The sequence below is a fragment of the Stenella coeruleoalba genome, assembly GCF_951394435.1.
Source record: "Stenella coeruleoalba genome assembly, chromosome: 14".
Classification (NCBI taxonomy): domain Eukaryota; kingdom Metazoa; phylum Chordata; class Mammalia; order Artiodactyla; family Delphinidae; genus Stenella; species Stenella coeruleoalba.
Genome location: NC_137160.1, coordinates 82,362,477 through 82,598,990, shown reverse-complemented (window position 1 = coordinate 82,598,990; position 236,514 = coordinate 82,362,477). Strand labels below are relative to the sequence as shown.

At 43.8% G+C, this 236,514-nt stretch overlaps 6 protein-coding genes across 9 annotated transcripts; 4 read left to right on the top strand and 2 right to left on the bottom strand.

The window, feature by feature from the left end:
- The first annotated feature begins 24,960 nt into the window (after nt 1-24,960).
- Nucleotides 24,961-149,117, top strand: CLIP1 (CAP-Gly domain containing linker protein 1). Its single transcript, XM_079943608.1, is given in 26 exon segments — nt 24,961-25,123; nt 61,085-61,279; nt 65,035-65,606; nt 80,069-80,193; nt 82,215-82,437; nt 86,194-86,391; nt 87,020-87,123; nt 89,206-89,266; nt 97,675-98,619; nt 100,172-100,288; nt 102,662-102,719; nt 103,268-103,351; nt 104,261-104,417; nt 106,286-106,451; nt 106,550-106,765; nt 109,226-110,346; nt 110,348-111,491; nt 112,653-112,769; nt 114,865-114,971; nt 119,590-119,710; nt 137,570-137,622; nt 143,516-143,633; nt 143,711-143,861; nt 144,401-144,450; nt 146,538-146,662; nt 147,446-149,117. Coding segments are annotated over 25 exon segments (6,444 nt in total). The 5' UTR covers nt 24,961-25,123; nt 61,085-61,194; the 3' UTR covers nt 147,672-149,117.
- A 1,899-nt stretch (nt 149,118-151,016) lies between these two features.
- On the top strand, nt 151,017-179,752 carry VPS33A (VPS33A core subunit of CORVET and HOPS complexes). Of its 2 annotated transcripts, none has more exons than XM_079943607.1 (13): nt 151,017-151,184; nt 153,672-153,737; nt 154,348-154,475; nt 155,357-155,543; nt 162,271-162,387; nt 163,325-163,499; nt 167,110-167,303; nt 168,726-168,852; nt 169,736-169,803; nt 171,116-171,253; nt 173,907-174,044; nt 175,918-176,086; nt 176,570-179,752. In XM_079943607.1, exons 1-13 carry the CDS (start codon nt 151,083-151,085, stop codon nt 176,608-176,610), a joined length of 1,650 nt encoding a protein of 549 aa, XP_079799733.1. In that variant the 5' UTR covers nt 151,017-151,082; the 3' UTR covers nt 176,611-179,752. The 2 variants fall into 2 exon arrangements, with proteins under 2 accessions (XP_079799733.1, XP_079799732.1); XM_079943606.1 differs by having other exon boundaries at nt 176,481-179,752.
- A 1,795-nt stretch (nt 179,753-181,547) lies between these two features.
- LOC307197318 (uncharacterized protein) lies at nt 181,548-181,682 on the top strand (the record flags this gene model as incomplete). The annotated part of the gene is made up of 1 exon (XM_079943086.1): nt 181,548-181,682. The coding sequence occupies one exon, from the start codon at nt 181,548-181,550 to the stop codon at nt 181,680-181,682; it is 135 nt and encodes a 44-aa protein (XP_079799212.1).
- Nucleotides 181,683-182,120: 438 nt separating this feature from the next.
- Nucleotides 182,121-198,142, top strand: DIABLO (diablo IAP-binding mitochondrial protein). 2 transcript variants are annotated; one of them, XM_079942939.1, is made up of 6 exons: nt 182,121-182,198; nt 183,048-183,174; nt 186,197-186,328; nt 188,100-188,210; nt 188,393-188,489; nt 197,292-198,142. In XM_079942939.1, exons 1-6 carry the CDS (start codon nt 182,149-182,151, stop codon nt 197,486-197,488), a joined length of 714 nt encoding a protein of 237 aa, XP_079799065.1. In that variant the 5' UTR covers nt 182,121-182,148; the 3' UTR covers nt 197,489-198,142. The 2 variants fall into 2 exon arrangements, with proteins under 2 accessions (XP_079799065.1, XP_079799066.1); XM_079942940.1 differs by lacking the exon at nt 197,292-198,142 and adding an exon at nt 193,379-193,776.
- Nucleotides 198,143-198,225: 83 nt separating this feature from the next.
- B3GNT4 (UDP-GlcNAc:betaGal beta-1,3-N-acetylglucosaminyltransferase 4) lies at nt 198,226-202,311 on the bottom strand. Of its 2 annotated transcripts, none has more exons than XM_079942670.1 (2): nt 202,064-202,311; nt 198,226-199,545 (listed from the first exon to the last, which is right to left on the bottom strand). In XM_079942670.1, exon 2 carries the CDS (start codon nt 199,535-199,537, stop codon nt 198,464-198,466), a length of 1,074 nt encoding a protein of 357 aa, XP_079798796.1. In that variant the 5' UTR covers nt 199,538-199,545; nt 202,064-202,311; the 3' UTR covers nt 198,226-198,463. The 2 variants fall into 2 exon arrangements, with proteins under 2 accessions (XP_079798796.1, XP_079798795.1); XM_079942669.1 differs by lacking the exon at nt 202,064-202,311 and adding an exon at nt 200,959-200,986.
- A 275-nt stretch (nt 202,312-202,586) lies between these two features.
- On the bottom strand, nt 202,587-218,348 carry LRRC43 (leucine rich repeat containing 43). Its single transcript, XM_079943226.1, has 13 exons — nt 218,250-218,348; nt 216,946-217,206; nt 216,220-216,330; nt 212,280-212,419; nt 210,005-210,243; nt 209,128-209,315; nt 208,187-208,410; nt 207,833-207,974; nt 207,500-207,667; nt 207,229-207,414; nt 206,892-206,928; nt 206,724-206,771; nt 202,587-202,722 (listed from the first exon to the last, which is right to left on the bottom strand). The coding sequence occupies exons 1-13, from the start codon at nt 218,340-218,342 to the stop codon at nt 202,619-202,621; spliced, it is 1,941 nt and encodes a 646-aa protein (XP_079799352.1). The 5' UTR covers nt 218,343-218,348; the 3' UTR covers nt 202,587-202,618.
- Between the last annotated feature and the right edge of the window lie 18,166 nt (nt 218,349-236,514).

The window sequence follows — 236,514 nt, the reverse complement described above, 5'->3', positions numbered from 1 at the left end:
AGTTGTTGTTTGGACTTGGCCATGCTGTGACAGGTCTCCAGGTGTAGAGAGGTGAGGTCATAACCAAACACTTGCACTTCAGGATGGACTGGTGGGAGCCGGGTGGGGACCTGTTTCTAATCTTTGCCTTCGTGAAAAGGAATGTGAATTGTCATACAGGCTGCTAAAACGAGGCCAACTCTTTGTCATCTCCTTGAGCATGTAAGTGGAAAGAAGTCACCGTCCTTACTAAAATACTGAAGAACTGATTTCTTTTTTCAAATGTTGCATGTCCTTACATGGTCAAAATACAGTCTACTTTGTGCCAATAAGAGGCTTCCTCCTAGTTGGTTCTGTTCTTCAGTGTCTGATGGAATCATTTTGCCCTTCTGTCTCATACTTTGTAGGTTATCATTAGCACATAAAACCAGCAAAGGTATTGTAACAATCGTGAATTTGTAAGGTAGGACTCAGTTCCCAAGAACTCGTGTCCACACAGGCTGTGTTTTTCTTTAGCATTTAAGAAAATTATTTTTTCTTCAACTTAATATATTCGTTTGATTTACTGGTATAAACTCACTTTTAAATGTTTAGGATTAAATTATTTGGTTAAAGGGTTTCTAAATAGTTCTTAATTACAGAGCCGTTTCTATAGTCTTAATAATGTGGAAGTCTCTGAACCAAGCATGTTTTGAAAATCAGAAATCTAGCTAGAATGTTTATATTGAAATATTGGAGTGGAGGGGTAAAAGTGAAAGCTGTCTTAAAGGAAATATCTTTTTTTGTCTCCTAAAGAAATAGCTGCATTGGAGAGGAACCAAGATGGCAGAGTAGAAGGACGTGCTCTCGCTCCCTCTTGCGAGAACACCAGAATCACAACTAGCTGCTGGACAATCATCGACAGGAAGACACTGGAACTTACCAAAAAAGATACCCCACATCCTAAGACAAAGGAGAAGCCACAATGAGACGGTAGGAGGGGCGCAATCACAGTAAAATCAAATCCCATAACTGGTGGGTGGGTGACTCACAGACTGGAGAACACTTATACCACAGAAGTCCACCCACTGGAGTGAAGGTTCTGAGCCCCAGGTCAGGCTTCCCAACCTGGGGGCCCGGCAATGGGAGGAGGAATTCCTAGAGAATTAGACTTTGAAGCCTAGTGGGAATTGATTGCAGGACTTCAACAGGAATAGGGGAAACAGAGGCTCCACTCTTGGAGGGCACACACAAAGTAGTGTGCGCATCGGGACCCAGGGGAAGGAGCAGTGACCCCAGGGGAGACTGAACCAGACCTACCTGCTAGTGTTTGAGTGTCTCCTGCAGAGGCGGGGTGGGGGTGGCTGTGGCTGTGGCTCAACGTGGGGACAAGGACACTGGCAGCAGAAGTTCTGGGAAGTAATCCTTGGCATGAGCCCTCCCAGAGTCTGTCATTAGCCCCACCAAAGAGCTGAGGTAGGCTCCAGTGTTGGGTTGCCTCAGGCCAAACAACCAACAGGGAGGGAACCCAGCCCCACCCATCAACAGTCAAGTGGATTAAAGTTTTCCTGAGCTCTGCCCACCAGAGCAACAGTCAGCTCTACCCACCACAGTCCCTCCCATCAAGCCTCTTAGATAGCCTCATCCACCAGAGGGCAGACAGCAGAAGCAAGAAGAACTACAATCCTGCAGCCTGTGGAACAAAAACCACATTCACAGAAAGATAGACGATGAAAAGGCAGAGGGCTATGTACCAGATGAAGGAACAAGATAAAACCCCAGAAAAACAACTAAATGAAGTGGAGATAGGCAACCTTCCAGAAAAAGAATTCAGAATGATAGTGAAGATGATCCAGGACCTCGGAAAAAGAATGGAGGCAAAGATCGAGAAGATGCGAGAAATGTTTAACAAAGACCTAGAAGAATAAAAGAACAAACAGATGAACAAACGATACAATAACTGAAATGAAAACTACACTAGAAGGAATCAATAGCAGAATAACTGAGGCAGAAGAATGGATATGTGACCTGGAAGACAGTATGGTGGAATTCACTGCTGCAGAACAGAATAAAGAAAAAAGAATGAAAAGAAATGAAGACAGCCTAAGAGACCTCTGGGACAACATTAAACGCCACAACATTCGCATTATAGGGGTCCCAGAAGGAGAAGAGAGAGAGAAAGGACCAGAGAAAATATTTGAAGAGATTATAGTTGAAAACTTCCCTAACATGGGAAAGGAAATAGCCACCCAAGTCCAGGAAGTGCAGCGAGTCCCATACAGGATAAACCCAAGGAGAAACAGGCTGACACACATAGTAATCAAATTGGCAAAAATTAAAGACAGAGAAAAAGTATTGAAAGCAGCAAGGGAAAAACGACAGATAACATACAAGGAGACTCCCATAAGGTTAACAGCTGATTTCTCAGCAGAAACTCTACAAGCCAGAAGGGAGTGGCATGATATACTTAAAGTGACGAAAGGGAAGCACCTACAACCAAGATTACTCTACCCAGCAAGGATCTCATTCAGATTCGATGGAGAACTCAAAAGCTTTACAGACAAGCAAAAGCTAAGAGAATTCAGCACCACCAAACCAGCTCTACAACAAATGCTAAAGGGACTTCTCTAAGTGGGAAACACAAGAGAAGAAAAGGACCTACAAAAACAAACCCAAAACAACTAAGAAAACGGTCATAGGAACATACATATCGATAATTACCTTAAACGTGAATGGATTAAATGCTCCAACCAAAAGACACAGGCTTGCTGAATGGATACAAAAACAAGACCCATATATATGCTGTCTACAAGCGACCCACTTCAGACCTAGGGACATATACAGACTGAAAGTGAGGGGATGGAAAAAGATATTCCATGCAAATGGAAATCTAAAGAAAGCTGGAGTAGCAATACTCACATCAGATGAAATAGACTCTAAAATAAAGAGTGTTACAAGAGACAAGGAAGGACACTACATAATGATCAAGGGATCAATCCAAGAAGAATATATAACAATTATATATGCACCCAACATAGGAGCACCTCAATACATAAGGCAACTGCTAACAGCTATAAAAGTGGAAATCGACAGTAACACAGTAATAGTGGGGGACTTTATTTTTTATCTTATTGTATTTTTAAATTTCATTTATTTATTTATTAATGACTGTGTTGGGTCTGTGTGTTGCTGCACACGGGCTTTCTCTAGTTGCGGCGAGCAGGGGCCACTCTTCATTGTGGTGCATGGGTTTCTCATTGCAGTGGCTTCTCTCATTGTGGAGCACGGGCTCTAGGCGCGCGGGCTTCAGTAGTTGCGGCACGTGGGCTCAGTAGTTGTGACTCACAGTCTCTAGAGCACAGGCTCAGTAGTTGTGGCACACGAGCTTAGTTGCTCCACGGCATGTGGGATCTTCCCGAGCCAGGGATGGAACCCATATCCCCTGCATCGGCAGGCGGATTCTCAACCACTGTGCCACCGGGGAAGCCCTACTGGGGGACTTTAACACCTTACTTACACCAATGGACAGATCATCCAAAATGAAAATAAATAAGGAAACAGAAGCTTTAAATGACACAATAGACCAGATAGATTTAACTGATATTTATAGGACATTCCATCCAAAAACAGCAGATTACACTTTCTTCTCAAGTGTGCATGGAACATTCTCCAGGATAGATCACATCTTGGGTCACAAATCAAGCCTCAGTAAATTTAAGAAAATTGAAATCATATCAAGCATCTTTTCTGACCACAACGCTATGAGATTAGAAATGAATTACAGGGAAAAAAACGTAAAAAACACAAACACATGGAGGCTAAACAATACGTTACTAAATAACCAAGAGATCACTGAAGAAATCAAAGAGGAAATCAACAAATACCTAGAGACAAATGACAATGAAAACACGACCATCCAAAACCTATGGGATGCAGCAAAAGCAGTTCTAAGAGGGTAGTTTATAGCTATACAAGCTTACCTCAAGAAACAAGAAAAATCTCAAGTAAACAATCTAACCTTACACCTAAAGGAACTAGAGAAAGAAGAACAAACAAAACCCAAAGTTAGCAGAAGGAAAGAAATCATAAAGATCAGAGCAGAAATAAATGAAATAGAAACAAACAAAACAATAACAAAGATCAAAAAAACTGAAAGCTGGTTCTTTGAGAAGATAAACAAAATTGATAAACCATTAACCAGACTCATCAAGAAAAAGAGGGAGAGGACTTAAATCAATAAAATTAGAAATGAAAAAGGAGAAGTTAACAGACACTGCAGAAATACAAAGCATCCTAAGAGACTACCTCAAGCAACTCTATGCCAATAAAATGGACAACCTGGAAGAAATGGACAAATTCTTAGAAAGGTATGACCTTCCAAGACTGAACCAGGAAGAAACAGAAAATATGAACAGACCAATCACAAGTAATGGAATTGAAACTGTGATTAAAAATCTTCCAACAAACAAAAGTCCAGGACCAGATGGCTTCACAGGTGAATTCTATCAGACATTTAGAGAAGAGCTAACACCCATCCTTCTCAAACTCTTCCAAAAAATTGCAGAGGAAGGAACACTCCCAAACTCATTCTATGTGGCCACCATCACCCTGATACCAAAACCAGAGAAAGATACTACAAAAAAAGAAAATTACAGACCAATATCACTGATGAATATAGATGCAAAAATCCTCAACAAAATACTAGCAAACAGAATCCAACAACACATTAAAAGGATCATACACCATGATCAAGTGGGATTTATCCCAGGGATGCAAGGATTCTTCAATATACACAAATCAATCCATGTGGTACATCATATTAACAAATTGAAGAATAAAAACCATATGATCATCTCAATAGATGCAGAAAAAGCTTTTGACAAAATTCAACACCCATTTATGATAAAAGCTCTCCAGAAAGTGGGCACAGAGGGAACCTACCTCAACATAATAAAGGCCATATATGACAAACCCACAGCAAACATCATTCTCAATGGTGAAAAACTGAAAGCATTTCCTCTAAGATCAGGACAAGACAAGGATGTCCACTCTCACCACTATTATTCAGCATAGTTTTGGAAGTCCTAGCCACAGCAATCAGAGAAGAAAAAGAAATAAAAGGAATACAAATTGGAAAAGAAGTAAAACTGTCACTGTTTGCAGATGACATGGTACTATACATAGAGAATCCTAAAAATGCCACCAGAAAACTACTAGAGCTAATCAGTGAATTTGGTAAAGTTGTAGGATACAAAATTAATGCACAGAAATCTCTTGCATTCCTATGCACTAATGATGAAAAATCTGAAAGAGAAATTATGGAAACACTCCCATTTACCATTGCAACAAAAAGAATAAAATACCTAGGAATAAACCTACTTAGGGAAACAAAAGACCTGTATGCAGAAAACGATAAGACACTGATGAAAGAAATTAAAGATGATACCAACAGATGGAGAGATATACCATGTTCTTGGATTGGAAGAATCAATATTGTGAAAATGACTATACTACCCAAAGCAATCTACAGATTCAATGCAATCCCATCAAATTACCAATGGCATTTTTTACAGAACTAGAGCTAATCATCTTAAAATTTGTATGGAGATACAAAAGACCCCAAATAGCCAAAGCAGTCTTGAGGGAAAAAACGGAGCTGGAGGAATCAGACTCCTTGACTTCAGACTATACTACAAAGCTACAGTAATCAAGACAATATGGTACTGGCACAAAAACAGAAATATAGATCAATGGAAAAATATAGAAAGCCCAGAGATAAACCCATGCACCTATGGTCAACTAATCTATGACAAAGGAGGCAAAGATATACAATGGAGAAAAGACAGTCTCTTCAGTAAGTGGTGCTGGGAAAACTGGACAGCTACATGTAAAAGAATGAAATTAGAACACTCTATAACACCATACACAAAAATAAACTCAAAATGGATTTGAGACCTAAATGTAAGACTGGACACTATAAAACTCTTAGAGGAAAACATAGGAAGAACACTCTTTGACATAAATCACAGCAAGATCTTTTTTGATCCACCTCCTAGAGTAATGGAAATAAAAACAAAAATAAACAAATGGGACCTAATGAAACTTAAAAGCTTTTGCACAGCAAAGGAAACCATAAACAAGACCAAAAGACAACCCTCAGAATGGGAGAAAATATTCGCAAAGGAATCAACGGACAAAGGATTAATCTCCAAAATATATAAACAGCTCATGCAGTTCAATATTAAAGAAACAAAAAACCCAATCCAAAAATGGGCAGAAGACCTAAATAGACATTTTTCCAAAGAAGACATACAGATGGCCAAGAAGCACATGAAAAGCGACTCAACATCACTCATTATTAGAGAAATGCAAATCAAAACTACAATGAGGTATCATCTCACACCAGTTAGAATGGGCATCATCAGAAAATCTACAAATGACAAATGCTGGAGAGGGTGTGGAGAAAAGGGAACCCTCTTGCACTGTTGGTGGGAATGTAAATTGATACAGCCACTATGGAGAACAGTATGGAGGTTCCTTAAAAAACTAAAAATAGAATTACCATATGATCCAGCAATCCCACTACTGGGCATATACCCAGAGAAAACCATAATTCAAAAAGACACATGCACCCCAGTGTTCATTGCAGCACTAATTACAATAGCCAGGTCATGGAAGCAACCTAAATGCCCATCGACAGACGAATGGATTAAGAAGATGTGGTACATATGTAAAATGGAATATTACTCAGCCATAAAAAGGAACGAAATTGAGTCATTTTTTGAGACATGGATGGATCTAGAGACTGTCATACAGAGTGAAGCCAGAAAGAGAAAAACAAATATCGTATATTAACGCATGTATGTGGAACCTAGAAAAATGGTACAGATGAACCAGTTTGCAGGGCAGAAGTTGAGACACAGATGTAGAGAACAAATGTATGGACACCAAGGGGGGAAAACCGTGGTGGCGTGGGGATGGTGGTGTGATGAATTGGGCGGTTGGGATTGACATGTATACAGTGATGTGTATAAAAGTGATGACTAATAAGAACCTGCAGTATAAACAAACAAACAAACAAAAAAAAAACAACTAATACTAAGGTTTCTTTGGGTTATTTGTATGGAAATATGTTAATATAAATGTTTCAGACATTACATGAAATTTCTAAAAATCTTATATGTTCTGGTGTAATGTTATAAGTCATAATTCTAGTTATTACTTTAAAATGTATATCTCAGAAATAACTAAATTTCCTTGTCAATTGCATTATTATGAACTTTCATCAAATCTTTATCTGTGGTCATTTTTAAGTCTTTTGTCATTTACAGACAGTTCTGGGTGTACTCTGATGCTTTCGCAAAAATGTTCCTATAAAAGGGTTTCATCTTCAAGGAATTCATGGAAAAGACTCTGACAAGTACAGGTTTCTGGTAACTGACTATACTGCTGAACTGAATGAATAAGCATTTTCAGAACTCGAATGGAAAACTGATGAATTCATAAAAGTGCTAACAAAAGATCAAGATGAAAAAAAATTAATTACATGGGACTGAGTGAACTGATGAAGATGATTATAATTTTTGTGACTTTCTGTTTGAATAAAAAAAAAAAATCCCACAAGGACTCAGAGGCAAAAAATATGCAAATCGGGGCTTCCCTGGTGGCACAGTGGTTGAGAGTCCACCTGCCGATGCAGGGGACACGGGTTCGTGCCCCGGTCCTGGAGGATCCCACATGCCGTGGAGCGGCTGGGCCCGTGGGCCATGGCCGCTGAACCTGCGCATCCGGAGCCTGTGCTCCACGATGGGAGAGGCCACAGCAGTGAGAGGCCCACGTACTGCCAAAAAATATGTATACACAAATCAACTTTCACTGCAGAGTAAAGGAGCTGTTACAGTGGAGGATCACTGGACTGAATGTCAATATTATGACATGTATGAGTGTGTTTCGTGTTTGGTAATTGCAATCATTATTGCTTTCGTTGTGGTCATCCATTTACAATGCTTGGTGTCAGTTTATTTATCTCTTGTAAAAATAAAATACAGTGTGTGTGAAAAAAAATTACATTTATTGTGGGAAAATACGTCACATAAAATTTACATCTTAACCATTAAAAAAAAAAAAGAAATAACTGCATTTTGTGGGAGGGAGCTGGCGGAAATGGAGTGAGGCCGTAAAATGAGATTTAGCTAAAAGTTCTCCCTCTTATTGATGAAAAAAGTAATCAATAGTCAATCTAAGAAAGAAATGGAATGTTTTATCCAAGCCAACCTGAGGACTGTAACCTGGGAGACAGTCTTTCAGAAAAGCTCTGAGGACTGTTCTAAAGAGGTAAGGGGAGAGGTCAGAATGTATGTGATTTTGGTGAAGGGGTATGTGCACACATCTTAGTAGAAGTTTCCTGCTATTCGAAAGGCACAGATACCTTAGTTAATGGTTTTAGTGCTTTTCTAAGTGTGGGAAGATGCAAGAAACTGGGTTCATAACATTTTCTCCTGAAAATCCCTATCCAAGAGCTAGTTTGGCCAGTTTTTCCAGAGCGCAAAGTGTCTCATCCTGATCTTTGCCCTGAATTCCTTTCAGGGTATATTGTAGGTCGGTGACTGCAGTGGCCAATGACTTGGTCCTTGTAGAACTGAATGGTGGGCAACATTCTTTATTTTACAATCCCCTCCCTGTTGGTCTTAATTTTGACTAAGGTTTTGGGGGGCATTTTTTGACCACTTTGTCCCATGGCACTAGGAATGCTCATTTCCAAGTCAGGTGAGGATTTCGTTGATAAGCCACTCGATGTGCTATTGCTGACCTAGGCCCCTGTTAACGGTAACCAAAGGCCTCTGGACCACCTGCCTTACTGGTCTGTTATGGTCCAAGAAATGGTTCCTTCCTGTTGCTTCTTCCTATATCTAGAGCTACACTATTACAGTCATTGATCTTATCAAACTATATATTTGATTAATCGTTTCAAGTCACCTAGTCATTATTTTTATCAGAGGCTGTCACACATTTGGTAAGGCAAGAAACAATAATCTTATAAAATCGGCAGAATATTAATAATACAGCTAATAACATTAATAAGGTCTTCAATAAGTAAAGTGATCTAAGGAGTTACATGTTTGGAGCCAGAAGAAGAAACACTGATCTTTGTAGTCGAGCAGGTATTTTTTGTCATTGTGAAGGCCTGGTTAATACACAATACGGATACACAATACACACGAGAGGGGAGGGAGGAGACCCAAACCAGCAGAGAAAAATTGTATGTTTAAATTTTTCTTGTCTTGCCTTAAAATATGAATTTTATTTCATCACTCCCTATTCATACTCTGGCTGAGCATGTCTTTGTCATCCACCCTTGGAATTAGAATTTGTAGATTTTATAATTTAGAAAACAGCCTCTCTGTAAAATTCACCTCCCATACCCTTCTATTAGCTGGCCTTCAGTGTCTGCATTAGATCCAACTTCTAAGACATTTTCACTTGCAATTAAATTAGATCCTTTCATAACCATTTAAAGAATAAAATAAAATACTTGATTTCTCTGTTTAAAATGTTTACTTTTGGAACTTCCGTGGCAGTCCAGTGGTTAAGACTCCACGCTTCCACTGCAGGGGGCATGGGTTCGATCCCTGGTCGGGGAATAAGATCCCACATGCCATGCAGCACGGCCAAAAAAACAGTTTACTTTTAGAATGGTAAGCAGAAGGAATAATAAAGCCATAAATTTGAAGGAAAATAACCCATAGAGAAAGCATACAACATTTTTTCTTCATACTGCATAGTAATGTATCTTCTCACCAGATAATTTTCTAAACCCCGCGGTTTTTTTCTTTCCCAAAATGGAAATTCTTGATTTTGTTGTGGATTATAAATATAATACATATTTGTTTTATAAATTCAAACAAAACAGGATATTATAAAGTGAAAGTCCTTTATAATCACCACTTTCAGAGAAAGCTGTGTTCAGAGTTTGGTATATCTTCTTCCTGAGCAAATACATGTAACTAAGAATTTTTTATTAATGTGTTATATATATAAATGTGTGTTTTAACAAAAGTGAGATTATACTATACTTTCCTTGTCAGTATTTAAAATCTAGATTTTTATTATTAATGGATGTGTAGTAGTATACTATATTTTATTAAATACTGTTTACAATATTAACAATGCTGCAGTGAGCACTTTTAGAGGTAAATCTTTGAATATTTATGGAAATATATGCATAGGATGCATTATTTCTGGATTATAAATCTGATTTATTCTCAGTTTTTATTTCTTCTGTGAAATGTCTATATCTTTTATTCATTGTTCTTTTTTTTTTTTTTTTTTTTTGTTAGTGTTGGGTCTTCATTGCTGCACACAGGCTTTCTCTAGTTGCGGTGTGCGGGGGCTACTCTTTGTTGCGGTGCGCGGGCTTCTCATTGCAGTGGCTTCTCTTGTTGCAGAGCACGGGCTCTAGGCACGCGGACTTCAGTAGTTGTGGCTCGCAGGCTCTAGAGCGCAGGCTCAATAGTTGTGGCGCACGGGCTTAGTTGCTCTGGCGCATGTGGGATCTTCCCAGACCAGGGATCGAACCCGTGTCCCCTGAATTGGCAGGTGGATTCTTAACCACTGCATCACCAGGGAAGTCCCGTGATTTTTTTTTTTTTTTTTTTTTTTTTGCGGTACGCGGGCCTGTCACTGCTGCGGCCGCTCCCGTCGCGGAGCACAGGCTCCGGACGCGCAGGCCCAGCGGCCAAGGCTCACGGGCCCAGCCGCTCCGCGGCACGCGGAATCCTCCCGGACCGGGGCGCGAACCCGCGTCCCCTGCATCGGCAGGCGGACTCTCAACCACTGCGCCACCAGGGAAGCCCCCGTGATTTTTATAATATAAGGAATTACTGAAAAAGCAAGGGTCTAACCCTGACTCAGGTTTCTATCACTGTGGACAGCTGAGATTGCTCCTCCAGAGTGGTGACATCATGCTAGAGTGAGTCCTTAAAGTTTTTGGTGGAGGCTAGTTCATGAGTCATAAGTGAGAATGACAAATGAAACTGGATTACGACAGGTTGTGGGATTAGACCTGGGGCAAATTTCTCACAGGCTTCTAACAAGTGTACTTTGGTTCCTACCTTGAGCCTTTTATGCCTGTCCTGATCTTTGACTTTCTGCACCAAGTACAATTCTGTTTCTTGTACTGGTTCAGTTTACTTTAATGTTTATTGTTTTGGTGGGGAGTGCACCGTGTGGCTTGCGGGATCTTAGTTCCCTGAGGAGGGATCCAGCCCATGCCCCCTGCAGTGAAAGCACAGAGTCTTTTTTTTTATTATTATTTTGAATAAACTTTACTAAGGTATAATTTACATGCAGTAAAACACAGCCATTTTGAGTATACCACTCTGTGAGTTTTGACAAATGTATACACTGGTGTAATCAAGACATGGGACATTTTCAACTCCCAAGTTTCCTCATGCCTTTCTGCAGCTGCTCCAGCCCCTGCCCCAGGCAATCGCTGACCAGCTTTCTGTCATCACAGATTAATTTTGCCTGTTCTAGAATTTCCAACATAAAGCATAGAGTCTTAACCACTGTACAGCCAGGGAAGTCCCTCTGTTGATTTTTTATTTTATTTTTTTGAAGTATAGTTGATTTACAATGTTGTGTTAATTTCTGTGGTACAACAAAGTGACTCAGTTATACATATGTATATATATATTTCATATTCTTTTCCATTATGGTTTATCACAGGATATTGAATATAGTTCCCTGTCCTATACAGTAAGACCTTGTTGTTTATCCTCCTTTAATGTTTTTATATGAGAACATACGGCACAATCCTGAGGCCCTACTATGTTAGGGTGGTTGAAACGTAATGTGCTTTCATGACTTAGAGAATCAAAGGTCAGGACAGGCACAGCAGGCACTGGTAGGAGCAGAAAGTGTTGCCAGCGTTCATCATCGAAAGAAATGTTAAGTTTCCCTGAATTCTATCCAACAGGTGTGCAGACTCACAGTTAAGAACCTCACGTTAGAGCAATCAGAGGAGAGGTATCTCAGGCCTGCCTTAGGGAATTTGTTCCGGCTGTTTCCTCTGCCTGGAGTGCTTTTCCCCTGAAATGCAATTGGCTACGTTCCTCAGCTCCTTCAAGTCTGTGCTTAAATTTCACCTTCTCAGTGAGGCCACCCTGACCACCGATTTAAAAGTCTACACCCACTCACACACACACCACCCAATTGTTCCCAATTTCCCTTGATTTACTCTCTTCTCTGTAAGCATTTTTCACTTTCTAACGTATTATACAATTACTTTGGTTATTGTTTACTTTTTATACATTTATTTATTTTATTTATTTATTTTTGGCTGCGTTGGGTCTTCATTGCTGCGCACAGGCTTTCTCTAGTTGTGGTGAGCGGGGGCTACTCTTCATTGAGGTGCGCGGGCTTCTCATTTTGGTGGCTTCTCTTGTTGTGGAGCACAGGCTCCAGGCACACAGGCTTCAGTAGTTGTGGCTCATGGGCTCTATAGCTCAGGCTCGGTAGTTGTGGCACATGGGCTTAGGGCTCGAACCTGTGTTCCCTGCATTGGCAGGCGGATTCTTAAGCACTGCGCCACCAGGGAAGCCCTTGGTTATTGTTTATTGACTTCCATCTCCTATTAGAATTTAAGTTCCACAGGCGCAGGGATCTTTTTTCCACTGATATGTCCCAAGTGCCTAGAACATTGCCTGGCACATTAGTAAATGCTCAATAAATTCTTGTTGGTTAAGTGACTAGATTTGGAAGTTGAAATATCCTACCTGTTTATTACCTTTTAGAGATTGGCTGGCATCTTGGCAGAGAAGTGGATTCATGCACAAGGTAAGAGTTTAAACTCTGATCTCTAAGGTCCCTTCCGAGTCATGAATGTCTGTGTTTTGTCCTCACTTAGGCTTCCTTCACCATGAACTGCATTTCATTTTTGAGGAACCAAAGCAATCTCCTAAGCTCATTCTTTATTTAGAGCAAAATTACCCTCATGTTTAATATGCTTTGTGTGAATGATTCACTCTCAGTTGTATGTAGGGTGTGTAGGCAAAGATAGACCTTATTGTGCTTTGAAGAAGTTGCAACCAAGTGTATTTTACAAAGGAATACGTGAAAAACTGCAGGCACAAAACAAATGATCTACTGAAAATTCATCAGTTATGGTGGGATGGGTTATGTTGATTTCCTTGTTCGTTGAATGTTTTCTCATGAAGCAGTATTGAATTTTGTCAGATACCTTTTCTGCATTGAGATTGTGTGGGGTTTTGTCCTTTATTCTATTGATACAGTGTATTCCATTAACTGATTTTCAGATGTTAAACCAACTTTGCATTCTTGGGATAAATCCCACCTGAACGTGATGTATAATCCTTTCAATGTATTGATAGATTCAATTTGCTAGTATTTTGTTGAGAATTTTACATCTATATTTATAAAAATATTGGGATGTAGCTTTCTCTTTTTGTTGTACTGATTTTTAAAGTACAGTGAAGATTAATGAGTCTGTGGGTAGTAATCCAATCGTCTAAGAACTTGCATCCTTGAATTATTATTATTATTTTTTAATGTCTGAAACATTTATATTAACATATTTCCATACAAATAACCCAAAGAAAGTTCAGTATTAGTTGTTTTTTTGGTCTGTTTGTTTGTTTTTTTATGCAGCAGATTCTTATTAGTCATCAATTTTATACACATCAGTCTATACATGTCAATCCCAATCGCCCAGTTCATCACACCACCACTCCCACCCCCCGTGGCTTTCCCCCCTTGGTGTCCATACGTTTGTTTGTTCTCTATATCTGTCTCAAATTGAATTTTTTTTTTTTTTTTTTTTTGCGGTATGCGGGCCTCTCACTGTTGTGGCCTCTTCCGTTGCGGAGCACAGGCTCCGGACGCACAGGCCCAGCGGCCATGGCTCATGGGCCCAGCTGCTCCGTGGCATGTGGGATCTTCCCGGACCGGGACACGAACCCGTGTCCCCTGCATCGGCAGGCGGACTCTCAACCACTGCGCCACCAGGGAAGCCCCCAACTTTGTTCTTTTTCAAGATTGTTTTGGCTATTCAGAGTCCTTTGCAATTCCATATGAATTTTAGGAACAGTTTTTCGATTTCTGAAAAAAATCCAGTTTGGATTTTGACAGGAACTGTGTTGAATCTGGGGAAATTTGGAGAGTTTTGCCATCTTAACAGTATTGTCTTCTGATGCATGAATATGGAATATCTTTTCACTTATTAGGTCTTCTTTAATTTCTTTTAACAATATTTTGTAGTTATTTAGTGTATAAAAGTCCCCCCTCCTTTTTTTTTTGGCCAAGTCATGTGGCATGTGGGATCTTAGTTTCCCGACCAGGGATCACCCCCTGCATTGGAAGCATGGAGTCTTAACCACTGGACCACCAAGGAAGTCCTCCCTCTTGTTTCTTTTTTTAAAATGCCATTGACTAGTTGAAAAAACTGGGCCAGTTGTCCTATAGAATGTTCCACCTTCTGAATTTGTTATTTAACTTTTCCTCTATCTCCTAGATTTCTTGGAAACTAGAAGATAGCCCTAAAGGCTGGATTAGATCCAGGTTCAATTATTTGGGCGAGACCACTTCATAGATGGTGCTGTGTGCTTTGTGTTGCATCACATTTAGATACACATAAAGGCTTGTTGTCCCATGGAAAAGTTTTAAGTAAGAGTTATATTGACTTTGCCTTAGAAAAAGACCTCTCAGGGGTCTTCCCTTGTGGTCCAGTAATTAGGACTCTGAACTTCCAATGCAGGGGGTGCGGGTTCGATCCCTGGTCGGGGAACTAAGATCCCACGTGCCGCGCAGTGTGGCAAAAAAACACAAAAAACAAAAAGCAAAAAACCTCTGTGATAACAAGGCAGGGATGGGATTGCAGAGCAGTAACACAGAGTCAGGAAGACCAATAATCATATGTTTATTTTATCCAGAGGAAAGGACATCATTTTTTGTGTTGCAACAATCCGAAATTGATGGTGGTTTAGACTAGAGTGGCAGTAAGTATAGAGAAGGCTAGATGGATTTACAACAAATTTGATAGAATTGGCAGAACTTGGTGACTAACTGCATGGAGACAGCAGATAAGGAAATAAGGAACCTAGAGGAGGAATTAGCAGTTCAATATTGAGTACATGCAGTTCGTACCCATGACACAAGCAATAAATAATTATTGAATAAATTGAAGTGGAGATGTCTAATATTCATTTGTATATGCTAATTTGAAAGTCAAGAATTCTGGGCTGGAGATGTAGATTTGGGAATTATTTGTATATAGGTAGTAACTGAAGACTAGTGAACTGGTGAGATTATCCCAAGGAAAATGATGGGTGAGAAGAAAAGAGGGAACTCAAACAGATCCCTAAGGAACATCAATATTAAGGGGTAGATAGAGAAAGTCCTGCCAACGAGATTGAGAAGCAACAGCCAGAGAGGAAGGACTGAGAAGCAACAGCCAGAGAAGAAGGAGGAGCGTAAGAAAAGTGTGATGTTATAGAAAAGAAAGGATGAGAAGGGGATATGGAAAGAGGATGTACCAGTCAGCTGTTGCTGAGTAACAAACCACCCCAAAACTTAGTGGATTAAAACTTCAGCCATTTATTTAGCTCATAATTCTGTAGACTTAGACTGTGCTTAGTTATGTAGCTCTTCTTGTCTCAACTGGCTCCCTGATGAGTCTGAAATCAGTTGCAGGTTATTTAGGTAGCTCTTCTAATCGAGTTTGGCATGAGTAATTGTAGCCACTTTTTGCAATATACCACAGAGGGAATAGACAACAGTGAAAATGCTAAAATGTTGAGTAGGTCAAATTCTTGCTTCCACTGCTCAGCTGAAATGACTGTTGCCAAAGTCATCCATGAGAGCCATTTCACTAAGTTCACTAAATGACATGGCTGTCATGGATGATGTTGGCAGTAACAGTTTCCCAGATCGAAGTGGGAAAACAGAGACCTCGGGCATAGAGAACTTGTTCAAAAGCTTGGCTGGGAAAGTGAAGATGTGTAAAGGGAGTCCTGCTGCTCTGGGTCTTCGCTGCAGCATGCAGGCTCCAGAGCACGCGGGTTCAGTAGTTGCAGCCTGCGGGTTTAGTTGCCCTGCCGCATGTGGGATCTTAGTTCCTATACCAGGGATAGAACCTGCGTCCCCTGCATTGGAAGGTGGATTCTTAACCACTGGACCACCAGGGAAGTCCCTGTTTCATTTTGTTTTTAAGAGAAGCTTGAACATATTTACATGATAATGAGGAACTGGTAGAGAGAGACAGGTTGAAGATGCTGAGGAAAAAAATGGATAATTGGTGGGGGAGGGCAATATGAGGGGAGAGTGAGAGGTACAAACTATTGGGTGTAAGATAGGCTCAAGGATGCATTGTACAACATGGGGAATATAGCCAATATTTTGTAATAACTGTAAATGGAAAGTAACCTTTAGAAATTGTATAAAAATTGGGGAATTCCCTGGCTGTCCAGTGGTTAGGACTCCGCACGTCCACTGCCAGGGACCTGGATTTGATCCCTGGTCAGATAACTAAGATCCCACAAGCTGTGTGGCATGGCCAAAAAAAACCACCGTATAAAAATTAAAAAATTGGGCTTCCCTGATGGCGCAGTGGTTGAGAGTCCACCTGCCGATGCAGGGGACACGGGTTCGTGCCCCGGTCCGGGAAGATCCCACATGCCGCGGAGCGGCTGGGCCTGTGAGCCGTGGCCGCTGAGCCTGTGCGTCCGGAGCCTGTGCTCCGCAACAGGAGAGGCCACAACAGTGAGAGGCCCGCGTACCGCAATAAATAGATAAATAAATAAATAATAAAAAATAAATTATTTTAAAATGGATAATTCATGGACTTCCCTGGTGGCGCAATGGTTAGGAATCCGCCTCCCAATGCAGGGGACACGGGTTCAATCCCTGGTCTAGAAAGATCCCACATGCCGCGGAGCAACTAAGCCTGTGTGCCACAACTACTGAGCCTGCACTCTAGAGCCTGCGAGCCACAACTACTGAGCCTGCATGCCACAACTACTGAAGCCTGTGTGCCTAGAGCCCATGCTCCACAACAGGAGAAGCCACCGCAGTGAGAAGCCCGCGCACCGCAATGAAGAGTAACTCCTGCTCACTGCAACTAGAGAAAGCCCACGCGCACAGCAGCAAAGACCCAACACAGCCATAAATAAATAAATAAAAATGGATAATTCATATACTTGGCATCAGTGTTCAACCTGAGATCTACCTAGGTATGCAGAAAGTTAAATAAAAATATGGTAAACTACCTTACCTGGCAAAGTCCAGACTAATGAGAGGATTTATATGTGCAAATACTATTTGTGCTTGTATTCATATATGGATGCTATACACATTACAGACCATGCAAGTGTCATCTGAGGACTCTGCACTGAGGAAAAACTCCTATAAGTAAATTTCGGTTTCCCCTGAACCCACGTCTACATTGGAGAACGACTCAGGACTACATGGCTTTTCCCTAAAAGCAAATTCAAACTCACAGAGACATTTTCTTAAAAAATTGGAGTAATACACAGCTACACACAACATATAGTAAGACAATAAAAATCCTCAGTAGCCATTTCTGTTTTCTTCACAAAGTTCCTTTTCAACAAGTCTGTTAGCCCTCAAGTATTTATTTTATCATTCTAAGCAGCTCTATTGTTTTTTTTTTTTTTTTTTTTTTTTTTTTTTGCGGTACACGGGCCTCTCACTGTTGTGGCCTCTCCCCTTGCGGAGCACAGGCTCCGGACGTGCAGGCTCAGTGGCCAAGGGTCACGGGCCTAGACTCTCCGTGGCATGTGGGATCTTCCCAGACCGGGGCACTAACCTGTGCTCCCTGCATCGGCAGGCGGACTTTCAACCACTGCGCCACCAGGGAAGCCCGAAACAGCTCTATTTTTGTTCTTATCAAATATTTGCCCCAGATAAACAGTTCTTTTTCTAGGAGAGGAATTCTGTTCTTTCAGTCTTTCTTCTCTGTCACCTTGGCCTGTTGGTTTTTGTCTCCATGTTCACTACCTCGGCATGACAACATAGCTGCTTTGGCTCCAGACAGTACATCTGTGTCTGTCTCCATTTATCAGAGAAGCAAAAGCTTTCCCAGAACCACCTCTAGCCGAATTTCCTAGGAAAAGCCTGAGTAAGTGAGCATAAATTGTTGGGCACATTGTCATGTCAAGTATAACTGGGGTTTGTTAAGTCAAAGGAAGGGAGAGGATCTCAGGGTGGTAATCAGCAATGTCAGACACAGCTGAGTTCTTTGAGGGCAGCCGTCCTGATTTTGTGTCTCAGTGTTTGTTTGGAGTCTGTTCCTAACATATGCTCTTTCTTGGCTCAGAGCCTCCTCCTGCTGACTCAGCCTTCCCTCCTCTTTCTGGCACAGCTGGCACCTCTGAGTCTCTGCCATGATGCTGCCACAGTGGGTCCCAGAGCAGGTGCACAAAACTCTCAACCAGCCGTTCATGTCTAAGGGAGGCTCAGAAGTGCAAACTAGATCTTACCTATGCCTGACCTTGCCACCCATCTTCCTAACAACGTTGGCATAGAACTACCACCCTGGCTAAGGGTTTTCTTCCAGACTCTCAAATGTGGAGTAGGGATAAAAAGTCTAGTTCTGGGGGCCACCCCACTTCCCTGCCCCAGATCTCAACCTGTAGATCTGCCTTCCTTATCTGCTCTCTTTTTTTTTTTTTTTTTTGCGGTACGCGGGCCTCTCACTGTTGTGGCCTCTCCCGTTGCGGAGCACAGGCTCCGGACACGCAGGCTCAGCGGCCATGGCTCACGGGCCCAGCCGCTCCACGGCATGTGGGATCTTCCCAGACTGGGGCACGAACCTGTGTCCCCTGCATCGGCAGGCGGACGCTCAACCACTGCGCCACGGGGGAAGCACCACTTACTTGCTCTCTTGATCTTTTCCCTCCATCAACTCCCAGGCCTGGAAGTACAGCATTTTCTCTTATTTCTTTGATGCCATCTTTCTTCCCATGTCCAGCCTCCTAAGTCTTAATGTTGGACAGGAGTTTCTTCTGTACCTCATAGCAGAAACTCTGGTCTTCCAGGCCCTTGGTCCGACAAATGGGAGCTAAACAAATTTTTAATAATCCTTTCTTGCTTGACAATGCTGGAATACCAAGCCATTTTTTTTTTCTCTACAAAATTCTATTTTAGGTTGCATGACATTGTGAATGCAACTAATGCCACTGAATTGTACACTTAAAAATGGTTAGAGGGCTTCCCTGGTGACGCAGTGGTTGGGAGTCCGCCTGCCGATGCAAGGGACACGGGTTCGTGCCCCGGCCCGGGAAGATCCCACATGCCGCGGAGCGGTTGGGCTCGTGAGCCATGGCCGCTGAGCCTGCGCGTCCGGAGCCTGTGCTCCGCAACGGGAGAGGCCACAACAGTGAGAAGCCCGCGTACCGCAAAAAAAAAAAAAAAATGGTTAGAGTGGCAAATTTTGTTATATATTTTTTACTACAATTTTAAAAAGTTAGTCATGTAACGTACCAAAAACCATTGATTTGTACACTTTAATGAGTATGTGAATTTTCAAGACATCTCAACAAAGCTATTAAAAAGATCTTATTTTTTAAAAAATATTTATTTATATATTTATTTATTTGGTTGCATCGGGTCTTAGTTGTGGCATGCGAGCAAAGATCCTATTTTGAACGTCAAAACCTGCATATAAACTTCTTTTCCTTTTCTCTTCTTGGGCAACAACCCAACCTCACTTTCTCTCCCGCCTCCCAGTCATGGCAAGTGGATGCCTTGCGCTGTTTAGGGTCAAGGTCAGGTGTGAGGAACATGACAAGAAATGTGCATTAATATTTTATTTAAAATGAATACTTCCAGAGACTTCTCTGGTGGGCCAGTGGTTGAGACTCTGCACTTCCAATGCAGGGGGCGTGGGTTGGATCCCTGGTCGGGGAACTAAGATCCTGCATGCCAGTGCGGCCAAAAAAAAAAAAAAAAGACAACTTCTATTAAACAAGTATGTATGTATCTCTCCCTTGCTTATTTAAGGAAAAAACATAGCATATTATGCACACTGTTTTGTACCTTTCTTTTTTTATAATGATAAAATATTAATTTATATTAATATATTTTCCACAGGAAGTCCTGAGTCTCATTGACAACCATTAAACCCAAGTGTATCCAATCGACCTCTTCACATGTAATAAATGTATACTCAGAAAGACATACACACATACCCACACAGACTGTAAGGCATGAAATCAATTAATTTAGTACTAATGAGTTAAACTAGTATTAATTTTTTATTTGTTTTTTTAAAATTAATTAGTTTATTTTTGGCTGTGCTGGGTCTTCATTGCTGCTTCTCTAGTTGCAGCGAGCGGGGGCTACTCTTCATTGCAGTGCGCGGGCTTCTCGTTGCGGTGGCTTCTCTTGTTGCAGAGCACGTGGTCTAGGCGCACGGGCTTCAGTAGTTGTGGCACGTGGGCTCAGTAGTTGTGGTGCACGGGCTTAGTTGCTCCGCAGCATGAGAGGGACCAGGGCTCGAATCCGTGTCCCCTTCATTGGCAGGCGGATTCTTCACCACTGCGCCACAAGGGAAGTCCCTTAATTTTTTATTTGAAATCAATTAAAAACTATTTATTATTTCCATGATGTAAGATTGAGGATAGTATTAAATCTGCCTATTTAGTTTGAGCCTTTCCTTCTAGAAGGTGTCTAAATGAGATGTAGTCATTTTATTTGAATACAAGCCCTGGCAGAAGCTGACAGTTCCCTGTACACATTTCCTTAATTTATAGTTCAAATTTAATTTTTATCTCTTTTGTACAGTTAGACTTTTTAGAGCTAATATGGTTGTGATTAAACACTAAGGAAGAGCTCAGTCTGTGAAATAATAGACTCTTAGAGTTGGGAAGGACTTTAGTCCAAACAGCCTCCCAATTAAAAAATCTCTTTTCCAAAATCTCCCACCTACCTGGTTATCATCCATTCTCTACTTGACTTTTTTTTTTTTTGAGTGTTTATTACTTTCATTTATTTATGTATTTATTTTTATTGAGATAATATTCACATAATATAAAATTAATCATTTTAAAGTACACAATTCAGTAGCATTTAGTATGCCACAACTGCCTCTATCTAGTTCCAAACTTTTTTTTTTTTTTTTTTCCGGTACGCGGGCCTCTCACTGTTGTGGCCTCTCCCGTTGAGGAGCACAGGCTCCAGATGCGCAGGCTCAGCGGCCATGGCTCACGGGCCCAGCTGCTCCGCGGCATGTGGGATCTTCCCGGACTGGGGCACGAACCCGTGTCCCATGCAACGGCAGGCGGACTCTCAACCACTGCGCCACCAGGGAAGCCCCAGTTCCAAACATTTTTTCACCCCAAAAGGAGACCTGTTGATTCCAACTTCCCTCTCATTAAACTGTTGATTCCAACTTCCCTCTCCCCCGTGTCACTGGCAACCACTATCTATGTTCTGTTGCTATGGCTTTAGATATCTCTGGCTATCTCATATAAATATCCTTTCTGGATATTTCGTATAAGTGGAATCAGACAATACATGACCTCTTGTGTCTGGCTTCTTTCACTCAGCATAACATTTTCGATGTTCATCCAGGTTGTAGCAGGTATCAGTACTTCATTTTTTTTTTTTTTGACTAATATTGCATTGTACGTATATACCATTATTTGTTTATCCATTCATCTATTCTTGGGAATTTGGCTTGCTTCCACCTTTTGGCTGTGAATAGTGCTGCTGTGAACATGTATATACGTGTATTTGTTTGAGTCTGCTTGATTTTTTGCTGAAGGTAGAATCCACTTTTCATGCACTCAACAAATATTTGTTGCATTAGATTAAAACTGCTGCAACAACCACTGATTTCACAAATGTTTTGCTTCACCGGATAAAAGTCACAGAATCTTAAAAATGTTTGTGGTAGGAACTTCATAAGTCATCTTGTTCAACCCCCTCATCATGAAAGTACACGCACTCAAAGCAGTAGTGTATTTAGAAGTCCTTAAATGCAGTTTACATCATGATGTGTGGTGCCCTACTGATATTGTTCTTTGTTAACTGAATGTGTACAATACGGCTTTTGTTGTCATAAGATGGTTCTCCTTGAGAAGTGATCTATGCATTTAAATTTAGTAGCTTGTCATTCTTTCATTGTTTTGCTTCTTGAAAGATTCCACAAAACCACCACCGTCAGCATTGTTTTTATAAAGTAGATATGGCAGACAGTCTTAATTGGTTTCAGTGATAAAATTAATTTTTGGTCCAAAATAGTCTGAATGCTTCATCCTGTGTTGTGGGATTTATTGTTGGGTTTCCTTTCTTTGCATTTTAAGACACTGTCTTGCTCTGGGTTAGTCACTTGTTGATTAAATGAACCAGCACTAGCTCCTTACCTTTGCAAGGAAATGTTAGTATCTCCTTAAACACCAGAGTTAACTTAAAACATTTTTCTTGTATCTGACTTTATAAATCTCTCTCTCAATTTTTAGCAGAGTTGAATGAAATTGACAAGGAGTATGGTCTGGTGCATTATATCCACCGTGGGCATAAAACCAGTGGAATTCACGGAACAGTGATTATCCCACCTTGATTTAGTAAAGCACATAGCAGTAAAAGTCAAGGTTGGAGGATAAGTACTTGATCTCCACTGCGTGCTCTCCCAATACCTGGAACAGTGCCTGGGACACAGCAGGGGGCCAGTAAATATTTGATGGATGAGTGAATGAAATTAATTTGACTCTAGTTTCTGAAACAATGCTAATAAAAGTAGATGTAATTTAAAAAATAGCATAGTGAAAATGAATTCCTATGTCTTCTTTATAAAGATTATTTTAATTATGGACTATCTCTTAGGAGTTACATTAAACATTTTTATTGAGGTATAATTGACATATAACATTATATTAGTTTCAAGTGTAAAACATGATTCAATATTTGTTTGTTTGTTTTTTGCCATATGCGGGCCTCTCACTGTTGTGGCCGCTCCCGTTGTGGAGCACAGGCTCCGGACACGCAGGCTCAGCAGCCATGGCTCATGGGCCCAGCCGCTCCGCGGCATGCGGGATCTTCCCGGCCCAGGGCACGAACCCGTGTCCCCTACAACGGCACGCGGACTCTCAACCACTGGGCCACCAGGGAAGCCCCAGTAAACCTTTTTTTTCTAGCAAAAAAAAAAAAAAGTATTTAATGACTTCCCCACTTTGTAAAATGAAGATTTGGAACCTCTACTGGCTTTCAACTTCTGCCACTTCCCTCCGTCTTCCAAAGTTTTCTCCACTGAGCTGTTCCAATACTTTTACAGCAGATATACATTTTAAAAAGCTCAGTGGCTCAGCTCTAAAAACGGAATGTGAATGCTTATTTTGAAATAGGACTGAGCAACTTCTTTAGTCCTAACACCAGCCACACCGTCGGACTGAACACAGTCAATGCCCTGGTTGTAGGACAGGGACTAGGCCTTGGTCACAAAATTTAAGTGGGCGCTAAAAACTCAGTAGTCAAGAAGAATACTATTTTAATATAATATTCTAAAAATCAAAAATAATGCAAAAAAGTCCATAAGGAACAAAATATAATTTAGAAATAAAAATAGGCTCGGCAGAATCAGTAGAAAAGAGAAAATCGGAAGTGTTTATATTTGCACCCCACGTTTAACAGTGGTCTTTGCCTCTTTCTACGGCATCTGTGATTACACAGGTTGTGTATGAGAGCTGAAAAGTGTTTCAGATGAGAGGGTGAGGTGTGCCTTTCAGATTAGGAATATCGATACTGGATATCCGGGTGCCACCACACTTTGACCTCGCAACTTGCAAGCTAAAGCGATGTTGGATTAGGAAACAGAATTTTTGTGACTTAAAAGGTGAATCGAGGGGAGGGGCCGGCAGATAAAGTTACTTATTTGTTCAGAATTCCATGCATTTTCAATGTCGTTTGCTCCCCCTGCTCTGTGCACGCCTGTTGGTCCAGGCAGCACGGTGCTTTGAATAAAGGTCAGCAAAGGGGTCACCCTCCTGATTATTCCCTTCTACCGGAGAGGAGGAGGAAGCCCCGGGCCCCTTATCCACCCCTGAGTCGCTGCAAAATCCTGGGCATCCCTGACAGCTGCAAATTCCTCCCAGGAGCTGCCAAGCTTCTGGGGTTGCCATGGTCCATGGGAGTGAAATGCTGGCCGCCCTCGCTGCACCAGCCCGGAGCAGGCTGTTGCTGCCTTCCCTTCAGTCCCTTTCAAAAGCTTTTAAAGGAGATCCCTGGGGGGAGGTGGGAGGACGGGACATCAACCAGGGCTTCCGTCCAAGCGGCTGGGGCGAATAAAAGAGGCTTTTCTCAAACTAACGGTGCAAGTGCTGGGCTTGTTTCACGGGATTTTTAACCCTCGTTCTTTCCCTGGTGGGAAAGGGAGAGCAGAGATGGTTCTTCCCAAGCTTCACTTGCTGTAGGCAGCGCCTTTCAGCGTTTCCCCCAGGGATTCCTCACTCTGGAGGGCGAGGAGGGCAGAGAGGATGCTCCCTAAACTTAACCAGCTGTGAGCAGCTCCTCCTAGCTTGTTTCAAAGGGTTTCTCACCCTGGGGATTTGGGGTCGGGGGGGCGGGAATCGGCTCCAAACTAACAGGCTGTGTGGTCAAGACTGAATGGAGCTATCGGGTGTGACTTGCAAATTTGGGGAACACTTTCAGAAAATGGGGAACTAACGGTGATGATGAGAAGCCCCTTAGTCCAGGCCTCTCGGGTTTCCCTAGCACCTTCCTCCCCATCCCGGTCCTCGTTAGGGTCTGAGGGCCGGACGGCGGGCGTGCCGGCGGTCTGGGGTTCGCCTCCCCCGAGCCGCGGCGGGTGCAGACAAAGAGGCGGCGGTGCGGGGCTCGGGCCCGACGCCGGCCGCGGGGTGCGGGCCGCGAGGTTCGGGGCGCGGGGCCGATCGGGTTGGGCGCGGCGGCCGAGCGCGCGGGGAGGAGCCGCCGCGGCGTCTTCTCCAGGCGGCGCGTGCCCGCCCGGCCCCGCGGCGGCGCGTCACGCTCTCCCCCGCCCGGAGCCGACGAGCCGGGAGGCGGGAGGCGGTGGCCGCGCGGCTGCTGTTACTGCTACTGCTGCTGCTGCTGCTGCTGCAGTGGGGCAGGTGGCGGTGACTGGCGGCGACCGAGGCGGCGGCGGCGAGCGGTGAGCGGGGCGCGGCGCGGGCCCTCTTCCCTTCCTCGTCCCCTCTTCACCTTTCCCCTCCCGCTCCGCCCGGCCAGCTCCTGCCCGCCCGGCTCGGGGCCGGGGGCCGGGCCCGGCGTCTGAGAGGGGGACCGAGTCCCGCGCGCCGGGGCGACCCCGAGGGGCCGCAGGGAGCCCCAGGGCGATGGCCGTGGAGGCCGGCGGTCCCTGGGGTGCTCCGCCCGGAGCCGGAAAAGTGGCCGGCCCTGTCAGCGCCGAGCCCGGCCTTCCCTTCCTCCGCCCGCCTCAAGATGGAGCTTGGACTCCTTGCCCCTGCGCCGCCCCAGGCGCCGCTCCCTCCCCGGCACCCTTCTCCGCTCTCCTCAGCCCCGGAAGGGGGTTGTGGGGGGCGGACGCCCGGGGGGCCGAGGCCCGGCGGGACCTGTTGCCCCGGCGGGCACCTGAGTGTGCCTCGGGCCCTTGGCCGCGGTGCCCGCGAGCCGGAATGGAGGGCAACCTGGCCGTGGCCTCCGTGGCGGGCGCCGGCCGGCGGGCTGGCCTTGCTGGCCTGGGGCCTGGGCGGCCGTGGCTTTTGTCCCCCAGCCCCACCCCCCACTCCGAGTGGGACTGTGATTCTTGGAGAAGGTGGATGACAAGAGGTGACAGGGATTTCTGAAATAACACCGCTGCCCCGTAACCCGAACCTTCTGCCTCGGCGGGGCATTGGCTCGGAAGACAGATGACACTTGTTCAGAGGTTATTTTAAAAGCAGAGCCTTCTGATTCCCCTCCTTTGGAGGTCCTGTGCTTCAGAAATCTGATTTTGATCTGGGGAGAAACCTTGAACTCGGCTGTTTCTCCACTTCATGTGGCTTTTCCATCTGGCAGGAGCCGAGCACCACTCCCTCCCTCCTCCCTTCCCAGCCCCACCTCTTTGATGTGAAGAAATTGCACGTTAAGTCTGTAATCTTCAGTTATCTGCTTTTAGCAAAACCTGGGCGCCAATTACCGTTTTTAAGAAGGAGGGTGGGGAAAATGCTGCTTTTTGTTCTTATTTTTGTTGGATTCAGCGGCCTTGCCTTCTTCCTGTTTCAGGTTAGGACAGTGCCTGGCCAGTAAGAGCTCAGCATTAGTGTTACTGCTGCTGCTCTTATGGTTCTGGTTCTGGTGGGTGTTACTGGTTTTTATTTTATTTTATTTATTTAATTACTACTGTTACCTATAGTATGCACAAGTCCGGAGACCAAATGTGTTAGAATTTTGGGTTTAATGATAATCTTTTGCAAGAATCCTCAGGTATGTGGCTCCTCAGCTTTGGGGCATTTTTCTCTGGAAATATTAACATTTATTGAGGGCTTCCTGTGCTCATGCCCTGAGCAAGTCTCTTATATGTTTTATCTCATTAATTAACCTAACCCAGTGATGGTGCTGTTATTATCCCCATTTTACAGAGGAGGCGTAGAAAGGTCAGGAACCTTGCTCAGGGTCACACAGCTGATAAGTGGTGGTGTCAGGATTTGAGCTCAGGTATTCTGACTCCAGGTGCTGAGTAATTAAATTAGTATAGTGCCTCTCTGGCAAGGAGCAAGGCTGGCCCTTTTTATAGGGTCTTTTTAAAAAAAACTTACATATTTTTGGTTGCCTTGGGTCTTCGTTGCTGCGCGGTGTGCGGGCTTCTCACTGCGGTGGCTTCTAGTTGTGGCATGCGGGCTCAGTAGTTGTGGCGCACAGGCTTAGTTGCTCCGCGGCATGTGGGATCTTCCCGGACCAGGGCTCGAACCCGTGTCTCCTATGTTGGCAGGGGGATTCTTAACCACTGTGCCACCAGGGAAGCCCAAGTCTGGCCCTTTTAATTTTTATTTATTTATTTACTTTTTTGCGGTGCACGGGCCTCTCACTGCTGTGGCCTCTCCCGTTGCGGAGCACGGGCTCCGGATGCACAGGCTCAGCGGCCATGGCTCACGGGCCCAGCCGCTCCTCGGCATGTGGGATCTTCCCGGACCGGGGCACGAACCCGTGTCCCCTGCATCGGAAGGCGGACTCTCAACCACTGCGCCACTAGGGAAGCCTGTGGCTGGCCCTTTTTAAAGCAAAGAAAGTGGGTGATTGCTTGGCCAAGAGCTTATCCTAGGTTTTTGAGGTTCAGAGAAAGTGGTAAAGTACAGCTTAGGCTTCCCACTAGGCATTGTTTAAAAGGGTAAAAAACGGAACTGGGTGGACCTTGCAAAGGTATTTTGTCTAAAGATAAAGATCGGCCCTTCCCTCTTTTTTTCAGCAATTGCTTAAACTCCTAATTGTGCTTCAGTATGACGTAGGCAGATCTGGTTTCTGTTCTTTAGGAGTTTAGAATTTGGTGCTTCTCTTACTTACTTTAAATTTTTTTTTTTTTAGCCTAGTGTCTAACGTTGAGTCTGTCGCGTGCTATGTGACTCATTAAGTCAGTCATGTTTGACTCTTGCTTTTACGTGCTGTCTCTTTTGGGATTCCAAACCCAACTCATGGGTGTGTAAGAGATGACTTGGGCCTCTTATACTCCATACAAAGGTAGGCACATTTGAATTTGTCACATATTGGCTGCCAGATGTTCTTCATTGTTTTTTACAGATGTATTTTCTGTTCTTCCCAATGTGTGTGTGTGTGTGTGTGTGTGTGTGTGTATGTGTGTATATATCTCAATGATATGTGTGTGTATATCTATCTATCTATCAAGGACCTTGTATTTCACTTTATAGCACCCTCTACAGAATTCTGCAGAGTCCCATGTGCTCAGTAAATACTTATTATTTAGTTAATTGAAAATATGAGGTCCATAAGTTTCAGGACTGGCTTTATAGAAGTTAAAGCTAAAGAAAAAAACTGAAAGTAGTGTAGTAAAGTCACAGGAAGACGGCTTAGTATTTGTTAACATTAAAAGAAAACTTCGTGCAGTGTTAACTAAAGTGAGACTTTTCACCTCATATAATTTTCCACTTTATCTGAATTATCAGCTTCTTTCCCTCTCTTCCTTGTACAAATGAGGTGAGAGGTTGAGTGTTTTTCTCTGATATAAAGAATGGACACCGTTGTTTACTAATCATTGCAAACCAGTAGTTCTTTTCAGTAATTTTGAAATCTGTGGGAGTCTTCCCAAAGGGAGCTTGTGGGGCTATGGTGTACTTATATGTGGGCAGTACTTAGGGTCTCATTTGGTATTCACTCAACAAATATTTATTGAGTACCTACTGTGTGCCGGGTGCTGGTGATACAACAGTAAATAAAACAGACAGAAATCCCTGCTCTCTTGAAACTCCCCTTCAAGTAGGGGAGGCAGACAATAACCATATTAAAAATGTTGGAGAGTGGTACATGGTAAGGAAAAATAAATCAGGAAAGGGGGAATATGAAGTTTGGGGGACAAGAGTTAGGGTAATGGAAATTTTAGATAGGGTGATAAGAAGAGACCTAGCTGAGAAAATGACTTTTAAATAAAGATCTAGAATAAGTGAGGGAATGTAGATCCCAGAGGGAAGAGCATGCTAAGAAGGGGTAACAGCAAGGACAAGGGTCCTGAGGTGGGAGCTTGGGAGGAGACAGATAATTTAAGGCCATGCAGGTTGTAGCCCTTAAAATATGTATTAAAATATTTTAAAATAGTGAAAGATGAAGAATTTTGTGCCATGTTATTAGTGATTTTGATGAAGAAAAAGTTAAAGATGGGGGAAGTAAGGCTTAAAGAATTTCACTAACTTCCCTAAAAGGCCGCACAGCCAGTGAATACAGAGCTAGAAATTGAACATAGTTTATATTATTTTAAGCAATGCACAGAATATGTTGGCAGTGGAACCTTGAGTAAGTGGCTGGCAGAAAGGCCAGACCAGTACTTGATGTTCAGACTTGCTGTTAAGTGTATACTTTCCTGTTTGTATGCAGGATTTTTGCTCAACCCTGGGAGGCCTTGTAACTGACATTTGCAAATATAGCTTTTTCCTGGAATTGTGCTCCTGGCAGTAAAGCCTTCCTTTTTAGTCTTAAAAGCTTCATGGTTCAAAATATGTGTTTAATATAAACTTTTATTTAAGTCTCTTCAATCTTAATTGGAAGGCAGTGACAGTATTACTCTGAATATGAATTTTTTAGAGAACTGTTTAGGCAGGCTTTAAACTAATATAGCATCTTATATATTTTTAATATGCATAGTATATGTTTCCCATGTAGATGGAACTCAAGGAATCCATATGCTTTAAGTCAGTATTTGAATTACAATGCACTTTTAAGGGAAAACATATTGATGGTGCTGTACAAGAATTTCAAGAGTGACTTCTTCAGATTTCAAATCAGGGGAACAGAGGAGTTGTTTTTTTTTTTTTTTTTTTTTTTGGGTGGGTTGGCAGACTGTAATTAACCAACCTTGAATTTGGCTAGGACATCTGGGTTAATATCCTGGCCCTGGCACCAAGTACCAAGGAATCTTGGCCACAATTAGTAAAGAGCTTTTTTTTTTTTTAATCTCCATCTGGCACTTCCAGAAGGACAGATTCCACTAGCACTAACTCAGTGGGTGAGTCTGTTTTTTAATTGTCTGTCTTATGGTGGTTCAGCAACAAAATCTTAAAAGTGTTCTTTGCAAAATCTTAGGAAAGAAGTACTCCTATTACAGAATCCCTGTTGGGAACCCTTTCTGCTATCTCTTTCCTCGGGGAGTTGTATTCTCATTTGCCTCTTAGGAATTCCAGTGAGACTACAGACAGACATTTTGCTGCCCTAATGTTTTATATAAGCATAAGGTCTAATATATTATTCTTCTAACTTGAGTTAAGTAGTTTGATATTTGTATTCTCCTTTGCTTACTTATGTCTAAGTATAGCTTGGGTTAGATCCCAGTTTTAACTCTGCCCATTTTTTACTCTTAAAATTGCCGAGTCCTTGATTTACTGTATCTTCTCTGAAGTTAAAGGCCTGAAGATCCGGATGTTCAGGAGGTGCAAATCATCCAACATTTGTGTTTGTTGTAAAAGGGAAGACAACTTTAATGAGATTTTTTTTTTCCTGATTCTACAGATCCCTGGTCAAGTAGTGCGCTGAAATATTTGGCATAATTTTTCCCTGTCTTCTCAGGAAAAATAAGAGATATTAGGGAAATTTCCCTAAAAATCTTTCAATCAAATCATTTTATCTCCTGCCTTCTCTCTTTATCTGGTTTCCTCCATAGAATGATTTCTTACTGGAGACATTGCCTTCTAATATCGTAAGGCAGGAAGTAACCTATTTAGACTTCTCTTTTCCACACTATAGAAAAATAAACTTTATAGGCAGGGTAATTTTTTTTTCTTTTACAGCTTAAGTGAAAGAAAACTTTTGTCACTAAGTTTCTTTCACACATGGGTGACTGGAAAAAAGTATTGCTAATTTCTGTTGTAAGGTATACGTGGCTTGCTTCGGTTGTGACACTGAGAATCTAGTATCAGAGTCAGATTCAGATTTTAGAAAATTTTTTCTAGTGAAGTTGTTACTTTTTTAGGTTCTCAGGTTTATTTTCCCCTTATGTACCAGTTTTACAAGGGCTCTTACATTTTAATAACATATTGGTTATCCTATAATATGTGGTTTCAATGCGTAAGATATAAAGCACACATATTAAAAAACATAGAAAAAAGCAAATTATCCATAATCCTACTGCTCAGAGAAGATTATTTCAGTGTTCTAGAGTATGTCCTTCTAATCTTTTCTTCTTTATACTTAAAAAATATATTTATGGCTGGATCTATATTTCTATTTTGAAGTAATTAAAAGTGTAATATTTTCACTGGAAATATTCTGGGTAAACCAACATGGGGAACCAGAACTACTGTTAAGAAGTTTGAGGGACTTCCCTGGCGGTCCAGTGGTAAAGACTCCACGATTCCAATGCAGGAGGCATGGGTTCCATCCCTGGTCCGGGAACTGAGATTCCGCATGCCACGCAGCTCGGCCAAAAAAGAAAAAAAAGAGAAGAAGTTTGAGGTCCTGGATTTGCTTCAGCCCCAACTCCATGAGTCATGTGAAGTTGGGCAAGTTGCTTGACCTCTCTCAGTCTGCTTCTCACTCTGTCAAGTGGGGTAACACCTGCCCTGTCCACCTGCTGGGGTTACTCTGTTAATGTAGGGATTCGGTGACAGTCATAGTGCTAAGGGAGTCGGCGCTTTCAAATACCAAAGAGACTGAGGAGACAGAGGAAAGACTAGTCCAGGATCACTAGTTGCCTGTGAGTCACCTGGCTTATTTTGCGAATGGTTACATTTTTAGTAAAGCTTTTCAGATGAATGTGACCAATAGAGAGTGTCCCGTGAGGTGGGCAAAAACCCCAGAAATACCGATTTATTAAACATTTGTTGAGTGCTGCAAAGACTCTGTCTCACTAGGTGAGACAGCTAACTGTGGGCCAGGTGGAGGCTAAGGCGGAGACGTGCTGGGGCCCTGGAAGAGGGTCCGTTCTCTTGGCATGGGTGTGTGTGTGTGAGAGGGGATTAAGGAAGCTTCCGAAGTGGGAATTAGCTCTTGTGTTTGGCATTGATGGAGACGGAGGGTGTCTAGGCAGGGGTGGGTTAGAGAAGACATTCTAGGCCGGATTGAGCAAAGGCATAAAGGTAGTGTGTTGAGATGATAGCAGACAGTCTACTGCTCTGAAGTTTGAGGGCAGGTAACAGGAAATAGAGCTAAGATGTCTGGGTTTATATCAGGCAAAGGCTTCCCTGTCCTGAGAAGGAGTCCCTCTTACTGGTCTCTAGCACTTTATAATCATTAAGTTTTTTGGCAAGTTTTTTTTTTTTTATGATGTTTGGTCAAAAATATCTGGTTGTAGGTGGTAAATAGGAAAACTTCTGGGTATACCAATTATCTTTTTTTCCCCCAGTTATCTTTTTTGCATAGAGTTGTGCAGCCATCACCACGCTCAGTTTTAGAATATTTTCTTCACACCAAAAAGGAGCCCTGTACCCACTAATAGTCACTCCTCATTTCCTCCTTACTCTCCCAACCCCTACTCTCTATCTCTAGAGATTTGCCTATTCGGGACATTTCATATAAATGGGATCATACAGTGTGACTGACTTCACTTAGCAAAATGTTTTCAAGCTTCATCCATGTTTTAGCATATATCAATGCTGCTTCATTCCTTTTTATGGTTGAATCACATTCCACTGTGTGGATATACCACATTTTGTTTGTTCATCAGTTGATAGACATTTGGGTTGTCTCTACTTTTTCCTGTTATGAATAATGCAGCTGTGAACATATGTGTATTACTTTTTGTGTGGACATATGTTTTCATTCATCTTAGGTACACACCTAGGAATAGAATTGCTGGATCATGTGGGAACCCTACCTTTTGAGGAACTGAAAAACTGTTTTCCAAAGTGGTTGTACTGCCAGCAATGAGCGAGATTCCAGTTTTCCCACATCGTCATCAACACTTGTTATTATCTTTTTGGTTACAGGCATCCTAGTGAGGATGAAATGTGATATCTCATTGTGATGTGATTTGCATTTACCTGATGGCTAGTGATGTTGAGTACCTTTTCATGTGCTTAGTTGTCATTGTACGGCTTCTTTGGAAAATATCCCAGTTATCATTTTTTTTCCCTTTAAAATATTAAGTATAAAAGCAAACCGCAGAAAAATAGTATGTTACCATTTAGGATAAAAAGGGCGTACAAAGGCATATCGGTTATCTTTTTTTTTTTTTTAATTTATTTATTTTTCGGCTGCGTTGGGTCTTCGTTGCTGTGCGCGAGCTTTCTTTAGTTGCAGTGAGCGGGGGCTACTCTTCGCTGTGGTGTGTGGGCTTCTCATTGTGGTGATTTCTCTTATTGTGGAGCATGGGCTCCAGGCATGCAGGCTTCAGTAGTTGTGGTCCATGGGCTTAGTTGCTCTGCGGCATGTGGGATCTTCTCGGACCAGGACTTGAACCCATGTCCCCTGCATTGGCAGGTGGATTCTTAACCACTGAGCCACCAGGGAAGTCCCCAGTTATTTTCTTTAAAATTGTTTTTATTGTGGTAAAACATACATAACATAAAATTTACCATCTTAACCATTTTTAAGTGTACCGTTCAGTGGCATTAAGGACATTCACGTTGTTGTGCAGCCATCACCACCCTCCATCTCCAGAATTCTTCTTATCTTACACAACTGAAATTCTTTACCCATTAAACAGTAACTCCTCATTCCTCCCTCCTTCAGCCCCTGGCAGCCACCATTCTACTTTCTGTCTCTATGATTTTGACTACTCTTAAATACCTGATATAAATGGAATCATATGGTATTTGTCTTTTTGTAACTGGCTTATTTCACTTAACATAATGTCCTCAAGGTTCATCCTTGTTGTAGCATGTGTCAGAATTTCCTTCCTTTTTAAGGCTGCATAATACTCCATTTGTATGGTTACACCACATCTTGCTTATCCATTCACCTCTCAGTGGACACTTGGGTTGCTTCCACATGTTAGCTATTGTGAATAGTGACGCTGTGAACATGAGTGTATAACTATTGCTTCGAGACCCTGCTTTCAGTTCTTTTGGTTATATACCCAGAAGTGGAATTACTGGATCATATGGTAATTCATAATTTTTTGAAGAACCACTAGAGTGTTTTCCACAGAGGCTGTACCATTTTATATTCCTATCAACAGTGTACAAGGGTTCCAGTTTCTCCATATCATTGCCAACACTTTTTCTTTTCTTTTTTATAGTAGCCATCTTAATGGGTGTGAGGTCTTATTTCAGTGTAGTTTTTTTTTTTTTTTTTTTTTTTTGCGGTATGCGGGCCTCTCACTGCTGTGACCTCTCCCGTTGCGGGGCACAGGCTCCGGACGCGCAGGCTCAGCGGCCACGGCTCACGGGCTCAGCCGCTCCGCGGCATGTGGGATCTTCCCGGACTGGGGCACGAACCTGTGTCCCCTGCATCGGCAGGCGGACTCTCAACCACTGTGCCACCAGGGAAGCCCTCAGTGTAGTTTTGATATGCATTTCTCTAATGATTAGTGATGTTGATCATCTTTTCATGTGTTTATTGGCCATTTTTGTATCTTTGAAGAAATGTCTATTCAAGTTCTTTGCAGAGTTTTGAGTTGAGTTTTTTTTTGTTGCTGAATTTACCAATTATCTTTTTTTTAAAAAATTTATTTATTTATTTATTTTTGGCTGTGTTGGGTCTTTGTTGCTACACGCAGGCTTTCTCTAGTTGCGGTGAGTGGGGGCTACTCTTCGTTGTGGTATGCGGGCTTCTTATTGTAGTGGCTTCCCTTGCTGCAGAGCACGGGCTCTAGGCGCGCAGGCTTCAGTAGCTGCGGCACGTGGGCTCAGTAGTTATGGCTTGAGGGCTCTAGAGTGCAGGCTCAGTAGTTGTGGCACACAGGCTTAGTTGCTCCACGGTATGTCGGATCTTCCTGGACCAGGGCTCGAACCCATGTCCCCTGCATTGGCAGGCAGATTCTTAACCACTGCACCACCAGGGGAGTCCTACCAATTATCTTTTAATTCATACATTCATCAGGCATTTTTGAGCACCTGCTGTTGCGAGGCACTAGCTCAGATGTTGGAGATACAAAGTTCAGTAAAACAGGCATGCATTCTGCTCTTGGAGAACCCAGAGCTGTTAACGGAAGTAAGGTTAAGGGCAAGACTTCAGTCCTTGCCTGACAGCAAATCCCAGCTATGTTACTTTATGGAAGATCCTGTACAAACTGCTTAACCTTCTGGAGCTTAGTTTTCTCATCTCTAAATTGGGGATAATAACTATTTCACATAGCTGTCATGACTATTAAATGAATTAATGTCTGTAAAACTAAGTGTCAGAACTCTTCTCTCCCCTTCCCTTTAATCCCTTGCGTCTTCCCGCCCTCCCATCCCTAAAGGAAGTCGGGGTTCAGCACCTCAATTTTCTTCTTTCATTTAAGTCAGAATGGGGGAAACCCCCACTTCTACTAGTCTGGGAAATGAAAACCTTTTTTCTGTCATGTTTTAGAAAGTTAATTTGAGGAGGAACGTCTTGCCACTATTGAAGAGCACATTTTTAAAAAAATTTTTATTTATTTATTTATTTTTGGCTGCGTTGGGTCTTTGTTTCTGTGCACGGGCTTTCTCTAGTTGCGGCGAGCGGGGGCCACCCTTCATCGCGGTGCGCGGGCCTCTCACTGTCGCGGCCTCTCTTGTTGCGGAGCACAGGCTCCAGACGCACAGGCTCAGTAGTTGTGGCTCACGGGCCTAGTTGCTCTGCGGTATGTGGGATCTTCCCAGACCAGGGCTCGAACCCGTGTCCCCTGCATTGGCAGGCAGATTCTCAACCACTGCGCCACCAGGGAAGCCCTGAAGGGCACATTTTTAATGAACAGCTTTCCCTGAAGAACTTGAATTTATGAGGAGCTAAATATCCAGCATGGAAAAGGAACTCTCGCTCCCCATGTCAGAACTTGTACCTTGCGAAACCTCAAGCCCTTTGGTATATTTGTCAGTTTTATTTCCCACAGTTTAATTAAAAGGGGTTTCTTTCTTTCTAAGGTCTGATAGAACTAGCTGTGTGTCTGTGTAGAAGATTACCTAAACAGGTAAAAAATAACCAACAATGAAGTTGGGTGTTAAGATCCAAATGAAACAATTCCTAGTTTCCTTTGACAGCATCTAGGGTGGTTGTATGGAAAACTGTCGTAGGGACTTATGAATAAATTCGAAGTAGCCGAGTATCCTTCAGTATTGTGAAAACAGAAATGTGGTTATTTTTTCCATTTGCTCTAAAGACCTGCAACTATTTTATTTTTCTTTTTTGGCCACACTATGTGGCTTGTAGGGTGTTAGTCCCCTGACCAGGGATTGAACTCAGGCCCTGGCATTGAGAGGGCCGAGCCCTAGTCACTGGATCGCCGGGGAATTCCCGACCTGCAACTATTAAACTTGCTCATTTGCAAAGTAAAAGCAAGAAAATTTTTATAAAGAGGCAAAAAAAACCCAGTAAGGAAGTCATTGATTCTTCTTTGTGTTGTCTTTGTGCCCTTCCCCCTCCCCCCATCAGAACAAACAGTTGTGAAGTGTTTGCTTTTGGTATGGGCAATGTGTGGCTGTTTCAGGGCAAGCGAAAATATGCTTACTTTTATTCCTTTGTGAAGACTGGAAAGGGAAACGAGTTTTAACTTGCCTTGAGATTGACTCATCTCACTGCTGTTTATAACAGATCAGAAACTTTTATTCATCAGTATTGTTTAGGGTCAGGAGTCTTTAAACTGGGGACTGGGGTTTAAGTCCTAGACTCTTAAGTAACTGTGACCTTAACAAGTGATTTCACTTTTTAGAATCAGTTTCCTCAGTGGTAAAATGAGGAAGTTGAACTAGATTGCAGGTCTCTTCTGATTCTAAAATTTTATGATGCTATATTAAGCACATTTGCTCCTTTTTGCATATTAGTATAATTGACTGCTGCTGACCTATTAAGTTCTTCTGGGAGATACTAACCAGGCCTAGTAATTTCAGTTCCTTTCAAGATCCCGTCTCTAAGCTGGTGGTATTAGAGTTACAGAGTCACAGGAATTTTGTCAAAACTTGTGTAAATGAGCAGAATAGTTCAGCTTTACATTCCCCTCCTTTTTTTTTTTTTTTTTTGCGGTACGCGGGCCTCTAACTGTTGTGGCCTCTCCCGGTGCGGAGCACAGGCTCCGGACGCGCAGGCTCAGCGGCCATGGCTCACGGGCCCGGCCGCTCCGCGGCATGTGGGATCTTCCCGGACCGGGGCACGAACCCGCATCCCCTGCATCAGCAGGCGGACTCTCAACCACTGCGCCACCACGGAAGTCCTCCCCTCCTTTTAAAAAGAACTCTTTTGCAGATGGAGGAACTTTGGGAGGCTGCTTATTACCTGCTTATCTAAGTAACAGGAACAGAAAATAAACCTTCACACAAACTGAGCTGTACAAAGACACTCATAATGGCAGGCCGATGCATCATGGCTCAGTGTTCCATCTTGAAGAACTTGCCGAATGCTCCAGCTCCTTTTGCTTTGGTTGGGTTTTGGCACCCTCCCCCTCCTTTTAAAAACTGCTGTAGACTTCGAAACTCTGGGTACGACTTGTATTCGGTACTGTGTCATATACACGTCAAGTTTTAAAAACATATAATTTTCGAGCACAGAATAATTTTTCAAGGGGTTATGTCTCTCTGTTGACATCCAATTCTGACTTTATTTGGCAAATATCCTAAACTGAGTCTTTAATCATTTAACATTCTACTTCTGACTTTGATGGAAAGATGTAAAACTTTCTGTTTACCTTCAGCACCTTATTGTGTGATATGCTCAAATGAACACTTTGAGAATATTGTGTGATATTCTCAGACGAACACTGACTTTATAAATTGCCCTGTAAGGGCTCTACCAGTTAGACATTGGAAGTGCAACTCCCTTGTAGTACCATTTGAATTGAGCCAATTCATTTTCTGACCCTTCCTGGCTGTATCGCCCTTTAGTGTCTAAATGGGCTTCTCTCTCTCTTTTTTTTTTTTTTTTTTTTTTTGCGGTATGCGGGCCTCTCACCATCGCGGCCCCTCCCGCTGCGGAGCACAGGCTCCCAACGCACAGGCTCAGCGGCCATGGCTCACGGGCCCAGCCGCTCCGCAGCATGTGGGATCTTCCCGGACCGGGGCACGAACCCATGTCCCCTGCATCGGCAGGCGGACTCTTAACCACTGCGCCACCAGGGAAGCCCTCTCACATTGATCCTTTTAAACAAACGGTGACTACATTGTTTATTTTCATCTTATGTACTTTATCCTTGCTAGAGATATGTAGTTTGTGTTTTTAATCTTTGTGTTAATTTTAAAGCTATTTGAGCCTGGCCTGTTTAAAAAGTTGTATATTGTGTGTGAAATATGTAAATACTTATGTAGATAAGTATCAGTGAAAACAGATCTTAGTGGTCCTCTAGTACAATAAGGTGACAAAAGGCTAAAGAAGACCCAGAATTATGCCTCCTGGACTCTTTCTAAACACCAGTATTTCCTCAAAGCTTTCCAACCCCTGAGTAACCCGTCAAGAGCTCTTTGACATCTTGGTTGTCCTGTTGCTGTCATCAGTCTGGGTAGCAAGGGCTACTCAGGGGACGGAAATCTTTGAGGAAATACTGGTGTTTAGCAATATTGTTGACAATGGAATTTTTTAAAAAAGGACATGGCTTTAATATTGGATAAATATTTGTTAAGGAATCTACCATATGAAAGGCACATTGATCCAATGTCAGCAAGGAATAGTTCCTTGTTGCAAGTGAAGACAGTGAGGACTATGGTTTTGAAGGATAAATGCTAGTACTCTTACTCTGACATGTGTCTCTTGGGAGTTAGTATAAGTAAATCCTGTAAACAAGGTAGTAAATTTGGTACGTGTGGGCCTGAATGGAAGTACTGACAAGTGGCACTACAGTTAAGTTGGTGTTTTTACATTTTAATTTTACTTGTGTCTCCCATGTCTCCTTTTCCCTCCCTGTAACTTACGTTATTGTTTTGCGTCATGCTTCCCCGCCCCCCGTACGCGGGCCTCTCACTGTCGTGGCTGCTCCCGTTGCGGAGCACAGGCTCCGGACGCGCAGGCTCAGCGGCCATGGCTCACGGGCCCAGCCGCTCCGCGGCATGCGGGATCCTCCTGGACCGGGGCACGAACCCGGGTCCCCTGCATTGGCAGGCAGACTCTCAACCACTGCGCCACCAGGGAAGCCCTTGTGTCATGCTTTGTAATGATTTCTGAAAAGTATAAACTTAGCACTCCACGAATATCAATTATTGCTAGCTCTGTCTTCAGCTTGTGCATTAACTGTAAATTTATCAAAAGCAGTAGTACCAAAATAACGTGAATGAGTTGTGAGAGAGATATCAGGCAACTTTCAGTCCTTAGAAGGTTCTGTTTCTTTAGCCAGGTGATTGTTGGAGAATGCTAGTAATCTTTAGGCTAGACTGAGATGCTGCTTTTTCCAGTGTATACAAGAAATTAAGTAATGAACAGTGGTTTTCTTAATTTCATTTTTCACCTCGTATAGGGCTTCTTAGTTGTCTTAGTCCTCCGCTGCTATGGATGCATTTAGATGTTTTAGACTTTGTACTGTATCTCAGTATTTCATGGTATTCTCTTAAGAACACCACTGTTTCCAGATGCCCTGGCCTCCTGAGCAAATTTGAGACACTGCCCCACCCTTTTAGGCATAGCACTCTGAAGGACAGTCACCCCTCTGGAAGATGGAGTCTCTCATTTTCTCCCTTTCACTTCTTGTGTATGTTTATTTCTGAGAGGGCTGTATGACCTTTTCCCCTGGCTAATCTTTCCGTTATTCCTGAGTATTGGAACGCTCTGCTGAAGATGGTGGAATAAAGAAACAGAGGGGCCGTCTGGATTTTCCCTCTCTGTCATCAGCCAGCCTCAGCAGACTTACCTCTCGCTTTACCCTTTAAGCCAACCACTTAGTTGTTGCTAAAACCAAATGGCTCCAATTCCCTGCTCACTCTTCACTTTAGTTTATCTCACTTGCTATCACACTAACGTGAAGCAGTGGCTCTTTGGTGGCCTGTGCCCTAAACTGTGTTTGTGACATCACACACATTTTCTGTGTTCAAGGGGCAAAGCTTCTGGGAGGCCCGGACCTTAGGCTGACCTTAGGTGGCTTCACGTCGCTCATCATCGTTCCCTCACATTGAGCCCTCGCCCTGGAGGAGATGCTCCCCTTTTCATCCCCCAAGGAGTGTTCTGTGTCTCCATTAAGTAGACTGACATGTATCCCAGATGTTCAAACTTGGGACATTGCTTTTCTTCCCTGGGTCTTATATTTTAAACTCTAGCCATTAGACTGTTTCTAAGTCAAAGCCAATTTACTGAAGTTTGGGGGAAAAAAATAACAGATTAGTAAGAAATGAATAACTGACAGTGCGGTTTCATCCTGAGCCCCTCCTTCTCTCCTATAGTTTTCCCCCCAGTCTCCAGGCCTGTCTTTCCACATGTTCTTATTTCCACCCTTCCTTGACTCTATGTTGGTTTTCTGCAATCAGAAAGCCAGAAGTAGATGCCACTGCAGTAGAACGATGCTTTCATGCCCCTCTTCGTGCTTGAAACGCTGCCTCCTGCTACATCGCCCTTAAATCTGCCAGTCACTACCTCTCAGGTTCCTTTCTTGTGTCTTGAGACACACTTATTAAATTTTTACCTGTAATTTAATCTCTGTACTTTGCTTTGAGTTTTGTGTGGGTGTGTTTTCAAACTGTTTGCATTGAGCTATCAGTTTTACTGGTCAGTGCCTTGTGCTATAAGCAGGGCTTCTTTGTACATCATGTATCCCTGTCAAATAGATATTTTAAAGGTCCTCTTACAAAAAAAAAAAAATTAAAAAAAAAACAGGTCCTCTTACTAGAAATGTTATTTTTTCTTTTTTTATCTTAAGAACAATTAAATTATTCAGGTTTACATTCAAGAGTTTACACATTTTGGGCTTCCCTGGTGGCGCAGTGGTTGAGAGTCCGCCTGCCGATGCAGGGGACACGGGCTCGTGCCCCGGTCCGGGAAGATCCCACATGCCGCGGAGCGGCTGGGCCCGTGAGCCATGGCCGCTGAGCCTGCGCGTCTGGAGCCTGTGCTCCGCAACGGGAGAGGACACAACAGTGAGAGGCCCGCGTACCGAAAAAAAAAAGAGTTTATACATTTTTTCCTTTCCCTCACATGTGTGTTGTAATGAGATAGGAAAGACGAATGTTGCATACCCACGGGGACTTGGGGTATCTGATTGGCAAGTTCATTATCGATGTCAAGAGGAGAGCTACCTTATAATCTACCTTAAGCGTATGTTCTAGAGCTGCACCGTCCAGTACAGTAGCCATAAGCCACATATGGCTATTGGCAAGTCCAAGTTGAGATCTGAGTATAAAATACACAACTGCATTTCAAAAACCGAATAGGAAAAAAAAATGTAAAAATAGCTTATTAATAATTTTATATTGATTACATTTGAAGTAACATTTTGCATATATCAATATTTGGTTAACAAAAATAGTTTATTAATTTCACCTGGTTTTAAAAAAATTTTTAAACATGGTTATTAGAAAATTCAAAATTACACATTTGCCTCGCATTGTATTTCTGTTGGACAGAGCAAGTATCTCTGTGTCAACAAAGGTAATCTAATTTTAGAGACTTACAGCTCTTACATAGCATTCACTGGAGGTGGTAATTGAACAGTTTGCCCATAGCCTCATTGGCCTACTTTTTAAAGGAGGTTCCAGGGTTGGGAAACCTTATAATATTGTCATCTTCATCAAATGCGTAGAAGATGATGCTTTAGTTTGGAAATTGCATCATTTTGGGGGTTCTTGTTTTGTTGAGTCAGTTCAGGACTTTTTTGAACTCTTGCTGAGTATCAGATACTTTTTTTACGCCCGTTGGATTCAGAGGCAAATTTCATCCCCGACCAGGAGAAACTTAGTCATAGGGTGATGTGCAAACCAAACAGGAGTGAGTATGATTCATCATTCAATTATAGCCGACTGCACGGTGGCTAGAGCAGTCCTGAGGAGGAGATAGGGCAGGAAGCGCGGTCAGAAAAGACCTCTGAGGAGGCGACGTGTCTGCTTGTATTCTTCTAGAGTCATTCATTTCCTGTGTCCCCCAGAAGCCCTTACACGTGGGGGGGGGGTGCCGCGTGGAGCAGTGGAATGTGGGCCTTGGGTGTATAAATAGGCATGACTGTGCAGTTCCCACACGAGGACTGTCAGCTCTGTTCACCTAGGAGATGAGTTATGTTTAACTTGGCCCCAGGCAAGCCTGCCAGCTTATTGATTGTGCTTTGCTATCCTGTGAAGTTGAAATACTTGACCTTCCTTGTTTTACTCAGAAATTGAAGAAAATACGAAAATGATCTTCAACTTTGTGTTTTACGTATGTACAGAAATATCAATGTGAATGAAACTTGAAAGATGGGAAAAAATGGAATAACTTGGCTTTCCTTAGTAAAAGTACAAGTCGGTTTGGAAAGCGACCAGGGTGTTGTGTAAGTGTTTTCAGTGACTGAAGCAGAGGAGCTCAGGTTACAAGGCGTCTCCTGTATTGGGGGTGGGGGACAGCAAGTGACACAGCAGGCAACAGACACTTATGTAACCATGACTTCAGGGGAGGGGATTAAGCTGTGAATGAACTTCCCAAATTCAGGAACATGATATTAGAACACAGCCTTTGAGTTTTTCTCTCTAGCTTGACTTGAAAATCAGCTTCAGAAATATCTTTCTCTCAACTAGACTTTCCATTAAACCAGAACTTCTTTCCCCCTTCCTTTCTATTATAAGGTGCGTGGACTTTTAACATTTTAGAAATAGACAGGAGCTCAGAAGTCTCAGAGTGCAGCTGTCTACAGGTAAGTCACTTAACCTGTCTGATGCCCGGTCTCCTCGCGGGCACCCAGCAGGGTCGAGCAGAAACCTGAGCATCCAGGTAGGTGCTCACTCTGCAGTCGGGGGGAAGCTTGTTTTTGGAGGCTCACTGTTAAACTCCCTCTCCTGGCAGATTACATTCATTGCAAATTCTTCAACTCTCCTTTGCCTCCAGATAGAATTTCCAGATTTAGTAAATAGAGGAGTATTTTCATTTAGCTGATGGGGCAAAATGGACTGTGAAGGGACTGAGGGGGAATGTGGAGATGTGATTTGCCTCGGAGGATGCGGTGCCGAGCTGGAGAGCAGCAGGAGACTCTGCGCTCCTTAGAGGCCGATCTTATCAGGTGTGGTTCTTCCTTCCCTCATGGCAGAGTACTCTTACTTTGGCAAAGTTTGAGCCACAAGTCCTTTCACTTGTGAATCCTTGCCCTTTCACTTAGGGAGTTTGGATTTGAAATCTGAAACAGTGGAACTACGAAAGGACGGAGTTAGAAACCGATCTTATGTAATGAGTATCCTTAGGTTATATAGATGAGAGTGCCGAGTTCCAGGAAGGGGTTAAATACTAGTTTAAGGTCATCCGGCTGAGACAGAATCCAAGTGTTTCATTTCCTAATCTAACCCTCTTCCTACTTTTTAAAAACACCACATTTTTTATAACAGTAAACAAAAACCACAAAACAACCAAAGTAAACAAAACCTTAGGAAATCAGAGAAGAATTATGAAGACTATTATTTCTTTTCATTTGGACGTAATTTATACCATGCTTGTTGTGGGGAACTGCTTATTTTGAGGAACCTCTCATTTCTGTAAACTGCTTAAGCTTTTTTTAGGTTACAAGGGGTGAGGAAGAAGGTGGAGTTTGGATTTTACTAAAATATCTTCTATAATAGAAACTTTTTATTATGGGAAATTTCAGACATTTACGTAAGTAAAGTGAGTAGTACCATCACCTAACTCTTGAACAGTTATCAACTCATCATCAGTCTTATCTTACATACAGTCAGACTTATGTGATGTTTAAACATATTTTGCTCTTGCCAGTAAAATGTCTGGGTTTTCTTTTGGCCGCACCACGCGGCAGGCAGGATCTTAGCTCCCCGACCAGAGATCGAACCCTCGCCCCCTGCAGTGGAAGCACGGAGTCTGAACTGCTGGACCTCTAGGGAAGTCCCAGTAAAATGTTTTTTTGCTTTAAAAAAAAATACAGTACATTTATTTATTTTTTTTAATAAATTTATTTATTTATTTATTTTTGGCTGTGTTGGGTCTGCATTGCTGTGTGCAGGCTTTCTCTAGTTGTGGTGAGCAGGGGCTACTCTTCCTCGCAGTGCGTGGGCTTCTCATTGTGGTGGCTTCTCTTGTTGCAGAGCACCGGCTCTAGGCGCGTAGGTTTCAGTAGTTGTGGCACACGGGCTTAGTTGCTCTGTGGCATATGGGATCTCACCAGACCAGGGCTTGAACCCGTGTCCCCTGTATTGGCAGGTGGATTCTTTTTTCTTTTTTTTTTTTTTTTGCTGTACGCGGGCCTCTCACTGTTGTGGCCTCTCCCGTTGCGGAGAACAGGCTCCAGACGCGCAGGCTCAGCGGCCATGGCTCACGGGCCCAGCCGCTCCGCGGCATGTGGGATCTTCCCGGACCGGGGCACGAACCCATCTCCCCTGCATCAGCAGGCGGACTCTCAACCACTGCGCCACCAGGGAAGCCCGGCAGGTGGATTCTTAACCACTGCGTTTATTTATCTTTCATATAATTATGCTTTTTGTGATGTGAAGCATTTCTGTCTCAGGTGCTTATCCTAAAATATTCTTTGAGTTTACTTAGCTGAGATGATTCCAAAGCTCTTAGCAAGAGTTTTTATCTCATTGCCACTGTATTAGGTAAGAAAAGCTAGCTGCTGTAGCAAACTCCATTAATTTTAATGACTTAAATGGATGAAAGTTTATTTTCAGTTATGGAAAAGTCCAGGGTAGGTATTTTCTGATGGGGGAAATGAAGAGAAGTGATACAGGGATTCAAGCTTCTTCCGAGTTGTGATCACATTGTCTTCCATCCATGCTTTTGAGGTTGCCCTGCTCATCTCCATCAAGCCACCGGAAGGGCCAAGAATGGGAAGATATTATGGGGGAGGCCTAGAAGTGCACACAGCCCAGGCACTGCTCTCATTCCATTGGCTAGGACTCAGTCACGTGGTCACCCTGAACTGCAAAGGGAGCTGGGAAACGAGGTCTGTGACTCCTGGAAGAGAAAGAAGTCGGCTTGGTGAACACCTAGCCTCTCCCCATGGGTACCCACTTCTCACTGCTGACACTGGCCTGTTGGTTTCATGTTCCTGTGCACATAGCACAGTAGAGTCTGCTTCCTCACTCCCTGGTTGCAGCCCATTTTACTTTGCCTCCAAAAAAGTCATTAAAATTTTTTTTCCTGCTTCAGAAACAAAGATTAAAAGCTGCCAGTAATCCCATCACCTAGAGATAATTACTGTTAATCCTTTATTACATTTCCTTCCAATTTAAGAATGTTTAACCTCTTAGAAGTAACAATAAAATGTCACTAATTCTTATTGTGTGCTGGCTTGAAAATTCCAGAACTCATGGGGGTGGGGGCAGGGAACCACAGCAATGACAACAATCTGGCGATTTTGACTTTCTTAGCGAAGATACACTATCGTGGAGCTGTGGTGAGGCTTTGTACTTGTGGCTTTGTACTTTGTACTTGTGAACCTCTAACTTACACATTATAATCCTTATTCCTCTTAGTCAATAAATGTTGGGATCGGTGAAGTTAGCGATGTGGTAGAGTGGCAAGACCAAGGTGATATCTTAAGTTTATGATTTACATCCTACTCAGTTTTCAGAATTCTTAAATATAGCTTAATTTTCCAGGACAGAATACTAAGGAAAGGTGTTTGAAACTGAACTGAAATAAAAACTTGCAAACTTGAAGTATATAAAAATACCTTCCTGGTGGTGAGCTGGATACTTAACTTTAGGTGGATGAGCTTTTCTCTGCTCACCTGCATTGCCTGTGCTGGTCAGTAGTGGGGAATGATGCTGCTTAATTTTACATGGGAGGATACTTTCTTGGGAGAAGGTGCATGTTTGGGGTCATCAGCTCCAGGTTCAGGATTATGGAACCTTCTGGTTTTTCTTTAACGCGGTGAGGTTGCATCCTAGAGGCGCACAGGCATCAGAATCGCTGTTTGTGATGCCGGCATTGTGACCTCACAGCCAGGATTGCTCACAGTGTTTGCCCAACTTCTGCCCGGATATGAGGTGAGGCCTGGCAGACAGTCTGCAATTCTGCAGACGCCATGAGGTACCAGTTTGTCCCATTTTGCTAGATTTGTGTCGACTTTTCTGCAACTTCACTAGATAAAAAGTAAAGATATGGACATTGGGCTCTCTGTATTTTATTGAAAAATAATGTATAATGATAAGAATATCACTGTTTTAAAGTATCCTCTGGCAGGAGATTTGAAAATAGAAAACTCAGCAGTAGGGCAGAAGTATTTTGCTATGTGAATAGGTATGTAGATAGCCAGTGGCTCAATCAGCTATGAAATTTGCTGTCAATTTTCCCGTTCCCTGCAAATAAACATAATATTTTTGCTCTGTGAAAATGTATATATAGCACTAGACAAGTAACAATTTGGAATGATTAGACTTGGTTTGTCAGTGGTATAAGTTAATCACCCAGAGGCCTAAATTCTGATATATCACAATTGAGAGGTTGTCACCATTTGGTTTTTTTTTTTTTTTTTTTTTTTTTTTTTTGCTGTACGCGGGCCTCTCACTGTTGTGGCCTCTCCCGTTGCGGAGCACAGGCTCCGGACGCGCAGGCTCAGTGGTCATGGCTCTCGGGCCTAGCCGCGGAGCGGCATGTGGGATCTTCCCAGACCGGGGCACGAACCTGTGGCCTTTGCATCGGCAGGCGGACTCTCAATCACTGCGCCACCAGGGAAGCCCACCATTTGGTTTTGAATATATTGTTTTGCTCTTTTTTTTTTTTTAACTTTTAATTTTTATTTATTTATTTATGTTTGGCTGTGTTCGGTCTTCGTTTCTGTGCGAGGGCTTTCTCTAGTTGCGGCGAGCAGGGGCCACTCTTCGTCGCGGTGCGCAGGCCTCTCACTGTCGTGGCCTCTCTTGTTGCGGAGCACAGGCTCCAGACGCGCAGGCTCAGTAGTTGTGGCTCACGGGCCTAGTTGCTCCGCGGCATATGGGATCTTCCCAGACCAGGGCTCGAACCCATGTCCCCTGCATTGGCAGGCAGATTCTCAACCACTGCGCCACCAGGGAAGCCCCTGGTTTGCTCTTTGTACTTGTTTTAGTGGAAGTTGGAAGAAGAGGTGTTGGTTCACACAGATATCCAGAAATCTAGTCTCTGAGGGTTAATACATAATATAATTTTCTTAAGGATTGTCCTCCTTTAAACAAATTTCAAGGACCTCTGTGTTCCTGTGTGCTGGGTGCAAGCACTTGATAAATTATTCCCTCTCTTTTTTTTTTTTTTGGCTGCATGGCATGTGGGAATCTTAGCTCTCCGACTAGGGATTGAACCCGTGCACCCTGCATTAGAAGCGTGGAGTCTTTAACCACTGGACCGCCAGGGAGGGCCCCCTCTTAGTTTTTTATTTAAGTAGATGTTGGACCCTTTTCCTAAGTTTGATTCCCATGAGTTGAGAGATGAAGTGGGCAAAATCTTTTTGTTGTTGTTACTGCTTTTTTCCCCGAAAAGCATGTCAGTATTCGAGAGACTCAACATCCCAGTTTCTGAAGTAGACCTCTTTTTTAAAGCATTGTCCTATGTATTCCCTATTTTTTCCCCTCTGTAACAGTCACATGTCCCTATTTTCCAAACACACATGACCTAGAGTCTTAAAACATTTACTTTCTTTGAGACTAGGAGGCTTTTTTAGATTTGCTTGGTGTGTTCCCTTCCAGATGTGTCAGATAAGTCTCTTTCAATTGGCTTTTCAGAAATGACTCGTCCTGTACACGTAGGTCACAGACACTCAAAATTGCCAATTTAAAGTCAGTTTTATCTATGGGGACAATATTTAACTGCTTTAGATCAGTTTTCAATATTGAAAGCATTTCTGTGCTTTCAGCATATTTTTTAAAAATATATTTATTTATTTTTGGCTGCATTGGGTCTTCGTTGCTGTGTGCGGCTTTCTCTAGTTGCGGTGAGCGGGGGCTACTCTTCATTGCGGCACGTGGGCTTCTCTTCGTTGCGGCACGTGGGCTTCTCATTGCGGTGGGTTCTCTTGCTGTGGAGCACGGGCTCTAGGCGTGTGGGCTTCAGTAACTGTGGCACGTGGGCTCAGTAGTTGTGGCTCGCGGGCTCTAGAGTGCAGGCTCAGTAGTTGTGGTGCACGGGCTTAGTTGCTCTGCGGCATGTGGGATCTTCCCGGACCAGGGCTCGAACCCGTGTCCCCTGCATTGGCAGGCAGATTCTTAACTGCTGTGCCACCAGGGAAGCCTTCAGCATATATTCTTATGCAGGGAGAATAGAACTGAATCTTTAACTTTTGAATTTTCATTCACTTTGCAAGACCTCTTCATGGAAGGGTTATCAGGATGGGGTCTGAATGGTGGTGGGTGTTAGCAGACGGGGAGTGATCCCAGAGGCATCTTGAAATGACACTGTGGCAGTTTCCTGAGGTGGCTGGAGCAGTACCTGCTCTCTGTGTCTTGCATAAAGTGTTAGGTGGGAGTAGCGTCACCTCCAAACTGGGGCTTCATTAGTAGGGTCTTTTCTCCCTACTAACTAACTAACATCCTAACTAACTAACATCCAGTTAAACTAACAACCAGATAAAGTAAAATTTTTCTTTATCTGGATGTTTTCAATGTTCTTACCTTTATGAGGCAGATGATAGGTGATTGCTTATTAAACTGCTTATTAAAAGGGATAACCACAGTAAGCATATATTCTGTGTTTTGAGAAGGTTATGGTCTTGAACAGTATCTTTGACCTCTGAAACTTTGTTTGTTTAGAATGGGAGAGTGATTTGTATGTAATTTCCTGTCCAGTGATGGGTCGTGAGAGAGGTTCTTTCTGAGAGGAAAGTGGGGTGCTTGGACTCTTAGAAATAGTAATAGCTAGTATCTGTGGCGTTTTCTGTGTCGCGGCATTGTTTTAATCTCACGAAACCTCCCCAGATGCCTGTATTTTCTAACACACTAGACAAATGTGTACCTGTCCTTGACTTCAAAGAGGGTAGAAGAGGTTTTTTTTGGCCACACCCCTTGTGACCTGCGGGATCTTAGTTCCCGGACTAGGGATCAAACCCGTGTCCCCTGCAGTGGAAGCTCAGAGTCCTAACCACTGGACCGCCAGGGAAGTCCCAGAAGACAATTTGTTTGTTGGGTGGAAGAATAGTCCTACTTCCTGAAATCCCAACTTTGAGTAAAGCTGACATTCTCAAGAAATACAACGCACATTTCTTTTTAAGAAATACCAAAGAGGATAGGTCTTTTAAGGTTATTTGCTTCCCTGAAATAAATATCTTGCCCTTTTATATTTGTTACTTAGATCAGATCTCGGAGTTAAATCACAAACAGAGGCTGTTAATCTAGTTCAAAATTTTTGCTTATTCCAGGCTTGGCTTTATTGTCTTCTTAAAATAAACCTTTAGGTTACACAGAAACAAACAAACAAAAAACTGTTCCTCTGGTGTTGATGTTTGGCAACAAAGCTTCCCGTTTTTAGGTGGAAATGTAACCCTTTCACTGAGAGGGGAGGGAGGCAGAAGGGACTGTGTAGCTGAGCTGCCTGTGGCCTGGGGCTCTTCTCCCTGCTACATAGTTGGCTCTTGGAAGTAGGTCTCTCTCTGTCTCCCATTTGAGAATGTACAGAGCAAAACAGTAGCTATTGTTGACTATTCAGAAATGAGTTGTTAAGTTCTAGAGATGAACATTTTACAAACGGTTTTTGGCTTGAAAAATATTAGAACTATGGCATCAGTCAGTGGTGTAAATAAAGGATTCTGGGGGTTCGTGTGTGTGGTATATGTTGCAATATTATAGTTTGGAAGGTGGGATAATAAAGTGCTGTGACTGCCTTAAAAATAGATGAAAAAAATACACCAGAACTTAGTTTTTTCATTTAGGGAGGTGTTGTTCATTAATTATAGTGATAAGCCATTCATGAATACTTTTTCGAACTGTTGGAATTGGCCCATATGCCTTGGATGAATTTTTGCTGTGTTCAGTAGCTGCACATCATTATATTTTTGAGGTTTTTGGATTCAAGTTTTGGAAACAGCTAGTAGTGTTTTAAGAGCCAAGCCCAAAGAAGAGTATTGAGATGGTCACTGTCGCCTTGGTTCACTAATAAAGTGAAACTTATAAACTGTCTCTGAAGTTATTTCTAAAAGAAGAGTTAAGGGGGCTTCCTTGGTGGTGCAGTGGTTAAGAATCCGCCTGCCAATGCAGGGGACACGGGTTCGAGCCCTGGTCTGGGAAGATCCCACGTTGCCGTGGAGCAACAAAGCCCGTGCGCCACAACTACTGAGCCTGCGCTCTAGAGCCCGCGAGCCACAACTACTGAAGCCCGCGAGCCTAGAGCCCATGCTCCGCAACGAGAGAAGCCACTGCAGTGAGAAGCCCGTGCACCACAACAGAGTAACCCCCACTCGCCGCAACTAGAGAAAGCCCGCCCGCAGGAACGAAGACCCAATGCAGCCAAAAATAAATAAAATAAATTTTTTTTTCTTTTCTTTTTTTTTAAAATAAATTTTTAAAAAATTAAAAAATAAAAAAAATAAAAGAAGAGTTAAAAATATTTTGACCAAAGCAGTATTATTCAAATAAACTTGCCATTTCCTCAGGTGGTCACTTTGAAGGACACTGTTCATTTGGCAGTAGAGGGTTCCTGGAGGTTCTACCACAGTGCTATCCATTAGAACTTTCTGTGATGGTGGAAATTATTCTATACGTTGCATTGTGGCTCTTGAGCACTTGAAGTGTGGCTGGTGTGACTGAGGAACTGAATTTTTAACTTGATTACATTTTAAAAGAGTTTAAAGTGGCTAGTGGCTACCATATTGGAGAGTGCAGACCTAGAATATTTAGCTTTCAGCCTGACTTGTAAACTGGGGTGAGCAGCTTATGCTAAGATACCAAAAGTTATCGAGGCAAAGTAGGCTGTGGAATATCTGATCCCCCTCCCCTCCCGCAGTACGAAGAGTAGTAGAGAAGTCTGCAATTTGTCATTTGTGTTCAGTGGTATCCAATCTTTACAGCCTCTCCAAGTTTGTCCTTGCTAAGGTGTTATCCGAAGGGTTTTAGATGAGAACCTTGCTTTGTATTCGCAATTTAATCATCGTCTTCTGACGCTCATGGTTCTTCCCTGAAATTTAAGACCTACCCCAGCAGCCAGCCCCCGGCTGTTACAAACAGCCATGGTTGGAGTGAATAAAGACTCGGCATGCCACTGGAAAAGGGGCTGCCAACCTTCGGTTTAAATCTTTGCTTGGTAATGGTGGTTAGGTTAAGATAACTGAAATGGACAAATGAAATACATATAGGGCCTAAAGGGAAACTGTAGACATCTTTTATCTTGTACCAGTAGAGTCTTGAAGGTTTGTTTTGTTTTTTTTTTTGGCTGCACCTCCTGGCTTGTGGGATCTTATTCCCCAACCAGGGATTGAACCCCAGCAACGGCAGTGAAATCTCAGAGTCCTAGCCAGTGGACTGCCAGGGAATTCCCTCTAAGGCTCTTTATTGATTGATTGATTTTATTGGAGTATAATTGCTTTACAACGTTGTGCGCATAGTGAAGCAACTCAGCCACATGCATACACACATCCGCTCCCTCCCCACCCCCCCAACCCACCCGACTAGACCATCACCCTCTAAGGCTCTTTAAAGTCTCCTTTTCATTTAACTTTCTAAATTGATTTCTTACAAGAATCTAATGTTAGCCATGCTGAGCGTCTCATTGTCTTATTCACATGCTTTATACCTTTCCTCTCCCTTCCTCGGTCTTTTCTGAAATTTTTCTCTCTGCCTTTTAAAAATTCCTGACTGCCAACAGCTGTTGCTTTCCTTTGACACACAAGTTGCATTGTGTTCTTAGTTATTTTTCATATACGTGGGTCTTTTCTCTCCAACTGCATCATAAATTCTTGAGCTTATGCCTATGTCATATATTTTTCTGTCACCTGTAGCAAGCACCAAGAATAACTTTTTAAAATATTGGGTATATCCCAACTGGTTTGTAAACTCATTTAAACAATTGAGACTAGTTTTCTCATTTTTTTGTAGTGAGCATAGTTTATAAAGTATCATGAGGGATATAAAGACTAAAATACAGTTTCTCCCCCCAGGGCATTTGTAACCTGTAGAATCAATAGGCCGTGTACAGCCAGCTCAGTGTGCTAGGTGATAGGAAAGAGATACAGACTCAGCTCTATGGGAAATTGAAGGACGAACACATTTTCATTGGAGAAGGTTTTGTGGGCTGGCTGTATCCCTGAATTTGCCCTTGAGTAAAGTTTCAGCAGATGAAAATAACTAGGCTTGGAAAGGGCATTCAAGGCTGAGTGAAAAACCTGAAACAAAAGCGTAGAGTGAAAGCACCAGGGCTTCTGTAGGGGTATTTGCCAAATCGATCATGTGGGTGATTCATGTGCATGTAATTGAGAAAATGAACCTCTGATCTTATCAGTTGTTCAGCAGTGTTTCTCGAACATTAGCCTCAGAATTACCAGAAGGGCTTAAAATGCAGATAGCTGGCCCCCCTCCAGAGTTCGTTTCAGTAGGTTTGGGGAGGGTCCCAAATTATTTGCATTTTTAGTAAGTTCCCAGGTGACACTGCTGCACATTTTGAAAAGTGCTGATTCAGAGCTCCGGTCCACCTGATCTCTGCCTTAGAGAAATGTCTGTCTTACGTATGCAAATACCCCAGTGTCAGTGCATCATTGTGTTCATGTTGCTTTATGTACGCACATCTGGTCTTCCTGTAGAGTGTAAGTTCAGGCTCCTTACATCACTCAGCCCCTAGCACAGTGCTGTATCAGTGGTAATACAGTAGTAAATCCTGTGCTTGCTAACTTGGCATCCAGATCTAAAATTATCTGAACAAGAAGCACATGCTTATGGGAGGCCTTATAAACTGGGAAGCCCTTTGTGACTCAAAATGTAAAGCAAAAATGCCTATAGCAGCAGTTCTCAAACTTTTTTCCTTAGGACCCCTTTATATCCTTAAAAATTATTGAGGTCTCCAAAGAGTTTTTATTTGTAGGTTTTATCTGTTGATATTTACCATACTAGGAAGTAAAACTGAAAATATTTTAAAATATTTATTAATTCATTAGACATAATAATAAACCCATACATGTTATATTTCTTTAATGAAGAATAACTATTTTCTAAAGTAAAAAATTTAATGAGAAGATGGCATTGTTTTACATTTTTGCAAATCTCTCTAAATGTCTGGCTTTAACAGAATACAAGCTTAATAGAAGTGAACTGCATTTAATCTGTAGTGATACTTTTTTTAAAAAATAAATTTATTTATTTATTTTTGGCTGTGTTGGGTCTTTGTTGCTGCACACAGGCTTTCTCTAGTTGAGGCGAGCAGGGGCTACTCTTTGTTGTGGTGGGCGGACTTCTCATTGAGTTGGCTTCTCTTGTTGTGGAGCACGGTCTCTAGTTGCGTGGGCTTCAGTAGTTGTGGCGCACGGGTTTAGTTGCTCCGCGGCATGTGGGATCTTCCCGGACCAGGGCTCGAACCCGTTTTCCTTGCATTGGTAGGCCGATTCTTAACCACTGTGCCACCAGGGAAGTCCCTATACATTGTTTTGATTGAAGTACATGAAGAAAATTGGCCTCACAGATTTATAGGAAAGGAAGAGCATTTTCAGATAATTATGGATTTTCTTCTTTAATACTACTCCAGGGCTTCCCTGGTGGCACAGTGGTTAAGAATCCGCCTGCCAATGCAGGGGACACAGGTGGGATCTTCCTGGAACAGGAAGATCCCACATGCTGCAGAGCAACTAAGCCCGTGCACCACAAGTACTGAGGCCCACATGCCACAACTACTGAAGCCAGCACACCTAGAGCCTGTTCTCTGCAACAAGAGAAGCCACCGCAATGAAGAGTAGCCCCTGCTCGCGGCAACTAGAGAAAAGCCTGTGCCCAACAACGAAGACCCAACACACCAAAAATAAATAAATGAAATAAACTTATGTATAAAAAAATACTACTCCAAAAACTTGATAGTCTGTAGTTTCTTAAAGGTGGCATCTCAAACTATATGAATGAACTTTTATTGTTACGTAAAAATCCATTGGTCTAATTTGTGCTTTGAATGAACCCTTAACCCATATGGGATTTTGTAACATTATACATTTCTGGTTGGAAAATATTGATTTACTGAGTTATGAGATCTTCCAAACATTGGCACATTAAAAATTATGTTTGTTAACACCATTGATCTCATCAGAAAAATCTGTAGTATTGCGAAGCTCTCAAGCTCACAGCAGAGGATAGGTTTTCCAAAATGCTTTCTCTTGAAAGCTTAAATTTTATCATTGTCAACAAATAGTTGTTTTCCTTGAAGTGACAGGCTCACATAGTTCATTTTCAAGAAAATGTCTGCTGGAGATACCGAGTCTGAGTAACCGCAGCTTGTCAGGGATTCTTTCAGGTGGAAATGGTGTTCCGTGAACAGAGTGGCTGGTTGAGCTTGCCCCTCAGTTGCACGTGTGCTTTTTATTGAGACGGTCATTGTGCAGGGGTGTGCAGCAGAAGTGGTTCACATGGACTTCCCATTTTGTTACTCAGAATATTAAAAAGGCACATATTCAAGGTTGAAATTTAATAAAATTATTCATTTTTATGCTTTATCAAGTGCTTTATCACATTCTTATGTGAAAGTAGTTTTTTTTTTCCTGGAAGCACTGAATACAGAAAAGAATAGTACAGCGTGCCTCTACTGCCTTGCTTATGGCATCTACACTTTTTACCCACCATTGCTTCTGTAAATGTCAACATTGCAGGAGAAGGCAAGTCACGTCTTAGCAATATTATGAAAATAGTTTTGACTCCCTGAACGGGTCGCTGGGTGCCCTAGGCATGCAGGGCTCACACTTAGAGAACTGCTGCGTTAAAGTAACAAAAATCGGGGTTGGCAGAACCGCCTGTCTCTGTGTCACTCCTGTCTTAGAGATCTTACCCTCCACTTTGTAAGCTCAGAAACTCTTTTCTTTAAATCCATATACTCAGAGATTAGACTCATACTAACAAATTCAGAGATTGAAGTTTATAAAATATAACTTTGTGTATTTATAATGAGTGAGATGCCAAAAGGCACAATTCACTTTGGTCGCTCTTAGAAACCCAACCCACATGTGAGCAGAGGACTTTGGAGCACTGTCTCAAATGTCCTTCAATGCTGATTTGCACCCAGCTTTTCCAAGTCTGCTCCATAGACGCCCTGTGTTTGTTTTCCAGAGAACCTTTTCCCAGGGTGAGTAAAATACACATTTTCTTTTTAACTCTTTCTCTAGACTTCTTGGGCTGTGCTTCTTTTTAATTTGGCAATGCGCAGTCACCTTTATTCCTCCTTCTGGTGTATTTCACGTTATGTTAAATTACTCAACATGAAATGTATGTGTATACGTATATAAGAATCTGCAGTTCAACAAGATCCCCAGGAGATCTGTGTGCACACAATGAACAATGGAGTGAATACCCATGTACACCCCACCCAGTTTAAGACATTGAACATTACCATTATGTTGACTTTCGATGTTGTTTTTATAACTGATTATTACAAAACATAGCATCATTTTTTGGTTAAATTTTAGGTTCATCATGTTTAGGTTGCTTTCTTCACAAATCCACTTTTTTTTTTTTTTTTAAGTACACTGCCTCTTAACTACAATGTAAGACATAATTTTATACTTAACTATTCATCTCTGTACTGCTGGGTTCATCTGCTAATTGAGCCCAATTCTAGACTCTTTAACTTGGCCTTCTATAGTTCATGTTTGTGATTATCAGTCTTCTCTCTCTGTCACCAGCCTCTTCTCTGAACAGTCTCTTTCGCTCCTTGCCTTGTGTAGAACTTGGCTGGTCTCTGAAGACACTGTTTCCCCTGCAGCCCTCTCAAGGGCCTACCTCAGACTTGACCGTGTTGTTTGATGCTGTAAATTGCTGCTTCTCAGGCCTTCAAAAACTGCAGCCCCTTCGAGGCTCTACCATGCTGATATCCACTGGCCTCCGCCTCTTCCCTTCACTCCTTATAGCTTCTGCCTCCTTCTTGCTATCCACATCTCCTCCTCCAGTCCCTGTATTTTAGACTCCCACAGTCCTACCAGTAATCCCTTCAGCGCTCAGGCCTCTGAGTTCCATCCCCACGGTCAGAGCCTTCAAGCTTCTCACTCTAAACACCACCTCTGATCCACTGACCCCTTGCTACTCAAAGGGGAGGGGGTGTCCTCAAAATGGCAGGATTAATATCCCCTGGGAATGTTGGAAAGCAGAATCTGAGGCCCCGTCCCAGAGTTACCAAGTCAGAATCTGCAGTTTAACAAGATCCCCAGGAATTCCCTGGTGGTGCAGTGATTCAGAATCCGCCTGCCAACGCAGGGGACATGGGTTTGAGCCCTGGTCCGGGAAGATCCCACGTGCCACAGAGCAGCTAAGCCCGTGCGCCACAACTACTGAGCCTGCACACCTGGAGCCTGTGCTCCACAACAAGAGACGCCACCGCAGTGAGAAGCCCGAGCACTGCAACGAAGAGTAGCTCCCGCTCGCCACAACTAGAGAAAGCCCTCGCGCAGCAGTGAAGACCCAACGCAGCCAAAAATAAATAAAATAAATACATTAAAAGAAAAAAAATAGATCCCCAGATTTGTATGCACATTTGAGTATCCAGTGTCTTCATTGTGACAATCCTTCATCCTCTCTCAGACCTCTGATCCAATTTTTCACTCTGACCCCACACTGCCTTCACTTCCCTTTTTACTCATCTCAGATTCCCAGTGCCATTTTAATCACTCCTATAAAACACTCCTTTAAAATCACCATCACCTCCCTTGCTTTTCCCTTCTATTTTAATTTAACTGGCAGAATTTTGGTTGTAGTTGAACTTAGCTATCTACCCTCCTCATATCTGTGCCTGAGCAGAAGCTTGTTATTAGAGAAAAAATAACGGGAGACTGGTTTCACTTTAAATTCATGACCACGAGCCTCACGTGTACTTTGGGCTGCTTGGCGTTCCTTCTACATTTCCCTAGTAAGCTCCTGTTTCTCTGCTCAAAGACAAATATTTTTGTGTGTTCAGCACTCTCTCTGAGCCTCCCAGCGGTTTCTCCTTTCCTGCTTACCCCACCGGCCAGTGAGAAAATGGAAGAGTACCTTTTACATAGTAGTTTCTCAGGAAATATTTGTTGAATGAATGGATGACCATCTTGTGGGAAGATTTCCTTCAGAGAGTGAATCTGTTCAGCAAAGTACCAGGTCCCAAAAGCGCCAGCACTAATTTGATTGACCTTGGGAAAGTCACTTACCTTCTCAGACCTTAATTCTCTTTGTCTGTGAATGGGCATAAACATATTTGTTCACCTACCTTCACAGCTATTTTGAGACACAAATAAGGCAGGGTTTTTTTTTTTTTTTTTTTGCAGTACGCGGGCCTCTTACTGCTGTGGCCTCTCCCGTTGCGGAGCACAGGCTCCGGACGCACAGGCTCAGCGGCCATGGCTCACGGGCCCAGCCGCTCTGCGGCATGTGGGATCCTCCCGCACCGGGGCACGAACCCGTGTCCCCTGCATCGGCAGGCGGACTCTCAACCACTGCGCCACCAGGGAAGCTCCAGTGAATTGATTTTTTAAAGCAAGCCTGACTTGGCATTCATTAATAATGCATGAAGAAGAAACTTAAATTGGAAGATTTAAAAACCAACATTGTTGGGTTTTAGTTTTATTTATTTTTTAAATGAAGAATTTTTATTCATCAAAAAACCATGAGGAGAAAGAAAAATAATCAGAGAAGGAGAGGATATTTACAACAGATGTAACTCAATAATGATTAGTACCAAGAATATATACAAATCAATGAGTAAAAGACAGCTGACATAAACACAACAGAGACAAGTTTTGAATGGGCACTTTTCAAAAGAAGAATTGCAGTGACCAATGAACGCAGGCACATGCTCAAATTTGTTCCTAATTAGAGAAATGCAAAATAAAACCACAATGAATGTCTCAGCATCACACTGGCCAAAGTTAAAGTCTGGCAATATCAAGTGTTGGTGAACTGGAACTCATACACAGCAGGGGAAAAGGAGAGGGATATTAGATGTTAAAGATGTGCCTACCTCATAATCCAGCAATTAAACTCCTAGGTAAATGCCCTACAGAAACGTGTTTATGTGCACAAAGATGCTCGTTGCAGCATTGCTTACAATAGCCAAAAGCTGAAATCACTATAGAAGTATCCGTCGCAGTAAAATAAAGTGGTACTGAGGAAATGGCACATCATACAGGAATGAAAATGAATAAATCACACCAACACGCAAATTGTATAAGCAACGTTGAGTGAAAGATACCAGACACAACGTACAGTGTGATTCCATTTTTATACGTCAAAAGTAGGCAGAACAAACTAATCATATTGTTGCACAGATAACCGGTAAAACTATTTTCTAAAAGGGGAGTATTGCCATAAAGTCAGAATAGTAGTTACCTCTGGGAGACAAAGGCGAGGCTGGAGGGGACACACAGGGAGATTTTGGAGTGCTGGCAGTGGCTTTTCTGCATCTGGTTTGTGATTACATAGCTGTTTCCTTCACCCATTAAACTGCATATCTGTTTTATGTACATATCTGTTTTATGTACTTTTCTGTATATTTTACAAAATTTAAAAGAATGAGAGAGAACTTGTACTATGAAATATTAACAGTGATTAGAGCCATAATTATTAAAATAGTGTGGAAAACTAGAAGGCCCAGAAATAGGTCCAAGACACAAAAAACACAGTGTTTTTTAAAATTGCTCCTAATTCTCTTATTGAGACAGACTAGATTTTTCTCCTTCATTAAATCTTGGTCACAGTCCCCTGCTTTGGGATTCAAGTAGCTCAGATGGACCAAGAGCTAGAGGCATGAAGATGAGACAACAGAAGACATAAGACTTTGGGTTTATGACCGTTCTTGGGTTCCTGATAACCACACATGCCTCTGTTTTTCAGACCGAGGCTTTAGGTTGGCCAGTGTTTTGTGAGCTTAGCATGTTGAGCTGCAAGGTTTGAAACTGGCTGAGGCTGGCCTAGTCGCTAGTGGCAGTTTTCAGAATTTCTCTTTAGGGAGGAGTGCTTGACCTGAGCCCAAGAATTCACTGTTTAGCCCGAGTGAAATATTTTAAGGAGTACTTCATCCTCTCTTCTCACCGCTATAGTAGCTTTTCCAGGACGATCGTGCCTCCTTTGTTCTGTCCTTAACTACCTGACCCTTGTCACTTTATGATATTGGACCAGGGTGAAGAGTAGCCAACACACAAGACCCCATGGTAATCTCTGCACTTAGCTTGTCCCCAGCCTCCTCAGATATTTTTGCGCGAGTAAATAGCCTAGAGGAGACTCAGCGAAACCCTCCGCCTGTCTAAGGCAGTAGCAGGAGCAGGTAGCTCTGCTTGCGGCTTACACACTGTGTATGGTGAGGGTCTGGCAGTAAGGCATGTGGTTTCAAATCCGACTCTGAGTTAGAACCACCCGGCCTGGCACACAGACTCCCAGCACACTGCCACCATCCTGGCAGTGAGGGTGATGGTGGTGACAGGAGCCCAGGAATTTTGTATTAATACCCAGGATCGGCAACCCCTGTCTTCAGGCACACAGCAGTGCTCTCTCTGTTAATCCCAGTCTTCCCCCAAGCCACACGGCTTACCTTTGACTTTGTAAAAAACACTTTGTGCCGTTTTGGACCCTCCTGAGAACATGGGGAGTCTTCAGAGTGAGCCTAATGGGGCTACTGTCTTGGTTTGATATCCGTTCAGTCTGATTATCTTTGGGTTTTTTTGTTTGTTTGTTTGTTTGAAGATATTTTGATATGGACCATTTGTAAAATCTTTATTGAGTTTGTTACAGTATTGCTTCTGTTTTTATGTTTTGGTTTTTTGGCCTCGAGGCATGTGGGAATCTTAGCTCCCCGACCAGGGATCGAACCTGTACCCCGCTATTGGAAGGCAAAGTCTTAACCACTGGACCGCCAGGGAAGTCCCAGTCTGATTATCTTTGAATAGAAAAACTTAGATGGCTATATTAGTTTCCTGGGGCCGCCATAACAAGTGACCACCACAAACCAGGTGGCTTAAGACAACAGATTTGTTCTCTTAACAGATCTGGAGGCCATAAGTCCGAGATCAAAGTATCACCAGGGTTGGTTCCTTCTGGAGGCTCTGTCTTAGCTTCTGGTGGCTGCTGGCCATCCTTGGCTTGTAGTCACATGGCTGCAATCTCTGCCTGGGTCTTCACCTGGCTGTCTCCTCTGTGATCTCCTCTTCTAATTAGGACACTTGTCATCAGATTTAGGGCCCAGGCAGGTGATCCAGGACGAGCTAGCTCATGTCAAGATACGTAACTGAATGAACGTCTGCAAAGACTCTTCTTTCAAATAAGGTCACATGCATAGGTTCCAGATGGACATATCTTTTGGGGAGGCCACCATTCACCTCACTACAGGGACCATAGCAGCTCCTCTGTTAGCCCTGGCCAGATTGTTTACTGATGCTTGGCATTGCTTGTAAGAGAGCCAGAGAGTGAGGTCTGTGCGTCATCATCCAAGCTCGACTACCAGAAAAAAATGCAAAATGCAGCCGTTTGAGAGTCAGGAAATAGCATTTTTCTCTTTGAATTTTGTTTTATTGGGTATTACGTCTAGAAATATTTTTCTGTATTCCAAAATCCCAAGGTCTTCCTCCTCTCTTAAAGAGCAAATGGCAAGGTACTGTTTTGCCTGAGCCAGAAGTTGTAGATTCATACTTGGTCTTGAGTAAATCAGAAGTTCATTGTGTTTCTGTAGATAAAACAAAGATAACTTCCTTTTAGTACTTTCCAGATACGGCTTTTTCTTACAGAGTTTGAATTTGAACCTTTCTCTTGTTTAACATATACTTGGCTTTATACTGAGTTATTGTATAATTCTGTGGATTAAACAGTATATACAGTTAATACGGCCTTGTGGTCATAAAACTTAAGCAACATAGAAGTCAGTGAAGTGAAAACTGAAAACTCCCTTCTCTTTCCCCCATTTGGTTTGGTTTTTCTGAACCCTCTTCTATGGATTGTGTGGTTTTTAGGCACTGTACTGATCTGGTATTATTAGATACTATAAAGAAAAGTGAATATATTGCCAGCCTTAGCTACTTGTCTTTAGGATAGTAAATTGCTTTTAAATCTGTTTCAGCAGCATCATCATATTTTTGATATTTGGAGTTTTCTAGGTTCCTAGGTTCATTGTGGAGATGGTTATCATAAGGAAAAGTTTAGGCTGTGAAAGCTACTTTCGTTAACTCTTTCTACTTTGTTTCTCCTATAGATTCTAAACTCTTTTCATATTTTTCTCTTTGCAGATTTAACCCAGAGACTGACTCCACTATAGAAACACCCACAGTTCTATCAATGACTGGGGAAAGATAGTGGCAACAGGCAAAGGAAAAACAGCTCTGATATACTAAGGACAATGAGTATGCTAAAACCAAGCGGGCTTAAGGCCCCTACGAAGATCCTTAAGCCTGGAAGCACAGCCTTGAAGACACCTGCTTCTGGTAATGCTTTATGTTTCTCATTAACAGCAAGTTTTTCATCATATGTGAAGACTTCTATTTGAAAAATTTAAAAAGACAATCTTATAAAACTTCATATTGTTGAAAATACTTGAAAAAGTTTCAATTAAAAGACATAGAGGGCTTCCCTGGTGGCGCAGTGGTTGAGAGTCTGCCTGCCGATGCAGGGGACGCGGGTTCGTGTCCCGGTCCGGGAGGATCCCACGTGCCGTGGAGCGGCTGGGCCCGTGGGCCGTGGCTGCTGGGCCTGCGCGTCCGGAGCCTGTGCTCCGCAATGGGAGAGGCCGCAGCAGTGAGAGGCCCGCATACTGCAAAAAAAAAAAAAAAAAACAAACTAAAAAAAGACATAGAATTTTATATTTAGTAGTCTTAATCAGTGAAGAGTCTATTTCATTGATTCAGTGTAAGGTTCTGAAATAGTTGTCAAGTTAATTTCAGTGTTTGATCCTTACAGTGTTAAAGTGTTTCTTCAGTTTTTCTGCCCATGTGTCTTCCTGAACTCATCAGGGCCTTTCTCTTGGGGTTTAGGGATATATAGAGAAAACAAAGACTAATCTGGCTTAAAAGATATGATGACAGTCACTGACCTGAAATTGGCCATCATCATCAAGGGAGCAGGTAGTACAGTAGCTCAAGTCTGGCTCATGAGGGAAAACCTTCCCCATTTTATAGATGAACTTGTGTCTTTTATTATCGTTAACAACCTGTTCCTCATCTGTTCTCCATCTCCTCCTTCAGCATTTCCATTTCCATCCCGTAACGATCACCTAAGGTCTTTAGTAAGAGAGGCAGGAGAGAAGCATCTGATGCTTGCTTTTACCATCTTTTTATGTGATTTGTATACTATTAGATCTTCTGTTTTCAGCCTTTCCAGACAGGTGCCCACCATAATCTATTAAGTACAACATTGTTTCTTCAAGTTCTTCCATAAAGACATGCATAGGTCTTCCTTGAGGGAAGGGATCTTTGTGTTTGCTTTTTTTCCCTTTTTTTTTCACTGCTGTATTCCATCCACACACCTAGAAAATTGCCTGGCACGAAACAGGAGCTCAGTAAATATGTGTTGACTCATTGGAGATCCTGAGTTATTTACATTTTATGTATCAGGATAAAACCTTTTCAGAGAGGCCATAAAACATTGTAATAGGGAAGAACCTTTTGTATTCTATTACAAGTTACTCACTAAAGGGATGTTGCCTATAAGTTTAAATTATACATAATGGCCCATCTCTTGGAACCCTGCTTCCCAGGTAATGAGCATTAAGCTAAAATACCTTTGTGTTCAGCTCACGGGAAACATCCTGACCAGGCCCACCTGTGAATGACTGCAGGGAGGAAGAAATTAACCCATGCCCTCCGGAGGCTGATGGGAACCAGGAAGTGTTTGACTTTACCCCCCTCCCCTTTTAGTATAAAAGGAGCCCTAATTCTAACTCAGGCAAGATGGTTCTTTGGGGCCCGAGCCCGTCATCTTGTCGGTCTGCTGGCTTTCCGAATAAAGTCATTATTCTTTGCCCCAACAGTTCATCTCTTGGTTACCTGCCTGTTGTGTGGTGAGTAGTACGAGCTTAGACTTGGTAACAACATCGTAGAGGAAAGCTTGACTGATAAAGCAAAGGACTGTGAAGAAATGGGTTTATTTAGCCTTGGGGAAGTCAGTCAAAATTGGCATCCCCTTCTCCTCAAAATCCTTCCTCTTTTAAGACCCCTCCAAATGCCAAGCCTTCTATAAGGCCTTCCACTGTTATATTTACCCCTGTTAGAATTGTCTTTTTCACTTTTAGTATTTTTCGTGCGTACCTTTTAGCACTTGAAGTCCTTGAGTCCAGGGATCATGAGTAATTCAACTTGGTTTCTCCAGATTACTCGGCACACGTTAGGATTTTTTAAATTAAGATTAAAGCAGCTTATTAATACTAAAACTTACACGCTTAAGAGGAAGTGATTGCCAAGGAATTCAAGACACTTTTATGAACATTGTTTTTCAGAAATTCATGCTTGCAGCACTCTGGGAAGAGTAACTGTTGATGTGCAAAGCCAGAACTGATGCTAAAAAAAAAAACTGGCCCCTGTCTTTGGCAGATTATTATCTGTTCTATCTGAGAGCATCCACTGTCTTCTAAACAAACAAACAAACAAGCAAAAAAACCCTCCACAAATGGAAACTCCACAGTCCCCCTTTCTATGTAGGGTAAAGAGATGTTCAGCACGCACTCTCGCTCCACTGAGCCACTCTGCTCCCCAGTCTGTGTGATTCACTCCTGTCAGTCAGGCCTCAGACTAGATATCACCTCGTCCAGGAGGCCTTCCCTGACTGCTCTGCCCAGAGGCACTGTCTCCTTCACAGCACTGAGACCACCTGAAGTTACCTGGTGTGTGCCTTGACTGTCTGCTTTTCCATCGCTAGACTCTGAGCTCTATGAAGGCATGGACTGTGCTGTCTTGCTTTGTCCCTGGTGAAGAACGATGCCTGGGACTAGTTCCGGAGTGGTAGGAACTCAAGAAAGATGTGTAACTTGGATAAATACATTATTTCATTTAATCCTCATTCAAAGAAAAAAATCCCTCAAGATAGATATTACTACTTTCCCCTTTTACAGATGAAAAACCTAAACTAAGAGAGGTCATGGAACATCCTGAGATCACGATATGCCCAGTAAATGGCAGACATTAAGAATTCAGGCTCTCTTTGCCAGTTCACGCTAAATATTTAATAAACGCTTGCTGGGTGAATGCGTGAGTGTATTTCCAGTGTAAATATCACATTCCTGGCAGAATTTAACTCTGTCTTTACCGTAGGGTAGAGTTTGCCAAGTCGTCTTGCCTTTACAGGGAGTCAGGCCATATGCTCTCTTTTCTTCCCTGCTGTGATTTCCATTTCTGCTAGCAAAGGAATAGTCTTGGAATAATGATGGTAGGGACTGCGGCACTGAATCCCCTCCTGCATCAAGTTAATTGCGAATGTGTATGGTTAAATGGGCCTAGTCCTGTCAGCTTTAACTGACCACTCAAATGGGGGAGTAGAGCCCGTCTCAGTGGGTCTGAATGGGCATTTGCTCATCATGTGCAGGATACAGGGTGAAGAATGAAATCGGACCTATATTATGAATTCTGGGAAAAGGACTCCTTTTTTCCCCAGTTTTGACTTCTTCCAATCTTAATTGCAGATAAGGACTAAGTCTTATCAGCTCATTGAGTTTTGACAGCATTGAAAATGGTAGTGATGCGGGACTTCCCTGGTGCTACAGTGGTTAAGGATCTGCCTGTCAATGCAGGAGACACGGGTTCGAGCCCTGGTCCAGGAAGATCCCATATGCCACGGAGCAACTAAGCCCATGCACCACAACTACTGAAGCCGGCGTGCCTAGAGTTCATACTCTGCAACAACAGAAGCCACCGCAATGAGAAGCCTGCGCACTGCAATGAAGAGTAGCCCCTGCTTGCCGCAACTAGAGAAAGCCCGCGTGCAGCAATGAAGACCCAACGCGGCCAAAATAAATAAATAAATAAGTTAATTTAAAAAAAAAAGAAAATGGTAGTGATGGGTCAAGTACTTTTTGCCGCCTTGCTAAAAAAAAAAAAAAGAAAAAGAAAAAAGATAAACAGAGTACCTCTTGAAGAGTTGTGGCTACTTCTGTTGCTTTTGGCCCTTTCTCTAGTTTATTTTCCTTTTAACTTAGGGGTTGTCTGCTTAAATATGAAATTGAATCTTTTCTGATCCTTTCTTCTGTTTTCAGTTGCAGCTCCAATAGAAAAAACAATATCCAGTGAAAAAGCATCAAGCACTCCGTCTGCTGAGACACAAGAGGAGTTTGTGGATGATTTTCGAGTTGGGGAGCGAGTTTGGGTGAATGGGAATAAGCCTGGATTTATCCAGTTCCTGGGAGAAACCCAGTTTGCACCAGGCCAATGGGCCGGGATTGTTTTAGATGAACCCATAGGCAAGAATGATGGTTCAGTGGCAGGAATTCGGTATTTCCAGTGTGAGCCTTTAAAGGGCATATTCACCCGACCTTCAAAGTTGACGAGGAAGGTGCAGGCAGAAGATGAAGCCGACGGCCTGCAGACAACTCATGCTTCCAGAACGACTTCGCCTCTGTCCGCTTCGACAGCCAGCATGGTGTCCTCTTCCCCAGCCACCCCCTCAAATATTCCCCATAAATCGCCCCAGCCAACCGCAAAGGAACCTTCAGCTACGTCTCAGATCAGCAACCTTACAAAGACCACCAGTGAATCTATTTCCAACCTTTCGGAGGCCGGCTCAGTCAAGAAAGGAGAAAGAGAGCTCAAAATTGGAGACCGAGTATTGGTGAGTCCATGAACCTTCCAAGGTCGTTACGTTGACCTGAGTGACGGGTTGAACTACACACATGCGGGCTCAGAATCTGTTCTGTAGGGATGACCATTCATTTATAGAGTAAGTAATCAGCTTTTCTGGTTCCTTTTATGTGTAAATATACAACAGATTAGAAACTGGCTACGCAGTTTGTGCGTAGTATAAGCGTAGGTTTGCAGGGATCGACTCTAGTTTTATCTTCGTTTAGTCAAAAGAATATTGAGTTTTTAGCTTGTAAATATTAAGGTAACTTTACTTGACAAAACAAGCTGAGAGGTGGACTTAGACGTTTTTAACAAAGGTTTTTTTTTCTTTCTGGTTTTTAATTTTTGCTTTAAGGATAGTGTGTGGGTAAATATGAGATCCTGTTTCTTTGAGTGTCTTGGAAAACTCAGAGATCACAGGATGTTATTTCAGAATTTCTCTGCCTTTTAAATGATCAGGTTTAGGTCTAGGAAAAGAAAGGAGGGACTTCCCTGGTGGTCCAGTGGTTAAGAATCCACCTTCCAATGCAGGAGATGCGGGTTTGATCCCTGGTCCGGGAACTGAGGTCCCACGTGCCGAGGGGCAACCAAGTCCGTGCGCTCTGGAACCTGCGCGCCACAACTAGAGAGAAGAGTGTGCGGCAGCTAAGACCCGATGCAGCCAAATAAATAAATAAATAAATAAATATTAAGAAAAAAGAAATGTACTGTGGTTTCTTTTTTTTTTGCTAATAAGCAGGAAACAATGTATAAGGTCTACATGCTGTACATTCTAGAACCCCCGAATGACACAGTGACTGATTTATTTTTTTTTTGTTTGTGTTAAACGAGAGGCAGTGTAGCAGTGCTAAAAACACAAGCTGAGTCCAGCTCTGCCTTTGTGACCGTAGCAAGTTATTTAACTTCTTAGTTTTCTCATCTATGAAAATGAGGTTGAATAATAGTGCTAACATCTAGCATTGTTGTGAGGATTAAATTAGCTGATGCATATGACATTCTTAGCAGTGCCTGGTATCCAGTTAACACTCAAGACATGGTAACTTTTTTTTTTTTTTTAAACAGCAGAACCTTATTTGTTTATTTATTGGCCACACCATGTGGCTTGTGGAATCTTAGTTCCCTGACCAGGGATTGAACCTAGGCCCTCGGTAGTGAAAGCACCGAGTCCTAACCACTGGACTGCCAGAGAATTCCCAAGAAATGGTAGCTGTTTTTCTCATTGATGAAAATTTAAAGCTATTTTCTGACTTTTTCAACACTTTAGTCAGTTCAGTTCAAGGTATGACGTTTGTCTGAAGTCTTTGACCCTGTGCTCTTCAGTTTCCTTTGTATCCGTAAAAATTCCATCAGTCTTGGAGGCTTACAGTAATATAATGGGAAAAAAAGAATGGCTGTTAGCCTTTAGAATGTCCCGTGCATCTCGTTGAACGTGTCAGCAGTATATGGAGTAGCCCCCATAGAATTGGTGAGGAAACTGAGGTCCTAAGAAGTACAATCACTTGCCCAAGGTCATACAACCTGAAGAGTGGTGCTTCTGCAATTAAAATTTAGGTATTTTTACTCCAGAACCTGTCATGGAGAGCTGATGATTGATAGTATAATTTTGAAATTGGAAGTTTTTGTGATTTTTTTTGTCCTACAGACAAGAAAACTTAAGCCCCAAAAAAGGCAGTGACTCCCTGTAGTCATATAGTACATTCACTATAGGTTTTAGATTTAGAACTTGGGACTTCTGTCTCCCAGTCCTGTAGCATCATGAATCTAGAAGGCCCCATGCACCTGTGGGAACCCTTTAATACCTGTTACCTTCAACGGGGTCCTTCTGGATCTCTTAGTTTCAAGGTCAGTAGGTTCCTTCTTCTGGTTATAATAGTCATGAGTTTTAGCAGTGGATGCTTCAGAACTCAGAGCATCATTTCAGTATGTCAGTGCTCTGCGGCTCAATCTGTAACTTGTTTGTTTAGCTCATACTCACTTGCTATACCAATTTTATTTTATTTTTATTTTATTTTTTAACCACGCTGAGCGGCTTGTGGGATTTTAGTTCCACCACCAAGGATTGAACCCGGGCCCTCGGCAGTGAGAGCATGTATCCTAACCACTGTTGCAGTGAAGGTTTTTTTTTTTTTTTTGCGGTACGCGGGCCTCTCACTGTCGTGGCCTCTCCCATTGCGGAGCATGGGCTCTGGACGTGCAGGCTCAGTGGCCATGGCTCACGGGCCCAGCCGCTCCACGGCATGTGGGATCTTCCCGGACCGGGGCACGAACCCGTGTCCCCTGCATTGGCAGGCGGACTCTCAACCACTGCGCCACCAGGGAAGCCCAACAGTGAAGGTTTTCTGATGCTTACTCTTCTTTGCATTTTTACTGATGTTTACTTCCCCTCCCCTCTCCTCCACTTTTTACTGTATAGATATTGCTGCCATGAATGCCATTTAAAATTTTTTGTGTGTATCTCTCTTACTTTCCTAGGATAAATTTATAGTGGTGGAATTACTAGGTCAAAGGACCTAAAAATATTTAAGACTTATGGTACCTATTTATCTAGTAAGCTTTGGTTAAATCAGAATCCTGTTACCTTAGCACAGGACAGCTTTGTAGGTTAGACTGCAGGTTGTATGCAATTCCATTCTAAGTGCTTAGCTATAAATGAAATGGGGTAGCGTATGGCATGCTTTCAAAACAAGTAGCTCTCCTGTTCCACCAGAGTAAGAAACAGTTGATTAAATTTCTAGTCAAGTATTGTGCTGCTTGGCTGATAAAACAGACAAAATGATAAGGTCCGGATGGTTTAGCTTACAACAGAAGGCTTCCATGAGGATGTAAGGATTAAAGTGGACCTGAAGGAGAGTAGGAATTGGCCAGGCAGAGGAATGGTAGTGGCAAGAGGGAACATTCTAGCAGAGGGATTGGCAAACTCCCCACATGGGAGGGAGTTGGCACGTTTGGGGAAGTGGCCAGTGTCATTCCGCACAGGCGGAGGAGCCCCTAGGGGTAGGAGATGAGACTCATTCACTAGGTGGTGTCTGTGGGGACTGGTGACATAGGGCCTGTAAGTTTAGGCCGTGTTAAGGATTTTGATTTTGACCTTAAGAGCAACAAGAGTGATGAGCGATGTGATTAGATTTGTAGTTCGGAAAGATCGCTCCAGCTGCTTCGTAAAGAATAGATCAGAGGTGGTTGAAAGTGGATTTGGGGTGACCGTTCTTTGAAGAAGTCGGATGTTGAAGGAGAGTAGAGTTGTCAGGCTGATGCTGGAGGAGTATTGGATCTAGGGAAGATGTTTTCTAAAGATGGCAGAGTCCGGGGTGTTTACATCCTGACTAAACTGATCTGGACTAGAGGAACAGGGTGCAGATACAGTGGTGGTGGGGGGAATCAGTGTTGGGATGAGGTTCCTGGGAAGAGGTGGCACCCTGAGCACACACGGGGATTGCTTTGCCTTCGATTGAGACGGACGGAGATTTCCTCCATTTTTATAGTAAGGAAGGAGAATCTGCAGGTGCAGGGTGGTTTGTAGAGGCTTGAATGGTGTATTTGTAGGAAAATTTTAATTACATGTTCAAACCTAGCATACTTGGAACAGAATTTGAATCTCTAAGAGTCTTAAGTCTAATGAGAGTGTTTTTAGAGGCAGTAAAATTATTTACTGTTTTGGTTAGTATTTCTAGGAGAAATTAAAGGAGTACCTTAGAATCCCAGTATTTCAGATCTGGAAAGGCTCTTTTGAGATCAACAAATGCCTCCTTTTGCTTAGAATACTGAAGCCCAGAGAAGAAATGCAGCTTGCCTCAGGCCATATGTGATGTACGTGTATATGTATCATTATGGCCTCTTGTTCCCAGTTAATATGTTTTTTCTACTTTTTTTTTTTTTTTTTTTTTTTGCGGAACGCGGGCCCCTCACTGTTGTGGCCCCTCCCATTGCAAAGCACAGGCTCCGGACGCGCAGGCTCAGCGGTCATGGTGCACGGGCCCGGCCGCTCCGCGGCATGTGGGATCCTCCCAGACCGGGGCACGAATCCGTGTCCCCTGCATCAGCAGGCAGACTCTCAACCACTGTGCCACCAGGGAAGCCCTGTTTTTTCTACTTTAATGTGCTGCCTTGTTTAATAGAAATCTTTGATTTAGGAATGTAAAACATTTTTACTTCAAAATTCATGTATAAAGGGAATTAGATTTAGAAATCTGAAATATTTGATTGGAATTCCCCTAATTAAAGAAAACTTCTGTTGGCAACCTAAATGTACATCAGTGGATGAGTGGATAAAGGTGTGGTATATATATATACAATGGAATATTACTCAGCCATAATAAAGAATGAAATCTTGCCAGTGGCAACAACATGGATGGACCTAGAGGGTATTATGCTAAGTGAAATAAGTCAGAGGAAAGACTGATATCATATGATTTTCCTTGTATATGTGGAATCTAAAAAAATGAAACAAACCAATACACATAATGAAACAGAAACAGACTCATTCATGGATACAGTGAACAAACTGGTTCTGCCAGAGGGGGATGGGGGGGGAGTGGGCGAATTAGGTGAAGGGGATTAAGAGGTACAAGCCTCCAGTCATAAAATAAGTAAATCACAGGGATGTCATGTACAGCCTAGGGAAGGTAGTCGTAATATTGTAATAACTTTGTATGGTGATAGACAGTTACTAGAATTTTCCTGGTGATCATTTCGTAACATATGAGAGTATCAGGTCCCCACGTTGCACTCCTGAACTAATGTGACATTGTAAGTCAGTTATGCTTCAGTAAAAAACTTCCAATAGAACTAAGTTCGTTAGGTCACTGTTACGTGAGGAGCGGTATAGAATATTCCCAGTCCCGCCCCCAGTGCCCTCGTGGAGCCTTCCACTTGGAACGAGCGCAGAGAGGGCAGGAGTGGAGGCTGCCTTCTCCACACAGCTCTCTCCAGTTCTTGCTCTCATCGCGGGAAGAGCAGGAAAGGGGATTTCTGCATCAGGTGTGAGGTTTAGCCCGATGACCTCTTGAAGATCCAGGTGGGAGCTCCTGAGCTATGACTGTATTGGGCACTCCCATCTTGGGGGAGGCAGTCCGGGCCTGGGGAAGCCTGTCCTTGCCCCCCTCCACGCTGGTGGGCCTCAGTGGGGTAGATGAGCTGGGTCAGTTGGAGCTGCTTGTAACAAACCCATCTGCCTCCTTCCCATCTCCCTCTGGCCCCTCTGTTTTCCCATTTGTCCTCACGAATATTCCACAGATCTCCTTAGTTGAAGATTGCTTTCATCTGTCTTGTGGCATGAGCTGCTTTGGGCTGATGCTGCGGTCCAGCTGACTCTCAGACTCACCTCTTTCCAGACTGGGAATCCCTGGGATGACCAATTACTCGGAATGTTTTGGAGATGGTCTTGCTGCATTTTCGGGTGTAGGCACTATTTCAGGGATGTGATGTCAGGTTCTCGAGAACTTGACTGACTTCCAGCCGTTCTGTTTCAGGATGGTTGTCTCCATGTCCGGTACTGTATGTTCTATGCTGAATTCTTAGCTTATGACCAAGTATGAGAAGGAGACTTTTTACGCTTTTGTTTCTAAAGTGACAAGCTTTATCTTTCTACGAGCTGCTCGCAGGGCTCTTAAACTTATATAAGAATCCTATAGTGTAAATCTGTAGGTCTTTTGGATACTGTGAAAGGGAAAAACATCTTCCTGAGATTTAAAAAAAAATCTTATTTATAAGTTATTTTGCTTGTGTTTGAGTCTAAATAACTACAGTTCATTTAGTATGTACTTTTCTGTGTGTCTTCATTTGTTCAGCATTTGTGAGACTTATTATAACATGTAAATTTAAAACACACATATAGTGGGGTCATATATACACACCATTTTACAGTATACTTTGATAGATTGGGGGCATTTCTATGCTAGTAAATAAATACAACTCTTCATTTAAAATAATAAGCTGCTGTTTGATATCACACTGTTTGGGGCACCTAATTTAATCATAGACATTTAGATTGCTCCCTAGAAATGAAATTTCTGAGTCAAAAAATACATAAATATTTTAAATCATAATAAATATTGTCAAAGTACAGTCCAAAAAGCCGTTAGCATTTTATGTTCCCGCAAAGTGTGTACCAGTGTGCCCTTTGTAATAATTTGATTTCTTCTGTTTTTCTCAGTCTTCTTACCAGTGACTTATAACCCCCAAATCTACAAGTCTCGTTGTGATATTGCACTTATATTGGGCGTTTGTTCATCATCTACCTGGGGGGGTCTTGGGCTCTTTTTGGGTGGGGCGTCTGAGCTCTAGGGAAGCTGTTCTTTACACAGTGACCTCTCCTTCCCTTGATTGCTGATACAGTAGCTGTTAGTAGAAGGATCTGTTATTTTGTATGGCCCAAGGTTGAGAAGACTCCAGATGTTCACATTATGTTAACTCTTTCTGGACACCTTGGCTGAATGTTGAGATCTTTTCCAGCACCACAGTCTTAGCCTAATTCCTTTGCAGTGAGGATTGCTGCAGATTTGAATCATTTTTTCTGATTTTAGTTTTCCTTTTTTTTTTTCCCTCCATTTTCAATTTCCATAAGCCTTAAATCTTAGTCAGCATAGCCTTGTAGGGTTGTCTGGGAAGGAGCGCAGAGAATCACACTGTTGATGAGAAGCTAGATCCGGCAGCTTCCTCCTCTCTGTGCACAGCCGGGCGCAGGAGAGCCGCTTCTTAGTTCATAGTTGATAGCGGGGCTCCTCTTCCTGCTCGTTGCTTTCAGCTGTGAGCGGGTAGGATTCGTGTGCTTTTGCCATGTTCACTTTTGAGGCTTGGGAATGCATAAACTCATCCACCTGCCCGCTGGATTTCATGTCTTTGGTTTTACTATCCGTCCTCCTCTCTGCGGCCCCATTGTCCTGCGCTGCCTTGCATTAAGCCATCATCCTCTTCACCTGGACCCCCAGACCGCTGTCCATGCTGCTAGCCCCGTCTCTCCTCGGTTCTGGTCTTCACACAATTACAGAGTGATACGCCTGACGCGTGGATCTCATCACGCTGTTCTCCTGTGCGGTGGCGCCCTGTCTGCCTACACCAGTGCTGTTTTCACAGTGCTGGGGGTTTTCTATGGGGCTCAGTACCTGGGCACTGGCTGGTCGGTGTGAAATTAGGTTCTCTTTGCAAACCTAAGCCGGTATCTTTACGCCAAACATGTCAAAGCTGGTACCTCTGCCTTGAGGACTCTGTGTAGGCTCTTGGGGCTTGGGAGTTTCTGGGTTGAGGAGGCACCTTATGCTGTCTAGCTTTGGGACTTGAAGAGAGGAAAGTTGGACCACTGCCCGGGCCAGAGTCTAATGTTGAAATGCCTGTTGCTAGATCACATCTTCTAACTTTTAATACTGCGTCTGTGAATTCTTTAAGCATACTTACAAAAATATCTGAGGCTGAGCCTCTTTGTAGCTTCTGACACACATAGATTAGAAAAGCAAACTTGGCTAATACCATTGTGGTCAAGTGGGGTACTTTTTGATCTCAGTGCCTTAAGAGAGTGTGACTCTGGCAACTAAATATTCTGCTCTTTTATCAGCCTCAGGGATAGTAGGGTTTTTTTTTTTTTTGGTTCCTATTAAATGTTTAAACAGTTACAAATGGATTTTTTTAAAGATTCATTTATTATTTATTTTTCTTTTATGGCTGTGTCAGGTCTTTTGTTTTAATAGCAACAGTTTAATTAATTAATTGTTGGCTGCGTTGGCTCTTCATTGCTGCGGTCGGGGGCTACTCTTTGTTGCGGTGCGTGGGCTTCTCATGTGGTGGCTTCTCTTGTTGCAGAGCACGGGCTCTAGGCACACAGGCTTCAGTAGATGTGGTGTACAGGCTCAGTAGTTGTGGCTCACGGGCTTAGTTGCTCCACAGCATGTGGGATCTTCCCGGACTAGGGCTCGAACCTGTGTCCAGGTTCTTAACCACTTAACATTCTTAACCACTGCACCACCAGGGAAGTCCCCCTCTATGTATTTAAAATGATCTTTTCATTTATTTATTTGTTCATTGCCCATCTCCCTCTGACCAGAATTTAGGCTCCATGAGAGTCTGGAAGCTTTCTGTCTCATTCACTGTCTTTTCCCAAGCACTTAGAACAGTGCCTGGCACACAGTAGGTGTTCATAAAATATTGTCAAAAGAATCAAAGGGTTTTAAATACTGTTGTCACATTATACCCTTAAAGGGGAGGAGTAACATTGTAAAGTATGACAAGAGATGCAATTAGGACCAGTGGATAAAAACCGGGCTAGGCGAATCTTACCTTTCTTGCAGGAGTTGCCCAGTGGAGCTGCCCTAAGCTGGATTGCTCTCTAGTTGAGGTAATACGAAATATGGACGTCATCATCTCACAGGTGATTAAGTTTTAAGTCAGGGCTAAATCTGTATGGGTAAATACCAATTAGCTATAGTTACCTTTTTAAATTAAGCTGCTTAACCTACAATATGGCAGATAAGAAGCCACCTCAGGAAATTCAGTTGCTCACGAAATCCCTGTGGAACAGTCCCTCATTACCACCCACTGGACATTTTATAGCTTTATAAATTGAGGCACGGTGAGGTTAAATGGCTTGTTTGAGATTTGATGAATAGATGGGAGAGTTGAGAGAGGATGAAAGGTTTCCTGTTTCCTGTTTGTGGACCCATTCATCAGCCCAGCAGAATGTTTTCTTTTTAAATATTTATTTATTTATCTATTTGGCTGCGCCAGGTCTTAGTTGCAGCACACAGGATCTTTTTTAGTTGTAGCACGTGGAGTCCTTAGTTGTGGCACACGGGCTCTTAGTTGTGACATGTGGGATCTAGTTCCCTGACCAAGGATGGAACCCGGGCCCCCTGCATTGGGAGCATGAAGCCTTAGCCATTGGACCACCAGGGAAGTCCCCAGGAGAATTTATCAGTGTTCTTATTTTTCAAAAGAGTTTACAAGAAGGGTGTTTGTCTCTGTTCCCACAGCATCTCTTAAAGTGCTTATCACTTTTTACTAGAAATATTTGCTTGAATTTTTCTGTCAGTGACCAACACTGTATTCTGTTTATATTTGTATCCTCAGGGCCTAAGCACTCAGGAAATATATATTGAATGAATGAATGAGAGCTGAAAAACCTGAGATTTGCTAAAGCCTGACCACAGCTAGGTTTTCCTTTAGCTGAGTTTCTAATTTAAATTAATTTGGTCTCCAGCAAGTGACTTCTAATTTTGACTTAGGTTGACCACAGTGTTATGAGTTATACGTATATATTCTGAAAGTAAAGAGAATGAATGGTAGTTACTTGTGTTTGCCGTAGGGATCCACTTTTTTGTTTTTTGTTTCAATGTTGTAAAATTTATCTTTAATAATCTTGATATCTGGGACTTCCCTGGTGGTGTAGTGGTTAAGACTCCGTGCTCCCAATGCAGGGGGCCTGGGTTCGATCCCTGGTCAGGGAACTAGATCCCATATGCATGCCGCTACTAAGAGTTCCCATGCCACAGCTAAGAAGCCAGCGAACTGCAACCAAGGAGCCCACTTGCCACAAGTAAAGAGCCCCCCTGCCACAACTAAGACCCAGTGCAACCAAATGAATAATAAATAAATAAATATTTTTTTTAAATCCTGTTATCTGCCCCTAAAACATAGATTTGAAAATTGTGGCTTATACTTAATGTAAGTGCACATGCTATAATACTCTGGGTTCTCTGGAACACGTGAGAAGTAAAACTTAACTTTATAAAACCGTGTTTAAATGCTTAGAAAAAAATTTGACTGTAAAATGATTAAGTAGAAAAGTGAGTGATTTTGGATGTGACTTTCTGTCTGTGTTAAAGATATTTTGAATAATTACTAAGGATCTTTCACAGGGGAAAGGAAAGCATATTATGTTATATGAGTCAAGAATTTCAAGTTAGGTGAGAGAAAAAGTATAAGAAACTGCCCATGCTAGGAACTAGTAGTCATCCATTTGAAACAAACTTTATGGCTTTTTTTCTTGGGGGGGGGGTAGATGTATGTTCTGTTACCTGCATTTAGAGAAAAAGTCGCTGATCTGTTTGTGGTAATTTGTTATAAAGCTTCTGATCTGAGTGAAGCCACGGTTTGTTTGGAGAATTTACTGCCCACAGCCTGTTAGACGCCTCTTGGAAAAACAGTTGTCATGACAGTAACTTAGACTCACCCCCAAAGAATTCAACAGATTATCTGGAAAGATTGCATCATCTTTAGCTAATGTGCTGTGTTCTGCTCATGTGATGCTGGTTAGTCTGCTGCTCTGAAAGGTGTGTAAGAGGACAGAGAAAACAGAGGCCAATTTTATATAGGTTACTATTCATACATTCCATGGTTACCAATAAGAGTGCTAAAAAGTCCCATTTGCCAGATCTAGAACTAGTACTTTCCTTAGCATGGACACACTGGCTGCTAACATATAGCAGACTCTCACACTATCTGTCAGACACTGACTAAACAGTTTTATGTGGATTATTTTATTTAATCTTCACAGCAATCCTGTAATTATCACCATTGTACTTATGAGGAAGCTAAGATTGATTGATTTATTTATGGCTGCATTGGATCTTAGCTGCAGCACGTAGGCTCTTTGTTGTGGCCCAAGGGCTTCTTTCTAGTTGTGGCACGCAGGCTTAGTTGCCCCGCGGCATGTGGGATCTTAATTCGCCGACCAGGGATCGAACCTGCGTCCCCTGCATTGAAAGGCAGATTCTTAACCATTGGACCACCAGGGAAGTTCCGAAACTAAGATTTAGAAACTAAGCAACTTGACTATTTCCTAGACAGAGCTGGCATTTGAATTTGTTCAACTTGGAGCCCATGCTTACTTAGTCTGTGTTAGCATATTTCTTCCTTTGCTCTCTTCTGAGCCATCAAATTCAGCCTCAGCCACTGGATATCTTTTTCCTTTTGTTGGTTTACATGGAAAAATGGCCTTTTCTGTGTAGTTCCCTACGGAGAAGGTCACCTTTCATTTCTTCAGCAAATGTTTGTTGAGTGTCTCCTGCTGTGCACTGTGGATTGCGGTGCTGGACACAACGGTTCCTGCGTGGAGTTTTCTCCAGCCTCCAACTCCATCTTTCCTCAGTGACACATGTCATGATACCAGGATGTTTCTGAACTGTCCGGGGACTGCCTGCCCTCTGTCACCCTTCACATGCTCTCCTGCCTAGAGTACCTTAAACTGTAACTGCTTTGGTTCCTTAAATCAGTTTCACAAAGAGTTTGTCTTTCAGAGAAAAAGTATATAGCTTTGAGACTTTAACATTTTCCATTTTCAACAAAGCTTAAATAGAGGGGCTTCCCTGGTGGTGCAGTGGTTGAGAGTCCGCCTGCCGATGCAGGGGACACAGGCTCGTGCCCCGGTCCAGGAAGATCCCACATGCCACGGAGTGGCTGGGCCCGTGAGCCATGGCTACTGAGCCTGCGTGTCTGGAGCCTGTGCTCCGCAACGGGAGAGGCCACAACAGTGAGAGGCCCGCGTACTGCAAAAAAAAAAAAAAAAAAAAAAAAGCTTAAATAGAGCTGGAAAAAAATGTGTATCATCCCAAACTCATAGGAAACTATATTCAGAGAAAAATTAGAACAAAATAGCTTTGGTATTAAAAAGCAAATTAGTATTGGTCTTAAGAAGTTAGGAAGGAAAGAGTAATAGACAACAAGGAAGTGGGAAAAAAGGAAATAGTGAGATAAAAAGTGAATTAAATAAAATAGAGAACATTAAAAACAAAAAGGAAAAACTTAAAAGCTGGTTCCTTGTGAAGATCGATAAAATAAGTTACCTTCCCAAGGTAAGTCTACATTTAACACAATCCCATTGGACTTTTTTTTTAATTAACCAAAATGATTTTTAAATTTATTAAATCAGTAAACCTACATAACCTAAATGTCTCCCAGTGGGGGCTGATTTAATAAACTGGAGTGAATCCGTATAGTGGAATGACGTGCGATTGTAAACACAAGGAGGACGTTCTCTGTGTCTTGATGTGGAATAAAGCGAGGTGCAGGGCAGCTCATGTAGTACAGGTGCAAGACAGCTCATTTTTTGTATGTAAAAATGAAAGGGAGGAGTAAAAACATGAATTAACATTTCCTTTTTAAAAAGAAATTATTTATTTTTGGCTGTGTTGGGTCTTCGTTGCTGCACGTGGACTTCCTCTAGTTGCGGCGAGCGGGGGCTACTCTTCATTGCAGTGCGCGGGCTTCTCATTGTGGTGGCTTCTCTTGTTGCGGAGCACGGGCTCTAGGTGTGCGGGCTCAGTAGTTGTGGCACGTGGGCTCGGTAGTTGTGGCTCATGGGCTCTAGAGTGCAGGCACAGTAGTTGTGGCACACAGGCTCAGTAGTTGTGGCTCACAGGCTCTAGAGTGCAGGCTCAGTAGTTGTGGCGCACAGGCTTAGTTGCTCCGCGGCACGTGGGATCTTCCCGGACCAGGGCTCGAACCTGTGTCCCCTGCATGGGCAGGCGGATTCTTAACCACTGCACCACCAGGGAAGCCCCAACATTTGCTTTTATATGCATAAAGAAATGCTGGGAGGAAGATACACTCTACCTCAATAGCAGTGGCTACCTGTGATGGGGAGGGTGGGATAGTTAGGGACACGAATTTAGTAAGAGAGGCTTTTCCCTGGATTCATATATTTAAAAGTTTTTGAACCATGAGAATGCATTGGCTATTCACGAATTAATTCATGGGCTTCCCTGGTGGCGCGGTGGTTGAGAGTCCGCCTGCCGATGCAGGGGACGTGGGTTTGTGCCCCGGTCCGGGAAAATCCCACATGCCGCGGAGCGGCTGGGCCTGTGAGCCATGGCCGCCGAGCCTGCGCATCCGGAGCCTGTGCTCCACAACGGGAGAGGCCACAACAGTGAGAGGCCCGCGTACCGCAAAAAAAAAAAAAAAAAAAAAGAATTCATTCGTTATAAAGAGTTACCTTTTTAATCAGTAAGAAAAAGGTGAACATCCCAAACGAAAAATGAGTAAAGTACATATTGTGATACATCTGTACTGTGGATACTAAACAGCTGCCATAAAATAGCAGGGAAAATGGACCAAAATGTCAGCAGTGAGTGTCCCTGGGTGTTGAGATTACAGGAATAACATTTATTTTTTGTTCATAATGTTCTTAATTGCCTGCGGTGACTCGCCTCTTGTATAATTGGGGAATTTTTTTTAATTAAGGAAAAAGAGGGAATTCCCTGGTGGTCCAGTGGTTAGGACTCTGTGCTTTCACCGCTGGGGCCCAGGTTCGAGCCCTGGTTGGGGAACTAAGACCCCGCGAGCCCTGAGGCTCAGCCAAAAAATTTTAAAAAAAGAAAAAAGAAGCTTAGCTAAAAGTAAGAAAATCAGTATTCTGAAGAATAATAGTAATAAGGGAAAGCCAGCCCCAGGAAATATCATGCAGGTTGTGAAGTAGCAGTAATCAAAATGCCACGGCAGTAGCACAGATACTGAACTTTTGAAACTGTAAAAAGACTCAGATCTGTTCTTATGTGCATGTGAGAGAGAATATGATAAAATGAGTATTTGAAATAGAAAAATAATGGCAAAGGGAGAAATAATAAATGCTGATGGGATAATTTTGGAAATAATTAATGTTTGCATGTTATGTCAAACAACAGCTGGGACAAAGACATTTAAAAAGATTCACAGCTTTGAGCAGCTCACGTAAAATGTGAAGAACAGTCATTTTAATAGTTGTGAAGAAATGGAGAGCCTCACAGTGGAAAATATCAATATTTAAAATATTTTAAAGAGGACTTCCCTGGTGGCGCAGTGGTTGGGAGTCCGCCTGCCGATGCAGGGGATGCGGGTTCGTGCCCCGGTCCGGGAAGATCCCACATGCCGTGGAGCGGCCGGGCCCGTGAGCCATGGCCGCTGAGCCTGTGCGTCCGGAGCCTGTGCTCCGCAGCGGGAGAGGCCACAACAGTGAGAGACCCGCGTACCGAAAAAAAAATATATATATATTTTAAAGAATTTACATTTCATGTGTGTGGATGTGTGAATATTTGTCTTTAACATGTACGTGTTATTGCTTTACCTGGATAATGATGTAAAGGACGTTTGGGAACATAAACACAGCAATTGTTACAGTGGATTGTGCATGAATTTTGTTTTTCTTTAAGGACGTAGGGGTTTTATTTTTGTAGCAAATATTTATTTTGAAGCAGAAACCTCCCTCTGGAGTAATAAGGTATTTTTTTAATTGGACTAAATGTTGATGACTGCACATCACCTAGGCGATTTCATTATTGGACTATATCAGGTATCGGATCACTCTGGCGACTGAAGTCACCCAGGTGAACTTTGCTAACCTTTGGAGAGAACTCTTTGAAGAGTTGGAGAGGAGGTTAAGAGAAGAGCTGCTTGGAGAAATGATGGAACACAGTATTGGCTGCAGCTGCAAAGGATTAAGCTGTGAAATTGTAATTACGCTCATCTCTTCCTTTTAACGTTCTCTTCTTCCAGGTTGGTGGCACGAAGGCTGGCGTCGTCCGGTTTCTTGGGGAGACAGACTTCGCCAAGGGGGAGTGGTGTGGTGTGGAGTTGGATGAGCCTCTTGGGAAGAATGATGGGGCTGTCGCTGGAACAAGGTTTGTTTGCAGTTGGAATCTCGTCTCCCTCTTGCATGTAAAGGTGCTCAAGCCGATCCCACCAACCGTGTATAATAAAATGGACGTGAGTGTTTTGAAGAGCTGCACTTTTATTTCCTAAGACTCATCTACAGGTTTTTCCCCCCGCTAGAATCAGAGTCTTTCTTTTGACTGTCTGTTTTAGTAATATGTGCAGTGCGTCTGAGTAGATTCTGAGCAAGTATTTGGTTTATTTGTCTAACTATTTATTTTATTTTAAAAATTTATTAATTTTATTTATTTTTGGCTGTGTTAGGTCTTCGTTGCTGTGCGTGGGCTGTCCTAGTGGATCCTTAGCCACTGCACCACCAGGGAAGCCCTATCTGTTTATTTTTAAGGCTTTTTTTTTTTTAGAGCAGTTTTAGGTTCACAGCAGAATTGAGAGAAAGGTACAGAGATATCCCTCCTCTACCCCCTGCCCCACACATGCACAGCCTCCCCCATTATCAACATCCTGCACCCAAGTGGTCCATTTATGACAGCTGGTGAACCTATATTGACACATCATTATCCCCCAAAGTCTGTAGTTTATATTACAGTTTATTCTTGGTATACATTCTGTGGATTTAGACAAGTGCGTAGTGACATGTTTCTACAATTATAGTATCATCTATAGTGTGTTCATTTTATTTTTCAAAATAGAAAGGAAATACTATATCATCCTTTTGGCTGCTCTCCCTTTGATAGCAGTCAACGTCTGAATGAGTTTCTGGGCGTTGGAGGGTAGGGGGAGTGAGGAGAAGGAAGCTGCTTTTGTTAGGACGAGAACGCAAAATGTGTCTTTATATCTGGTGACAAGGATTCCATCCTGTGGCAAGAGGACTGACGGCAAGCACACCTATTCCACTGTGAGGATAACCCCGCTCTCACCTCACAGGGATAGGGTGGGAGTTAAGTCATGCAGATGAATGCAAGAGGCGTTTCCCACACTTCAGATGCTTTGAAGGCCTTGGGCACAGTTGTGGTCTCTGATGCATTATTGTTAGTAGTATAAAGTGTTGTAGTTAACATTTTACTTATAAAATGTTTACAGACTGATTATAAGCATATAGGTCTTATGTACCAAATGCAATAGTAATGCCTCGAGGAGATTAAAAAAATCTCTTGGTGCTGCAACGATTATGAAGCCATATCATTGATATCCTTCATATTAAGTTGTTATAATTCGCTGGAGTCGTGAGATCTCCAAGTGTCAGTACCAGTTGATACTACTCCACCTTTACTTGAGTGAATCTGCCAGAATTAGGTGCTTGTTTGATTTCTCTTGCCCTTTGTTTGGCAAGGTTTTATTAAGTGGGATCACTCCTCTGCTGTGTGTTTATCAGATAGTAGAAATACCTTCCCTGTGCGTTAAATCTTAGTAACAGATGAGTGATTCCATCTCTGTGTATCATACTGTTATTTCCTAGTGTGTTTTCTAAAACATTATTGTGGGGCTTCCCTGGTGGTGCAGTGGTTAAGAATCCGCCTGCCAATGGGGGGGACACAGGTTCGAGCCCCGGTCTGGGAAGATCCCACATGCTGCGGAGCAACTAAGCCCGTGCGCCACAGCTACTGAGCCTGCACTCTAGAGCCTGTGAGCCACAACTACTGAGCCCGTGTGCCGCAACTACTGAAGCCCACGTGCCTAGAGCCCTTGCTCCGCAACAAGCGAAGACACCACAATGAGAAGCCCGCGCACTGCAACGAAAAGTAGCCCCTGGTCGCCGCAACTAGAGAAAGCCTGCACGCAGCAACGAAGATCCACTGCAGCCAAAAATAAATAATTTTTAAAAATAATAAATTAAAAAAAAACTATTATTATGGTTATTTATTAGCTTGCACACCAGTGAGTGCCACGGGCTGGTGCACCACCCCAGCTGGTTGGTAAAATTCACAGCAAACCAGTCACGAGTTACGAGTCAAGAGAGCTTTTTGGTTATAGTTGTATTTCTTGTAATTAACTTGCCTCTTGTTACTATTCCTGTTGTTGTCCCCTAAAGGTATTTTCAGTGTCAACCCAAATATGGCCTGTTTGCTCCTGTCCACAAAGTGACCAAGATCGGCTTCCCTTCCACCACACCAGCCAAAGCCAAGGCCGCTGCCGTGAGGCGGGTGATGGCGACCACACCCGCCAGCCTGACGCGCAGCCCTTCTGCCTCTTCTCTCAGCTCCATGAGCTCTGTGGCCTCCTCTGTAAGCAGCAAGCCCAGTCGGACAGGATTGGTAAGCCTCCTGCTGCGTGTTTCTGCGTCCCAGGCACTGTAAGTGCCCCCCAACCCCACCCCGTCAGTGTGCCTGCTTTGCTTTAGGAGATGTTAAGTCTTCTCTTGCCCTTGTACTAAATGTTCTCTGTAGCTTGTGAATGTCCTTACAAATTTTGCAACAAAACAAAAACCTCTAGCAAGAATACAAGTTTGAAATAAAGAATTTTTTTAACAGCCCTTTTCAGGTTCCTTAGACTTTAAGATATAACAGTTCTTGGTGAATCTATAGTAACTACTACTTAGTCTAACATATGGGATGATTGAGTATTCTGAAATTATTTTGGCATCAGAAGGACAGGAGAATTGGAGGGATCCTTTTCCTCAAGGACCTGGGTCTCTTTCTCTTTGACATCAAACAATTTTAGGAACTACAGTCGTTTGAGAAAAGGCATGTTCTTAGAATTTTAGTGTTATGTTCATACAGTCTAACCCGCTGAAAGCAGTTGGTGTGTGGAGCGTTCCTGACTCAGGCCAGAGGATGCAGAGGGGAACTTAGGGAACTTGAAAGGATGCTAGGAAAAGCCATGTTTTGTTTTGTCTCCATCTCCCCCTTCCCCCACTCCCTCTTACTTTCTCCCTCTCTTTCCCATTTAGATCAGCAAGAGAAAATCATCAGAATCAAAATAGGCAGCATCTCATTCTGTTTGTTAATGTCATGCTTTTTTTTTTTAGCGTCAAAGCAATGACTTTTTGGCTTTGCTCCCTCCCACCCCCCACCCTTTAGTTTATTCACTGGAAGTGAGGCAAACACTGTTTAAATTTGAAGTGGCAGTATGAGGTTGTACCCCAGACTGAATTCAGGATCTCTGCTTTATGACAATGAACGACAGACAGGAGTTAGAATGTGAAGTGTCATGATCGGGCAGTAAGGCTGCTGGCCCTTGATCTCGTTTTGCCTTCTCTCCATTGACCTTGGGCAGGGAAGGCAACGGTTGGCCCTTGATCTCATTTTGCCTTCTCTCCATTGACCTTGGGCAGGGAAGGCAACAGCGGAAGCGTCTTTCTTTAAAGTAGGGGTTATGCTTCTCTGGACTTTGTTCCTCTTATGTTCAAGTAAAATAAATACCTGCTTGGACTATGTCATTTTGCATATAAAAGTCTGCATCTTCAACAGAAAAATTACAAATGGACTTATGAGAAAAGCTTGTCAAGAACTTTTTGAATGTTTGAGTGAAATGGATGAAGAAACCCCTCTGTTTGGATGAAGCCTTGTTCAGAGTGGGTCAGCAAACTCTAAAGTGGAAATCGAGTTTACTAATCCAGGAACAATTCCGTGAAAGTATCTACCCTGGATTAGGAATTATTTCTTGTGTAATTTTTACTACGTTGTAATTAAGTGTCTGTTTCTTTGGAGATGCCCAAGCGCCCCCGCTGCTCCCGTAACCGGTCCTCTTACTTTTTAGAACAGTTCTGATTCCTTAGTTCACCTCATTTTCTTTTGAAGAAAACTAGCAAAAGAGAACTGAGTCTCCTTGCCTTGTAAAACAGCTTGTTTTTTGTACCTCTTTATATAGAGTGGCTATAGTTTCTAAACCAAAAATCACCATAAAAGAATATACCAAAAATACAGAGTAATTGAAAGCGTGACTTCTTAAAAATGCACCTCAACAACGTGATCCCTTGTGTGTATATATATATATATGTATATATAAAGTGGGGACATTCCTTAATGCACAGCGATCTTCTGAAAGAATTGAGTACAGAGGTGCCCAGCCTTTCTGGTTCCACAGAACCTTTAGTCTCAGTTATTTTTTCACAGTGCCCGTAGGCCTAAAGAAATAGGTAACAGTTCTGTTTATTAAGTAGTTAGGTCCAAACAACTTAATATTTATGTCCTAACAATTTAATAGCTCTTCAAAAAAAAAAAAGGTTCACATTAATTGAAAGGAAAAAGAATATTTTTAATTCATTCTTGAATAACCACAGTGAACTAGTATTAGGTTGCACGCTCTTCTTGGGCACTGCATATCCTGTCAGACCTTGGACTCTTCCTGGACACCGCCACCCTCACTTCCTGTGCCACATTGGTTTTTGCACAGTACTTGCTTTTGGTCTGGCAGTAGCCAAAACCCGGCTTCGGAAAGACATGACGTTATGGAAAGGAATGTAGTACAATCCAAGGTTGAAACTGAATCCCCTCCAGCTAGCAGTTTGCATGGTATCCAACGGGTGTCGCTGTTTCCTTGTGTTTCCCTGTGAGTTTGCTGCAGTACCCTGGGGTGTACCTCTGCGTGGGGTTTGGGAACCTCAGATTTAGTGTATTCCGGAAGAAACGTTAGTACGAGAAAGTATAACCACATAGTAAAATTGGAAGATCAAGGTCAGATGGTTCAAAGAGAGACTAGGAATTCCCCGCCGCCCCATATACGTAAGTAATTCAAGAAATTTCACTAAATAGAAACAGCGAAGGACAGTTTGGGTGTACTTTACTCTCATAGCTGTCAAACTGCCTAACTCTGAACTGACGGCAGGTCCTCACTGTCAGTCTGCGTCCTGGCCGGGGGCTCAGCTAGACGGAGGACGAGGAGAGCCTTCAAGCAGCAAGCGAGGCTTTGACTGCAGAGGGTGAAGTCGAGCGGCGTCGACCCGGAGCCAGTGATTGCCAAGTAAATGGCCGTGGACAGACGCTCACCAAGGGATGTGGCCTCTTCTGGACCACCTCCCAGCCCCCGGAGCCCAGCTTGGAAGAGTGTTACTCAGCTTGCCCACATTACCTATGCACATTTAATGGAAGGTTACGTCCTCTGTGTTTTTACATGACGATTAGCCATCTTGAGGAGGTATCGGGTGTGTGAAGCAGCAAAGATGAACGGGTGACAGCGCTGAAACACGTTTTCTCCACGCCTCAGCCCACCACTCTTCCCCCCTCCCCTCTTGTTCCCCCCCCCCCGTTCCCTCTCCAGTCCCCATTTTTTCTCCCTCCTTCCTTCCCCTGCTTCTCTTTCTCCACAGGTTTTTCTCCCCCCCCTTCTCTCTCCCACGCCCCTTTTCCTCCTTTCTCTTACGTGTACTTGCACTCTCATTCACCCACTCACACGTGCTTATGAAGGCACGTACAGGTTTCCTTTTAATCTTGTGTCTTTATAAGTCTTTCTGGTGACTGGGATTCAGGTCCTCATGGCTGGATTCCTGGGTGAAATCACCTCTGCCTTTCATCTTGAAAGACAGATGAAGAAAATCCTGACAGAGATCCAGCTGCGTAATCAATTGAAAGAAGGTTTGTGACTCCAAGCGTGACCTCTTGGTCACGTAATGGTATTTAGAAGCTTAAGAAGTTGAAAAACAGGTCTAATCCCAAACTCTAAGGATCAAAAGATTGGCCAGACTGTCATAACAAGAAGATAACTATTCATGAAGCTCAGGCCGAAACGGAGTCTAGAGAAGCTTGGTACCTGGGTTCTGAGGAATTTTTTAGATTCCTACCCGGCCCCGTCAGCAGAGCTCAGGGCACCTTTGCTTTTGAGCCACTTCTTCTAAACATCTTCCCGGTTGTTCCATGGCTTCTTTACATTGCTGGGTTCTTTGTGAAATTGGCAGACAGGAGGCACACGCTGTCTTGTTTCCTCGATGAAAAGCCTTTCCTAAGCCTCGGCAAGCCTGCGAGCTGGGGCAGTGCTTTTTGCTTTGCTGAGGAGACACCTGCCTGCATGCATCGCTCCCTCCTTGCATCCCTGATAGCATCATCGCCCTTCACTTCTTTAACTTTCCTTTGCAGTTGACCGAAACCTCCTCCCGTTACGCCAGGAAGATCTCCGGCACCACTGCCCTCCAGGAGGCCCTGAAGGAGAAGCAGCAGCACATTGAGCAGCTGCTGGCTGAACGGGATCTAGAGAGGGCGGAGGTGGCCAAGGCCACGAGCCACGTGGGGGAGATAGAGCAGGAGCTAGCTCTGGCCCGGGACGGACACGACCAGGTGAAGTCTGGCACTGACCTTGTTGCAGAGATGGTGACAGGTTCTAAGCTGATCTTGTTGCAGAGACTGTGATGGTTTCTAAATTGAGGGAGGAGGTTGAACAGTGTACTTGGTGCTTGGAGCCGGGGAGCTGGTCTCGAGCGCACTGGAAAGGAGCATAGATGTCTTTGCTGGGCTTGTTTGAAAGCTGTGCCCTGGGGTACCAGTTTGCATCATCATAAAGATGAAGTTCTGTTCTTCTCGAGTCTGTTGCACTCTTTTGGTCTTTACATCCAGGTCTCTTGGCCTGTCTGTGTCAGGTGAGCGTGTGTACTAGGACCTTACCAGTGGCGACGGCTCCTGTTTTGTACATTATGCTTTGTACGAGTTTCAGCTCAAAAAAGATGAGCGTTGTTTTAACATTGCCCCCTTATTTCTTTAATGGTGTGGTTTTTCATCATCTAGCTCCCAGGAGTGCTGCCGAGAATAACCTATCATAAGAGATCATAGAAAGCATTTTAATGCGAAAAGGTTTTTTGAGTAATGCCGACCCACAGTGGTACCATTTAGCCGTAGCTCTTTGGAGGCATCCCTGGGCATGCATCTGGGTCAGAAGGAGGCCACTCACCGACACCCTTGCCTTCCCCAGCATGTCCTGGAATTGGAGGCCAAGATGGACCAGCTGCGAGCAATGGTGGAAGCTGCTGACAGGGAGAAGGTGGAGCTTCTCAACCAACTTGAAGAGGAGAGAAGGTGATCCTGAACTGTTCTCCTTTTAAACAGCCTTCGGGAGAACTCCCCCATCAACAGCCTTGTTGGTGTCAAACCCTTAGAACCAAAGGACTCTCTGTGTGTTCAGTGGAGATTGAACTCCTCGTGCTGTGTGAGGAGGGTTTGCTTTGATTTGACTTTTTTGAGAAGTTTGGAACCAGCTAAATGTGCCCTGGTTAATTTAACAACTATTTATTGAGCACTTGCTGTGTGCCAAACATCCTCTAGAGGATGGCCTGAGTCAGTTAATTCAAACCCAGCTTCTACCTAGAGCCACTCCTGGAAAAAGGATCTTCTAGGCCCAGTTACCTGGTATTTATGAAACGCCTTCTGCATATCTAATGAAATCGTATTGTGTCTGGGGGGTGACAGAGGGGCCCTGACCTCAGGAAACTCATTACCTTTATAGGAAAACAAAACTCTCAATTAGAGAATTATCCAGGTCAGGATGAAATCAGGTGCTAAACTGTGTGAGACAGAGAAAGCAAGTTTGATTCTTATAAAAGGTCTTTTGAGACCATTAGCGAACAAGATCTCTGGGAAAAGTGTCTGCGTGGAAACGATTTGACTGTCTCTGGGCTATGGGACGTTGTTTGTCCTCGGTTGCACTTAATGCCATCTCCTGTCATTTCTGATCGCAGCGATGTAATGCAGGGCTCTTTAGGATGGTCACGAGCACTACTGTGCTGGGGGATACAGGGGGATAGTAACAGTGCCTCACTAGGGAAATGGCTGTCCCACTGGAGAGAGAAGCACTATACACAGAAAGTTCTCCTTGCATCCTAAAAATGGCTACGAGTGAACGAGACATAGTGACAGGCCCTTATGAAGGCCAAGGCATCTGTACCACTTGCTTCGGTTTTTTTTTTTTTTTGCGGTACGCGGGCCTCTCACTACTGTGGCCTCTCCCGTTGTGGAGCACAGGCTCCGGACGCGCAGGCTCAGCGGCCATGGCTCACGGGCCCAGCCGCTCCGCGGCATGTGGGATCTTCCCGGACCGGGGCACGAACCCACATCCCCTGCATCAGCAGGTGGACTCTCAACCGCTGCACCACCAGGGAAGCCCTGCTTCTGTTTTTAAACCGGCTGTTGCTCTGCTGACTTCTGGGCAGTAGAAATGCCCCCCAGCTCTCCAGTAAGCTTGAGGGCTTTAACCTATGATTGTATTTCTGACTTAACCAAGTAGAATTTTTTTATTCTTAATTTTGTTAGAAATGCTAGTGAATTTGAAAGATTTTTTTTTTTTTTGCATGTAGATTTGTCCTCCTTTTCTTCTCTTACATCCAATTTTGTAAAGATTCACAATGTGGGTGTTACCCAGATTTTGTAGATCTTCCTAGTATCCTATTTCATTGACTTTGTGATGGCATTAATTGAAACCCACGTGCCATATCAGAGATTTTTAAATGTGAAAAAGAAATGTGCATTTTAGAAGCAGAGAAATAGGATCCTTGATTGCCTCTCTCCCAAATTATTCACAGCCTTATTCTCCCACTCTTGGAACAGGTACTCGTGTTGTCCTGGGGATCTCTGCATGGGTAGCATCTCTGCTAACCTCACGCTAGAATGCCTGATGTGGGGTAGTATAGAGAGAGATTTGTTTTCTGTACCATTTTCCCCTATGTTGTGTTATTGGAAAGTAGAAATTATAGACTTCCATTCTCAAACCGGTTTCTGTGGTAATCAAACCTTTTCCTTTCAGGCTGATCTTGTCTTTTTTTGTTTTTTTTTTCTTTTTTCTGGGAGGAGGGGGTGGAGGAGGAGAAGAGATCTTGCCTTGATTAGATCCATTTCTGGCGGCTGTGACCTGGGGAACCAGTTGCTTTTTCTCATCTCTACCTCATCCCTTCTGGAATCCATACCTGGATAAAACTTTAGAGTTTCCCTATAAACTAGAGGCTTAAAGATGCATTTCTTTATTTTCTGTGTCTCTAAGGCATTTCTTTCCATCATCATCTGCTACATTCATTAGGACATTGATTTTATATATATATAGTTTTGGGATAAGGCAGAGGTGTTTCTTAGTTACTTTCTTACGTGTTTTGTTTTGATTTTATTCCACAGGAAGGTTGAGGACCTTCAGTTCCGGGTTGAAGAAGAATCAATTACTAAGGGCGATCTTGAGGTAAAACCCCACCAGCTCTCTAAAGCCTTTATGGGTACAGTATTCAGAAATACGGATAAAATCATTGTGGTCAGAACAGGCAGCAGAGGGGGGCGGCAGGAACCCCGGCCTCTGGCCTGTGGGCTGTGGCTGCCCTCGAGCCTGTCACTGTGCCGTCCCAACTCCAGTGGCCGAGTAAAATTCTTACTACCCTTTTCTCATGCTTCAGAATTCAAAACCTTGAATTGGAGATAATCAAGTCATAAATCTGGCAGTGTGTCCTATGTGAGACTCTACACCTTCCTCCGATGATCAGAAATGGCATTTTAAAGAACATTTTTTATTTCATCATAGTTCAGAACAATCTCAGCTTTGCTTTTCAGTTGAGCAGGATAAATCCTTTATAACCCTATAGACAATAAATGTATGTTCTAGTAATTGATTTTTTTTTTTTTTTTTTTTTATCCTGTACGCGGGCCTCTCACTGTTGTGGCCTCTCCCATTGCGGAGCGCAGGCTCAGCAGCCATGGCTCACGGGCGCAGCTGCTCCGCGGCATGTGGGATCTTCCCGGACCGGGGCACGAACCCGTGTCCCCTGCATCGGCAGGCGGACTCTCAACCACTGCGCCACCAGGGAAGCCCTGATTTTTTTTTTTCTAGTCATTACCAGAAAAAGAACAATTTTATTTCAACTTCTTTATTCCATGGCGTATTTTAAATTCACAGAGATTTTCCTTTAGCATCAAGTTTCTCTCTCTTAACAGTCATTCTTATTAGTTTTTTAATAAGACACCAGAATTAAATGGTTTTGATGCTTTTCAAACCACTGCTAGATGTATGACAAATATAAAGTTAAAATTTTTCAGATTTGCAGATTTTTGGTACTTTAAGCTGTAATATTTTAGTAGAAGTTTCACTTGTCTGTGCAGTTCTCAGAATACACATTTTTGCTACTGTTGCAATTTTAGTCTGTTGATGGCCCACACCATGCTTCAATTTCAAGAGCCCTTCCAAATAAGACTGATTTCTTTGGGAATAAATGTATCTTTACAGTCAATGAAGAATAAAGGAAACGTATTCTGAGTTCTAGCTTTATAAGGCCCAGAATTTATTGGATTATTAGTAATTTGATGGGTATCTTCCTCCCTCATTTCATGTAGAGTCGCAGTCCTTTAGCTGACTTTTGTGTTGTTCTCATCCATTTAAAAACACCCCAAAATCTCATTAGAAGTTTCATATCATCATCTAATTCATGTCAAATACAGCCTATGATGTTTTGAGGAGGGGCAGTTAAAATATTTACATCAGCACTAGGCTAGGATAGTCTGTCTGGTAAACTTGTAATTAATCAGTTATTTTGAAACCCTAACACATATTGAAACTTTAGTTGAATCTCTCTTTTGTTGTTAATTATTTTATTTTTTTACTGATAGCAAAAGAGCCAGATTTCTGAAGATCCTGAGAATGTAAGAGGGCACTTAACTGTGTGGATATTTCCCTTGTTAACACAGATTGATTACAGATTAAAATGCTTATTGATATACTCAAATACTAACTGCATAATCTGATCTTGAGACATTGTCCTTAATATTTCTGTGCATGTGGGCTTTCAAAGCAGTTACATTTGAATCCTGAAGAAATTGTATGTAATGACTAAGTTCTGTAAACCCATTTGTTTAACACATAGGCACACGTTTCTTTAAAGAGTTTCGGCAAAAAGAAAGAAAAGAATTTTGTATGGGGCCCGGCCTTCTTCCCTTAATTCATAATGCCTTCTAGTTTTAATAGAATTATTACAAAATAGAAGATACCTGACTGAAACATAAAACATATTAGATGAAGTTGTTACAGAAATTTTGGGGGAAAGTTTCCCCAAGTTTAATTTATTCCCATAAAAATAAAGGAATGGAGTCCCAGACTGATTGCCTTTTGTGTGAGCTCCCACTGCTGGCCAATGGCTGCCAGTGCAGCTGACGAGAAATTCAAACTTCAGTTTGTTGGGGCCGTGTTTTCCCTAGTTTGAGGCTAGAGGCAGGCATTCTTCAGTGAAGACGTTGTGTATTTTAAATTTATTATTCTTGAAGAGAGATTTTTCTAGTAGCAGTGCCACTAGGCACGGAGGTGTATTTTTTTTCCTTCCTCCCTCTGTTTAGGATCAAACACCCAATTCCGATCGTACCAGAGTGGCCTCAAAAGCACGGCTTCTCGGCGTACCCTGCCAGCTGAGATGCCAGTTGAAAAAAACCTAAAAACTTCTTCCTTTGAGGTACCACCACAAGAGAACAAGATTAAAACAGAATTTTTCTTCCCACCACCTCCCGGCAGCTGAACTAGACAACTCGAGACTGAACTTTTTAAAAAGCCTCCGTTCTGAAGGTCTCCTTTTTGTGAAAGCTCCTTCAGTGATCAGGGTCTCTTCTCTGCTTCCAAAACAGGCTCCTGCTACCTCCGGAGCCAGTCTGCATGGGACTCCCTCCCGCCTCTCCTGTGCGCTTCTCGCGGAGCCTTGGCTTTCTCTCTCAATCCCCTGCCCCAGGGCTCTCCTCTTGGGATACTCTGTCCTATTCTAAGAAAGGAATAATTTTAATGGGAGGGTTGTCCTGTTCAGCATAGCGTTTTTACCACATACCGTGGAAGGGAAGCGGATCACTAGCTTCCTTGCTGGTAGTTGACCAAGTACAGCTGTGGAGCCCAGATCATTCGTGTGCACTCTCACCAGTCAGGAGGCACCTGGAGGATCTCGGAATGGGGAGAAGATCACATTCAGTGGGTATTTGCTTTTTATCTGGAAGTAGTGACCTTTCACCCAGAGGACACTGAACTCAGTGTCAAGGGAAGAAAGGTTCTGTTGCCTTTGGTTTCTTCCTGTTAATTTTGGATTTCTGTTCTTGAGGCTGTGACCCCAACTGTGTAGATCTGGATTAGATTCTTTTCTTGTAAAAGCAGGTAACTTGAACAACCTCTGTCTAAGGTACATATGGACGAAGGGGACTACCCAGACAATTAGGTTTTGAATTTTATTTCATTATTTTTCTTGAATGTAAAGAGCTGAAGCAGGTGAAGAATTTTTACAAAAAAAAAATTTATTTACTTTTTAAATATTCTATGATGGTTTTTTTATACCTGGTTCACAAGCAAACTGACCTCTTGAATGCACTGAAATCCCCAGAGTACCACTGGAGTGAGCAAAGATGTTTATAATGTAAAACATTCCACCTTAAGCTTTGCACTCCTTTCTGTCACTTTAGAGTTTGTTGTCATTTCCTTGTTGCCCTTAATTGTCCAGACTGATAGATCTACGGGTTGGAACCACAAAATAACTAGAAGCTGCTGGGAGCAGCTCTGTCAACAGGTTTTATCAGTTGATTATGTTGATAACCTCTTGGATGGGAGAGGTGAGTGGGGAAAGAGGTCCGTTCAGGCTGATCTAGGTTATTTCAAATTGATTAAGATTCTGATGCACTTAAGCCTGTTAGAAAGAGGTCGCCCTCTGGCTCCTCCATCAGCTTCCATGTAAGTAAGTGATGATGGGCAGTCTGAGGTTTTGAAACATGTGAAGACCTTACCGGCTCCTTTTGCATGGAGTTGAAACTCATGCCTTTCTGTTGAGTCACTGTTTCTTACCTCTGAACTGAGAAGAATGAGTTGTCTTAGGATCAAGATTATGAGCCCCTTACCAGTTGCAGTTCAACTTTGCTCCTGCTTTGAACCTCAGGGATGGAGGCCCTCAAGCATAATTATTACTGAATTTTCTCTTTTAAATCTGATGCCCCCTCCCCCACTTTGTTTTCTGGCAACAGTCTTTGGAAAGTCCACCCTTGGAAGGAAATGAGAGCTTTAGTGACTCCTCACCTGTCATATACGGGAATGTTGCTGAGAATCTCAGACCCTTCTCACTCATCTCAGCAAAAAGGCCACTGGTGTGATTTCCTTAGCTCTAGGTCCTAGATTTCCTTCGTTAGGTTTAATACTTGACCCTTGCTCACGTCAAATTGTACGCCAAAGTGCAAAGATCTGCTCTAGGGACTAACTGAACACTTAGAGACTTATGACTTTATCTTTTCCATATTTGGGTGATAATGATCATTTTGCGGGTCAATTCACTTTTTAAGTCACCGAGTCAGTTACATACACATTAATGTCAAGTAGCTGTTGTGGGGAGGAGGGAAAATGATAGATTAGGGGAATATTAACTATTCTAATTTGTGCTGATAAACTTCACTTATCAATATAACATATTTGGCTGCATGCATCTGACACCTTTCACCTTGCCTCATGTGTTTTCCATTTTTTCTTTCTCAGTAGACTAGCCCATGTCCCCTGCCCACCTCATCCTCTTGTCCATAGTGTTCATCCTCACCCCCAGCCTCTTCATCTCGGTCCACCCTCATCCCTCCTCCATCACCCTTTCTGTTCATCCTCTGGCGGAAGGTACTGCCGGCTCAGCCTGCATGCCGCGCCCTCTCCTCCTGTGCTGGCATGTCACGGTGGCACTGTTGTGTTTCTTCCTCTTCCTTTTTACTGACAGACGCAGACCAAACTGGAGCATGCCCGCATTAAGGAGCTTGAACAGAGCCTGCTCTTTGAAAAGACCAAAGCTGACAAACTCCAGAGGGAGTTAGAAGACACTAGGGTAATGGTTTTCACTATTTAATGAAGCAGACCCATGTTTGCGAACGGTGGACACCGCGGGTGACGGGCCCTGCAGTTGGCCTAAGCCTTGACCCAGTGGTTCGACTTGAGTTTGGCCTTGGCACCGCCCAGGTGCTCGTGAGTGTAGGCTGATGGGTGGGCACAGGTGTTTTATGTGGAACCTTTGGTCCAAGGTGAAGATTCATTCCTTTGGTTGACTCAACCAAGATCAAGATCCGAAACTCAGTGACTGTGTAGACTGCGTGGACGTCCACAGATGCATTTGAGGTTCTTTGTATTAATACCGGGAAATACCTTCCTCCAGTTTGCACCAGCAGTCAGTGGTCCTCTTGTTCTCATATTCCTAGTGGGTTTTCTAAATAATTTTTTGTTGTTTCACTTTAGCTCTCTTTTCCTGCCTTCTTCCCTGGCCTCTTAGGCAAAGGGAATTGAAACGTTGGCTCTTTTTTAATGAGAGTTAGGGACTTTCACCCCAGCTATCTTTTTTTCTTCGCACCTGATCTCTTTGATTTTCTGTTACCCAGTAGGTTAGAATCTCAGTGGTCAGGAGGAAAAAGTGTGTTGGGAACAGAATGGCTTCTCACAACCCCCAGCTCACTGCGTTTGGCTCTCGGAGCCAGTGCCTTAGTCATGTTTTCACTTACTTATGTATTTAAGCACCCATATAGTGCTTACTTTATGCCAGGCACTATTCCAAGCACTTCACAAGTATTAACTTATTCAGTCTTACCACAACCCCAGGGGAGAGGTAGTAGTATTGTCCCCATTTTACAGGTGAGGAAACCGAGGCACGGAGAGGTTAAGTAATATGTCCAAGGTCACACAGCTGATAGAGATAGGGGGGCCAGGATTTCTATTCGGGCCATTTGACCCCAGAGTCTGTGCTCTTAACCACTACAGGATGGAGTCTGTCTATTATGGAAGTAGTTTTGTGGTAAAAGATTTAAGAACTAATCTGAGTCACATATAAGAAAACATGTACGTATTATATACCTCTTAAATCACGAATTTGACTGTTAATAGCTAAATCAGACAGATCCTTAATTTTAAAATTTCAGAAATGATTCTGTCTCTGATCAAATTTGGTATCCTGATTTTTTTCCTTTTGAATTATTAGTATTTGTAGAAATTTCTCTTCTTGAGAAATCATTGATCTAAAAAATCTAGAAAATCGAGTAATATTTCTTCCTCTAAGTCACGAGTTTTTATTTTTTAAGAGAAAGAAAATGTTCTCAGTCGGCCTCAAAACTAACGATATCGTCTGTGTATTTGGTAAGAAAAAAAAAATCCTGGTAGTTTGGTGCCGTTTCTTTGTTACCCGAGAGCCAAAGACTTGATCTGGGAAATACAAGGGACTCATAGTAAGACTGAGCTCCCGTGGTGTGGCTGGCTATTGAAGTAAGGATGTATTTTTTTACTTCTGAACAAATCTCTGTTACAGCTTTGTCAGCAAACAGTGTTGATTTGTTTTTGTTTTTGTTTTGTTTTCTGTGGAAAAGAAGGCATCCATTGACAGCATGGTTTATTTAAGTATTTCAGATTCAAGCAAGCTGTCATCTTCCTATAACAAGCCTTGTCTCCTGTTGATCCTCGTTCTTGGTTTGCCAAGTGTGAAACTAACCACTGACCCATCTAAGTTTCCCATCACCTACATTCCTTTTTGGGAAGTGCTTCAGAATTCCTCTAAGCCAGTAAGCCCAGTTTATAAACAGTGTGCTTGGCGCTGTAGAAACATTAGCAAGAATAAGAAATGATACCTGACTTTTATGGTGGGAAAGGCAGACATGTAGATAGTTTTGCCTGAGGGCAGATTTTGGGAAATAAATTAAAAAATGGAACTGCTGTGAAAATGCTGCATAACCACACTATTATTTTCCCTTATTTTTTACTTGGTATTTCCTCAGTTTGACGGTTTTGTTGTGACTGATTAAGAATTAGTGCCCTGTTGGATTAAATTTATTTACGTTATGGACCTTGTAGCAATGGGGTTTAATAATGCACCTTATCTGTGGACTCCCCACCTCCCCCCCAGAAAAAAAGTATGTAAATGAATTAACATCTTGGAAGCACCTATAGCCCTGAAACAACAATTATAGCCAGCTCTGAAATACTTAATGATTTGATCATGCAGTTTGGGAGCCCCAAGTGCTTTATTTTCTTGTTCTTCGTGGACACTTCAGTCCTTATCCATCTCACAGCCTGTAGGTGGACAGAGGGGCTGAAGGAAAAACATACCCATTACCTTCTGTCCCGATAAAGGCAGTGAGGGAGGAGAGCCTTCACTCCGGAGGACTTTTGATCCATGAAATTTGGGATTCACTGATGTCTTTAAATCATTCAAGTTCCCTTCTATTTCCCAGGTTAGTCCAATAATTAGTTTTTATGCCCAAAGCTACCATTTCCCACATATTTTGTGTACTAAACTTACTGCGTAACAGCAGAGGGAAATAACTTCCTAAGAACAAAAGGACGCAGGTTAGGAAAGTGTTTTTCCTCGTCCTGGGGGTATGAGTTTAAATAGCAGCGTATTCCCGGGTTCTGTCCCAGAGCTCAGGTAGAATCAGCACATGTGGGAGGAACTGGGCCTGCACTGTAGACACACGTCCCAGGCAACTCACATGCACACTAAGGTCGGAGAACCACTGGGTTAGGGGAGCGAGACATGTACGTCAAGATGGTGAAGGAATTACAAAATCTAAAAGCGGGGAGGGACTCTGTATAAGATTCTTAGGTATCATTGCAGGTAAGTAATCATTCTTTCTTTGTCCTTTTTAAAAAAGGTTAGTAAATTAGTTCTTTATCCACTTGAGGCTTTTATTCTACAGTTGTCGTGGTATTCACTGAAACATTTCATAGATATTTTTACACCTTTAACACCAGTGCTATCCAACAGAATTATGACATGAGCCACATATATATAATTAAAAATTTTCTGGTACCCACATTAACATACTTTTTTAATACGTAAAAAGGAGCAGGTGAAATTAATTTAGTCATCTATTTTATTTATTTAAACCAATATATCCAAACTATTATCACTTCATCATGTAATCAGTATAAGAAATTATGGGGAATTCCGTGGCGGTCCAGTGGTTAGGACTCTGCACTCTCACTGCTAAGGGCCCAGGTTTGATCCCTGGTCAGGAAACTAAAATCCCATAAGGCACGTGGTGTGGCCAAAAAAAAAAAAGAGAGAGAGAGAAAGAAATTATTAACAAGATGTGTTCTGTTTTTCCCGAGTCTTCATTATTTGATGTATATTTGACACTTGGAGCCACGTTTCAAGTGCCGAGTAGCCATGTGTGGTTAATGGCTGCTGTACGGGACAGCACGCTTCCGTAAAGTCACTTCCATCAGACAGACAAACGTTCATACACCTTGGTTGAAGTAGGCAACATAAGGATTCTTCTTCCAAAAGGCAGATGTAGGGGAACCTTGAAAGGTACTATTTCTATTAACTTACTACAGTTAGTGGGTACTTTCCTGATTAAGGTTCTTTAAAGGGAAAAGAAATATTTTGGGGATGAGTCAAACTCAATATCAATTTTATTTTCCTTTAGCATCTCAAAATGGTGAAAAGTTTGCCAAGGACTCTAAATTTGATTTGGGGCTCCCGGAACTGGGCTTAAGCCATTATCACAACTAGATTCACACATAGAAATTCTTGGTGGCTTGACTGCTCCCTGAGCTGGGGTAGTTACTGAAGATCTTCAAGGTTAAAGAAAATCACCAGTGATTTGTTATTTAAATGATCTCTCTCTCTCTGCTGATACTAGGTGGCCACAGTGTCAGAAAAGTCCCGCATAATGGAACTAGAAAAAGACCTAGCGTTCAGAATACAGGAAGTAGCTGAGCTGCGAAGGAGGCTGGAGTCCAGTAAGCCTACTGGGGATGTTGACATGTCACTCTCCCTTTTACAAGAGATAAGCGCTTTGCAAGAAAAGTTAGAAGCCACCCATACTGACCATCAGAAAGAAATCACTTCTCTGAAGGAGCATTTTGGAGCCCGGGAAGAAACGCATCAGAAGGAGATAAAGGCTCTTCAGGCCACCACAGAGAAGCTTTCCAAAGAGAACGAGTCATTGAAAAGCAAGCTTGATCACGCCAACAAGGAGAATTCGGACGTGATAGCTCTGTGGAAATCCAAGCTGGAGACCGCCATCGCATCCCACCAGCAGGCGATGGAGGGGCTGAAGGTGTCCTTCAGCAAGGGGGTCGGTGCGGAGACGGCAGAATTTGCCGAGCTAAAAACGCAAATAGAGAAAATGAGACTAGATTACCAGCGCGAAATAGAAAATTTGCAGAATAAACAAGACTTGGAAAGGTCTGCTCACACTAAAGAGCTCGAAGCCCTAAGGGCTAAACTGATGAAAGTCATTAAAGAGAAAGAGAACAGTCTGGAAGCCGTCAAGTCGAAGCTGGACAAAGCGGAAGACCAGCATCTGGTAGAAATGGAGGACACCTTAAACAAATTGCAGGACGCTGAGCTAAAGGTAAAGGAGCTAGAGGTACTACAAGCCAAATGCAATGAACAAACCAAGGTTATTGATAATTTTACATCACAGCTCAAGGCTGCCGAAGAAAAGCTCTTGGATCTTGATGCTCTTCAGAAAGCCAGTTCCGAAGGTAAATCGGAAATCGGGAACCTTAGACAGCAGCTTGAGGCAGCTGAGAAACAGATTAAAAATTTAGAGCTCGAAAAGAATGCTGAAAGTGGCAAGGTTTGTATCAACATCCTCCATCTTTTTCTTTTCCATTTCTTGTTCTTATTTTGCATTGTATCTCATTTTTCAGTTGAGGTAGTTCACCCTCCAGATTCTTGACTTAGTTAAAACTGGTGCTGACGAATTTCCCAGTTGAGTGTAGTATCTTCTGAGTATTTTGAGTATGGTTTCATCCGAGGAGATTAGAGAAAATAATGGCTCAACTATGTGGCTTGATCCTGGTTTCCTAGTATCTGATTACTTTAACTCTGGGCTTGCTCTGATCTCCTGTTTAAGCTTGGTTCCAGTCTGTAAACTTTTTAAAATAGAGAACTCCCCAAAAATGATGGCATTGAGGTGAATGAATTGAAAGAATAAGATAGAAACTTGTAAGATCCTCTCCTCCTTTCCCACCTACATGACTGCCTTGTCCGTAAGGTTACATGTAAAACAGAATGTGAACTCCGAGAGCACTTGACTCGTGCGAATTAACATGCTTTGATAAATGACGTTCACAGCAAAATGAAGGTGAAGAGCCTGGAGCCCTTTGCGTTGCTACTTATGTCTCATTGGAGTTTTTTCTGTGTTGCAATGAGAACGTGATCTAGTCCCTGGTTTTTTGAGGAAAGACTGGACAAGTGTGCTTTTGATCAAGGCATAGGAAATGATGTGAGACATTGGCTGGCTACCTTTCTTACTAACTAGCCTTGCTAAATGTCATCTTCATGTTTAAGGATTGTTCAAGGAAGGAGCCCTTTTTCCCAGTCCTCCTGACACTAGTGGAGGTGCTGGTATTGATGCTGAATGTTCTGAGCTTTTTGCGGGAAAGCTGCTTTATTGGCAAAGAAGGAAGGGTTGTGATGGTTAAATGGGGAGAGGTGAAGACAGACAAACGGCAAAAATTGCTAAGTAACATTAGTTGAAGATGACAGTCATAGGAGATTTTTCTCAGATCTCCTCACTTGGTTCTGAAAAACCAATCAAAACACAAAAATTAAATTAATATGGGATATGCAGCTAATGTGTTGGTCTACTTTTTTTACATTAAGATTTAATGAAAGCCAATTTCTGACGACTGTTGTGTAGTACATTTTTAAAATTTTATTTTTTATTTTAAATGTTGAAATACTTTAAGCGTGTACAAAAATACAGAAAATGAAACACAGTCCACATGAATCCACCATTCCTGTCTTAAGGTTTTCCAAAGTCCAGAAGATGAAATTGCTCAACTGTCTCATTTAGAAAGTAAGCATCTGTACTTTCTGCTTTAGAGCATGCTGACAGTCCAAATTCAGGTATAGAAAAATACTCTTTTGATTATTTAAAATTAGCCATTGGACAATCTTATCTAGAACTGATTGTATGAAAAGTCATTGGCTTCTTAGAATTAAAGACAAAAAAACAAAAAAACACCAAAACGACTTTTTACCCATGCCTTTATTCCTTTCAGTTTTGTTTGGTTATGTTTGTATCTCATACATTTTTTTATATTTGTTTTATGTTTTCTTTCTCATTCTTTTTTGTTTCCTTTTGTTCACTGATTTCTGTACCATGTAACTCTGTATGGTAGGCTAGTAACATCACCAAAGAGCTGCAGGGAAAAGAGCTAATGCTTAATAAACTTCAGGAAAACCTGAGTGAAGTCAGTCAAGTCAAAGAGGCTTTGGAAAAAGAACTTCAGATTTTGGTAAGTACCTGTTGGGAATCTGAATCTCAGGGTCTCTGGCCGTTCAAAAATTGTTCCTGTTTAAAAAACAAAAACTTCTATAAAGAAAGACGTATTGCACCTATTTCCTTTCTCTTGCAAAGTATTGATTGGTTGATGAATAACTTGAGAGGAACTGGATCAAACCCAAACTAGCAATAAAGGTAAGTATTACTTTTTTTTTTTTTTTAATCTGTCCTTTGCCTTTGGTAATGCATTGCTTTGGCACGTTATTGACTACTTAGTTTCACCAAACACAGGAACCTTCCAAGTTATATACCCAGCACATTAGGTTTCATATATAGTGAGGTCTTGCCCTATGCCTTGTCCTACCTGCCCGGTGACAGCAAGCCAGCAAGCTCTCCTGGACCATCGGCACCCTCTGTTAGCAAGGCAGGGTGCTGTGTAATTAACAAGTTCACAGAATTCCCTCTTACATCTCAGTTTATTCCTCCTCAGGAAATTACTTTTCCTTTCATATATATCCTCTTTGCTTAATCCCAGGTTGTAGGACATTTTTTGTCTTTTTCTCAACTGTTCTCCCTTCTGCCTTGCCTCCTACATCAAAAACACAAGCTTAGTCAAGGCTGATGACTACGGGCAGGTGCCGGTGATGCCCACGTGTCATGGGAAAGGAGAGGCGTAGGCTCATGGAGAAAACTTGATAAGAGAAACATCAGCTATGAAGGGTCAGTTGTCTTGGGCCTTACATGCACCTTCCTGCTCTCCACGTTTTACACTTCTCTGCTAATACCAGTGGTGAATAAAACTGTTTGATTTTTGGACTTCCCTGCTGGTCCAGTAGTTGAGACTCCGTGCTTCTAATTCGGGAACATGGGTTTGATCCCTGGTTGTGGAGCTAGGATCCCACATGACACACGGCCAAAAAAAAAAAAAAAAAATAGTGTTTGATTTTTTTTCTTATTTAAATGCCAATATTACATATTTCTACTTTTTAAAATGTTAACTATATAGCCGCACTCTTCATTATGGTAGCTACTGTCTATATATATGGTTCTATAAATTTAAATTAATTAAAATTAAATAAAAAAAATTAAATAAAATATAAAATTCAGTTCCTCAGTTGCACTAGCCGCGTTTTCAATGCTTAGAGGCCCCACGTGGCCGGTGGCTGCCAATTGAACAGCACGGTTTCATCGTAGAAAGTTTTATCAGACAGTTATGATACAGCATATTTCAGCTACATATTGAGAAAAGTTGACCTGGAAATTACCATTTTTCACTATGGTGTCCTTTAAGAAAATGTGTTTTGAGTTTCATGTCGTTTCTCTGCCCTCCTCCCCAAACTTTCAGGATGCCTTACTTTTTTTTTCTAAGTTAGAGTATTCCTCTACGTCCTCTGAAAACATGCCTCCTGAGGTCTGGCTTTGGGAGTAACACAGGTGGACAGCTTGTGGGCTTTGATGGACTTGTGGCTTGTGAGCCCATTTTTAAACTAAAATATTAATTAATTAGAAAGACTCATTTAAAAATTCACTTGGTGTATCTACCTCAAAGTTCGTCGCAGGAAAATCAGGAGAGTGGTTTTATCGTGCCCCCCTGTCATGTTTAGAAAAGATAGTGAGTGAGCGATGGACTTTTTGGTTTAAGGTAGTTGACACAGATCCGGTTTTAAGATACTAGGTTCTGACTATTCTTAGATGTAAAACATTTCAGAACTCAGACCCACAGACATAGAAAACAAACTATGGTTACCAAAGGGGAAAGGCTGGGGGGAGGGATAAATTAGGAGTTTGGGATTAACGTGTACACACTGCTATGTACAAAATAGATAACCAACAGGGGCCTACTGTGTAGCACAGGGAACTATACTCAATATTTTGTAATAACTTATTAGGGAAAAGAAGCTGAAAAAATATATATGTATGACTGAATTACTTTGCTGTACACCTGAAACTAACCCAACGTTGTAAACCAATTATGCTTCAATGAAAAAAAGAAATATTAGAAAACAAATTTCGGAACTCTGTTCACTGTCTCAGGCAGATTTCTGAAGAGAGGTTCTGCTACTTGAGGGCAGCAACATGAAAAAAAAGCATACATGTGGCACCACATGTGTATCCACACATGCATATACTGACATAAGTGTGCACATCCACACGTGTACAGACATACGTGCACACCCACGCATGCAGCACACATGCAAACCTCACTCGTGTGTACACGTGCACAGTATGCATATGGTTGTAATTGATGCCTACATGTTTTAAGCGTAAGTTAGCTTTAATGAAACAAAGCTAGCAACAAAAAATAGATAATGTTGTAGTCATAGAAACTTTTTATTTTTGTAATCTGAAATCTTTCTATTCTGAATGTCCACTTCTTTTTCTTTAGAAAGAAAATTTTGCTGATGCTTCAGAGCAGGCAGTCTCTGTTCAGAGAAGTATGCAAGGTATGTCTTAGCAGAACATGAGCAGCTCACTTGTTCTCAAGCTGGAGCTGGCCTTGGGTGCATAACAATAGATGCTGCCTGTAGCCTGATTTCACCACCCTGGAAGTTCCTGCAGCGCACAGTAATACTGGGTTCCCTTGGCTTCCTGAGGCCTCAAGCTCCCATTCTTTCTTCTTTTTGACTTAAAGCTTGTTCCGTATTAAAATGTAGGTGTACTTGGGAAAAGTATTGTCTTACTGAAGCTTCAGTCATTGATAGCTCTATTGAGTTTTTTTTTTTTTTTTTCTATTGAGTTTTAAGTGGAAGGAGGATGCCTGGAAAAGGGATGCCCGGTGCCTGCCAAATCTACAGATTTGGGGAGACAAGAAAGAGTTGCTTGCTTGTTTCTTTAGGTTCGTTATTCAGTGGTTTGATTTGTAATGGGACCCTTGAGTATTCCCGTGATCCCACATCGCAAGCTTTTGATTCGCTGCGGTTTTGAGACAGTCAGGCTTTAGATGGCTTATTAACTATGAAATGTATTAAACTTTTAACTTCATCCCAAATAGAAACTGTAAATAAATTACACCAAAAAGAGGAACAGTTTAATGTGCTGTCTTCTGAATTGGAGAAGTTGAGAGAAAATTTAACAGGTAAGAAGACGTCTCTACACGTTAAATGTAGTAGGCTTCCTAAGATTTGAGATAATTTTAGTGTGTTGTCACAGCATATCTACTATTCAGGCATAAATTCTTCACTCGTGTTATATTGTGATAAAATACTTGTTTGAGGTCTGTAAACCTTAGCGAATTCTCTCTGCCTCGTTTTCAAACGAGTCAGAATCCACCCCATCTCACTACTCCCCCTGCTATCCTTGATCCGAGTCAACCAGCATCTTTAATCGAAGCTGTAGTAACAGCTGGTCACCTGGGCTGCCTGCTTCTGCTCTTGACCCCTGCAGTCTGTTCTCAGCCCAGCAGCCAGGGGGATCCCTTCAACATCAAGTCAGATCAGGTCGCTTCTCTGCTCAGAACGGCCCAGTGGCTCGCGTCTCGCTCACATTAAAAGCTGTGGCCCTTACTGTCATCAGGTCCTCTTATCTCTGCTCTCGTCCTGTACTATTCTTCCCCTTGTTCCTTCCACTGCGACCATATTGGCCTCCTTGGTGATACTTGATTGTCAAGCATGTTCCTGCCCTGGGGCCTTTGCACTTGCTTTCCCCTCTGCCTGCATTCCTCTTCCCTCACTTCCCTCAGGGTTTTACGTAAATGTCACCATCTCAGAGAGGCTCTGTCTAAGGTTTTAACCTCCCGGACTCCTTCCTGACGCCTTTCTCCGCTTGTATTTTTTTCCCTCTTGGCACTTACCACTATCTATTGTACCATTTATTCTCTTTATTTATCTTGTTTATTGTCTGTCTTCTTTGCTAGAATGTAATTTTCATGAGGGCAGGGATCGCTCTATGCAAATATTCCCAGAGCAAGGCTTGGCATACAGGGTGTAGTTGATACATTTTTGTTGATTATAACACAACAGTGCTATTTTTTTCTATATATATTCAGATATGGAGGCAAAATTTAGAGAGAGAGACGAAAGGGAAGAGCAGTTGATAAAGGCGAAGGAAAAGCTGGAAAACGACATTGCAGTAATAATGAAAATGTCAGGAGACAGTTCTTCTCAGCTGACAAAAATGAATGGTGAATTACGTCTGAAAGAAAGGTACGTATGAGTATTAATAAGAGCGCCTGCTTTGGGTTAGGCCCTCGAGCAAGGTCTGGGTGGGAGGAGAGCCTAAATCTTCAGGACTGTTAGGTTTTAAAGTTGCCTGAATCTCATTCTTTCTCTGTTATCGCAGTGTATTTCAGACTTTCTGGTGACTTGTAAAGAAAAGGTAGTAGTTTACCAACGGCAATAACATCTTTTACAGGCAGTTAAAAATATTTTTAACCTATTTCAGTGTAATGATAGATAACACGTGTGAAGGGCTGACCACGTGTCACACACTATGCTGACAGCTTTGTGTAGAGTATATTTTCTGGTTCTCCTAATAATCCTCTCAGGTGAGTGTATTATTGTTCCTATTTTGTTTTTTTAATTTATTTTTACTTATTTATTTTTGGCTGCGTTGGATCTTCGTTGCAGTGGGCAGGCTTCTCACTGCGGTGGCCTCTCGTTGTGGAGCACGGGCTCTAGGCGTGCAGGCTTCAGTAGTTGTGGCACACAGGCTCAGTAGCTGTGGCACACAGGCTCAGTAGCTGTGGCGCATGGGCTTAGTTGCTCCGCGGCATGTGGGATCTTCCTGGACCAGGGCTGGACCCCGTGTCCCCTGCATTGACAGGAGGATTCTTAACCACTGCGTCACCAGGAAAGCCCCTATTGTTCCTATTTTAAAGAAAAGGAAATTGAGGCTTAATGAGGTTAAGGAACTTTCCTGAGGTTTCAGATCTAAGTGGTCTGGTCCCAGAGTCCTTGCTGCTCTTCATCACTACACCCTGCTTCCTCAGCGCTAAAGCTTCTGTTATCGTAATCTCTCTTCTCGTCTTTATCCTGAGGCTCTCGTTGCTTTGATTTCTTTTTTCTTTTAATGGCTGCCATATAAAAATCAAATGTTTATTTTATAAGGCAAAAACTTTTAGAAGACATATTAGCCCCGGTAGACTTCTGATTCTGAAAGCATTAATACTTGGCAGAGGGCTTCCCTGGTGGCGCAGTGGTTGAGAGTCCGCCTGCCGATGCAGGGGACACGGATTCGTGCCCCGGTCCGGGAAGATCCCACATGCCGTGGAGCGGCTGGGCCCGTGAGCCATGGCTGCTGAGCCTGCGCGTCCGGAGCCTGTGCTCCGCAACGGGAGAGGCCACAACAGTGAGAGGCCCGCGTACTGCAAAAAAAAAAAAGGAATACTTGGCAGAGTTAGTTTACGTCCAGCCGTGCACTCACGCACGGCCCAGCGTTGGTGGGTGATGGGCAGATGGGCCTTGGTTGGCCGACTGTGGCAGTCCTGCTGTGAGGTGGGCACAGCTGCCCAGGCGGTTGTGGCACAGAGCCTTGGAGAAGTTCCATTTCTATCGCTGCTTATCCAGAGGCACCGTCCAAGTTTCCTTCCTGTTCTCCGGTCCATGAGCCAGCCTTTTCTCCAGGTTGATGGCCCTCTTACATCTTTGTGGGACCACGTGGTTCTCTTTGAGCTAGAACATCACATTACTGTTATTTTCGTATCTTCTGTTCTCAAGCGACCCCAAAATGAGTCTTTGATAATCTAGTCTGCTAAAATTTGGAAACCTCGAAATACTTACCTCCTCTAATGTGCTTACTTTTCACTCATTTTTCCTTATTGATCTTCCGACAAAAAATAATAAATGTTCACAGTTAGAGGAGTAGTTACTCTAAGGTATTTGTAACCATCACAATTGTTAAAATTATTCTTCAGCACAAGTCAGTTTTTGTTTTTTGCTTATTTCAGATGTTATTAATTGCTCATAACATTTATAATCATTAAGACAATTATTATTAATATTTTAAAGTACAACTCTAGAATTTAAAGTACTCTTTTGAAAAATCTGACGCCTTGTATTGAAACTTGTTCTAGAAATGTAGAAGAATTACAGCTAAAACTCACCAAGGCTAATGAAAATGCAAGTCTTCTGCAGAAAAGTATTGGGGAAGTAACTCTCAAAGCTGAACAGAGCCAGCAAGAAGCAGCTAAAAAGCATGAGGAAGAAAAGAAAGAACTGCTGACAAAATTGTCAGACCTGGTAAGGAGAGAATCAGTGGGACTGTGGGCTGGCAGGGGAGGTTGAGGGGCAGAACGGACATGACCAAATGACTCACTCCTGACTCGGGGTGTCTGCAGGAAAAGAAGATGCAAATGAGCCACAACGAGTGTCAAGAGCTGAAAGCCAGGTATGAAGAAGCCAGTTCTGAGACGCAGGCCAAGCATGAAGAAGTTCTGCAGAACCTCCAGAAGATGCTGTTGGACGCAGGGGAGCGGCTGAAGGCCGCACAAAAGGAGAACAGCGACTTGCTGCAGGAGACGGAGGAGCTGAGAAGGCAAGCCGACAAAGCCAGAGTACGTGGTGGGGAGAATCGTGTTGTCGAATTACGGTTTGCTTGCGTTCCGCGTCAGGGCTGCCAGGGGACTTGGAAAGCAGCAGCACGTGGGATGGGTTCAGTGGCCGTTACCAGTGTCGGCCCTCAGGGTGCGTGGCAGGAGGGCGAATTACATTTCCTGTATCTTCAAGTGCTTTGTACCAGCCGCTATTCCTTCTCAGGGAGGGTGATGGCTACAGGTCTTTCCCCCGAATGTACTGTGTGGCCACCACCCCCTGCGCTGCTTGCTCCCCAGCTGTCACGAAGAGTCTGCTGTTGCCTGACCTCTGTCTGCCTGCCTGTAGTAGACTCTTTGTTGCGGGAAGGCATGTTCCTCTAATCTTGGCCATCTTGCTGCCACCTTGCACGAGGGTTAGGAGAGACATCTTGCAGAAATGCAAGAGGCAGAGGCCACACGAGGCAGGTGGGCAGGGAATGGAGCCTGCTTGGAGGAACAGAGCTCTTAGAGGATAGAGTAGAAGGGAGAGCTCTAGAGAGGGCTCTCGCATGTCCCCAGGAAGGCACTACGAGCTCATTAACAAGGAAGCTGGATTTAAGGGCTGTGAGAAAACATACTACTGCTAAGTAGAGTAGAACTTGATACACTGAATTTCATTTTATGGTGTCAGGATCGTATCAGTGTCCCAATATGTTTTTTTGACTCTGGTTAACGTAATGAAGTTCAACCCTCCTACTCCCATCTAAATTGCTCAAAGAACAGCAAATACTTGTCTTTAATTGTTTTAATGTGTCAGAGAAATGTTTTATATATATATATATATATATATATATATATATATGAGTTTAGTAGAAAGAAAATAGAAAAGAGCATACATAGGACTTGAAACAGAGCCCATTTAAAACTTATAAATTGTGTAGCATGACATGTAATATATGTCATGTATAAGATGCCTAAATTTTCTTTCTTCTACATGCTGTCCATCAAAGCTTTCTCTTTTCCCTGTGATGTGTCTCCAGGTTTATGAACCATTTAACAACTGGATATAATTTCCAGAGTTTTTGTCTTTGTGGTTCCCTTTATCTGGACAGACTCTAGTTTTTTAGTGTTTCCCTTAAAATGTTGCAGCCTGACCAAACCACAGCATTCTAGTGGTTTGTGTAAGGGCTCATTAATTTTGTTTGTTGTTGTTGTTGTTGTTTTTATAAGGATCATTTGGTTAAAATGCCGGGATCGTTCCCTCTCCCAAGTTGTCTGGATATCCGATTTCTGTGAATCTCAATGTTGTCAACAGCAGGGGCTCAACAGACTCTTTTGAGAATCTGATGAAACCTTAAGATATTTTCCCCAGGAAAGCTGATATATACACTCAACAAGTTTTAGATGAAATCTCAGGAGATTCATGGAGCCCACAATGTTCCCATGTTCCCTAGTTTAAGAGCCAATGAACTATAGCTGTGCCGTCCAGTACAGTAGCCACTAGCTACATGTGGCCATTTAAATCTAAATTAGTTCAAGTTATAAATTCATCCTCTCAGTCGCAAGCACCGCACATGTGGTTAGTGGCTACCACAATGGACAGCGCAGATAAAGTCCATTTGTATCATTGCAGAAAGTTCTGGACAGCACTGGTAGAGACATTGTGGTCAATTTACTTTATAAACCAATACACTTTTTTTTTTTTTTTTTTTTTTTTTGGTACGCGGGGCTCTCACTGTTGTGGCCTTGGAGCACAGGCTCCGGACTCGCAGGCTCAGCGGCCATGGCTCACGGGCCCAGCCGCTCCACGGCATGTGGGATCTTCCTGGACCGGGGCACGAACCCGTGTCCCCTGCATCGGCAGGCGGACTCTCAACCACTGCATCACCAGGGAAGCCCCCAATACACTTTTTTAAAGCCCATTTATTTGGTCACCAAAGACTAGCAAATTAGTCTGTATTTTTACTAAGTTATATGTAATATTGAAGCTAAATCAGTCTCAGGCCAGGTCCTTTAGTAAGTGAGGTTCTGCATTTAGTTTGAAAAGCAACAGTTTATAATACCTTGCCCTTCCTCCTCTTTTTTGGTTAAAGTATACTCACTTTTTGTAGTTCTTTGGATTGTGTTTTAAAAAATTCTATGAATCCCTTCTACAATAGAAACAATTGGATAATTGGAATGGCAGGAAAGAATTTCATGCCCTGACGTCAAAGTCAAACTACTGTTTGTATCTTCTAGGTGTCTATCAGGAATACTTCAAAAGTTTTTTCAAAGAGAAGCCAGTAGATACATCAGCACTTTGCGAAGCTAAACTTGCTTTGCATTATCCTTTTATGGGCTCTGTTCATCGAGTTTCTTCCCCCTGTTATCCAGATAGTTTCTATGACAGTTATTGTAAAATTTTTTAACTTTTATGGTTTAGGTTACATTAAGTTATTCGGGCTTGCATTTGTCTGCTTGATTTCATTTTGTTTCCATTCTTTCCGTCTTTTGTTTCTGTAGTCGCTAACTTACTTATTAACATCAGCCAAAAAAGAAATTGAATTAATGTCAGAAGAGCTGAGGGGTCTGAAATCAGAGAAGCAGCTTCTTGCACAGGAGGGAAATGCCTTAAAGTTAGAAAAAGGTTCACTTTTGTCAGAGCTTGTAGAGGTGGAGGCCAAAATAACTTTACTTCAGGAAGACCAACGGAAGCTATGGTCAGTAAACGAAACTCTTAATTTAGCAAAGGAGAAAGTCTTAGAGGAAAAGCAAGATGCTGAAAAGCTTTATCAGCAGGAACAGCTCAATAAAGCAGCTTTGGCTGTTGAGAGAGAGAAATTACTTAAAGAAATCAATAACGCACAGGAAGAACTCTTGAAGATGAATACGGAAAATGAGTCTTTGCAGGCTTCCAAAGCAAGCTTGCAGGCACTCACAGAGGAACTCCAGTTCAGCCAAGATATTCTGATGGCTGAGTCTAAGAAGAATCTGGAAGAAAAAGGTCACCTGGAGGATCATATCAAGAAGCTTGTAACTGAAAACCTTGCGTTGGCTAAAGATAAAGATGAAATTATTCAGAAGCTTCAGAACGCCTATGAGGAGCTACTGAAAGATCAGAAAAGCTTGGTGCAGGAGATGGAAAATCTCACAACTGAGAAAAAGTCAGCTTTGGAGAAACAGTCAGGTCTTGATAACATGTGCATAGCCTTAAAGGTCGAAAGAGACCATTTCCTCCAAAACAGCAAAGATCTGCAGTTTGAGAAGGACATGCTGCTTCAAGATCAGGAAAAGCTGAATGCCAGCCTGGAGGCTGCCCTCCAGGTCAAACATCTGCTCAGCACGGAAGCCAGTGGGCTCCGCGCGCAGCTGCAGGAGGCCAGCAAAGCTCTGAGGGAGGCCGAGCTGGAGACTCTGCAACTTCAGGCCACAAACACAAGCCTTACCAAGCTGCTGGAAGAAATTAAGACCAGTCGGGAGATCACAGACTCCGAGTGCATCCAGCTTCTGCATGGAAAAGAAACCTTGGCCTCGTCTGAGAGAAGGCTCTTGGCCAAAAAAGAAGAACCTGTAAATGAAAATAGGCTCATCACTGAAAAACTCAACAAATGCTCAGAAGAGGCTGCCCACATCGAGATGAACCTGAGAGAAGATCACTTACCTAACTTCTGAGAAGGAGATGGTTTGTCAGAAAATCACTAAGCTCAAAAAGCAGCAGGATCGTCTCTTGAAAGAAAAATCTGTACTGGAAACGCAAAATACAGATTTACTTGCAGAAAGAGAGAATTCCATCAAAGCCATAGAAGACCTTAAAAAGAAATACGATCGAGAGTCTGCAAACAGAAGAATCATTGTGCACGAGAAGGTGAAACTGCTCCGTAATCTTGATGCTCTGAAGAAAGAGCTTCAAGAGAGAAAAAAGGAAAACCAAGAACTCGCAGCCACCAAGTGTGATCTCGCTTTGATGCTGAAAGAGGCTCAAAATGCCAAAAAGACTCTAGAAAAAGAACACGCTAGCATACTGCAAGCAAAGGAGAGTCTGAACGCTGAACTCAAGGCTTGCTGTTCCGAAAAGAACATCTTGCTGAAGGATGGGTTGAACCTGCAAGAAGAGTGTCAGAAGTTAAATGAGAAGATCCACATGATGCAGCAGTCCCTAATCCTGGAGAAAGAAGCCAGGACCCAGGACAAAGAGTCATCCTTGTATGAAAACAACAGACTCCACGGGAGAGTGGCGCTCCTGGAGCAGGAGGTGGAGGCTCTGAGAGTGTGCACCAAGGAGCTCCAGTCCGAGAACTCTGTGCTAATCCAAGACAAGACCAACTCAGAGCAGAAAGTGGCAGAGATTGTTAAGGAGAAGGAACTCTTGAGTGCAGAGACGGCTCAACTGGCCACCAACATAGAGACTCTGAAGAGTGATTTTGCTGCCTTATCCAAATCCAAGCTGGAACTGCAGGAGCTGCACAGCTACCTCACCAAGATGCTGGATGACCTGCGGCTGAACCACGAGGTGACCCTGGCCGAGCGGGCCAGGGTGATGCAGGACAACAAGAACCTCCTGGCTGAGAAAAGAGAGATGATGCTGAAAAAGGACGAGCTCCTGAAGGAGAAGGAGAAGCTGGCCGAAAGCTACTTCATCCTTCAGAAAGAGATCAGCCAGTTGGCCAAAACCAACAGCCATATCTCAGTCAACCTCCTAGAATCTCAAAATGAAAACCGTATTTTGAGGAAAGACAAGAGCAAGCTCGCTCTTAAAATTAGAGAGCTCGAGACTCTGCAGTCCTTTACGGTAAACTGGGAGGTTCAAGTGTTGAGCACCTGGCCTAACCCTGTGCACTAACCCTGCAGTGGCTGAGGGATTTGTCTTCATTTCTGCAGAAGGAAACCCACCCCATTTAATCACTGGCTTAGATATCTCAAGCTCTTTGTCACCACCTGAAAGGGCAACTCTTTACTAAATGTCTAATTGCAGTTGTCCCTCTCCATTAGAAAAAATTCCAAACTGTGAATAAAAAGAATAGTTTTTTTTAATGTAGGGAGAACTTTTTGTGAAAAAGGCAACGGTGGTTCTTAAAGGCTTAAGAACAATAGTAAAATGGGCACATGTTAAAACAAAGTATCTTCTATGTGACTTTTAATTGTTTCATTGTGTCTATTCCTTCCGAATTGGAAGATTCCAGGGAAACCTCCACAGTTGGTAACAGGGAAGGTATAAAGGCAGAATTCCCATAAACTTTATTAGACCACATGAAATTGTAAGCAAGTGCCTAAAATATTTTAATTCACTTAGGTGATTTTCTTCAGTATCTTATCAGCTAAGGCTTTGTTTCCATATGCATGTTATCTTTTTTATTCACAGCCATGCTTCTGTTCATTACCTACAGTTTCTCATCGACTTTGTCATTCAGTGCTTCTCATTAAACACTTGAGCCTTACACTGTAATTGCCCAAATAATTTTTATTTTTGAGAAGTTCCCAACCTAAATTCCAAGTGATCTCAAAAGCCCCAAATTTGAGATAGCAAGAATAGTATTTTAAATTTTTAACAATAAATATGATGAAGAGAAAAATTCGGCCACATAAGGATGTTACTCTTTATTACTGCTAAGCATTTCTCTCCAACATGAGTCAGAATAGTGAGCACTGTTGTTAGTGGAACTTGGAACTTAGAAAATGTAGGTTTAGAGGGGTCTGAAAATACACAAATTGCATATTACAGTTGGCCTGTTGAAAACATGGCACAAAAAGGGTCTATAACTTTGTTCTGCTTCAGAGTAAAGACCTTTGATGTCTTGGTCTGTCTGCTTCGGCATGGGATCAGTGACTGGCTCACTGTCTCTGTGTGATTCCCTTCACCACACAGACCCTGAGCCCTATGGCCTGAGTGTTAGTCACCTCCCCAGGTTGGTAAGGGGTGCCCTCATTTCTCACAGTGCTTTCTCGTATTTAGGCTGCTCAAACAGCAGAAGATGCCATGCAGATAATGGAACAGATGACCAAAGAGAAGACGGAAACTCTGGCCTCCTTGGAGGATTCCAAGCAAACAAATGAAAAACTGCAGAACGAAGTAATCAGATTTAAATGGCTTTTTGTACAAAGGACAGCTTATCGACTTCATGGAGTGTTTGATCACTAACTCAGGATTGTTTATTTTTTGAAGTGTGGCCTTACACAGATTTGATCTATGTTAGTGGAGTCGAACGTACACCCGGATGATAATATTAAATACAGTGTATTACTTCATTACTTATTTAGTAGGATCAACCTTTAAAAAAGGAGGGGAAAACCCTAACAGCGTGGCTTTCTGTGATAACTGTTCAGTGATAGAACTAATGAGAGGAGGTACCGATAACATTCTCTAGCTTTTGTATTTTTTATCTTAAATCACATATGCTTTTTTCCTCAACTGTCTCCCAACTTTGAGCCACTGAATTCCATCCCGCAGCCCTGAGTTTGACATAGGCCTTTTTCTTGGCCTAATTCAGTACTGGTTCCCTCTTGTCTCATTTTGAATCAGTCACTTCTGGGTCTTGGATAGATTTGCGGCCTCAAGATAATTTTGATTCTGTCCAGAAGTAGCACTTCTTATTCTTGCACCTTCCTTTGATTCCCAGTCCCCCCACCCCCAGCTCATACCAACCCTTTCTTTCTTTGGAAAGCTGTTACATAAATCTCAAGCAGATTGCTTCGCCGAAATAGTTATGTGAAGTTCTGTAGAACTTGAAATGCTTTTTAAAGCGAGAGTCAGGTAAGAGGTTAAGAAATTAAAGCCAGGGAAAATCCGGATAGCCGCATTGAATAGCCACTGTAAAGGTCAGGCCTTCTCACGATGGAAAGTCAATGATTGAAATCCATAAAGACATGAACATTTTGAGATAATTATAGGGTAAATAAAACTTGACATAGAAAAGGGCATGTTTATAAACTTGATGACTAATAAGAACCTGCTGTATAAAAAAATAAATCTAAAAAAATTTTAAAAAAGAGTACGTTTAGGAATTGACAGTCCTAACAGAAGAGGACTTAAGCTGAAAATATAAAAGCATCAAAAATAATAGATGATAACCAAAATTAGAAGCTAAAATAAATGAGAAGATTTTAGGGAATGTCTCTAACCTTTGAAGATAGATTCAGGGAGAATTGTGTGCTTCTAAACCATACCCCTTGTTACAGCCAGAATACAGACTGGAGGAATCAGTTTTTGGACCCACTGAACATTCCGTGAATCTGGAATGTCAGGGAGCATTAAAAGGGAGATGGTGGTGTTAAAACTAGCAAGACACTTGCTAGGGCTCCTGACTGGTAGCAGGTGACAGGACAGAAGTACCTTTGGCTGTAGGAGATAACTATACAAGTCCTAGAAAGCCAGCGCGGTGCCAGAAGCACACCCTGTGTAATGGATTGCCTGTGACGAGCTCCCCATCCTTGGGGGATGCACACCTCGAACTCCAGCCACCTGCCAGAGCCTGTGGTTGGACATTCCCGCTCATTCTAGTAATGTGTCTGGCTTTCCCACCAGGGCCCAGGACCTAGGCTTGGCTGTGTCCCCCACGGGCAGGTGATAGGGCTGAATGTGAGTGAGTGGTTTTCAGTCTCACTACATGGCCTTTTCCTTTTTAGATTGAAGTTGAGATGAATAACTAAATCTTTTCCCATCTAAAAATATCCCAATAATTTTTATAATGAGGACCATAGAAGTTTGGTACTGACATTGAAAAATATCTTATCCTAAATGGCTAGTCTTTGGGGAAGAAAGGGGTTTATTTTCATTACAGAGAATTAATCCTTGCTGATGGCATGCCTTTGCAATTTCCTTTTGTTTTTTTTTAAGATGGATTATACATGAATAGCAAGTTCAATGATAAATTTTGAGAATTGTATACAAGGTGAAAGAAAACTTTTGCTTTAATTTATGTAGCAATTTAGTTTGACGTTTTGGCCAGGTGTACAGGACATGTCTGACTAACGTAAGGGGGAGGTTGCAGTTTATAATAGACTTGATGATTTATAATCTCTTCACCCAGGTGATCTTTTTGTTTGTTTGTTTTGCAAATGACTAATTTCACCTTTCTAATGCACCTTTTCATGAATGATTTGTCTGTCCAGTCATGTGATTGGAAAATGAAATAATTTCATCAAGTTTTTTTCTCTTGGTGTTTAAGTTGGATACACTTAAAGAAAACAACTTGAAAAATATGGAAGAGCTGAACAAGTCAAAAGAACTTCTGACTGTAGAGAACCAAAAAATGGAAGAATTCAAGAAAGAAATGTAAGTTCACCTCCTCTGAGGGAAATTACGGCACTTACTTAAAATTGCAAAAGGGAAAGCAATGCTAATTATTTTTAGAATACTTGACAAGTACGTAGTCAAAAGCAATAGTCTCCCTCCTGCCCCCCAAACGCTGTTGCAAACCCTAGAAGTCACCCCTGTAACGTTACACTGAGAAGTCAGAACTATAGCTAAGTTACAGGATCAAAATGAAATGTGTGCTGGCTGATGAGTTAGGGCAGCTGGAATTCAAATGTGACTTGGTAAAGCCTTATGAAAATCCAAGGGGAATCAGAACTTTTTAAAGTAGTATGCTTACATGGTAGCTAATCTCAACATTAGGAAACATCAGACCCTTTATTAATCAATACCTCAAAACTCTTTCTATAGGGAAAAAAAAAAAAAGCATGCACTTTTGAGATGATCAGTAGTCTTGATTTTAAGAGTAATCTAATCTTCTGGCGTGGAAATTAAAAGAGCAGAATTTTGGGAGACTCTTTCCAATCAAGGTTTACCCATCAGTCTGCTGCCTAGATTTCAGGCAGACAGGCTGCCCATGTTTCCTTTGTCAATACCACCTTTTGAGTTTGGTTCTTATAATCATTGCAGGTGGTTATTTATCTGGCATTGTAAGTGACAGTTACAGAGTAGATTTCATTTTGCTTATCTGTTCTGAGAACTACACTGTATCAGCCATGTGAACCTAAAATTTAAAGCCAACAATCTGGTGAACATTTGAGTATGTCCTTTGTTCTAGGTACAGTTAAGCTAGGAAGGATACAAAGGTGAATTGTTTGTGGACCCTGCCCTCCGAGGGTTTGTATTATTTATTTCCAGTTTTGATCAAACGAATAGATGAGATTCAAACACAAACAAAAGCACCAGTTCCAAACTGCTGTTCCCAAGTCACCATCCTCAGTACTATGTGTTGATTAAATCAGTATACTATGTCTAGTTCTTCTGAGAGTTCTTAAAATCCTCCTAGAAATGATCTCATCTGAGCTGCTCATCTGAGGGGATGGACAGCTCATGACGCTGGTGATGGATCCTTTTGTCAGTCTTAGTTTTAGTGATGTTTCTCTAGGTGGTGTTTAAACAGCTCCCAACAGTTCCTTTTGCACGGATGTGTACATGCACAGTTGTGGTGATTGGCCACCAGGAGAGGCTTGAATCTCCTGGTCTGCCAAAGGCAAAGAGCACAAATAGAAACGGTCACTGTGATAGGAAAAACGAATTCAAATCAGTTCAGAGAGGGTGGGTTCAGCTACAGTTCAGGGTCACCCCCCCCTACCGTGACAAAGTAGCTCTGCTCACCTGAGTGTCTGGAGCCCATCATCTGCATCACAAAGGCAGCTGTTGAGGGAGGATCTGAGCGTAGGGAGAAGATACCCTCACCACGCCCCGTCTGCCATCACCCGCCTCTGAGCTCTCTGGGCCGTGCTGGGTAGTGGAGGGGCGGGGCCAGAGGGGACCCAGCCGAGGGTGGAATTCCTGTTTCCTGCAGAGCTATCTGAGAGTCTCCCGTAAGGATCGTCGCACGGGTCTAGCGTTAAGTGTCACCCTCCTCAGTCTCTCTGTCATGTCCCCCATCCCCTCTCAGTGTGCGGTGATCTCACCTCTGCCAAGAGGGAAACTCTTTCTGCGTGCCCTTTGAACCGACCCCATTGAATAAGGAAAGCTCAGCCTTGTGCCCGCGGCCGCAAGGGAGCTGGAGCAAAAGCCTGTGGGCTGCGCTGCCATCCACGTCGCCTGCACCATCCTCCCCGGGCCCAGTTCCCGGGTCTCTGATCCCTGAGGGAGGAGTTCGGGCCAGGGGGAGCCAGACCACAGGGCAGACAGTGCCTGTGCTGGTTCTGATTGTCCTGGCCCAGCAGGGCTGCGAGAATTGTGCCTTGTGCCAGTAACTTGGCCGGTCAAGGCCGGGACTCTTAGCAGGACGGAGGGGCAGTGGGAGACACAGCAGTGACGTACGTGGGAGGCTGCTGGAGGGAGGTGTGAGGAGTGGGTTGAAAGCGCCCCCCACCCCCAGTGACTCATTGTTCCCTGCCTGAGACTTGGCCGCATTTCAAGGACCAGCTGATATAAATGTACTGTGTCATGAGAACAGTGCTTCTTAAAAAGAAAAAAGCAGTCATTTTACTGTTCCTTAGTCTGTTCCCCAGTGCTCCGAGCTAGGGAAGGAGCAGCTGTTTGTTTTTCGAGGTTTAGCACATACTTGGGGTCTTCATGGCCTCTAGAGCTTTTCAGGTGTTTCTCTTCACCTGCCAGGACACCGATGCAGACCCAGGAGTTCTAACGAGAACCACTTCCTCCAGAAACTTGCCCTCGGCCCTGGAATCCCGGCATTTGCAGCTAAATGTTCCTTTTCTTCTATGTCACTTACTCAGCTGGTTTTAGGAAAACTTGATTTTGGTGAGCCAGCTCCTATTTTTAGTTGGAGAGAGAGAATAAAATGGTTTCTCTCTGGTGTGTAATTTTTGACTCTCAGGGAAAACGATATAAGCCATCTAATTTTTGCCTTTAATTACTCACCGGGCACAGTAATAAATCTAGAATATATTTAGCATGGTAATTAATAGGTTTATGATAGATTCCTAAGTAGAATGTCTGCAAGTCAATATTAGCAATGTTTGCCTCTCAGTTTTAAAACTGTGACAGTCTCCTTTTCTGTTGCAGGATATCTATCTTATAATGTAGAAAGAAAAGCATCTTTAAAAATTGGGAGAATTATATTTGTAGGTATTTTTAGAATGATTCCTTAGAGTATGTCCAGAAGCTAGGCTGTTAGAGCCTCCTTCTTCTATGAAATGTACATATCCCCTCTGGTCTGAAGAAAACTTGAAAGAGGTGTTTCTATATTCAAATCACAACTGAGGTGTGTCTGCCAGTTTTAACTCCAGTTCTCTTGGTTCTACAGCTTACTTGATTTGGGGCAAATCTTTTCACTTACCTGAGCTTCAATTTTGTCATCTTTAAAATATAAATAATAACATTCACTTCCTTGGGCTTTGAGGATTAAATGTACATGAAATCGTTTTGCAGGTTTTAAAACATTGAACCAATATCATTTTTATAAATCTTAGGGCATCTTGATATTTCTTTGACTCCTTGTTTTAATTTTCTCTACTGTGGGCTCTTAACAGAAACCAAGGATTTAAAAAATTTTAAAGCATGAAAATCTTTAAAAGAGAACAGGATCTTGAACTTATCACTGACAGGCCACACAAATGCTGAAACCAAATAGCCCCTAATGAAGGTGGTGACCACTTGGGAATAAAAGGTTTGGCTTATGATGATTTCATCATAAGTAAAATCTTCTGATTTGTCAAGAGCTGATGGATTTTGGCCAGAAGATGAACTTTAGCTGTAGTGCGCGTGTGTTTTGATCCATAATTAAAATCAGGCCTCCCAGCTTTTGAATGACTAATTACCTGAGGCTAAAATTCCTTCTCAGTTTTTCTTCACTTGCTAAATAAACATCTCTGTAAAATGCCAAATTTAATGTGCTAAGAGGATTTTTGTGTAGACATCTTCCCCTGTATCTTCATGAGGTCAGCCCCATAGGTATGTTATAGGTACATGGAGAATTAAAAATCAAGAAAACTGAAGATGCCAAGCACTGCCACCCATTAGACAACTGAAGTTAAAAATAGATGTGTTCATGCATCAGCAGATGGATTCATACCCAGATGACTTGATTCAGAATTCAGCCACGTATGATAGCTCCCTAAATGGAATGTAGCCAGCACAGACTTAAAATTCATAATTGCATCAGAACCTTCTATGGTATAAAACTAAAATCCAACAATCAAATCAACTATTTTCAATGTCCACGTATAAAGGATAATTTGGGATGTATATTTGCAATTAAGCTTAATAATGGGAAGATGTTTAATAAATACATTTACCCTGTTCACGTTTTATATGCTGATATTCATGGTATAATATGGTTAGCAAGCTGTATTTTTATTTGCTTCTTTTAATTTCAAGTTAGCAGTATGGAAAGAATACAATCAAAACAAAACACTTGTTATGTAATTAGAAAACTGCATTTCCTTTGGGCATTTCACCTCTAATTGTCCTGAAAATATACCCAGATTCCCGCCAGCACTTGATTCTGACAGATACTGGCAAATGGAACCATCAGATGTACATTTCTACCAGAAAAAAAAAACAAAAACAGATTACAGATTTGTACAGTTGGAACAGTGCCGTGGCAGCAAAGTAAATCACTTTATCAACATGATAGGTTTAAGTATAATTTTCTAATGGAAGTAAGGGGAATAATGACCATTTCATCTGTCATTTATTTTAGAGTGACCCTGCTTTTTGTATGGGGAGTATTTAGAAGTGGGGTAAGTGTGGGTGATGAGAGAGTGGGTGTAGTGTTTATCAGGTTTGAAAAAAAATGGAATACATGTGAGCAGCAGTCCTCCTCCTGAGAGGTTAAAGCCACTTGGCCCCTCCTGCACGTAGAGAATGCTGCCTTCTGTTGTTATAGAGCCTATCAGGCACGTGACCCAGATATATTTTCCTTGGTGCTGTGAAGCTGGTCGTCTCCCACAGTTTCCTTGCCTGTCTTGTTTCTATGGTAACCCTGCACTCACTGTCCTTGCAGAGAAACCCTAAAGCAGGCAGCAGCTCAGAAGTCCCAGCAGCTTTCAGCCCTGCAAGAAGAGAACGTGAAACTTGCCGAGGAGCTGGGGAGAAGCAGGGACGAAGTCACAAGTCATCAAAAGGTCAGTGGGCGTTGGGTGGGCATTCCCAGCCCGGCCACGCTGGTGTCTGCTGCTGTGGGCAGGGCGCTCGGAGGCTCCTCAGAGAACGTGCTCCATGTGGTGGGGTGGTGCAAATGGGATTTCAAGTCACCTGTGTTCTGTGTCTCCTGGTTTTCAAGCGTGCTGCTGTAGGACTTGGGTAGGAGTGAGTTGACAGGTCCTTTAAAAACAAAACCAAAAAAAGCGCTGGGAACTTGCAGGCAAGTAGAAAATAAGATCTTTATCAGATGATCTTATGGCAAAAATGTATTTAAATGGATAGGGACAGTATCTCTTCCCTACTGCTTGGGTTTCAAAATTTTTTTTTCTCGAAGGTTTTTTTTTTCTTTCATCAAAATTGGTTTTAAGAAAAAGGTTCCAAGAAGACAGATTTGGTGTGAGGGTTGGCAGCTGTTTTTAAACAGGACTCTGCTTTCCTTTAAATTAAAAAAAATGTTTAAGCATCTCCTAATGGAACTGTGTCTACATGTGCACTCGTGTGCATTGGTGTACGGGACGTGTGTTACACCTGGAATGAACGATAAGCTAACCACAACCCACTTGTTTCCGTATTTAAATTACAAAGGCTTCTGACAAGTTTATTAAACAGTGAAGCAAAACTGATTTTAAAGAATGCTGTATTCTGCTTTTTATTCTTGAATCAAAACGCTAGACTGTTAGTCACGTCTGACCTCAGAGCAGAAGTTCCAAAAAATGACATTTTTAAGAGAATTTTACTGTGTGGTCATTATTTCTTGCTTTGCGCGTCAAGGGGACAAGAATTTTTTCTTCACAAGCATACTTTGCAAGTACTAATTCTCATTTGGATGGAGTAGGTTGAGTGTCCATTGTCCTGGTGCCATTTGTAGTGAAAGCACTCTTCAGAGAGTTGATTTCATACTTGAAAGTCTTCGTTAGAGCTTTCCACAGCTGCCTCACTTCACTGGAGAAATGGCCCGTTGCTCCAGACTCCAGGCCAACAACGATGCTCCTGGTGATGGCAGCTCACATTCAGTGGCTCTTATTTTACTGTGTGACAGGCACGAATACACGATAGCTGTCCTCTCAGTCTTCACAGTAGTTCCATGAGATGGAACTCTGTCCTTACCCCCACGTGTAAAAGAGGAAACGGAAGCCCAAAGAAGGTAGTAATGTGCTCAACCTCGTTCAGCCAATAGCATCGGGAGACGTGTGTCATTTTCTGATTTGGGTCAGGAAAAGGATCAAAGGGGGTTGACGTAAATAGGGTTGCTGCACTCTGCTTTGGTCACTGTGTGAGAAAGCGGGGTTCATGGAAAACAGAAGCCCTTTGACCAGATGAGGTTCTTTTTTTCCTGGCACAAACCAGAGCGTCTGAAACCCTGTGGGTGCCTCTGACATCAGGGTGTCTGTAAGGACTTGCAAGGGAAGGATCTCGGCCAAGTGCTGAGTCTGTTCGTCTCCTTTTATCTCATCTCACTGAACGTCTTTGACGGAGAGCGTGGAATCCACCAATGGGAAGAGAACACACAGAGGTCAGCCTCCTGTCTCACGTTTTAACCTTAACCGGACTGTTGATTACATTTCTTGTTTCTGTCACTCAGAACCGGAAAGACTAAGGGGGAAGCATCACGATTCCTTGGGCAGAGGTTTACAGGGTTCCTCTCCATCCTCCAGCCCTTTCTCTTTTGCCTTGGTATTTGAATTACCTTCTTTTTGAAAAGGTCTTAGGACTAAACATTTGAAGCTCAGTGACTCTGAAGAATGTTAGAAAACAGCACCTGCAAGAAACAACCAGGGCAGTGACTTCCCTTAAAAGCAGGGGTTGTTTGGCCCTTTGTAGGGCCCTGTGTTTACTCTGGAGAGAGAAGCAAGCGGCTGTGAACTAAACCATGATAGGCTGCGACACTAGAGATTGTGAACAGTGACGGTGGACACCAAGGAAGACTGCAGATACTACTTCCCTTGACGTGTACACGTTTCAAAAGAGTGGAGAGAATCCCCCCACTTAAAATAACTTAGAAGCAGCCTTAGGCTAAAGAAGACTGATTAATTCATCGGCTTTTATTACTCTTCCTACATAATCTCCAAGAGTCTAGGGTGCTGCTTACTTATGTAGAATCACGAATTTCCACTTTGTTACTTGCTGCAGTTGAGCCGAACTATTGATCAACTTTGTTCAGAAATATACTACAGAGTTTGGCAGAAACCCTATTTAAAAAAAAAAAAAGAATTTTAATTGTAGTACTATAGACATAGTCAGTGTTCCATTTCTAAAGTGAAGACAGTGGAGGACTGTGGTCCAGTGGGTGAGACTCCGCGCTCCCAACGCAGGGGGCCCGGGTTTGATCCCTGGTTGGAGAACTAGATCCCGCGTGCCGCAGCTGAGACTTGGCGCAGCCAAAATAAGTAAGTAAATAAATAAATATTTAAAAAAATAATAAAGTGAAGACAGTAGAGACTAGATTGACGTGGGACAGACCCGGGACCCGAGTTCCATCCCGGTCCCTTTGCTCAGCACCACATTCGCTGACCGTGTACTGAGCGGATTGCTCTGCCGTTGTTTCACAGAATCGTCACCACATACCTGAGACAGTAAGGTTATCTTGTAAGACAAAAGGAAGCTGAGGCTGAAAACTGAAGCAGTTCACCAAGGACACAGAGCTAGGCAGGGGAGGAGCTGAGATCAGAACTCGTGTCTGACTAACTCGTAAGCCTGTTTGCCTGCTCCTGTCCCTTACTGAGAATAAAACTTATTTCTATGTACTTCGTAATTATTGTTAAAATTAAAAGAAAAAAACCTTCTGAGCTAGGAGTGGGGTAGGTGGGGTCAAACAGTACTATAAAAATATACTTTCAGTTCTACTGTTACTTTTTTTCTGCCTCAAATATTTATTTTGCTTAGAAAACCCACAAGATTCCAGAATCTGTTCTGCATCTTTTTTTTTTTTTTTTTTTGGCCTCGCCGCGTGGCATGTGGGATCCTAGTTCCCCGACCAGGGATCGAACCCACGCCCCCTGCAGTGGAAGCACAGAGTCTTAACCACTAGAGTGCAAGGGACATCCTATCCTGCATCTTAAGACTCTCACTGGGAATATGGGCTAAGGATTTTGATTTCCTTGAGAAGCCATCTTCATGAAGAGGGCTATTTCATTTCCTGTTTGTCATTTGGAAGTCAGATTATTTGTTGAAATAAAAGAATCCCTGCTCCCCTGTGACAGTGGTTTTGTAGAGCATTCTCTCTATCACCTTAAAAGGTGATGAAGGAGTCCCGAAATTAAGAGGGCTAACAGTGAGCAGGACAGGTTGGTCAAAGGCGTGGAGAGTGATGATAGCTTCTGTGCTTTCTTAGAAACCCTCGTCTGCCTTGATTGGCAAGCGGGTGCCATGTCCCCCGGGAGGAAGTGTTTGAACAGTTGTGGGGCTTACCTGCTCGCTGGCAGCCCTCCAGGGTGGAGCTGGCTAAGCCAGCAGCAGAGCCCCGTGTGCACACTCCTCGTTGCCTGCCCCATCAGACCCTCTCCGTTCCTCTCTAAGTCCCCTTTACCCAGTAGGGTTTTTCATTTTAAGAGGGGAGGGGAGTGACAACCAGGGTCAGTTAGGGTTGTGAGAAGCAGAAGTGTTGGGGTTAATCTGGCATCGCCTGTGACAGAAATCTTCATAAAATGTCGCGTAGGGTGCCTCGTCTTTTGAAAGAGTCTGTATGAGATTGAACATATGAAGTAGCTGTTGTTCTGCAGTTTCATATGGCTCAACCTAATAGCTCACGTAATTTAGCCTTTCTTATGACTGATGGTTTTGAAGACTGTCATTATAATTGCTGTTGACGGTTTGCTCTCACACTGTTTCCTTCCTTATGTCCTGACTGGTTTCATGCTGCTTTGGGTTGGTTTTGGGGATGTGTGTGTGTGTGTGCGTGCGTGCGCGCGGTGTGTGTGTGTGTTCAAATACACGTAACATAAAATGTACTGTCTTACCCATTTTACAGTGTACAATTCAGTGGCACTTAGTCCATTCACAGTGTTGTGCGACCATCACCTCTGTCTAGTTGCGGAACATCTTCATCACCCCGAAAGGAAACTCCACTTAAGCAGCCACTCCCCATCCCTCCCTCCTCCCAGCCCTTGGCAACACTAATCCGTTTTTTTTGCCCCTGTGGATTTGCTCATTCTGGGTATTTCACGTACATGACATCGTACAGCACGTGTCCATCTGCATCTGGCTTCTTTCACTGAGGATAATGTTTTCGAGGCTCCTCCACGTTGCAGCCTGTGTCAGAACTTCATCTTTTCGTGGCCGAGTCGCATTTTATTGAAGGGATCGACCACGTTTCATGTATCCGTTTGCTTCAGGTGTCTCAGTCTCTTTCTCCACTCAGACTGCCCCCTGTCCCTCCTGAAGCCTCCACCCCTGCCTGGAGCCGCTGCGTCTCATCGCACCTTCGGGTCTTGGGTCTTCCGCTGGGTTGGGAGATCCTCCTCATTTCTGCATCTCGCCACACCCTTCACGCTTGCAGCCCTATCTTCTCAGCTTATCTTTACTTCCAAACTTTTTAAGTTTGTTTTCTGCCTTATTTCTCACTCCCCTTTCCTTCCCCGTCCCTTGCAGTCGGCTTCCTGCCTCCCCAGTGCACGCCGGCAAGGACTCTGGCTTGAGCGGTCGCTTCCCTGCGGCTGCGCACGCGTGGCTCCTTGCACGCTCTGTAGACGGCGCGCATCACCATCCACGTTCCGACGCTCCTCCCCTGGCTTCCTCCACACCTCCCGTGTCTCCTGCATCTCCCACCGCACCCCGTCCCTGGCCGTTTGCGTGTCTGCTTGTCCGTCTCTCCCCCTCCCCCCGTCTCGTGCCCTGTCCCTCACCGCTGGAGGCCCGTGCCGCGTCGTCACCTCTCGTCTGCAGGTGGCTGCTTCCTTCCCCGGTCTGGGTCGCAGTCTCCTCGGCTCTCTGCGCGTGACCCTCGGAGTCGGGTGTGTGGTCCACTCAGGCTCTCTCCCCGCACAGCTTGGAGACAGTGGGCCTCCTAGAGCAGGACATGCAGGTTTAACGAGTGAATGAGTGATGAAATGACTATCTCATCTTTAGCCAGGCCCTCAGGTCCCGTTTTACAGCATAAGATATGGAGACTGTGTGACTGCTCTTTCTGCTTTCTTCCAGTCCACTTACTTCCAGTTTCATGGCTCCATTGCAGAGCTGTGGTTGCCAAAAGCCAGTCACCACATGAGCAGGACATTTGCTCTATGTGTGGATGGTGGACTGTACAGTGAATTCGGGCAGGGTCACGTGGTGTCAAGATTAATGGAAACCGTGCAGAGCATTATTTTTTCTCATAGAGAATACTAAAAATAATCAGAATGATGTGAGTTCTTCTATAGAAACAGTCACCTTGGGGAGTCAGTTTTGAAATGTCTGATGTATCATTCCCAAACCTCACATGTATTCTCCTCTGTGAGGGTTGCAGATACGCTGAACTATCACTATGGGAATAGTGCTGGTTTTTCCCCTGGTTATTTGCAAAATGAGGTCATAGTTGGCTTATGGACAGATATGAGATGACTCAGTAACTGTATTTCATCAACACCTCTTCCTAACAGAGGTTATAACAGATAGAGTATACAAAAAACTGGGGTTATCATCTAAATTGATCCATGAATCACTGCCTGCCTTTTAAATAAACCTGCATTCCCAGACCTGAATGTTTAGAAAGGAAACGCTGTTTTTAGCTTGTCATGTTTTGTTTTGGAAAAGTAGTATCGTGGGCCATCAAATTTTAATCTGGAGTTGAGGTGGGGTGGCCTCTGGGCGAGTAGGGCCGAGTGAAGCTGGGTCACAGAATCTCTCTCCCGCTGCCACACCTCGTGAAATGAACACACTTCTTCACCTGTTAAAAACACCTTCAGGAAAATCCAGCAAAGCCAATCAGGTTCACGCTGTAAACGTGGAAACTGACAACCAAGAAAAGAAACAAAATTGTCGTGTGACTCTGTTTGAAACTGTTCACAGTGATGAGGGAAAGGAAAACCAATCGCAGAATCCCCAGAAATTTCCCTCTGATTCTCCCCATCCCCATGCCCAACCCAGTTTGGAGAAAATTAGGCTAAAGAAGTGAGTAGGCAGTCAGGGAAAAATTTTTGAGGCCAGCGCTGCTTCTGCCACCCAGCCCTCTACCAGAGCAGGACAAACGGCTAGTTGTCATTTTCCATAGCCCGTCTAGCCGACAGGGTGGCTTAAGTAAACAGGGGTGGGTGGGAATGGGTGGGTTTTTGCTCAAATGATGATAAGTTCACAGGTAGGTAGTCCCCGTGGGTCCAGCCACTCAAGAATGTCCTCAGGGAACCCTGCCCCCGCTCTCTGCTCTGCTGCTCTCCTCAGCAGATAGTTTTCATCCTCTCGGTCTCAGTGGCTCTTACACCCCCAGGCACTGCGAAACTTTCCGGGAGGAAGCAGGCGAAGGACAAGTGGGGAAGGGCAGAGGGCTCCTCTTCACATGGTTTATCTTTTCACTTGGAGAGGACAGTTCAGATCTCTGTAATAGTGTCACCTCCAACCACGAGTGAGGCTGGATTCCTCCAGGAAGGGAAGGAAACAGAGGAGGTGAGAGTAGACGTTGAAAGAGCCAACTTGTAATATCTGCCTGGAGCTGAAGCTGAGCACACACTCCTTCAGGAATAGAGTTGCCTCTTTTCTGATGCAGTAACTGAGATGCAGGACACTAAAGGGAAAAGCTCAGAGAGACACCTCCAGCAGATCCTATAGTCACCCGACAGCACTCTCCCCGCCCTTGCCCCAGGGCCCTCTGGCTACAGAAATATATAGACTGCAATGCCCGATTTTTCAGTTGTAGCTTGGAGGTCTCAGATAAAGTAGGAGGGGCATAAAGGAAAATTCATTTACATTACATGTGAGCAAATAGAAGGTCTAGGTAGAGCAGCCCAGGGTAAGATGAACAAGTGACTCCATACTGTACCAAAAGAGGAAAGAAGAAAAGAACCTAGGAATCCAAAGAGAGATGAGGGATTCAGGTCATGAGAAAACATTACCCAGAGTAAAATATTGCTTTGTGTTATATAAAAGCTTAAGTGATGTAAATAAAACAACTGTTCAGAGAGAAGATGGTAAAATGACACAAGCTGAACAGAGAGAGGAAAGAGTTAAGGAAACAAATTGAAGACCCAAACCACACCATATCAGAACTGGTAAATACATCAGAAACAGGGACCTAATGAACGTTTCTGAAAATATACAGAGAATTCTTCAGGTCCCCAGGCAGAAAAAGCAGATTCCTTATAAAAAGGAGAAAAAATAGCCCACTGCAGCCGCATTCAAGGCCAGAAAACAAAAAACAAAAAGAACCATAGTGCACTGTTTCCAGAGTCCTCAGGGACAGAAAATATGATCAGGAACGTCATATCCAAGCGATTATTATTCAGGTAAGAAGACAGGTGTTTCCAAACTTGAAAGAACTTAGAAGCTATAGCATCTATGAGTCCTTCTGGAAAGTAGCTGCTACTTGCTGGTAAAATTTGGCCAAGCAGGACATGACTCAATATACAGGACTTACTAGCTCAGGAGAAGCCTGGCAAAGGGACTGGAGGTGAGCACTAAATCCAGGTTAATAGACAGCTAAGCTAACAGTTTAGGGAATCACAGATGAGGAACAGAGTTGTGATTTTAACGTTTTATTTGGAAATCATTTCAAGCTTTGCAAAAAGTTGTAAAAATGAAACACAGAATGCTCATGTAGGCTAAGGATTTGTTTTTACCTAACCACAGTGCAGCTGTCAAATTCAGGAAGTTGAACACTATTATCTAATGTATGGGCCCTATTCCTGTGTAGGCAGTTGTCGGTGATATCCTTTGTATCGTTTTTGTGGGGGTTTTTTTCCCCCCAATTCAGGATCTAGTCCAGGATCATGCGTTCCATTCATTGACTCGGGTCTCTTTAGTTGTCTTTATCTGGAATGGTTCTTCTGCCTTTGTCTTTTATGACTTGACTTTTTTGAAAACAGGCCAGTTATGTTGTATAAAATCCTTCATTTTGGGTTTGTCAGGTGTTTCCTCATGATGGTATTTAGGTTATCCATCTTTAGCAGGAAGACTATATAGGTGATTACCATCTCCTGGCCAGAGGCAGGTGATGTGCTTTATCCTATTATTGGTGACGTCAATTTTGATCATTTAGTGAAGGTAAGCTTAAAGCATTTGCAAGACAAAAAGAAAACAAATCAAAGACAAAGGAGAAAAAAGAAAAATATACAGAGAGAATATAACTAACAAAATTTGAGGTGACAGAGTTAAAAGAACGTGGAAGTATGTAAGCCTTCTCATTTTTATATCAGGGTGATGTTTGATATTATTTAAAATTAACTTATACCTAAGAAAATGATATTAACATCTATGTTTTTTAAAAAATATATTCTACTTAAAAATTTTACAAAATGTATAAGCCTAGTGGGAGTTCTTAGAAAGGAATATATCTTTGTGGTAAAGAACATTTTTCTGCCCTCAGCCATTTTCTTTTATTTACTTTGATTTTTCTTTCTCCTGTTAAATTCAAGTCAAATTAAATTTGCTTCTTTCTCCCCTCTCTGTCCTTCTTGCTCTGTGTACATGGAGAAGTGTGTCTGGGTGTGCGAGGCGAGACAGCTAATGTTCGTTGTTTCTTCTCTGAAAGGGCTTGTCCACAGAATTGACCAAATCCTCCTCTCCTCTCTCCCCGTTACCTTCGCCACTTCAAAGAGCAGGAGTCTGTGTGGGAGGCGAGACTAGAAATCCGCAGACACAGGGGATGGGGATGTGTCTTGTGCTGTCAAGGTAGCGCCGCTATTTTGGACCTCAGAACACTTGCTCAGAGAAGAGGCTGAAGTCGCCCACACATGAACCACTTCCCTGGGGAAGTCGGCGAGAAAAGCAGCAGCTGAGTGCCAGCTCGCTCAGACTGGCTGAGCAGAGAGTTCCTCCTGTGAGAACCCTGGTTCCTCAGTGTCCCTGCCAACCCACACCCGAGGAGAGCACCAGCTTACCGGCTCTCTGACCCAGTCGTTTATGCGACACGTAGTTACTGAGTGCCTACTGTGTGCCTGCCCGTGCTCCAGAAATGGAGGAGACAGTGGTGAACAAGACAGAAAACTGCCCGTCCTCCCTCCGTCGAGTGGTCTGACTGTGTAATGGTTCCGAACTTCAGCACATCCTTCACTTCACACAAGCTAGTATTTTTCTTAAGTGATAGATTGAAAACAAATTACCCACCATGTTTATTGTATTATAAAACAGTTTTGTGGCTAGATCAGCTGTTTGAGATTTTCTGGTCCAGTGTTCCCCAAATCATGGTCACTTGTATACTGTCTTCACCGTAATGTTATCTTCTTAATATTTTTCTGTAAAATAACCCTCGCTTTTATTCAGCCTTTTATTACAGAAAGTTTCAAACACGCACAGAAGCAGAGTGAGCAGAACAGTGAATCCCCATGTACCCCACTCCAAAGGCAGTCAACTCTTGGTCACTCTTGTTTCTTTCTTTTTTTTTTTTTTGTTTTCTTGGCCGCGCAGCCTGTGGGATCTTAGTTCCCAGACCAGGGATTGAACCCGCACCCCCTGCAGTGGAAGCGAGGAGTCTTAACCACTGGGGTGCCAGGGAAGTCCCAGTCACTCTTGCTTCAATTCTACTCTCACTCACCCTCCACCCCATCATAGATTAATTTGAAGCAAATCCTAGAATACTGTCATTTTATCTGTAAATATCTTTGTACCTCTAAAAAATGAAATTTGCCCCCCCATTTTTTTTTTTTTTGGCCATGCTGCGTGGTTTGCGGGATCTTTGTTCCCAACAAGGGATTGAACCCGGGGCCCACGGCAGTGAAAGCGCCGAGTCCTAACCACTGGACCGCCAGGGAATTCCCTATTCCTTTTAAATTGTAATGTTATTTTATAGTGTTTATTTATTTTTACTTGTTGACAGTTTGCTTTATTTATTTATTTATGGCTGAGTTGGGTCTTTGTTTCTGTGCGAGGGCTTTCTCTAGTTGTGGCAAGCGGGGGCCACCCTTCATCGCGGTGCGCGGGCCTCTCACCATCACGGCCTCTCTTGTTGCGGAGCACAGGCTCCAGACGCGCAGGCTCAGTAATTGTGGCTCACGGGCCCAGTTGCTCCACGGCATGTGGGATCCTCCCAGACCAGGGCTCGAACCCGTGTCCCCTGCATTGGCAGGCAGATTCTCAACCACTGCGCCACCAGGGAAGCCCTGTAATGTTATTTTAAAATTAAAAATAATCATACGTGTTTGTAACATGAAACAATACAAATACATACCATTTCAAAGTTATTACTCCTCCCATTGTTGTTTCATGGAGGCAACATTATAAATGGTTGGGTGTACCTTTCCATACTTCTCTTAATGTGTGTAACAGCATATACATATAGTTTGTTTTTTACAAAAGCAATATTGTATACACTACTCAAACTCGCCTTTTCCCCCGAAGTTATATTTATTAAGGTATAATTTATGGGCCTCCCTGGTGGTGCAGTGGTTAAGGATTCGCCAGCCAATGCAGGGGACACGGGTTCGAGCCCTGGTCCGGGAAGATCCCACATGCCGTGGAGCAACTAAGCCTGTGCGCCACAACTACTGAGCCTGCACTCTAGAGCCCAGGAGCCACAACTACTGAAGCCCGCGTGCCACAGCTACTGAAGCCCGCGTGCCTAGAGCCTGTGCTCTGCAACAAGGGAAGCGACCGCAATGAGAAGCCCGCACACTGCAGCAAAGAGTAGCCCCCGCTCGCTGCAAGTAGAGAAAGCCTGTGCACAGCAACAAAGACCCAACGCTGCCAAAACATAAATAATAAATTTATAGAAAAGAAAAAGGTATTAAAAAAAGGTATAGTTTACATAAAATTCACCCTTCATAGGTATATGGTGTGATGAGTTTTGACATATATGTATATAGTCATATAATTTACCCCAAAATCAAGATTTCCTTCACCCCCAGAATTTCTCTCATGCTCCTTTTATAGTCAATCACTTCCCAATCCCTGAAAACCATTTCTCTCTTTTATGGTGCTATAGTTTTGCCTTTTCTAGTAGGTAACGTAAGTGGAATCAAAATAGTATGTAACAACAAAATATTAGCAAATTAAACCCAACAATGTTTAAAAGGAGGAATGATAGATTTAAAACAAATTGCTAGCTTGTGTGAAGAAAAATACTAGCTTGTGTGAAGTGAAGGATTTGCTGACGTTCGGAACCATTACACATACTCCTGCTTTTGTAGGCTCAGTCAGACCACTTGACTGAGGGAGGAGCAGCAGTTTTCTGTTTTGTTCACCGCTGTCTCCTCCATTTCTGGAGCACAGTATACAATTCCACGACCCAGTAGGATTTATTCCAGAGATGCAAGGCTGGGTTCAGCACTTGAAAATCAAATAATGTAATCTATCACATCAACAGACTAAGGAAGAGAAGCCACAAGATCATATCAGTAGATACAGAAGAAGCATTTGAAAAAGCTAACACCCATTGTGATAAAATCTGTCGGCCAACTAGGAATAGAGGGGAACTTCATCAACCTCATAAATAATACCTACAAAAACTACTGCTGACATTGTACTTAATGGTGAGAAGCTCAAAGCTTTCTTTCTAAGATAAGAAACAAAGCAAGGATGTCCCCTCTCACCACTGCTTTTCAACATTGTACTCCTAGTCCTTGCCAATGCAGTAAGAAAAGGAAATAAAAGGTATACATATTGGGGAGGAAAAAGTAAAACTCTTTGTTCACAGATCACGTGACATAGAAAATCCAAAAGAATGACAGACTCCTGGAACTAGTAAGTGATTATAGCAAGGCTGCAGGATACAAGGTTCAGTGTACAAGAGTCAGTCATTTTCTTATGTCAAAGCAATGAACAAGTGAAATTTGAAATTGAAAACATAATACCATTTACGTAAGCAGCCCCCAAAATGAAATACGTAGGTAAAAATCTCACAAAGTATGTACCAGGTCCATCTGAGGAAAACTACAAAACTTTAATGAACAAAAGCAAAGAGCTAAATAAATGGAGAGATATTCCATGTTCACAGATAGACTCAATATTGTCAAGATGTTTGTTCTTACCAACACGATCTGTAGATTTAACACAATCCCAATCAAAATCCCAGCAAGTTATTTTATGGATATCGACAAACTGATTCTAAAGTTTGTATGGAGAGGCAAAAAGACCCCAAATAACTCAGTATTAAAGAAGAGCGAAGTTGAAGGATTGACACTACCCAACCTCCAGACGTAGTATAAAGCTGCGATAATCAAGTACAGCAAGAGGGTAGACAAGTGGATCAGTGGAACAGAATCGAGCGCTCAGAACTAGACCCACATAAATATAGACAGTTGATCTTTGACAAAGGAGGAAGGGAAATACAGTGGAGCAAAGATCACCTTTTCAGTAAATGGTGCTGGAGCAGGTGGATACCCACATCCCAAAAGACACAGGTGTTGTGCCCTTTATAAAAATTAAGTCAAGATGGATCATAGACCTAAATGTTAAGTGAATAACTATAAAACTCTTAGAAAATAACGGGAAAACCTAGATGGCCTTGAGTATGGAGGCGACTTTTTAGATACAACCCCAAAGACATGATCGTGAAAGAAAGAATTGATAAACTGAACTTTCTTAAAATTAAAAACTTCTACTCTGTGAAAAACAACGTGAAAAGAATGAGAAGACAAGCTGCTGACCGGGAGAAAATTTTTACAAAAGACACATGTAATGAAGGACGGTCGGCCAAAATATACAAAGAACTTGTAAGACTTAAGAACAAGAAAATGAAGAGCGCAATTAAAAAATGGACAAAAGACCTCGACAGACACCTCACCAGATAAGACATGTAGATGGCAAGTAAGCATATGAAAAGGTGCTCAGTATCAGATGTCATTAGGGAATTATCAGTTAACAGTGAGATCATACTACACACCTGTTAGAATGGCCAGAATCCAAAACTCTGGTAACACCAAATGCTGATGAAGACATGGCGCAACAGAAATTCTCATCCCCGGCTGGGAATGCAAAACGGTGCAGCTGCTTTGGAAGACAGCTCAGCAGTTTCTTACAACACTAAACGTACTCTAACCATATGATCCAGTAATTGGGCTCCTTGGTATTTACCCAAATGAACTGAAAATCTATGTCCACACAAAATCCTGTGCATGGATGTTTACAGCAGAGTTAATCACAATTGCCAAAAACTTGGAAGCAACCAAGATGTCCTTCAATAGGTGAGTGGATAAATAAACTGAAGTACATCCAGATGATGGAATATTACTCAGCACCAAAATGAAATGACCTATCAAACCATGAAAATAGATGGAGGAACTTTAAATGCATATTACAGAGTGAAAGAAGCCAATTTGTAAAGGCAACATACTGTATGGTTCCAAAGATATGGCATTCTGGAAAAGACAAAACTATGGGGACAAAAATATAGTGGTTGTGAGGGGCAGAAGGGGGAGGGAGTGATGAATAGGCAGAGTACCAAGGGTCTTTAGGGCAGTGAAACTATTCTGTACAATACTACAATGGTGGATACATGTCTTTATCCATTTGTCAAAACTCGTAGGATATACAACACCAAGAGTGAACCTAATGTAAACTATGGAAATTTGGGTGGTAATGATGTGTCACTGATTGTAACATGCACCGCTGTCCTGTGAGATGTTGATAGTGGAGAAGGTTGTACATGTGTGCGGACACGAAGTTATGGGAAATCTCTGTACCTTTTGTTTGATTTTGCTGTGAACCTGAAACTTCTTTAAAAAAATAATTGAAAAAAAAAGTATGTAACCTTATGCATAATAACATTAAATGTAAGTGAGTTAAACACAGATTAAAATGCAGACATCGGCAGAATTAATTTTTAAAAAGCATCATCGGGGCTTCCCTGGTGGCGCAGTGGTTGAGAGTCCGCCTGCTGATGCAGGGGACACGGGTTCGTGTCCCGGTCTGGGAAGATCCCACATGCCACGGAGCTGCTAGGCCCGTGAGCTGTCGCCGCTGAGCCTGCGCGTCCGGAGCCTGTGCTCCGCAATGGGAGAGGCCGCAACAGTAAGAGGCCCGCATACCGAAAAAAAAAAATTGTTACTAGAAACAGAGGAAGAAATTTTATAATGGTAAAAAGATCAATCCCTCAAGAAAATACAATTACAAATATATATGCAACTAATGGCAGAGCCCTAAAATACAGAAAGCAAAACCTGACAGAATTAAAGGGTGAAATAGATAATTCAGCAATAATAGTTGGAGATTTCAGTATTCTATTTGAGTAATGGATAGAACAACTAGACAGAAGATCCACAAGGAAGTAGAAGACTTGAACATCAGCTAAGCCTAACAGTCATCTTTAGATCACTCCATTCAACAATAGTAGAAGACACATTCTCCTCAAGTGCACGTGGAAGGTTCTCCAGGGTAGACCATATGCTAGGCCATAAAACAAGTGTCATCATATCCTGCAAAGTATGTTCTCTGACCACAATGAAATGAAACTAGAAGTGATAACCCAAGTATCTCAGGTGTAGTTTTAATTTGCGTTTCCTTGATGGCTAATGATTTTGAGCTGCTTCTTTGGTCAAGTGTCTGTTCAGATCTTTTGCCCATTTTAAGGTTTGGTTTGTAGTCTGTGTATTATTAAAGTTGTAAGAGCTCTTAATATGTTCTGGATACAAGTCCTTGATCAGATTGAGTTTTGCAAGTGTTTTCTCTCAGTCTGAATTCTCATTACACTTTCTTAACAGTGTCTTTTGAAGAGCAGAAGTTTCAAATTTTGGTCAAGTCCACTGACAGGGCTTAGAAGTAATAACACTCCAATATCAATGAGCATACCTAACTACCTAGATTTTGGTTTCTAAATACTCTTCCCTCCTAAAAGGTCCTCAGAGAAATGGCTGATTCCAGGGCTGAGACAGAAAGACTACAAGATGAGCCTGGAATATCTTGTGTACCAAGAAGCAAGGAAGTGCTTAAAGAACTGGGGATTAGTCAGAAACCTATCAGAACCATGTTGGAGGGGCTTCCACTGGCCAAATCTGAGATAATTTGAGCATCAAAAGAAATAATGAATGAAAAAAAAAGAAATAATGATAGTAATGGATTATAGCCTATTGAATAAAATAAGAAACCATGATATATAAATATGCCATGGAAACAGATATAAATAAGTAAATGAGGGAAAAATGAAAGCCCTTCCTGGGACTTCTCTGGTGGTGCAGTAATTAAGAATCTGCCTGCCAGTGCAGAGAACACGGTTCAATCCCTGGTCTGGGAAGGTCCCACATGCCGCGGAGCAGGTAAGCCAATGCGCCACAACTACTGAGGCTGCGCTCTAGAGCCCGCGAGCCACAACTACTGAAGCCCGTGCGCCTAGAGCCCGTGCTCCACAACAAGAGAAGCCACTGCAATGAGAAGCCCACGCACCACAACGAAGAGTAGCCTCTGCTTGCCGCAACTAGAGAAAGCCCGTGGGCAGCAACAGATACCCAACACAGCCATAAATAGATAGATAGATAGACAGAAAGATAGATAGATAGGAATGCCTTTCTAAAAAAAAAAAAGGAAAGCTCTTCCTTGTGGTAAAATGCCAACTGGTAAGAACGTGAAATGATGGAATTAGAAAATCACTGTTTGGTATCCATCGTGGTAATTATTTCGGCAAGAGTCATCAGTTGGTGCTAAAACCAGTGGGTGAAATTTTGTTAAGGAACAGAATGTTTACATAGTTTCAGAGTATCTCTCCACAAAATAGTAGTATTTTTACAGTGGAGAAACATGGAAGATTCTTCTTTAGCCAAGTGATTGAAGTTACCCTCACCGAAAATCGACATTGTGTGCCTCTTAATATCACACACTGAGAAGGACATGGGATCACTTCTGTGGTGTTTCTGCCAAAAAGTGCACAGTCTGACTCTACTCATGTGGGAATATCAGGTGAATCCAAATTGACGGACATTCTACTCGCCTCTGTGCTCTTCAAAAATGTCAAGGTCAAAAAAAACTATCAAGGTCAGGGAACTCCCTGGAGTCCAGTGGTTAGGACTCCGAGCTCTCATTGCTGAAGGCCCTTGTTTAATCCCTGGTCAGGGAACTAAAATCCCACAAGCTGCAGCCAAAAAAAAAAAAAAAAGTCAAGGTCACAAAAGACAAGGAGAGAATGAGGAACTAGACAGGCTAAAGAAATTTGACTACTAAATGAAGCTTGTTATCCTGGATTGGATCCTGGACCAGAAGCAGAAAAAAACATTATTTCCTATGAAGAATCAGTACAATAAGTATCCTAAAGTTCTGTTCTGTGGAAATTCAGGAACAAGAAATTCAGCCTCCAAGAAATGGGGAGAATCTCTGCATACTTATTCTTTGCAGTGTTGAATGATTTTCCAAGTGTTTATTAATTATTTGTATTTTCCCTGTTGTGAATTATCTGCCATGTCATTTATCCATTTATATCTTTTTTTTTTTTTTTTTTTGCGGTACGCGGGCCCCTCACTGTTGTGGCCTCTCCCGTTGCGGAGCACAGGCTCCGGACGCGCAGGCTCAGCGGCCATGGCTCACGGGCCTAGCCGCTCCGCGGCATGTGGGATCTTCCCGGACCGGGGCACGAACCTGCGTTCCCTGCATCGGCGGGCGGACGCTCAACCGCTGCGCCACCAGGGAAGCCCCATTTATATCTTCATTGTAGTCATTTCCCAGTCTTGTTTATTTCTTTTAAAATTTTTTTAACTATAAAAGTTAAACAGCTTCCTTGTTTAAAAAATAAATATAAACCATATAAAAGGGTACAAAAGAAAAAAATGAGAGCCCCTCTCGTCTCCACATCCCACTCTCCAGATGTTCTCCCTCTTGTTTCATTCCTTTAAAGTTTGCCTCCCACTGTTTTTCCTTCCTTTTACTCTTTACAAATTTCTAAATATATCTGTGAATTACTCATGCAGCAAAAGCATTTATCTTAATGGACTAGGAAAGGAGAGAGTCTACAGTGGAAAAAAACTGTGTGTTAACCTCTATAGATTTCTTGATAAACTTATGTTCAAAACATACATGTTTATATTTAAGAACTTTTAAAGTATAAAAGACCTTTATAGCGAAGCATGTACATAACTGACACATAATCAGAAACGAGACCACGACTACTTATCGTGAATTAGTGACTTAAATTCTGCCACTCCCAAATGGTTGGAAACCATTACGTAGTCTTTGGTGTTATCCTTTGATTCCAAAAAACCATGTAAGAGCTTTTGTCACCTCTTTGTTTTATTAACAGTGTGAGTTAAAATTGGTACTGTATTTGGCTAAACTGTATGTGGTACAGATTGTGGGTAGAGGTGAATCTTTTCTCACAAGATTGACTAGCTGAATCTCTTGTTTTTTATCCTTAATAGAATAACAGAATTTTAGAACTAAAGGGCCACTGGAAATTCTTCTGTAACTTTCTTATTTTATAGGTGAGAAAGAAATGCCTGGATATAGTAGGCATAAGATAAGGCCCGTGTAGAATAAATTACCTGTTCCTAGCCCTACACAAGTTAGTGACCTTTGACTCCTTTTGTTTCAGTAAAGGAACCAGAATGTTAATAGTGACGTTTTCACTCATTCGTCTAACAAATGAAGGAAACATTTATTGAATGTCTAAGATATGGCATGTACATGGTATTGTTTAATATTTTAACTCTCAGGTCCTTGATGTACACTTGGTCCTTTTTCACTGCCTCTGAGGAAAGCCCTTTGCTTTAGCGGTCCTGGAGCATGGGAATGTGACCTGGGGGATGAGAAACTGGCCTGTCTGTTATGAACTGACCTTTTTGTTGTGTGTGTGTTTTTTTTCCCAGCTGGAAGAAGAGAGATCTGTGCTCAATAATCAGTTGTTAGAAATGAAAAAGAGGTAGGCTTTCTTTTTTTATATATTGTTTTGTGTGTGTGTGTGTGTGTGTGTTTAATAAGGAAAATGTTAGAACACGCTGTGTACAGTGACTTGTAGAAAACATACGACCTTCTTATATTCAGAAAATTGCATCGTGATCGTTTGGTACTCATAATTGACAAATTTGTAAGAGTTTCAGTATGAATTACTGAAAGAATAGTTCGATTTTTAAGCCACATTCAGTTGTGTTTGTCCAGAAATGTTCTAAATTAGGTTGTCTCGTATTACCCTGTTTGCCTCCTAGTTTCAGTAACTAAAGTGCTATAATGTTACCTAATCTGCAAATAAATTCAGTTATATAAAACTTTCATTTTCTCAGTAATAATGGGAAACATTTTAAATGTTTCTACTAACTTTCTTAAAAAGAGCTTTGTTATTTGTTATTCTTTGACGATGATCGAATGCTGTTCACATGGAAGCTTCCAGTACTTTGGAGTAAGGATAAACGGGCCCCCAGGAGTCATCACGTAGAAGCCTGGTGCTTATGCTTTCTGACGGTCTCTGTCTGCTTTTATAAAATGTGTAGTTTGTGTCTAGAGAAATTCTCTGCTTTACTCTGCATGCCAAGTAGGCCTAGTGTGTACCGTTGCTAAGAGCCACAGCCTGTACCGTGGTTTGCTGTAGAGTACATCACAACAGTGACAGGCGTTTTTTGTCTTATTAATTACAAAAAGAAAAATAAACCTTTAGGAATAGTATAATCAAGAATTCTTCTATACCTCAATTAAAAAATAATAAGAAAATGAAATAGAAAAGAAAAAGAATTCCTTCATGGTCTTGCAGAGCATTTTATTCTTACTTGTCAGAGCAGAGGAAGTCTCCCTTACTGACCACTGACGCATGCGTTTATGCTGACGTTTGTCCCTCCTGCCAGCATGGCGGCTGCTTCAGAGTCGAGGGCTGTATTTAGCCCACAAAGATATTTGGGTTCCATAAGCTGCCTTCTAAAGGAAATTAGGCCTCAGTTCAGGGGTGCCTTCCTCCTTTCTTTTTTTAAGACATCCTTAGACTCATTGTTCTTTAAACTTTCACATCAGAATGCATGTGTGTTTCATGACTGCCGCACCCCCGGTCCAGCCAGGTGTTCGCCCAGTGCCTATGAGCTGCGGTGACTGGCCTGCCGTGCCTTAACCTGGGGCCCAGGTACAAGCACAGCTCCCCCCCGTGGGGGCCTTGGGATATTTAATTTTCCATGAATAAGGCTTTGTTTCTTTAAAAAGAACCCCATGTATGCAGTTGTCAAGGGTGTGTGAACAAATTGATAGCACTTATTCCTGAGGCATTCTGACAAGGGAATGAATAGAAACAGGCTGGTGTGAGTACTGATGTAATCCCTTTGCATTTATGTAGCCCTTGAAATTCACAAATTTCTCCTATCTCTAAACAAACCACTGAAATATATGGTGGGGCTTGCATTGAAAAATGATGAAACTAAAACCCCCCAAGTTAGGCAACTTGGCCAAGAGCTCAGATGCAGACACAAGGCCCAGGACTTCAGATGTTTACAAGGGCTCTTTTCTCACTGTACATCTATTTATGTTTACTTTTTAATCTCTTTTAAAAATAAAGATGCTATTGCTTTGTCAGTCCTTTTCATGTGACTTTGACTAAATTACATGCCTCTCAAAATGTGATTAGACATGTGACTTTTTTCACGGCTTAAAAAGATAGAACAAATTTGGGTACTTGTCCATTCCTCTCTTCTTATCTCACCCTGCTCCCATTTTAGGTCCTGGATAATTATTACTCTTAATCAATAAACGCAGATAAAGATGATATTTTTTCTGGGAGTGAAAAATGTTAAAACTTAGTTTCTTATATTTAGAACTTTTTTAATCAAATTGTTAATTAATCCTCATGGAAAGTTATGTCTCTTTCAGAACTCTGAATGCAAAGATATTTTAGCTAATATTTTGGGGGCCTTAAATAGCTTCTGAAGGTCAGTTTGGTAAAGGATTCGTATAGGTCTATGTGTGTAATAGTTAAGTACCTGTAGCATAGAGTACTAAAAAGAATTGGATACTTTCTTAATTTAAGAATCTGGAAAGTACTTAAATCATGAAGATATTTGAAATGTAGTGGTTCATGCAAGAACCGAGATCTTAGCCAACAGTTTAATTTAGAGGTGAGAACTGAACATACACAGTCAACATAGTATATGATTGCTTCATTCAAACTCTGTTGTTCATTCTGTTGAAGTGCAGTACTTACTCCTGATGTAGGGTGAAACTACTTATCGTTAAGAAATTAGTATCACCCTTTTGTACTTTGTCTTTTTGCTATCTAGCATCGAATTGCAAGCAACACGTAGTATAAGTTTTTCTCTTAGCTTAAAAGTGTAATTATTTCTTTGGGAAAGTGGTCTCCAAGTTAGGGAAACCTCTTTCAGAACAGGTTCCAACACGTCTGGTAGATAAAGCAGAGCCAACCTGGACCGCTGTAATGGATGGAAGTAGAGACGTGTGTCCCTCTGGCCAGAGAGCCTACAGCAGATTTGGGAACCTGTTTGGCTCCCCTCCCTTCTCTAGGCTTTTTGATGTCCTAGAAGGAACTCCAGAGCCATCATCTTAGCTGTGGACTTGTAGAGTCAGGATTAATTCTGTGTGTGTCAAGGCAAGATTCCTGTCAGGAAGGAAAACTGGCCGACGGTCCCCGTCCACCAGTCCTGAAGAGGTCACTGCCACTCCAGCTCATTCAGCTCACTGTGGGTTGCTAACTGTCTGACTGTCTCCAAGCTTGCGCTACTGATCAATGCTCATTTCACCCCTCTCTTTTCCCTTTCCTACTCTTGCTTCCTTTGCTATATCTGTGTGTCTTTAATGGTAAGACTAAAGAAAGTCTATCCACGTTATAATAAATAAATTTCATATATTTTTAGTAAACAAAATTGTTGTATATATTTTTTGGCTGCCTTTGTCCCTCTGTGTCTTGCTTTTGTTTTGTAAAATATTCTCAGCGGTATATACATACACACACGCGCACACATATCTTTTTTATATCTATATACAGCACAGAACTTCAGTGCAAATTGAGTTCTCCTTACTGCATTTGCAGTTCTCTTCATGTTCCTAATATTTGGTTCTTGTTATCTTGCATTTTTAAAGCTTGCCCAGTAACACTTTAAGGTATTCGCTTCATTACTGGAATTTCTTTCTTATGTAAGTAGTAAGGAAAGAATCTGGGTAATATGTTCCCTTGGGGGAAAGATTTCTGGCCCCTATAACCCTTCTTTCATGTTATGTTTATCTTCCCTTCTTGATACTTTTAGTAACGCCAAGTCACTGGGGCCAGCATGGCTTTAAAGTAACACAGGCCTTACTGTCAATGCGATGTGTGACTCAGGTGTCAGTGATGCTGGCATAAATGGTTTAATTTAGCCCCTCTTGGTTTGCACGGTGGGATTTGGGCTTAGAAATCACCTAAGATGGTAACATTGAAGACCTGTCACAAAGATGAGCTGCCAGGGTCTATTTGTCCCTTCATTTGGTGTACACAGCACGAGTCAGGTCCCTTTTTTAACCACGCATCTTTTGACAACTTTTGTATGAGAAACATCTGCTTGCCATCTTCTTAGAAAGCAGCCTCACTTAGAGGGTGGACGTGTGTGGCCATAAGCAAAGATACCTGCTCCTCTTTCCTTCTGCCGGCTGATGACGGCCTCATCCCTCCCTAACACGAAGAACCTGTGAGAGCTTGACTAACTAGAGTCCTGATTACAGCAGAATCTAAATCTGTTAACCCCCAAATCCTGGTATTTCTCAGTAAAAGCATTTAAAATCGCATCTTTCAAATTTGAGTTGGATTTACAAGTGAATCTCTTGAAACGGTTTTTATAATAGAGTGAACTACCAAATAAGTTTAATAGAAACTTAAAGAGCCCAAGAGTTATTGAATCTTTGGATAAAATCAGATATTTACTTCCCAGGTGGAAAAAATGCCTGTGTACATTCCTTTCACTTAAATCTTTGGGGTTTTGTTTGTTTGTTGTTGTTGTTGTTTTTACTTAAACAGGATCCTATTTCCTAGCGAGGTGTTATGCAGTTAGTAATTTAACAGCACCAAGTGTTCATATAATGCTTGGGTGTTGAATTCAAGACATTTTCTGTAAGTCTCAGATTCTTTTCTTACTACTTATTCTGGGGTGGAAGTGTAAGCCACACAATGAGATAAATACAACACTTATATTTTTCATCTTTGTGTAGAATAGAATTTCAGTTTACCATAAACCATGAGAATTCTGTAATTCGTGTGCCGGATATCTTGGGTCTCACTAACCAGACAGACATTCTGCCATTTCTAACCTGGGCCTCAGTTTCCAATCCCTCCAGTTGGTTCGAAGACATACTGAACCACTACATGCTCTGCATTCACCCAGCTACTTCTAATAGAACCGGGAGTAATTTGGTTTGTTGTGGTTTAAGCCATGAACTCTCACTGATGATTATCTACGTGGATGCAAATGAGTAGGTTGTATGGCCTGAGGGCTGGCCAGGAAATTTTTCTCCAGCTGTGTTTTCCCCAAATATTTTTGTGATACAAGGTCTTTTTTCCTCTTGTTTCACACTGCATGTCATTTTTTAAAAACTTATTATTTCAAAATCTGAGGTTTCCAGAAGAGCTGCAAAGGTCGTACCTGGAGGTCCCACATTCCCTTCACCCAGCTTCCCCTCACGGGCACATCTTACATCCCCTGGTCCTTTGATCCAAACTAAGAGAGTAACATTGGTCCAGTACTCTTAGCCAGCCTCTAGACGTTGTTCATATTTCCCCAATTTTTCCATTCATGTCTTTTTTTCTCTCCCAGGATCCAGTCTAGGAGACCACAGTGCATTTAGTTGTCCCATCTGTGACAGCTCCTCAGTCTTTCCTTGGCTTTCGTGCCCTTGGCACGTTTGAATTTTCACCACAAAAATTTAAATACACTCACACATTTATAAACACATAGTAGCCTGCCCTCTGGGGTTGTCTCCATTGTGTCTTGCCCTCTTCCCCTGTCTTCCCTTCATCTTTCCCTTTCTTTTCCCACTCCCCTGACTCCAAGATAAATGTTCTCGTCTCCTGGAAAGCCCGGTCCCCATCCCTGCGCTGATAACCAAGTGCTGGGTCGGCCTGAGAACATACATCCCGTGTGCTGACCTTCTCCCTCCAGATGCCCCTTGGCTTCCATTCTACACCTGGAAATCCATCTTCACATTTCCGTTCTAGCCTTTATGTCATTACCTTTGATTTCTATGAGCAACTTAATGTCTGTCCTCTTCAGAGTCTATGGACGAAAAGTAATAATCCTTCCGTTTGAATAGTGGTAATAATCTCTGCTACTGTTTTGGCCCAGAAGATCTCCAAAACACACTCTTGGAACTTGCTGAAAGTTACTGAAATTAGTGAGAACCAATCGATACTTCCAGCATAAAACTGCTCTGCATGACATCTGTATAATCGCTTTGCATGTGTGTATTTTAATTGTTGGTATTGCTTGGTAATGATTTATTCAAGAAGTAACAGAATTCATCTGGGGGGGTTAGATTTTTAAAGTAATTCTTTGGGGGTGCAACAGTCTTGTTTTTTAATTCTGCGTCTTCCAAAGTTATTAACTTGTTTCTTTAAATTCATACGGATACAATGATATGCAGATTCTGGCATGTCTCTGCATAGGTAAACTTTTTCTCCCCTCACAGTAAGTAAAATTTCAAGTAACATTCTGCAAGCGTAATAGCCTTAACCCCCTGTAAAACTTCCCCGTGATACTTTATCCCTGTAAATTAGCTAAAGTTAATTGCGCGTTTGTTCTAGGACAGTTGTCCACTGACCGCTCTCTCGGTTGATTTCTGGAATTTTTAACTCTTTGGTCTTTTAGAGAATCCAAGCTAATAAAAGACGCAGATGAAGAAAAGGCTTCCTTGCAGAAATCCATCAGTATTACTAGTGCCTTACTCACAGAAAAGGATGCAGAGCTGGAAAAGCTGAGGAATGAGGTAGAGTACCACCTCGGGGACCCTGGCGGTACCCGTCCGTGTTCCGACCGGAAGCTAAGCCAAGCCGTGTGTTGCAGGTCACAGCGCTCAGGGGAGAGAACGCCTCCGCCAAGTCCTTGCGCGCAGTCGTTCAGTCTCTAGAGTCCGACAAGGCGAAGCTTGAGCTCAAGGTAAAGAACTTGGAGCTTCAACTCAAAGAACACAAGAGGCAGCTCAGCAGCTCGTCAGGTAAAATGGCCACGTGCTTCCTCCCGACACCGCTGCTTCCCGCAGACGCGGGGTTCGTGGCGGGCGCACCCTTTGTAGGCGGCTGCTGCGCCGCGCCGACGGGGCCGCTCTGTGCCGGGCCCGCCCGCCTGTAGTCGGATGAGGCCCCACGCAGAGGGGCGCGCCTGCCGGTCCCCACTTCCGGACCTTCCTGTGGTCCTGAGCATCGGCAGAAGTTTGTATAAGACAGTGGGTGATAACTGCCACCCCAGCAGCAGCCGCGGCTTCTGCAGGTGCCCTGCCGGGGAGGAGGAAATGACAGCCGTGACCGTGACCGGCGTTCCTCCCCGCAGCGGGCCGGCCTGAGAGAGGACGACCGTGTCCGAGGGGTCCAGAGAGGAGACAGGAACTTCAAACGTGTTCTCAGAGAGGCGCATGTGCGGATTCCACATGAGAATGTGTTTCTAACACTGGCCCTTTCAATGCAGTAACAAGGAAATAAGATTGCAATTTTTAAAAAATCCCCCCTCCACTTTTTTTTTCTTTTTTTTAAATATAAGGTAATACTGATACTCAGGCAGAAGAGGATGAAAGAGCCCAGGAGAGCCAGGTAATATTCCTTCCTTTTGCTTTGCTTACTTGCTATTTTTAAAATATAATTTAATCTTTTGAATAGGTAATGTATTCATATGTTCTAAACATTAAACAACGTTAAAAATACGTACAGTAAAAATAAAAAAAAAATCTCCCTCCAAACACCATCTCCTGCTCAGTTCCCAGCCCCCCAAACAGGTAATCAGGGTTATTAATGTCTTTTTTATTTTTTCAGAGATTTTTAAAGTGTACATACAAGCCAAGATTAATAGTCTTTCCATCTCCTTTTTTTTACACATATGGGGGCATATTACATAAACTGATCTGCACTTCGCTTTTTATAGCTGTATAGTATTCTGTTATGTGGGTGTACCGTAATTTAATCAGGCCTTATTGGTTGACATGACATTTGGGATGTTTTCTGATCTTTTAGGTGTATTATAAACAATGCTATAATGAACTGTCTTGAACACCTATCATTTTACAGATATACTAATATTTCTTTAGGATAAATTCATAGAAGTAGAATTGCTCCATAAAAGGTTCCTTCCTCATCTTTACCTTAAAAAGACAGGGCTCTTGAAAACTGTTTCCTAAAGCCAAAATTATCAAAATAGCCTTAGTTTTAAAAATGGTATTATATGGAGGCAAACTATTCTGTTTTTGGAAATGTATAGCCCACAAGCAACAAACATCTATTTTCAATTTTTATTATATATTTTGGACATACTTGTCTCATTCAAAATTCAAAGGTACGAAAGCCTTCTTTCACTTTTAAATAAAAGAGAAACTCAGCGCATTAGTGATTTGTTTTAGTTATGACATCTCCTTTGAAAGGCATGTAAGGATTCAACGCACAGCCTAATTTACCCTGAATAGCATTGTCTCTGCTTAGTTTGTATGTCTGATGAGCACAAACTTAATTCACAATGTTTTCTCTTTCCCCCTTCCTTTCCGCTTCCGTTTGTTTCATCTGCCACTGCCAACGCTTTTCTTCCAATCAGCAAATGGTTTGTTTTATGTTTCCTAATTTGTGAGCACGTGTGTGTGTGTGTGGTTTCCCACTGTGCTTACATCCATTTTGTGGCTTTTTCCCCCCTTTCTGATATGTATCTGCTAACAGGGTAAAGTCTTTAGAAAATACAGTTTGAGAAGTGAGATGAGATTCAGTGGGTCTTGCCTTCAGTGGCAGAAGGGAGATTCTGCAGAGAATCACAAAGCTAGTGACTTCTAGCTTTGTCTCATAACTGCCCCAGCAGGAGAAAAAGGCCAGACATTTCCTTAAAAAGTGGATGTGTATGTATGAGTATACACACACACAGACGTATTTTTTAATACTGTAAAATGGGATTTTTTTCCCCAATGGACATTTAGAGAAATGAGACCTTTGTATCTGTGGAAGAAGGAAGAAACTTACGGATTTTTTTCTTTTCTTGGCTGCACCGTGCGGCATGTGGGATCTAGTTCCCTGACTGGGGATCGAACCCTCGCTCCTTGCATTGGAAGCGCAGAGTCTTAACCACTGGACCGTCAGGGAAGTCCCGAAACTTACTGTTTTTAAATTAAAGTGCCCTTGCTTTGCCAGGTTAGGACAAGAGCGTTTCCTCCTGGTGGGCAGTCATCTCGTTATCCCACTGCCCCAATTCTGGGCCCAGGTGGCCTGAATGCTGCCCCTTCAGTGTGTGGCCACACCTCCTCAGGTGAAAGAGAGCTTAAGCCTTCTCTTTAAAACGCCTTCCTTTTTCTCTGAAGACCTATTTACCATCCCACCATGACTAATAAGTGAGTGTTAAGTCGTAGTTGGAGGAGAATTTCCATGAGCTTTTTGAAATCTACAGAACATAAAAGTCCTGGCTTAGTTGTAGTTTAGTGTAATAAGTAACTGGTTACGCTTTCTGTACAGTGTGTGTGTGTGTGTGTGTGTGTGTGTGTGTGTGAACATAATCTAAAACACGGTTGAGTCATGGCTGCTGTGGGCCCCTGCGACTCCAGCATATACTCTGCAGCCACAGCCTGAGAGTGTACTTGTAGACTTCTTGATGCTCCAGCGGACACATTTCAGACATTTTACACATCTGCTTTTGTTTTTTCCTAAAAAATCAGATTGATTTCCTAAATTCAGTAATAGTGGACCTTCAGAGGAAGAATCAGGATCTCAAGATGAAGGTGGAGATGATGTCGGAAGCAGCCCTGAATGGGAACGGTGACGACATGAACAATTATGACAGGTATTTCACGTCCAGCGATACTGAGCAGAACCTTAGTTCCATCTAAATAAATGTGTGTTTTTAAAGTTAGTTCTCCAGACAGAGGACAAATATCGCATGATATCGCTTCTAGGTGGAATCTAAAAAAATGGTACAAACAGAAATAGAGTTACAGATGTAGAAAACAAACTTACAGTTACCAGGGGGTAAAGCGGGGGGAGGGATAAATTGGGAGATTGGGATTGACATATACACACTACTGTATTTAAAATAGATAACTAATAAGGACCTACAGTATAGCACAGGGAACTCTACTCCATACTCTGTGGTGACCTATATGGGAAAAGAATCTAAAAAAGAGTGGAATTATATACATGTATGGCTGATTCACTTTGTGTACAGCAGAAGGTAACACAACATTGTAAATCAACTATACTCCAATACAAAATTTTTAAAAAGAATATATATGTATAACTGAGTCACTCTGCTATACAGCAGAAATTAACAAAACGTAAATCAACTATACGTCATCAGTAAAATTAAAAAAAAAAAAAGGCTCTCCAGTGGATTGGAGAAACAGTTGCTTTGTGGTCATTTGGCCATAAATTGACTTCCACAAATCTGGCAGGAGAGTGAAAATGGTTTGATGTGAAAATTTAAAACGTGGACCGTAGTACTTAAACACTTGAGGCTCCCAGACTTGGCCGTAATTCTTGCTTGTTTTTTGTTCATTACAAGTGATACTGTCTCTTGAATTTCTTCTGATGGAGATGAGTTTCTGATTATGCACATTAACATTTGTAGTGATGACCAGGAGAAACAGTCCAAGAAGAAACCTCGCCTCTTCTGTGACATATGTGACTGCTTTGATCTCCACGACACAGAGGATTGTCCTACCCAGGCACAGATGTCTGAGGACCCCCCCCATTCCACACACCACGGCAGTCGGAGCGAGGAACGCCCCTACTGTGAAATCTGTGAGATGTTCGGGCACTGGGCAACCAACTGCAATGACGACGAGACTTTCTGATGAAGCCTCACATCCAAAACTGGGCTTTCTCAGATGCACTAGCTTAGGCAACTGACCACCAGCATTGTGTGTGCAGACTTCAGGAGAACTCATGTTATTTTGGACCCCCCATCAACAAATCTAAGAAAATATTTTGATCTTCAACAAATCTCCCTTTTAGTCTCCCCTTATAAGTTTATCAGTTAGAATAATCAATAGGTGAGTTTTCACCTCTGATTTTGTCTTCTTGAATTTAAAAAGTATTAACAAGACATTGCACCAGATGCCATTACATTAATTGTCCCTAGGGAGACCTCAGAGAACGACTCCTACCCTCACAATACCTTATTTAAGTAACTTTAAATTATGCTGTTACTTTTCATATTTGCACTAAAATATTTCCAGGCTGCGTTTGTATATTTAGATGTTTTGGTTAAACTTTGACACTGGAATGAGTTGAAAAAATGTGCCACTTTGCATATTCATCTACTCATTTAAAATATTTTATACTTAAAGAAATATCTGAGCTCTTTGCACTACCTGATATCAGTAGTGCCTTTATTTCAGGCTTGATGATACTTAGGTGTGATTATAAAATCATGAAACAGGTAAAGGGAGGGGGAAGCCCCCAAACTGCTGTGGGGACATTTTATAATCTCTATGCTGCACCCACTTACTCTTCTATGGTGTTTTTTGTTTATTGGTTTTGCATAATTTCAGCTTCTATATATTATATGTATATATTTTTGTAAAATCTCTATTTTGGGAAAAAACATATACAATGTGTCTTTCTTTTCAGATTTTTACCTTTATGAAAAAGAAAACACTTAAAATGTTCATCAGGACCTAACAGACTAGGCCAGAAATAGCATCACGTGGCTTTGCAGCTCCTTGTTCTTTGTGTTTTCATTCTATTTCTTTATCAGATATAAATAACTGGGAGAATTCTCTCCAGATTTTTTTTTCCTTCTCCAGCAGATAGCCCCAGCAGTCAGTTAATTAGATAATAAGCCACTATAAAACACCTAAATTAACCAATCTACAATCTTTACACGTTTTTTTTTTTACTGTGTTTTTAGATGAATGTACGATGAGAAATTCAACATTAATAATTTTGGATTTTCTTATCACAAAAAATAAACTGAAGGACCTCAACCACAAGAAGTTTATCAACCAGTTTGAATCTATTTATCTTCATTTGAATGTCTCCTAGAATGTGTAAAAAGTAATAAATAAATGTATCTTCCATGAGACATGTATAATAAGAACTTCTATAATTGTATATATGCCTTTGATGTATTTTCCTCTCAAGATTATCAACTATGTGTTTGACAAGTGAAAAATCTGTAGTCAGTTGAAATTTGGGGTTATAAACATATTATAATAGGAACTGTTTCACAAACACAATATGTAAAGCAATATTAAAATCTGAGCAAACAAGTGTTCTGTATCTACTTTAATAAATGGTTATTCTTTTTGGCCAGTGTAGTAAACTGGTATTATTCTCAGGTTTATTTGTCATAATGGTTTTTCTTTAAGTGAGCGAGCACTAGAGACCCAAATAGCAATTTCTACTGCAGTCTGTTGATAAACTGCTTTTAAGAAATTATCTCAAAGCATTCTATGACCCATTCAGCATAAGATCAATACCCAAGGTGGTTACCCGTTGCTATGTCTCACTACGTTACCTGACAGAAATGTAAGTGGCACCAGGTAGTACCCACTACCTATTACAGCATGAAGTTTTGGAAGGAAACTCTGTGAAAGCTGTTGTGGTATTTTCCAAAATGATAACTGAACCAAGCAATCTGTTTTATGAGCTCTGACCCCCCCCCCCAACACACACACAGGTAGATATTTCCAAAGCAGAGTTACCAGCTGAACATTATTCTGACCTAAAAATAACCCCGACAGTGGTCCTTGACTTCAGCTTTGACCGAATTGATGAAAAGACTCAAAACTATGAACTACATTTGTTGTGGTGACCATTTCACAACATATACGTATATCAAATCATTATGTTGTACACCTAAAATTAATATTAAATATCCATTATATCAATTAAAAATACATTTTAAAAGGAAAAAAACTCGAACACTAAACAAGTCTGTGATATTTATAGGGCAATTGCGGTAGTACTGCAGTATCACCAGTTGGGTCTTTACACAAATAAAACACCTCTGTTGATCGTTTAGAATCCGGGTCCTGTTTGCAGAGGATCGTTTATCATCCGAGTCTTGCTCGTTTGCACCCACGCATGCCTGAGAGTTCGCTAACCGTGGGTGTGCCCTCATTTACCAGTTCAGGACATGGCCTGCTGAGCTCAACATTTATTCTCCCAGATGGTGCTAAAATAATACATGTTCTCCGTTGAGCAAAAAACCTGCGCACGTGAGAAGAGTTTGTGATACAGGTTGAGAAGAATCCCTGTGAACTAGGGCATGGAACAGTCTACACGTGTGGAAACATGTTATTTTAAAATTAAATGTCTTTGATAGAGTCAAGAAGTTGAGAGTGGAAGTATGTAAATATGTATAGTTGGTTACTGTATCATCTCCAAATTCCGCTCTTTGCTTATTCATACTCCATGGTAATTGCTTAGCGAGTCCTTTCTTAGTAACAGTGTATAAAGGGTTGAAGGGAGCCAGGCAAGACCAGACATTTTCAAGCCCCTTTCACCAGATCCCAAATAGCCAATTTTACACCTCAAAGTACTGAAACGGATATATCTTCCTAATAAGTTATTTATTTAGCCATTATTAAATAACAGGCACCCTGCTAAGCCTTTTACATTAAATCACACGATGTAAATTACATCCTGTTTCACCCTCGCAACTCACGAGGTAACATGCAAATTTTACCTAGATTCCACATCGAATAGTATTTGTGTGAAATACCATGTCGCGTGAATGTCTACTAGGAAGAGCTGAACAGACAAGTCACTCAAGGTTCCCTCAGCCCTTAGCCATCTTTGTAGATTTTAGCCGACAAACCAAAAGGGCAAAGCGCAGGACCTTTTTGATTGCTATAATTTAAAAGATTTCCATTCAAGTTTAGCTTCGTTGCCACCTTACAGCGCGTATGCTTGCTGCTAAGATGAAAGTCTCGATTTTTAAACGGGACGAGTAGGATCCGGTCTCTGCCCTTAAACCCAATTCTCAGCGCCCAACTGAGGTGCCCTGGACTGAGGCGGGGTCTGGACGGGTCTGTCGCTCATGGGGAGCCTCGGAACCCACTCAGTGGAAGGAAGAGGCGGGCGCTAGGGCCTGGGGAGAGAGCAGCAGACACCCGCCGATTCCGGTTTCCGGGTTTGGCTTGCTGTCAGCGGCCCTCGTCACGTGAACATGCCGTCACGTGACAGCGTCTGTGGGCCTCGCGTCGGGGTAAAGCCGATCCGGTTGGATTGCAGGGAAAAGAGAGCGGTGGGGCAAGATGGCGGCGCACCTGTCCTACGGGCGAGTGAACCTGAACGTGCTGCGCGAGGCGGTGCGTCGCGAGCTGCGCGAGTTCCTGGACAAGTGCGCGGGAAGCAAGGTGAGGGACAGTGCGCGGCGACACCGCCCTCCGGCGCCGTCCGGCCTGGCCTGATCAGGTCCTTGACCGCCTGGGCTTCAGGTGTACGAAGTTTCCTAGGGCTTCCAGGAGGAGAGCTGGCGGGAATGCTAAGTCGGGGAGAGGGGCCCGCTGCTGGGGCCTGGGGCGTCCAGCCCGCAGTCCGCGTGGCATCGTGATTGTTTCATGGCAGCAGAATAAGCCACCGTGCTGTCTCAGCCTCTAGTGAACCAGCTTGTGGTCAGGTCGAGGGGCGGATCTGGTGTCCCCGAGCTCCCACCCCAGACACGGGAACTGGTGATGCGGGCCCGGCCCAGGGACGTAGCTGGTCCAGTGTCCATTCATTACAAAGATCATATGTGTCGTTACAAATCATACCCTCAAAAGTATGAAGCACCAGCACCTTACAACCTGCTGCTCCCTCGGATTATGAGAAGTTGTAGCTATTTGAGGTTTTAACGTCGGCTTCCTTAAATAGTATTGTTCCTCCTGTTAGACGGTTATTAGCACCCAGCTCACAATGGAATCAGAAACCGTAGATTAGAGACTTCATAGGATTTCTTTTAAGTGGTATTACCTCTCCTCTCTCCCCTTAGGATTTATCAGTCCCTCTAAGTAACTGGCAATACAACTCTGAAGAGAAAAGGAAAATTGGGGGAACTCAGGAATCAGTATTAGAAAAAATAGGACCTCAAGAGGTAGAGTGGATGCTAGAAGCAATTGAAAGAAAACAAAAGCAGGCTAAGTCCTACGTGCCCAGTTCAAGCTCAGGAAATAAATGTGAAATCTGAATGAGATCATGGATTGTATCAATGTCAATATCCTGGTTGTAATACCTATTGTACTATAGTTTTGCAAAATGTTGCCACTGGGAGAAACTGGGCAAAGTGTACTAGGGGGTCTCTGTGTTGTTTTTTACAACTGAATATTAATCTACAGTTATCTCAATAAAAATTTCAATTAAAAATGAAAGAAAAAGAAATCACACTGGAGTTTAGCAGTGGTAGGGCCCCAGAGACTACCCTGTGGGGTCATTAAGTCCTAGGTTGGAGTCCTGACTCCCTTATACTGTGTACGTCCAAGTTCCTTATATGGCCTTGGACATTACTTAAACTTTCTGAGGCTTTAAAAATTTTCTCTTCTGGGACTTCCCTGGTGGCGCAGTGGTTAAGAATCCTCCTGCCAATGTAGGGGGCACGGGTTTGAGCCCTGGTCCGGGAAGATCCCACGTGCTGTGGAGCAACTAAGCCCATGCGCCACAGCTACTGAGCCCACGTGCCACATCTACTGAAGCCGGTGTGCTTAGAGCCCGTGCTCCGCAACAAGAGAAGCAGCCACAATGAGAAGCCCCCGCACTGCAACGAAGAGTAGCCCCTGCTCGCCGCAACTAGAGAAAGCCCGCATGCAACAAGACCCAAAGCAACCAAAAATAAAAATTAATTAGTTTAAAAAATAAAGTACACAATTCAATTTAAAAAAATTTCCTCTTCTGTCAAAATAAGATTTGTAATACCTATATCAGAGGTTTTAATTTTTATAATTCGATTATATGATACTTATATATAAAATACAAGTTGAGGACTTCCCTGGTAGTGCCGTGGTTAGGAATCCGCCTGCCAATGCAGGGGACACGGGTTCGAGCCCTGGTTCATGCCGCAGAGCAACTAAGCCCTTGTGCCACAACTACTGAGCCTGCGCTCTAGAGCCCGTGAGCCACAACTACTGAGCCCGAGTGCTACAACTACTGAGCCCGAGTGCCACAACTCCTGAAGCCCGTGCACCTAGAGCCTGTGCTCCGCAACAAGAGAAGCCACCGCGATGAGAAGCCGTAGCCCCCGCTCGGGAGAAAAAGCCTGCGTGCAGCAAGAAAGACCCAATGCAGCCAAAAATAAATAAATTAATTAATTAAAAAATAAGATAGGGCTTCCCTGGTGGCGCAGTGGTTGAGAGTCCGCCTGCCGATGCAGGGGACACGGGTTCATGCCCCGGTCCGGGAAGATCCCACATGCCGTGGAGCGGCTGGGCCCGTGAGCCATGGCCAATGAGCCTTCGCGTCCGGAGCCTGTGCTCTGCAACGGGAGAGGCCACAACAGTGAGAGGCCCGTGTACCACAAAATAAATAAATAAATAAATAAATAATAAAAGTTGAGTTGTTGCAATTGGCAGTTTCCATATGGTTCAGTCTAATAATAATACCATGGCACAGATACACAGCAAAGTACCGTCCTTGTTTCCTTTGAGGACAGTGACTTGGTCTTAACTTTCCCATTTACCACCAGTAACATCACTTACCCTGATGCTATTTTTTTAAGACCTGTAGGATATGAATGTGGCCAGAGCCAGTTACAATCTTTGTTAATTCAGACTTTGAGGCCAATAGTCCTACTACGTATGACTGCTATTTTCTGTTGGTATTGTTGAAATTCCTGATATTAACTGTAATGAGAGAATGTTTCTCCCCTCTTACAGGCAATAGTTTGGGATGAGTACCTCACAGGACCATTTGGCCTGATTGCACAGTATTCACTACTGAAGGTAAATGAGCTATTTGGGTTTTGTTCAGGGATTGATAATTCTGTACTTTAGGGACCTCCCTGGCAGTCCAGCTATTAAGACTCTGCGCTTCCACTGCAGGGGGCGAGGCTTCAATCCCTGATCTGGGAACTAAGATCCCGAATGCCGTGAGTTGTGGCCATAAATTTAAAAATTAAATTAAATTTAATTAAAAAAAATAATAATTCTGTACTTTAGTAATAATAATAAGTTTACATCTCCTCCTGAGTAGTTGGCTTGCAAGGCTGTTTGGTTTTTATGAACACCGATACCAATGCCTGGCTAACATTTTGTATACAGCAGTCCTTCGGCTGATGATTCTATACTGATCCTAATTACTAGCATTGTATTATGTGACTGTTACCTGGTGTCTTTGATAGTGCATCACGTGACAGTCATTTAAATTCAGCTACAGTAGCAGTGACTTCGTCCTGAAACCTTGTCCTTTACACAGCTGGCTTTGGGAAATCTAAATTTTGATAACAAAGTATTGATGTACATTTGACTGGGAGTGTTTATGATGTCTGAGTCTGGATACCATACGTAAATTTCAGGGGTTTTGTTAACCTTTTGTGTGTGTGTGTTTTCCTAGGAACATGAAGTGGAAAAAATGTTCACGCTTAAAGGAAGTCGTTTGCCAGCAGCTGATGTCAAGAATATTATTTTTGTTGTCAGACCCAGGCTAGAATTGATGGATATAATCGCTGAAAATGTGCTTAGGTATCTCTCAGAGCTCTTATTTGGGCCAAAAGAAGTTAATCCTTCTCGTGGTTTTAATGTCCTGAGCTTTTCATTGTGAACCCCTTCTCTTGCCAGTACCTTGGAAAGTGGTCTTTTGGAAAAACTGGGACAGGCACGGAAGAATACAATGAAGAAAAGTGGGAAACTTGTGACATTGTTCAAACAGTTTGAGAGGGTGGTTATCATAAATCCCCATTCTTTCAGGACAGCTAAAAGTTGGACGTGTATCAGTAGAAAGGACACTGATTTTAAAAACAAAAAACAAACAAAACACCTCTAATGGTTATACTGAATATAAGGTGCTTGAATTTCATAAGCAAAGTAAGAGCTGATTAAAATTTTATTTAGCATCCAGTCTAGAGAGAGGAAGTTCTCTCAGCCCAGTCTGTACTCTGTGGTGTAATCGATTGATGTGGCCCCTAAAATCTTAAAAGCATATGGGCTATTTTGAGAAGTCCAGTGTCGAGGAGAGATAGGAGTCAAGAGTGATGTTTCGTTTTAATATGAGACGCTGTGGCTGCATTGGTTTGGTTAAAGAACAATTTGTTTTCAACAAGACACAGATATCCTGCTTCAGTAAACCTGAGAGCTTTAATGCCCCCATAAATAGTTTAAGAGAAAGCTAGAAAATGCAAATACCGGCTATGAATCAACGCTTTCCTGTCAGGGAAAAAAAAAGAGAGAGAGAGAGAGCGAGAAAGCGACTGTTAACAGTTTGGGTCTGAAAGTCAATGTTCATTTGTTTATCTAGCCAGCATTTATTTAGTGCCTCCTGTGTGCCCGGCAGTTTGAATAAAGTAAGTGAAAGAGTCTGTGACTCTAAAGAGCTTGTAAGCTAACAAATGTTCCTTCTTTTGCAGTGAAGACAGACGTGGCCCAGCAAGAGATTTCCACATTTTGTTTGTGCCACGACGTAGCTTATTGTGCGAACAGCGGTTGAAGGATCTGGGTGTTTTGGGATCCTTTATTCATAGGGAGGAGTACAGCCTAGATCTCATTCCATTTGATGGGGATCTCTTATCCATGGAATCAGAGGGTGCTTTCAAAGTAAGTTTGGCGTTTTCTTTTTTAACGTCAGGCTTTAATTTTTGCCAAATTTGTGAACATGATGGTCATGTTAATCTCAGGTGTACAAGCAGAGTGATTCAGTATTTTTTGCAGATTATATTCCATTATAGGTTATTACAAGATATTAGGTGTAATTCCCTGTGCTATACAGTAAATCCTTGTTGCTTATCTATTTTATGTATTCTAGTTTGTATCTGTTGATCCCATACCCCTAATTTGTCCCTCCCCCCTTCCACTCCCCACCGGTAACCGCTAGTTTGTTTTCTGTTTCTGTGCGTTGGTCTCTGTTTTGTGTATACAGTCATTTGTATTATTTTTTTAGATTCCACATATGAGTGATATTATGTAGTATTTGTCTTACTTCACTAAGCATAATATTCTCTAGGTCCATCCATGTTGCTGCAAATGGCAATATTTCATTCTTTTTAGTTTTTTAAGGAACCTCCATACTGTTTTCCAGTGGCTGCACCAATTTACATTCCCACCAACAGCGTAGCAGGGTTCCCTTTTCTCCACACCCTCTCCAGCATTTATTATTTGTAGACTATTTTTTTAAATTAATTTTTATTGGAGTATAGTTGCTTTACAATGTTGTGTTAGTTTCTGTTGTGTAGCAAGGTGAATCAGCTATACGTACACATATATCCCCTCTTTTGGGGATTTCCTTGTAGGTTCTCATTAGCTATCTATTTTATACATAGTGGTGTATATATGTCAGTCTCAATCTCCTAATTCATCCCACCCCCCCTCCCCCCCGCCTTCGTATCCATATGTTTATTCTCTACATCTGTGTCTCTGTTTCTGCTTTGCAAATAACTGATGGCCATTCTGACCAGTGTGAGGTGATGCCTCATCGCAGTTTTGATTTGCATTTCTCTAATAATTAACGATGTTGAGCATCTTTTCATGCGCCTATTGGCCATCTGTGTGTCTTCTTTGGAGAAATGTCTATTTAGGCCTTCTGCCTATTTTTTGATTGAGTTGTTTAGTTTTTTGTTATGGAGTTGTAGGAGCTGTCTGTATATTTTGGGAATTAAGCCCACGTCGGTCACATCATTTGCAAATATTTTCTCCCAGTCCATAGGTTGTCTTTTCGTTTTGTTTATGGTTTCCTTTATTGTGCAAAAGCTTATAAGTTTGATTAGGTCCCGTTTGTTTATTTTTGCTTTTATTTCTATTGCCTTGGGAGACCGACCTAAGAAAACATTGGTATAATTTATGTCAGAGAATGTCTTGCCTATGTTCTCTTCTAGGAGTTTTATGGTATCATATATTATATTTAAGTCTTTAAGCATGGCACGTTTTTAGAACTGGGCATTTATCTTTTCGTTATAAGAGTTTTAAGAATTCTTAATATATTCTGGATGCAAGTCTCTTACCAGATATTTGATTTGCAAATATTTTCTCCCATTCTGTGGGTTCTTTTCACTTTTTGGTGAAAGGGATATCTCAGTGCACCAAAGATTTTAACTTTGATGACGTTCGATTTATCTTTTTTTCTCTTGTTGCTTATGCTTTTGGTGTCGTATCTGATCTAAGGTCACGAATTTACTCCTATGTTTTCTTCAAAGAATTTTACGATTTTGGTCCTACATCTAGGTCTTTGATGGGTTTTGAGTTTATTTTTATCTGATGTGAGGTCGGGGTCCAACTTCCTTCTGCATGTGCAGATATGCATGTGGATATCCATGTGTTCCAGCACCATTTGCTGAAAGAGTATATTTTCCTCAGTTAATTGTCTTGGTACCCTTGTTGAAAATCAGCTGTCCCTAAATGTGTTTATTTCTGGTGTCTCAGCTCTACCCCATTGATCAGTATGTCTGTCCTTAATGCCAGTAACACACTGTCTTGATAAATGTAACTTTGTAGTAAGCTGTGAAATTTGGAGGTATGAGCCCTTCAAAGTAGTATATCACTTTTTTTCTTTCAGTTTGTGTTGTTTTAGTCTTAATAAATCCTTCTCTACCTGAAGACATAGAAAATCTTGTATTTTCCTTTAAAAGTTTTAAAGTTTTGCTTTTCACGTTCAGGTCTTTAATTCAGCTTGAACCATGTGTTTGGAGTGTGTGGTGTGAAGTAGGGACTAATTTATTTTTATCTGTATTTTTCCATATGAGGCTTATTTATTTTTTCCATATAGTGCCAGTTGTTCCAGCTCAGTTTTTCCCCACTGATTATGTTCGACGCATGTTTGTTAGCGAATATGCGTATCTTTGTTCCCCAGTTCTGGATGGTTTTTCCAAATGTAATTTTATATATTGGTTTTGTTTACAACTTTATTTCAAAGAATGCTTTCTCTCATAAGAATATTACTTTATGTTGAAAAAAGTAATTTGAAAATCTTTCATAAACGTAATCTGTGTACATGAAAATTTTCTTTGAGTAAGAAAGGGTACAGAATGAAAAGTAAGCCACTCTCCACCCAATTCTCAAAATGCCATACCTCCCAGAAGCAATCACTATCACTCGTTCTTTTTTAATTTGTCTTTGGAAGTGCTTTAGGCAGCTACAGCTCATAGTATATATGAGCTTTTATTCAAATGGTAGCATATCCTATATAACTTCGGTAACTTACGTTATTCTCTTAATAATATATCTTGGAGTCATTTTCTACCATCTATGAAAATACTTTTTTATTCTTAGCTGAAGCTGCATACTGTTCCATTGTTTGGATGTACAATGATTTATTAAGTCAGTCCCCTTTTGAAGGACATTTTGTTGTTTCTCATCTTATGCTTTTAGAGGCAGTGCTACAGTGAATTACCTCATGCATAGATCACTGTACACGTGGGCCCTGTATCTGTAGGCTCTTTTTTTTTGCGGTACGCGGGCCTCTCATTGTTGTGGCCTCTCTCGTTGCGGAGCACAAGCTCCGGACGCACAGGCTCAGCGGCCATGGCTCAGGGGCCCAGCTGCTCCGCAGCATGTGGGATCTTCCTCGGCAGGAGGACTCTCAACCACTGCGCCACCAGGGAAGCCCTGTATCTGTAGGCTCTTTACCTGCCTTTGACATTTGTCTATTGACTTAGCTTATGGTAGTTTTTGCTATGCGTACTTTCTTAGTATAATCATATTTATCTGTATTTCCTTCTTTGAGTTATGCGTATGTGACGTTGATGCTGCTGGTCTGGAGACTAGAACTTTTGAGAACCACTGGTGTTGTGCAAAAAATTATTTGAAACTCTTTCTTCCCTAGTATGTTGTTACAGTGACCACTGCTTTCAAAGAGTGAACCTGAGGAAGAGCTCAGTGGCGCCACTGATGAATTTTATAACCAGGAGAGTTTCTTGGCTCTTCTTTTCAGCCACGTTCCCCACTGATTTGCTTACAGTAAATCTCTTCCAATGATGGTACAGATTTCCCGTCCTCCAACATTTTATATGAAAATTTTCAAATATACAGAAAAGTTGAAAGAATGGTACAGTGAACACCCGTATGCTCATCACCTAGGTTCTGAAATTAACATTTTGCTATATTTGCTTTATCACGTAGCTATAATGGTATACCCTCATGTAATTAATTCACATCCGTGTAATTAATGTGAATTGGTAGCAGCTGAGGAAAACCTGTCCTGGCATGACAAAACCTGTCCAGAGGAGAGATTTCCTGTTTATTTAACCTCTGGTTTGCAAAAAAGAACAGAATTCTTTTCTGCTGAGAATTTCAAGCCCTTGGCTTATATATGTTCACTTAAGATTCTATTTTAGAAGTCAGAGATTTCGCCTGGATAATAAAGCTGAGAGTTCTACCTAATGTTAAATTCAAGCCCGATTTCTGATAGAGTTGAGGTCATTTTACTTATTTATGTGATTTTAAACAGTGAGCATAATTTAGCTTTTCGTGGCATCAGGAGGCACGTGTAGATCTCTCTGTGCTTTGGGGCTGTGATTATGACCGTATTGCACTGCACAAAACGTGGGAATTAGAGTTCAGCTCATTGAACTCTAATGCTCAGTCACAGGGCTTAAACTATTGGGGCCTCAAATGTATATATAGAAATCAGTATACATAAAATCTACCTACCTCCTTTGTAAAAGCTGCAAGGTAGGGCTTCCCTGGTGGCGCAGTGGTTGGGAGTCCGCCTGCCAATGCAGGGGACACGGGTTCGTACGCCGGTCCGGGAAGATCCCACATGCCACGGAGCGGCTGGGCCCGTGAGCCATGGCCGCTGAGTCTGCGCGTCCGAAGCATGCGCTCCGCAACGGGAGAGGCCACAACAGTGAGAGGCCTGCGTACCGCAAAAAAAAAAAAAAAAAAAAACTGCAAGGTAGCGGACGGTAGAGGCCTCCCTTCTGAGGCGGTGGTGCGGGCGCTACTCGCTGGGGCTCTGCTCCCCCGCACGAGCCCGCGCATCCTTCCCGTCGAGGTCCCCGCGTGGCGCGACCAGGCCCGGTGGCACGGATGTTTCCATGCAGGCGATTTTGACAGCAGTCATCATACCAAGCTATTATGAAATGTGATGTCAGTCTGGAGGACGGATAATATATAAGCCAGTTCTTGACACGTTGTCTACACGGAAACATCTGAGACCATCAGTCCACTTCACTTTGCCATTGAACACGATCCCTATAAGCATATAATACATAATTGTTGAAATGTAACTAAAATGTGGAAAACATGTATATCTTCTTCTGGCTCAAGGAATATTATTATAAAAGAGTTAAAAACTGTGGCCTCTCATTTATACAAATGGAAAATTGTATTGACTTCTCTCAAGTAGTAAGGTAAGGGAAGAAAAATAAAGTTTTCTCCAGCCCGTGCCCTAGTCACAGTACCATATTTTTTTCTCCTTAAGACTTTCAAAGCAAAGTTTAAAGGACCTGCATGATTGAATGAGTTTATGTTGTCCTTTTAATAATTTTAGAATGTCAAGTTTTCCTTGAAAGGTCTTACTTCTTACATGGTGTGCTAGACTGGCTGGTGTTACGTGAGTGAAGCGCTATAATTTTAGTTAAAATCAAAACCGCCTGCCCTTTTTTTCCCCAACCTGAAGTAAGAATTGCCTACAGTTAAGTCACGAAAACAAACACATTCCAAGTAGTTACAAGTACACCTGTTTAAAATTCATTTTCATTGGTTTGATAAACATAGAAAAACAAAACAAAACAAACAACAAACAAAAAAACTGCCAGGTATTGTATCGTGTAGGCATGTGGGACTTTGGGGTCAAAAAATATGTGAATTTGAATGTTAATGGGTATTAGCATTTGTCCCTCCAAAAATGTCCTCATGGCTTGAAATACCAGGTGATTCCACAAGCACAGAATACAGGGATATTAGTACAAATAATCATCCCACCACCAATTATAATAGAGCAAAAAATTCAAGATTAATATGTCATCAACTTTTAAATTTTTTTTAAAAAGAATTACAAAAAGAATGTCTATAGTAATACAACTTTTTAAGTTTAAAAAAATGAATACGATTTTGAGAGATATTCCCTAATTTTTTTTTCTTGAATTTTTAGCTTAACTCTGCTCTGATAGGGAGTTTTAGGTAATTTTTCAAGAAAGTATGTCTTCAGACATTCTTGAGTTGGACATGTCATATGCAGTGAAATGTTAAAACCATCAGACTTGGAAGAGCCGCCAAGCACTCTCCCCAGGCTCTTTCCAGGCACAGCCCTCCTTCCTCCCTGGGTGGAGCACATGAGTCCCACCCTCTTGTGCTTAATGCCTCCAGTGTCCCCTCCCTCCTGGCTTTGGAAGCTAGAAGCACGTTGGGAGGGTCGGTGAGGGGTGTCTGGTACAGTGTTCCATTTTGACTTATGAGTGGATGATGATTGTAAAAAAAATAATAATCCAAACAATTTCTAATAATAAAAGCTAACATTTGTTAAGGACGTACTATATGTTTCAGGTACTGGGATGAAATGTTTTACATGCAATTACCTCATTTAATCCATATACTATGTTGAATATACTCCCTCTGCAGACAATAAATAAGGCACAGAGAGGTTACCTAAGTGGCCGAGGGCACCAGTTGGGAAGTGACACAGAGTCAGACAACCAGAGTCAAGAACCTGTGCTCTTACCCATGTCAGACCTGCTAGAGTCTCTCTTCTCACTTCCTAGCTGGTTTTGTGTATATTTTTTGGTCCCTTTTTCTATGCAGAAAAGTATAATTTTGTCTACTTTACAAAATATACCCTGTATATTTTATAAGGTAAAATATATTTTCTGAAAATGAGATCCCTCTCTAAAGATTCTTCAGCTACCCCTTTCTCATTTCTCAAGATGTTATGGCCTTCATTTGCTGTCAGTACATATGAAATTGGCGTCATGTTTGTAAAAACTGCCAGGTATTCTGTTGTGAGGTCATCTGGGACTTTGGGGGGTCAAAGAATATGTGCGCTTATGTGGCCCTCCCACGGTGTCCTCCTAGCCTTTACACTCACAACGGTGAATGAGAAAGCCCAGTCCCTGTGTCAGTCTTTCTTAATCAGTAGCTTATTCAAGAGCTGATAAACTAAGAGGAGTGCCTTCCAGAAGGCTCTGCCACGGGAGAATTGCTGCCATAGCTGCCCCCGACGGCAGAGCTGTTGGCCTCCTGGCCTGCGCTGGACCCGAGTCTGCAGCTTCCTGGCAAAGTGGGGAATTAGTGGAAACGGTCTTACCCAGTGGCTGCGTAGTCCCAGCACCAGACAGAGGTGGGTGCCTCATGCACCCAGATGACCATGACCGTAACCGGCCCTTCCTCCCCGCAGGAGTGCTACCTGGAGAGCGACCAGACCAGCCTGTACCACGCAGCCAAGGGGCTCATGACCCTGCAAGCTCTGTACGGGACGATCCCCCAGATCTTTGGGAAAGGAGAGTGCGCCCGGGTGAGAAACGGCAGGTGCTTCTGGTGGTGGAGGAAGGGTCCCCTGGTCCCCAGGAAGGGAAGGAGTGGGAATCTGTTTACAAATACAGTCAGTCCTTTTTATTTGGCAATTCACCTATTTACTGAAATTTATTTGTAGCCCCCAAATCAGTATTCACAGTGTTTTGTGGACATGCTCAGAGCGGCAGTAATTTGAGTTGTCCAGTATGCATGTTCCCAGCTGAGGTCACTCAGAGCAGCCCTGTGCCTTCAGCTCATACCATAAACAAGTGTCCTTTTTGCCGCTATATAATGCCATGCGCTGCTCGGTGCCACTTTTTTTTTTTTTTTTTTTTTGCATTTTTGTGCTCTTTTTGATGGTGATTTTGCTGTTTAAAATGGCCCCCAAAGGTGGTGCAGAAGCACTGTCTAGCGCTCAGAGCGCAGGGAGGCTGTGATGGGCCTTAGGGAGAAATCTCGTGTTAGATGAGCTGCGTTCAGGCCTGAGTGATGGCGTTAGAGAATCAACATCATATATTTAATGTGTCTTTAAACAGAAACACACATAAGACAAGGTTATATATTGATCAGATGACAAAAATGTTGTAACCAGAGGTTCGCGGCACCCTAACCCTGATTGCCCCTCGGGGCAGTGGTTCGGTATTTGCTGGTTCAGTATTCACAGCAACTTTATAGAACAGAGCTACTGTGGATAACAGAAATAAGACTCTCTGAACTAGGCCCCATTGAGAAATAGCTGCTGCCACTGGCTAAAGTGTAAGTGTTGGGACAGGCAGCCAACAGCGAATGCTTTTCTGTAGCTGCTTATTTCTTATCCATCTCACTCTTCCACCGTTTTTCTCCTTTTTTCACTTTTTTGATTCTTTCCATTTTTAGCCAAATTTTTTAATCTGCTTATTCCCAGGAGGGTCCCACCTGATCCCATGTTTTGTTTCCAGCAAGTGGCCAATATGATGATCAGGATGAAGAGAGAGTTTACAGGGAGCCAGAACTCAATATTCCCTGTTTTTGATAATCTCTTGTTGCTCGATCGGAATGTGGATTTGTTAACGCCTCTTGCCACTCAGCTTACGTATGAAGGACTCATTGATGAAATTTATGGCATTCAGAACAGTGAGTAAAGTAACACCTACTTTTACTAATAGGTAATCTGATAAAAATATCCAGAAGGCCGTTTTTTTAGAAGGTGCTTCCTTTTCAAGTAAATCAGAGAATATTTGAAAAAAATAAAAATGCTGACTTTAGACCTGCAGACGCTAGGATTAAACGACATCTGAGGGACTTCCCCAGCAGTCCAGTGGTTAAGACTTCACTCTTCCAATGCAGGGGGCATGGGTTCAATCCCTGGTCAGGAAACTAAGATCTTGCATGCCGCACGGTGTGGCTAAAAAAAAAAAAAAAAAAAAAAAAAAAATTAAACGACATATGAGCAAACTACCATGTCCGTCACACAAGGGCTGGCTAATGTTTACTGCACAGGACTGTGCTTGCCCGCTGTGAGCAGAGGCCAAGGGCTAAATAAACAGATGGCTCTGCAGTTGGAGAACATAGATGCTGTGGCAGGCAGTTGTTCAGGAAAGCTTCTGGAAGAGGTGGACTTGGTACTGGGTTTGGAAAAAGGGGTAGAGTTTGGGGGGGTTGCTGGCGAGGGGCAGGTGGCATAATACCTGCAGGGAACCATGGGACGACCAGCTTGCTGAGGCAGAGAGCACAGCTGGGACATTCTGGGGAAAAGGCTGATACGGGAGGTTGGGACACTCGACGGAAGATTTGAAGACCTGCTGGAGTTTAGGCCCGACAAACTGTTGGGGTCAGAGGTCACAAATGTTTTATTTGGTTTTGGTCCACATGATGTTTGTCTGTTTGTTTCTGTCAGCATTTAAAATTGGAGAGAATTTTTAATAATAATCCTGATGGATGCCATGTCTTTTTTTGTTTGTTTTGTTTTTGTTTTTGTTTTTGCGGTACACAGGCCCCTCACTGTTGTGGCCTTTCCCATTGCGGAGCACAGGCTCCGGACGCGCAGGCTCAGCGGCCATGGCTCATGGGCCCAGCCGCTCCGCGGCATGTGGGATCTTCCCGGACCGGGGCACGAACCCATGTCCCCTGCATCGGCAGGCAGACTCTCAACCACTGCGCCACCAGGGAAGCCCTGCCATGTCTTCTTTTAAATTTATTTTTATTTTTTTGGCCATGCCACATGGCTTGCGGGATCTTAGCTGCAGGGATCAAACCCAGGCCCTCGGAAATGAAAGCACGGAGCCCTAACCACTGGACCGCCAGGAAATTCCCATATATGCCATGTCTTTAAAAACATCTGAAGCTCTGGCGACCCCGAAGTCACATTCCCACATTGCAGCTGGTGCCCAGCGGAGATCCCGCTTTAGACATGCCCCTGTCTCCAGTTTACGACAGGTCCCACTACTCCCTCTGTCCCATCCAGGCCCCCTTCTCTGGTTTCCATCAGCCCCTGACCTCTATTGCCATCCTGAATTACATCACAGGGAGCCAAGGAACAGCCTAGAAGGAGAAAACACAGAGACAGAAAACAGAGTAGTGGTGGCCAGGACTCGAAGAGGTTGGGGAGTGACTGCTTATTGGGTGTGGGGTTTCCTTTTGGGATAAAAAGGTTCTGGAACTAGGTACTAGCTGTGGTTGTACAAAGTTGTGTATGTACTAAATGCTACTGCACTGTTCACTGTAAAATGGTTAAAATGGTAAATTTTATGTTATGCGTATTTTAACCGTAAGGATGGATAGATAGCCGAGGGAATGGGTGAAGACACAGCCACGAAGAGGGGTTTCCACAAAACAAAGAGTCTTTAGTGATAAAGTTATAAAAAGTCTTATTTTTAAATTATTTGTTCCAAAAGATGACATCTTAAATACTTTTTAAAACTCCATTTCATTGACAGAGGAGTTCTGTGCTGGATAGTAGGTGGGAGTCAAAGAAACGAGGTAGCAGGGCTGTTGGGAAAAAAAAAAAAAAAAAAAACAGAAGGAAACAAGGGTGCCTCTCCTCTCATGGTCCCAGAGAGTGAAACACCCAGGAGACCATTAAAGGGAGCTAGAGTTTAGAGCAGGGAGATGACCTGTGAGGCAGCCTCAGGGGGCTCTGTCTAAGACAGGTGAGAGGTAGGAGGGGATTCTCCAAGAAGAGAAGGAATATGTATAAATTCCCAGTTTCTCTGCAGCAAGTTTTTTCCATAATATGAGTCAAATATCAGTTAAGGGAAAATTGGAAAAATAAAGAAGGAAAACATAGATCTCCCGTTATCCCTGAAGCCCTACCCCCCAAACCTTGGGACAGCCAATGTTAATATTTTGGTGTATTTCCTTATAGTCTTTTTCTGTGCAGAGTTTATTTTAGTTAACAAAAAATAAATAGCATCAGCTTGTCCAAATTATTCTGAACCTCTTTTTTTGTCGTTTTTTTTTTTTCACCTCGCGGCTTGCGGGGTTCCCCAACCAGGGATTGAACCCTGGCCCTCGGCAGTGAAAGCATGGAGTCCTAACCACTGGACCGCCAGGGAATTCCCTGAATCTCTTTTTTGATTTGGTATAATATGAGCATTTTCTCAGCATATGCATAATTTTAACAGCTTAATTAAAATCCATAATATATATTATACCATGATTTGCATAATCCTTCCCCTAATGTTGGGCATTTTAGGTTGTTTGGGGGTTTTTTATGGTTATAAAAACATCTGTATACAAAAAATTTTTTTCATATAGCATATTACTTTCTTTCGCTATATTCTCTGATGTGGGATTTTGGGGTCAAAGGTGTTAACGTTATAAGGCCCTTGATTCATATTGCCAAGCTTCTTAGAGTTAAACCGGTTTATAGGCAACTCATAAGGGCATGTGGGGTGTTCTCGGAAATGGTGACTAAGCTGGTTTGGGAGGAACAGAGACGGGAGAAGAGGGTTAAGGCTACTTAGTGGAGGGACTGGATGCTGTGCTGAGGAATTTGGGAGCTTGTTCTAGAGCGGGGTGGACAATTTCTGTAAAGAGCCAGACAGCAAATATTTTAGGTCATGCAGTGCCTCTGTGGAATCTCACTTCTCCTTTATAATGTGAAAGCAGCCCCAAATGAGACATAATGAAAGGCATGGCTTTGTGCCAATAAAACTTTATTTATAAAAACAGGAAGTGGGCTTTCAAACTATTTTTGACAACAACCTATAGTAAGAAATATATTTTATATCATGACCTAGTACATGCACACATATGTGTGTGTGAAACTGAAGCAACATTTAATTTAAAAGAAAAACCACCCTACTTCATGTGATGCACTATGGTATTTAATGTTTTGTTTGTTTATAATGCTAATTGCAACCCACCAACTTGATTTCATGATCTACTAATAGGACATGACTTACAGTTTGAAAAATGCTGGAAGATAATGGGGAGAGCCTTGTAATTTTTTTTAAGTGAAAAACTAACGTGATCCCTGAATAAGTTCAGGAACTGGTCATTGCTGCAGTGCTTCAGATAGGTGCCCCCAAAGAAAAGTGGAACCATGATATGAATATTCAAGAGTCACTACATTCTGTACTTTGATCGTGGAAAAATCAAAACCTCAGTGCTATACTCCAGTTTTTTCTAAAGCCGGCTTCCATCCTCTCCTAAGTTGGAAGATTCTGTTTTGTGCCTGAGCACTTGACTGGTTCTTCCATTAAATGCACGCAGAGCCTTGTTCCCTTCCACTGTTGTTCAGGTTACGTGAAATTACCTCCGGAGAAATTTGCACCTAAGAAACAGGGCGATGGTGGTAAGGACCTTCCCACGGAAGCAAAGAAGCTTCAGCTGAATTCTGCGGAGGAGCTGTATGCTGAGATCCGAGATAAAAACTTCAATGCAGTGGGCTCCGTGCTTAGCAAGAAAGCAAAGGTGATCTCTGCAGCGTTTGAGGTGAGACAGTTTGGTTGTCATCCTGATTCTGGCTAGACTGCCCACCCCACGAAGGAAGGAAGAGCTGCCAGAAGTGCAGCCACTAAGCAGAGCTGCAGTTCTCATCCTAAGAAACTGTGGACTCAGCCATTGGAGGACCCAAGATTTTCTTTTTAAACTTCTTCCCAGATCCATGAGAAAAGGTGTTAAGTTTTTCTTCTCCTTTTGGGGGAGAAAGGGGTAGTGTTTGCAGTTTACAAGCTTTCACCATAAATATTTGTTTTACCTTCCTTTTAATTATTTCCTATCTCACTTAAGAGGAAGGCAGCTGTAAAAAAAAAAAAAAAAAAAGGAAGCCAGCTGTACTCTAAATAATCCTCCATAATAGAACTTGCAATTTGGGCCAAAAGCTCCCAGTTTAGCCAACATGCAGAGGAACCCTGAAGATAAGATAGGTGATAATAAGAGTGAAATCCCAGCAGCCCAGAGCTTTTAAATTGGCGGCTTCATCATCACCTTCCTGCCTCCTGTTGTCCCACCACTGATTTATTCTTGGTTAAAGCTCATTTTTGAAACATGCGAATTCAGTAAGATGCTGAACTCTGTGTATTTAATCTTTGGAAACAAATTGGGAGAATTTTTGAAGGCTGATTTTTTTTTACTGAGTGTGTATTCCAGGTTTCATCTTTCTTAGGAATTGTGTTTGCTAATTGATTTTCTTCAAATTTCTGAAGTTACTTTTGGCTTAAATTACTAAATTTTGCAAAAAAAAAAATTTTCTCATCACCCAGGAAGGTTCTCTTTATTCATGGACAGTATTCAAGATTGAGTTCAGCAGTAGGAATGGATTTTTTTCTATTATGGAGGAAATGTTTTGCCATTTATGTTCCCCTCTTAACATGTCTTTGTTTTAATTTTTTTACTCAGAAATGTTTGTGGACAACCTAGTACTGTCCCCCACAAATACTAATCACAATATGATCTGATGCCTGGAAAGAAAAAACATTAGGCATTTGCTCCCTTAAAAAGTACTAATGCGGGCTTCCCTGGTGGCGCAGTGGTTGAGAGTCCGCCTGCCGATGCAGGGGACACGGGTTCGTGCCCCGGTCCAAGAAGATCCCACATGCCGCGGAGCAGCTGGGCCTGTGAGCCATGGCCGCTGAGCCTGCGCGTCCAGAGCCTGTGCTCCGCAACAGGAGAGGCCACGACAGTGAGAGGCCTGCGTACCGCAAAAAAAAAAAAAAAAGTACTAATGCAGTGAACGCGAACAACGAGCCTATCTTTTCTGTTTTTCTGGGTCATGTTGGAGGTGGGTTTGGCCTGATTTATTTGTATTCTGTTCTTTCTCATTAGTATAAATTAAATGTCCTCTAAGCAATACAAAGAACAGAGCACTTAAAATATTTTCCCCGCTCAACGGTTCTGCTGTTTTCCGTGTTTCAGGAGAGGCACAACGCCAAGACCGTTGGGGAGATCAAGCAGTTCGTTTCGCAACTGCCCCACATGCAGGCAGCAAGGGGCTCCCTCGCAAACCACACCTCGATTGCAGAGCTAATCAAAGATGTAACTAGTGAGTATCCTTGGGAATGATCGTGCTCACCTGGGGCTGACTTGCATGCACTATGACTGACACCGTGATCATTGGCACCACAGTACTCCCTTGGGAAGGTCAGCTCTGTTTTAACACTGTATGTTATTCTCAGTGTTATGTATTCGAATGTTTATAGTCAAAAATGTTCCCTTTGTGGTGAACTCAATTTTTTTCATTATTAAAATCACATAATCATATGATAAAATATTTGGAATGTCAAAAAGAGAAAAAAATTCTTCCCATAACATGAGGCGGTTAATTTTTTCAGTCTGGTTTTTTTCCTGTTGTTAAGGATTACTTAATTAGAGCAGCATCATGTTTCTGTTTTAGTTCATGTTTTTCTCTTGAAGACTCTCTGCAGAATTGGTAGAGAGCATATGTTAAGTATTTTGAAAGAGCTTGGAAGATGTGTTTACTCATTAAAACACAGGCTGTAAAAGCTGAGCTGGAGATTGTTCCATGCCCTGTTTTATAAAGTATACTTTGAATCTTATATAAAAGTGTTGGAAAATCAGTCCATTGTTTTCATATTAATAGAAGTGGAAATCAAGTGAAACTGGGTTGGATCTGATGATGCAAGTAAAATGCTCTTTCAAAATTAGCTTTCATTGATACTGAGAAAAAATTCTTGAGTCCTTATTAGCATCCTAAGGATAGCAAAGGGGTGCAGTGGTCGACTGTTTCTAGATGTCATTTAGGAGCTCAGGGTTGAAGGGGTTTCCATGTTTCTTAGAAGATTCTTTTCAGGTGACGATTTGAACTTTTTGCTTTCTTTTGTGTGTGTCTTGTTTCTTAATCATGCTCTGTGTATAAAAGGGTTAACATTAATTTCTTAGTTATAAATTTGCTAATTCCATTTTAGCTTCTGAAGACTTCTTTGATAAATTAACAGTGGAGCAGGAGTTTATGTCTGGAATAGACACTGATAAGGTATGTGTACAATAAAACTGTTCTAACATAATTGATACTTTATCAAACGTAAGATTATAGCTAGAAAAGCAATTGCTTTGATTCCCATGCCTTGTCTACATTTTTTTTTTTTAAGATGTTGGGGGGCGTTTCCCTGGTGGCGCAGTGGTCGAGAATCTGCCTGCCAATGCAGGGGACACGGCATGAGCTACTGAGCCTGCGTGTCTGGAGCCTGTGCTCCACAACAAGAGAGGCCGCGATAGTGAGAGGCCCGTGCACTGCGGTGAAGAGTGGCCCCCGCTCGCCACAACTAGAGAAAGCCCTCGCATAGAAATGAAGACCCAACCCAGCCAAAAATAGATAAATAAATAAATTTATAAGATGTTGGGGGTAGGAGTTTATTAATTAATTTATTTATTTTGGTTCACGGGCCTAGTTGCTCCACGGCATGTGGGATCCTCCCAGACCAGGACTCGAACCCGTGTCCCCTGCATTAGCAGGCAGATTCTTGACCACTGCACCACCAGGGAAGCCCCTTGTCTACATATTTTGAAGAGCAAATGCAAAATGTGAAAACAGAGATTTTATCAAGTATCTCATATTTAACATTATCCTATGCAAGGCATTTTCTGCAGTGCACGGAGAGGTGAGACCCAGCCCCTAAAATCAAAGACCTTTAAGGACTATAATAGATAAATGAATAGATTTGCTTTCTGAGAGGATTGATCCTATAATTTCCCTTAAATATTCACTTCTATTACTAAATTTAAAATTATTCGATTTATGAAAATTCCCATCTTCTAAAAAGATTCCTGTCACTTTATGCTGATAAATTGCTGCTGTTATGGTCACACACCCGGGACATGCAGCAGCCTCTCCCGAGGTTGTCCGTGGAGACAGGTGAGTCCAGACAGGCCGCTGGATTGCCTGCGTGTGCCCTCACTGCCCTGCACTCCCCATCGCTGGTGTGTCTCCATGGTGACGGGGGTGCGTGTAGCAGGGGCAGAGGAGCTACTTCGGAGGGGGCTTAGGGACAGTGAACAAAAGAATGAACCGTTCTCCCACTCATCTCCTTTTTTTTTCATTTCTTATTTTATGTTGGAGTATAGTTGATTAACAATGTTGGGTTAGCTTCAGGTGCACAGCAAAGTGATTCAGATATTCATATACATACATGTACACACACATGTATAGGAATAGATTATGGTATCTTTTCAAATTCTCTTCCCATCCAGGTCACCACACAATATTTGACTTTGAAAAATAATAGTAAATATCAAGTTCTTTAGGTCCCCAAACCAGATGCTGGTACCGGTATATATTTTGTTTCCAGGTCAACAGTTACATTGAGGATTGTATTGCCCAAAAGCATCCGCTGATCAAGGTGTTAAGACTAGTTTGCCTCCAATCCGTGTGCAATAGTGGACTCAAACAAAAAGTTTTGGATTATTACAAAAGAGAAATCCTGCAGGTCAGTATAGTTTTAAATTACTAATTTGCCAGGGGAGAAAACATCTTTTTAAAAAAATACTTCCCAAAGCTGCTATTTTGGTATAGTGTTTCCACTATCTTTTAAATTTTTTAATACATGGAGGGATTGTCCTTGGTATTCATTGTTTACTGTGTTTGCATAATAATAACAATAGTTAATGTTTATTGAGCTTTCACTATGTGCCAGGCTCAGTTGGAAGAGCTTTATGTGTATTCATTTGTTTAATCCTTACAACAGCGCTGAGTTGTATACTCTTACCATCCCCATTTTATGGATGAGAAAACTAAGGCACAGAGCAGTGCTATAACTTGCCCAAGGTCACCAGCTAGTATGTGGCAGAGCCAGGGATAAAACCCAGGTAGCCAGGGTCTAGTGCTCTTGTTGTTAACCCAACTATTCGATGGAGGAAGGGAACTTTTTGCACATTGCTGATGATGATTTTTTTTTTTTTTTTTTTTTTTTTTTTTTGCGGTATGTGGGCCTCTCACTGTTGTGGCCTCTCCCATTGCGGAGCACAGGCTCCGGACACGCAGGCTCAGTGGCCATGGCTCATGGGCCCAGCCACTCCGCGGCATGTGGGATCTTCCTGGACTGGGGCACGAACCCGCACCCCCTGCATCGGCAGGCAGACTCTCAACCACTGCGCCACCAGGGAAGCCCCCTGATGATGATTCTTTAGCCAACTTACTTAAATCAAGCCTGTTACTTTATAATAAGGAAAAGCCCACCATTGTTTTTAAAATTCTCCCTTCTGTTTAAAAATGTCTCAGGCACTGTTTATTTGCTATTACTAGTCACAGTTAAGTATGTTAGTGTTAAAACTAAATACTCATTCAGGTTGGGTTTTGGGGGGTTTTTGTTTGTTTGTTTTTTGCCTTTTAAAAAGTTACACAAATGACACGTGCATTCTCATCATATAACGTTCAAACAAAGCAGAAGTACATGGTGCAAACCATGACCCTCCCCCGCCTCCCCCCATTTCCCTCCCTGGAAGGGACCAATGTCAGCAGTTTGGTTTGTGTACTTCCAGATTCCTGTCTTTGCATCTATGTACAAAGAATGTTTACATACACAGACCATGGGGCGAGACCAGCTGGATCCACGTCCCAGCTCTGTTACTCATTAGCTGTGTGACCTTGGGCAAGTTATTTAAACTTCTCTATAAAATGGAGATAATAGTGGCTACCTCGTGGGGTTATAATAAGAATGACTGAGTTAACGTATGTAGAGCACTTAGAACACACCAGTGCCCCCCGCCATAGGAAGTATTATATAAGTGTTAGCTATTATTATTACTTACTATATCTTTTTTGACAAAAATAAAATCCTACTATACATAATAGTCTTCTTATATTTTTTTGTCCTTAAGAATAAATCCAGAAGGTCTTTCTTATCAGGATGTATAGATCTGCCTCTTTCTTTTTTTAATAGCTAATTATATCCCATATAAAAATATACTATAATTTATTTGATGCTCACTTAAGTTGGGTCCATAAATTGTGACTTTAAAGTAAAAAAATTTACATCATTCTTTGAGTGATCCAGTGAGCTGGATTTGCTGTAATGGCAAGCAGTTTTGGGGCAGGCTTCATCCCTGCCCTGCACCTGTGCCCATGGATGGTCATTGCCTGGACTTCAGTAACATGCCCCAGAGTACAAACCAGTGGATTTGTTGCAAGTGCTCTTTTTTTTTAATTGAAGTAGAGTTGATTTACAATGTCATACCAATCTCTGCTGTACAGCACAGTGACTCAGTTATACACATAAAGACATTCTTGTTTTCATATTCTTTTCCATTCTGGTTTATCACAGGATATTGAATATAGTTCCCTGTGCTCTACAGTAGGGCCTTGTTGTTTATCCATCCTATATATAATAGTTTACATCTGCTAACCCCAAACTCCCAGTCCTTCCCTCCTCACCCCCGTTTCCCCTGGGCAACCACAAGTCTGTTCTCTATGTCTGTGACTCTGTTTCTGTTTTGTAGATGGGCTCATCTGTGCCATATTTTAGATTCCACATGTATGTGATATCACATGGTATTTGTCTTTCTGACTTACTTCACTTGGTATGATAATCTCTAGTTGCATCCATGTTGCTGCAAATGGCATTATTTCATTCTTTCTTATGGCTGAGTAATATTCCATTGTATATATGTACCAGATCTTCTTTATCCTTTCATCTGTCGATGGACATTTAGGTTGTTTCCATGTTTTAGCTATTGTAAATAGAGCTACTGTGAACATAGGGATGCATGTATTTTTTGAATTATAGTTTTGTCTGCATATATGCCCAGAAGTGGGATTGTTGGATCATATGGCAACTCTATTTTTAGTTTTCTGAGGAACCTCCATACAGATTTCCATAGTGGCTGCACCAACTTACATTCCCACCAACTGTGTAGGAGGGTTCCCTTTTCTCCACACCTCCTCCAGCATTTGTTATTTGTAGACTTTTTAATGATGGCCATTCTGACCCGTGTGAGGTGGTACCTCGTTGTGGTTTGACTTGCATTTCTCTAATAATTAGTGATGTTGAGCAGCTTTTCATGTGCCTACTGGCCATGTGTACATGGAAGTGCTCTTTTTTGAAAGTCGCAGAAACCATTTTCCTGATTGGACTTCTCTTGCAGACATACGGCTATGAGCACATATTGACCTTATACAACCTAGAGAAGGCTGGCCTGCTGAAACCACAGACAGGGGGCAGAAATACTTACCCAACCGTCCGGAAAACGTTACGTCTCTGGATGGATGATGTAAACGAGCAAGTAAGACGCTCCTGCTCTTCACCTCATTTGAGTTCCCGGTTAACAGGTTATTGCAACAACATACGCTACTTGATCTCCGCATCCACCTTGTTTTCTAACGACAGTTTTCTAATGCTTTGGAGAAAGTCGTGCATTCGTGTGGATCCCAGCAGGAAGCATAGGGTGCTCTGGCACTGGGTAGTTTGAGGGAGTTTCATAAAGACGGGGTGGACCAGAGAGAGGCAATGCAGTGGGGAACCCTCCCCAGCCGAGGCCTGAGGGCAGGGGAAGGGGGCTGTTCCAGAACTGGGAGAGAAGAGCTGTGTGGCCAGGCCGTCTGACAAGCCGAGGGACACAACCAACCTCTGGCAGCACCACAGAGGGGAAGTCAGGGCAACAACTCACGCTGCCATCCTCTCTCCAGTTTCCAGCTGGTGCAGAGCCCACGGGGCCGCCTCTGGGGCACAGGGCACCAGGGAGAAATACGGGAGGGTCAGGCAAAGATCCAGTACAGGGAAAGCAAACGGTGAGAAGCAAGGCTCCTCCCACTTCCAACCTCAGTTTCCTCTCAGAGGCGAGCACTGTAACCAGTTTGTAATCTATCCTTCCAGAAAGATTCTGTGTACAGACAAACATTTTTACATAACTGGTGCATATTCTATACCACTGGTCTCCAAAGTAGGGTGCGCTTTGCTTTATGTTTATTGTTTACTCCAATCTTTCTAAGTTTCATTTTTCTTATTTTCTTTTTTGGTTTTTCATAAGGGACTTTATTAGGCTGCGTCTTGCCGCAAAAGCTAACAGTCTCCTGCCTCAGTAGCAAAATTGGATTGTTTTCGTCCAGTGGGAATATAGATAATCTTAATTCCTGTGTTGTACAGCATAAGTCATAGATTAGTTCAGCTCTTCACAACGCTGACCTCTTTCCCCACCCCACCCACCACTTAACACTGTATCTTGAAGAGCCTTCTGTGATCTCCTCATTCTTTTAAGTTCTTTTTAATTGCTACATAGGGACTTCCCTGGCGGTCCAGTGGTTAGGACTCTGAGCTTCCACTGCACGGGGCCTGGGTTCGATCCCTGGTCGGGGAACTAAGATCCCTCAGGCTGAGTGCCAAGGCCAAGAATAAGATAATTTTTTTTTTTTTTGCGGTACGCGGGCCTCTCACTGTTGTGGCCTCTCCCGTTGCGGAGCACAGGCTCTGGACGCGCAGGCTCAGCGGCCATGGCTCACGGGCCCAGCCGCTCCACGGTATGTGGGATCTTCCCGGACCGGGGCACGAACCGGCGTCCTCTGCATCGGCAGGCGGACTCTCAACCACTGCACCACCAGGGAGGCCCTAAAATAATTTTTTTAATTAATTGCTACCTAGTGGCTTTTCAGATACATCTTATTTTATGATTTATCAGATTTCTACTGATAGAAATTCAGGTCATTTGCAGTCCTTTGCTAGTTCGCACAGTGTTGCAGTTAATATCTTTGTGCTTTGGTCTTTTGTCCTCTAGAGTACAAGTCCCTCTGTGGGATAAGTGTCTGAAAGTGGAATTGCCGTGTTCAAGGGTTATATTCTCGGCTAGGGAGTTCCACTTTACCGTCCAAGAAGTTTCTTGCCAAACCAAGTAACGATTTTTCATCTTCAGTACCTATAGATGCTTTGAGTGGCTGTTGAAGATTTGAGTCAAAAGTGAACCTTTGGCTGCTAAGAACAGAGCCCAGCAGGGGTGGATTGGAACAGGATATTTCAATATTGGAGCAGGCTATTTCGGGGGTTTGTGTTTCTGCCTTCAAAGCCAAATCAAATAATTTTGGGTTACCCCACAAGCCACAGTTAGGCGGCTATATGTCTCTCTCTCGCTCTCTCTACAGGCCTTTTTTCCTTTAATTATTTAACAGAATCCCACGGACATATCGTATGTGTACAGTGGTTATGCCCCTCTCAGTGTGCGCCTAGCCCAGCTGCTTTCCCGGCCTGGCTGGCGGAGTATTGAGGAAGTTCTGCGCATCCTCCCAGGGCCCCACTTTGAGGAACGGCAGCCGTTGCCCACAGGGCTACAAAAGAAACGTAAGTCCACGGCCCGTATCCACAGATGATTATGTAGTGTTAGTGTGCTTTTCATGTATTACGCAATTGCTTTGTAAAATACATTTGTAAAGTACTTAGGAGTCAGAGTCCGATATACATACCTCTTTTGTTAGTTGTGAATTATATTGTAAGCGCTAGAACCCATTACTCCCTCAGGAGAAGCCGCTTTCAACCTCTGAACTGAGGATCTCAGAAGTTAGAAAAAACATAGAGATCAAAATCATGGTCCTGAGTTTCAAATGAATTGTCTGTACCAAGACATATATGACTACTTTTCCTTAGGAATGGTGTAATTTTTTTAAGAGGTGGGGAGAGGAGCATCAATAATAATTCTGTAAGCATCAATAAACATTCTGAAATGTTTATATCTTAGGTCAACCGGGAGAAAACCGCGTCACTCTGATATTTTTCCTCGGGGGTGTAACCTTTGCTGAAATTGCTGCCCTGCGATTTCTTTCCCAGCTGGAAGATGGAGGTACAGAATATGTCATCGCCACCACTAAGCTAATAAACGGGGCCAGCTGGATAGAGTCGCTAATGGAAAAACCTTTCTAGGGCGTTCAAAGGAGACTTACCGGTGAACTGCAGAATAAACGGCTCCTTTGAAGAAGTTGCTGGAAGGAAGTACAACCCCATGGAGGAATAATATGAGAATACAGAATTTACTTTGGGGTCAGCTTCTTAAATTATGCTGTTTTCTCCTTTCTGCTTGTCTTTTGTGTTCCTAATTTCTTAAAGAAAGAAGAATGGAAGAGAATCAGCCAGGGTAAAAGACATAACAGTTTTTAATGTTCTGAGCTCAGGATCTTCATTAGAGACCTCTGGAAATATATTAAGGATGGTGGGATGGATAATCTATACAGCCACACAGATGGGTCCAGTTCTTAAGAAAGCGGGGACCAAGCAGGTAAAAATGAAAATAAAAGTGGAAGGTCCGACCCCTAATAAATAGTGCTGAATTTCTTAAAGGTGCATCATGCCTAGGACAGTGGCTGAGTGTTGGGGGCCTAGGGCTAGTGTTATCACTGAGTTGAGATTTCTTTTTCCTGCAGAACATGGCACGTTACATTCAGTGTCACCAGTCTCTACCTTATCCGGTCAGTAAGGCAAGTTGTGTTCCTTCTGTTTTTGATTCCTCTGCTTCTAAAAAGCAAGAGGTTTGGAAGAGCTTCTTTCCCCAGAACAGCTTTATGATCTGCCTGATCAACTAAGTCAACTAAGTCGGTATGGGTCCCATACTTATCAAGGGCTTTTTACATTGAGTAACATAATAATTAGGGAGCAGCTTCCTGAGAATGTAACCATTCAAAGACGCGTTCTTAGTGCACGTGTTATTAACTCTAAGACAATTTCAATGGTAGATGCCTCCAATTTTCTTCCCTGCCCACCGTGGGCTGCACCATCCATCCAGTCCCACTGTGAGCGGTGGCAGCTTGGCTTCTCCAGCATCTGGCAGCTCCCCCTCCCTGGTAAGTGCCACACGTGCTTTCCCAGCAGCCTGCGGACACACCTATTCGGCCTCGGGCATTTATTTTGCTAGAAAACACCCAGCCCCGTTTCAGTCCGTGGTCCGGTGACTTCACCCTCCTCTGGTGCAGTTTGTCAATGATCTTGGAGTCCAGCTGCTACCCTTCCTACAGGAGACTGCTAGACTGCAGGACAGAGGAGCTTGGGTGCTGGTGGTGAAGTTGGAAATCTCCCTCCTGCTCTATCCCAGCGTCTGGAGGAGTTAAGGCCAAGAGGGGGACCAAATTGACGGTTTCACAGCCCTTGCCTGAGTCTCCAGCCAAATTAGCTGATCCCCGTCTTTGCTGGGGGCCAAGGTCAGTGTCCTTCCCCAGCTGTCATTTCTACTGTTAATTAGTACCCGTACATGTTTTCCTCACTTTCTTTCGCTAGTGGACGTCCCTTAGCACACTGCATGTTATGAGTAAAGGAGAAATTCTGTACTTTTAAAAAATCTCCTTAATGTAAGAATGAGGGGTAGAGGGGGAATATTTAAAAGATTAGCTACTCGAGGATTTAACTTGGCTTTGACATTCAGTATTTGGGAAGGTCTTAAAATGATTCCTGTTTTAGGAATCCTTTTTCAGCTACTTGTTATCCCAGGGAGATTAGTTTATACCTTCCAGCCCCAGCGGTTGTGAGTCTCAGCTGCTTTAGAGAATGAAATCCACCTTGTCTGTAAGTGTTTTCGGCTCATGGGATTCAATTTAAGTCCAGTCGAGTTTCCTTGGCTGGGGCTTTGTCCTGTGAACAGGTACTCAGTTGTGTCTCGTGTGACTGCATTCACTGGTGACTCTATACTTGCTTGCTCCGAGCATAGTTAGGTCAGCTCCTAAAAATGCATTCAGCAGAAGACTTCAAAACATCAATTGCTTCATTTGTATGCAAATAGAAAGTGGTGGATAATTATATATTACACGCCTTTGTGTAAGTTCATTTAATACTTGAAGCAGCCTTTGTCTCCAAGGAGTGTGCCCTTACTGAGAAAAAGGGTATGTGAATGGTACGTTTATTCTTGGGAGGGTGGATTGTTCACATCATGTCTGGACTTTTGTCTAGCTGGGTAGACGGTTCTACACCAGCAGTCCCACCAAAAAGAAGTCTATGTAGACAAAGAAGTCTACATAGACACTATTTTGTCTCATACTGTACACTTTTGAATTTTAGCCAACAGAGAAATAAGTATTTGAACTGTAGCTTAACGGTGGAGCAAGAGACTAATGGTTAAAAGAAGGATTAAAAACAGCACATTTAATTCTTGAAGAGAACTGGGAAGGGGGGATCTCCATGCGATAGGCTACTGCAGCTCTGCCCTCACGGCAAGGATTATGATTAATCCGGCATGGAGTCTGTCTCTTGTTCTCAGTTGTATGTTAAAGACTGGCCTGTCACCAGGAGGCAGTGTTTGTATTCAGCAGAGCTGAACTCAAGAAGAAATACTTCTTTAAGAAAAACAACACCAGAACAAACAGAGTATCTAAAGCAGCCAGGAAGAGGGGCTGTAATCAAGATGGCAAGGCAGAGAAATACCGACATCACATAGACTATGAATTATGAACAGACTGTGAATTATACTCTAGAGCCTGGTGTATTATATTCAATCATATGGTTTAACGATGACATACTGTAGAAAATAGAGGATGTCGTTTTGTCATCCAACAGTCAAAGGCAGTAATGTAAAATTTCTCAGATTCTCTTCGAAATGAATGCATATGAACTTCAAGCTACATGATGTTTCTCAGCTCCAGTTACTCCGTTGCCATAAAATACCCCCATACTGGGTGGTGACTAGAGTCTGCAAAGGCTGGAACACATAACTGACTTGAGATATCCATTTGAAGGTTGTGAGAGTTAAAGGGGAACAGAATCAGGCCTATTTTTAATAGCCTTTTTCATGTTACTTTGGTGTGGGATGAGGGTATAAATCTCAGCTGTACTTTCTTTCCTGTGACTGGGCAGGACACAGAGCCCTCCAGATGACCAGCTCTCTGGGGTTGCAATTACTACTCACTGGCTTCCTGCGCAGCTTGATAATGTTCTGCTCCTGTTTCAGCCCGGCTGCGGCGGGGCAATGATTTGATAATAAGAGATCCTGATCAAATTAGAGAGCCATTTGCTTCTGGACGAGGATGTTAATAAAAGGGTTGATGTCCACACTGCCTGCTTTTTTTTTAAAGGTCAAAACATATTCTTACTACAAACTACTACAAAAAGCAGAAGAATCAGAAGCAGCATAAAGTTTGTGCTTTCTTTTCCCTTCATTGTTACATCTGGGAAAGGGTCTATTCTTTATTGGCTGAAATCCTGACTGGTTCTTTTTGCCTTACATTTGGAGGAGTTGAAATTGGAAGTGGGCACATTGGGAAGGTGACTGTATAATGAGTCTCTAACCTGCTAAACTCTGTGAATTAGAATCAAGCACTTGGGAGCTCTTGATTCTCTGAGCTGGTTCTCACACACACACACACACACACACACACACACACACACACAAATGCTCGAACTTGCATATGTTTTTAAGACAACAGCTTTTGCTTTAGTTGGGCAGTCATGAGTGTTGTATGTACAGTGGTTCTTCTTGTCTGAGACTCAAGAGTAGGATGGGACTGCTCTCGGTGGGAGTTTGTTAGGATTTGGACTGTATCCCACCTGCAGTGTTTAGAAAAGCCAGACAAGAGGACCATGAAATCCCCCCTAGTGTACCACTTGCCCAGCCCATCTAAGTCAGGAGCTTTGCAGGCAAGTTCAGAGCTCTGTGGGCCGTGGTGGTGACATAGGCAGAGGACGGGCAGAGTTGCCAGCGCCCCGCCTGGTCTGGGATCGCCTGTGCGCAGCTCCGTGAGAGCTCAGGGACCACGTGAAGATTGTGATTGGTCTCTAGACCACACCTAGTTGGTGAGTGCAGCTGCTGCCTGAAAATCCCTCAGCTCTGCTGACATCGCTGGAGTGCACGCAAGCCTACCTTTGGACACCAGACCAGAGAGGGACCGTGGAGCTGCTGCGGTGGACGAGTCGTGGAAACTTTCCTGAGTGAGTGAAATGGGGAGAAAGGGAAGCTGGTGGTTGGCACTGAGGGGCGTTGCTGGGCAGGGCAGCAGTGGAGGTAAAGAACTGGTTTGTGATTGTTACCATATGATTCCATCTGTGGTGGAAGGTAGAGTGCTGGAGCAGATGCCAAAAGCACGATGGGGAAGGAGATTAGTCCAGAATCAAATTCATACCCACCTCTTGGCACTCCTGCTATCCTGGCTGGCCAGAAGGGCAAGCATGCCTGGCCACAAAGCAGGGATCCTCAAACTCTTGTGTACTAATAAGCCCTGGGGCCAGAGGAATTGCAGAGGGGCTGCAGTGAGGGTCTGCTGCTTTCCCCCTACTCAAAAGGCTTTCTTCTCTTCCCCTCCCAAGTAGCGCTGACAGCCAGGGCTGCAGCTTGAATGATGGCAAAAGAAAGCTTTACTTCACCAGCCCATTAGCAGCACTCACAACATTAAAAATGAATGAGGTGGATGGGAGGAGAGGGCTGGGGGTGAAGACCAGTGCAGCAGCTGGGGGTGACGACCAGTGCAGCAGCGGGGTCTGGGAACCGCAGGCTTCTCTCTTCTCTGAGCCCAGATCCAGATCGGGAGCCTAAGAATGAAGGGAACTTTCGGTTTAAAAGAATTCTGTAGTGTCAGTGCAGAGTGTCCAGGTGGTTGTTAATGGAGAAAATCAGCACTTTGGGCTTCCTTAGCCTTAGGAAAGTATGTTCACTCTGTAGAGGGCCGGGACCTAGTCTAGACCCCTGTGTCCACGCTGCCTATAACAGTGCCTGGCTCAGCAGCGCTTGCTTAGGGTCCAGCGGAGGTTGGTCAAGGGGAGAGAACCGTCCTCTTTGCGTGCTCAGGGTCTCCCGGGTGCCCTGCCCCGCAGGTCCTCGGGCCTCCCGCGCAGGGCGATGCCGGCCTCGACCACTATCCACGTGCTGCAGCTGCTGCGGGAGCTGCTGGCCTTCGTGCTCCTCAGCTACACGGTGCTCATCGGGGCGCTGCTGCTGGCCGGCTGGACCACCTATTTCCTGGTGCTGAAGTGACAGCGCCCCTGGCCCGGCTCCCGCCCCTCCCGCCTCCCGCCCCGACCCCCGCCCCAGCAGCAGCCTGCCCAGCAGATCGCTACTCCGCCTCCGACTTCTGTCCTGACGGACCTGCACTGCCAACTAACGAGAGAACTCTCCCGAGGTGAAGGGCCCCAGTCCAACCACCCTCCACGACAGCCGACTTGGCTCCGCCCGCTCCGCGTCCTCACACGGCCCGCCCCGCCCCACGCGGAAGCTCCGGCAGTTGTGTGTCCGGCCAGGCTGTTATAGCCGTTACCTTCAGCCCCGCCCCCTCTCTCCCCGTCTGTCCAATCGCGGCTGCGCTCTCGGGCGGGGGGCGTGGTCATGCGAAGAGGCCCTCTCATGTGGGGGCCGTGCCCCGCCCCCCGCTCACGAAGTGGCGTCACTTCCGGCGTTTGCGTGTGGGGGCCGGCGTTTGCGTGTGGGGGCCGTCAGACGCGGAATGGCGGCTCTACGGAGTTGGCTGTCGCGGAGCGTAGCCTTCTTCTTCAGGTAGGGCTTCAGGTCGTGTAGGTCAGGGTCGGACAGAGGGAGGGGACGCTAAGAGCGCTGCACTCGGGCCGCAGCCCCGGCCTTGCGGGCGCGCGCTTCCCTTCTCGGCCGAGAGGGTCACGGCGTCCCGCCCCTCTCGGAGGTCTGAGGACGTCCCGCCTCTGCCTCTGGCCAGAGACCTCCCGCCTCCTCGGCCAAGCCCGGGCTTCGTGTCTCACTGACGGCTTTTCCGTTTTCCCACCTACCGAAAGCGCGTTCCCTCACCGTCGGGCTGTCTTTTGGGGGGCGCTCGGCCTGACCGCGAAGTGACTCTCGTTGGCCCATTGAAGTCACTGGGGAGAGTAGGGGAAGAGGCCCGGGCAGGCGGCGGGTTCCCGGAGGAGGTTTTCCGTGAGGGCGGAGGAGCCCCAGGAACTTGCCTGTCTCCCCGCGGGCCCTGCTCCCTCGGCCTCTTGACGCCTGCGGGCTCCAGGGGACCATCAGAGCCCTTGCAGCCTAGGCCAGAGGGCCAGCGCTAAATCCTGCCTGCAGAAGCGTTTTGTTTTGGCCTGAGTTTTTAAAAAGCTTTGAGACCACCTCTTAAACGTCCACACCTGGTAACTCTTAAACTGCGGCACCATCGGCCCGCATTCCCGCGCGGGGAGCCAAGTAGCGGTTTCTTCCAGCCCGGGCCTTTCCAGTTCACGCAGCTCCCCACAGAGCCCTGTCGTGTGCAAGGCCACCCTACGTCGTCATTTGGGTTCCAACGTGGCCCGAGTTTGAGTCTCCAGCCCCTGCAAATATCAGTAAATTGAAGAGGCTTTTACAGGTTGGTGGTTGTGCCTTACTAAATTTGACTTCTGTTTCTAGGTACAAACGGTGCGTGCCAGTCGTGGCTAACTGTGAGAAGCGCCGTTTCTCGGAATTGATAAGACCATGGCACAAAACTGTGGCTGCTGGATTTGGGGTAACCCTGTGTGCAGTTCCTATTGCCCAGGTGAAGTACTGTCCTGTCACTCCGTGTTGTTTGTCTTTGTGTACTGTGTCCTCTTGAAGTCCCAGGTGGGCAGTGAAGCATCTGACAAGCTCTCATGGTTTTACCCCGCGCCCCTCCTCACCCGCATGTGATGGTATACTTTCTAGTGTATCGGCATCTTTTCAGAGCTGAGCAAATATAGTAATGTTTCCATTTTAATAGTATTATTTGGTAGGAACACTATGTCAGGTAGGTCAGATTGTATAAAGAGGGAAGAAAGAAAACATATTACAGTATCAACACAATAGTCTTTCATTCAATAAAAATTTATTGGGCAACTTTTATGTGCCATACACACTGAGACCGTACGAGCAAATCAAACGAAGTTTCTGCTTTCATAAAGCTTACATTCTGGAGATACGGAAGAGGAGAAAGTGGAATGAGAGGGGGAGAGAGAGAGAGAAATAGATGAACTCAGCTCACAGAGTTAGCTCAGGACCAGAATGTGCTTCGACTTCTGTACTTTGTGGGCCATTGTAGAGCTTTGGATTTTATTATGGAAAAGAAGCCACAGAGGATTTTAACATAAGATTATTATGATCTGACATAAGTTTTTAAAGGTTGCTGTGTGGAACTAAAAAGACCAGCAGGGGTCCAGGCCTGAGATGATCACGGGCTTGGCTCAGGTGGGGGAGCGGGCTGAATGCCATCAGCAGGAGTTGCCGATGGGTTAGGTGTGAAGTATATAACTTCGCTTCCAGTGCTTTAAAAAGGCCTAAGCAACGGAGAGAATGGTGTTGCCGTATACTGGGATGGAGGGGAATGGGTTTTGGGAGGAAGAAACCAAGAGTTCAGTTTTGGAAATGACATCTAGGTGGAGTTGTCAAGTAGACAGTGATATGAAAGTGGTACCTTATTAAAAAACAGTTGGTTATATGCTTTATCAGGAAGAGCTAAATAAGAAATCGGCAAACCCCATTTTGGCAAAACGTTCCTGGTACTTAAATGTGTGTTTATCACAGCAACAAGATTAATTCCATCTATCACAAGTATTTTCAGCATCTTCTGAGGCTCACTCATAAGCCTTTCCCTTTTTGTGCCTCACTTCAGCCCTCATCTCTGTGTACTAATGACCCTTTAACCCTAAAATCCTTACTTGAACACCAAGCCATTTTCAGTCATTGTTAGGACAGCCTTTTCTTTCTTCCTCCAAAAGATTTTTTGTGTGTTTGTCCTTTATATATTTTTTAATGTTTACCTATTTTATTTATTTGTTTGGTTGCGCTGGGTCTTAGTTGTGGCTCCCCGGCTCCTTAGTTGCGGCACGCATGTGGGATCTAGTTCCCTGACCAGAGACAGAACCCGGGCCCACTGCATTGGGAGCGCAGAGTCTTAACCACTGTGCCACCAGCGAAGTCCCCTGTGTTTGTCCTTTCTAGTTCGTATACTATTCTTAAGCCCTAGTTACCTCAGTTCTAGGCCACATGCCAGGAGCCTCTGGTTGACAGGAGCCTCTGGTTGACAGGAGCCTCTAGTCATTCTCCTGCAGGAACAGCAATGCCACTTCCGTTCTTCAGAGCCTGCAGTGGCTCCCCGTAATGTGTTACAGAACTAAAATCCAGCGAACTCTCCCCGCACTCCAGTGCCCTAGCCAGTCTCATCTCCCTTGTGCCATCCACTCCAACCAGGCTAGATTCCCGACAGCCCCTGCATACATCATATGTATTCTTTTCCTCATTGTTTCTTCTAACCCAGGACGCATGTCCATTCTAATCCTAGTTGTCTTGAGACCCAAATCCCACCTCTTTTTAAAGCCTTTCCTAGTTCCTGGCCAACAATGATTTCCCTCTCTGACCACTTATATTGTCTATTTTGATATTTGATGATAATCTGTTTGACTCCCGAGTCAGCAGAGCATAATGGAAACTTTGGAGTGAGAAGATTTGGTACTTTTGAGGAGAGTTACATAACTATTCTGAGCGTCCGTTTTCTCATTAAAAGAGAAGTGCTAATATCTAGACTGTTGTGAGGAACAAGTAAACGTGCATTGTAAAATGGAGAGCATTATGAAGACACAAACTATCAGAATAGGTCAAAATTAGCTTCTCATGAGCAGAGATGATATTCTTTCCTTTCTAGCCCCTCAGTGTGAGGTACATAATGAATACTTACTTAGTTGATTGAATGAAATATAAATATGATAAAATTCATGATTTGTTCGTGTATCAGAGATATTTCTTGATTGCTACTTTCAACAGGCAGTGATTCAGGGTGCTTATACTTTAAATAGCAAAAAGACAACAGATGATAGAGGGATTGGTTTGTTAGTTATGATACAATAAATCCTCTGCTATGGGAGAAAAAGGGAGAGTTAGGGATGACTTGTCATCATAGTTGCCAATATTTAATCAGGGTGGCCACCACATTCCCTTAACTCGTGAGATAGTTATACTGCCCTTTTTTTTTTTAAACATAACAGCTGAGGTCAGAGGGAGGCGTCTCCTCTCCCCTGCATCAAGACTGTACAGCTCATTCTGCAGATTTGCCCTCTCCACCATTTACTTTCTTAGACTCAGCTTAATCCTTATTACCTCTCTGAAGCCTTTTCTAAGTTATTCTCATTCGATGTAGAAGTGATTGCTGTCTTACGTGTGCCCCTCCAGACTTCTTCCACAGCTCCCATGGTACTTGATTGCATTAATTTTCTAGTTTATCTTTATATCCCAAGCATCTAGCACTGTGGTAATGAATGAATCATAACTTCATGAAATTTGTTGATTATAAATACTAGCCTTTTATTTGATAAAAAGAAATACTTTGCTTTTTGGAGCAGAGAATAAGCAACAAAAGTAGGTAGAAAGCATATTCTAGAATTATTTTCATATGTTGTCTTAAATAGCGAAAATAAAGCTTAAAAAGAAAAAGTTAACAGAAGCATCATAGTGCAGTTGCAGTGTGAGAATTAACATTTTTCACTTGGCTGTATATGATCTCAGCTGGAGCTTTAGGTTCGAAATTGACTAAAAATGTTTGTGTGTTTCAGAAACCGGAGCCTCATTCTCTTAGTAATGATGCATTAACGAGGAGGGCTGTGTCTTTGGTAACAGATAGCACCTCTACCTTTCTCTCTCAGACCACATATGCATTGATTGAAGCAATCACTGAATATACTAAGGTAAGTGTCCTCTTGTTAAGTCTTGGTCATCTAAGTCAGTGGTTAGCAAACTATGGCTCACAGATCAAATCGGGTCTGATGCCTGCGTTTGTAGTTTGATTGGTACACGGTCAGGCTCGTTTTTTTGTGTATTCACTATGACTGCTTTTGTGAGTTGAATAGTTGCAAACAGAGACTGTAGGGCCACTCTCTGGCCCTTTACAAAAAAAAGTTGGTTGAGTCCTGACCTAAATTACTGGTTTTTAGACTTTCTCCATGAACCCTTTTTATTATTTTATTTAAAAATTTTTTTTTTACTGAAGTATAGTTGATTTACAATGTTGTGTTAATTTCTACTGTACAGCAAAGTGATTCAGTTACACATATATTCTTCTTCATATTCTTTTCCATTATGATCACAGGATATTGAATATACTTCCCTGTGCTATACAGTAGGACCTTGTTGTTTATCCATTCTCTGTATAATAGTTTGCATCTGCTAATCCCAAACTCCCAATCCATCTTTCCCTCACCTCCTTATTTATTTATTTATTTATTTTTGGCTGCGTTGCGTCTTTGTTGCTGCGCATGGGCTTTCTCTAGTTGTGGCAAGCGGGGGCTACTCTTCATTGCGGTGTGTGGGCTTCTCCTTGTGGTGACTTCTCTTGTTGCAGAGCACGGGCTCTAAGCGTGCAAGCTTCAGTGGTTGCGGCTCGCAGGCTCTAGGGCAGACTCAGTAGTTGTGGCGCACGGGCTTAGTTGCTCCGCAGCATGTGGGATCTTCCCAGACCAGGGCTTGAACCTGTGTCCCCTGTGTTGGCAGGCAGATTCTTGTGCCACCAGGGAAGCCACTGTGCCACCAGGGAAGCACCTGTTCCATTCTTTTTTATGGCTGAGTAATATTCCACTGTATATATGTACCACATCTTCTTTACCCATTCATCTGTCAGTGGACATTTAGGTTGCTTCCATATCTTGGCTACTGTAAATAGTGCTGCTATGAACATAGGGGTGCGTGTATCTTTTTGAACTAGAGTTTTGCTTCATCCTCATTTAATGTAGGGCCCCTGCAGGTGGGACACTCACCCTCTGGGAAGGGGCTGTGGTTGGCCTCACTGTCCAGGAACCCTTTTTAAAAGAAAAATCTTAAATATAGTAGCCCAGTATATAAGACAGGGGGACCATGCTGATCTGGTTCAGTTGGGGGTACCAGGGGCTTCTGTGTGAGGACAGTTTAAAAACCACTGATCTAATAGAGAGTATATGGATAATCAGAATCATTTTTAAGAGTCTCATTTATATGTTTCTTTACCTTCATTTTCCAGCAGCTTTATTCCCAGTTTTCTGAGTTTTCCATCTGCATTATGTTCTTTTTGTATGTCTAAATTGCTAAAAAGTGGTTTTTTTTTTTTTCGCGGTACGTGGGCCTCTCACTGTTGTGGCCTCTCCCGTTGCGGAGCACAGGCTCTGGACGTGCCGGCTCAGCAACCCTGGCTCATGGACCCGGCCGCTCTGCAGCATGTGGGATATTCCTGGACCGGGGCACGAACTCGCGTCCCCTGCATCAGCAGGCGGACTCTCAACCACTGTGCCACCAGGGAAGCCCGCTAAAGTTGACAAGTGGAGATACTGATGTCCTAGGATAATGCCTCTACTTCATACAGTAGTGCAGGTTCAGTGAAGCAGAAGGACTGAAGAGTCAGTTTGCTGCAATGTGACTTAACCTTGAGGTGTAAGTCTCACTAACCCTAATATGCCTCACTTATTTTACTCATTTATTCTATATTTGTAGGCTGTTTATACCTTAAGTTCTCTGTACCGACAATACACAAGTTTACTTGGGAAAATGAATTCACAGGAGGAAGACGCAGTGTGGCAGGTGATCATAGGAGCCAGAGTTGAGGTGAGCAGTTACTTGGCGTTTCTGTATTAGTGCTCCTGCCTCATTGTGGTTATCTAAATGATTGAATGAAGGTGTTTTACCAGTAGCTGTTCTCTCAGTCTACTGTTGAATAAGTCCATTTAAATGTGCTTAATGACGTAATGCAGAGTCATGTTGTCTGAAGTGCTTTGTTTAATTTATAGATGACTTCAAAACAGCAAGAGTACTTGAAGTTGGAAACCACCTGGATGACTGCAGTTAGTCTCTCAGAGATGGCAGCAGAAGCTGCATACCAAACCGGTAGGTTACATTTCTTACTATGGAGGTGCTCTTTGAGTTTTCATCTAGCTGAAAAGTGAGGGATATTGTGGCTATAACCTTGTGGGAAAATGTTCCCATTTCCAATATATTAACCAATATTTCATCTGCACAAAGGAAAAATTAATGCCCTTGTAGACCAGACCCATAGAAGCTAGTTAATATCTAGAAAATGAGAAATGATAAAACTACTGTCAGCTGGAAATTTTGATTGCTTCCAAATAGGTGTTTGTTTTTTTTTGCGGTACGCAGGCCTCTCACTGTTGTGGCCTCTCCCGCTGCGGAGCACAGGCTCCGGACGCGCAGGCTCAGTGGCCATGGCTCACGGGCCCAGCCGCTGTGCGGCATGTGGGATCTTCCCGGACCGGGGCACAAATCCGTGTCCCCTGCATCGGCAGGCGGACTCCCAACCACTGCACCACCAGGGGAGCCCTCCAAATAGGTTTTGAACATTTATTTTTTAATAACCTGGATAATTTATGAATAGTATCTATATTTCAGGCTTTGTGATAAACATTTTATAGACCTTTAACCCCCATAGTTCCTTTAAAGTAGGAGTTACTATCATCATTCCCACTTTATAGATAAAGAAACTGGCAGATAGAGGGGGTTAAGTAATTCACCCAGCGTGCTGTGGTACACAGTAAGTAAGCAGCCAAACTGGGATTCAGCAAAGTAGGTCAGATTCTAAAGCCTTTGCCCCTGGTAGCCAGGGCTTCATCCTCTGTGCCTTGGTGCCTGAGTATAGAAAATGCAGTTATTCATTCACCAGGTGTTTTTAAACCATCACTATCCATCCAGTGGGCTTGAGCTGAATGGTTTTCTAATTAAATGTATTTGAGGGAACCCCTCATTTGACATCTTACCTGGTTGGGCCCAAACTATGTCACCACAGAAGTTCTTATTAGGAAACTGGTTTGTTAAAGTGCTATTGTTTTCTGAAATCTTAAAGATATAAAAGATTTTTTAAGTAAAACCAAAAAATTCTTAGTTAACTAATGCCCCGGGGAATAAGAGATTCTGAAAACAGGATTGGGATGAACAGCGAAACAGAAGTATAAAAGTAGCATTTCAGTAGTGGCACACCAAAGGTGGGAGCAGGGTTTCCAGGTGCAGTGAACAGGGAGGTTTGCTGAGGGTTCTACAGCAGGAACAGTCCCAGGCAGCCCTCACCACTCACTAGTCTTAGATCTAGCAGGAGAAAAGAGGGAGAGTAAATTATAAGCATTATCTGAAAAAAGACATTTTCCCAGAACTGATTGAAAGGGCTCACAAAGGTTCTGAACAGAATTTAAAATATAAATATATCTCATATGGTAAAAAAAAAAAAAAGAAAACAAACTATACAAAGAAAAATCCTAAAAACTATAAGAAAAAAAATTACTTACAAAGGAAGTATAATCAAACATTAATCTTCTTATCTGCAACCCTAGATGCAAGATGACAAAAAATAACCATCCAGGTATCTTTAAAATGTGAGAATAAAAGATGTTTTCAGACATAAAGACTCAGCTTACCAACTGCTTATACTTTCTGGAAAAACTACTCTGTAAAGAAAAATTAGTTTAGAAAGAAGCAACTGAGATACAAAACTAATGAAGAAAATTTAGTAAAACTTGTCAAAAGCTCTGAGTGTTCTTTTTTTAAATAAATTTATTTATTTATTTATTTTTGGCTGTGTTGGGTCTTCGTTGCTGTGCACGGGCTTTCTCTAGTTGCAGGGGGCTACTCTTTGTTGCAGTGCACAGGCTTCTCATTGCTGTGGCTTCTCTCATGGAGCATGGGCTGTAGGCATGCAGGCTTCAGTAGTTGTGGCGCACAGGCTTAGTTGCTCTGCAGCATGTGGAATCTTCTTGGGCCAGGGACTGAACTGTGTCCCCTGCATTGGCAGGCAGATTCTGTGCCACCAGGGAAGCCCCCTGAGTGTTAAACTTTTAAGTAATCAAATCAGTTTGGGGAAGAAGTGAAAGCATGCTAAGCTTTCTTGCTCGAGAAGAGAGACAATGGCTTAACATTAGACATTGTTAAACACTTCAAAAAGAATTGGGGGGGGGGAGGGGCTTCACTGGTGGCGCAGTGGTTGAGAGTCCACCTGCCGATGCAGGGGACACGGGTTTGTGCCCCGGTCCGGGAGGATCCCACGTGCTGCGGAGCAGCTGGGCCTGTGAGCTGTGGCTGCTGGGCCTGCGCGTCTGGAGCCTGTGCTCCCCAACGGGAGAGGCCACAACAGTGAGAGGCCTACGTACCGCAAAAAAAAAAAGGGGGGGGGAGTTGATAAAATTCAGTTAAGGCAGGAAAGGTTTAAGAAATAAAGCCTGTTAATTAGAAAATGCAAACTAAAATAGAACACATTCAAATATCAGTAATCACAATAAGAATAAATTTACATATTAAATACTTCCTGAATGTATTAAAAAATAATTCTAGCTAAAACTGTTTACAGAGGCACATCTAAAACAAAAACGCATCGGAAGGTTTAGAATTTTAAGATAAACTGAACCATTACTAACAAAAAGAAATCTACCCAAAAAAAGGTGGCAGATCAATGTCAGAATCAGAAGGGGGATTCAAGACAAAAAGCATTAAAAGGGACCGAACAATTCATCAAGACATCAATCATGAAGTGCGTGTCTAATGAGGCAAAAACTGATAGATTTACAAGGAGAAATGGAGCTTTATACACATCTCAGGCTCACAGGTCAAGACCAAAACAATTAAAACTATTAAGTGTTGGAACAGAATGATTTTTAAAAGCTTAACCAAATGCATATACTGAATACAAAATTTTGTCCTCCCCCCCAAAAAAAATTCTCTTCAAATTCAAATAGTATACAACATGTACAAAAATTGATTTTTATGCCAAGTGACAAAGACTCAGCAAATTACTGATACCCCCCCTTCCTCACCAAAAATCAAAATGGAAATTTAACCCATACAACTCAATATCAAAAGAAACCCCTGATTTAAAAATGGAAGGATCTGAATAGACATTTTCCAAAGACAACGTACAGATGGCCAATGGGTGCATGAAAAGATGCTTGACATTGCTAATCATCAGAGAAATGCAAATCAAAACCACAATGAGATATATCACCTCACCTGTCAGAATGGCTATCATAAAAAGATCATAAATAACAAATGTCTGTGAGAATGTGGAGAAAAGGGAACCCTAGTACACTGTTAGTAGTAATGTAAAATAGTGCAGCCACTGTGATAAACAGTATGGAGTTTCCTCAAAAAATAAAATAAACCCACACACCTATGGTCAACCAATCTATGACAAAGGAGGCAAGAATATGCAATGGCGAAAAGACAGTCTCTTTTTTCAATAAGTGGTGTTGGGAAAACTGGACAGCTACATGTGAAAGAATGAAATTAGAACACACTCTAACACCATACACAAAAATAAACTCAAAATGGATTAAAGACCTAAATGTAAGGCCAGACACTATAAAACTCTTAGAGGAAAACAGGCAGAACACTGACATAAATCACAGCAATATCTTTTTTGATCCACCTCCTAGAGTAATGAAAATAAAAATAAACAAATAGATCCTAATTAAACTTAAAAGCTTTTGCACAGCAAAGGAGACCATAAACAAAACAAAAAGACAACCTATAGAATGGGAGAAAATATTTGCAAACAAAGTGCCCAACACGAAGTGCCCAACAAGGGATTAATCTCCAAAATATACAAACAGTTCATGCGGCCCAGTAACAGAAAAACAACCCAATCAAAATATGGGCAGAAGATCTAAATAAACATTTTGCCAAAGAAGACATACAGATGGCCAAGAAGCACATTAGAAGATGTCAGTATCGCTAATTATTAGAGAAATGCAAATGCAAAACTGCAATGAGGTGTCACCTCACACTGGTCAGAATGGCCATCATCAAAAAATCTACAAACAATAAATACTGGAAAGGGTATAGAGAAAAGGGAACCCTCCTACACTGTGGGTGGGAATGTAAATTGGTACAACCATTGTGGAGAACAGTATGGAGTTTCCTTAAAAAACTGAAAATAGAACTACCATATGATCCAGCAATCCCGCTCCTGGGCATATATCCAAAGAAAACCATAATTTGAAAAGATACATGCACCCCAGTGTTCACTACAGCACTGTTTACAGTAGCCAAGATTTGGAAGCAACCTAAATGTCCATCTACAGAAGAGTGGATAGAGAAGATGTGCTACATATATACAATGGAATATTACTCAGCCATAAAAAAGAACAAAATAATGCCATTTGCAGCAACACGGGTGGACCTAGAGATAGTCGTACTGAGTGAAGTAAGTCGGAGAAAGACAAATATGATATTGCTTATCTGTGGAACCAAAGAAAAAAATGATACAAATGAACTTATTTACAAAACAGAAATAGTCACAGATGTAGAAAACAAACTTATGGTTATGGGGGGGGAAAGGGTGGGGGGATGGATAAATTGAGAGATTGGGATTGACATATATACACTACTATGTATAAAATAGATAATTAATAAGGACCTACTGTATAGCACAGGGAACTCAATACTCTGTAATGGCCTATATGGGAAAAGAATCTAAAAAAGAGTGGATATACATATATGTATAACTGATACACCTTACTGTACACCTAAAACAAATCAATTATACTCCAATAAAAATTTTTTTAAAAAGACGGTAAAAATAAACAAACTGAAAGTAGTGGGAATTCCCTGGTGGTCCAGTGTTTAGGACTCTGCATTTTCATTGCCGAGGGCACGGGTTCAATCCCTGGTTGGGGAACTAAGATCCCACAAGCTGAGCAGCACAGCAAAAAAAAAAAAAAAAGAGAGAGGAAAAAAAAATAGAACCACCATATGATCCAGCAATTCCTTTCCACTCCTAGGTATATCTCTGAAGAAAATGAAACTGAATTCAAAAAGAAATATGCACCCCAATGTTCATAGCAGCATTATTTACAATAGCCAAGATTTGGAAGCAACCTAAGTGTCCATCAACAGATGAATGGATAAAGACAGTGGAATATTACTCAGCCATAAAAGAATGAAATTTTGCCATTTGCAACAACATGGATGGACTTGCAAGGTTTAGTCTTAGTGAAATAAGTCAGACACAAAGACAAATACTATATATCACTTATATGTGGAATCTAAAAAATAAACTAGTGAATATAACAAAACAGACTCACAGAGAACAAAGAACAAACTAGTGGTTACCAGTGGGGAGAGGATGAAGAGGTATAAACTACTATGTATTAAATAAATAAGCTGCAAGGATATACTGAACAGAAAACATAGCCAGTATTTTATAGTAACTATAAATGGATTAGAACCTTTAAAAATTGTGAATAACTATGTTGTACACCTAAAACTTATATACTATTGTAAATCAACTATACCTCAATAAAGAAAAATGGAAATTTAAAAGTATTTAGAACTGTCATAAGTCTTGTATATAGCAGACCCAGAGAGTTGTATACAGAGTAGCTCTTAAATAGAAATTAACCCTTATTTAAAGGCACATGTCATAAATAAAAAGAACAGCAGCCATAAGTGACAGGTAATGTTCACTGTACTAAGAAGAACTGAAAATTAATTAATTAAACTTTTAACCCAGTAAGTTAGAGAAAGCAAAATAAATTCAGACAATGTGGAATAAAAGAAAAGGTATAAGAAGACTAAAAAGAAATAGGGACTTCCCTGGTGGTGCAGTGGTTAAGAATCCACCTGCCAATGCAGGGGACACAGGTTCGAGCCCTGGTCTGGGAAGATGCCACATGCCGTGGAGCAACTAAGCCCACGCTCCACAACTACTGAGCCTGTGCTCTAGAGCCCGCAAGCCACAACTGCTGAGCCTGCGTGCCACAGCTACTGAAGCCTGCACGCCTAGAGCCCGTGCACCGCAACAAGAGAAGCCACCGCAATGAGAAGCCCACACACCATAATGAAGAGCAGCCCCCGCTTGCCACAATTAGAGAAAGCCTGTGTGCAGCAACGAAGACACAACGCAGCCAAAAATAAATAGTCAAAAAGGCAAACTCCGGTTCCTTGAAAAGAATTTAAAAATTAGGTTTGAAAAAAAAAAATTAGGTTTGGCAAGTATAACTTTTTAGAGAGCAAAAGTAACATCAGAAGGAGCTATTATAGATATGGAGGGTTTTTTTAATCATACGAGAATATTATGATCTTTATGTAAATCCTGAGTTGGCCCAAGAAGTAAAGAATCCAAGTAAGATCACTAACCACAAAAGTTGAAATAGTATTCACAAAGAATCTGTTCCCCCAAAGTAGACACTAAGCCCAGGCAGTTTTGTGGGAGAGTTTTATTAAATCTTCAAGAAACACAATTCCTGTGTTACAGAAAGTGTACCAAAAAATGATGACAAGCCTCCCAACTATTATAATTGTCTAAAACCAGCATAGGCCTGATCCCAAACTGGACTTGCCCAGCACCAGAACAAAAAAACTATAGTTCAGTATCACTTATGAATATAGATATAAATCAAATATAGCCATTTATCTTCAAAATAAAATGATAATTCAATATTAAAAAACCTATCAAGAGAACATAGACACAACATTCTCTGACATAAATCATAGCAATGTTTTCTTAGGTCAGTCTCCCAAGGCAATGGAAATAAAAACAAAAGTAAACAAATGGGACTTAATCAAATTTAAAAGCTTTTGTACAGCAAAGGAAACCATAAACAAAACAAAAAGACAACCTACACAGTGGTAGAAAATATTTGCAAACAACGTGACTAACAAGGGCTTAATTTCCAAAATATGTAAACAGCTCCTACAACTCAACAACAAAAAAGCAAACAACCCAATCGAAAAATGGACAGAACATTTAATCAGACATTTCTCCAAAGAAGAAATACATACAGCCAATAGACACATGAAAAGATGCTCAACATCGCTAATTATTAGAGAAATGTAAATCAAAACTACAATGAGGTACCACCCCACACCAGTCAGAATGGCCATCAGTAAAAAGTCTACAAATAACAAATGCCGGGGAGGGTGTGGAGAAAAGGGAACTCTCCTACACTGTTGGTGGGAACGTAAGTTGGTGCAGCCACTGTGGAAAACTGTATGGAGGTTCCTCAGAAAGCTAAAAATAGAGTCACCATATGATCCAGCAATCCCACTCCTGGGCATGTATCTGGACAAAACTATAATTCAAAAAATACATGCACCCCTATGTTCACAGCAGCACTATTCACAATAGCCAAGGCATGGAAACAACTTAAATCTCCATTGACAGATGAATGGATAAAGAAGATGTACATATATACAATGGAATACTACTCAGCCATAAAAAAGAACGAAATAATGCCATTTGCAGCAACATGGATGCGACTAGAGATTATCATACTAGGTGAAGTAAGTCAGAGAAAGACAAATACCGTATGATACCACTTATATGTGGAATCCAAAATATGACATAAATGAACTTATCTATGAAACAGAAACAACATCAGGGACATAGAGAACAGACTGGTGGTTGCCGAGGGCATTAGGGGAGGGATGGAGTGGGAGGCTGGGGTTAGCAGATGTAAGCTTTTATATATAGGATGGATAAACAACAAGGTCCTACTGTATTGCACAAGGAACTCTATTCAATATCTTATGATAAACCATAATGGAAAAGAATATTTTAAAAAATGCATATATATGTGTAACTGAATCACTTTGCTGTGCAGCAGTAACTAACACAACATTGTATATCAACTACATTTCAATAAAAATAAAATTAAAAAAAAATCTACATATAGCAAAACAAAAACCCTATCAACATTTAATTCACTACTTGAGATTATCTACAGTAGATTATAGGAGAAAAGCCACTTGTGTAATCATATCGGTGTATGCCCCAGAAGCCTTCAGTAAAATGTAGTGCCCATTTCCGATTTAAATCTGAGTACAATTATAGAGAGAATGTTCTAAACATGATGGTTAAATAATCCTATTTCATAGTGAAATGTGAGAAGCATTTCCATCAACGTCAGAAATAAAAGGACACCTGCTATCCTCCACTGTCTTTCTACATTGTACTAAAGGTTCTCATTAATGCAATAACATAGAAAAGAACTGCTTGAGTGTTCTGTAGATGAATTAATAAATACGGATATCTATATTATGAAATACACTAGCAGCAGGTAAAATGATAGCGCTCAAAAACAAAATTGCAAAATATGTTCAATAAATACTGTTTGTGCCATTATGTAGATTTATAGTCATAAAATTTTTTTGTGTGTATTCCATATGAATGTAGGAACTTTTTTAAAAAGATCTAATTGGCTTTATTCAACAGTTCATGAATTGGACAGCAGCCCATCTAGTAAATAGATGAAATGTTACTTTATAGTAACATTTTAAAGGATGAGGAAGGTGCCCTTTAAACTTCTAAAAGGTGTTATCTCTGAAGATTGGGTAGGGTGAGGAAAGAGATGTTTGACAATTTTATTAGTGATCTCTTCATTTGTCAAAAAGAAATGTGCAGTTAAAAAAATTAAAATCTTAAAACATCTATACTAAGAGCTGAGTAGCTATAAAGATGATTGTGGGAATTGCATTTGATAATTGTAACAATGATGGCTGCTGATAGCTGGAGGAAAATGCCAGGGTTTTGACAATAAAGAGTAAAATGCAGACCTGGATGTGGAGGGTAGAGGGTTCTCTGCTTTGCAGGGAGGGCAGGGGAAGTGGCCCCAAGAAAGGCTCAGATGACAACCACAGAGCCCCCAGGCTCTCCTTGTGTCCACTCAGCATAAGTGGCCTATCTTTTGGCAGGAGCGGACCAGGCCTCTGTAACCGCCAGGAGTCATATCCAGCTGGTGAGATCGCAGGTGCAGGAGGTGCGCCAGCTTTCCCAGAAAGCAGAAACCAAGTTGGCAGAAGCACAGACAGAAGAACTCCGACAGAAAACACAGGAGGAAGGGGATGAGAGGGCTGAGCCGGAGCAGGAGGCCTACCTGCGTGAGGATTGAGGGCCTGAGCTGCTGCCCACGTCTGCCCACTCGGCCTGGGGAAAGCAAGGGCAGACGCCATCCAGCCCCAGGTCAGCACAGCTTTCTCTGCGCACAGAGGCATGGCAGGCAGGTCCTGCCCTGGCCCATCAGACCAGAGGTCATTGTGAGCTGTGAGTGCCTGACCCCTATCTCCACAGTCTCAGGCTTCTACTGGACCTGGTTCTTAGCCCTGCAGGGCACTGCACCCCGTTTAACATTTCACTCTGCTCAGCAGAGCTGCCCTCTCACCCATCGATCTTTTTACCTGCCACCCAGAGCATCTCACCAACCTGGCCAGAGAGAAGGGGCCTTCTCTGTCATGTCCACTAGTAGCTGTTAAATCTCAGTTTCCCATCTACATTTTCAAATATGACTTAGTATTTGCTCCCTCCATAGGGATGAGTTTTTTGGGGCAAGGGGAGCCTGTGTGTTTGTAAGATTTCTTTTTGGTAAGTGTTTCTAATGCCTTCTGTGACCTGGCCCCATTGCCCTGTAAGGACAACTCAGGCCAAGGAGCCAAAAGCCCAAAAGCCCAGGGACTGGAGCAGAGTGTTTACCTGGTGCTCTTAACAGGACTTATTCCAACACACACTTCTCGTTTCCTTTTTTCCTTGGAGTTTCTCGTTGTATCTAAAGGAGAATAATTTTTTTTTGCATTTAAAAAAGATGTTTGTGTGTGTCTTTTGGAGCCCTAGGCAGCCTCCCTCCTTCACCACCCTCTCCAGACTGGAAGAGCCCCAAGGGGCTCCAGGAGTCCCCCCATGGAGTGATGGCAGCATTTGCCCATTTAACACATACTGGGACAAGTTAGCCAGGTTTCAGTGTTTTAATCAGAGTTAGCAAGGTTTGGGAGGAGGTTACAAAAACAAAGTCAGCATTTCTTGTAGACCCATCAAGGGCCAAGTTTCACGGTTCGCGATTTCTCATCATGATTGCAAAATTAAGTCTACTCGCTCAACCCACCCCTCGAAGCTGGGACAAGGGGGCAGCTGCACACTTGAGCCCCTCATCTGTTACCAGTGCCCACATGGTCCACATCTCCAGGGGGCTGAGGCGGTGCACCAGAAGGAGCCCTCTGTACAGGCAGGGGTCCCGAGGGTCCAGGGGCCGCCTTATTCCAAATGTCTTGAAGCCAGCATGGTGCATGGGGCTCACCCCCAGCTTTTTCAGACACATCCCCACAAAGACGTCATCAATGGGGAAGAGTTCAGCCTCTTCCACGGCTGCTTGGAGGTGCTGCACGGTGGCTCTGGACATGACATACCCTCCACCCCCAGCATAGGGTGGGTAGTGGTGGGCCCTATACATGGAGGGTGGGATGAAATATTTGACCTTGGTGTTCCTGTTGGGCAGGGCCTGGCGGATGACATCTCCCACCAGTAGGTCCTGGGCTGGGTCCCAGCCATCCAGGAACTCCAACACATTGGGGACATGGACAAAGACATCATCATCTCCCTTTAGCATGAAATGGGCCTGGGAGCAGACAGCTGCCACCCAGCGCTGCAAGTGCAGCTCCTTGAGTGTCAGGTTGAAAAAGTCCTCAGCAAAGTCCCACTGTAGGATATCATCAAACTCCCGACTCTCGTAGGCCAGCAGCTGGGCTGGGGGCACAGATCCCGCCACCCCCAGGAGGAACACCAGCTTCAGCTGCCGGCCCTTAGCCCAGCTTCCTGCGCGGCCCCACGTGCTGCGGATGGCCGCACGCCGCTCCACATGGCCAGGCTGTGACTTGATGGCCAGGAGCAGAAAGGTGTCCTCGGCACAGCCCGAAGGCTCCAGCAAGATGGAGAAGTTGCGGCAGTGACGATAGGTCAAGAAGAGGCGGTGACGGTTAGGCAGGAACAGGGAGGCATTGGCCACCGTGTGGTTGGGTGGACACTGGCTGCGCCGGGGCCCTGGGGGAGCCCAGAAGGGCTGTCGGGCCATGGGGCCCCCCGCTGGGTGGGCCTCCTTCTTCAGGAAGAACAGGCAGCTGAGCAGCAGCACAGCAAGGCTGTACAGGACCAGCCAGCCTACCCTGCGGAACATGGCAGGGCCTGCAAGGAAAGAGCCGGTGAGCGGACTGAGCCCGGCGCCGGCCCGGCCTCCACCTCCCCGGTCCCAAGAGCAACCCACGGCCCAGCAGCTAGGTCCTTTTATCTTCTTCAGCGTGTCCTCCGGCTCTTTCCAGAGTCCCTCTCCCAGAGGACAGACCAAACACACCTGCTATGCCAGCCCTCGCTTCCCTTCTGCTGTCATTAGGGGACTCTTGGGTCAACTTTTTCTCCAAAAGGACTTGCAGCCACTTTAAAACTGAGGCACCACAAGTGTTTTCAGCATTTCCCACGAAACTCAAGTACCTAATGAGCTTTAGTGAAAGTGGCAAAGCTTATTCCCCCCCCCCCCCAAAAAAGTCTAGCGTGGTGGCAGGCCCTGCGTTTCATGTCTGAGAGATGATAGCCCCTGGCACTGCCCTTAGGGAGTTTGCTCCTCCAGGGAGAGGAAACCACTGCAGGGCGGCAGCAGGTGGCGGAAGCCACCACAGAACACACCCAGTTAACACATACTGGTACAAGGTTTGCCTGAAGTAGCTTGAGTTTCCTGGGGAGTCGTTTAAATGGAGCTTTAGGAAAAAAACAAAAAACAACACGCACGGGAAGAGCATGAAAGCAAATAGGAAAGCCATAGACTTGTACCAGGATGGCTCCCCTGCGGCCACCCCTCACCAGTTCTACCGCTTACTGAGTTCTGGTTTTCTCTCAGCAAGTCTCCCAGCAATACAAAGAGAAAGCTGAGAAATGGTAACTTAGTACAGTAACCTGCCCAAGAGCCACAGTAGCCAGCCATCAGTCCCCTCCTCGTCCCCTCCCCCTGCCGTGTCCTGGTCCAGCTGGCCATCACTTCCATCCGGTCTACCCGCATTAGCCTCATCCCGGTTGTCCCTGCCACCACTGCCACAAAAGCATCTCTTCTAGCTGCCAGGGATGCAGTGGCAGGCAAGACAGACAGGTCCCAGCTCTCACAAAGAGACCGAGAAACCAGTACGAGCTTCAGGGAGTGCGGAGAAGAAATTAAAGCAGTGTGATGGAATAGAGTGACCGGAGAGGCTCTTTGAGCGCACGGTAGTTTAGAAAGCCCTCCCTGAAAAAGAACACTTGAGCAAGACCTGAACAAGATAAGGAACCAAACCACATAAAGACCTGGTGGGGGCGGGGGGGCGCGGTGGGGAGAGTGGGCCGGGCAGAGGGAATAGTTACGTGCAGAGCTCCTGAAGCAGGACAGGAGATGTGTAGCGTGGCTGGACCGGAAAGAACAAGGAGGAAAGTGCTAGGTGGTGAAGCAGGAGCAGTAGCCTGAGGAGGGTCACGTGCAACATCCATGGGGAAAGTCTGGGGAAAGAGCCTGTGTTTTATTGTAAGCACCACGGAGATACGTCGGAGGATTTAACAGAGGCAGTAATAAGAATTTACATTGTTTGGAAGGTCACTACTGCTGCTGCTTAGATGATGGATTGTGGAAGCGCAAAAGTGGTAACAGGAGACCAGCTAGCAAACTCTTGCATTAGTCAGTAACCAGCCGCAGCTGAGACTAGGGTGCGGGCCATGGAGCACGTGAAAACCAGATGGATTTCAGGCGTGGAAAATGGATTTCAGGTGTGGGAGCTACGCCTGCTGGGGGTGAGGGCACCCGGGGAGGGGAAAGAGTGGGGGGCGGGTTGGTGGTGCCACTTACCGAGAAGGGCGCAAAGCCAGCTGTTTGGTTTTGACTTGTGCGTTTCAGAGGCCCAGGCTGAGATGCGCCGTGGACCTGATTTCCCCTTTGTCCTCAGCGCTCCCAATGCACCCAATCCCCCAGGCGCTTCACTGCGGGAACTAACCCGAAGCTCCCCACCGCAGTGGCGGCGGCCGTTCCTCTGCTCCCCACTCCACACACCTGCTTGTGAATCCCATTCAGTACCTGCTAAGCGTAAGCCTCCCTCCGCTCTGTGAGCCCCCAAGCCTGGTCCTTAACCGGCACGGGATTCAGCGAGTGCACGCCCCCCTCCAAGTGGGTGCTGAGCCCTAAGGGTCTGAAATTGCTTCTGGGGTCCTCACAGGGCTCGATGACCCATCACGCTTTGATGAGGGAAAGGGTCAAGGGCTGGTTCATTCTCTCCACACGACAGCCTCTAAAGGGCTCTTGTGGAGGCGCAAAGGCCCGTGGGGTCGCCAGAGCAAGGACCAGAGCCCCGCGGGGGGACACCCCTCCGGGCCTGAGCACAGCGAGCGGCGCTGCCCGTCGGGGACTCCGGAGCAAGCGCCCCAGGCTGTCCCGTCCACAACCCGCGGCTCCGGCCATTCTCGCCCCAGCGGGGCGAACAGAAGCCAACAGGCAGCAGGAGGCCACCTGGCCCCGACGGTCCACCGCAGGCGGGAGGCCGCTCCCGCGGGGCAGTGCGACCGCGACCCCGCTGCTGCCAAGTCGGCTCCTCCCGCCGGGGGCTCGGCGTCCCTCCGCTCACAGTGGACAGCCCCCTCCCAGCAGCGGGGCTCCAGGCGCCCCAGGCCAAACACCGCCCGCCCCTCGCCTACCTACCTGAGCCAAGACGCCGAACGGACACAAGCGAGGAGCAAACGCAGCGCAGCTGCCTAAGCACAGCTCTCTCCGCTGGGCGCGGAAGGTGAGCAGGGCTCAGCGGCCACCCTTGCTCGCTGGCCACGCCCCCGCGCGGCCCACCAACCCAGCGGCGAAGGCCGGGCTTGAGGGCGCGGTCTCTGGGGGCGGGCCCGGGGCCGCCGCGGGTCCCCGCCCACCTGGGTCTGCGCAGCTCCCCGCGCACCTGCCGGCTGAGAGGCCCGGCCCTGCGGAGCCCGCCCGGGGGAGGCCGACCCCGCTCTCCCCGGCCAGCCCCCCGCCTCCTCCGGCCAGCTTTCCTCTCCTCCCTGGCCAGCTCCACCCCCGCTCCCCACGGCCAGGCACCCCGCTCGCCACGGCCATTCCCCCGCTCCTCCCCAGCCGGGCACTCCCGCCTCCTCCCGGCCAGGCCCCCTCCCCGCTCCTCCCCACGGCCAGCACCCCGCTCCCCGGACGCGCGGCGGCGGCTGGACAGACGCGGAGCCGCGGTGTCAGAACAACCTTTAATCCCGCGCCCTACGGGACAAGCATCCGAAGCGCCTCCTCCGTCGAGTGGCCCTGGATCAGCTGGATCTGGATCTCCACAGTCAGGGGGTCGGGGCGGTAGTCGCTTTCGTACACTAAAACCAAAGATTTTCTTATTTCTGAAGAAATATGAAAGTGTGAATCCGGAGCGATGAGCGGGCTGGCAGTGCCGGGCCATCCCGGGCCAGCTCACGACACGTCCCGGAAACGCAGATGTGACCTCCGCCGTCCCGAGGCGAGCACGGTTTCAGAATCAGATTCCGCCCTCGGGTCTTCACCGTAATAAGGAATAAAATTAAATCACATCTAACTAGATCATTTAACACGTCTCAGTTTGAATTACAAGATGAACTAGCTGCTTTTTCTTGGAACATCTTTTTCACTTGAAAGTACGCTGACAAAATATGGTTATTTCGACGTGAATATTTGTCAGATATTTTCTAAAAAAAGAATGAAGCCTGGCACTTCAGGGAAAACAACTGAAAGCATTTTGATAAATACATTTATAACATTTGAACTTTCAAGTAGAAACTAGAACTTTGTAACACTGTATCTGCCACCATGGACTTAACAGTTTTCCAATACTCAAAAGACTTTTCTGATGTTATGGTTGATGATAAAGAACGCGATTTTTGGATAATGGATAAAAAAAAATGTGTCAACAGTTGGAAGATCTGCATAACTCAGTGAACCAGTACTTTACCAATAACAATTGCCAGATGTTAACAATTGTGCATGGGTAAGATAGCCATTCAAAATGCAATGTTAAAAACAAAAAAGGCAATGTAGACCAATGGATTAATTTAACATAACTGATTATGAAAAAATTCATCCATATAGATTCAGTTTTCACACTGTAACAACCTTTAAAAAACTACTAGTTGTCAAGTCTCATGCAAAGAGGAATATCCACAGTTATTTAAAAGCCTATTAAAATATTTCCCTCTTTTCCAAGTAGATGTCCACGTGAGGTCAGATTTTCTTCATACACTTCAACTACAGCAACACATCACAGAGACTGACTGCAGAAGCAGTTATGCAAATATGGCTTCCTCAATTAAGCCAGACATTAAAGAAATTTGCAAAAATGTAAAAAAAAAAAAAAAAGTTTTGTTTAAAACCATTTTAACCCAAGGATTCAATCACAAATCTCATGTCCATATTTGTCTGGGTCTTCAATTCCAGTAGTGTTAAGTCCTTTGTTCTTTTTCAAAGTTGTTTTGGCTGTCCTAGATCCTTTGAATTTCTATATGAACTTGAGAATCAGCTTGCTGATTTCTACCAAAAAAAAAAGAAAAAAAAAATCCCTCCAGGGTTATGATTGAGATTTTATTGACTGTAGATCAATCTGAGGAAAACCAACATCTTAACAATGTTGAATCTCCTGATTTATGTACATAGTATATATCTTCACCGATTTAGGTCTGGTTTCTCTCAGTAACATTTTATAGTTTTCAACATATAGAACTTCTATTGATAATGCTATTGTAAATGGTATTATTTAAAATTTGTGATATCTGATTGTTCATTGCTCATATATGGAAACGTTTTTTGAATACTGACCCTGTATTCTGCAACCCTGTTAAACTCACTTATTAGTTTTAGAAGCTTTTCTAATATACGCATTTAGTGCAATAAATTTCTCTCTAAATACTGCTTTGTTATATCCTACTAATTTTGGCATTTTGTATTTTTATTTCCATTCAGTTCAAAATACTTTCTAATTTCCCTTTTGATTTCTTCTTTGACCCATAGCTTATTTAGAAGTGTGTTATTTAGTTTCTAAAAATTGGGGGATTTTGCAAATATTTTTCTGTTTAATTCCACTGTAGTCATAGAGGATACTTTATATGACTTGAATTCTTTTAAACTTATTGAGACTTGCTTTATGGCCCAGGTTATAGAATATCTCAGTTCTGTGTGCACTTAAAGAATGTGTGTGTGTGTGTGTGTGTGTGTGTGTGTGTGTGTGTGTGTGTGTGTGATTGGATGGAGTGCTCTGTAGCTGTCAGTTAGCTCAAGTTAATTGGCAGAGTGTGATTCAAGTCTTCTACATGCTTATTGATTTTTCTATTTGTTCTATCAATTACTTATTTGTGCTGAAATCTCTGAATATAATTTTGGATTTGTCTCTTTCTCCTTGTACTTCTATCAGCTTTTGTTTCATGTATTTTGAAACAATGATTAGGTGCATACACGCTAAGGACTGTTACATCCTCCCAATGAACTGACTCCTTTATTATGAAATGACCCTCTTTATCCCTGGTAATAGTCTTTGCTCTGAAATCTACTTTGTCTGATATTAATGCAGCTACTCCCATTTTCTTTTGATTAGTGTTAGCATGAATATCTTTTTCCATCCTTTTTATTTCTTATATTTTTGTATCTTTATATTTAAAGAGGGTTTCTGATAGGCGGATAGCTTGGTCTTACTTTTTTATCCAATCTGATCATCTCTGCCTTTTAACTGGGTGTTTAGACCATTTATATTTCATGTGACTCAATATAATTGGGTTTAAGTCTACCATCTTGCTGTTTTCTATTTATCCCATATGTTCTTTGTTTTTTCTGTTTCCACCTTCAGATTAACTGAATATTTTTATAATCCCTATTTTCTCTCCTTTGTTGGCTTATTAACTATAACCCTTTGTTGTGTTTGGTAATTGCAATCATTGTTGCTTTTGTTATGGTCATTCATTTACAATGCTTGGTGTCAGTTTATTTATCTCTTGTAAAAATAAAATACAGTGTGTGTGTGAAAAAATAAAAAAGGTACAGTTCAGGGGCTTTTAGTATATTTACGATGTTGTGCAACCATCACGGCTCATTTCAGAGCATTTTCGTCACCCCAAATGGAAAACCCGCACCCACTAAGCAGTCATGCCCCATTCCCTCCTTCCCCTGCCCCCAGGCAACCACTAATCTACTTTCTGTCTCTATGGATTTGACAATTCTCCACATTTCATATAAAATCGTTATGTGGTCTTTTGTGTCTGGCTTCTTTCCCTTAGCATTGAGTTTTCAAGGTTTATCTGTGGTTTAGGACATGTCAGTGCTTCAATCCTCTTTGTGACGGAATAATATCCCATTGTATGGATGGACCACATTTTGTTTATCCTTTCATCCGCTGATAGCCATTTGGGCTGTTTCCACTTTTTGGCTGTTCTGAATCGGGCTGCTGTGGACTTGCTTTAGACTTTTGCAGCAGTCTCCCAGCTGAGTGACCTGTCTCCTACCTCTCCCTCCAAGCCAGACAGTTCTAAAAATTAAATCTAGGGACTTCCCTGGTGGTCCAGTGGTAAAGAATCCGCCTTACAATGCAGGGGACACGGGTTTGATCCCTGGTCAGGGAACTAAGATCCCACATGCCACGGGGCAACTAAACCCACGCGCCACAACTACTGAGCTTGCGCGCCTCAACTAGAGAGCCTGCCTGCTGCAAACTACAATGCCCACGTGCCCTGGAGCCTGCACGCCACAACTAGAGAGAAGCTCATGCACCTCAACGAAGATCCCGCATGACTCAACTAAGACCCGATGCAGCCAAAAATAAATAAAATAATAAATAAATCTTAAAAAAAATTAAATCTAAAACTTACCTATTTCAATGCTGCCACTGCCCATACAACAAGTCCAGGCTCCTTATAAGGGAGGGCTAACGTCCTGCAGAAGCAGGACCACCGCTGAGCCAGAAGGACCCTGGACACTCCCAACCCTGGGCCTCCCTACTCATTCCCTCCTGGCCCCTACCCCAGAATGCCTGTCCTGCCCATGTCATGACCGCAGCAGGGCTGCAGGGAAGACACAGGGTTTGTTCATCAGGGTAGACATGGCCGTCCCTCCCACCGGCTGGAAGATATGATTCTCCATCCTTCCATTCCTTTGGTCCCCAATCAGGCTGATCCCTCAGCAAGTCCTGCTATATTTGTGCCCTTCCCCAAATTCATATGTTGAAATCCCAGCCCCCAAAGGTGATGATATTAGGAGGCGGGGCCTTTGGAAGGCGGTTACATCATGAGGGCAGAGGGAGACCGCTGGTCCCTTCCGCCAGGTGAGGACCCAGGAAGAAGGCGCGAACCAGGAACAGGACTCTCACCTGACGCTGCTGACAACTTGGTCTTTGACTTCCTGGTCTCCAGAGCAGCTGGAAATAAATGTCTGTTGTTTACACGCCACCCACGCTGTGGAATTTCACAGCGACCTGAACGGACTAGGACTGGTCCTCAGTAAACACCCCCTGCCCTGTTACCATCATCGGTCTTACCATTTTTAGCTTTCTCACTCTTCTTCTTCTTTGAATTCTGAGAGGAAGAACCACAAAATAAGTTCCTTGCTGGAGTGGGGGGATGCTGGGGAAAGGGTGGGTGCCCTCACCCCCGCCAGGGCCTCTCCTGGTCTCCTGGGGAGCAGCTGCCCGACCTGCCCGCTTGCCTGGCCCCTCGCACTCGAGAAGGCCGCCCACCATGCAGGTGACCCTTGCTGCGTCACCCCTCCAGCGCCCCCTCCTGTGGTTCTGGCCCCCTCCCCCTCCCCGCCTCCCCCTCCCTCCCACAGCCTGGCCAGGCTTCTGTGGGCAGGGGAGGCCAGGGGCACTGCTGTACCCTGTAAAGCGTCAGCCTGTCGGTCTCCAAGGTACGGACCACCCCGAAGTTGCACACGGTGGACACGAATGGCTCCCCGGAGAACAGGGGCTCCAGGTCCACCGGGCCACTGCCCAGCACCCGGAGGACAGGCGGGTCCTGGCGCAGATCCTTACGAAGCTCCTTCTTCTTGCTCCCCTTCTGCTCCTGTGGGGAGAGGCTGGGCGAGTGGAAGCGGGGAGCAGGGGACCGAGGGAGCAGCCCCGCCCCCGGCCGCCCCACACAGAGGCACCTTGGCTGGTTCTTTCTCCCCTTTGCCTGCTTTGTCTTTCCCATCTTTTCCCTTCTTGTTTTTCTCTTCCTTGTCTTTCTCCTTCCCTTTCTTGTCCTTCTCTCCCTTTCCCTTCTTAGCAGCCAAGGGACTGTTGGGGGAAGGCGGCACCGCAGGCCAGGAGAGAATCTAGGGGACAGAAGCTGGGTTGGAGCTAGCCAGGATCTTTCTGGAAAGGCACCGAGACCCTGCCAACAAGGGAGCAGGGCTACAGATGCCCGACAGAAGAGCGGAACAGAGGAGAAGTGGGGCAGAGAAATCAAAGACCACCCCTGGAGAATTCCAGCCTCCCACCTTCTCCTCCACGATGGTGACGGTGGTCCCTGAGAGCAGGAAGGCCTTGAGCCGCACCAGGTCCTTGAGCACGTGCTGCATCTCGTAGTTGCAGGGGATGACGTCAGACCAGGGCTTGCGGACTGTGCTAAAGAGAACTGTCCTTGGGGAGGGGAGATGGAGACATGGGGGCCATCACCCAGGGGGCTGTGCTGGGGACCAGGGACAAGGCTGGGAGGGCACTTTGAGAAGATGTGCACATGTGGGCACAGCGTGAGGCTGCGGGGTCAGGGAGGGCAGGGGACAGAGTAGAATGCAGAACGATAAACGCAGGTGTGGTCTGGGCCCTGTTCCCAGCCCGGTGAGCATCCTTACCCCGGGGATGGCCAGAGCCGGGGATCCAGGCGCGGCCGCAGCTTGGCCTGCTCTTCCGCAGAGTCCATGGGCCGCGGCAAGGGCGCTGAGGCGCCGGACTCCTCCAGCTCCCTGGACTGGGACTGGGAGGCCAGCCCAGACCCTACAGAGTCTTCAGCCTCTTTGATGGGCTCTTTGGGAATGTCCTCACCCAGCTGTTCCGTGCTGGGCGGGGGCTTGACGATCTGCCACAGAAGACACGAAAACACGTCCAGGGCCGCTGGCCTCAGAGCTCTCACCTGACACTATGCGAACGTGGTGTAAATGGGCACCAGTGTTTGATGGATGTGAAGCAAAGCAAACATGTGGACTTAGGAGGCAGGAAGTTATAAAAAAAATTACCAGTCCTGTTTTTTCCTGAAAGTTCTATGTTAACAGTAAAAATAGTAACAACTTCCACATGAGCTGGGGACCCTCGTGTATTTTTGGTTCTTTTGGCCACGCCCTGCGGTACATGGGACCTTAGTTCCCCGACCGGGGATCGAACCCACGCCCCCTGCAATGGAAGCGCAGAGTCTTAACCACTGGCCCGCCAGGGAAGTCCTGGCCCCAGGCATTTCTCCTAGTGGGATGACACCGTTGGGTTTTCTTGTGACAGGAAGGGAGCCGGGAGGTGTAGGGGCAGCTGGAGAACGTGGTGGGGAAGCCAGCAGCCTAGTCGCGAAACTCTGGGCTGCTCCCTTGTTATGTCCTTTGCTCCCATTTCAGGGGGGATGGGAAGGGGTGAACACGGTTGAGAATTACTCCGGCTGCAAGAAACAGGCCGAGCGGAAGCCAGTTTCCTGCTCAGAGTAGGGTATGAATTGGAAAGATCCACGTTAAGGGTTTTCCTGGGTCCCCAAAGCCGTTGTGCCTGCACAGGAGCCCCTGAGGACCCGAGAGCAGAGCCCCCACGGACACACCTCAGCCAGCACGCGGCCGTATTCATCTCCTTCGCCTTCCTCATCTTCCACAAACTCGTATGTTACATAATAGCTGTAAGTGATGAAAGGGCCTTGGGGCCCTGGCTCCGGGTCCAAGACCGAGGAGTCCAGAACCCCTCTGACATGTCCAACAGTCACCACTAACCGCGCCTCATGCGCCAGGAGGTCTGCAGGGGGGAACGGGCAGGGGTGAGGGGAGCTGCGGGGAGGGACTGGGCAGGCAGACAGCAGGGGAGGGCAGGCGAGCTCAGCTCCTGCCTTCTTTCCTCCGAACAGGGCTGAGCCTCACTCTGCAGACTTGGGTTCGAATCCCAGCTCTACCAAGTTCAACACACCCGTGATTTGGGGTAAGTCTCTTTTGGGCAAGAGGCCACTCTTAAGCCTTGTTTTCCTGACGTGTAAAATGGGAATGGTAGTAGCCTCTTTGCAGGAGAGTTACAGATGGAGACTATGTTACCTTAGCCCGTGCTGGTACTCAGTAGGCATAGCTATTTTTATCAATGTTTTGTCACCCTGACCTTGAGAAGGCTCTGGTGCAGCTTGTGCTGTGAGCCACAAGGGGGTGATCTCAAGCCACCACGGACGCCAAGAAACTAATTTAAAGAATGTTTCCCATTTGTCTAGGAAGGGAGGGGACTGATGGTCCCAGCCTCCCTACCGTTTCTGTCGCCAAATCTCAATCACGACGATCAAAATCTGGGAGAGAACTCTGACCAAGAAGGTGACCTACACCTGACCAGGGTCTGGGTCAGCCAGGGAGCTGGATGGCAGACAGACACGTGCAGCCAGTAGGGTGATGGTCGGGCCAGCAGGTCCCCCTAGCCCCCCACCCTGCCCTGCACATCGGCTCCCTCACCCCCGCTGTGGCTGAGCCCACGGAACAGATGCTTCTCGCTGGGTGCCACGGTGATGTCGTCCAGCACGCAGAGGCCAGACAGGCCGTCGATGATGAAGCCCCGGTAGCAGGGCACCAGGGCCAGCGGGTTCCCCTGCAGCACGAGCAACCTCAGGCGCTGCAGCGTTCGGAGGCCGGACACCATGCCCTGCAGGTCCGTCAGGTCGTTGAAGCTCAGGTCCAGGGAGATGAGGTTGGGCCTGGAAGGTGAGTGGGACCGCCGGAAGTCAAGAGGCCAGGTAAGCAAAGGGGTGGGGACAGGTAGCTGTGATCTTGCCACGGCACCTGCATCCCCCAGCACCCCGAGTCCCTGATGGACAAGGCCTGGGGCTGAGGACGGGACGGGAGGCTGTGCCCATGCTCGACTCTCAAGCCTTGTGCTGCCCTTGACCTGGGTTAGCCCCCCTGTTGGGAAGGGGTTCCTGGTTCTCCCAGTGGCCTCCCTCCTTACTGTGGCATAGAGGTGGCCGCCGCCACCTCCCGCCTCTACCGGACTTCCACGTATACAGACCTCTTCTCAGTTAACCGTCTATCTCCCATAGAGCCTAATGCGGGGTTGTGCATCTAGAAGGCTCTCAGCAGAGAGGGACAAACTGCCGAGGAAGGTGGAGGGGAGCCTCTGAGCGGAGGAGCAGCGGGTGGGGGTAGGAGAGGTCGGTAAATAGCGGGGCCTGGGAAGAGGGTGCATGAGGCTCGAGGGGTCTAAAGCTGGAGGACGCTCTCCAGAGTCAGACCAGCGCATGACCACAGGAAGCCATCTGGTTCATTTCCTGGGGGACGTGGGTGAAGAAGAACTGGCCGGTGAGGACAGAGGAGGTGCCCTGCACCCCGACCTGGAGGAGAGGGCCTTCCTGCTGCACGAAGCAGAAAGCAAATCAATTTCAGCCCCGAGAACAGAGGCGCAAAAACAACAAACAGAACCCAAACCCACGAGGCGACGAAGCCTCACACAATCCCGCCATCACGTGTGATGGCCTCCCAGCTGTGGAGTTCAGGAACTTCAACTCCCCTCCCTCCCCCCTCCCATCCTGCCCGCGACGTTGGCCAGCCAGGGACCAAAACACCCGAGAAGAACGTTTCGTGCTGACCGGCACGCAGATTCTACCCAATATCAGCCTCCTTCAAGAGAACTGGTGGAAACCTCAGCAAAATGGATTCGCAGGAAGTGAATCCTTTTAAATTCAAAACAGCAAAAGACGGAGGTTTCACGCACGCACGTGTTGCTATGCAATCCGTACTCAGCGTGAAGCAGGTTACGTCACCGGAAGCCTGTTTTCCAAATCAAAACCCAGAACATTAGAACTCTGTCCATGGTACGAGCCTGAGCTCAGCTGTCACACGAAGTCCAAAGTGTATGTTTCCTTCCTGTGCTCACCCTGACGGCTGAGGTCAGTGGAGGGAAGGGATCCAGAATTGTACACGGCCAAGGCTGTGAAGAGGCAGCTTGGCCAAGAGTAGGGAAAGGGGAGGAAGGAGGAAATTAGGGTCAGAGAGACGGACCTTCCACGAGCACGTTCCCAGGAGGCCTGGGAAACAGGGCAGGGATGTTGCCCTGCGCCTCGTGCCCCTTCTGGGCTGTGAAGAAAGGAACAGTCATGAACGTCAGCCCGGGGAAGTGCTGCCCAGGATGCTGAGCCCCAGGAATCCTCAGAGCTTCTCTGACAGGCCTCCCTGGCCCCGCTTCCTCTGATGGATTTTCACGGATGGTATCTGAGGCCCTGAGACTCCTCAGATCCAGCGTTTCAGTTTCCCACTGCTCACCCACCAAGAAGACAAGGTCTAACCGAGAGCTGTCTGTAGGGCAGCAGTTCTCAGCTGGGGGTGGTTCTGCCCCCCAGTGGACATGTGGTGCTGTCTGGAGACCTGCTGGCTGTCGCAGCTGGTGTGGGGTGGGTGCTACTGGCATCTGGTGGGTAGAGGCCGGGGGTTCTGCTCCACCTACGGCAGTGCCCAGGACGGCCCTCACAACCAAGAATTAGCTGGTCTGAGTGTCAACAGAAACCCTGAAGCAGAAGGTCCCACTCATTCCCACTACCTCTTGGTGTCCTTCCCTGGGCCTCAGGGGGTTTTTTGTTTATGGGGTCAGAGAAATAAATCCTAGGTCCAGACTTAGCAGTCAACCAGGAGTTATTATAGAAAGGAGCAAAGCTGAGTTCTCCAAGTCACCAGCATAGAATGGCCCAAATCTAATGCTCGACCCCTCCCTCCCTCTTTCCACGTGGGGCTCCCGAGTTACCAGTAATCACTGGTGACGTATAGACTCTCCAGGGGGCCCAGAAGCTTGTTGTGACCCAACCCCAAGTGCTGGAGCCTTGGGGGCGGGTGGCTGCACAGACACTCCATGCTGGTCATCTTGTTGCCGTAGAGCTCCAGCACCTGCGACGCGGGTGAAAGACAGCCCATGAGCCCAGACAAAACGGAACCCACTCCCTGCTTCCACCCTGGGCAACTCAGGAGAGGAATTACGAAGTACTCATGCCTCGTCTCCCTGTGCCCACCTGGACCCCCTTCTAAGAATCCTGGAAGAAAATATTCCCACAGCAGGTGTCAGAAAGTTTCTTTTCAGATGAAAAGACAACCCTCAGAAAGAGAGAAAATATTTGCAAATGAAGCAACTGACGAAAGATTAATATCCAAAATATACAAACAGCTCATGCAGCTCAATATTAAAAAAAACCAATAACCCAATCAAAAAATGGGCGGGGCGGAAGACCTAAATAGACATTTCTCCAAAGTGAGCGTACAGATGGCTAAGAGGCACAAGAAAATATGCTCCAACATCACTAATCATTAGAGAAATGCAAATCAAAACTACAGTGAGGTATCATCTCACACCGGTCAGAATGGCCATCATTTAAAAAAATCTACAAACAGGGCTTCCCTGGTGGCGCAATGGTTAGAAATCCACCTGCCAATGCAGAGGACACAGGTTCGAGCCCTGGTCCTGGAAGATCCCACATGCCGTGGGGCAACTGGGCCTGTGTGACTCAGTTACTGGGCCTGCGCTCTAGAGCTCACGAGCCACAACTGCTGAGGCCCGTGCGCCTAGAGCCCGTACTCCGCAACAAGAGAGACCACCGCAATGAGAGGCCTGCGCACCGCAATGAAGAGCAGCCCCCACTCTCCACAACTAGAGAAAAACCCGCACGCAGCAACGAAGACCCAACACGGCCAAAAATAAATAAATTAAAAAAAAAATCTACAAACAATAAATGCTGGAGAGGGTGGGGAGAAAAGGGAACCCTCTTGCACTGTTGGTGGGAATGTAAATTGATACAGCCACTATGGAGAACAGTATGGAGGTACCTTAAAAAACTAAAAATAGAATTACCATACAACCCAGCAATCCCAGTACTGGGCATATACCCTGAGAAAACCATACTTCAAAAAGACACATGCACCCCAATGTTCATTGAAGCACTATTTACAGTAGCCTGGACATGGAAGGAACCTAAATGTCCATCAACAGAGGAATGCATAACGAAGATGTGGTACATATATACAATGGAATATTACTCAACCATAAAAAGAACGAAACTCGGTCATTTACGGAGACGTGGATGGACCTAGAGAGTGTCATACAGAGTGAAGTAAGTCAGAAAGAGAAAAACAAATATCATATATTAATGCATATATGTGGAATCTAGAAAGATGGTATAGATGATCTTATTTGCAAAGCAGAAATAGACACAGATGTAGAGAACAAATGTATGGCTACCAAGGGGGAAAGTGGGGGTGGTAGGAATTGGGAGATTGGGATTGACATATATACACTATCGATACTATGTATAAAATAGGTAACTACTGAGAACATACTGTAGAGCACAGGGAACTCTACTTAATGCACTGTGGTGACCTAAATGGGACCAAAATCCAAAAAAGAGGGGATACATGTATACGTATAACTGATTCATTTTGCTGTACAGTAGAAACTAACACAACATTGTAAAGCAACTATAGTGCAATAAAAATTAATCTTAAAAATTAAAAAAAAAGTTTCTTTTCCTGTTGTGAAGGAAACTTTAAAATATGGAGTGGAGGTGATGTCGGAGAGAGTGGGAAAGGAAATGAGTTAACACTTTTTAAAAATTTATTTATTTTTATTTTTGGCTGTGTTGGGTCTTCGTTGCTGCGCGTGGGCTTTCTCTAGTTGTGGCGAGCGGAGGCTACTCTTCATTGCGGTGCGCGGGCTTCTCATTGTGGTGGCTTCTCTTGTCGTGGAGCATGGGCTCTAGGCGCACAGGCTCAGTAGTTGCGGTGCACGGGCTTAGTTGCTCCGCGGCACGTGGGATCTTCCCGGGCCAGGGCTTGAACCTGTGTCCCCTGCATTGACAGGCAGATTCATAACCACTGCGCCACCAGGGATGCCCCGAGTTAACATTTTTGCAATTTCTCGACTCATGGCAGTTGTCTCTGGCAAAGCCAAAGGGCCCCTGGCTGAAATAGGGAATAAACCCAAAGATTACAGAGTTCTTGTATTTCTCCTCCAAGGCCTTGCCCGCTTTCTTCTTGAGCCCAGTACTGAGCCATACTTCTGAGCCTCTTCTGCCACAAAATCTACTAGTCTCAGCATTTAATTTAAAATTGAGACCATTTTGATATGCTCAGCTGAAGACTCGTAATAAAGCCTGGCCTACCTCTTTTTGGGGCTTCCCTGGTGGCACAGTGGTTAAGAATCTGCCTGCCGGGCTTCCCTGGTGGCGCAGTGGTTGAGAGTCTGCCTGCCGATGCAGGGGACACGGGTTTGTGTCCCTGTCTGGGAGGATCCCACGTGCCGCAGAGCGGCTGGGCCCGTGAGCCATGGCTGCTGAGCCTGCGTGTCTGGAGTCTGTGCTCCACAATGGGAGAGGACGCAGCAGTGAGGGGCCCACGTACCGCAAAAAAAAAAAAAAAAAAAGAATCTGCCTGCCGATGCAGGGGACACGGGTTCGAGCCCTGGTCTGGGAAGATCCCACATGCCGTGGAACAACTAAGCCCGTGCACCACAACTACTGAGCCTGTGCTCTAGAGGCCACGAGCCATAACTACTGAGCCAGCGTGCCACAACTACTGAAGCCCGTGCGCCTAGATCCCGTGCTCCACAACAAGAGAAGCCACCGCAATGAGAAGCCCACGCACCGCAACGAAGAGTAGCCCCCGCTCGCCGCAACTGGAGAAAGCCCACGCGCAGCAGTGAAGACCCAACACAGCCAAAAATAAATAAATTTATTAAAAATAAAGTATTCTTAAAAAAAAAAAGCCTGGCCTACCTCTTTTTAAAACTTTTCTATTGTGGTAAAATATATATAATTTGCCATTTCAACCCTTTTTTTTTTTTTTTTTTTTTTGCGGTATATGGGCCTCTCACTGTTGTGGCCTCTCCTGTTGCGGAGCACAGGCTCCGGACGCACAGGCTCAGCGGCCATGGCTCACGGGCCCAGCCGCTCCGCGGCATGTGGGATCTTCCCAGACCGGGGCACGAACCCGTGTCCCCTGCATCGGCAGGCGGACTCTCAACCACTGCGCCACCAGGGAGGCCCTCAACCCTTTTTAAGTGGACAATTCCGCAGCGTTAAGTACATTCACTTAATGTACAACCATCATTACTATCCATTTCCAAAATTTTTCATTACTCAAACAGAAACTGTGTACCCATTAAGCTATAACTCCCCAATCCCTCCCCCTGGTAACCACTAATCTACTCTCTGTCTCTATGGATTTGCCTCTTCTAGATATTTCATGCAGTGCAATCATCTAATACGTGGCCTTTGGTGTCCGGCCTCCTTCACTCAGCATCATGTTTTCGAGGTCATCCATGTTGCACATATGTCATTCCTTTTTATGACGGTGTGGACAGACCACATTTTGCCGCTCCATTCATCTGCTGATAACAAGCGGGCTGTGTCCACCTGTTGGCTATTGTGAATAGCGCTGCTGTGAACACTGGCGTACAGGAATCTGTCTGATTCCTGCCTTGTATTCTTTGGGGTGTATACCTAGGAAGGGAATTGCTGGGTCACGTGGAAATTCTAGGTTTAACTTTTTGAGGGATCAGGCCTACCTCTCCAAAGCCTGAGGCTGGCCCTTAGCACAGTCACGATGGCCAAACCTTCTGTGGGGCGGTGGGGGCAGAGGAGGGGCAGGGCCTCTGGGCAGCATTGGCTCCAAGACCTGGAATGGAACCTGGGCTCCTTTACCTTGAGAGTTGGGGGCAGGTTGGTGGTGTCAATCTCCTTGATTTGATTAGCACTCAGCACCAACTCTTCAAGCCTCACAAATTTCAGGAGGTCCTTGTCCACCAGGCTCACCTGGAAGGGAGGAAAGGGAGCACAGAGCTCCAGTGCGTGAGGCGGCACTGGAGTGAGGACGGCAATGGCACGTGCATCTGCAGAGAGTGACCGCCCCACACCCCAAACCCTTTCTTCTCTTGCACGCCTTTCCTGCCAGGATTCGAGTGTCTCGGCCGCCACAGTGGCCTGTCACCTCTCAACCCTCACCCCTCCTCTGACTGTAGGTGTTGGACAACTTCCAGCTCATGTCCTGTGTCCCTTGTTGGACCGTCAGCTCCTGAAGCCAGGAATCCCATCTTCTCCGCTGTCCACCCCAGAGCCACAGTGAATCCTATGGTCTTAAGGAATCATTCTAGTTTACACCCAGCAGCATCAGACCAGAAGCTTCAGGGGTCTGTCTGTGAATCCTCAGTTGACTTTGGCTTCAAGGACATTAGGGGCCCTTCCCGGCTGGGCCTCCCTTCTCTGGGGTAACAGACTAGGCCAGCTCGCCAGGGTTGTTGGCCCTGCTCTGTGGACAAGCTGGTGAGATTAATCAGGGGAGGGCAGAGCTAGGTCTTACCACCAAGGCCTGTAAGGGGAATGGCCCCCCCAACACCAACCCTGTACCTGGTGTTCGCCCCCAGTGCTCACCTGCTTGTCCACCACCCGTAGCGACCTGAAGTAGGTGTAGAAGAAGCTGTCTTTGAGCATCAGGGGATTCTGGATGGCCAGCTCTCTCAGAAAACGGTCCTCAGCGCTTGAGCCCTCCAGCAGGGCCCAGGGTGAGTGGGGGCTGCAGACCAGGCCCAGCAGGGCATCCACCGTCTCCTCCCCAGGGCCCACAGCGTCCTCCTCTCGGGGGATCAGCTCCCGCCATGCTCGGTAAGTTTGAGGAAGAAAGCGCGACTTATTCTGCAGAGGTGGAGGCAGAGAATTTCTCTCGTTATGACTCAGCCCCTCTCAAGGACTCAAAACTCTCAAAATGGAATCGATTGTTAAACAGGACAATCAGGGAGAGTTTAGAAGCCAGGAGGTGCAAAAGGCAATCTGTGGGCCGTAACGAGCCAAGGAAAGGTTTTTGAAGAACAGGCGGCAAAGCCTGCAAAGGTAAATTCAGAACCTTTAGATGCCGTAAGTGGAGGATGAAAGATTTCGGTCCTGGAGTTTACTCTCTCCCACTCCTTCCTCTTGAGAGACATCTATGTATGAAACCCCCAAGTTCAGCGCAATGCCAGGCACACAGTAGGTGCCCAATCCATGTTTGTTGTTGAAACAAATAAATTAGTTCCTTGATTGGTATCTCAGTTTTCTCTTCTATGAAACTGGACACCAGCCGACAAGAGTAGGTGGGGCCCCAGCTTCCCACCAAGTCCCCGGGAACCCTTCAGGACTCAAGACTTCCGGGCACACCTGGGAAGCCCCGGGTTCTCAATGTCATGCTCCTTGTGCACTTAGGTGATGAGGATGGCCCCTGTGGCCACAGCACAGCAGGGTCCTAACTGCAAGCCTTGCTCTCAGGATGAGCTTTTCACCCCAAAGGAGCCCGGTGTCTTTAAGACAGCCAGTCGCCTGCCCCAGATCCGCCTGATGCGCTCAGGATGGGGTCCTGCTCTGGTGGTGGTGGTGGGAGGGGGTTCCTGCCCTCCACCCTGCGTCAGCGCCCACAGGCCCCGGGGGGCCTATCCCGTCCACCCCTGCAGTGTCCCTGTTCCCACAATCCATCCCCATCCCCCCACCACCCCGGTCAGGACGCTCCCTAAACGCCCAGACGCAAACATCCTCTCAGGTTTCTCCAGACCAGCCAACTCCTGGGGCTGGCGGCCCGCTCAGCACCCGGGGCCAGCACCACCCCGACCCCGCTCTCCGCCCCTAGGCCCCGGCCTGGCCCCTGGTCAGTCCCCTCCGTCCCCCAGAACCCCGAGCCCCTCCTCCAGCCGCCCCGCCAGCGCCCGCACCCAGCTGCCCGTGCCGCACGGGAACTCGTGCAGACACAACTTCCGCAGGTGCTCCCAGACCGCGGCGCTCACTGTCAGGGCGGGCGTCTCCATGATCGCGTGTTCTCCACCCCACCCGGTTGCTAGGCAACCGCCAGGACGCGCGCGTGCGCCAGGGCCGGGCGCGTGCTCCAGCAAGCGGGGGCGCGCGCCCGCGCCGGCCCTCGTGAAACCCACTTCCTCCCCTTGCGGGCGAAATTTTCCCCAGCCGGGAATCTGAGACCCCGACTCAGCCCCACGTTCGCTGGGTTAAAAATACACGTCCCCACCACAGCCTGGGGGTTATAACCTTGGGGGCCCCCAGCAGGTACTGAGCGCTTCCCAGTTGTTAATCTGTTTCTATTTCTACTCCGAACCCCCTCGGAATAAAGTGTTAATTCTCATCCCTGTTTGGCAGAACTGGAGAGGAGAAATGAGCCCAAGGCCAAATAATCTGAACACTCTCATCAGTGGATTCTAAAGTGGACTTCTTTAATCCCTGAGTTAGGGGTTTTAATCACTGCCCAACTATACAACCCGTTTAGCACCAAGGCCCCATTTCAGACTCGTCCAATCTCATTCGTCTCTCCATCCTCCCAGCACCTAGCCCACACTGCCCGACATTCTAGGGACTCCTGGGCACCGGTTCGTGAAATTAATGGGGTAAGATGATTCTGGTTCCTATAATTTGGAAAGGCAACTTCTTGATTGAGATCTAATTTACATAACTAAAATTCACCCGTTTAAAGTGTACAATTCTGGGGTTTTTAGTATATTCACAGAGCCACTATATTCATAGTGCAGCTGTCACTGTAATCTAATTTTCAACGTTTTCCTCACCCCAAAAGGAAGCACCACCCATTAGCAGTCAAGCCCCACCCCCCCATTGGCCCAGTCCCTGTCAACCACCAATATGCTTTCTTTCTCTGTAATTGCATCTTCTAGATATTTCATGTAAGTTGAGTTATACAGTATTTGTCCTTCCATGACTGGCTTCTTTCACAGCATAATGGTTTCAAGGTTCATCTGTGTTGTAGCATGTGTCAGTACTGCATTCCTTCTTATGGCTGAATAATTTTCTATATATGGGTAGAAGGCATTTTGTTTATCCATTCATCAGTTGATGGACATTTGAGTTGTTTCCACTTTTTGACTCTTACGAACAATGCTGCTGTGAACATTTGTGTACAAGTTTGGTTTAAACATATGTTTTCGTTTCTCTTAGGTAGATACCTAGGAATGAAATTGCTGGGTCATATGGTAACTCTATGTTTAACTTTTTTTTTTTTCTTTGGCTGCATTGGATCTTCGTTGCTGTGCACGGGCTTTCTCTAGATGCAAGCAGAGGCTACTCTTCGTCGCGGTGCTCAGGCTTCTCCGGTGGCTTCTCTTGTTGCGGAGCACAGGCTCTAGGCGCGCAGGCTTCAGTAGTTGTGTCACGCAGGCTCAACAGTTGTGGCTCGGGGGCTCTAGAGCGCAGGCTCAGTAGTTGTGGCACACGGGCTTAGTTGCTCCGCGGCATGTGGGATCTTCCCAGACCGGGGATGGAATCTGTGTCCCCTGCATTGGCGGGTGGATTCTGAACCACTGCGCCACCAGGGAAGTCCTGTGTTTAACATTTTGAGGAACTGCCAAAGTGTTTTACACAGAAGCCGCACCATTTTACATTTCTACCAGCAATATACGGGGGTTCCAATTTTTTCATATCCTCACCAACACTGATTATTTTACGTTTACAAAAACTAGAGCCATCTTAATAGGTGTGAAGTGGTAGCTCATTGTGGTTTTTATTTGCAGTTACCTGACTAATGATGTTGAACAGCTTTTCATGTGCTTATTGGCCACCTGTGTATCTTCTCTGGAGAAATGTCTATGCAAATACCTTGGTCATTTTTAAATTGGGTTGTCTTTGTACTGTTGAGTTTTTATATATTCTGGATACTAGCCCCCTGTCTTGTCCATGATTTTCTCCCATTCTGTGGCTTGTCTTTCACTTTCTTGGTAGTGTCCCTTGACAAACAAAAGTGTTTAATTTCGATGAGATGTAATTTATGTTTTTTCTTGGTTGCTTGTGCTTTTTGTGTCATTTTAAGAAACAACTGCCTAGGAACTTCCCTGGTGGTCCAGTGGCGAAGACTCTGCGCTCCCAATGCAGGGGGCCCAGGTTCGATCCCTGGTCGGGGAACTAGATCCCGCATGCTGCACTGAAGGTTGCACGCTGCAACTAAGACCCAGTGCAGCCAAATAAATAAATATTTTAAAAAATAGTAAGAAGAAACCACTGCCTAACCCATAAAATTGAGTTTTGAGCATCCTTTATACATTCTGCTCACAACTCCTTTGTCAGATTTGCGTTTGGTAAACATTTTCCTCCTAGTCTAGGCTTGTCTTTTCATCCTCTTAACAGGGTGTTTAGAAGAGAAAAAATTTTTTTAATTTTGAGGAAGTTCATTTGTTGATTGTGATCCTTCCAAAACCACCCACTCTTGTGGACATCTGTCATTCTTTTTGACTGTCCTATATTAGAACACCTTTACTGCTATGAGAAAAAATTTCCAGAACTGGGAAATAAGACAAAAAGGGATCCACACATCATTTTAAAGAATAAAACCAATATCCAAGAATCTACAGTGATATAAACACATCAAAGAGATGAACCAGGGAGGACTCCTGGGGTTTTGGTAACACAACTGGGTGGTTTTAGTTTTTCCTCAGTTCCAAAATCACCACAGTATGGCTTCTGCCCCCCCAACAATTTATTCAAACTCCCCTAGCAAAGTTCCCAGTGACCTCATGTTCTCAAACCTAGTGTATCTCTTCAGCCTTTATCTTATCTGACCTCTCTGCAGCTTTTGCTGGTGCCAATCGTTTCCTCCTTCTTGAAACCCACTTCTCATCTTGTTCCATGACCACATGTTTTTCTAGTACATTTCTTTCCCTCTTGAGGATGTCTCCTCGGTGTTTTAGACTAAATCCTCTTCCTGTACCTGTTCCGTTAATGGAGGTATGCCCCAGGGCTCTTGACTTACACAACTCACACTGGTCCTGTCTTGTAGGCTTATAGTTTTATCAACACAATATACAGGTGGCACCCAAATGGATGTCTCTGATTCCTTCCTTCAAGCTCCATATCCAGATGTCCAGTGGCCTGCTGTACATCTTCACCTGAGGGTTCCATAACGCTTCCACCTCCCCATGTCAATAACTGAATTCTTCACAGCACCCGAGCCCTGTAATCCTCTCTCAGTTTTGAGCAACACCATCTATTTAGTTGCCCAAACAAGAGACCTGGAAGTCGTCCTCAATTCCTCCCTTTCCATTCTCCCTAGATCCAACCAATCACCTCCTAAACACTGGATTCTACCTCTTACAGGTTTCAGCAATCTGTCCATACATCTTCATCTCCACTCTCACTATTACCCTGGTTCAGATCCTGGTCTTTGGCTATGTCGAGTGTGAGGTCCAGGTGATATCCATTGGGCAGTTGGACATTTAGATCTGAAGGAGAGAGACATTGAAGTGTGAGGAACAGACCAAGCGTGGGGCCCCTGGAGGCATGTCCATTAAAGGGCCAAGCAGGAAGATGATTCAGCCTCAGAAGGCACTGTCTGAGGCTGATATCCAAAACATATCAGGAGGGGACCTCCCTGGTGGTACAGAGGTTAAGACTCCCTGCTCCCAATGCAGGGGGCCCAGGTTCGATCCCTGGTCAGGGAACTAGATCCCACATGCCGCAACTAAAAGATCCCGCATGCCACAACTAAATACCTGGTGTAGCCAAATAAATAAATAAACATTTAAAATATATATATATATATATCAGGATAACGTCACGAAAGGAGAGGGGAAAAAAAGTTTTCAAGGAGGAAGTAGTTGGCATTATTGCATACCATGAAGGGATTAAGTCAAACAAAGGCTGAAAAGAACCCAGTAACATTGACAATATGAGGTCACTAGCGACTATACTGTTTCTCACAAATACCATAAATTTAGCAGTTTAAGACCACAAAGTTACTGTCCTACAGTTTCTGTAGGTCAGGAGTCCAGCAGGGTGTAACTAGATTCTATTCTCTCCTTGGGGTCTTACCAGGCTAACGTCAAGGTGTCAGCTGGGGCTGCAGTTCTCACCTGGGACCCAGGGACCTCTTCCAAACTCATGGGTTGTTGGCCAAATTCAGTTTCTTCCCCTGCTTTCCACCTGGCCCCCTCCATCTTCAAGCCAGCAATGGCAGTTGAGTCTTTCTCATGCTTTGAGTCTCTCATTTCTTCTTTCTTCCTCTTTGTTTTTAAGGCTCATGTGACAATATTGGACCCACCTGGTAGTCAACCTATCTTAAGGTCAACTGATTAGTAACCTGAGTTACATCTGCAAAGTCCCCTCTGCCGTGTAATGTAACATAATTGTGGGAGTAAACACCAGAGGGTGAAAGTCATGGGGCCAAAATTTTACCTACTGTGGACTTTTCTAGAGGGGTTTGAATTATTGGGATGAAACCCATACTGTGGCAGTTTGGGAAGTGAGGTAAAAATGAGTCTAGATCTCTCTGTCAAGAAGCTTGGATAAGAAGAGGAAAGAGACGGCAACGACTAGAGGGGGACTTGGGTTAAGGGTGGAAGGAGGTTGCTGGCTGTCTCTTCCGTTGTGCACTGGGTTCTATGAACCACCCAGGTCCGACCTCATCTCTGAGCTCTTGACTTTTATCCAATGGCTGGCTTGACATTAAATAGATGCCCAGTGGGCATCTCAAACTCAACTCATTCCAAACAGGACTCTTGATTTCTCATCTCCAGACTTTTCCCCCATGGCACATTAACCACTCACCTGCTTTATCAAAATCCCAGGAGTCATCCTTGATTCCTCTCTTCAGTTCATCTCCACACCAGTCCACCAGCCAGTTCTGTAGACTCCATCTTCATCCACTCCACCCTAATCGAAGCCACCATCGTCTCTCTCCTAGACTGCTTCATAACCTTCTAACTGGTTCCTCTGCTTCCATCTTGGATCACACAATCCATTCTCTGCTCAGCAGCCTACACCTTTCTCACCCTTTAGAGTACACCAGAGCCTATATTTTCCCAGCTACAGCCATGCAGTGGTGCCTTATCACACTTGGAAGTAAACCCAAGTTCTTTAAAGCCCTCTGTGACCTGGCCTCTGCCCAGCTCTCCACCACCCTCTCCTTCTCTCACTTCACTCCAGCTACCATGACCTGCTTCCCACTCTCAGACACATCAAGCTCATTGTTGCACTAGGGTCTCCCCTGCTTGGAACACTCTTTCCCCAGATCTTCCCACAGCAGGCTCCTTCTCATCTTTCAGGTCTCAGCTTCAATGGTATCTCATCTGAGAGACTTTTCCTGATCCCCTGACTTAGAGTGTGTCACCCATCACACTCTATCTCATCCCTTGTTTTATGTGTATGGCTCTTTTCATTACCTGTTACATTCTTGTTTATTAATGGTGTTTGTTGTCTGCTCCTTGTCCACTAGAACACCAGCTCCCTGAAGGCAAAGACCTTGTCTAGCTTTTTTGCCATCATTTCTGAGACCCGAGAAGAGTATCTGGTCAAAGTTGGCACTCAAACTACGAATAAGTGATTTCAACAAATAACTCTGGAGCATGGATTCTGGTTCTAGGCCTACAGTTGCAAAGACACCATGGAGAATCCAATGATGTTCAAGGCCAAGCAGAGTGGAGATGAAGGCTTTGACTAACCACATCCACGGTGGTTATCAGGGCCTTCCCCATGTTCTGGCACGGGCACGCTTCAGAAATTTCCAGAGATAATACATTTTACAAACTTCGTGCCAGCTTTACGCCTACACGTGCTCACCATGACCCTCCCCAGAAATTCCCTGTGGAGCACTGACCCTCAACTCCGGTTAGTCACATGTTCCTTGGGGGCTGTGTCTGTCAACCCCGGGACTTCTAGTCAAATCAACAAACTCCTTCCAAGAAGAAATGGCGAAGACGTGTACGCCTTCCTGTGTGTGCCTGTGTGTATCTGTACTGAATCAGGCGTCTGCCCACCTTGAGGGTAACCTCAGCATCTCCTTCCAGCCCTGCTTTCACCCAGCCTTGGGTGGCAGACTTTTGAAAGTGTTTTCTGGGAAGAAGCTGAGTAATGATTTTGCCATGGGTGGGACAGTGATCTTCCTCGCCATTGGCCCTTTATATAGCTCCTGAAGACCACGGCGAGCACATCTGGCTCCAGGGGCTGTTGCTGAAGCAGCCTCGCTCTCTCCCGCCATGGTCTCCCACGCAGGTACCACAGGGTGCCACGGCCGCGGGGCACAGTTGGATCTCACCAGACAGAGAGGAAGACTGGAGGGGCTCAGCCACTGCTCGACAACGGCTTGAGCGGTTGAAGCTGGTGGCGGGGAGGCTGGGGTGTGTGGCCTCTGCTCCTCCCGGCATCACCCTCTTTCTCCAGGATCTGCCAGGTTTGCCCTGTTCCTGCTGTGCCGTTCGGGAGCCTTGCTGTCCTCCCATACGGCACCCTATGTGCTAGGACCGGATAAACAACAAGCTATAATCAAGGAATTACGGTCCTCGTTTGAGAAACTCTTGAATGACTACGTAAGTGCCCTCGAGATTTCTTTTCTAAGCCATTTCTTTAAAATGCCTTCCATTGCCCCCAGAAGAAGCCTACTCTTTTCAGACCAGAAGCTAGGGCTGTGGATACACCAGGAAGGATTGGGAACAACTAGACGGGCTAGGATGGAATTGGTATGAGGGTGTGAGGTCAGAGGCAGAGATTAGCCCGGACAGCCCCAAACGCAACAATTTCTCACGCACTGCGGCTTCAGTAGGCTGTTCATCCCTAACATATTCAGTCTGCAGTAATAGTAGATGATTTTCCCTCCCACAGCACATCCCTAGAGATGGGCCATCTCCCCCACCTATTCAGCAGCATGGAGCGGCCAACGCCAGCCTAAGCTGAAAACGATAGCCCACGAATGCAGGATGTTAAAATGCTTGTGTGGGTCACAAAGAGTGTCTCTTACAGCAGATCAGGGCTGTCCACAAACTAGGTGTCTTACGTGCGTGCTACTTTATCTAATTAGGACACCGTCGGCTTCTAGCAGAGGCTCTGCTGAGTCTGACCCACGGTTGGGAAAGTATGAGGCTGAATAAATATAAATGCTCTTTCAGTTTCCCAGGGTCGTGGTCAAGACCGAAGCTCTTAGGCAGCTTTGACTAGACAAACAGATGACAACATGTGGAAACGTTTCGTGAAATTGGCCTCGCTCTTCCCTTCCATTCTGGCATTAAAAGCTTAGCCTTGGCTTCTACAGACGCAAAGGCGGAGGTTGTTAGCTCAGGTGACCAGGCAGCTCAGGCTGATGAGGTGCTTCTAGTCCTTAGGAAGAGGGATGGGAGAGGGCGTGTTCTGGAGTCCATAGGGCGTTTGGATAAACTCTCCCTGGCATCTTGGAGGCCTTTCCAGAGAAGCATGAATCCCCCTCTGTGAGCGGGGGATATAATGACTTTTACACAGTCACAAAGAGCAACGAGCAGCATGGAAACCCAGGTGCTTTCCTCTTCCCCACCTCTCTGAGACTGCACACAAGGCTGTGCAGTCCTTGGCCAGATGGGGCAGAGGAGGTGGGTGGGGCAGAGGAGGTGGGTGGGGCAGAGGAGGTGGGTGGGGGCAGCGGTTATTAGCACAGGCTTTGGAATTGCTGCCTAAGGTGGGTTGGAGTCTTGCTGTGCCACCTGATCTTGCACCAGCTTCACAAACCAACCGAGCTTCAATTTCTTCTGGGGATGGGGAGAGTGACGGTCACAGCCTCGCAGGGTTGTAGCCCCGACTAGATGAGCTGGTGAGGGGAAAGCACTGCCCAGGCCCTTCACAGAGGAGGCATTCAGGCCTTAGTTGTCGGGTTTTCTGGCTGTTTTGCAAAACTAATGCTCACCCACTTTCCCTCCTCCTTACACAGCAGCAGGAAGAGAGCGGAGTGCCGGAATCCAGCCAGTACCAGATGCCGTGTTTCGCTCTGAACCCCCAACTGCCATACAACATCGACAGCTCAGCCACCTTGCCTTATTGCAGAGTGATCAAACCACTTTTCGATAACAAAGCTCAAGTTGTTGCCCTCATAGACCATCTCAGTAAACTCGAGTTTCGACATGAACCAGAAACAAAAGTTTCTGTGCCTACAGATAGCTTTAAATGTAAGAGCTTCATCGTGTCTATTTTTAAAAAGTTTTCAGAGTGCCTGATCTGTTTAAATCATTGAACACTGGAGCCCAGTAGGTCATTTAAAGCCATCTGGTTGAACCTGGTCCTTTTGGAATGGCAGAAATGCGTGAAGCCTTAAAAAAAAAAAAAAAAAAAGAGTGACAGCTAAGTGTGAGAATTCTGCTGTGAGTTATTAAGTAAATTATTCTAATTATAATCTCAATGAAGCCTCGAAATTGCCAGTCCTGGGAGGACTGAGATATAAATGTATGAGCTACCTTGAAAAAGATTTCAAGTTATGTCATTGTTATTTATAGAATGTTTTTCGTCTGAAGACTTAAATCTTATTACACTCTTGGGATGGCAGGAGGTGGCAGCTATGTTAATTTATTGATATTTATCATATTGAGATTGTTAATGGTCCTTGGAGGAGCCCTTGGAAACTATTTAATAAATGATATTGTATTTTTCTCATACTCTGTTTTGCATTTTGTGTGTGGGTGAAAACTGGTGACTGGGAATCCAGGCAGGTAGTGTTCGGCTGAGGGGGCTTGGGACATGTTGTAGAAACAGCCACTCTCTGTCACTGCTGTTTCTCCTCATCGGACAGGCTTAGTGCAAAGAATATTAATTCTAGCAGCAATAACCTTTCACTGGGCATTTTCTTGCCAGGGCTTGTAAGTTCCACTCTTGTCCTCTTTTTATAGGTGGGGAAACCGAGGCAAGAAGTCATTTCTGTCACTTGTCCAAGGCCACATGGCTGTTAAGTGGCGGCACCCAGATTCAAGCCTACTCTTCACCACTCTTGCCAAACTCTGTCCCTCCCTGGGCAGCAACTAGGTCTTTGAGGCACTTAATACCATGCCTGGCACAGAGCAATCATTCATGTGTCTGGTACTGCCTGATACCCCACTGGATTTCCGGTGCCTCTGCTCCTACAAAGGTCTGTTCCATCATTTCACCAGTAACTTCATAGCCAGGGCCAAGGACTGAATCATTTGAAGAGATGAGTCCACGGCTGTTAACGGTTCTGAGAGATCATCTGGACCGATGGTTCTCCAAGTGTCCTCTCTGGGTCAACAGCATCACCTGGCAACACGTTAGAAATGCAAATCCTTGGGCCCCACCCCAGACCTACTGCATCCGACACTTTGGGGGTGCAGCCGGCAACCTGCGCTTGAACAAAACCGCCGGGTGATTCACACGCATGCTCCAGCCTGAGAACCACTGATCCTGAGTTGACGAGCACCTTCATCTGCACCTTAACTGGGAGGAAACTGAAGCCCAGAGAGACAGTATGATTTGCCCAAGTGCTTGTGTGAGGGGCACGAGGTTAGGACTCCGAGATATGCAGTCTAGCCTTGGTTTCTTCTCATTCTTACTTTTGTGGGCATTTGTTTTTTTTTTTCTTTTTTGGCCACGCCACACAGCTTGCAGGATCTTAGTACACTGACCAAGGACTGGACTCGGGCCACGGCAGTGAAAGCACCGAGTCCTAACTACCGGACCACCAGGGAAGCCCCTCTTGTGGGTATTTCTACTCCAGACCCACACCAGGCTTGTGAAGCCCCCGAATGTCCCAGCCCCCACGGACAATGTTTTGGTCAATCCTTCCACAAACACCCACTGTGGCTGGCTGGACATCTATCGTTCTTTTTGACTGTCCTCTATTGGAACACCTTTACTATTATTAGAAAAATTATCCCAAAGAGGGAAATAAGGCAGAAAGATGAGCATATGTCCTCCCAAAGAATAAAACTAACATCTACTACTCTGTAGTGATATAAATAAATAAATAGAGGAAAAGGAAAAAAATGCTCCTTACAGAATTCTAGTTGATAAACATAGAAATGAGGAAAATCACCATGAAGCACCACAGCAGTAATTGCTGCAGACAAGACACACAGATGAAAGCCGAAATTAATGGGGGAAATGGAGGAGAAACAGGAAATTTGCACAGCCTCCCAATATTTACTAATTATTGTGGTGGTTTTACCTTGTGTCCACGAATTCTTGGATATGCCCCCTCCAGGAGGTGCAGCTGGACACCCCTCCCCTTGACAGTAGGCTGGACGGTGGCTTGCTTCTAAAGCACAGAGTAGGGAAGCAAAAGACAGCGACTCAGCGGCGGAGACACGGCTGACACCTCCCTGAGCAAGGGGGCAAGGTCAACACCACCTGTAGTGACATAAACACCTCCAGTCAGGGTGTCGGGTGCTCCCGATACATCATGATGGGAAGGGCACCCCCTCACCTCTGTGGGACTCTTCCCCCAAATCCACAAGCCCAGCGTCCTCCTGAGAAAATATCAGACACACCCAAATTGTGGGACATTCTGCAGAAACCCTGACCAGTCCTCTTCAAAAGGGTCAGGGTCAGGAAGATCGAGGAAGACTGAGAAATTACCACAGAGTGGAGACCAAGGGGACATGATCATTGGATGCAATCTTGGAGGGGATTTGAAAAAGATATTAGTGAAAAAACTGGTGGAAAAACCCAAATTAAGCCTGTACTAGTGTTAATTTCTTAGTTTTGATAGATGTGGCTGGGTTATGTAAGACTTCACATTTAGGAGAAACTGGAGAAGGGTGTATCGGAACTCTGTACTATCTATAACTTTGCTGTATTTCTAAATTTATTTCAAAATAAAACATTTTTTTAAAAAAATCCAGGGGACTTCCCTGGTTGCGCAGTGGTTAAGAATCCACCTGCCAATGAAGTGGACAAGGGTTCAATCCCTGGTCCAGGAAGATCCCACACGCCGCGGAGCAACTAAGCCCGTGGGCCACAACTACTGAGCCTGTGCTCTAGAGCCTGCGAGCCACAACTACTGAGCCTGCGCACTCTAGGGCCCAAGTGCCACAACTACTGAGCCTGAGTGCTGCAACTACTGAAGACCTCGCGCCTAGAGCCCGTGCTCCACAACAAGAGAAGCCACCGTAATGAGAAGCCCACACACTGCAACGAAGAGTAGCCCCCGCCCGCCGCAACTAGAGAAAGCCTGCGTGCAGCAATGAAGAATCAGTGCAGCCAAAAATTTAAAAATTAAAAAAAAAAAATCAAGTGCCGCTGACTCACAGAGAAGAGGAAAACAAGTAATCAAGGGTCACAGAGAAGAAAACACGAATATGATAATAGGACTTACTTTTTTCAGGAGGAACTTTTTGAGACCGAGCTCAAACTTTAGAGCTAAAACTTGCTCAATTTATAAAGGAAGAGTCAGGAACATAAAGCTGTAAGAAAAACACTTTTAAGCAAGGTCATATTCTTATTCTGGAGATTTAAAACACGAGTGGAAAAATCAAAAGGAAATAGACAAGGCAACAGATAACGAGAGAGAGAAGAGAGGAGGAGGAGAGGGGAGAGGAGAAAGAAATGCTTCAATGTGAAAACAAGAAACCAAACAGCCCGTAAATGTGAAACTCGGCTGAACCTCACTGAGTAACCGAGAAAGGCAAATAAACAGAAGGCTCTCTTTCCCGCCCATCCAATCAGCAGAGGTTTTTACAAGAGCTCGGGCTTGATGACGAGGCTGTGAAAGGCCTACTCACCCACTTCTGGAAACAGGTGCCCGTCTTATAAAAGGATGCTATCCCTCACTGGGGAACCCTCCCCGGGTATTCTCTGCTCACGGAATTTCCTAAGGAGATGATCGTAACTGGGACAGGATATACACACTGACGTATTCATAACAGCATTAATGAGAAAACAAACAAGGAAACAAGAGTGGAAGCAACCTGTGTTAGTCGAGGCCATCCGAGGCGCAGATCCGGAGACGGGATTCGCCGCGAAGAAAGGTTTATCCGCAGACAAGCCCGTAAGGGGAAGTGGGGGAGGAAGAGGCAGGCCTGGCCTGCGCTGAAGAGAAGAGAGAAGGCAGGAGGGCAGGAAGCAGCATCTCACCCTGAGGTGCTTTGCTGAGAGAGATCAGCAAGGCTGTCAGGAAATCCTCCAAGTCACTTGTCAGAGGGACCTCGTACCTCCCAGGAGTGAGGCAGCCTCGGTGTCCCTGCCGCCCTGTCACTGGCTGGGAGGGGCCTGTGGGGGACGAGGGCCCTGCATGATGGGTCGCTGGGCTTCAGAGCACAGCAGCTGGGACCCCCAGTCCACTAGCTTTTCAAAGTAGGAGATCTGAGAGGCACATTTTCATGGCTGCCATGTGACCCAAATGACTAAAAATAAGGAAATGGCAAAAAAACAAAAAAAACCCTATTGTGTCTCTATAAGATGGTATTATGTGGCTATTCAAAATCATTTCCTCAAAGAATACTTAATGGTATGGTAAAATGCTCCAAATAGGATGTTTATAGAAGCAGGATACAAAACTGTATCTATCATCATTCTCATTGAGTTTAAAAACATGTGTGTATACCTATATAGTATAGGGACAGAAAGCAAGACTGGAAAAAAGTATCTTTGGGGATGAGGATAATTTTCTTTATATTTTTATGGATTTTCCAAATTTTCTAAAATTAATATGTATTATTTTAGAAATCAGTAAAATAAACACATTTTAAATTTTGAAATAAATAGCTGTCAGAGAAGAGAGGATGAAAAATGGAGAGCTTTGAAGGGTTTTTACACATATGGGTAAAGGTAAAATTCTTTGGCTGTCCCAAGGCTGTTCACCACAGTAGTGGGCTTGTAAAGTTTGTCATTTCTTCTCACTGATCTCTGAAATTAGAGTTCCCCGTTCACAGCTCTTCATCTGCTCTTCAGACTCCCAGCTGAAGGGCACAACCGAAGCAGAGCATCAGGGCGGATTAGTCCTTGCATAGTATAACCGATTTTTCAGTGTAGCCAATATTACTTCTCTCAGCCCTTCTATGGACTCTCCAAAACTATATTATTGTATAATGAGAAGGAATATTCAAAACGATACTTCTGAGGCTCTGTGACATCCCAACTCTGTCAATTTACTTATTCAAGGGCCCTGGAAACATTCTTCCCCCAACAGCATTGGTGTAGAAGCAGATATTCTTGGGCTCCAGTTTCTGGTCCTCTATTTAGGACCAGATGTAACTTACATAAATGACTTCATCTCTCTAAAGTAGGCAGTTTAGCTGTGTGTGTGTCTGTATGTAAGTATATTCACAGTAAGCAACCATCACCACAATCTGTTTCCAGAACATTTTCATCACCCCCAGAAGAAACCTTGTACCCTGTAGCAGTCACTTCCCATTCTCCCTTCAGCCCCTGGTGACCACTAACCTACTTTCTGTCTATGGATTTTCTTATTCTGGACACTTCATAGAAATGGAATAATACAATACATGACCTTTTTAGTCTGGCTTATTTTACTGAGCATGTTTTCAAGATTCATGCATGTTGTAGCCTGTGTCGGTACTTTATCCATTTTTATGGCTGAATAATATTCCACTCCATGGATATGCCACCTTTGGTTTATCCATTCATCACTTCAAGGGCACGTGGGTTGTTTCTGCATTTGGCTATTATGAATAGTGCTGCTATGAATATCTGCACACAGCTGTTTCTTTGGAACATGTGCTTAGGAATGGAATTGCTGAGCCACATAGTAACTCTGGAGTTAACTTCTGGAGGAACTACCAAACTCCCCCACAGAGCCCACACCATTGTAACATTCCAACCAGCCTTGTGCAAGGATTCCAATATCGCCCGCCACATCCTTCACAACACTTCTTATTCTCCATTTGCTTTGTTTTGTTTTTATTATCACCAGCTTGGTAGGTGAGAAGAGGCATCTCACAGTGTCCTTTTTTTTTTTTTTTGCCGTACGTGGGCCTCTCACTGTTGTGGCCTCTCCCGTTGCAGAGCACAGGCTCCAGACGCACAGGCTCAGCGGCCATGGCTCACGGGCCCAGCCGCTCCGCAGCATGTGGGATCCTCCTGGACCGGGTCACGAACCCGCGTCCCCTGCACTGGCAGGCAGACTCTCAACCACTGCGCCACCAGGGAAGCTCTCACTGTGTTCTTTTTTTTATTTTTTAATTTTAAAAAATTTTTAATTTTTTTGTAATAGGCAATGATAAAAACTATCATTTATTGACTGCCTAGTGTTTTACACACATTATCACACTCAATCCTTGGAACAATTTTTGTATTGTCATCAACATTTTATACATGAGAAAATCACGATTCAGAGATTTAAGTAGTTCTTTAGCTGGTGGTGCTACTCCCTAAGCTTAAGAAGCAGCTAAGCTGAGATCAGAAACGAGGTTTCTCCCGCTGCAGAAACCAGAGCGCTGAGACATTTTGAACCGAGGTTTCTCCCACTGCAGAAACCAGAGAGCTGAGACATTTTGAACCGAGGTTTCTCCCGCTGCAGAAACCAGAGCGCTGAGACATTTTGCTCTGTTGCCGAAAAAGCTTCTGAGGCCCTTTGTCAGCGGTTCATGGGAGGCTCTGCTTTTTCTCTCTCGTTTTTTTTTTTAATATTTATTTATTTGGTTGCTCTGGGTCTTAGTTGCGGCAGGCGGGCTCCTTAGTTGCAGCTCATGGGCTCCTTAGTGGCAGCACGTGGGCTCCTTAGTTGGGGCATTCGAACTTTTAGTCGCAGCATGCGTGTGGGATCTAGTTCCCTGACCAGGGATTGAAACTGGGCCCCCTGCACTGGAAGCTTGGAGTCTTAACCACTGCACCACCAGAGAAGGCCCGGGGGCTCCGCTTTAGAAGGACAGATCCAACTAGCATCCCACAGTGACTTGTGCCCTCTGTATTCAAGTTCACTCCATTTTCACCTCTCAACTCTATTTAGGAGAAGATTTTCTTTTCTCCCAAAACCACCTCTTTTTTTCCCCCAAAAATATATAGAAACAGACCCACAGACATAGAAAACAAACTTATAGTTACCAAAGGGGAAGGGGAGGGAAGGATAAATTAGGAGTTTGGGATTAAAATATACACACTGCTATATATAAAATAGTTAACCAACAAGAACCTATTGTATAGCACAGGGGACTATACTCAATATCTTGCAATAACCTATAATGGAAAAGAATCTAAAAAAAGAATAGATACATATATATGTGTTTAACTGAATCACTTTGCTGTACACCTGAAACTAACACATCATAAATCAACTATATTTCAATGAAAATTTCTTTAAAAACCCACAAAATATATATATTAACACATTCATATGAAGTGATCCTCCTGATTACTTCCACATCTTGTATCTCAACTTTCCGCCTCTGCCCCTCCACTTCTGAGGGATGCTACAGGCACGTGCTTGCTAGTCGTGGTTCTCCACGTCATCTCCAAATGGAGATAAGGTCAAGGACTCCTATCATTTGAAAAAGACTTTGATTGATTCTGACACTTCTCTCTGATCTCCCCAACTTGAGAATCATTGTTTTATCACTCACGTGTATCTATAAAGGGCTGTCTTTCCTCATTTTTAAAGTTTTTTAAAAAATAAATTTATTTATTTATTTATGGCTATGTTGGGTCTTCGTTGCTGCGCTTAGGCTTCCTCTAGTTGTGGCGAGCAGGGGCTACTCTTCGTTGCAGTGCGCGGGCTTCTCATTGCGGTGGCTCCTCTTCTTGCGGAGCACGGGTTCTAGGTGCACGGGCTTCAGTAGTTGTGGCACACGGGCTCAGTAGTTGTGGCTTGAGGGCTCTAGAGCGCAGGCTCAGTAGTTGTGGCGCACGGGCTCAGTTGCTCCGCGGCATGTGGGATCTTCCGGGACCAGGGCTTGAACCCATGTCCCCTGCATTGGCAGGCAGGTTTTTAACCACTGTGCCACCAGGGAAGCCCTCACAGTGGTTTTTAATATGCATCTCCGTAATGACTGACTAATGATGTTGAGCATCGTTTCTTGTGAAAGATGGCCACTTATTGGCCACTTGTATATTTTCTTTGGATAAAGATCCATTCAAATCCTTTGTCTGTTTTTAAATTGTCTTGTCTTTTTATTATTGAGTTGTAAGAGTTTTTCATATGTTCTGAGTACCAGCCCCTTGTCTTATATATGATTTTGCAAAGAGTTTTTCCCATTCTGTGGGTTGTCTTTTCACTTTCTTGATCGTGTCCTTTGACACACAAACATTTTTATTTTTGATGAAGTGTACTCTATTTTTCCTTTGGTTGCTTGTGCTTCTGATGTCATGTCTAAGAAACTGTTGCCCAGTCCAAGGTCATGAAGATTTAGACCGGTTTTCTTCTAAGTCCCAACATCATTTACTGAAAAGATTATTCTCTCCCCACAAGAGTCTTGGCATCTTGTGGGGCATCTCAAAAATCATGTGATAATAGATTTACAGGTGTATTTCTAGACTCTCGATAGACTAGAATCCCGTTGATCTACATGTCTGTCTTAATGCCAGTATCACACTGTCTGGATTACTGCAGCTTGGTAGTAAGTTTCTGAATTGGGAAGTGTGAGCCCTCCAACTTGTACTTCTTTTTCAAGATCGTTTTGGCTATTCTGGGTCCCTTGCATTTCCATATGAATTTTAGGATCAACTTGTTCATTTCTGCAAAAAAATATATATAGTTGTAATTCTGATAGGGATTGCACTGCACCTCATAGGTCACTTTGGGGAGTATTACCATCTTGGCAGTACTGTCTTCCAATCCATGAACACCGGATGTCTTTCCATTTATTTAGGTCTTCTTTAAATTTTTGTCAACATTAAAAAAAAATTGAGGTGAAATTTACATGAGATGAACCATCTTAAAGTGTACAGTTCAGGGGCATTTCCTACACTCACAATGTCACGTGACCACCATGTATATTAAGTCCCAAGAACACTGTCATCCTCCCAAACGGAGACCCCGTACCCATTAAGTACGCTCCTGCTCTCCCTCCCCCGACCACATCCAATCTGCTTTCTGTCTCTGTGGATTTGCCCGTTCTGGATATTTCACTTATATGGGCTCATACAGCGTGTGGCCTTTTGCGTCTGGCTCCTTTCACGGAGCACCATGTTTTTGAGGTTGATCCATGTAGTAGCCTGTGTCAGTACTTCATTCCTTTTCATGGCTGAATACTACTCGTCAACAATGCTTTACAATTTTCAGTGTAAAAGTCTTAGACTTCCCTGATTGAATTTATTCCTAAGTATTTTCTTCTCTCTGATGCTATTGTACATGGACTTGCTTCTTCATTTTTGGGTTGTTCATTGCTAGTGTCCAGAAATGCAGCTGATTTTTGTATATTGACCTTGTGTCCTAGGACCTTGCTGAACTCATTTACTAGCTCTTATGTGTATGTGTGTGTGTATCCTTTAGGGTTTTCTATATAAAGCATCGTGTCATCTGCACAGAGAGAGAGCTTTACTCCTTTTTTCCAGTCAGAATGCCTTGAGTTTCTATGTCTTGTCAATCTGCCCTGACTAGACCCTCTGGGACAGTGCTGTCCAGTCCTAGTGAGAGCAGGCATCCTTGTCTGCTTCCTCTCTTCGATGGAAAGTATTCAGTCTTTCACCATTAAATATGTTCACTGTGGGGTTTTCGTAGATGCCTTTGTCAGGTTGAGGAACTGCCCTTCTACTGCCAGTCTGTTGAGTGCTCTTATCATAGAGGGTAAGCCTTCGTTTTCTCCAGTGTAAAAAGAGGATAATTATCCCCACCATATGGGGTCTTTTGAGGATAACAACAGGTTATGTAAAGATGTCTAGCCTGGGGACTGGCACGTGTCGGCTGTTACCATTTGCAGGAGGCGCTATAGTCAGACTCACCTGGGCCTGCAGCTCAGCTTCGCACTCCGTGATGATGCCCTTGGGCAAGTTCTGTGACTCTCTCAGCCTCAACTTCCTTATCGCTACAGTGGGGATAATCACAGTACCTATTTCATAGGGCAGGTAGCAGTAGATATGACTTAGATCATAAGCTCAGGACACCAAAGCTTTGTGCTAGGGTAGATGACTGATAAAGCGAGATGTGGTTCCTACCTTAGGAAGAGGTGATGTTATGAACGCAGTACTGACATTTACGGCACCAAGCAAAAAAAGGTAGCATGTGACGTAAGTGACAGAAATGGAGCACCGGTGGTAGTTCAGAGTCCAAAGTGGGGCGGACCAGGCCAGGGCAGGCTACGGAGAGGAGGAAGCACCCGGCCTTCCGGGGGGCGGGGGGAG

Bases quoted from the DNA above. Each gene is read 5' to 3' on its own strand.
- VPS33A (XM_079943606.1), top strand. From the start codon at position 151,083: ATGGCGGCGCACCTGTCCTACGGGCGAGTGAACCTGAACGTGCTGCGC. The intron at 162,388-163,324 runs GTGAGAAACGGC...TTTTGTTTCCAG, and splicing joins GGAAAGGAGAGTGCGCCCGG to CAAGTGGCCAATATGATGAT. The intron at 163,500-167,109 runs GTGAGTAAAGTA...ACTGTTGTTCAG, and splicing joins AATTTATGGCATTCAGAACA to GTTACGTGAAATTACCTCCG.
- DIABLO (XM_079942939.1), top strand. From the start codon at position 182,149: ATGGCGGCTCTACGGAGTTGGCTGTCGCGGAGCGTAGCCTTCTTCTTC. The intron at 182,199-183,047 runs GTAGGGCTTCAG...TTCTGTTTCTAG, and splicing joins AGCGTAGCCTTCTTCTTCAG to GTACAAACGGTGCGTGCCAG. The intron at 188,490-197,291 runs GTAGGTTACATT...ATCTTTTGGCAG, and splicing joins AGAAGCTGCATACCAAACCG to GAGCGGACCAGGCCTCTGTA.
- B3GNT4 (XM_079942670.1), bottom strand. From the start codon at position 199,537: ATGTTCCGCAGGGTAGGCTGGCTGGTCCTGTACAGCCTTGCTGTGCTG.
- LRRC43 (XM_079943226.1), bottom strand. From the start codon at position 218,342: ATGGAGACGCCCGCCCTGACAGTGAGCGCCGCGGTCTGGGAGCACCTG. The intron at 217,207-218,249 runs GTGCGGGCGCTG...CCACCTCTGCAG, and splicing joins CGTGCGGCACGGGCAGCTGG to AATAAGTCGCGCTTTCTTCC. The intron at 209,316-210,004 runs GTGAGGGAGCCG...TCCCCCCTGCAG, and splicing joins TGGGCTCAGCCACAGCGGGG to ACCTCCTGGCGCATGAGGCG.